The sequence below is a fragment of the Loxodonta africana genome, chromosome 13 (genome assembly GCF_030014295.1).
Source record: "Loxodonta africana isolate mLoxAfr1 chromosome 13, mLoxAfr1.hap2, whole genome shotgun sequence".
In the NCBI taxonomy this organism is placed as follows: domain Eukaryota; kingdom Metazoa; phylum Chordata; class Mammalia; order Proboscidea; family Elephantidae; genus Loxodonta; species Loxodonta africana.
In genome coordinates, this window is record NC_087354.1 from 73702011 (window position 1) to 73990368 (window position 288358).

Below are 288358 nucleotides of genomic sequence, written 5' to 3' on the forward strand. Positions count from 1 at the left end.
ATTGTAGAGTGAAAAATGTTATTTATAATCTTTTTATCTACCAAATAAAGAAATAGCTTCTAGAAGAAAATGCAAGTAAATGACTTTAGCGCTCATCTCATTTTTATTGCTAAGTGAAAGGAAGTTTTATTTATATAAATGAATTACATTTTAAGGTTTTTTTTTTTTTTAATATTACAATCTATCAACATTTTCTTGCAGAAGTGTGTGGAAATAAAAAAGATGGAACTACTATTTGTTCCTCCCCAAATGTACACACGAAAGAGATTATCAGTAATTTAAAGATCTAGCCTCACTTCTGTAGAAATTGCTTTTTACTTTGTTGTTGGACTTTATTATTTTTCTAAGAAAGAGAAGCAAAACTAATGGGCATGGCTGACAGCAGGGAAATTGTTATGTGTCATACTATATTTTAAAAGTGAAGCCATATACTTTAAAATTTTTTATTTGGGGGTATTACTTACAAAAGATATTAGCAAAGGGTTACCCATGGCAAATATATCTTCAAAATTAATTATAAGAAGCGCAGCAGCTCTGGTAATGTTTTCTGTTTTGGAACAGTATCTATTTTTCATGAAAAGTTTTTCTAAATGTCTTCCTCCCTGAAATAGATGACTATTGGAAAATGCATCTTTAAAATGAAAAAATTCTTCCTGCTCTCAAAATAAATATATTTAATTGTTCATTTTGGCATATATATATATATATTTTTTTTTTTTTTTAAATTAGTCACAAACTGAGATGGAACCCAGATGAAGTTACAGGGCAAAAATTATAATTTTCAGCTTATTAATTTAAATTTATGAACCCATTCAGAAGGAAACTTGGTGATGCAATGGCTAAGCTCTCGGCTGCTAACTGAAAGGTCGGCAGTTTGAACCCACCACCAATCCGCTCCAGTAGAGAGTACAGCCAAGAAAATTGTATTGGGCAGTTCAACTGTGTCATATAGTGTGGCTATGAGTTGAAATTGACTCAGCAGCACACAACAACAACATGCATACTCAGTTTATTTTCTTTGTCCAAATAGAACTTTAAAATAGCCAATTTAAAAAATTTGGAAGCCTAACGTCTGCTAATTTTAGCCAAGCTGTTTATGCTGGAACTAACCATCTTAAAAAAAAATTTACATGTCAGTTTGAGGTCTGAATTATTCTTTAACTGTTGAATAAAAAAGCAAAAATGAAATGCATTGCTGTTGAGTCAATTCCAACTCATAATGACCCTGTAGGACAGAGTAGAACTGCCCCGTGCAGTTTCCAAGGGGCCCCTGGTAGATTTGAACTGCCAACCTTTTGGATAGCAGCTGTAGCTCTTAACTACTACTCCACCAGGGTTTCTAACCATCGAATATTTGGCCAAAATTTGGATTTTCTTTTTGAATTCAGAGTGTACATAGAAATGCTGACTTTAAGACCTAAAGATTGAACTTTTTGCCTTTTTCATGACTGCTTGTGTCTCTCTTAGGTGGCTCACCCCTTGATTCGCAGTCAGCTTGTCAATTACATTTACAATGGATTCTTGGTACCGGTCTTGGCTCCTGCTCTCCATAAGGTCAGCAATTAGCTAATGGTAACCTTCTGTCTGTTTATAGTTCAAGTGATGGAAACTGAGAAAGGCAAACAAATGTAGGTAACTTGATGGTGGCTTCAGCCTTATTTTTCTTCTCATTCCCTCTACATTTCTTAGCAATATCACACAGTGGTCATAGATAAAGTATGATGGGAGCCATTTGATGTCATAGAATACATATAGCATTGTGAATGTCAAGTAAGATAGCTAAACTAGGATTGGCAAATGGAGTATAACTCTTGTGCCTAGTTCAGTTCATGGGTAATGGCTACTTGGAACTCTGTTAAGCTGTCCTCTGAAGCCAAGTCTGGCATAAGAGTACAAGGTTTACTGTGTGGGCATGGTGAGGGGCAGTGGTAGTACAAGTCACATAGTTTGTCATCTCTCTAATGGAAGATTATTTTTTATTATAAGAGTTTTGTGACAGCAAAAATTAAAGTGAAACCAAGGTATGATCCCATCAAATGTTGGCTGTCTCGTTATCACCACTGTGAATTCCTGTGACACTCTTGCTTTATATAATTATTCAACAGGTAACTTTTGCTTAGCGAGCTGTCAGGGAGACACCAATGGACACAGAATTCTAATTTTTAGTAGTTCTTTCTTTACTAAGTAAAGAGACATATACAGTATATAGTACAGAATATCTTAGTTTGTCAAGTTATTGCAGTCACCAGCTCTGGCAGGAAGAGAAGCATGGAGCAACTAAAAATGTTGCTTTGATGGAATGCCTACCTTTCCACATTCTGAAGCTCCATGTTTATGGGTTCTCATTTTATAGAATCCGAGAATGCCTGATTATGGCAGCTTTGAAGCCTGGCTGTACATGCTGCTGGGTTTCTAGTTTCAGGCCTTGATGAAAGATGTTCCTCCCTTACCATTTAGTGTCCTTTGAGCATCGTAACCTTATTTTCAAAAATCAGGGTACTTCATCTGACTAGGATTTTGTATTGTTGCTAGTTTCAAGAATTAGTCTTGTAAATGTGGTTTAAACATAAAAATATTGAGATTTCCAGGATATTTTTAAAGAACAAGTCTTTGAAACTAGATCTTAGAAATTAGGGGCGCATATTCAGAAAATACAAACCTGCGTTTGTATCCAGGTCGCCCTTCTGTTAGTATTTTGGTGTTCTAAGGTGGAGTGGGGTGTCTTATATTGAAGGTCTCTAAGCCTCGGTGTGGAGGAATGTACCTCTTTGGAGGAATACAGCAGTGTTGTTGAGATCATTTGGCAGTAATTTTCTGTATGTACTCTCACACAGTTAGACTTCTTTCCTCATTTATTTGCACCCTTTTCCTCACTGACCTAAGGACATAAAATAAATTCCCAAGTCATTATTATACTAATGATAATTATTATTTGCTCAGGATATTTTATGTTAAGATAATTAGCATGCCTTGATGTTGTGAATATTAACGATAGCTATTTACCCATAATTGCGGACAGAGAGCTGTTGTGAGGGTCTGACTGGTCAGTCTTTGCTTCTCCTTCATAGTACTTACCACAAGATGAATGAAGTCATTAAGTGTGCAAATACTCATTTAATGTCTGTCGCCCCAGTGGTCTGTGAGCTTCTGGGGGTAGGGATCATGTCTGTTTTGCTCACTGTTGTATGTCCAGTACTGAGCCCAGTACCTTACACTTAGGAGGTTGAAAGAACAGCACACGAATAGAATGGTGTTTGTTAGTGTCAAACAGAGTACCGGCACTTAGTACATTCCCAGACAGTTGTTTACAGAGACTAATAGCTAACATCTGATACAGCACTTTATGTATGTTAAGTAATATTATTCTCAATTATGGCCATAATTAAAATATGTTATTTTTGAAAATTATAAAGACAATACATGCTTATTGGGGAAAAAAATACAGTCAATACTGAATAATAAAATACAGAGTGAAAGTTACTATATTAAATTTAACTTTCCAACCCATAATTAAGGTTCCTTAACCTTTATACATTGCAGACAACTTCTCTCCACAGCATGGAGCCCTGGTGGTGCAGTGGTTAAGTGTTCAGCTGCTAACCAAAAGGTTGGCAGTTCAAATCCACCAGCTGTTCCTTGGAAACTCTATGGGGCAGTTCTACTCTGTCCTGTAGTGTTGCTATGAGTCGGAACCAACTTGATGGCAATGGGCTTTTTTTTTTTTTTTTTAACTTCTATTCATTGCAGCCAGCTTTTTCCCAGGGCTATTTAGGGACTAAGGAAGACAAAGATTTTTTTTTTCCCCTTAATTTATTGTTCTCCATGTGCACCATCTTTTTTTTTTTCTTTAATCATTTAGAATTAAAAGGGTTAAGAAGGGAGCAGAGAAAGGGGGGAAGGCAAAGAACCTCTCCTCTGGCTCATGGCTCCCACAGTGGTTGATGAAGGAAGGAGCCCTTTCACCAGTGGCAGGACAGGGTCTCAGAGGTAGGTGAGCAAAGAAGCTCATACTAGAGTGTTTCTTGAGTTCTCAGTCATCCTATATTCTGTCACCTTTCCTTTGATATGGCAGGGGATCCTAAAATGCTGAGTTCAGCTTACTGTAGGGGCTCCTGTCCCTATTTCCATACTCTGTACCCCTTCCTTGACAGATGAGCTTTAGTTAGCATGATAAATAGATTTGCTTTGTGTGCTCTCTCAGCCCCGAATTTATGCATAACGTTTTGGTTACCTACCATCAACATAGGCAGTTTACAGAGATGAATTTATTCTCTTGGTCTTTTAAGTAATATGAATAAATTCATACTTTAAAATTTTCTCACGTGATGATCAATATTCAAACAACATTTCCATAGCATTTCTTAACTAGAGATGAAGTCATTGCAAAGCACTGTGGGTAAAAAAAGTTGGGGAGTAGGAATACTTGACAAGTGAAAATGGTCTCCACTGTCCCTCTCCCTACTCCATATATGTATAATATAACCCCACCTTTGCAAGTTGTTCTGCTGTGTGCTGTCTTCATTCAACAGTGTGACTTGACCATTTATTCTTCTGTGTTGGCGCAAAGGCATATCTGATTTCTTTAAAGGGCTGGATAGTTTTCTGTAGTGTGAATATACAGGTCCACAATCCTTTATTCACAGTTCAAAAATTCAAAAAGCTCTGACAACTAAATGATTTTTTGATAATTCATTTGGCGGCACAGCCTACCCTCTGCTGAAATCATTTGGTGGCAAACCCTGACCTGAACTCTTAGGGCTATCTATTGCTTTATTTATCCCACTTGTGTTGATATTTGTATGTTTTGTGGAAGAAATTATAATATTTCCTACTACAGGGAGCTGTTCCATACCTGCTGGGGATGTTATGTCAAATATGGCAGATATACATATTACTTTAAATAAAATATGGAAGTTCTGAATTCCGGAATACACATGGTCTTCAGGGTTTTAGATGAGGGATTCAAAGCTTGTTTTGGACATCTAGGAAAGGTTATATTTCCATAGAAAGGATAAAATCATACTTTGTAAAAGTCGTATTAAAGAAAATGATACTGTATTAATATAGGTCATTTAGGAAGCAATTAGATCTAGCCATAAATATGGACATCACTTTATATGAAACTATTTATGACTACAGATTAATAGGACAACTCTTATCCAATAAGAGTTAGTTGTGTTGTCTATGTTTAATTTGTCAAAGCCAACTCTTCAAGGCTGAATATTCATTGATATAGTTGTGCTAGCCTGGGTCCTCAAGACTAGATTAAATGTATAAGGACTTTATTAGGGGAAATGTCTGTGTAAGATAAAATAGGGAGCAAGTTGGGGAAGGCTGGGAAGTTGCCAAACTGCAATGCAAGTTTGGCCCCAAGTGAAGGAGAGACGGAGAGAAGGTTGTGTTGGAAGTGCCCTAGACTGCTGTGCAACCTAAGACCCTCAAAGGAGTCCTGTGTCTGTTAGGAATGGGTCTGTCTTAGTATCCCTGCTGCAGTCAGTCATTGGCTGGGAGCATCCTGTGGGAAGTGTGACCTGGGAGCAAACGTGGGGAGCATTTCAGAGTATAGCAGTAGGAGCCCTTGGTCAGTTATGCCCTCTGTAGTTGGAGGTCTGCAAGGTGCGATCCCATGGCCACCATAATTGCTGACTGATTTCCATTGTTTTTGATTCTAATAGGTATGAAAAGGATGGACATATATATTTGCTTAAGTTATATACTTCCTGGTATGTACATATGCAAGAGTTCAAGTGGGCCCCTAATGCACAGATTTTGGTCAGAATTAGCCTGACAAAGGAGCCTCTTGTATCAGTCACAATGATTTATACTGCACTCACAAACAACACCAAAACTCAAGGGCTGAAAAATACAAATGTTTATTTCTTACTCACACTGCATATCCACCTTGGGTCGTAGGATGAACAGTTCACAGGGGTATAGCTTTTCTATGTATCATCCTCACTCAGGAACCCAAACTGATAAAACCTTCACTATCTGGAACTGATATCACCAGTCATAGTATCAGAGGGAAGAAAACATAATGAATGGCCCACTGGCTCTTGAAGCTTTTGTCTGGAAGTAACACGTCATGTCCGTTCAAAATTCATTGTCTAAAGCAAAGCAAATCACCAAGCCACGTCTGATCTCAGGAAGAAGTACAATTCTGCCATTTTCCCGGAAGAAGGAAAGTCTAGAATATTTGTCATCAGCAGCCCTAATGACTATGATACATATTTTGTCATTCAGGATGGACTAGTTATTAAGAGTGTGGTATTTCAGTTATCTATTGCTGAGTTATAAACTACCTCAAAACTTAATGGCTCAAACAACCATTTGTTATTAGTATAAATCATAGCTCTCTGGCTCAGGAATATGGACAGGTCACAGCAGGGACAGCTTGTCTCTGCTTTGTGATGTCTGGGGACTCAATTAGGATGCCTACAGTGGCTTGGGGCTGAATAGTTTGGGGCTGGCTAGATCTCTCTTTCCCTCTCTCCACAGAGCCTCTTCACGTGGCTAGCTTGAGCTTTCTCACAGCATGGCAGCCTCAGGTAGTTGGGCTTCCTGTGTGTTGGTTGAGGGCTCCAACAGTGAGTATTCCAAGAGGTAGCTCACAGCATGGCAGCCTCAGGTAGTTGGGCTTCCTGTGTGTTGGTTGAGGGCTCCAACAGTGAGTATTCCAAGAGGTAGCTCACAGCATGGCAGCCTCAGGTAGTTGGGCTTCCTGTATGTTGGTTGAGGGCTCCAACAGTGAGTGTTCCAAGAGGTAGCTCACAGCATGGCAGCCTCAGGTAGTTGGGCTTCCTGTGTGTTGGTTGAGGGCTCCAACAGTGAGTATTCCAAGAGGTAGCTCACAGCATGGCAGCCTCAGGTAGTTGGGCTTCCTGTATGTTGGTTGAGGGCTCCAACAGTGAGTATTCCAAGAGGTAGCTCACAGCATGGCAGCCTCAGGTAGTTGGGCTTCCTGTGTGTTGGTTGAGGGCTCCAACAGTGAGTATTCCAAGAGGTAGCTCACAGCATGGCAGCCTCAGGTAGTTGGGCTTCCTGTGTGTTGGTTGAGGGCTCCAACAGTGAGTATTCCAAGAGGTAGCTCACAGCATGGCAGCCTCAGGTAGTTGGGCTTCCTGTATGTTGGTTGAGGGCTCCAACAGTGAGTGTTCCAAGAGGTAGCTCACAGCATGGCAGCCTCAGGTAGTTGGGCTTCCTGTGTGTTGGTTGAGGGCTCCAACAGTGAGTATTCCAAGAGGTAGCTCACAGCATGGCAGCCTCAGGTAGTTGGGCTTCCTGTATGTTGGTTGAGGGCTCCAACAGTGAGTGTTCCAAGAGGTAGCTCACAGCATGGCAGCCTCAGGTAGTTGGGCTTCCTGTGTGTTGGTTGAGGGCTCCAACAGTGAGTATTCCAAGAGGTAGCTCACAGCATGGCAGCCTCAGGTAGTTGGGCTTCCTGTATGTTGGTTGAGGGCTCCAACAGTGAGTATTCCAAGAGGTAGCTCACAGCATGGCAGCCTCAGGTAGTTGGGCTTCCTGTGTGTTGGTTGAGGGCTCCAACAGTGAGTGTTCCAAGAGGTAGCTCACAGCATGGCAGCCTCAGGTCGTTGGGCTTCCTGTGTGTTGGTTGAGGGCTCCAACAGTGAGTATTCCAAGAGGTAGCTCACAGCATGGCAGCCTCAGGTAGTTGGGCTTCCTGTGTGTTGGTTGAGGGCTCCAACAGTGAGTATTCCAAGAGGTAGCTCACAGCATGGCAGCCTCAGGTAGTTGGGCTTCCTGTGTGTTGGTTGAGGGCTCCAACAGTGAGTATTCCAAGAGGTAGCTCACAGCATGGCAGCCTCAGGTAGTTGGGCTTCCTGTGTGTTGGTTGAGGGCTCCAACAGTGAGTATTCCAAGAGGTAGCTCACAGCATGGCAGCCTCAGGTAGTTGGGCTTCCTGTGTGTTGGTTGAGGGCTCCAACAGTGAGTGTTCCAAGAGGTAGCTCACAGCATGGCAGCCTCAGGTAGTTGGGCTTCCTGTGTGTTGGTTGAGGGCTCCAACAGTGAGTGTTCCAAGAGGTAGCTCACAGCATGGCAGCCTCAGGTAGTTGGGCTTCCTGTGTGTTGGTTGAGGGCTCCAACAGTGAGTATTCCAAGAGGTAGCTCACAGCATGGCAGCCTCAGGTAGTTGGGCTTCCTGTGTGTTGGTTGAGGGCTCCAACAGTGAGTGTTCCAAGAGGTAGCTCACAGCATGGCAGCCTCAGGTAGTTGGGCTTCCTGTATGTTGGTTGAGGGCTCCAACAGTGAGTGTTCCAAGAGGTAGCTCACAGCATGGCAGCCTCAGGTAGTTGGGCTTCCTGTGTGTTGGTTGAGGGCTCCAACAGTGAGTATTCCAAGAGGTAGCTCACAGCATGGCAGCCTCAGGTAGTTGGGCTTCCTGTGTGTTGGTTGAGGGCTCCAACAGTGAGTGTTCCAAGAGGTAGCTCACAGCATGGCAGCCTCAGGTAGTTGGGCTTCCTGTGTGTTGGTTGAGGGCTCCAACAGTGAGTATTCCAAGAGGTAGCTCACAGCATGGCAGCCTCAGGTAGTTGGGCTTCCTGTGTGTTGGTTGAGGGCTCCAACAGTGAGTATTCCAAGAGGTAGCTCACAGCATGGCAGCCTCAGGTAGTTGGGCTTCCTGTGTGTTGGTTGAGGGCTCCAACAGTGAGTGTTCCAAGAGGTAGCTCACAGCATGGCAGCCTCAGGTAGTTGGGCTTCCTGTGTGTTGGTTGAGGGCTCCAACAGTGAGTATTCCAAGAGGTAGCTCACAGCATGGCAGCCTCAGGTAGTTGGGCTTCCTGTGTGTTGGTTGAGGGCTCCAACAGTGAGTATTCCAAGAGGTAGCTCACAGCATGGCAGCCTCAGGTAGTTGGGCTTCCTGTGTGTTGGTTGAGGGCTCCAACAGTGAGTATTCCAAGAGGTAGCTCACAGCATGGCAGCCTCAGGTAGTTGGGCTTCCTGTGTGTTGGTTGAGGGCTCCAACAGTGAGTATTCCAAGAGGTAGCTCACAGCATGGCAGCCTCAGGTAGTTGGGCTTCCTGTGTGTTGGTTGAGGGCTCCAACAGTGAGTATTCCAAGAGGTAGCTCACAGCATGGCAGCCTCAGGTAGTTGGGCTTCCTGTGTGTTGGTTGAGGGCTCCAACAGTGAGTATTCCAAGAGGTAGCTCACAGCATGGCAGCCTCAGGTAGTTGGGCTTCCTGTGTGTTGGTTGAGGGCTCCAACAGTGAGTATTCCAAGAGGTAGCTCACAGCATGGCAGCCTCAGGTAGTTGGGCTTCCTGTGTGTTGGTTGAGGGCTCCAACAGTGAGTATTCCAAGAGGTAGCTCACAGCATGGCAGCCTCAGGTAGTTGGGCTTCCTGTGTGTTGGTTGAGGGCTCCAACAGTGAGTATTCCAAGAGGTAGCTCACAGCATGGCAGCCTCAGGTAGTTGGGCTTCCTGTGTGTTGGTTGAGGGCTCCAACAGTGAGTATTCCAAGAGGTAGCTCACAGCATGGCAGCCTCAGGTAGTTGGGCTTCCTGTGTGTTGGTTGAGGGCTCCAACAGTGAGTATTCCAAGAGGTAGCTCACAGCATGGCAGCCTCAGGTAGTTGGGCTTCCTGTGTGTTGGTTGAGGGCTCCAACAGTGAGTATTCCAAGAGGTAGCTCACAGCATGGCAGCCTCAGGTAGTTGGGCTTCCTGTGTGTTGGTTGAGGGCTCCAACAGTGAGTATTCCAAGAGGTAGCTCACAGCATGGCAGCCTCAGGTAGTTGGGCTTCCTGTGTGTTGGTTGAGGGCTCCAACAGTGAGTATTCCAAGAGGTAGCTCACAGCATGGCAGCCTCAGGTAGTTGGGCTTCCTGTGTGTTGGTTGAGGGCTCCAACAGTGAGTATTCCAAGAGGTAGCTCACAGCATGGCAGCCTCAGGTAGTTGGGCTTCCTGTGTGTTGGTTGAGGGCTCCAACAGTGAGTATTCCAAGAGGTAGCTCACAGCATGGCAGCCTCAGGTAGTTGGGCTTCCTGTGTGTTGGTTGAGGGCTCCAACAGTGAGTATTCCAAGAGGTAGCTCACAGCATGGCAGCCTCAGGTAGTTGGGCTTCCTGTGTGTTGGTTGAGGGCTCCAACAGTGAGTATTCCAAGAGGTAGCTCACAGCATGGCAGCCTCAGGTAGTTGGGCTTCCTGTGTGTTGGTTGAGGGCTCCAACAGTGAGTATTCCAAGAGGTAGCTCACAGCATGGCAGCCTCAGGTAGTTGGGCTTCCTGTGTGTTGGTTGAGGGCTCCAACAGTGAGTATTCCAAGAGGTAGCTCACAGCATGGCAGCCTCAGGTAGTTGGGCTTCCTGTGTGTTGGTTGAGGGCTCCAACAGTGAGTATTCCAAGAGGTAGCTCACAGCATGGCAGCCTCAGGTAGTTGGGCTTCCTGTGTGTTGGTTGAGGGCTCCAACAGTGAGTATTCCAAGAGGTAGCTCACAGCATGGCAGCCTCAGGTAGTTGGGCTTCCTGTGTGTTGGTTGAGGGCTCCAACAGTGAGTATTCCAAGAGGTAGCTCACAGCATGGCAGCCTCAGGTAGTTGGGCTTCCTGTGTGTTGGTTGAGGGCTCCAACAGTGAGTATTCCAAGAGGGAGCACATAGAAGCTGCAAATCTCCTAAGGCTTGGGCCAAAACTGAAACTGCCATTTCTGCCGTATTTTCTTGGTCATCATTGTCATAGAACTTAACCACACACAACGGACGGGGACATAGACCCCATCTCTTGATGATGCCAAACATTTCAAAGAATTCAGGGTTACCATTGTTACCACCCTTGGTCTGAATATGTGTTTAAACGGCCAGAGAGAGCTGTGTGGAGAGGGCCACTTTATATCAGTCATGAGTCACAATCAGCCTGAGGCAACTCCTCAGAGAGGGAGCCAGGGGAATAAATAGTCAAACTTCATTCTTCTCCCTCCCTCCATTCTCCTACTGGCCACCCCATTGGGTGAACCCAAATGGAAACCAACCATGGGCAAGGGAGCCCATAAAAGTGGTCCATATAGGTCAACTGGGGTTCAGAACAGGGTGGAAAGGGTAGAGAGTAGCTCTGGAGGGGTAAGTGGTAACCATCCAGCATACTTATTTACTAGTGTCAGCATCTTAGAGTGTTAATTAAGTAGCAAGTACAGATGGCAGCTGTAGAGCATATTTAGGTTTAGTATTTAAGTAAATTGCAGCTTAAAATTTTCTAGAAACACATAAATTCTACTTTTTATAGTTCATAGATAACTATCTAATTCTATGTATTGATCCTTGTCCTCTGGGACCAAAAATCATAATTTGACTTTAATGTGACAGGCCAGAATGAATAAACAATGAAGAAATCCCTAAAGTGCAGGTAACCATTGGCAAATCAGGCTTGTGAGTACACAGATTCATGCAGAGGCAGGGTATGCAGTGGAAGAGCACTAGACTGTAAGTCAGAAGATCCGAGTCCTAGTCCTGGCTCATGTACACACTGCCATGTAACCTGTTGCAAAACTTTTAATGCCCCCACCCCCACTGAGTCTCAGTTTACTCAGATGCATGATGGCTATAGCAATACTCCTCTTTCCTGCTTATAGGGTATGATGATCAAACATGATAGCATTCTGAAAACCATATACTGCCATATGTAAAGGTTTTACCATAGTTATTCTAGCACAAATGCTGCCATCGCATATGCAGTAAAAGGATCATATTGTTTGTTCAGAGACCATTCAGTGAGTGTGCACCAGGTGCAACACAGCCTACCAGACCTGGTGGGGAAAGGACGGTAACTCCATGGAGTTTATAATTGGGGGCTCAGGAGACGTTAACAAATTCAAGGCAAAGTAGACTAAAAGAAGCACCGTAACAGAGAAAGAAACCCTGGGCAGGGTGGGGAGGGGTGTGAGGCAGACACAGAAGTCAGTAGTTAGCAAGTGGGCGACCTTGAAGGTGGACAGGTAGAATGGACGTTCCAGGCAGAGAGAGTGCTCCAGCAGGAGCCAAGGCTGCTGGAACGCATTTCTGTACACCAGGACAAGAGGTCCCTGCAGGGACATAGGACAAGTCGCTGAGGTAGAGTCCTGTTTGCCAGTGCCAGGGATTTTAAAGAATTTCCTATTTATTTACTTATATAATTATGGTATATACATATTTCCTTATACAATTATGGTATATACTTTTGTTACAAGTATATGTAACAAAACTTTTGCCATTTAAGCATTTTTTACATGTACACGTCATTGACATTAGTTACGTTCATTAGGTTGTACAGTCATCACATCTACTTTCCAAAAGATCACAGCCATTAGAAACCCTTTGGAGCACAGTTCTACTCTGAAACATGGAATCGCTGTGAGTTGGAATCTACTCTAGGGCAACATTTCTTTCTAAATCTTTCAGAAGTAGATCACCAGGCCTTTCTTCCAAGGGGTCTCTGGATTTGAACCGCCAACTTTTCCATTAGTAGCCAAGTGCTTAAATGTTTGCACCACCAAGGGACTCCTTGTTCATCACTACACTTCCCAAAATGTCAGTCCACACTTACTCTCTTATTTTGTCACCACCAGGTTGCTCCAGAGCCCCTTGTCATCTGACTCTCCCCTCTGTATTGGAACTACTGGCTATGGATATTAATGCCCACCTGCCTGAGAAGTCACATTAGGGGCTTTTCTCAGTCCACACTCTTCCCGATCTCTTTTGCATACCACCGTGCTCCTTGATGTATAATGCTTTGCAGCTTACAGGCTAACTTTAACCTGTGTTCTCTTAGGTGATGCTCACAGCCACAATTAGAAAAATGCCGATGATTGGTAGGGCATGGTAACTGAAGCTCAGAGAGAGTGACTTGTCCAAGGGCAAATAATTGAACTGGTATTCAACTGATCTTTCCTAGTTCTCCTTTAGAGTCTGTCTGCTCCGCTGACTTAACTCTCTCCTTTCCTTCCCTAAATGTGGGCATGCTCTAGGGGTTGGTTCTCTGCTGATCAACCCCCATGATCAACTCTACACCAAAAAAGAAAAAAAAAGACCAAACCCAAACTCATTGCCATAGAGTCAGTTTCAACTCATGGTGACCCCATGTGGTACAGAGTAGAAGTGCTCCATAGTGTTTTCTTGGCTGTAATCTTTATGGAATCAGATCACCAAGCCTTTTTTCTGTGGCACCACTGGGTGGGTTTGAACTGTCAACCTTTAGGTTAGTAAAGTGCAAACCATTTGCCACCAGAGGCTTCAACTCTATGCAGGTGGCCTGAAAGGCCTGAAAATCTGCTGAATAACCTGTTGTACCCTCAAACTTAGAAAATCAAAAACCAAATTCATAATACATTTCTTCCCAGGCCAGTTTAGCTCATCCATTGTATACCTCCTTTTTAGTGAATAATATTTTTTCCTAGTTACCTGGCCTAGAAGCATTGATTGTTCTCGCATCTTTTCTCTTACTCTCCCCTCTTATAGTGCCAATACACTTTTCATAAGGTATACTGCCAATACACTTTTCATAAGGTTCTTTGGTATGATCCTTTCTGTTTCTTCTCCCAACAGTGTCAGCGTGGGCCTTCATCTCCACACACCTCGACCAGGGGTAGTTTTTGCCAATGGGGTTTGTGACTGCAACTTCTTTCTCCAGGCTGTCGCACACATCGTGGCTGAATTTCATTCCCTAAGCACTTCTGGAAATGCATTGCCCTTCCTCTAGAACCTTAAATAGCTCTGTTTCCTATAGCCTCCTTGTCTGTACTGTCTCCTGTAGGGCCCTGTTCCATACCATCCTCCTTCATGCCTCAAGGCCTCTTCTATGCTCAGTCCGTTTCCTTTGCTTGGAATGTGCTCCTCCTTTTTCTTCTGTTGTCAGGTCTTACTCTTCCTCCAAGTCCAGCTTAAATCCCACTCCCACCTGCATCAGTCACTGACTTTGGGGGTGCTAGGCTTCTGTCTTCTCTAGACTTTATAGGTCTTAGTGCCTGTGTCAAGGAGCCTGGTGGTGCAGTGGTTAAGTGCTTGGCTGCTAACCTTTGGCTACTAACAGAGAGGTTGGCAGTTTGAACCCACCAGCTGCTCCAAAGGAGAAAGATGTGGCAGTCTGCTTCTGTAGCGATTACAGCCTTGGGAACCCTATGGGGCAGTTCTGCTCTGTCTTACAGCATCTCTATGAGTCGGAATTGACTTGATGGCCTATGTCAGTCATTCAGCGCTGAGCTCCTTTCTGTTGTTAGGAGTAGTCTGGTATTTGACCCTGTCTTCGCATCTCTTCCTGATGCCCTCAGAAGGGTCTATACCTGCGGTTCTCAAACATTGCACCTAGGAGCCCTGGGGCTTCTCAGGGACACTGTGAGATATTTCAAATTTATGAGGGAAACACAGCGCCACCTGTCGGACACCACATGAACTACTAGTTCAAAGTGGTTCCCAGTTACTGAATCCATATATGTTCCATTCAGTGTGGTCATATCTTTGCAAAACTCAATTTTTGGTGGGTGCTGTGCTAAAAGCAAGTGCCACGTGAAATCAATGTGGACCAGGAAATGAGAGTGTCAGCTTCCAACCTGATTCTGAGGTTTGAGTGCCCAACGGGCACTATATTAAATTCTTTGGGCCTAAATACTTAATAAATGAGGTTGTTGGGTATTTCTTTTGGCTTAGGGATGCTGTAAAAAAATTACTGATATACTGAAGACACCAAGGACTGAAAAGGTTTGAGGACATCTGGTCTAGTTGTATGCCTTTTTTATGCCTCTAGAGCGGGGTTGGGCAAACTATGGTCCATGAGCCTGTTTTTGTATATCTCAAGAGCAAAGAATGGTTTTCACATTTTTTCAAAGGTTGTTAAAAAAAATTAGGAATATATATCAGAGCCTATATGTAGCCAACAAAGTGTAAGATATTTACTCTCTGGCCCTTTACAGAAAAAGTTTCCTGACCTCTGCTCTGTATATTTCAGGTGCTTAAACATGGAAATGATGATCGCAGTGGAAGAAAGTCCCCAGGTTGAGAGCAATGGCCTAGTGAAAGGATTATCAAGAACTTTTTAAATTAAAAAAAAATTTTTTTTAATGCAGTGATCAGGCTGAGAGCAGCAGAAGACAGAAGTGAAGCAGGCTGGTTGGCTTTGTCACTGGCTTGGAGGAATCTTTGTTGGGTGTGTTGTTTAGGAGTCCTGAACTTGCAGGACACGAGCAGATAGGCAGCAATAGCAGCCAAAGATGGCTTCAGCTCTTGCCTTGGCTCTAGCAAGCTTGGCCGGGGGGGGGGGGGGGGGCGCTGGCAAGGTAGCTCAGTCATATCATTTCTGATCAGTGTCTGGGAACTAGGGTGCTCTTATGCTTTGTGGATTATTTTGGTTCTTTTATTCGGAGATAGTTATATAATTAGGGCAGATGTTTGGGGCTCTGTGGTTGATGGAGGGAGACCTTTAGGGAGGGAAGTGTGCTGAAAGTAGGGGGTGGATGGATGGGGAAATAACTACATACCAGCCTCTTCTGCACGCACCTCACAGACTTGCAGTGATAACTGTGACCTCACAGAAAGCCCGTACCTTTGGTTTTTGCAAAGAGCAGCCAGCTGTGTTTCCTTCAGCAAATGATTCCATACAAATGCACTTGGAAAACCAGAAGCAATAGTCTACCAGGAAAACTGATTTTTTTCCACCATCTCATATGTGCTAAAACAGTGCCTGAACAGTATTCACGGGTAGAATAATTTCAGCCATTTCTTTACAGGCATGTGTGCTGGAGCCCATTTGTTTTACAATCTTGTCTTCCAAACACACACATACATATTCATGATCTGCATCCTGCAAGCTCAATAATTCATGGCTTATTGACTTAGGTTGATGGATGGAAGTTTATGGGGGCCTAGAGAAGAAAAGATGGAAATTTTGAAAGGCTGGGGGCAGCTACATTTGTATGTAGCCCCTTGCTATTAGTGAGTAATGTGGTGGGGTAGGCTGGGGCCCCATTAGTTGGGCTTTTGCTGGCGAGGCATGTTTTGGACTTGTATGCCTAGTAAAACTAGCAACTGAAGGATTTTTAAGAGCAATTAGTTACCATCTTCAAATTATTATTACCGTTATTAAATATTAACAAGCTGTAATTGGGTGCTGAGTTTACAGGAGTATACTGGGCCCTCATGCCATTGCAATTTCAGTCTCCAGTGAGGACGGGGAGAGTGCCTGCCACTTAACCATTGCCCAGCTCCATTTCCCTGTACAGCCTTCCTCCTGTATCTCTAATGCGGGAGATAGAACAGGGGCTTCTGGGGTGGGAAGAGGGTAGAAGGTCAATTCGCCTCCTCACTCTACGGCTGATGTCCTGCTGCATCTGTGGATGTCTAGCATGTCAGTGCTCATTGTCACTCTGCTGTCATCTGCACCACTTCCTGTTGAAAAACGCTGTAGAATTTCATTGATTAGGTTATTCTTTTCAGTGGAAGAAGGAATCAAACTCACAGATTTAGGATACCACCTTGGCCCTGGAATTTTGAGATTTTATTTCTCAAACTTGATGGTTCTTTGCTAAAATCTTTTGTGGTTTCCCTTGAGTTAAGGAGCCCCACACTAGACTCTGACTCTGAGGTGAATCACATTGAAAGATATAGAGAGGAATAATGTCTTGGTATCTACATTTCATATTTCTACCTATGTACTTCAATAATTTGCTTTTTAATACCCATTCTCTACATTCTTGACCCTGTTTTTTTTATCACTGTGTTGTCTTGGTCTATTTTCGCCATCTGCTCATTCCTCACCCTGAAATAATGCTGAACTGTAATTATTCATATGGAACTTCTTTCTTACCATGCCTGGATAAGCCAGTCGCTGAAAATGATTCTGGCCTCTACCGTGCTAAAAGCACACCTGTGTGCCCACCTTGACCCTCTGACCACTGGTCTGGTGCAGAGTGAAGGAATCTCAAGGATGCCCTGGAAAAACGAGGCCTTTCTTCTTAGAAGCTGCTGCTTTTGTCTCCATACCCTCACAGGCGGCTGCAGCTGGCTCCAGGGCAGGGGGGTATTCCCTTTAGGGCTGTAGAGTGCTGGGGTAGGCTGCGGGCTGTGGATTCTTGAACTCGGCAGGAAAACTTAATGCACCTGGTGCTTATGTTGTGTTGTGGTCCCTGTCTGATGCTGTGATCCAGATGTGATTGAGGGACACGTAGTTAAGAGGGCTGGGACAGCTGGAATGGGAGTGGTGGGGCCTAAACAATCATCCTGACTCCTCAGTTACCCTAGACTTAACAGAAAACTACTGGGGAAGCAGAGAGGCCAGATGTAACAATCACTGTAGTCAGTCAGTAATCGCAGTTGAAGGAGGTAGTTAAAAGGCCCAGTCCTGCAACTATGTAACATGGAGCGGCAGTAGCAGTATTAAACCCGCATTGAAAAATCACATTAAACAGGCCAGCTCTAACAGCCTAAATTAATAATTACACTATCCAGTGAAAGCCAGCTATTAAATAGACCTAGATGATTTTAGTGAGAATTATTTAAGAGGCTTTAACTTGGAAATACTTGATTTCTTAATTGAAAACTAAGCGTTAGTGTGCACCATTTAATGTATTCAATTAATGCATTATATTCAGTGACTACAACTTTGGGAAGCAGTCAAGCTTAGCAGTTCAAAGCATGGATTTTGAAGTTAGAGGCCTTGTTTGAGTTCTGGCTCTTTGTTACTTACCTAGCAATGTGACTATGAGTGAGTATCCTCATTTTATATATAAGATGTATAAGATGATAATATCTACCTCATTGGGCTCTTATGAAGAATAAATGAGATAATGCATTTAAAGTGCTTCTCATTGTTCCTGGTACTTAGTACTAAATAAATATTGCCTGTTATTATTTATTAATCCAACCAGCTGAATCTCTAAAATGAGGTTTCTGAGACATCCTTCGCGTGACACTCTATATTACTGGCCAGTTAATTTTACATGATTTTTAGTGGCTGTAATATTTTGACTTTTAGATAATAGTGTTCTTTATCACACTTTTACATTATTTCGTAGAATGCATAACTTTGGGTTTTCTCAACTATATCTCTCTCAGAATGAGAAGAAGGTGCCATCAACTCAAGTTGTTCATAGGATTGTTTTCCTATTTATGAATTGTCCCAGTTCTCAATGCCAGAGGTTCTTAAATGTGCAAAGACAGTTACCTGGGAACTGTTTAAATGCAGACTCCTGAGTCCCAGCGATTCTGATTTAATAGGTTGGGTTGCGGCTCAGGAGTTTGCACTTTAGCAAGCACCCAGGTGTTCCGATACCATGGACTGCCAAAAGAACAAACAAGTCTGTCTTGGGAGAAGTACAACCAGAATGCTCCTTAGAAGCAAAGATGGCAAGACTACATCTCACATACTTTGGACATATTGTCAGGAGGGACCAGTCCCTGGAGAAGGACATCATGCTTGGTAAAGCAGAGGGTCACCGAAAAAGAGGAAGACCCTCAACGAGATGGATTTACCCCGCGGCTACAACAGTGGGCTCAAGTATAACAATGATTGTGAGGATGGCACAGGACTGGCAGTGTTTCGTTCTGTTGTACACATGGTCACTATGAGTCCGAACCGACTCAACAGCATCTAATAACAACAACTAACAGGTGTTCCAAGGACCGCACTTGGAAGAATACCGATCTACGCCCTACTCCTAGCACGTTTATTATTTATGTCTGTTTCACCGCATTAGGAACCAGAAGACACAGGCTCTAATTTTATGTGTGATCTCAGTGTCTTAACTCTTCTGGGATCTAGTTTTGTCATCTGTTTTACTCCTCACCCAGTCAACCTCCTAGGACTATGGTAAACATCAAACAAGAAGGTAGATAAAAGCACTTTGGAAAGCTGTTAAATCCTTTCCAAACCAGCACGGTATTAAAATGAGGATAAGGTTTGCCCTGCCTCCCTGCAGAGCTATTTTAGCCCTCAAAACAGGTACCATAGGTCAAAGTAGTATCTAAAGATGCATAGTGAAAGGAGATTCTTGGGTTTGTAAGTGTGGGCTGTAAGGATGTGTTTCTGTCCCTGGGGTGTGTATGGTGTTTGACTGAGAGAGGCACCGTCCTGTATTAGTTTCCTAGGGCTGCTGTAACAAAATACCACAAAATGGGTAAACTTAGAGGAACAGGAATTTATTGTCTCACAGTTTTGGAGCTAGTAAGTAGTCTGAATTTAGGGTGTTGGCAGGGCCATGTTCTCTTAGAAGGCTCTAAGGGAAGAGACCCTTTATTGTCTCTCCAGCTTCTGTAGCTTTGGACATTTCCCAGCCTTCCTTAGCTTGTAGATGGATCTTCACATGGCTGTCTTCCATGTATGTCTCTTTGTGTCTCTTCTACTCTTTTACAAGGACTCACTCAGATGGGCTTAGTACTTACCCTCCTTCCATGTGACCTCATATTAACTGATAACATCTTTCAAAGACCTTATTCCAAACAAGGTCACATTTACAGGTACCAGGGTTAGGACTCGAATATATCTTTTTGCAGGACACAATTCAATCCATACCACTCCCATTGTTCAGGATGCTGGACAAGTTCCATTGTTTATTAGTATGAAATCATCTCAGCTTTCCTGTCTGGTGCTATTAAGACATGTGAACAGTGATGCCAGTACCATAAAACTTCTTTCAAATGGCAGTGTTATCAGTGTGGGAATGGCAGTGCTGGCCACTCACTGATGTTATGTAAATTACAATATATTATTAAAAAAATTGTAGTTCCGCCACTGACCAGGTCCCACCAGATGCGTTGGTGCTCTGGGAAGAAAAGAAAATGAGTGCTCATTGTAATTTGAAGTTACAAAATAAAGATAGGATTACAAGATTTTATTCAATTGGCTGTAACCATTATTACTTTTTTTTTACTTCCTGCATTCTAGGTTATTAAATAGAAAGATGATGCACACAGATACTTAGATCCATATATAAACATACTTTTCATTTCATCAGTATATAGAAAAGCCTAAGAGAGTCTATTATTTATCCCAGAACTATTTACTTATGGACCAACTGTGGAACATAATGAAATGTCTTATGCTTATTGTGGAAAGCCTCTGAGAATGTGGAAACAGGTTATAAGAGAACCTATTGGAACATTTGCTTTTTAAAAAAAAAAGGAAAATCTTGTAACTAATGTCTGAGGTCTTATGCTAAGTTTCCAGCCTAATTAAGTATTGTATCTTTGAATATTTTATAGACATGGAAGCTCCAAATAGGAAACATGGCATGTATACAGTTGAGACCTGGGCATATTGTTATGTGATTGAAAGCCCAAATCTTTCCTCTCATTTTGCATATTCATAGAACAAATAGCAAACTAATTGGTTATAAAAAAAAAAAAATCAAATCGTTTGCCATCGAGTCAATTCTGACTATATTATCACCTTGATCCAAAACCAGCTTCACTGTGTCTTGGGGTACCCCGATCCCTGTAACGCGGTACTAAAATAAAAAAAGAAAACTGGCCTAAGTAGACTTAAAATAGAAAGAAAAGATGAAGGCAAATGTACTCATTAACATAAACCTGGTTGTAGTGGTATCTAGTGAATAAGTTATTTGCAAAGGACCTAATGTGCTGTGGACTTTAGAATCAGATTGCTGGGGTCGGTATCCCGGCTCTGCCTCTTGCTAGCTATGAGCCCTTGGGCAGAACCTCTCAGCCATTTTCCTCGTTTATAAAACAAGTATGATAATAATAGAACCTACCTTATAGGATTTGTGAGGACTAAGTGAGTTGATTCTTTAAAAGAGGGGCTGCGTTGTTATGAGTCAGAATCAACTCTACAGCAAAGGGTTTGGTTTTAAGCTTTGGCACATAGTAGGTGCTATGTAAAGTGTTAGCTCTTATTACTGTTGTTTTTTTATGTTGTTAAATAAATAGTTGCTGAAAAATCATAGTTTTAGGTAACTGAGCAGCTTTCATTGCTCTGTAAGTTATAAAATTTGACATATTGCCAGGAAGGAATATGGAAAGAACTGTAGACATTAAGGTACTTAAGGAGAAATAACTCAGAGACATAGAACATGTAGAACCCAAATATTCGAGTCTTTTCCTAGTCTAAACCAAACAGCCTACACTCCACTATTCATAGACTCATTTCTCCATACATACCCTGAATGTGAATTGAACCTTAAATGCCTGTGCTTATGCCTTCCCTTCACGTGAGATACTGTGAATCAGTGTCAGACCAGTCCAGGGAAATCTCAGAGTCCCTCCCCTGGTCAATTCAGACCCCAATTGCCAGTGTAGCCATTTCTTTCTTATCCTCATTCACCGGGGCTAGGTCAGTGGATGCTAGTCCCTTCTCTATTTGTTAGGTCTAGTAATCTGATGTAACAACTCACAAAGTGCAGGGAGAGGGCTGTGTTTAGTCTATCTAGAAGAAGAAAGGATACAAAAACAAAGGGTGGCATCCAAGAGGGGCCTTGGCACAGAGCTTCCGTGTCTTCAGGGGATGTACTTACCCTTCCAGGGCAGAATGCTTCTCTCTCCCACCAGGAAGCTTCAGTGAACCTCTGACTTCCAAAGTTTTTTTGGCACCACCACGTGGCCTCCTGAGGCATAGCCAGCACTGGGGCCCCCAAGTGATCCTTATTTGTCAGATTGGCCCCTTTCATTGGCCTCCGGTGTGGTCTTGCTCTCAGGAACCAGGACCAGAGGCCAAATTGTTTACTGCAAAAGGGTTCCACCCTTCGCAGATGACTTTCTCTTCCAACTATACTTACACAAATTTTTCTTATCCTTCTATGTCCAGACTACATAACACGTCCTTCTGAAAGTCTTCCATGATCATGCCAGGCATCCACGGTTACTGTTTACTTCTCTAGAGCTTGGTCGATATCATTCATGTGGCACTGAAAGGTTGCCTTATGTAATCATTACGGGTTTAATATGTCTCACCTCTCCTACTAGGTGGTAAACACCATGCGAGTAGGGACCATTTTTTCAGTATCTGTTTACTTATTCATCCATTCATTGGACAAATATTATATCAGCATATCTATCACACTACCTTGCGCATAATGGGTGTTATGATGTTTTTTGAATAAACAAGTGAATGTGTGAACATAGACATGGTGACTAGGTGTGTGTGGAGCAAATGCAAGGGGTGAGAGGATAAAGCTAAAGAGAGGTGAAATAGTTTAGAGCTGTTGGTATCAAGGCAAGTTGATGAGCTGAAGTTTGGCTGATGGCTGGCACTCTAGGTGGCTTGGAGTGGGAGACAATTGAAGTGCCTGAGCAAAGGGGTCTCTAGGACTGGCTAGAGATGGCTGTTGCTGAAAGTGGGACAACTCTTAATTGTTATAGAAATTTAAAAAGAAAATGACCAGATTAGAGACGGATATTGTTGGAAAATATAAAGGAAAGTATAGATACTGTATGGAAAGAAACAGAAGGAACATGAACAAAAAACATTACTGAATAATCAGTGATGGCTCCAAGATTCATGTTTGAAATGTGCTCCCTACATGTAGACATAAAATTGTACATGGTAGGCAAACTTTTCTTTGCTGTTTTGGTTTGAGTTGCCTGTGAGATATCAAGTTAGAAGTAATTGGAAGTCTATCATTTCCATGGTTTATCAAGATATCAAACTACATGGATAGGCATGTGTGCTCTTTATATTTAAATTAAATGCCTTACTAGAACTGGATGATTTATCTCAAAAAGATAGAAATAGAATTACCCTATGATCCAGCATTCCTGCTTCTAGACATATACCCTAGAGATCTAATAGCAGTGACGCGAACAGACATATGCATTCCTGTGTTCATTGCAGCATTATTCATGGTAGCAAAAAGGTGGAAGCAACCTAAGTGCCCATCAACAGATGAATGGATAAACAAATTGTAGGACATACACACAATGGAATTCTATGCAGCCATAAGGAATAATGATGAGTTCTCAAAATACATTATAAGATGGATGAACCAGGAGGACATTATGCTGAGTGAAATAAGTCAATCACAAAAGGACAAATATTGTGTGATCTGAATATACATATAGAAAGCAACATTCTTTGGTGGTTACCAGGGATGTGAGGGAGAGGGAGGGAGAATCACTTTATAGACAGTAGACATTTATTAGTTTTGGTGATGGGAAAGGCAATACCAGAATAAGGGTGAAGTCAGCCCAACTCGACCAAAGTAGATGATGACAGACACTAAGAAGTACTCAAGAATAAGGGATGATTTTGCAAATGCTAGAAAAAAAAAAATAACATACACAATTTTGCAACAACAGTAATAACTAAAAAATATGTGTGTTGTTACATAGATACGTGTGCATATATATGTACAGGAGAAAAAAAACCATAGCCGTTGCTATTGAGTAGATTTTGACTCGTAGTGATGCTATAGGACAGAGTAGAACTGCCCCTTAGAGTTTCTAAGGAGCGCCCGGTGGATTTGAACTGCCGACCTTTTGGTTAGCAGCCTTAGCACTTAACTACTACGCCACCAGGGTTTCTGTGTATAGGAAGGCACATATGGATATATGGATGTGCATGCATAGGTGTATCTGTAGGCATGTGTATATTATGCGCGTTTATGGGTACTGCGTATATATTCATATATAAAATAAAGCACATGGGGGCACAGTTGTGAATACTTCCTGGACATAACCAAATACCTCATGGGATTGGCTTACTGAGTTTGAGGGCTTAGGACCATAGTCTCATGGGACAACTTGGTCAATTGGCATAACATAGTTCATAAAGCTTATGTTCTACATCCTGTCCTGGTGAATAGCGTCTGAGGTCTTAAAAGCTTGTGAACAGCCACCTAAGATACAACCATTGGTCTCTACTCATCCGGAGCGAAAGAGAAAGAAGGAAACCAAAGACTCAGAGAAGAAACTAGTCTACAGGACTAATAGTCTACATGAAAAACAGCTTCAACTACCTTGAGACCAGAAGAACTAGATGGTGCCTGGCTACCACTACTCCACTGTTCCCACCAGGGACGCAATAGCGGTCCTAGATAGAATGGGAGAAAAATGTAGAACAAAACCCAAATTCTTAATAAAGGCCAGATTTACTGGACCTGCAGAGACTAGAGGAATCCCCAAGACTGTCACCCTGAGATAACCTTTAAACTTGAAACTCACACTACCCCTGGAGATCACCTTTCAGCCAAATGACAGATTGTCTCATAAAATAAATATTACTTGTGAGTACTATGTTCCTCTAAATTATCGTCTAAAGGAAACCAAACGGTAAACGTTTACCCTAAACAAAAGATGAGAAGGTAAGGAGGGGAGGCAGGGAAACTGGATTAATGGAATCAGAACAACCAGAATGGAAATGATGAAAATGCTGACACATTGTGAAAAATGTAATCAATGTCACTGAACAGTAAGTATAGAAATTGTTAAACGAGAACCTAATTTGCTGCGTAAACTTTCACCAAAAACACAGTATTTCAAAAAAGAACTAGACGATTTAACAGTCCAGTTTCTTACTTTGAGAATAACAGTCTGTTTGTCCGAATGTGGTAGCTGAGAGCTTTGTAATCCATTGGATTGTAATTTTACCCAGGATGTAAGTGTGAAGCAAAGGTGACAGACTATCTTGTTTGTCTCTGTGTTCTTATTGCCTGGCACCCAATAAAACCCAATGCTGTCGAGTCGATTCCGACTCATAGTGACCCTATAGGACAGCATAGAACTGCCCCATAGAGTTTCCAAGGAGTGCCTGGCGGATTCGAACTGCTGACCCTTTGGTTAGCAGCCATAGCACTTAACCACTACACCACCAGGGCACAGTGTTAGTCAAATGCTTGACACCCAATGGGTGCTATATAATGTTTTTCAGTGAATGCATTAACAAAGTCTCAGTTTAAAAAGTTTCACAGACTGGATAGATTTCACAAAACATATCCCTTGTGTTTAAGGTTCTTGCCAAATCAAGAAGCTTCCTGGATGCATCCAAACATTTTGAGAGACAGAGTAGCTGGGCCTGGGGCCTGGGGACCATAGTTCTGGGGATATCTAGGTCAACGGGCATAACATAGTTTATTAAGAAAATGTTCTACATCCCACTTTGGAGAGTGGCATCTGGGGTCTTAAAAGCTTGTGAGTAGCATCTAAGATAAATCAATTGATCCCATCCCACTCAGAGCAAAGGAGAATGAAGAAAACCAAAGACACCAGGAAAATACTAGCCCAAAGGACTAAAGGACCCAATGAACCAGAGACTCCACCAACCTGAGACCGGAAGAAACTAGATGTTGCCTGGCTACCACCGATGACCACCCTGACAGGAATACAGCAGAGAGTCCCGGACAGAGCAGGAGAAAAATGTAGAACAGAACTCAAATTCACATAAAAAGACCAAACTTAAGGGTCTGACAGAGACTGGAGGAACCCCCAAAACTATGGCCTCTGAATGCACTGTTAACCCAGAACTGAAACCATTCCTAAAGCCCATTCTTCAGACAAAGATTAGGCAGGATTATAAAACAAAAAATAATACACGTGAGGAGTGTGCTTCTTAGGTCAATATATGAGACCAAATGGGCAGCTCCCTGTCCAAAAGCAGGATGGGAAGGCAGGAAAGGACACGAACTGATCAAATGGATACAGGGAACCCAGCTGGAAAGGGGGAGTGTGCTATCACATTGTAGGGACTGCAACTAATGTCACCAGACAGTATGTGTATAAATTTTTGAATGAGAAATTAAAAAAAATCCAAATGGAGAGATTAAATTAGAGATAGAAGCATATTATGTTATGTACACTCATGGAATTTTAGGTTAGACATAGTTCCAGAGATTGTCTACTTCCAGATCCTCATTTTTCAGATGAAGATATTTAGGACCAGAGAGGATGAGTGCCTTGCTCAGGCTCACACAGCTGATGGATTATTGGCAGAGCTTGGACCAAACCCAAATCTCCGGGTCTCAAGGCTTCGGTATCACGCTCTTTCTAATACACTCCTCTGCAGTCAGCCCTAGTTCCATGATTCCTTCCTTGGCATACGTTTTAACTCCTGATCTCCCAATGTAGAATTTAGGAAAAAAGTTCTCTTTATGTGTTTGTTAATTGCAAAATAGGAAGATTTCTTACAAAGTAAATCCTCTTCTCTTGAGGTTCCTGTGCAGTGCAGGGGGTGCTTGGGTGTGCATCTTGAGTCTGTCTTGAGTTTCTCCTCCTGGTAAGTCTGCTTGAAAAGGAGAGCTTGCACCATCTAGTGGATCTAAGAAGATGCTCTTGGGTTTAATTTTTTGGTGGCACTATTTTAAGAAGAAGAATGGAAAATATTTTTATTCAATTAATTGGTAGATCCTCACATGAAACCCTTTGTTCTTATCATGAGAGTGGAGTTAGCAGCACAGAATGATAGCAGGGTCACTTTGTACTTCACAGTGCTAAAAGCAAGGCACATTAATTGGCCATGCTTCTTCTTTCTTTTAATGGTAGAAGAAGGGTAAAGGATTGAGTAATACATCAACCTCGTTTTTTCAGCCAGTGTTTGGATTCTTTTATTAATTCAAAACATTAGCTGTTCTGTAACGGGCCTTCCCAGCATAAAAACCCAAAACCAAACCACTGGCATTAAGACAATTTCGACTCATAGCGACACTATAGGACAGAGTAGAACTGCCCCATAAGGTTTCCAAGGCTGTAGATCTTTACAGAAGCAGACTGCCACATCTTTGCCTGTGGAGCCGCTGGTAGTTTGGAACCGCTGAACTTTTGGTTAGCAGCTGAGCGGCTTAACCACTGAGCCACCAGGGCTCCTTTCCATCATAGTTGGGAATTAGTCAAATCCAGCTAGTATTCCTAGGAAATCCTCTACTGCTCATTTGGGCAATTAACTTATTCAAGAATGTACAGTATTCTACTACCCAATTAGATGAATTAAGATTTTGGAAGCCTCCAAATTTCTCCTTTATATTCCTTTAGTAGAGATTTTAAATCCTTTCAAAAGCTCTGCAAAATATTTGTCTCATGTGGCAGGTGGTAGAAGATGATATCTGGGAGGCCGAATAACTTGATGGCTGAGTGGGCAGCATGAGTGGGGAGTTCTCACCACCCCCTTTGCCGTGTGACCTGAAATGCCTGTTAACTATTGGGCCAAGTCTCCTTTGGAAAAAGTGTCATTGCTCATCTTCGTATTTACAAAATACTGCAGCTCAGTAAAACTTTTTTTTTTTTTCTTTTGTTACCCTATCAGCTGAAATATGTAGTCATAATTGATGTTCACAATGACCAGGAGGTTTTTTATAGGGGTTCTCACCATGGAGCACATTTCACCCAGAATCACCAGGGCATGCCTGGCCCAACATCTAGAGATTTTTGTTTAACTGAATGGAATGCGGCATGAGCATGGGTATGGACCCAGGGTTAAGAACCACTGGTATGTGATATCCTTGAAAACGTGAATCATTATATTCCAAATCGAGTTTGGTAGTCTCAAGTGTATTTTGTAACTTTTTAATTATCTGAACATTGGAAATCCATATTTGATAACCAGTATTCTCCTTGGGTAAGGGTCCCTGGTGGTGCAGTGGTTAAAGCTATTAGCTGTTAACTGGAAGGTTAGTGGTTCAAACCCACCTTCTGCTCCACAGGAGAAAGGTGCGGTAGTCTGCTTCTGTAAAGATTCATAGCCTTGGAGCTGAGGGATAGAATTACTGGGCTGGGGGCTGTGGGGACCATGGTCTCGGGAAACATGTGGCTCAACTGGCATAGCATAGTTTATAAAGAAAACGTTCTACATTCTCCTTTGGTGAGTAGTGTCTGGGGTCTTAAAAGCCTGTAAGCAGCCATTTAAGATACTCCACTGGTCTCGCCCCTTTGGGAGCAAAAGAGAATGAAGAAAACTAAAGATACAAGGGAAAGAGTAGTCCAAAGGTCTAATGCAGCACAACTACTATGGCCTCCACCAGACTGAGTCCAGTACGACTAGATGGTGCCTGGCTACCACCACTGACTGCTCTGACAGGGATCACAATAGAGGGTCCCAGACAGAGCTGGTAAAAATGTAGAGCAAAATTCTAACTCACAAAAAAAGACCAGACTTACTGGCCTGACAGAGCCTGGAGAAACCTCGAGAGTATGGCCTGCAGACACTCTTTTAGCTGAGTAATGAAGTCACTCCTGAGATTCACCCTTCACCCAAAGATTAGACAGGCCCATAAAACAAAATGAGACAAAAGGGGCACACCAGCCCGGGGCAAGGACTAGAAGGCAGGAGGGGATGGGAAAGCTGTTAATAGGGAACCCAAGGTTGTTGAGGGGGAGTGTTGACATATTGTGGGGTTGTTAGCCGATGTCATAAAACAGTATATTTACTACCTGTTTAATGAGAAACTAATTTGTTCTGTAAACCTTCATCTAAAGTATAATTAAAAAAAAAAAGGATTTCTAGCCTTGGAAACTCCATGGGGCAGTTCTACTCTGTCCTATAGGGTCGCTATGAGTTGGAATTGACCGGATTGCATTGGGTTTAGTTTCTGGATTCTCCTTGAGGCTAGGGGCAGGAAGTGTACTGTATTGTGGTTGGAGTAATAAAGTTATCATTGCATTTAAATTACTTCCGTTTTACATCTCTGGAAGGTGGTGGTGGGAGTCAGTCTTTGTGCACTATCTGAGGAATGTGAGTACTTCCAGGGATGGTCAGGAGCAGGGAAAGCCAGAAGTTAATGCATTTGTCAGTGGCATTTTAATGAATTATTATAATTGTCCTCATCTGAGGGCATTGATTCTCTGTTGTTGGCCCTTGTCCCAGTGACAGTAGGAAAATTGGTGTCTCACTTAATGCATTTTTTTCTCTTGTTGGTTTAGTGATGAATTTCACCTCTTTCTCTGGCTTCCAGGAGTCAGGTGCTCAGCGGGTTCTTGTAGAAGCTGTTTCTGGGGTAATGTCCTGATCTGTCGCTGGGAGCAGCTTTCTTCTGACAAATGTGGCTGAGTTTGCTGGAGGAAGGATGGGGTGGTAAAAGGGCAAAAAGTGAGTGGTAATTCCTCTAAAACACCATAATTTGAACTCTTCTCATGGAAGAGAATTTCTTTGACTTTAATCGGTCCACATGGTTTGATACAAACGTTCAAGTCCAAGGGACTTTTACTCTGTTTTAGAGGGCAGGAGGCAAGAATGTCAGAAATTTGTTACAATTCTTGTCTGGGACTGTTTTTCTCAAAATAATATAAAGAACAAGAAATTTGGTATCAGGCAGACCTGGGTTTGAATCTGGCCTCTGACACTTATTGTGTACTTTTGGGCAAGTTTTTGTGAATTCTGTCATCTGTAAGAAATTATCTACCTTGTTTCGCCAAGGAGAATTAACTCAGATGATGTATGTAAAGCTTAAGCACAGAGTTATTTCTGGAACTACCACTAATAGTAGTAGTAATTAATGATAATAATAACAGTAATAGTAACCAACTTTTTTTCTTCTTCTTTTGGAAATGGTGCCTAGATTATAGGTAGCTCTATGTCTAATTGTCCTGAGGGTAAGGATGCAAGGGGTGTTGACAGAGGCCCAGTGGGGAACGGTGTACTCAGATTTTTCATCCTCATGTGATCAACATGATACGAATGAGTCCACATCACATGTTAATTCCTTAGAATGTAGTTATCCTAGAAGAGTAAAGCTCATAGCTCACTTGTCTTGTGCACATCCTGTTAATTTAAGTCAGAGGGAACTAGAATATTTATACAACGTAGAAGAGGGTTGGTATGGAGCGGGGGAAGTAGAATTCTGCGGATTACTGTAGTAAAAGTCGTATCTAGCGCCATGGGGTGGTGTGGACTTTGGACATCCAGAAAGCCACTGGGAAGCTGAGAAGAAGAGATGCCAGGATGGGGGATGGGAGGGTGGCGAGGGTCTAAGTGCACAGCCATCAATTTTGAATTCCTGTTAGAACCCCCTGTGTGCTGCCATACATTTATCTTGGTGCCACCTTTTTCATTTGCAGTAAGCTGGTCATGTCTGGAGCACAGTACCTTTTCTTTGACGTGTTTGGCCTAGAATATAAAGCACTTACATGAATCAGTGTTAATTGAAACTGTGTACTGAGGAACCTGTGATGAAGTTTCAGGAAAGGGAATATAGTTTAATTGAGGTATAAAGAAGTTCTCCTCCCCATCGGAGTTCTGACAAGTTGAGAAATAAGAAAAATGAGTGAGGCACATGGAAGATGAAAATAGCACCTTTATTAGCAATAAAGCTGATACTGGACAATAGGACGTTACCTGTGGGCAAGATTTCCTAAAACTGAACCCCAGAATTAGACATACTTGCCCAAACACAGCACTGGCCTATCGCACACTCTCTCTTGTGAAGCCTGTGCTGTGGAGGGGCAGAGAAGAATGTGTACTTCCTACTGGAAACCTGGCTCCCAGAAGAAAGGAGCAACCTCAACCCCAAACTCATCAAAAAGACAAGTTATTCCGCCTTCTCTGAGGAAGAGCTACTGAGACAGGCAGAGAGGCCAGAAGTCCTCTGCTAGGACAACCTTCATGTGGGAGGAAACAGTAGGATTGGAGACTTCATTGTTCTCTGTCACCTCTATAAAAATGCAACCTAGAAAACAGGCCAATTAGGAAATAATAATTCATATGTAAAGGAGCCTGGTGGTGCAGGGGTTAAGTGCTCAACTGCTAACTGTAAGGTCAGCGGTTTGAACCCATCAGCGACTCCAAGGGAGAAAAGACCTGGCGATCTGCTCCCGTGAAGACTATAGCCTTGGAAACCCTATGGGGCAGTTCTGTTCTGTCCTACAGAGACCCTATGAGTCAGAATCCACTCAATGGCAACGGGTCGGGTGAATTTGTAATTAAAAAACAAGTGAGGTGGTTTAAATGTTACTCTCATGCCCATGAACTTATAATGGTCCCCTCAAGCTGCAGAAGATATTTATTCCAGACTTCTTCACCTGGTTTTGAAAACTCCTCCTAATCTGGGTGCATCCTACCTATTAACCTTCCTTCCCCTCATGATTTTCAGATGCAGATCTGAAGTCAGATCTGTGTCCTCACTGCCCTCTTTAGAGCCCACTCTTGTTTGTGGTGGTTAAGAGCCCGGCTGCTAACCAAAAGGTTAGCAGTTCAAACCCACCAGCCACTCCTGGGAAACCCTATGGGGCAGCTCTCCTCTGTCCTATAGGGTTTCTATGAGTCAGAATTGACTTGACAGCAGTGGGTTTGGTTTTTTGGGTTTTCTTGTTCCTCTGTACCTACTGGGTTATCCTTTCCACTTCTTGTCTGCCTGTCTAAAATATATCCAACCCTTAAGTCCCAGTATAAGCCCCACTTTGGGCTAAAGCCTTGTGCCCAGGTACACATGAATTTTTCTCATCTCTAAACTGCTACTGAGCTTTCCACTGGTGTCATGCAGCTTCACACGTGTTCCATCATATGAGTTTTATCAGCCAACTGGTGTGTAAGTACCTTGAGGGACAGGGTGTTTCTTATACTTCTTTTGTGTATCCTCTGCTAGTATCATATTGTATACATGACAGGCACTTAATAAATGCACAATTGGTCAAATACATGTATCAAAAGGAAGTGGCTAGCACCCTTATCACTTCATTAGAATAGAGTTATGCATTGGTTATGATGGAAAATAAAATTACCAAGGCAAACAGCTGAAGTTAGCTTTTAATGTTGTGTCCCTTACACAGAATCAAAGAATCACAGATTTATTTGGAGTTGAGAAGGTAGAAAATCTAATTTAACACCAAGCATTTTAATGGTTGAGAAAACTAAAGCTCATGATTTGAAGAGAAATGTTCATAGTCTTTGGGCTTAATATTTGTGAGAAGAATAAGAGATTATGAAATAGATGATCTTTCAATACCTTAACTTTAGATTACCCACAGGAGGTTTATGGAGTGGCTTTATATTTGCATCAGAGCCCTGGTGGCACAGTGGTTAAGAGCTATGGTAAACTACGGCTGCTAACCAAAAGATTGGCAGTTTGAATCCACCAGCTGCTCCTTGGAAATGCTATGGGGCAGTTCTGTCCTATAGGGTTGATATGAGTTGGAACCGACTGGACGGCAATGGGTTTATATTTGCGTTGTAGGGTTTTTCTAAGTGTTCCAAAGTACTTTTCTGTTATCTTACGGTGCCTAACTTTATGTGCTCAACAAAACCTGTGGGGTAAGCCACTTTCATCAGAACTCATTGTTACCCTTCCTTGTTGACACATGTAAACTTACTATGGAGATTATATAGCATGCAGGTCGGAGGCACCATGCTTGTTTCACAGCTACAACAGTTGAGGCACCAAAAGATCACTTGACTTGCCCAAAGTCACCAGATAGTAAGGATTGGAAGGTAAATGATTTCTACTACCCTGTGATGCTTTCCTTTTCCTTAAATTATTATCTGTAGACCCTGAGAGAGTTCTAGCTTAGAAAGGAAGCACATTTACAATTCCCTAATCAGCAAAGAGAAAGAACAGTTAACACAAGTACTCCCACCGAGGGGAGAAAGTTATGAAGCAAGCTTGAAGAAAGGACAGCTCAGCTTTGATTAGTGCTGAGAGGTTGCTGCCCTTTGCCAGTAAGGAACAGAAAGCAGGGAGTTGGTATGGGAGGAGGATAGGTCAGTTAGCCAGCTCTCAGCTTCCAAGTCCCAGGCAGGTTTTTTTCCAGTTCAGTTTCATTATTTGTTTTATGTTGCAGAGGTTCCAAGATATTGGTGATCGTATTTAACCATAGTACAAAAATATCAGAGATGAAGTAAGCACAATGTTTGGGTTATTTGTACCACTCCTTCTTTCCATTAAAATTAAATTAAACTTCAGAGTTGACTTTTATTCATGTATCTGTTAGCAGAAAAGTTAACAGAGAAATTACTATGTATATATTTTAACAGAGTTTTCAAACACTGAATCCTATTACATAAACGGGTCACAAAGTCAATTTGGTGGGTCACAATCAGTACCAAAAACAGAATAAAATAGAAAATTTCTAAACAAAAGGCCGCCCGTTCAAATACACCAGGTGCTCCTTGGAAGCTCTGTGGGCCAGTTCTACTCTGTCTTGTAGGGTCACTGTGAGTCGGAATTGACTCGATGGCACTGGGTTTGGTTTTTTGGTTTTGGATTATACTTAGTAATGGTACTACATACTATTGTAAAATATATTTCTAGTGATGGGTTACAGTTTCAAAAAAGTTTGAAAAACATTGTTCTAATGCTTTGGAGAATTATTTGAGAATTGGTTATAAGATAGTCTTGACATTACATTTCTGTTTGTCATGGACCACAAGTGTTAGGTGGACTTCTCTTGGTATAAAATGTTCATTTATATATCTATTCATTCTGCAAATATATTTTGAGCATCCAGTATATGCCAGGAAACCCTGGTTAGCACAGTGGTTAAGAGCTAAGTCTGCTAACCTAAGGTCGGCAGTTCAAATCCAGGCGCTCCTTGAAAACCCTATGGGGCAGTTCTACTCTGTGCACATGGGGCATACTCTAGTCGGAATCAACTCAACAGCAATGGGTTTGGTTTTTGTTTTTGTTTTTTTTTAATATATGCCAGGTACTGTTCTAAGTGCTGAGGATGAGATTTGTTTAGCGATTTACTTAGAAAGCAAATCGTATCTTCAGAAAGAACACTCTGTTTGAATTAGGTCCAGCTGTAGATAACAGAAAATTTCTTTTAACAATCCTCTCTGTTTATAACGCACTGGCAAGGGCATAGTCATATAACCACACCTAGGTGTAAAGGAAGCGGGGAAATAAAGTTTTTAGCTATAAAGTTAGGGTTTATTCTCAGGGAAGAAAGGGAGAATGAATGAAGGCAGTTAGCAGTGCTTGCCATAAATATCTTTGTTTCTGTTGCTGGGAAGCTGGGAGTTCCTGTTATTATTGGAAAGGCACCGGCTGGCCAGGGCCACTGCGTAAAGCTGTGCAGGTTGTCCGCTGCATGAGGCCACCCGCCCAGGGGGCACACAGGAGAGGTGAAATCCACATTTTGTGTATCACACTGTGCGCCCTGCCGCGGGGCTGTGTCCACCCACAAGAAGGAGTACCTTTATCTTATTGGCAGAAAGACACCTTCTGCTCTGGCCAAGGTATCTGCTCACCACGCTGTGGGCCTGGGAGGCTACTCTGCCCAGAGGGCCCCTTTTTCTAATTTGCGGAAATGCTTTATATGGCCTGGCTTATGGCGCAGAGGCTGAGTCCCCAGTAGCCTAGAAAAAAAAAAGGAGGACTTAATTAAAAAGAATTTGACCCCAGACATTCCTGGTACTGCCCTTTCTCCTAGCACACTCTTCTTGCCTCATTTTACTACTTTTAAAATTATAGACGTTAGGTGACAAAAATTGTATTTTCATTGTGTTACCAATATGGAAGAAAAAACACCAAGGTTTAAAATACACAGGTCTCAGTATCCACAGCATATGATAAAGCCAGCATTGCCGTTATCTGTCTAGTCTCATGCCTTTTTTTTCTACACAAAATACGGAAAATTTAGCCATCAAGCTACCATCAGGAGCATGTTCCCCTTCAAGGGATGGGATGTGATTGAACTCCCACTGTTTGAGTTACATACGTTGATAATTACAGCGATTGTTTTTCTCTAGATTCAAAGGTTAAAAAAATGTATTTACATTATAGGGTGGGGCGGGGAGTGTGTAAACCAGCAGAAGCAAATGGCAAGTGAACCACAGTATGGCCTCCTGAGCTACCTTCCCTGTCCCCTGAACATGCGTGAGGGCACAAAGGAAACTTTTTAGTCTGAACGGGTCTGTGAGGACTGCACAGCCTCCTCATTTCTGACCCCTGTGCTACCTCATGCCATTTCTCTCCTTTGTAGGAGAGGAAAATTAGGGTCATAAGTTAAGCTTATATTTTCTTCTTTTTTTAAAATTTTTTTTATTGTGTTTTAAGTGAAAGTTTACAGATCAAGTCAGTCTCTCACACAAAACCTTATATACACCTTGCTACATAATCCCAATTGCTCTCCCCCTAATGAGACAGCCCGCTCCCTCCCTCCACTCTCTCTTTTCATGTCCATTTCACCAGCCTCTAACTCCCTCTACCCTCTCATCTCCCCTCCAGGCAGGAGATGCCAACATAGTCTCAAGTGTCCACCTCTTCCAAGAAGCTCACTCCTCACCAGAATTCTTCTCCAACCCATTGTCCAGTTCAATCCCTGTCTAAAGAGTTGGCTTTGGGAATCGTTCCTGTCCTAGGCCAAGAGAAGGTCTGGGGGCCATGACCACTGGGGCCCTTCTTGTCTCAGTCAGACCATTAAGTCTGGTCTTTTTATGAGAATTTGGGGTCTGCATCCCACTGCTCTCCTGCTCCCTCAGGGGTTCTCTGTTGAGTTCCCTGTCAGGGCAGTCATCAGTTGTAGCTGGGCACTATCTAGTTCTTCTGGTTTCAGGCTGATGTAGTCTCTGGTTTATGTGGCCCTTTCTATCTCTTGGGCTCGTAATTACCTTGTGTCCTTGGGTTCTTCATTCTCCTTTGCTCCAGGTGCGTTGAGACCAATTGATGCATCTTAGATGGCTGCTTGCTAGCGTTTAAGACCCCAGATGTCACTTTCCAAAGTGGGATGCAGAATGTTTTGTTAATAGATTTTATTATGCCTATTGACTTAAATGTCCCCTGAAACCATGGTCTCCAAACCCCCGCCCCTGCTACGCTGGCCTTCGAAGCATTCAGTTTATTCGGGAAACTTCTTTGCTTTTGGTTTAGTCCAGTAGTGCTGACCTCGCCTGTTTTGCATGTTGTCTTTCCCATCACCTAAAGTAGTTCTTATCTACTGTCTAATTAGTGAATACCCATTTCCCACCCTCTCTCCCTCCCTGCTCTGGTAACCGTCAAAGAATATTTTCTTCTCTGTTTAAACTGTTTCTCGAGTTCTTAAAATAGTGATCTTATACAATATTTGTCCTTTTGCAAATGACTAATTTCACTCAGCATAATGCCTTCCAGATTCCTCCATGTTATGAAATGTTTCACAGATTCATCACTGTTCTTTATCAATGTGTAGTATTCCATTGTATGAATATACCATAATTTATTTATCCATTCTTCATTGGTGAGCACCTTGGTTGCTTCCATCTTTTTGCTATAGTAAACAGTGCTGCAGTGAACACGGGTGTGCATATATCTGTTCGTGTAAAGCCTCTTATTTCTCTAGGATATATTCCAAGGAGTGGGATTGCTGGATCCTATAATAGTTCTATTTCTAGCTTTTTAAGGAAGTGCCATATCAATTTCCAAAATAGTTGTACCATTTTACATCCCCAACATCAGTGTACAATTGTTCCAATCTCTCCATAGCCTCTACAACATTTATTTTGTGTTTTTTGGATTAATGCCAGCCTTTTTGGAGTGAGATGGTATCTCATTGTAGTTTTGATTTGCATTTCTGAGCATTTCCTCATGTATCTGTTAGCTACCTGAATGTCTTCTTTAGTGAAGTGTCTGTTCATATCTTTTGCCCATTTTTTAAATGGGTTATTTGTCTTTTTGTAGTTGAGTTTTTGCGGTATCATGTAGATTTTAGAGATCAGGCTCTGATCAGAAATGTCATAGCTAAAAACTTTTTCCCAATCTTTTTACTCTTTTTGGAGAAGTCTTTGGATGAGCACAGGTGTTTGATTTTTAGGAACTCCCAGTTATCTAGTTTTTCTTCTGCATTGTTAGCAATGTTTTGTGTACTGTTTATGCCATGTATTAGGGCTCCTAACATTGTCCCTATTTTTTCTTCCATGATCTTTATTGTTTTAGATTTTATATTTAAGTCTTTGATCCATTTTGAGCTCATTTTTGTGCATGGAGTGAGAAATGGGTCTTGTTTCATTTTTTTGCATATGGATATCCAGTTGTGCCAGCACCATTTGATAAAAAGACTGTCTTTTCCCCATTTAACTGTTTTGGGGCCTGTGTCAAATATCAACTGTTCATCTGTGGATGGATTTATGTCTGGATTCTCAATTCTGTTCCACTGGTCTATGTATCTGTTGTTGTACCAGTACCAGGCTGTTTTGACTACTGTGGTGGTATAATAGGCTCTAAAATCAGGTAGAGTAAGGCCTCCACCTTTGATCTTCTTTTTCAGTAATGCTTTTCTTATCCAGGGCCTCTTTCCCTTCCATATGAAGTTGGTGATTTGTTTTTCCATCTCATTAAAAAATGTCGTTGGAATTTGGATCAGAACTGCATTAAATCTAAAGATCACTTTTGGGAGTATAGACATTTTTATAATGTTAAGTCTTCCTGTCCATGAGCAAGGTATGTTTTTCCACTTATGTGGGTCTCTTTTGGTTTCTTGCAGAAGTGTTTTGTAGTTTTCTTTGTGTAAGTCTTTTACATCTCTGTAAGATTTATTCTAAGTATTTTATCTTCTTGGGGGCTATTGTAAATGGCATTGATTTGGTGATTTCCTCTTCAATGTTCTTTTTGTTGGTGTAGAGGAATCCAGCTAATTTTTGTATGTTTATCTTGCATGCCGATACTCTGCTGAACTCTTCTATTAGTTTCAGTAGTTTTCTGGAGGATTCCTTAGGGTTTTCTGTGTATAAGATCATGTCATCTGGAAATAGAGATAACTTTACTTCTTCCTTGCCAATCTGGATGCCCTTTATTTCTTTATCTAGCCTAATTGCTCTGGCTAGGACCTCCAGCACAATGTTGAATAAGAGTGGCGATAAAGGGCATCCTTGTCTGGGTCCTGATCTCAAAGGGAATGCTTTCAGGCTCTCTCCATTTAGGGTGATGTTGTCTATTGGCTTTGTATAAATGCCATTTATTATGCTGAGGAATTTTCCTTCTATTCCTATTTTGCTGAAAGTTTTTATCATGAATCGGTGTTGAACTTTGTCAAATCCCTTTTCTGCATCAATTGATAAAATCATGTGATTCTTGTCTTTTATTTATATGACGTATTACATTAATTGTTTTTCTAATGTTGAACTATCCCTGCATACCTGCTATAAATCCCATTTGGTCATGGTGAATTATTTTTTTGATATGTTGTTGAATTCTATTGCCTAGAATTTTGTTGAGGATTTTTGCATCTAAGTTCATGAGGGATATAGGTCTGTAATTTTCTTTTTTTTGTGATGTCTTTACCTGGTTTTGGTATCAGGGATATGGTGGCTTCATAGAATGAGTTTGGGAGTATTCTGTCTTTTCTATGCTCTGAAATACATTTAGTAGTAGTGGTGTTAACTCTTCTCTGAATGTTTGGTAGAACTCTGAAGTGAAGCCATCCGGGCCAGGGCTTTTTTTTTTTTTTTTTGGTCGGGAGTTTTTTGATTACCTTTTCAATCTCTTCTTTTGTTATGGGTCTATTTAGTTGTTCTACCTCTGTTTGTGTTAGTTTAGGTAGGTAGTGTGTTTCTAGGAATTCATCCATTTCTTCTAGGTTTTCAAATTTGTTAAGAGTACAAGTTTTCATAGTAATCTGATAGAATTCTTTTAATTTCAACTGGGTCTGTTATATCACCCATCTCATTTCTTATTCGGGTTATTCGCTCCCTCTCCTGTATTTTCTTTGTCAGTGTGGCCAATGGTTTATCAATTTTGTTGATTTTTTCAAAGAACCAGCTTTTGGTCTTATTAATTCTTTCAGTTGTTTTTCTGTTTTCTATTTCATTTAGTTCTGCTCTTATTTTTATTATTTCCTTTCTTCTAGTGCCTGAGGGTTTCTTTTTTTATTCTCTTTCTATTTGTTCAAGTCGTAGGGATAATTCTTTGATTTTGGCCCTTTCTTCTTTTTGGATGTGTGCATTTATTGATATAAATTGACCTCTGAGCACTGCTTTCGCTTTGTCCGAAAGGCTCTGATAGGAAGTGTTTTCATTCTTATTGGATTCTATGAATTTCTTTATTCCATTCTTAATGTCTTCTATAATCCAGTCTTTTTTCAGCAGGGTATTGTTCAGTTTCCAAGTGTTTGATTTCTTTTCCCTGCTTTTTCTGTTATTGATTTCTACTTTTATGACCTTATGGTCAGAGAAGATGCTTTGTAATATTTCAGTGTTTTGGATTCTGCTAAAGCTTGCTTTATGACCTAATATGTGGTCTGTTCTAGAGTATGCCCCATGTGCACTAGAAAAGAAAGTATACTTGGTTGCTGTTGGGTAGAGTGTTCTGTATATGTCTGTGAGATCAAGTTGATTGATTGTGGCCTTTAGATCTTCCATGTCTTTACTGAGCTTCTTTCTGGATGTCCTGTCCCTCACTGAAAGTGGTGTGTTGAAGTCTCCTACTATTATTGTGGAGCTGTCTATCTCACTTTTCAATGGTGACAGAGTTTGTTTTATGTATCTTGCAGCCCTGTCATTCGGTGCACAAATATTTAATATGGTTATATCTTCTTGGTATATTGTCCCTTTAATCATTATATAGTGTCCTTCCTTCTCCTTTATGATGGATTTAACTTTAAAGTCTATTTTGTCAGAAATTAATATTGCTACTGCTGCTCTTTTTTGATTGTTGTTTGCTTGATATGTTTTTTTCCATCCTTTGAGTTTTAGTTTGTTTGTGTCTCTAAGTCTAAGGTGTGTCTCTTGTTGGCACCATACAGATGGATTGTGTTTTTTAATCCATTCTGCCACTCTCTGTTTCTTTATTGGTGCATTTAGTCCATTTACATTCAGCGTCATTATGGATAGGTATGAATTTAGTGCTATCATTTTTTAGTGTATGTGTATGTGTTGTTGACAGTTTCTTTTCCCACTTAATTTTATGTGCTCAGTAGATTATCTTTATATATTGTCCTTTCCTCATATTCATTATTGTTGATTTTGTTTGTGCTGAGTCTCTATTTTTTTCTTGTATTTTATTCTGATGTGTAGGATAGTTTGTCTCCTTTATGGTTACCTTAATATTTACGCCTATTTTTCTAAATTTAAATCTAAGTTTTATTTCTTTGTATTGCCTTATCTTCCTCTCCATGTGGAAGATCTATGACTACATTTCTTATTCCCTCTTTATCATTTTAATGTTGTCTTCTTTTACATAACAACATTGCTGTTATCATTTTAAGCATTTTTTTTTTTTTTTTATTTCTCTGGGTTGACTTCTGATTGCTCTGCCCAGTGTTCTAGTCTTGGGTTGATGCCTGATATTATCGATTTTCTAACCAACGAACTCCCTTTAGTATCTCTTGCAGTTTTGGTTTGGTTTTTACAAATTCTCTATACTTCTGTTTATTTGCAAATGTCCTAATTTCATCTTCATCCTTGGGAGACAGTTTTGCTGGATATATGATTCTTAGCTGGCAATGTTTTCCCTTTAAGTCTTTATATAAGTCATCCCATCACCTTCTTATCTGCATTGTTTCTGCCAAGTAGTCCGAGCTTATTCTTATTGGCTCTCCTTTGTAGATGACTTTTCATTTATCCCTAGCTGCTCTTAAAATTCTCTGTTTATCTTTGGTTTCGGCAAGTTTGATTATAATATGTCTTGGCGACTTTCTTTTGACATCTGCCTTATGTGGAGTTCGATGAGCATCTTGGATAGATATCTTCTCATCTTTCGTGATGTCAGGGAAGCTTTCTGCCAAGAAATGTTCAACAATTCTGTCTGTATTTTCTGTTATCCCTCCCTGTTCTGGTACTCCAATCAGTCGTAGGTTATTTCTCTTGCTAGAGTCCCCCATGATTCTTAAGGTTTTTTCATTTTTTTTTTAATTCTTTTATCTGATTTTTTTTTCAAATATATTAGTGCCAAGTGCTTTATCTTCAAGTTCAGAAATTCTGCCTTCCACTTGCTCAAATGTGCTTCTCTGACTTTTTACTGAGTTGTCTACTTCTATAATTTTATTGTTAATCTTCTGAATTTCTGATTGCTCTCTGTTTATGGATTTTTCCAGCTTATTAAATTTTTCATTATGTTCCTGAGTAATCTTATTAATTTCTTCAGTTGTTTTATCTGTGTGTTCCTTGGCTTGCTCTGCATATTGCCTCATTTCCTTCCTGATGTCCTGAAGGGTTCTGTATATTAATCTTTTGTATTCTGCCTCTGGTAATTCCAGGAATGCACTTTCATCCAGAAGATCCCTTGATTCTTTGTTCTGAGAGCTTGTTGAGGCTATCATCATCTGTTTCTTTATGTGACTTGATATTGACTGTCTCCGAGCCATCTATAAGTTATTGTATTAGTTTGTTTTATGTTTGCTTACCGTGTCGTAGCTTCTTGCCTTGTTTTGTTTTGCTGTGCCCAAATGGGTTGCTTGAGTGAGCTAGCTTGATTATTTTCACCTTTGGAGCTCTGATGTCCTGTCCTCAGATGGCTAGAGCTGTTATCAAGTAAGTCAGTCCAAGAGTCCATTCACTTTTCTTGTATGAATTCAGCTCAGGTGTCCAGGTTGCTGATCATCAAGTGTGTGGTACAGGCTCTGTCCTACAGTCTTAGAGGGACAGGGGTGTTTGGTGTAGGAACTGGTATCTGGTTGCAGCAGGGGATCACGATCTGAACAAGGCAGGGTGCTGAGACTCATCCCCCACGTGTCTCTTAGGTAAAGCTTGTCCCCGCTCCCTAGAGTGTACGGTGGGTGGGTCCTGCAGGCGGACCATGGGCACCCAGTGTTTTTGGTTGTAAGGACTGGGAGATACCAGTTTTCCTTGGACCCCTGTCGTGGGTGGCTGGGTGACCTGAGTGGAGCCACCAGTTCTTAGGCCCCTGATGTGGGTAGGTGAGAACCCTGTTTGATAGGCAAAGCAACGTCCAACATCAGACACCCACCTTTCTACCACACAGCTGAAAAGGTTGGAGTCTGCCAACAAGGGCCTATTCTCCTGAAATAGGCCCACACAGGTCCATGCAGAGGGGAAAGGTATGCGAAGTCCACGGACCGTTTATGCCTGGACAGGGGCCGCTTCTGTCCTGAGCTCCCCTGGTTAGTGGGGGTGGCAAATTATCTTTTCCCCAGTTGTGAATTTATTCCTTCTGCAAGGCTGGGTGGATGGCTCTAGGTGCTCAGCAGGGCTTATCACAGGCCCAGGGAAATCAACAGCCACTGAAGCGGGCTTGGGGGCAGGGCACGTGGTAAAATATACAGAGGTACTTATCTTTGGCCGAGAGTGCTGTTCTTCTCAGGTTCTGAAGGTGTGAGTAGGCTGTGTGGCTGGCTCCTTTTCCCTGAGGAAACTGTGGCTAAACACTAGTACCAGCTCACCACCGCGGCTCCAGGAATGGTGCCTGAAGGCTCCCCGTTATTCAGGTCCGATAACTCTTCTCTGCTTCTGAACCATCCATTCCTCCCCCTGCCCCTCATTTTGTTTTCTAAGTTTGCCTTTGATGCTCAGGGCTCCTAGCTTGTCATAAATATACTGATTTCACTTGTTTTTTCAGGTCTTTGTTATAAAGAGGGCTCCCTGGAATTATTTGTCTATTCTGCCATCCGGACTCCACCTCCTTATATTTTCTCCTGATTTGAAATAGAAAATTAGATTTTCTTCCCTTGGAAAAAAAAAATTCAATAAGTACATAAGGGATATAATATTGTCCCAAAGGATTTGACTTTTGAGCATCAGAGTCATGAAAAGACAAGAAGGGTCCCACCCTCCCCAACAAAAAGAGATAGGAAAGATAACTCAACCCAAACTCCACCTTATCTGAGGCAGCCAGCTGGTATTTGTCTTGGAAATGAACATAGAAAGGTGAGGGAGAATCCGTTCTGAAAGTTGGTGTGACTCTTTTATCCTTTCCCTGTTAAGAGAACATTAAAAATTCATCAATAACAAATGCCCTGCAAGTTTTTCTTCAGGTACTCATAACAAAACCAAAAATCAAGGAAGACAGAACGGAAGTTCAGTCTGTTTATTTTACCTTCTTGGTATAATCTTCTCTTGCCCTACACTAACATTTCTTAGGCCCTGTTCTTCCCTCATTTTTACATCTGGCTTGCATTTCAGGTGAGGTAAAGAAGGAATAATTCTGACAGGACACTTCTCTGTGATTGCCCAGTGCCAGGTGATGAACAGGTTTGGAATAACAGAAAATTGACGAGAATGACTGGAATGTTTGAATCCATGCAGGCAGACACCTGGGTGATTTCTCAGTCCTTCCATTGTGTCGGGGTCTCTCCATCTCTCATGGAAAAAAAGCCCAGAGTGAAATCTGTCTTTTATCATCAGAGCTTGCTTTGTTATGGTTTTGATGTCTAGGTCTGTGTTTAAACTTTTACCCCCACATAATAGATTTAACCCAGCAGGTAGATTGAGTTGGTGGCGGTGCAAGGCATCAGAACGCACCTCCTTGTCATTGTTGTCAGACGCTTCATTTAAGGAAGCTGCTGGTTGAGACTCTGGCCACAAACCATTTCCCCTCTACTGTTGGATTTAAAGTCAGTGTCATCAGAATCCAATAGCACTGTCTTATTAATTGGGAAGAGAAATAGCGGGGGAAGCTGAGGAAACATTTCTTTTTTCGCAGTGGATCACTTTTCTAGGTCGCAGTAACTTGAGAGCGTGGTGTGAGTCAGGCTTTGTATTTTCAATGAAATATTACTCATTATACAAGGAAAATGCCCTCTGCTATACAGGATTTTATCAAATTTATCTAACTGCCTTGCTAATGAAGGCATCCCCAACATGGGCTATGAAAACCGAGTGTATTTATTAGTAACAGGGTTGCCGATTTACACCTTGACGCATGTATGGGTTACCCTTTGAGTATCTGACACTGCACCAGGTGCTTTGAGAAGTCACACCATAGGTCAGACATAGTTGTTTCTGCAATTAAGTTTGTAATCTTAAAGGATGGGTAAATGCATTTAGAAAACAGAGAAAGGGCTTGACTTAGCCTAGAAAAGAGGAGGCTGAGAGGTTTAATAAGAATTCCAAGAGGGAAGAAAGTTGAGTTTTGGGGGACAGCATTTCTTCATCACCACTTAGGTGAGCAGAGTGAGGCACAATTTGAATTACAGCAGATGGAATCTCCCCTGACCACTAGAAATGATTTCTGGTTTGAAAGGTTGTGAGCTTCTGACTGAACTGTGTTGCCAGAGGAAGCTGTGTAATCCCTGCCTGGGGCATTTAGAAGAGGACATAGTGGATGTTTGTGTTTTTGGTGCCTGACATCCTCCGTTGTGAATTCTGGGGAGACAGAATCTGCCTCCCACCATGGAACCTACAGAGGCCATAGACTGGCTTTTCCTAGCCTCTCTTGCAGCCACGCTATGGCCACATGACCTGGGCTTGACCAGCAAGTTATACCTGGGAGCCAGGGACACAGAGAAGCACGGACAGTGGGGAATTTTTTAGGTGGGATGGCAGAGGTGGCAGCACATTCGGTTGACAGGACTAAGACCACATTTGACTGTGGTGTCAGAGGTAGCCTACAGAACCTTTGGAGATGGCCATAGCTCTACAAGATGACAGACCCGGGGGCATAGTATGGGCCTCAATCCCAGATGCTGTGGCCTCCCGTCATTCCTATCCATTTTCTAAGTCTGTTTCTTCAATTTTCTGGTGGTTCTTTGTGCTTACTCCTTTCAATGAGTACTTTTTTCTACTTAGGTCAGCTAGAATCAGTGCTCATAAGACCGTATGGATACAGAGAGCTGAAACAATATGCTTAGAATAGGCTTTAATCACACAGTAGGTGCTCAGTAGCTGGTAAGTGCTATTGTTTTTTGTTTGGTTTGTCTCATATTACAGCAAAACCTGCGAGAGTCAGAACCTGTGTAAGGCGGAAACCTTTCAGAGAAGGAAAACGCAAATATTTTCCACTAATAGAGAGTGATAGAAAAGTGTTAAGACTGCATGTACCCTGTCAAAGGCAGAAAACTTGTGAGGCCTGGAAAAACGAGGTAAACCCATCGAGTTCTGGGGCTCATATGTTTCACTGTATTATTTTTGTGCTTGCAACTAAGAAGTTTGAATCAAAAAGGAAGAATCTTTCAACAACTAATAAACAGGCAAAGGGATGGAACAAATGATCTTTGGAAAGCTCTTCAGATCTTTGCTTCTGAGCTAAAGCATCTCTGAATTTTCCTGCTAATATTAATCTCAGAGCCATACCTTTCTTATGTGATATTTGGAGTATTTCAGTAGCTAAACTCTGTTGGATAATGTCCAAATATAATGGATCATATATTGAATTACACTTTGATAAGTTACATCATAATGAAATTATAGGGTACAAATATGCAAGGGAGGTTTTAGAAATAGCTATTTGCTGAATCCTCCGAGAGATGTTTATGATAGGCAAGAGGAAAAGAATATTGATACTATGAGGACCGTGACCCTTCAACTTGGCCAACCCCAGTTGCAGCATGGGCTCATTGGACACAGGGCCATTCTGGTTGGTGGTGGCAGCTTTATTTCTGGTCTCAAATGCTGGTCAGTGGGTCCTGAGGGATTAAAACTAGATTCAAAGTTGCTAACATTGGCAATTACAGAAGAGAAAATGTTTGAGTGTTCCAGTGCCCCCTTCCTAAATATATCCTGTCCTAAGATATATATACTTGGGGTTGCCTTAGGCCATCTACTGTGACCATCTCCTGATTCTACAAAATACCTGGGAGGAGCTGGAAACAGAAGACGTGGCTATTGTATTCTTTCCCCTACTTCCCCCCACCTCCCCACCTCAAAAAAAAATATGCAGCCAGGTAAATTTTGTCCTTTTATCACCACTACCTGCACTTCCTGATTCTTTCTTGCCCCAATTTGGTTCAGTTTAAGGTGGATGCCACAAATCAGGAAATCATAGCCTCTTCTGAGTGTAAAGATTTGTGCACACCATCTCTAATCCTCTCAAGACTTTTAAAGATAGTGGATTATCCCCATTTTACAGAGGAGGAAACAGGCCCTGAGGTTAAGTAACACAGTCAAGGTCATACAGCTAATAAATGTTAGGAATTTGATTGAACTCCGGTCTGTGTAGCTCGAAGCTTGTGCTCTTTCTGAAACCACTCTCCCTTATCTTGTGCTCTCAATCTTCCTCAGAGCCTCATCTCAGAGCAGGCAGCCTTACACTCCGCAAGGCTAACATTACTCTGTAACTCCTGGTGTGGACCTCACATGGGTTCAGATGTGAATGCTTTTGGCTTTTGCATACAATAGCAAGACACAAACTGTATCTGTTCATCTGTTTTATCCCCGGCCCTAGTGCAGAGCTTCACGTGTGCTTAGGAGATGTTTGTTGAATAGTGCAGTTCCTGACGCATTCTCATTGCCAGGAAGTGCAGGAAAAGTTTGCAACCCCAAAAGGTGCAGGATCCATAACGGTTAAAACTATTCGTGATGATCTTAGCTCCGTACTGAAAACAAAGTGGGACAAGTAGTAAAATAAATCAACCAAATCCCATATATAGAGGTGTATCTTGGGGGAGGGATAGTCAGGAAGGATGGTGTGTGTTCACACACCTCGAATCAAGCCAATGGGGGGACACTGAGAGCATGTTCCAGGCCTTCAGGTACCACCAGTTCCTATGCAATATGTGGTGCACTGCTTCCTGGAGTGTGTCCCAGGTGTTGGCTGCTATTCCTCACAACAGACCCCATCCCTGCCTTCTGTTAGCTAGGTGGAGAGGTGCTGTTACCAGAATAAGGTTCTTGCCTCTCACTGGTCAAGAATGAGCAGGTAAGGCATGTAGTTTTCCACACGAGCAAAGCTTTATCGAAGAGGCTTGCAAACAGAGACAACGAGGGCCTAGAGCAACGCTTACCCTCATCTCACAAAACAAAAGACAGGCCTGAGTTTTTAAAACTTCTTGGGTGGAAAAAGATTCATGTTTATTCATAGGCACAGGCAGGGATATGTTAACTAAGGTGCGCACATAACAGCTCTCCAAGATAGCTCCTGCCCTGGAGGCCTCTGGGATTCGTAGCAGGACTTATCATGGGGTGTCGCACCTGCGCAGTCTCTCGCTCCCCGGGTTCAATTACCTGGCTGGGGCTGTAGCCCCTCACTGCCCCTGGTGGAAAGTCACACGGTGGTCACAGATGGATGTTCTGCGCACGTCCCTGGGGCAGGTTTTCTCCAGCTGCTTCTGAAATGCAACTTTAAAGAACTTCGCAGGCTATTTTTAGATACCCTGCCCCATAGTTCTGGGGAATGGCTTTGTTTCTGTGCCCTGGCCCATTTCTTGTTACTTCGTTTGCAGATTTGGGGGCCCCTCTGTTCCTTGTATTACTAAGTCTCTAGGTTCCACACCCAACCTCCTATTACCTCCCTGATAGTGTAGCCTATCTCTCTTTTACTTGCCTCTCCTCTAACCACACCAGTCTCTTTGCTATTCTTCAAACAGGCACCCTCCGACAGGCCTTTGCTCCCTGTCTTAATGTGTCCCCATTTAGGACCTGAAAGCACCCTGGAAAGTTACATGTTCACTCTGTCCCTCTCCCCTCAGAAGGTACAAGTTTATTATATTCAATAATAAAAGTTATTACAGATACATTGAAGAAAATTTGGAAGAGAGGGACAAAGACTAGTTTTTACTTTTAGTATCTTTTCCTCAAAATATGTTGCCGAAGTCTTCATTATAGCCATCATTTGAATTTCCTCCTCCCTCAAATATTTAATAGCCAAACTTACTGACTTTGGCTGTCACCTCCATTTACCTCCCCAGGCTGCCCCTTGCAGTGGTGTCAATGAAGTGTGTGGCCTAGAGGTCGAAGACCAGAAGGGAAGCATGAGGGGGCCCAGGAGGGAGGGAGCCTGAATCATCCACTGCAGACTATTTTCAGACCTGGAATAATTGAACGTTTTCTGTCCTGAATTTTTGCCTGAAACGGTAGGACTGCTCACTGAGAACCAGGGTGTCTGTCTTCCCTGTGCATGTGAATGTTCTTCTTTGCACTCATGACCTTTGAGGGACAATGATGGCTGGGAAGAGCCCATCCAGCCTCTTTCCTTGGCTGCCCTTGGGTGGACAGGCCTCCTGATTGTCCATTAGCTGCTTCTCTCTGGCAGCAGTATTCCCTGTAAAGACCCTTTCATCCCTATTTCATGTGCTCCAGCCACCGTCAGTGGGAGAGTTCACCTGAATCTTACCGTCTCCTAACCCTCCGTTTGGAGCCTCTGGGGCTGAGGGCTCACAGATGACGCAGAGAAACTGGTGGTTAATGAGTTTTCTCCTCTGATATCAAAGATAAAGCCAAGGAAGGGTTGTTATTTCTGTCTTGGAGAGGGTGCAGCAGTCACCTGACCCCACTGCCTGCCACCTGCCTGAGTGACAGAAGGTAGGATCCATCTGTTTGTTCCAATGTGACTGGATCACCAAAAAACAATTAGCAGGTAGGAAATTTAATTTTGAGGACACACATAAACGTGCCATCACAGGAAGGATTCTGGTGCTAATTTAAATGCAAAAGGAATTGCCCGACTAGAGCTGATTACAGAAAGGTCAGAATGTCTATATGTTCAATTTCACTCCTTCGCCAGGCGTTAAGTTAATGTGCTGCTGCAATTGTGGGTACGAGAGCTGGGCTGGGTCCTAGCCTTCATTTTTTATAGAGTTTGACTTTAAAGAAGTGGAATATGACACATGGTGTCATCTCCCTCCTTCCCACCCACCATCTTTTGGGAAGAACACAAACTCTCTTTGTTTATTTCTGAGAACTTTGAAATTTTAATAAAAAATAAAAATGTACTTTTGGAGACCATAGGCTAAGATAAAGGAATAGGTTGACTGTAAATTCAGTTGACACCCTGTCCAGAGAACTGATTTCAACTTCTTCCAGGTCAGACCAGGCCGGGTTTTAGCCTGAAGCATAGAGAACTGCTGGGTGAAAGGATGGCAGAAAAGATTGCAAATTGATTTGTTGTATCAGTGCAGTTGTGTTGTTGTTAGCTGCCGTCAAGTAGGTTCTGACTCATAGCAACCCATGCACGACAGAACAAAGTGCTGCCAGTTCCTGCACCATCCACACAGTTGTTGCTATGCTTGAGCCCATTGTTGGAGCCACTGTGTCAATCCACCTCATTAAGGGTTTTCCTCTTATTTGCTGACCCTCTTCTTTACCAAGCTTGATGTTCTTCTCCAGGGACTGTTCCCTCCTGGTAACATGTCCAAAGTATGTGAGACATACTCTTGCCATCCTTGCTTTTAAGGAGCATTCTGGTTATACTTCTTCCAAGACAGATTTGTTCATTCTTTTGGCAGTCCATGGTATATTCAATATTCTTTGCCAACACCATAATTCAAAGGTGTCAGTTCTTCCTGGGTCTTCCTTATTCATTCTCCAGCTTTTGCATGCATATGAAGTGATTGAAAAACTACGGCTTGGGTCAGGCACTCATTAGTCTTCAAGGTGATGTCTTTGCTTTTCAACACTTGAAAGAGGTCTTTTGCAGCCAATTTGCCCAATGCTATGTGTCTTTTGATTCCTTGACTGCTGCTTCCATGGGTGTTGATTGTGGATCCAAGTAAAATGAAATCATCGACAACTTCCATCTTTTCCCCATTTATCATGATGTTGCTCATTGGTCCAGTTGTGAGGATTTTTGTTTTCTTTATGTTGAGGTGTAATACATACTGAAAGCTGTGGTCTTTGATCTTCACCAGTAAGTGTTTCCAGTCCTCTTCACTGTCAGCAAGCAAGGTTGTGACATCTGCATAATGCAGGTTGTTAGTGAGTCTTCCTCCAATCCTAATGCCCCGTTCTTCTTAATACAGTCCAATTTATTGGATTATGTCTTCAGCATACAGACTGAATAGGTATGGTGAAAGGATACGACCCTGATGCACACCTTTCCTGACTTTAAACCATGCAGTATCCTCTTGTTCTGTTCTAACGACTGCCTCTTGATCCATGTACAGATTCCTCATGAGCACAATTAAGTGTTCTGGAATTCTTATTCTCCTCAATGTCATCCATAATTTGTTATGATCCACACAGTCAAATGCCTTAGCATAGTCAACAAAACACAGGTAAACATCTTTCTGGTATTCTGTGCTTTTAGGCAGGATCCATCTGACTTCAGCAATGACATCCCTGGTTCCACATCCTCTTCTGAATACAGCTTGAATTTCTGGCAGTTCCCTGTTGATGTACTACTGCAACTGCTCTTGAATTATCTTCAGCAAAATTTTGCTTGCATATATTATTAATGATATTGTTCGATAATTTCCACATTCGGTTGGGTCACCTTTCATTGGAATAGGTATAAATATGGATCTCTTCCAGTCAGTTGGCCAGATAGCTGTCTTCCAAATTTCTTGGCGTAGACAAGCGAACACTTCCAGCACTGCATCCGTTTGTTGAAACATCTCATTTGGTATTCCATCAATTACCGGAGCCTTGTTTTTCATCAATGCCTTCAGTGTAGCTTGGACTTCTTCCTTCAGTACTGTTCGTTCCTGATCATATATTACCTCCTGACATGGTTGAAGGCCGACCAATTCTTTTTGGTATAATGACCCTGTGTATTCCTTCCATCTTCTTTTGATGCTTCCTGCACCGCTCAGTATTTTCCCTGCAGAATCCTTCAGTGTTGCAACTCGAGGCTTGAATTTTTTCTTTAGTTCTTTCAGCTTGAGAAACGCTGAACATGTTCTTCCCTTTTGGTTTTCTGTCTCCAGGTCTTTGCATATGTCGTCATAATACTTTACTTTGTCTTCTTGAGCCACCCTTTGAAATCTGCCGTTTAGCTCTTTTGCTTCATCATTTTTTCCTTTTGCTTTAGCTGCTCAATGTTCAAGGGCAAGTTTCAGAGCCTCTTCTGTCATCCATTTAGGTATTTTCTTTCTCTCCTGTCTTCTTAATGACCTCTTGCTTTCTTCACGAATGACGCCCTTGATGTCATTCCACTACTCATGTAGTCTTTGGTCATTAGTGTTTAACGCGTCAAATCTGTTCTTGTGATGGTCTCTAAATTCAGGTGGGATATATTCAAGGTTGTACTTTGGCTTTTGTGGACTTTTTCTAATTTTCTTCAGTTTCAACTTGAACTGGCATATGAGTAATTGATGGTCTGATCCGCAGTTGGCTCCTAGCCTTGTTCTGACTGATGAAGTTGAGCTTTTCCATCCTCTCTTTCACAAATATAGTCAATTCGATTCCTGTGTTATTGCATCTGGTGAGGCCCATATGCATAAACCCAGTACCCAGTGCTGTTGAGTCGATTCCCCATATGTATAGTCGCTGTTTATGTTGGTGAAAGGAGGTATTTGCAATGAAGAAGTCATTGGTCTTGCAAAATTCAATCATGCAATTTTCAGCATCGCTCCTACCACCAAGGCCATATTTTCCAACTACCGATCCTTCTTCATTTCCATCTTTTGCATTTCAACCACCAGTAGTTATCAGTCAATTTTAGACTGCAGAAGTTATTAACAATCTTCAATTTCTTCATCTTTGGCCTTAGTGGTTGGTGCATAAATTTGAATAATAGTTGTATTAACTGGTCTTCCTTGTAGGCGTATGGATATTATCCTAGCATTGACAGAGTTGTACTTCAGGATAGATCTTGAAATGTTCTTTTTGGTGATAAATTCAACACTGTTCCTTTTCAAGTTGTCATTCCAGTATACTAGACCATATGATTGTCCAATTCAAAATGACCAATACTAGTCCATTTCAGCTCACTAATGCCTAGAGTATTGTTCTTTATGTGTTCCATTTCATATCATTGTTAGTGTAGTGCTTTTCAATGTTTTCCACTGCAGCTTACAGAAATTTATTTTATACATTTATGTATGTTGTTGTTATGTGCCATTGAGTCAGTTCAGCTGGTAGATTCAAACTGCAGACCTTTTGGTTAGCAGCCAAGTTCTTAACCATTGCACCATATATGTATTTATTGAACATGTAGCAAAGCACATACCTATGTAGTATACTACATATATATAACCTGAACAAAATATGTATACAGAAGTTTCACAAAACAGTACTTCTTAGTACATGCAATATTCCCTGATGTTTTCTGTTTGAATCTGGTCTAAACTGTTAGTGAATGAATAAATTGATTTCACTAGCCACTAGTATGTCTCAAACCATGGTTTAAAAAACATCAGTTTAAGAGGATTGGTAAAGGGCACTTGGCAAAGGGCTGATGGAGGATGGAGAAGGTGAGTGAAGAAAGAGACGTGCTTCAAAGAATGGGATAAACTGGATTTGATAGCAGAAAAATTAAATACATGAGTCAGGGCTTCATTCTAGAACTTGGGCTGAAAAGTAACACATAAGAGTGCCTCGTAGATAAATTCTTTATAGTCATGGTTGTACTTATCTCATCAAGGGTGATTGATTGTGGGAACTGGATTTTTCTTAAGTATTGCAGTTGTTGTGGTCTGTCTACCTTTAGTAAGAAATAACACTGGTAAACTTTAATATTCTTAAGCTTTATTATTGTGTATGATATGGCAGTAAGGTAGAAACTCATTTACTATTTCTGTGGAAATTTGTAACTACCTGCAATTCTTTATAGACCAAGGTAAATAAATACCTACAGTCATCTCTAAGGCAAAAGGTTTTCTTTAAATTAGCAGTGATTGTCTTTCATAACTAACCACCAACAGGATGCTACTTTCTTCTTTTGTGAACACTTCTTTAGGGCATTAGGTGAAGCTGCAGTTTTACATCCTGCACAACAGAGCTTCTTTTCTCTGGTGATTTATCGTTAGCTTTCAAGTGACCACACTTAGGCCCTGGTCTCATCCTTGTTAAGGAAGTTTCCTATTTGAGGCCATTAGAGGAAGTTTCTGAAAAGTAAGATAATGGGGCAGGAAAAGATTTTCTGAGATAAAAGGTTTCTAAGGGCTATGAGACTATGGTGGAGGGAAGAAATGGAAAGAGAAAGAAACCAAATTTTCCTGGTTTGGGTATTAATTTAAGGTGAGTGTGACCTCGATTTATAAAGAGTTTTCAATTTGATGCTTAATGGAATTGGGTGTTTAATATTTATAGCACGTTATGTAAATGCTGCCCCTCCAAGTGCTTTCTTCAATCCTCTTAGCTTATAAATGACAGCTTGATTTCTAAAAAGAAAGAAAATCTTTTCATTTATCCAGCCTAAGAGTAGTGAACAGTAGATGTTTAATGCCCTCCTTTTATGTCTGCCCCAGAGCCTGAGACTTATATTCCAAAGAGTTCATCGCTGTGCTTTTGAGCTTATTAAGGGCATGGGTAACTTAAGGGGGAAAGGCTGATGCTGCATTACGGTGCAAAGGCAGCTCCTGAAATTCTGCAGGACACACCAGTTCACCGTACTCGACAGGGAAGTTGAAAATACTGCTTTACAGAAACTACACACGCGGCCCATTTGGAATGATTAGCATTGCTTTTCTCCAGTGGTCACTACTGTTTGGGACTTAGACTTTGCCTGAGTCATTTTGGAGCATAGTTGTTTTTGCTCCAGGACCCTGCGGTTGCAGTGGTGGAGTGGATGTGTGCTAATGGAGCTGCATGTTTGCGACTGATATTTGGTGATATCAGTTATTTTTAGGTCCTTATAAAAAAAGAAAATGTCCCCAACCTCTGGGCCTTCAAAACACGTTTAGAGGACAGGGAAGGATGAAAAGTTAAGTGCACCTCTGGCAAACGTAAATTGCTAAGTCCTTGAAGGCTGCCATTCACTCAGGAAATGTTTTTGAAGTACCTTCTACATGCCAGACTCTGTTCACTGCACTGGGGTAGTAAAGAAAAGAGACAGCAAGTGTGGTGTCCCATGACGGCGTCACCAGAGCCATGCGTGTGGGGCTAGAGAACTCCACAAACACAGGGATGTTTGGATTTTGTTTCAGAAGTAGGGACAGTCTGCGAGAAGCACTCTTCTCAAGGTAATCTATTTGCCAAGTGGTTGATGCTCACCTGTTGCCCTTGGCAGTATGTGGGCCACAGAGAGCCCTTTAGAGTTGGTCTGATGAGAGTGGTGTGCTGAATGTTTGAGGGCTCACAGTGTGGGTGCCCAGCAGGAGGGGAGGGTGTTTGCATTCTGATGCTGTGCTCCGGGCCACTCAGGACACTGCTCTGTGAGTTTTCAGTAGATTCCAGAGAGTGGATTCAAACTTACTATATTGGCATGTCTTACATAGAATAAAGAAAACAGACAAAATGTATTTGATAACATCACATCCACCTGGACTCATCTCCCCAAAATGTAGCTGAGAACCAAGAAATATGTTTATTTAAGCGGCCAGAAATGATACCACCGAGCCTATATGCACCGATGTGTCAGTCAGGGCCTGTCTACGCTTAGGTGACATATTTGGAGGACTGGCTTCTAACCTCATCTGTGGATTTTGAAAGCAGAAAATTACAAGGGGAAGAGGAATGTTGTATAAAAGGAACAGCCCAAATAATGGTACGGTAGGGTGACAGCTAACGGCTTTAAAGGGAGGGAGAAAGAAGATAAAAAAGGAGAAAGAGAAGATATAATCACTGAAAAAGAGTTGCCATGTGTTAAGTACAGCATCAAGTACCTTAGACCCATAGTGGGGTGGTTTCTAAGGTTTCTGGGGTGTGGTGTTGGAATGTGTGATTTGAACTGTTTCCCTGGTGATCTTCACGCATCTGAGTTTGGCTGTTTCTATACTAGAGGTGGAGCCCTGATGGCGCAGTGGTGTTAAGAGCTCAGGCTGCTAACCCAAAGGTCGGCAGTTCAAATCTACCAGCTGCTCCTTGGAAACACTATGGTGCAGTTCTACTCTGTCCTACAGGGTCGCTATAGGGTCGCTGTGAGTCAGAAAGGACTCAATGGCAACGAGTTTTGTTTTTTTGGTTTATACTACAGGCAGTAGAGCAATTGATAACCCTGATGATGACCCTAATTATCAAGTGATACTGTATTTTGTTTTTAGGAGGACAAAGAAGTGTATACTAGCTCTTAAAGTATTTCCAATCAAAATGTTTAAAATTAAAATTTTGATGTTTAAAGGAATAAATTCTTAGTTCTCTGAAAAACTCGACTCTTCAGATTATATTCCCAGAAAGACTGGCATTTTACTACATGGAAAAATCATACCAGGTAGAAGATATTAATTTGTATTGTAAAAAAAAAGTCCCCGTTACTTTATAAGCAGTAGGTACTTGTTGTTGTTAGTTGCCATGGGGTCGATTCTGACTCATGGTGACCCTATGTGCACAAAGTAGAAGTGCTCTATAGGGTTTTCAAGGCTGTGACCTTTTGGAAGTAGATCACCAGGCCTGTCTTCCGAGGTCCCTCTAGGTGGGTTTGAACCATCATCATTTCAACTACTACTCGAGCACTTAACTGTTTGCATCACTCAGGGATTCCTAATAAGCTCTTAAAGCACTTTATAAATAACACTTAATGTATATTATTCAGTTATAAAAATTTGACTTGCAACTCACCAGAAACATGTCTGAATATTTGCGGCACTTGTCTGTTCCTCTCGTTTGTCATTTATTATATTATTATTTGTTGATTAGATAGATACATAGCCCATCTTCCTGATGGACAGGAAGTGTGCTCTGATGTTCCTTGTACATGGCAGATCCCAGTAAATGTCTATCGAATGACTAATAATGAACAAGTTATGCGGAGCTTTCTAATTAGTCCTCTACTGACCATGTAAACACTTGCCATTGTCTTTTTTTCATTTTTTGATTACACACTAAAACCTTATTGTATTTGAACAGCATTTAATGATTAGAGTTGTTGAAGCACTTGAATTACTTCTTTATGCCTTGTTTTTCCTTTACTGAATTAAAGGTGGAAGCAGCACTAGGTGTTTGTGGAACACAAATAGGCTATGGGTTTCAGATGGAACTCTGAAGTATGTTCTTGTGGCAGGAGTGTTCTTTCCTTGAGGGGGTGCTGCGGTGAGGCAGGGAGTCATTGGGGGCATGTATTGCAGCATCGTGGGGAAGTTCACCTGTGCTCATTCTGTCTTCGGTCACAGGTGACTGTGGAGGAGGTCATGACCACAACCGCATATCTGGACCTTTTCCTGCGCAGTGTCTCTGAGCCAGCACTACTTGAGATCTTCCTCCGTTTCATCCTGTTGCACCAGCATGAGAACATCCACATATTGGACACTCTTACGAGCCGAATCAACACTCCGTTTCGGGTAAGGAGAGCCCAGAGAAAGGGAACTCCTAACTGAGAACAGACTTCAGGAGAGTTCTTATTGGAATGAGATTAGGAATATTTTCTCTTCCTCTTGTTTTCCTTTGCAGCCATTACCTTTCTTCTGTTTTGGGAAGGGTGAATTAGATAACGTGTTTTGCTATCAGAAGCTCTTTCATAGGACATTTTTCTCAATTTGTCTGGATTGGCACTTGCTTCTGTAAAGCTAGCAGAATGTGCTTCTGGGGAGGCAAGATGCAGAGAAATATACGGGTTTACTTGCCAAGAAATGCCAAGGAACCAGAATGTATCAAGTCTGGGTATTAGAGACCATATTTCTGTCCACAGGGTTTTGTTTTTTTTTTTAATATGATTTATTTTGTTGTTGTTTTTGAGGATATACACAGCAGAACATACAGCAGTTCAACAGTTTCTACATGTACAGTTCAGTGACATTGATTACATTCTTTGAGTTGAACAACCACTCTCACCCTCCTTTTCTGAATTATTCCTCTCCTGTTTTGTTTTTTTTTTAGTTTTTTGTTAACATAAGCTCACTGCTCCGTAACTTTCCTATCTGATCTTTCAAGTTGCTATTGTCATTTGATCCCATATAGATAGATCTTAAAAGAGCACAATGCTCAAGGCAGACATTTTTTACTAGTTAAGCTAAAATGTTTGGTTTTAAGAAGAGTTGAGGGAATATTTTTGGTTTAAGGTTTAAAGATTATCTCAGGAGAACAGTTTCAGGGGTTCATCTAGCCTCCAAGGCTCCAGAAAGTCTGGAGTCCATGGGAATTTGAAATTCTGGTCTGTATTTTCCCTGTTTTGATCAGGATTCTTCTATAGAATTATCGATCAAAATGTTCAGTAATGGTAGCTAGGCACCATCCAGTTCTTCTGGCCTCATGACAAAGGAGACAGTTGTTCACAGAGGCAGTTAGTCACACATTCCGTTTTTTCCTCCTATTCCTGACTCTCCTTTTTTTCTGTTGCTCCAGGAAAATAGAGACCAATTGTGGCTTGGGTGGACACCTGCAAGCTTTTAAGACCCTAGGCACTATGCAATGAACTAGGAGATAGAACAGAAGCACAAAACACATTATTAGGCCAATTAACTGTGAGGCCCCTTGAAACCATGACCCTAAACCTCCAAACAAGGAACAAATTCCACGAGATGTTTGGTTGTACATAAGCAGCCCCAGCATCAGCTCTGCGGAAGAAAGTCCTGGTGACTTGCTTCTGTAAAGACTACAGCCAGGGAAAGCCTATGGAACAGTTCTACTCCGTAACACATAGGGTCACCATGAGTTGAAATTGACTCGGTGGTAATAGGTTTTTTTTTTTTTCCTTTAGTTTTAGTTTGGAGCTGTGATTAACTTTGAAAATCTCCTTATACTACTAGTGCCCCACTTTGCACCCCACTCCCCAAAAGCTGACTCTATTGAATTGCAATCATTGTTTCAAAAGCACCATCAGCAAATGAATGGATAGACAAAATGTAGTAAATACATAAAATGGAATATTACTCAACCATAAAAAGAAGTGAAGTTCTGACCTATGCTACAACATGGATGAACCTTGAAAACATGCTGAGTGAAAGAAGCCAGACACAAAAGGACAAATACTGTATGATCCCATTTATATGAACTGTCTAAAATAAGGCAAATTTTTAGAGACAGAAAGTAGATTAGAGGTTGCCAGGGGCATGAGAGAGGTGGGAGGAGTGATGAGAAATTAGTGCTTAGTAGATACAGAGTTTCTGTTTGGGGTGATAAAATGTTCTGGAAATAGATAGTGGTGATTGTAAATGTGCCACTGAACTGTACACTTAAAAATGGTTAAAATGGTAAATTTTATATATATTTCACCACAATAAAAATAACATAAAAAAACAAAGGAATAATAATTAAAACAATGAATTTTTAGGTTTGTAACAAATATGCAAAGGCCAAAACCAAACCCATTGCTCTCGAATTGATTCTGAGTCAGGACGACCCTATAGGACAGAGCAGAACTGCCCCATAGGGTTTCCAAGGAGTGCCTGGTGGACCAGCTGCCAGCCGTTTGTTTAGCAGCCATAGCTCTTAACCACTATACTACCAGGGTTTCTGTAACGTATATAGAAGTAATATTTATAACAATAACACTGTGACTAATTTAGTAAAATCTAAAGTAGATTTTTGATAAGCCCTAGAGTGACCACAAAGAAAATAAAAAAAGTAGCCAAAAAATCATAAAATTGAAAGTATTCACTGAATGTAAAAAGGGCAGTAAAGGAGAAATAAAAACTTGATTCCGACTGGTGGAGACCCTATAGGACAGAGTAGAGCTGCCCCGTAGGGTTTCCAAGGAATGGCTGGTGGATTCAAACTGCCAGTCTATTGGTTAGCAGCCAAATGCTTAACCACTGTGCCATCAGGGCCCCAAAGGAGGAATAGAGGAACAAAAAAGACATGAAACATATAGAAAACAAAAAGTAAAATGGCAGATGTAAATTCAACTATATAGATAATAACATTAAATGTGAATAGAGAAAACACTCCAATCAGAAGTCAGAGATTATCAGATGGATTTATTAAAAAAAGTGGATCCATCTGTATGCTGTCTAGAGGAGATGCATTTCAGAATCAAAGATACAAATAGGTAAAAGCGTTGAAAAAGATATACCGTGGAAACGGCAACCATAGAAAGGTGACATAGCTATACTAATGTTAGACAAAATCTAAAACAACAAACGTTACTAGAGCTAAAGAGGGGCATTTTATAATGATAAAAGGGTCACTCCATCAGGAAGATATAGCAATTATAAACGTATATACATCTAAAAACAGAGCCTCAAAATACACAAAGCAAAAACTGACAGAATTTAAAGGGAGAGACAATTCAACAATAATTCTTGAAGACTTCAATACTTTTAATAATGAATAGAACCACTACAGAGAAGATCAACAAGGAAACAGAAGACTTGAACAACACTATCAGCCAGTAGGCCTAACAGACATCTATACAGCACTCTGCCTAACAGCAAAATATACAATCTTTTCAAGTGCACATGAAATATTCTAAAAGATAGACCATATGCTAGACTATAAAACAAATGTCAATGAATAAAAATGATGGAAACCATACAAAGTGTGTTCACTGATCACAATGGAGTGAAATTAGAAATTAGTATCAAAAAGAAATTTGAGAAATTCACAAATATATGGAAATTAAACAGCACAGTCCTAAATACCAATGGGTCAAAGAAGAAATTACAAGGGAAATGAGAATATATTTAACTGAGGTACAACATACAAAAATTTATGGAATGCTACCCTTCCCCTGAAGGCATTGGTAAAAAACAAGGCTCCGGGAATTGATGGAATACCAGTTGAGATGTTTCAACAAATGGATGTAGCACTGGAAGTGGTCGTTTGTCTATGCCAAGAAATTTGGAAGACAGTTCCCTGGCCAACCGACTGGAAGAGATCCATATTTATTCCTATTCCAAACAAAGATGATCCCACCAAATGTGGAAATTATCGGACAACATCATTAATATCACATGCAAGTAAAATTTTGCTGAAGATCATTCAAAAGCAGCTGCAGCAGTATATGGACAGGGAACTTCCAGAAATTCAAGCTGGATTCAGAAGAGGACGTGGAACCAGGGATATCATTGCTGATGTCAGATAGATCCTGGCTGAAAGCGGATAATATCAGAGAGATGTTTACCTGTGTTTTACTGACTATGCAAAGACGTTTGACTGTGTGGATCATAACAAATTATGGATAACATTGTGGAGAATGGGAATTCCAGAACCCTTATTTGTGCTCATGAAGAACCTGTGTATAGATCAAGAGGCAGTCGTTCGAACAGAACAAGGGGATACTGGGTGGTTCAAAGTCAGAAAAAGTGTGTGTCAGGGTTGTATCCTTTCCCCATACCTGTTCAATCTGTATGCTGAGCGAATAACCTGAGAAGCTGGACTCCATGAAGAACAGGGGATCAGGACTGGAGGAAGACTCATTAACAACCTGTGTTATGCAGATGTCACAACCTTGCTTGCTGGAAGTGAAGAGGACTTGAAACACTGATGAAGATCCACAGCCTTCAGTATGGATTACACCTCAGTGTAAAGGAAACCAAAATCCTCACAACTAGACCAATAAGCAGCATCATGATAAATGGAGAAAAGACTGAAATGGTGAAGGATTTCATTTTCCTTGGATCTACAGTCCACATCCATGGAAGCAGCAGTCAAGAAATCAAATGACACGTTGCACCGGGCAAATCGGCTGCTGGAAAAGAACTGTTTAAAGTGTTGAAAAGCAGAGATGTCACATTGAGGACTAAGGTGTGTCTGACCCAAGCCATGGTGTTTTCAACTGCCTCATATGCATGTGAAAAGCTCGACAATGCGTAAGGAAGACAGAAGAAAGAATTGACACCTTTGAAATGTGGTGTTGGCGAAGAATACTGAATATATACCATGGACTGCCAAAAGAATGAACAAATCTGTTTTGGAAGAAGTACAACCATAACACTCCTTAGAAGCAAGGATGGTGAGACTGCATCTCACATACTTTGAACATGTTATCAGAAGGGACCAGTCCCTGGAGAAGGACATCATGCTTGGTAAAGTACAGGGTCAGTAAAAAAGAGGAAGGCCTTCAACAAGATGAATTGACACAGTGACTGCAACAGTGGGCTCAAGCGTAACAAGGATTGTGAGGATGGCACAGGACAATGCAGTGTTTCCTTCTGTAATACATAGGGTTGCTCTGAGTTGGAACCAACTGGAAGGCACCTAACAACAACACCCTCCCCTGCTGGAGAGAGCACATGTGTTCCTCCTGGCTGCCTGCCTTACCCCTCCCCAACCAGAGAGTACCTGCAGGACCCTCGGTTGCCGGCCCTGCCCCCTCCCATTGTAGAGAGCACCTGCGCACACCCACTTTGACACACACCCCCTCCCGCCAGCCACCCTGCCCCCACCATGGAAGGAGCACCTCAGCGACCCCCTCCCCCATGCCAGCCTTGCACCTTGCCCAGCACTTGCCCATCTGGTGAGCGACTGAGCATTCCCAATGTTGCCAGATAGCACCTGCCCAGTGCACCCTCAGCTATCTCATGTGTACATTGCTCGCAGTTGCCCAGATCAACTGGGGGCAGGAGGTGAACCCTCTGTGCCAACAGGTGAGCGATCACTGAAGCACACTCAACCTGTCTGCACTGATAAATCAAAACGAAACAAAACAAGGAAAACTTACGGGATACAGCAAAAGCAGGGCTTAGAGGGAAATTTATAGCTGTATGCACCTACATGAAAATAGAAGAAAGATCTCAAATCAAGAACCTAACTTTCCTCCTTAAGATACTGGAAAAAGAAACACAAACTCAGAGCAAGCAGAAGGAAGGGAATAATAAGGATTAGAGCAGAAATCAATGAAATAGAAAATAATGGAGAAATCAACAAATTATTGAAAAAATAAACTTGAGAAACCTTTAGCTAGACTAACCAAGAAAACAAGAGAGATGGCTCAAATTATTAAAATCAGGACTGAAAAAGTGGCTATTCCTGTCAACCTTACAGAAATGAAAAGGATTGTAAGAGAATACTGTGAACAACTATATGCCAACACATTAGATAACTGAGATGAGATGAACAAATTCTAGAAAGACATAAACCCCTGAAACTGATTTGAGAAGAATTAGAAATTCTGACTAGATCTGTAACAGGTGAAGAAACTGAATCAGAAATTCTGAATAGATCCATAACAAGTGAAAAGTCTGAATCAGTGTTTATAAAACTACCCACAAAGAAAGACCAAGGCCCAGATGGCTTCACTGCTGGATTCTACCAAACACTTAAAGAAAAATTAATACCAATTCTTCACAAACTCTTCCAGAAAATAGAAGAGGAGGGAACACTTCTCAACTATTCTGTGAGGTCAGTATTACCCTGATACCAAAGCCAGATACCTCACAAGAAAACCACACACCAATATCTCTTGTGACTATAAAAAACCTCAACAAATTATTAGCAAGCTGAACCGGGCAATATAGAAACAGAATTACACACCATAACCAAGTGGGATTTATCCCAGAAATGCAAGGCCAGTTTAACATCTGAAAATCAGTTAATATAATACTCCGTATTAGTAGAATAAAGGACAAAACTCATTCAATCATCTCAATAGACACAGAAAAAAATATTTGACAAAATCTAGCACCCCTTCATGATAAAAACACTCAACAACCAAGGAATTGAAGGAAACTTCCTCAGTCTGGTAAAAGGCATCTACAGAAAACTCACAGCTAACATCATACTTCATGGTGAATGGCTTACTCATCAGGTGGATGGCTTTAACAGTGAAAAATTTATTTCTTCACAGTAAGTAGGCTAAAAGTCCAAATTCAGGGTGTCAGCTCCAGGGAAAGGCTTTCGCTCTCTCTCGACCTTCTCATCCCTCGAACTAGGAGCTTCTCTGCACAGGGACCGTGGGTCCAAAGGACACACTCTGCTCCCAGCGCTGCTCTCTTGGTGGTATGAGATCACCCTGTCTGCTCACTTCTCTCTTTTATATCTCAAGAGATTGTCTCAAGACAAAATCCAATCTTGTAGGTTGAGTCCTGCCTCACTAACACAATTGCCGCCCATCCTCCCTCATTAACATCATGGTGGCAGGATTTACAACGTAACAGAAAAATCGCAGACCAGGAATCATGGCCAGGCCAAACTGATAAATACATTTTTGGGGGGAGTATATGTGACAGTGAATGACAGAAAATTTTCCCTCTAAGATCAGGAACAGGAGAAGGATATTTGCTTCTGCCACTTCTATTCAACATTGAGGTTCTAGCCAGGACAATTAGACAAGAAAATGAAATTCAGGTAGTCCCTGACTAATGACAGGATTCCATTCCAATGACTGCATCCTAAGTCAGTTCTGATGTAAATCGAATACCTCTTTTTTTTAGCCTTCATTATTACTGCCTTTATTATTACTGCCTTTCATTATCAGAATCTTTGTAAATCTTTAGGAATCGGAAACATGAACATCTGAGAATTATAACATCTGCAAATTACATACTACAGTATTATGTGTAGTACAAAAAAACAGATGGCCATGAGTTTGGTTCGTTATAACTTGAATACATCATAAATCAGGGAGAACCTAGTAAAAGGCACACAGATTAAAATAAAATTATCTGTATTTGTAGATGACATGACCCTAAAGAATCTACTAAACAACTGTCTTTGGCTGGGTTCTCAAGAGAAGCAAAACCAGTAAAAAGTATAAATACATAGACAGTTTATATCAAGGAAATGGCTCACGCAGTTGTAGAGGCTGGAAAATCCCAAGTTCTTGGGTTAGGCTGAAGACTTCTTCTGACTTACGTAGCTGCCTGGGCTGGTGAATCCAAGATTGGCAGGTCAGACAGCAGGCCTCTGGCTCACAGGCTATGGAGACTGATGAATCCCAAGATGGGCAGGCAAGACAGCAGGTAAGCTGCTAGCTCAAGTCCAAAGAAATGAAGGTCAGGCAAACAGGAGGCAGCTGTAGGATCCAGAGTGAGCAAAAGCCCACGAGCCTTACCAGAAAGTCCCCTTATATTGGATGCGGGCCATACCCCCCAACGAAACTCCGTTTCAGCTGGTTGGCTACTCACACAGATTCTATCGTGGAGGTGATCACATTATATCAGATCACATCACAATGCTGATTACATCATTATACAGCTGCCAAACTAGGTCATAACTGCCAAACCACTGAGAATCATGGCCCAGCTAAGTTGATACACAACCTTAGTAATCACAACTTTTAGAACTAATAAATGAGTTTGGCAAGATTGAAGGATACAAGATTAATATCCAAAAATCAATTGTATTTCTCTGTAATAGCAGTGAAAATGAAATGAAATTTAAACAATTCCATTTGTAATAGCATTGTTATTAGGTGCTATCGAGTCAGTTCCAACTCCTAGCAACCCTATGTACAGCAAAACAAAACACTACCTATTCCTGTGCCATCCTCACGATTGTTGTCATGCTTGAGCCCATTGTTGCAGCCACTATGTCAGTCCATCTTGTTGAGGGTCTTCCTCTTTTCTGCTGACCTTCTACTTTATCAAGCATGATGTCCTTTTCAGGGACTGGTCCCTCCTGATAACATGTCCCAAGTATGTCAGACAGAGTCTTGCCATCCTTGCTTCTAAGGAGTGTTCTGACTGTACTTCTTCCAAGACAGATTAGTTTATTCTTCTGGCACTCCGTGGTATATTCAGTATTCTTTGCCAACACCAGAATTCAAAGCCATCAGTTTTTCTTTGCTCTTCTTCATTCATTGTCCAGCTTTCCCATGCATAGGAGGCAACTGAAAACATCATGACTTGGGTCAGGCATACCTTACTCCTTAAAGTGGCATCTTTGTTTTTTAACACTTTAAAAAGGTCTTTTGCAGCAGATTTATCCAATGTAATGCATTGTTTGATTTCTTGACTGCTGCTTCCATGGGCATTGATTGTGGATGTAATAGCTTAAAAAGATTAAAATGCTTAGTAATAAATTTAACAACAGCAAAAGCCTATTTGCTGTCTAGTGGATTCTGACAGAGTAGAACTGCCTATAGGGGTTTCAAGGCTGTAATCTTAACAGAAGCAGCCTTCCACATCTTTCTTCTGCGGAGCAATGGTGGGTTTGAACTGCCAACCTTTTTGTTAGCAGCTGAGTGCCTAACCACTGTACCACCAGGGATCCTTGACAAAAAAAAGTGTAAAATTTACAGATGGAAGACTACACAGCATTGTTGAAATAAATTAAAGAAGATCTAAGTAAATGGAAAGACATTTTATCTTCACAGATCAGAAGACTTAGTATGGCAGTACTTCCCAAACTAATCTACAGATTCAGTGTAAACTCTACCATAATCCCAGCTGGCTTCCTTGTTGAAAGTGACAAGCCGATTCAAAAATTCATATGGAAACTCAAGAGACCCAGAAGAGCAAGACAATTTTGAAAAAGAACAAAGTTGGAGGACTCAGACTTCTAGCTTCAAAACTTACTACAAAGCTGCAGTAATCAAGATAGTGTGGTACTGGTGTTAAGGATAGACATATAGACCAATGGAATAATACTGAGAGTCCAGAAATAAAGCCATGTATCTGTGGTCAGTGGATTTCCATAGGGGTGTCAAGGCCACTCAATGGGGCACAAAATAGACTTTTCAACAGATGGTGCTGGAACAACTGGGTGATCAAATGCAAAAGAATGAAGTTGGACCTCTCCCTTACACTATATACAAAAATTAACTCAAAGGGGATATTTAGCTCTAGATACAAGAGATAAAACTATAAATTGCTTAGAAGAAAACATGGGGACAAACTTTTGTGGCCTTAGATTAGGGAGAAGTTTCTAAGATTTGGTGCCAAAAACATGAGCAAAAAATGAATAACAGATACGTTGAACATCATCAAAATTAAAGACTTTCGTGTTTCAAAGGACTCCATCAAGAAATTGAGAAGACAACCCACTGCATTGGGAGAAAACATTTGTAATCATATATGTGATAAGGTACTTGTATGTCAAATAAAGAAAGAACTACACTCAATAATAAAAAGACAAGTACACTGTGCTGAGCGTCCCTGACAGCGGTTTCCAGAACTTGCTGTGGCAATAGATAGGAAGAACACCTAACTGAGACTGGGGAAAGGAGGCATTGGGCAGTAGGACTGGGTGGAAGAGCAAAAAGACTCCCTACTAAGGTGATGCTGACGTTAAGTCTTTGGGAATAAGTGGTAGTTAGCCTGTGGAGACAGCAGAAAAAGACAATCCAAGCAAAGGAACAGTGTGTGCAAGGACTTGAGATGGGACAGAGTATGAGGCTTCTGGCTAAGTACAAACATGTGGCCTGGCTTGAGCACGGAGGTGTTTTGGGACAGGCCAAGTATAGCTGTTTCTTCACGACGCCATTATGGATTTCCTTGATCCATTCTGCCTAGAAGGCAGACTAGCACTTATCCTCCTATATAAAGGATAAGAGCCTAAATTACTTAAAATCTCATGGCAAATTGATAAGAGGTTACTCCCAAGAGGGTACACTGATTTTATAACACACCTCTGGGTATCATCTCTGTTTGGTGGCTTATCTTTCCTTTGGGGAAATCAGAGATGGGAAGGACTTTTCTTTTTTGATGAACTTGCAAAAAGGTATATTAGCACACCTCCAGCATTATGGGAAACGGAACAAAGAAAGGTGTTTGCCCCAGAGCCAAGATGGGAGCTGAGACTTGGCGCAGAGGACTCTAAAGGGAGGGTTGGCCGGAGTCTCTGCAGTATCTGTTAGCTCTGTCATGAAAATAGCCAATATCGTATCTGAAAATAACCTAGGAAAGCAAAGTATATAGGCAGGTGACCTTTTATCCCCTCTCTCCCCTTTTCCTTTCAGCGAGTTGGAGGGCACGCATGTCTGGATTTTAAAAGTTAGAAATAGGAGCATATGCATTCTGTGGAAGCGTTATTCTGCATAATAGCATCATTCCAGGCATAGGCTTTCTTATAGAGTCTTGTAGGAGAACCCAGAGCCTGAATATACATTCTCTCTGGCAGCATCATGCTTTTTTATCAAAATTGCTAAAAAAAAAAAAAAAGAGGGAAAAAGGCCATTTTATGTTGTAATTATGATTTTTACTTACCATCTGTGGGAGGCAGAGCTATTATTCCAGTATTTGAAATAGAACCTGTGTTTATTGCTTCCCAGCTTTGCGTGGTGTCCCTGGCATTGTTCAGAACTCTCATTGGTTTACACTGTGAAGATGTGATGTTACAACTAGTTCTAAGGTGAGTTGGCATTTTTGTTTCCTTAAAAAAAACAAACTATATATTCTGGTTTTATTTTAGTAATGTGAGTTAAGTAGGGCTATACCTCAAAGGAAGAAAATCATTAAGGGTGTGAATTTAATTTCTGCATTGTTTCCCAAAGTTAATTTTAGTTTCACTAATAAAAGTTTTAGGAAGCCATAATATGCATTATATTATAAATATGCTCCTGAAAACAGTAAATAGAATGTTTGGGAAATGTCAGGAGTATCATGAAAGCTCTTCTGGTCCATGACTGAATGTCTCTATCCTGAAGTGCATTGTTAGGGGTCTTGTGTTATGAAAACAACTTTTCCAAATACGAAATACTGTTGGTATATAATTCCTTTGACTCCTACTATGTGCATTGTCTGACCTGTGAGTATGTTTCAAATTCAGTAAATATTTAATGAGTACTTTCCGTGTACAATTCAGAAAGGAGTAAGGTATGTAATACAAAAATAGAAAAGAATTGATATACAAGATAGAAAAGGGGGGGTCGGTCCTTCAGAAGCACAGGTGGGGAAGGTTTTCATGAAGTAGCTGGTATTCGAAGATGGGTATTGGGAGTCAGAAGGAGCCCTGGTGGTGCAGTGGTTAAGAGCTCAGCTGCTACTCAAAAGGTCGGCAGCTCAAATTCACCAGTCGCTCCTTGGAAACCCTGGGAGGCAGTTCTACTCTGTCCTGTAGGGTTGCTATGAGTCGGAATAGACTCAGTGCCAATGGGTTTGGTATTTTGGTTTTTCGGCAGTAGTTAAGCACTTGGTTTATCCTTATACAGGAGGATGAGTGCTAGAATAAAACAAAACAGTTGCCCTCGAGTCAATTCCAACTCATGACGACCCCACATATGTCAGAGTAGAGCTGTGTTCCATAGGGTTTTCGATGGCTGGTTTTTTGGAAATAGATCATCGGGCCTTTCTTCCGAGGTGCCTCTGGGTGAGCTCGGGCAGCTGGCACTTGACCATAAACCAGGACAGGTCAAATCAGAGCAGCAGTTCAGGGGACGAACACCAGGAACGGGAGGTTTCTTGAGTGTCTATTGTGTGCCTGCTTTTCCATAAATCTCCTCATTCACTGTTCTCATCGACTCCCCCAGGCAGTGTAGTAGCATTATAAATACAGGAGGTGTTCAGTAGAGGGCAGCTATTATTATTATTGAAGTTTAAAACGAGTTTTTAGACTTTCTTAGGGGGTTTAACTCAGGTGGTCAGTATTAATCTTAAAGCGTTAGCAGAGAACAAATCTGATCACAAAGAAGCTGCCTGGGTAGCCTGGGTAGAGCATTAGTTATCTGCTCTAAAAGGATTACTTAGCTCCCCCTCCAGCCTCTCCTGATATGACTGACTGCATCAGCAAGGCGTTTTCTATTGCCAAAAATGAGGCTTTGCCTTCAACGTGGGCAAAACCTAATTGCATTTAAATGTTACATTCTTTGATATTGCTTCTTAGATGGATGAAAAGCAGCCATCTTTTTCCATGTACTGGGAAGCCTGGTCTGGGTCAGAAGGTGCAAAACTTTTTAACTCTGAGTCATGAAGTCAGATTTAGCTCTGATGGGGAAAGCTTTTGCTTGCTGGCTGTTCAGTGACCTTTACAAGGTGAACTCCGATCACCTTTTGCCTGCCCATAAAGTGGTACCCGTGTGTTAAAAACTGTTCTAGAGGGGGCTTCTTTTGAGACCCAGACCTGTACTGAATGAAGGTAAGGAAATCAGTTCATGGCTGAAGTATTTGCATGCCCGTGTCTGGACTAGGCGCTTCTAGCATGGATAAGGACTAGCAGTTTCCCAGGAAAGTTCCCGAAGGCCATGTTATCACAAATGCCAAATGGAATAATAGAAAAAATGCCTGACCTGAGGTTAGAAGATAGACTTAACCACCTGTTCTAGGCTCTCTGACCCCAAGTTTCTTCTTTGTTTCTTTAATAAGAATAAAAAAAAATAATAAAAAAACCCGTTATTGTCTAGTTGATTCTGACTCATTGAGACGCTGTAGGACAGAGTAGAACTGCCCCACAGAGTTCCCAAGGAGCAGCTGGTGGAATTGAACTGCCAACCTTTTGGTTAGCAACCAAGCTCTTAACCACTGTGCTACCAGGGCTCCAAAAAATAATAATAGTTGCTATTTATTGAATACCTCCTATATTTCTAACTCTGCTGCACTGCCTGGGGGAGTTGATGAAAAGAGTGAATGAGAAGATATACGAAAAATCAGGCACACAATAGACACTCAAGACACCTCTGGTTCCTGGTCTTCTTCCCCTGAACTGCTGATCTGATTTGACCTACTCTGGTTTATGGTCAAGTGCCAGCTGCCCGCACTCACCCAGAGGCACCTCAGAAGAAATGCCTGATGATCTACTTCCAAAAAACCAGCCATCAAAAACCCTATGGAACGCAGTTCTACTCAGACACACATGGGGTCGTCATGAGTTGGAATCGACTCGGTGGCAACTGTTTTGTTTTATTCTGGTTTTGCTAACCAAAAGGTTGGTGGTTCAGACTCACTCGTTGGTTCAAACCCACCCAGCAGCTCGAGGGAGAAAGACCTTGTGATATGCTTCCATAAAGCTTACAACCAAGAAAACCCTATAGGGCAGTTCTGCTCTGTCACATGGGGTAGCTAGAAGTCAGAATTGGCTTGACAGCACCCAACAACAAGAACAAGGTTATTGGGAGGATCAGCTGTGCTGGCTGTCTGTGAAAATGTCTTGAAATGCTGCAAAGCATTACACAAATTTAAGGGAGGGGAATTTTCTAGAAAACATATCTTCAAGTAATAAAAACAACATCTTTCCTAATTTAGAATCTGTACCAAAAGCAAGGGCAATGGAAAATCTTTATTCTTCTAGTCATTTAAAGTTTGTTTTTTTTTAAGGGACGTAAGAAAATGAACTAGATTTATAATCCATCCTTGTTGTTGCTGCTGCAGTCATTCGAATGCACACCATAAACTTGTAGATCTGAAAGGCAACAGAGCAGTGAAGTTTATGTAGATTCTTTTAATGAAGTCATTTGTTAATGTGATAGATAAATAATAACTACATGTCAATTTTTGTTGCAACCCAAATGCTCTTAAATATTGACATGTCAAAGTGATAATCCATTTGTAACTGGTATGATGGGTTTTTTGTTTTTTTATGATTCTTTCATTTGGCCAAATATCAGGAGCGTAAGTTGAAATAAGGTACCTCAAAAGAGAGGCTATTTTAGTATGCAGAAAACCAAGGAGAAATTGTCTACCTCCATGGATGTGACATACGATAGGCCAAAGGCAAGTGGAAAATGCTGACAAGCACTGAAGTGACAAATCACCTCCATCCTCCTGGCACTTCCCAGTTTAGGCAAAATTTAATTGCTTACTACCCTGAATGACATTTCTGAATATCCTGGTTAGATTGTTTTTTTCAGAAGTGCTGGTCCATTGTCAGGTTTATGAAACCCTCATTGCCTGCTGTGGTCAGATAGAGGCTGCTTTGCTTGAAGAAAAGCTGTGTGTGTACCTCAGAAACATTTCCATCTTGCATGGGAGTTGGGTGTCTGTATTAGAGCAAAGAAAAAGCCAGCAGTCTAGGGGAAGACAGACGAGAGAAATATGGCCAGAACTTTTTTGAAAAACAAATGTTCTTTTTTTGAAATTCACCAACGTTGCTTTATGGATTTTTGCCCATTGGCCCATGGTTAGGGTTATTATCTTATAAACGTGAAGTGCTCTGAGTGTACTTCACTGCTTTGTTTTGTTGGTTTTTACTGTCAGTGTAGCAGTAGGCAATATGTGTGCTTTGTTAGCAGTGGGCTGTCATTGAATTGTTTCGGAAGTGATGATGTTTTGTTTTAATGAATGATATCTAGGAAAATAGACCCAGCGTTGCAGAGGGTTTGAGAAATAGTGAAAAAAGAGGAGGAAAATCTATGTAAGAGGATGGTTTTAAGTAATCTGGACCTCTAAAATCAGGCACTTTTATTAGTGTGTAATTATTTTTACTGCTCTCTGAATTTAAATAAAATCTCCAAACAAAATAAATGTAGTATAAGTGAAAATACAGTTTGATGACAAATGCCTCTATTAAATTCCTAAGTGATTTTTCTGCTGCTGACAAACACTGTGTTTTGACAGTTGGTGAGTGGGGGGCTTCCAGCCTTCATTCTGTTCCCAATCTTTGCCTGTAAGTGGTGGAAAGACAGAGGGCCAGTGTGAGGTTTTTCCGCTCTTCCCTCTGGGATGACCCTTCATCTGAAAGGCACGACAGAACCACTATTCTGAATACTATAGGGTTGTTTATTTGAACCGACTCCCCCATCCAGTTTCATAGCACCTCTCCTTCAACCCATAGAGTTGTCTCTTCACTTGATTTACTCAGAAGAAAATTCTTAGTTTCTACTGAAAGCTCATATTTGCAAAGTTGCAAATTCCAATAACTCTTTAATATAAATTCAAGCTACCCACTGGTGATATTTGATAAATAGCTGTATTAGGTTTGATCCAGTGTTTATATATATATATATATATATATATATATACCTTAAAGAGTAGAAATCTATGTGTATCAACTTAAATAATGAAATATACTTGGTGTGAGCTGTAAGCAGTCATGGAATTCCTGCGGTATGTAAAAGCATTGAAGCAGTTTATTTCTTAAATAATGAATGATGAAAATAAGGCTACAATAAATCCTGTATAATCTGGATTTCCCTAGGCCTCCCCAGCCTAAGTACAGAAGAGTTCACATCAGCAACCACCAGACAGGTCTCTCTGGCTCTCAACCCAGCTGCCTCATGAAAGACCTTGGCCCCTGCAGAGTGTTAACTGTCATTTCCGGGGGTCCCCACTTTTCTGGGCCACATGAGGAGCCTTATACGTATTCATGAACACCTCTGTCTCCCGTTACCTCACCACGGCAGCACCTACCACGGTCTCCTCTCTGCTCTGGCCCCTTTGCTGGCACCGCCTGCTTCTGTCCCCGCTGTGCAGCGCGGCCCCTCCTGAGAACGCAGGTGCTGAGGTGCCTGTGGGCCAGCACTTCTCTCCCCAGCATCATCTTGTTGTGTCTGTTTTTCCTGATTTTTTAAAAGTATCCTAAATATACGCATAATGAAACATTTGGCATTGCACAGCCTTCATATGTGCAGTTCAGTAGCACTCATTTTGTTCAACAAGGTGCTCAGCCACCACCCTTATCTGTGCCCCAATTTTTCCGTCACCCTTAACAGAAGCTCAGTGTTTCCTAAGCGTTAGTCTTCCTTTCCCCCTCGCTCCCACCCCTGGTAACCATGAGTCATCTCACCCTCTAAACTCTTGCCTATCCTAGGTATTTCATATAAGCAGTGGGATCATACAGTATTTGTTCTTTGTGACTGGCTTATTTCACTCAGCATGATGTTTTTGAGGTTCATCCATGTTATAGCATGCATCAGAACATGTCTCTCTCGCAGGGATCCCCATGGAAAAGATCTCCTTTACTTGCTGCCCACACATCCGTTTCTCCTTCAAGAGGGCTCAAACACAAGCCCCTGAAGCTCGCCCAAGAGTTGGAGCAGATCTGCTCCCATTTCCTTACTGCCCTCCATCTTTCCTATTTCTTCTTGTAACCTTTGACTTTCGTGAAACTCAACTTAGGAAAATCCCATCACATCAGACATGCAAGGGTATGTCTGTATCTTAGCGGTAACAGTTTAGGCTTAAGGTGTGTGTATATGCCTAGGGTATGGGGAGAGGGGAATAAGACCCCTTTATGTCCCTGGGTAGAGCAAGCTGTTAAGCACTCACCTACTAACCAATAGGTTGGCAGTTTGAACCCACACAGAGGCTCCTTGGAAGAAAGGCCTAGCAATCTGCTTCTGAAAGGTCACAGCCTCTACAAACTCTACAGAGCACAGCTCTACTCTACACATATAGGGCCGCCCTGAGTTGGAATCGGCTTTGACAACAACTGGAAACAAACAAACGAAAACCTAGCTATACTAGATATTCAGAGTATTGGAGCAGGTTTTTTCTGGGTGAGCAATGATTTGATTTTTTTGAGAACTAAAGGTTAAGCGACAAGTTTATCATTTCACACCTGGTGTCTTAGTTACCTAGTGCTGCTATAACAGAAATGCCACAAGTGGATGGCTTTAACAAACAGAACTTTATTCTTTCACAGTCTAGTAGGCTACGAGCTCGAATTCAGGGTGCCAGCTCCAGGGGGAGGCTTTCTGTCTCTGTCAGCTCTGGAAAAAGGTCCTTGTCATGAATCTTCCCCTGGTCTAAGAGCTTCTTCTTGCAGGAATCCCAAATCCAAAGGACTGGCTCTGCTTCCGGCACTGCTTTCTTGTGGTATGTGTCTCTCTACTCACTTCTTTTATATCTCAAAAGAGATTGGCTTAAGACACAATGGAATCTTGTAGTAGAGTCCCACCTCATTAACATAACTGCCACTAATCCCACCTCATTAGCGTCATAGAGGTAGGATTTACAACACATAGGAAAATCACATCCGATGATAAAATGGTAGGCAGTCACATGATACTGGGAATCAGGGACTAGCCAAGTTGAGACACGTATTTTGGGGGGACACAATTCAATCCATAGCACCTGGGAAGCGTTTTTAAAATAAAAACCGTGAATGTAAAGTAACAGGAAGAGAATTCAATCTTTTTCCCCTTGACTCAGGCTGTTGCAGTGGATCAGTCATTAATGAAAACATAGGTTTTCCTCATTTGGATCAATGGGAGGTGTGGGAGACAGCTGAAGGTTTACAGGCCTCAAGACGTACTCTGAAAGTGCTCTGTATCTTTTTACCTGAATCCTTAGTCATAGCTTGTTTTCTCTTTCTTTTAATGATATTTTATTGAGTTTCTGGTGAAAGTTTACACAGCAAGTTAGATTCCCAATTGACAATTTTCACATAAATTATTCAGTGACATTAGTTACATTTACCACAATGTGTCAACATTCTTTTTAATTGTGTTCTGTTTGTTTCATTTCCAGTACTCTAGTTTCCCTGCCCCTTTATCTTCTCATCTTTCCTTTTGAGTAATTGTTGACCTTTTGGTCCCATACTCATGGTTTTTAAGTAAAGCACCAGTCTTACGGGTAATATCTTTTCATTTGTGTGCCACTCTGCTATTTTGCTAAAAGGTTATCTCAGGGAACAGGCTTGGTTCTAGGTTTAAAAAGTGTCTCAGGGCGATAGTCTCAGGGAGTCTGTTCTCTACTGTCCTAGTTTGTCTGGCTTTTTTTTTTTTTTTTTTTTAAAGAAATTGAGTTCTGCTCCATATTTTTCTCCCATTTTATCCAGGACCATCTATTGTGACCCCACTCAGAATGGTCAGTGGTGGTAGCCAAGAACTGTCTATAGTTCTTCTGGTCTCAGGGTAGATGAGGTCGTGGCTTGTGTAGATTGTTTCTTCTCTGAGCTTTTGGTTACCTTCTTATTGTTTTACTCCTGGAGAGGAAAGACCTGTAGTTGTGTCTTACATAGTTGTTCACAAGCTTTTAAGGCCCCAGATGCTACTCACTACATGAGAATGCAAAACATGAGTTTTGTGAACTATACCATTGACTGAGTTGTCCCATGGAACTATGGTCCTACATAGCTTCTTTTCCTCTGACGTGCCTCTGTCTCCAAAGCTGAACACAGAATCAAACATGTTCCTGTTCACTGAAGGTTGTAGTTCATGTCAGGGCACACATGCTCTCCTGGCTATGCGACCTTCACTCCATTTGCTGCATTGTGGTTTAAGTAAACAGTATGGTCCTTCTCCCTGTTAAGAAATAGTCATGTAAACACACTTTTTCTGTCCGTGAAGCCTACTGATGTGCTCCAGGTGCATCAGAAATGATTGCCCAGATTTTCTTGGCTCCGGGTTCGGAATGATACTGAGATGCTTTTGATCATCAGCCAAAAGCGTTTTGTGTGAAGTGGGGCCCAGTACTTATTGGTCAGTCCTTAGTCACCATGTTTTCTCATGATGACGCAAGAGAATATGAGAAGTGGCCTTTTCATGCCAACCATGGTCATTCAGTGCCCACTCTGAGCCAGAGTTCCTGCGGTTATAAAACAGACTGCTGAAGGAGGCTCCTTGCCTTGGTAGCACATTCTGTTGCGGAGGCAGACGCTGACATAATTGTGACACAAGGTAACAGTGCTTTAATAGAAGGCCGTGAGCATAGTGGTAGAGGGAGAGATTAGCTCTGTCTTGGAATGGGGGGCAGGAAATCTTCTTAGAGAAGGCAGCACTGAAGCTGGACTTTTCAGGATGACAAGGCATGTGTCAGACATTGCAGAGGAAGGTTACAGTGGGTGCAAAGGCACGGAGGCAAAGAGCAATAGCAGGCAGTTTAAGAGATGAGTGTATTCGTGAAGGTTAAATTGTGAAGGCCCTTAAATGCTCTGCTAAGGGGTTGTTCTGTCAGAAGAAAGAGGCCCCTGACAAGTTTTAAGTCAGGGAACGGAACCTGGTGTCTGGGTGGGATGGATGAGTGGGGAAGGGGCGGCCAGCTCTGATTGCTCTTTAGGAGGGGCAGACAGGAAGAGGACGTTGCAGAGACTGATGCAAGCTCTTTTTGTTGTTCCAGGTATCTGATCCCCTGCAACCACATGATGCTGAGTCAGAGGTGGGCTGTGAAGGAGAGAGATTGTTACTCTGTTTCTGCAGCCAAGCTGCTCGCCCTGACCCCGGTCTGCTGCTCTAGCGGGATCACTCTGACACTGGGGAACCAAGAGAGGGATTATATTCTCTGGTCAAAGTGTACACATGATAGCTCAGGTAGGAACTTGCTAGCAACCATCTTTAAACAAAAGGATACCTAATTTTTCTCTTTGGGCTATTTGTCTCTTTGCTAGGGACAATTTAGTGAGCCCCATCTCTTTCGTGAATGACTAATTGGGGGTCATTTTCTGCTTCATCAAGAGCTAAGGACACTTTGCAATCAAGTTCATTGAAGCACATAGCCAGTGCTCCCAGATCTTTCTTTTAAGTTGTCTTTCTAGAAGCATCCTCAGAATCCCAAATGAAAACATGTGCTAGCATTTCTTCTAAAACAAAATGAGAGGAGTGGCACGAAATGGCTATAGCTAAGATAAAATTAGCCCTTCCTTATTTTAATTTCCAAAATGACCTATTTGTGAATGGCTGGGCTGTCAATAATATATCATTATAAAACTTGAAGTTTGTGAAATGGCAACAGTACCCGATTCATTCAGTTGACCTAATGAGGGAACTTTCTTAAATACTCTAATGGAGTTCTAGAACTTGTGTGCTATCTGCCAGCTATAATTTACCTCGTAGAAGTAAAATTTAAATGGCCACCTTTATCTTCCTTCCTATACACATCTGTCAGTTTGTCGTACTGTAGGGGCTTGCATGTTGCTGTGATGCTGGAAGCTTTGCCACCAGAATTCAAACACCAGCAGGGTCACCCATGGCGGACAGGTTTAAGTTGAGCTTCAGACTAAGACAGACTAGGAAGAAGGACCTGGCAGTCTACTTCTGAAAAGGATTAGACAGTGAAAACCTTATGAATAGCAGCAGAACTTTGTCTGATATAGTGCTGGAAGATGAGCCCCCCAGGTTGGAAGGCACTCAACAGATGACTGGGGAAGAGCTGCCTCCTCATAGTAGAGTCGACCTTAATGACGTGGATAGAGTCAAGCTTTTGGGACCTTCATTTGCTGATGTGGCATGACGCAAAATGAGAAGAAACAGCTGCAAACATCCATTAATAATCAGAACGTGGAATGTACAAAGTGTGAATCTAGGAAAATTGGAAATTGTCAGAAATGAAATGGAACGCATAAACATTGATACCTAGGCATCGGTGAGCTGAAATGAACTGGTATTGGCCACTTTGAATCGGACAAACATATGGTCTACTATGTCGGGAATGACAATTTGAAGAAGAATGGCATTGCATTCATTCTCAGAAGGAACATTTCAAGATCAATCCTGAAGTACAACACTGTCAGTGATAGGATAATATCCATATGCCTACAAGGAATACCAGTTAATTACAACTGTTATTCAAATTTACACACCAACCACTAAGGCCAAAGAAGAAGAAATTAAAGATTTTTACCAACTCCTGCAATCTGAAATTGATAAAACATGCAATCAGGATGCATTGGTAATTACTGGAGATTGGAATGTGGAAGTCTGAAACAAGAAGGCTCAATTGCTGGAAAATATGGCCTTGGTGATAGAAACGATGTCAGAGATTGCATGATAGAATTTTGCAAGACCAACAACTTCATTGCAAATACCTTTTTTCAGCAACACAAATGACGACTATACATGTGGCCCTCACCAGATGGAATACACAGGAATCAAATTGACTACATCTGTGGAAGGAGACAAGGGAAAAGTTCAATATCATCAGTCAGAACAAGGCCAGGGGCTGACTACGGAACAGCCCATCAAATGATCACGTGCAAGTTGAAGTTGAAGAAAATAAAACAAATCCACGAGAGCCAAAGTATGACCCTGAGTATATCCTACTTTAATTTAGAGACGATCTCAAGAATAGATTTGATGCGTTGAGCAGTAATAACTGAAGACCAGACGAGCTGTGGGATGACATCAAGGCCATCGTACATGAAGAAAACAAGAGGTCATTAGAAAGACAGGAAAGAAAGAAAAGACCAAAATGGATGTCAGAAAAGACTCTGGAATTTGCTCTTGAATGTCAAATAGCTAAAGCAAACAGAAGAAATGATGAAGTAAAAGAGTTGAATAGAAGATTTCAAAGGACAGCTTGAGAAGACAAAGTAAAAACATTATAATGACAGGTACAAAGACCTGGAGTCAGAAAACCAAAAGGGAAGAACATGCTTTGCATTTCTCAAGCTGAAAGAATTGAAGAAAAAATTTAAGCCTCCAGTTGCAATCGAGGAATTCTAAGGGGAAAATATTAAACAGGAAGCATCAAAAGAAGATGGAAAGAATACACAGTCACTATACCAAAAAGAATTGGTTGATGCTCAACCATTTCAGGAGGTAGCATAGGATCAGGAACCGATGGTACTGAAAGAAGTCCAAAGCTGCACTGACGGTATTGGTGAAAAACAAGGCTCCAGGAATTGACGCAATACCAGTTGAGATGTTTCAACAAACAGATGCAGCACTAGAAGTGCTCACTTGTCTATGCCAAGAAATTTGGAAGACAGCTACCTGGCCAGCTGACAGGAAGAGATCCGTATTTATGCCTATTCCCGAGAAAGGTGATCCAACCAAATGCGGAAATTATCGAACAATATCTTCAATGGCACACACAAGCAAAATTTTGCTGAAGATCATTCAAAAACGGCTGCAGCAGTATATCAACAGGGAACTGCCAGAAATTCAAGCTGAGTTCAGAAGAGGATGTGAAACCAGGGATATCATTGCTGATGTCAGATGGATCCTGGCTGAAAGCAGAGAATACCAGAAGGATGTTTACCTGTGTTTTATTGACTATGCAAAGGCATTCAACTGTGTGGATCATAACGAATTATGGATAACATTGTGAAGAATGGGAATTTCAGAACACTTAATTGTGCTCATGAAGAACCTGTACGTAGATCAAGAGGCAGTTGTTGGAACAGAATAGGGGGATACTTCGTGGTTTAAGGTCAGGAAAGGTGTGCGTCAGAGTTGTATCCTTTCATTATACTTATTCAATCTGTATGCTGAGCAAATAATCCAAGAACCTGGACTGTATTAAAAAGAAGGGACGTCAGGATTGGGGGAAAACTCATTAACAACTTGCAACATGCAGATGGTACAACCTCGCTTGCTGAAAGTGAAGAGGACTTGAAGTACTTACTGATGAAGGTCAAAGACCACAGGCTTCAGTATGGATTACACCTCAACTTAAAGAAAACAAAAATCCTCACAACTGGATCAGTAAGCAGCATCATAATAAACGGAGAAAAAATTGAAGTTGTCAAGGATTTAATTTTACTTGGATCCACAATCAACACCCATGGAAGCAGCAGTCAAGAAATCAAACAATGCTTTGCATTGGGCAAATCTGCTGCAAAAAACCTCTTTAAAGTGTTAAAAAGCAAAGCTGTCACCTTGAATATTAAAGTGTGTCTGACCCAAGCCATGGTGTTTTCAATTGCCTCATATGCATGAGAAAGCTGGACAGTAAATAAGGAAGACCAAAGAGGAATTGATGCCTTTGAATTATGGTTTTGGTGAAGAATATTGAATATACCATGGACTGTCAAAAGAACAAACATATCTGTCTTGGAAGAAACACAACTAGAATGTTTCTTGGAAGCGAGGATGGCAAGACTGTGTCTCACATTCTTTGGAGGTGTTACCAGAAGGGAAAAGTCCCTGGAGGAGGATATCATGCTTGGTAGAGGGTCAGCGAAAAAGAGGAAGACCTTCAATGAAACGAGTTGATACAGTGACTGCAAAAATGGGCTGAAGCCTAACAACGATTGTGAAGATGGCGCAGGATCAGGCAGTGTTTCGTTCTGTTGTGTGTGTGGTTGCTATGAGTCGAAATCTATTGGAGGGCACCTGTCAGCAATGACAACATCAACCTTGGCTCTCTGGCAGCGAACCATAGCTTTTGGTGTATCTTTGGTGGTAAAAGGAAACCCTGGTGGCATACAGCTTAAGAGCCTACAGCTGCTAACCAAAAGGTTGGCAGTTTGAATCTACCAGGTGCTCCTTGGAAACTCTACAGGGCAGTTCTACTCTGTCCTATAGGGTCGCTATGAGTCAAAATTGACTTGACAGCAACAGGTTTGGGTTTTTGGTTTTGGTGGTAAAATGGCTGATCAGTTCAGGAAGATATTTCTTTCCTGTGACCACTAGGAAGTGGTCAGTCCTGGTGTGTGGACTCAGGTGTTTCCAATCTCTATTCAAATATCCTCCAATGTCTTTCAGTCCATCCAGAGTACTATAGTCCTCTTACATAAAATATATTTAAGAGCTGGCTACTTGACTGAGAAAATTATCAGCATATTTAGTACAAGAATTTTCTTAGAAATTAAGGTTTTCTTATTGATTCTTGGTCTTTGTATAAAGATACAATGTATACATGGAAATTAATGATTTTATGTGGCAGTATAACAAACTGTTGTATTTTCCTGTTAGGTAAGCTAGTGTTGATAGCTTATATTTTCCCATCCAATAGTTACTTTCTAAAAAAATATTTGAAAATTAATGTCTTTTTTGTTTACTATTAAAAAATTTGTTTCAAGAATGATTGTGTGGTTTTGAGCTTGCCTCAGGATTCAGAATTCAAGTGAAGTCTAGGATTCTTGTGTGTCTGCAACTTGCCAAGTGCTTCCCTATGTTACCACATTTAATCTGTTGAAGAAGGTAGTGGCCATTTTACAAACAAGCAAACTCAGAGAGCAAAATGAACTTGTTCAAGGTTATATAGCTAGAAAGTTCTTTGATTCCAAATTATATGTTCTTTCTTTTCTGCTGCCTCTGGGGTTGCCTTAAACCAAACCCATTGCTGTTGAGTGGATTCTGAATCATAGTGGACCTATAGGACAAGGTAGAACTGTCCCGTAGGGTTTCCAAGGCCATAAATCTTTCCGGAAACAGACTGCCACATCTTTCTCCCACAGAGCAGCTGGTAGATATGCACCACCAACCCTTCAGTTAGCAGCTGAATGCTTAACCATTGTGCCACCAGGGCTCTCGGGGCTGCTTACAGAGGACGGATACCCCTGATGAATGGATGGGTAGATAGATAATGTCATTTTTGCGCAGTGGTTAAGAGACAACTAGGATTCTGAATCACGGCTCTGCCACTTTCTTGAGCAAATTACTTAACCTTTTTAAACCTGTTCCCACGTCTGTAAAATAGTACCTACCTCAAAGTGCTGTTCGAAGGATAAGTGAGTTAAGACATGTGAGCTCTTAGAAGACTCCCTGGCAAGTAGTGTTTTTTTGTTTTTTTTTTTTTATGTCTTCTGGTATTATTTGGTATGAGTCTTGATATCATATGATGTCTTAAAAAGCTGATAAAAGATAACCTTTTAGCAGTAGAGCTGTGAAAATGAGTTGTATGCACTCTAACGACCTAAAAATGTGTATACTCTTAAAGGCTTAAATCTGAGCCCGTCTGGTCGAGATTTAGAGGCATGCAAAGATGAGGCACTGGAAATAAGACCAGGGGTTGATGTGAGACAGTCTGTGTCTGAGTGGTAGTTCTGTCACTGAGTGGGTGGTCTTTTGCCCCAGAGTGTCTATTTCTATATCTGTAAGTGAGGAAATTAAATATCTACCATGTACCATTGCTATTAGAGTTAAATTAGATAGCATTGACAAAGCACCTGCCACATAGTAGGTATTTAAGAGATGGTGTTTAAGAAAGAGGCCTGGTGGTGCAGTGTTTAAGTGTTTGACTGCTAACCAGTGAAGGTTAGCAGTTTGAACCCATTGGCAGTGGGAGGGAAAGACCTGGCGATCTGCTCCAGTAAAGATCGCAGCCATGGAAACCCTATGGGACAGGTCTACTCTGTCCTACAGGGTAACTGTGTGCTGGAATCCACCTGATGGTGGTGGGTTTGTGATCTGCTTCTGAAAGGTCACAGCCTTGAAAACCCTGTGGAGGACAGTTCTGCTCTGACACACACTGGGTCACCGTGAGTCTGGGTCAACTCAATGGCAGCTAATAACACCACCAACAGAGTATGTATATTCCTTGTCTGACTTCTTTCTTTTAGGGAAAATATAAACTTAAATGCAGGTGTTTTCATAGTTATTTCCGTGATGAGGTTGTCAGAGGTAACTGGTAACACAGGAAACATTTTTAGGTTGGAAGGACTGTTTTGGTACTGAATATGACTTTACTGTAAGAGACTGTTTTATACTTATCAACATCCCAGTAGTCCCCAGGTAGGCAGAATGAGTTCATTGCCTTTATGAAAAACCCAGGGTTTTTCTAGAGAAAACTCGGCTCCCAACAGAGCATCCCAAATTCATAGATTACGGGCCTTCTATCTTAGAGTCAAATTAAAGCACTTTTAAATCATTACCTATGCCGTGGCAGGTACTGTGTTAGGTATAGTACCTGATTTAATGCTCTTAACAGCCTGAGAGGTTGTCATTATTAGCTCTTATTTCTCTACTGACTGTGTTGGCTACAGCCGGTATCTGACGGCCATATTGTTTTTCTTTGTCTTTCATTATCACTAGTTGCCATTGCCAACTTCTGGCGACCCTGTGTGTGTCAGAGTAGAACTGGGCTCCCTAGGATTTCCAGTGGCTGGTTTTTCAGAAGTAGATTGCTAGGTCTTTCTTCCAAGGCACCTCTGGGTGGACTTTAACTGTCAACTTTTCAGTTAGCAATTGAGCACATTAACCATTTGTACCACTCGGGGACTCCTATCTTCCATTAGAGTTTCTGTTTCTGTCTTTGCTTTTTAAAATCTAACCATTTTTATTTCAGAAATCATTTAATCAGACATTGTTGGAAGCAATCTAGCTGGTGAAACCAAGTCTTAGAAGCTGAGTGAGCCACATCCCATCCATTCCATTTGTACCCATACCTTGCTTTAAGTGTCAGGAAGGAGCTCACTCTGACTCATTCCTGCTTTCTCCTGCAGGGCCCGTGAGTCAGCCGCTCCCCGAGGTGTTCTCTCCGTCGGCCTGCATTGTGGAGTATGGGAAAGCCCTGGACATCAGCTACCTGCAGTACCTCTGGGAGGCCCACACCAACATCCTCCGCTGCATGAGGGACTGCCGCGTCTGGTCCGCCCTCTACGACGGAGAGTCCCCCGACCACGAGACTATTCTGCAGAGCCTATCCGAGGAAGGCAGTAGGAACTCAGCCTGCCGTGCGTTGAGGCTCCAGCATCCATTCTCCAGTAAGATGGGGTCTCAATTGGCTTCCAGAAAGGAGAAAAGCCAGACAGAGCTGGAGTGGGATGACAGCTACGACACCGGGATCTCCTCGGGGGCTGAAGTGACCTCCCCTGGGCCTTATGAGGCTATGGAGAATTCAAGCCCCCCGGCACCCATCGATCCCCCCAAACACATCCAAGAGATGAAGAAGAATGCCATCCTGCTCTTCAAAGGGTCCTACATCGAAGAGTCAGACTTCCAGGATGATGTTATGGTGTACAGGTTGTGTGCTGAGAAGGACTGTGATGACACCAGAAATTCACAGGAGGAGACTGGAGGGGCACCAGCGGAAGCCCAGACTGAGGATCAGAGTGCGCGCATGAACAACGGCCCCCTTCCCAGCCCCCAGCCAGAAACCGGTTCAGGGGAGGAACATAATAGTGATAACATGGACTTGTTTCAAACTGTGTCCATGGAAACAACACAAGAGAATGAGCCTGAAGTAGTGGCCCCAGAGTCAAACTCGGAGTTAACGCCCCCTGTCTCTGAGACAGAGCACAGTTCAAGTCTGACTGTTGCTAACCCAGAGAGTGAAGATTTCATTGCTCAGTGTGACCAGATCATTAAAGAACTGGATTCTGGTGCAGAGGGCTTGAGAGAACAGAATTTCCCCACCCCTGAACCTTTGCTTCTCAAAAAGGAGGAAGAGAGGAAGGAAGAAGAGAGCAAAAAAGAAAAGGAAGAGGAAGAGGAGCTGGGGAAGAAGCCATTGGATGAGGACGAGGAGGACTTTGACTCTTTCATGGCAGAAACTCCTGCTGTTGAGACCGTTCCTTCCCCGTTTGGGGCAAGAGATGAGACTGCCTTTGCCAGTCACCAAGTGAGGACTCAGAGCACCCCGTTCACAGGTGACCATCCTAAACTGCTTTGTGATTTCTACTTTTGAAAGGGTTTGTACCTATTGGGCCAGGAAGGTGAGGTAGGTGGATGTAAGGAACGTGATCAGCTTACCTAAGGAAAAAATATTTTTGTTAAGAGCAAAGAGAAATGGTTTAATTTTGTCATTCTTGCAGTGATTGTCTTGTTTGTTCAGCAAATTAGAAGCTAAATTTTACTGTTTAGTAACTTCCCTTGGTCTGTCTGTGATTAATACTACTGATTAAGCCGTAGAAATCCAGTCTCATTATTTACTAGTCTCATTTCCTTTAGCCTAATTTATTTTTCTCCCTAGCACCTACTTTTAATGTGTATTTTTTAAAAAATTAATGTCTTTCTCCCCCACTAGAATGAGGACGGAGATGTTGGTTTATTCTCTGTTCTATCCCAGCCCCTGAGTGGCGAACAGAGCACATAGTAGGTGCTCAGTAAATACTCATTGAATGAATGTAGCTGTGTGCCTACACCCGCAGCCCACTGGGGGAAGCTGTACCTTTGCCTGAGAGCTCATTTCAGATCATCACAAAATCTTTATTCAAAAATAAATGGAGTGGACCCACATAAACTCATAACCCTACTAAAGCATGGGCACATTCCAGTGATACACCCCCAGTGAGAGGTGGACATCCTGTAAGAGGCAAAGGGACAGGACAGGACATCAGATAAGTGGGCTGGGGGAGGAATTTATGATAGAAAACGTCATTAGTATTAACCAATAACATCCGAACCTGTGAATCTTGGTGCGGAGGGCTCATTACGATCAGGGAAGGTGGGGGTGGGACCCTGAATGGTGTTCGGGTAACAGGGAGAGGTCCTGGAAGAATCTAGTGACAGACAGAGGGAGAGACAGTGGCCTTGGAGTCAGGCCTGTGGTGAGTCCTGGCTCCAGTGCTCATTAGCCGTGGGGTTTGGGCTCTCTGATCCTCTGGGTGCTCCTGTGAGGGCTGAATGAGCGACTGTGGAGGTCATTCTGATTGTTTTTATGGGCAGTATGGGAGGTTTTTTTTTTATGGGAGGGGACCGTGCTCCCACTGCCTTGGATCACCCAGAGTAGATTAGCTCAGATTACCTTCCAGTCTAGCCAGGCAGGCCTAATGTGATTTCAAGGAGCTCTTTCACCCTCCGGCACCAATATTTATTCATCTATTTACTGATGTCTGAAAATTTATTTAAAAAGGGAGAAAGCTTTTAATTCCACAATTAAAGGGCTTGAGGTTCACCAGTTGAGATGATGTTTCAGTGTGAAGCAGTTTTAATTAACATTCCAATCGGTCAGTCAATCGTAAGAAAGGAGGATTAGGTAATCCTGCCCTTCCCTGTAGATAGAAAAAAGGGATAAGGGACGGGGAGAAGGACCTGCTGCCTGGAAGAGGAGGCAGTGCTGAGTCACAGCAGGAGTGACCTGGCACCACCACCAGTTCTCCTGGAGCTGATTGCGGCTCAAGGGGAACACTTGTGTGTCAGAGGAGAGCTGCACTCCGTAGGATTTTCAGTGGATGATTTTTCAGAAATAGTTTGCCAGGCCTTTCTTCTCAGGAGCCTCTGGGTGGACTTGAACCTCCAGCCTTTCAGTTAGCAGCCAAGTGTGTTAACCATTTGCACCACCCAGGGACTCCAGGAATAACCTAGTAATTTTGGCTAAGGCCTGCCTGGTTTACTCTTACCCAGCAGGAAGTGCCAGGCTTTGTCCTCTGTGTTTTAGCAGGACAGTGGGGTGACCCCTGGCTAAGGAAGACTGTTCTTTAGAATGCCAGCTTCCTGATAAAGGAGCTTCATCCCTGGGAAATATGTAAACTGAGAAAACAAAGCATAGCTTAGGGCAAAAAAAAAAAAAAAAGGCTAACACAGCAGCTTATTAAATAACAGTATTTTGCATGTGATACATCTGAGAACTGACAAAACAATGTGATTCTTTGATACATATACATAATTTTTCCTAAAATCTTACCTTTTCCTCCTTTGAAACATGTACACAGCTTCAGGTAACATCTTTTCTCTTTCACTGTATATGACCTTTGTAGTTTCTGCATTTCTTTCCGTGTTATGTGGCAGTAGGCTTAACTTCCTTCACTTTAGGGAATCCTCATTACCAGTTGGATGAATTTGCTTCCCAGCAAAATCGAAGTATTTGATTTATCTATTTTTTTTAATTTATTCATGTATTCAACAATCTATTATTAATAACCTAGTATTTGGCAGGTGCTATTGGGGCCCTGGTGGCATAGTGGTTAAAAGCTCAGGCTGCTAACCAAAAGTTCTGCAGTTTGAATCCACCAGCTGCTCCTTGGAAACCCTATGGGTAGTCCTACTCTGCCCGGTAGGGTTGTATGAGTCAGAATCGACTGGATGGCAACAGGTGTGGTTTTTGTTTTATACTAGGTACTAAGGGAGCCCTGGTGGCACAGTGGTTAAGTGCCGAGCTGCTAACCAAAAGGTTGGCGGTTTGAACCCACCAACCACTCTGCGGGAGAAAGAGGTGGCAGTCTGCTTCTGTAAAGATTACAGTCTTGGAAACCCAGTTCTACTCTGTCCTGTAGGGTTGCTGTAAGTCCTATAGGGTTTGGTTTGGTTTCACACTAGGTACTAAGGACACAAAAATGAAGGAGTTCCCACACTTTCAGAGGAGACATCAGCAAGGAGCTGGACTGTCTTAAGAAGAGCTGTTGTAGGCCCGGTCCTGAGGGAGCCCAGTGTGGGGTTGGGAAAGCTTCACAGTGCTGGGGCGTGAACACCGGTTGCTCTGTGCTGTGTACTAGTCTTCCGTTGTTATCTGATGTTATTGATTTTCTGACCAGAGGACTCCCTTTAGTATTTCTTGTAATTTTGGTTTGGTTTTTATAAATTCTCTAAGCTTCTGTTGATCTGGAAATGCCCTAATTTCACCATCATGTTTGAGGGGCAGTTTTACTGGATACATGATTCTTGGCTGGCAATTTTTTTCCTTCAAGGCTTTATATATGTCATCTCATTGCCATACTTGCCTGCATGGTTTCTGCTGAGTAGTCTGAGCTTAGTCTTATTGACTCCCCTTTTGTAGATAACTTTCATTTGTCCCTATCCACTCTTAAAATACTGTCTTTATCTTTGGTTTTGGCAAGTTTGATTATAGTATGTCTTGGTGACTTTCTTTTGGCATCTACCTTGTGTGGGGTTCGATGAGCATCTTGGATAGATATCTTCTCATCTTTCACGATATCAGGGAAGTTTTCTGCCCACAAATCTTTAACAATTCTCTCTGTATTTTCTGTTCCATGCCTCCCCCCCACCCCCCGATCTGGTACTGCAGTCACTCATAGGTTGTCCCTGTTGATAGAGTCCCACATAATTCTTAGGGTTTCTTCATTTTTTTTAATTCTTTTGTCCAATTTTTCCTCAAATAAGCTGGTGTCAAGTGCTTTATCTTCGATCTCACTAATTCTGACTTCCATTACCCCAATTCTGCTCCTCTGACTTTCTATTGAGTTGCCTAATTCTGAAATTTTATTGTTAATCTTCTGGATTTCTGTTTGCAGTCTCTCTGTGGGATCTTGCAGCCTGTTAAATTTGTCATTATGCTCTTCTGTAATCTTCTTAAGTTCCTATGTTGCTTTGTCTGAGTGCTCCTTGGCTTGTTCTGCGTTTTGCGTGATCTCCTTCCTGATCTCTTGAAGATTTCCGTATATTAACCTTTTGTATTCTACCTCCAGTAATTCTGGGAAGTTCTCTTTCTCTGGAAGATTTGATTCTTTGTTTTGGTCTGCTTCTTTAGGTGATTTGATATTGACTGTTGTCTCCAAGCCATCAATAAGTGATCATATTTATTTATTTTGTTTGCTTACAGTGTCCTAGCTTCTTATTTTGTTTTGTTTTGTTTTGATATGCCCATATAGGCTGCTCGAGTGAGCTGGTTTGATTATTGGCACCTTTGAAGCTCTAACGTCCTGTCACCAGGTGGTTAGATTTGTTACCAGTTATAAGAGCCCAGGAGTCCATTTACTTTTCTTGTATGGATTCAGCTCAGGTATCCAGATAGTTGGTCACCAAGTGTGTGGTACAGGCTCTTACCTACAGTCATAGACGGACAGGGGCGACTGGAGTAGGCACAGGTATCTGGCTGCAGTAGGGGTCATGTGCTGAGCAAGGCAGGGGGCTGACAGCTGCCCCTGAGTGTCTGGGAGGAAAGAGTGTCCTGTTGCCTAGAGCGCATCAGTAGGTGCATTTTGCAGCCATAATATGGGCTCCCAATGCTGTTGGCTGTAAGGACTGGGAAGCACCACTTATCCTTAGACCCCTGTAGAGGGTGGCTAGATGATATGGGTGGAACCATCAGTCCTCAGGCCCCTAATATGGGTAGGTGAGGACCCTGCTTAATGGGCAGAGCGGTGTCAAATGTCACGAACCTGCCACTCCACCACATAACTGATACAGTGAAGTTAGGCTTTAGGTATATACACTGTTGTAATGTGCTAATGAGGGCCTATGCTGTTGAAATGGGCCCACACAGGCCTATGCAGGGGTGAAAGGCATTCGAAGTCCTTGAACCCCTTATGCCTGTTCCTAGGCAAAGGAGCTATACCTACCCTGAGTTCCCAGCTTAGGGGAGCTGGCAGATTATTTTTTTCCTGTTTGTTAAATTGTTCCTTCTCCCAGGCGGGGACAATGGCTCAGGGCGCGTGATGGGCCTTACTTCCAGCCCAGGGGAAGCGGCAGTCGGCAATTACTGAAGCTGGCATGGACCCGATGGCAGAGAGGGAGGGAGCAGGGAGAGGTTCTTCCCAAACAGGGTGTTTTTGATCCGTGTGGTAGGTTAGACACATGTACTTATCTTTTGCCGATCGAGCGCCGCTTTTCGCTGATTCTGGAGACATGAATAGACTGTCCGTCACTTAGTCTCTCCCAATGTGGAAAACGTGTCCTGAACAGCACTGTTTGCCTCACTGCTGGCGCCAGCCGATCCTGGCCTGCAGGGTGCGAGTTCCCACTGGGTTATATCTGGCAACTCTCGCTACTTCTGAGCCGTCTCTCCCTGCCCTTGCCTATCAGTCTGATTCCTCAACTTTACCTTTGATGTTCAGGGCTCTTGGATTGTCATACGTAATCGATTCACTTGTTTTTTGGGGTCTTTGTTATAAGAGGGACCACCAAAAGCATCTGACTGTTCTGCCATCTTGGTCCCCTACAAGTAACTTTTTTTTTTTTTTTTAATTTCTATTGTGCTTTAAGTGAAAGTTTACAAATCAAGTCAGTCTCTCATATAAAAATTTATATACACCTTGCTATATACTCCTAATTGCTCTCTCCCTAATGAGACAGCCCGCTCCTTCCCTCCACTCTCTCTTTTCTTGTCCCTTCTACCCGCTTCTGACCCCGTGCCCTCTCATCTCCCGTCCAGATAGGAGATGCTGACATAGTCTCAAGTGTCTATTTAATCCAAGAAGCTCATCCTTCACAAGCATCTTTTTCTATTTCAACATCCAGTCCAATCCCTGTCTGAAGAGGGCTTTGGGAATGGTTCCTGTCTTGGGCCAGCAGAAGGTCTGGGGACCATGGCCACTGGGGTTATTCTAGTCTCAGTCAGACCATTAAGTCTGGTCTTTTTACGAGAATTTGGGGTCTGCATCCCACTGCTCTCTTGCTGCCTCAGGGGTTCTCTGTTGTGTTCCCTGTCAGGGCAGTCATTGGTTGTAGCCGGACACCATCTAGTTCTTCTGGTCTCAAGCTGATGTAGTCTCTGGTTTTTGTGGCCCTTTCTGTCTCTTGGGCTCGTAATTACCTTGTGTCCTTGGTGTTCTTCATTTTCCTTTGGTCCAGGTGGGCTGAGACCGATTGATGCCTCTTAGATGGCTCCTTGCTAGCATTTAAGACCCCAGACGCCACTCTCCAAGTGGGATGCAGAATGTTTTGTTAATAGATTTTATTAGGCCAATTGACTTAGATATCCCCTGAAACCATGGTCCCCAAACCCCTGCCCCTGCTATGCTGGCCTTCGAAGCATTCGGTTTATTCGGGAAACTCCTTTGCTTTTGGTTTTGTCCAGTTGTGCTGACCTCGCCTGTGTTGTGTGTTGTCTTTTCCTTAACCTAAAGTAGTTCTTATCTACTATTTAATTAGTGAATACCCCCTCCCTCCCTCCCTCCTCTCGTAACCATCAAAGAACATTTTCTTACCTGTTTAAACTATTTCTCAAGATCTTATAATAGTGGTCTTATACAATATTTGTCCTTTTGCAATTGACTAATTCCACTCAACATAATGCCTTCCAGATTCCTCCATGTTATGAAATGTTTCACAGATTCATCACTGTTCTTTATTGATGCGTAGTGTTCCATTGTGTGAATATACCATAATTTATTTATCCATTCATCCATTGATGGGCACCTTGGTTGCTTCCATCTTTTTGCTATTATAAACAGTGCTGCAGTGAACATGGGTGTGCACATATCTGTTCATGTAAAGGCTCTTATTTCTCTAGTATATATTCCAAGGTGTGGGATTGCTAGATTGTATGGTAGTTCTATTTCTAGCTTTTTAAGGAAGAGCCAAATCAATTTCCCAAGTGGTTGTACCATTTTACATTCCCAACAGTAGTATATAAGTGTTGCAGTCTCTCCACAACCTCTCCAACATTTATTATTTTGTGTTTTTTGGATTAATGCCAGCTTTGTTGGAGTGAAACAGAATCTCATTGTAATTTTGATTTGCATTTCTCTAATGGCTAATGATCGTGAACATTTCCTCATGTATCTGTTAGCTACCTGAATGTCTTCTTTAGTGAAGTGTCTGTTCATATTCTTTGCCCGTTTTTTAATTGGATTATTTGTCTTTTAGTAGTTGAGTTTTTGCAGTATCGTGTAGATTTTAGAGATCAGGTGCTGCTTGGAAATGTCATAGCTAAAAACTTTTTCCCAGCCTGTAGGTGGTCTTTTTACTCTTGGTGAGGGCTTTGGATGAGCATAGGTGTTTGATTTTTAGGAGCTTCCAGGTATACTTTTACTTCTGCATTGTAAGTAATGTTTTGTATATTGTTTATGCCATGTATTAGGGCTCCTAAGGTTGTCCCTATTTTTTCTTCCATGATCTTTATGGTTTTAGATTTTATATTTAGGTCTTTGATCCGTTTTGAGTTCATTTCTGTGCATGGTGTGAGGTATGGGTCTTATTTCATTATTTTGCAGATGGATATCCAGTTAGGCCATCACCATTTGTTAAAAAGACTGTCTTTTCCCCCATTTAACTGATTTGGGGCCTTTGTCATCCACTCCTTATATGTGGATGGATTTATATCTGGATTCTCAGTTCTGTTCCATTGGTCTATGCTGTTGTACCAGTCCCAGGCTGTTTTGACTACTGTGGTGGTATAGTAGGTTCTAAAGTCAGGTAGAGTAAGGCCTCCCACTTTGTTCTTCTTTTTCAATAACGCTTTACTTATCCAGGACCTCTTTCCCTTCCATATGAAGTTGATGATTTGTTTCTCCATCTCGTTAAAGAATGTCGTTGGAATTTAGATAGGAATTGCATTAAATCTATAGATCACTTTTGGTAGAATAGACATTTTTACAATGTTAAGCCTTCCTATCTATCCATGAGCAAGGTGTGTTTTTCCACTCATGTAGGTCTTCTTCGGTTTCTTCCAGAAGTGTTTTGTAGTTTTCTTTGTATAAGTCTTTTACATCTCTGTAAGATTTATTCCTAAGTATTTTATCTTCTTGGGGGCTACTGTACATAGTATTGATTTGGTGATTTCCTCTTCGATGTTCTTTTGTTGGTGTAGAGGAATCCAACTGATTTTCATACATTTATCTTGTATTCTGATGCTCTGCTGAACTCTTCTATTAGTTTCAGTAGTTTTCTTGAGGATTCTTTAGGGTTTTCTGTGTATAAGATCATGTGTTCTGCAAATAGAGATACTTTTACTTCTTCCTTGCCAATCTGGATGCCCTTTATTTCTTTATCTAGCCTAATTGCTCTGGCTAGGACCTCCAGCACAATGTTGAATAAGAGTGGTGATAAAGGGCATCCTTGTCTGGTTCCCGTTCTCAAGGGAAATGCTTTCAGAATCTCTACATTTACAGTGATGTTGGTTGTTGGCTTTGTATAAATGTCCTTTATTATGTTGAGGAATTTTCTTTCTATTCCTAATTTGCTGAGAGTTTTTATCATGAATGGGTGTTGAACTTTGTCAAATGCCTTTTCTGCATCAATTGATAAAATCATGTGATCCTTGTCTTTTGTTTTATTTATATGATAGATTACATTAATTGTTTTTCTAATGGTGAACCATCCCTGCATGCCTGGTATAAATCCCACTTGGTCATGTGGAATTATTTTTTTGATATGTTGGTGAATTCTATTGGCTAGAATTTTGTCGAGGATTTTTGCATCTATGTTCATGAGGGATATAGGTCTGTAATTTTCTTTTTTTTGTGGTGTCTTTACCTGGTTTTTGTATCAGGGATATTACTGGCTTCGTAGAATGAGTTTGATAGTTTTCTGTCCTTTTCTATGCTCTGAAATACCTTTACTAGTAGTGGTGTTAACTCTTCTCTGAAAGTTTGGTAGAACTCTGCAGTGAAGCTGCCCAGGCCAGGGCTTTTCTTTTTGTTGGGAGTGTTTTGATTACCTTTTCAATCTCTTCTTTTGTTATGGGTCTATTTAGTTGTTCTACCTCTGTTTGTGTTAGTTTAGGTACATGGTGTGTTTTTAGGAATTCATCCGTTTCTTCTAGGCTTTGAGTACAATTTTTCGTAGTAATCTGATAGGATTTTTTTTTAATTCAGTTGGGTCTGTTGTGATATCGCCCATCTCATTTCTTATTCAGTTTATTTGCTTCCTCTCCTGTTTTTCTTTTGTCAGTTTGGCCAATGGTTTATCAACTTTGTTAATTTTTTCAAAGAACCAGCTTTTGGTCTTGTTAATTCTTTCAATTGTTTTTCTGTTTTCTATTTAATTCTGCTCTAATTTTTATTATTTGCTTTCTTCTGGTACCTGAGGGTTTCTTTTGTTGCTCTCTATTCAAGTTGTAGTGGTAATTCTTTGATTTTGGCCCTTTCTTCTTTTTGTATGTGTGCATTTATTGATATAGGTTGACCTCTGAGCAGTGGTTTTGCTGTGTCCCAAAGGTTCTGATAATGAAGTGTTTTCATTCTCATTGGATTCTATGAATTTCTTTATTCCCTCCTTAATGCCTTCTATAATCCAGTCTTTTTTGAGCTGGGTATTGTTCTTTTTCCAAGTGTTTGATTTCTTTTCCCTGCTTTTTCTGTTATTGACTTCTACTTTTATGGCCTTATGGTCAGAGGAGATGCTTTGAAATATTTCAGTGTTTTGGATTCTGCTAAGGCTTGCTTTATGACCTAATAAGTGCTCTATTCTAGAGAATGTTCCATGTGCAATAGAAAAGAAAGTATATTTGGCTGCTGTTGGGTAGAGTGTCCTGTATATGTCTATGAGGTCAAGTTGGTTGATTGTGGCATTTAGACCTTCCGTGTCTTTATTGGGCTTCTTTCTGGATGTCCTTCACCAAAAGTGGTTTGTTGAAGTCTCCTACTATTATTGTGGAGCTGTCTATCTCACTTTTCAATGCATTTAGTCCATTTACATTCAGCGTAATTATATACAGGTATGAATTTAGTGCTATGATTTTAATGGTATTTTTTGTGTGTTGTTGACAGTTTCTTTTTCCCACTTAATTTTTTGTGCTAAGTAGTTTATCTTTATATATCATCTTTTCCTCATATTCGTTGTTGTTGATTTTATTTCTGTGGAGTCTCTGTTTTTTTCTTACGTTTTATTTACCCCTATTTTTCTAAATTTAAATCTAACTTTTATTTCTTTATATCGCCTTTTCTTCCTCTCCATATGAAAGATATATGACTATGTTTCTTAGTCCCTCTTTATTGTTTAAATATTGTCTTCTTTTACGTAATAACATCGCTGTTCCCCTGTTTCGTGCTTTTTTTTATCTTGATTTATTTTTGTGATTTCTCTGTCTGGGTTGACATCTGACTGCTCTGTCCAGGGTTCTAGTCTTGGTTTGATATCTGATATTATTGATTTTCTAACCAAAGAACTCCCGTTAGTATCTCTTGTAGCTTTGGTTTGGTTTTTACGAATTTCCTAAACTTCTGTTTATCTGGAAATGTCCTAATTTCACCTTCATATTTGAGAGACAGTTTTTCTGGATATACGATTCTTAGTTGGCAGATTTTTTCCTTCAATTTTTTTATATAAGTCATCCCATTGCTTTTTTGCCTGCATGGTTTCTGCTGAATAGTCCGAGTTTATTCTTACTGACTCTCCTTTGTAGGTGACTTTTCGTTTATCCCTCGCCGCTCTTAAAATTCTCTATCTTTGGTTTTGGCAAGTTTGATTATAACTTGTCTTGGTGACTTTCTTTTAAAATCTGCCTCATGTGGAAGTTCGATGAGCATCTTGAAGAGATATTTTCTCATCTTTTACTATATGAGGGAAGTTTTCTGCCAAGAAATGTTCAACAATTCTGTCTGTATTTTCTGCTATCCCTCCGTGTTCTGCTACTCCAATCACTTGTAGGTTATTTCTCTTGATAGAGTCCCACACGATTCTTAAGATTTCTTCATTTTTTAAAATTCTTTTATCTGATTTTTCTTCAAGTTCACTGATTCTGCCTTCCACTTGCTCAATTCTGCTCCTCTGACTTTCTATTGAGTTGTCTAATTCTATAATTTTATTGTTAATCTTCTGAATTTCTGATTGTTGTCTCTCTATGGATTCTTGCAGCTTATTAAATTTTTCATTATGTTCTTGAATAACCTTGTTAAGTTCTTCAAGTACTTTACCTATGTGTTCCTTGGCTTGTTCTGCGTATTGCCTGATTTCCTTCCCAATGTCCTGAAGGGCTCTGTACATTAATCTTTTTTATTCTGCATCTGGTAATTCCAGGAAGGCAGTTTGATCTAGAAGAATCCCTTGATTCTTTGTTTTGAGAGCTTATTGAGGTGATCATGGTCTGTTTGTTTTTTGTGACTTGATATTGAGTGTTGTCTCCGAGCCATCTGTAAGTTATTGTATTAGTTTATTTTATGCTTGCTTACCATGTCATAGCTTCTTGCTTTGTTTTGTTCTGCTGTGCCCAGATGGGTTGCTTGAGTGAGCTAGCTTGATTGTTTTAGCCTTTGGAGCTCTGACATCCTGTCCCCAGATGGCTAGAGCTGTTATCAGGTATATTGGTCTAGGAGTCTATTCACTTTTCTTGTGTAAATTCAGCTCAGGTGTCCAGGTAGCTGATCATCAAGTGTGTGGTACAGGCTCTGTCCTACAGCCTTAGAGGGGCAGAGTGATTGGTGTAGGTACCAGTATCTGGTTGCAGCAGGGGGTCACACTCTGAATAAGGCAGGGGGCTGAGAATCGTCCCCTAGGTGTCTCTGAGGAAAGCATGCCCCTCTTCCCTAGTACAGGTGGGTGAGTTCTGCAGATGGACTATGGGCACCCAATGTTCTTGGTTGTGAGGTCTGGGAGGTACTAGTTATCCTTGGATCTCTGTCGTGGGTGCCTGGGTGACCTGAGTGGAGCCACTAGTCCTGATGTGGGTAGGTGAGGACCCTGTTTAATAGGCAAAGTGGTGTCAAACATCAAACACCCACCTCTTCACCATATAGCTGAAACTGGTGTAGTCTGTCAACAGGGGCCTATTCTCCTGAAATAGGCCCACACAGGTCCATGAAGGGGGGAAACGTACTCAGAGTCCACGGACCATTTATGCCTGGAAAGGAGCTGCTTCTGTCCTGAGTTCCCCGGTTAGTAGAGCTGGCAAATTATCTTTTACCCTAATTGCGAATTTATTCTTTCTCCAAGGCCAGGAGGATGGCTCTAGGTGCTCGACAGGGCCTATCTCTGGCCCAGGGAAATCAACAGCCACTGAAGCCGGCTTGGTGGGGGGGGAGGTGGGGGGAGGAGTTGCAGTAAAATATATGCAAGTACTGAGCTTTTGCCGAGAGCGCCGTTCTTCTCTGGTTCCGGAGGTGTGAGTAGTGTGTGTGGCTGTCTCTTCTCTCTGAGGAAACTGTGGCCGAAAGACAGTAGCAGCCTGCCGCAGCCGCTCCCGGGAATGGTGCCTGAGGGCCCCCGGCAATTCAGCTCCAGCGACTCCTCTCTGCTTCTGAATTATCAGTTCTTCCCCCTGCTGCTCAGTTCGTTTTCTAACTTTGCCTTCGATGTTCAGGGCTCCTAAAAAACTTCTCCTAAATATACTCGTTTCACTTATTTTTTCAAGTCTTTGTTGTAAGAGGGCTCACCTGTCTATTCTGCCATCTTGACCCTCTCATAAGTAACTTTTTTAATGCGAGATTTTTTTCTTGATTTTCCTCGCCTTCAGTGAACTCAAACATAAAGCATATTAATTTTCTAGCAACCCACATTAGTAGAATCTTCTTTTTGCCTAATTTTTTTAAGGAACTGCTTTTGTAGTCAGGTGGATTTTGTTTTTTAACGAACCTATAAGATGCCAAACTATAACTCCCAAAATTGAGTCCCTTCATTCTAATCTTAAATTTAAAGCGTGGTTACTGAGTTGTCCAGGGCTTCCAGAGTTACAGCCCAGGCCTTCACTCACACTTTCTTTTCTCATCATTCTCCCACATGGTCACACCTGACACACAAAATCTTCACAGGGTTCTTGTTTGGGACAGTTACTATTCACAATGTAGCTGATTGGTAAACTTGGTTTATATGTGTTTGGTATTGTTTAATAACATAGAGATTTTTGTGTTACCAAACTTCTGACAATGTGTAATGTTAGTACAAGGAGCCCTGGTTTCTCAGTGGTTAGCGCTCAGCTGCTAACCAAAAGGTTGGCAGTTCAAATCTACCACCTGCTCTGCAGGAGAAACATGTGGCAGTCTGCTTCCCTAAAGATTACAGCTTTAGAGCCCCTTTGGGGCAGTTCTACTCTGTCCTGTAGGGTCACTGTGAGTTGGAATCGACTCAACAGCAGTGGGCTTTTTTTGCTTAATGTTTATATGAAGCCCTACAGCACACAGCATCATGAGATGACACATGTCACGTTTTTGAGCACTGGCAGCCCCAAGAAATGCAGAAACAGTGTGGGGAAGTATATTTTAATTCTTTAACATTATTCATGGTCTGATTGTTTTCAAGTCTGATAATTTTCAGAGTATTAAAACTATTCACAGAATCAAAATAATAGCTCCCATTCAATCCTTCTGCTTTTTGTGTATGTGCGTGTGTGTGGTGAGGGGGTGGTTTGTTTTTGTTTTGAGGCAGGACAAGACCTGGCTGTATTTGAGTGTCTAGGTTTGTACATCGTGGCCTGCAGTGGTTTGGAGCCTGTGGCTCCGGTGGCTCCTTGGTTGTTGAGGAAAGATGTCCCTGTGTGCCTAGCAAGCCCTGAAGCCTTGTGTTCCTTCTGCAGGCCCATTCATCAGCGTGGTCCTGTCAAAGCTGGAGAACATGCTGGAGAATTCTTTGCACGTTAATTTGCTGCTTATTGGGATCATCACTCAGTTAGCCAGCTACCCCCAGCCACTCCTTCGCTCTTTTCTGCTCAACACCAACATGGTCTTCCAGCCAAGTGTACGCTCTCTCTATCAGGTATGTTAGCTGGGCCCATATCCAACCTGTTGACTTCATGGGTGCTAATTCGCTGGGCTCCTTTTTTCCTTCCACTTGTGTTTTTTAAAAAAAATCCCTCTGTTCTAATTTATTTCCTTTCCTTCCTTGTCCTATTAAGCTGGTTGTGTAGATTATTCTAGACAAACTGCAAAGCTTCATTTATTTTGATGTTTCGAGGGTGCCCTACCAAGAACACCCAGGCAGTTAAAGATGAGCAAATGCCTAATGTCGTAATAGTTCCCGCAGTGAGGGCCACACCTGAAAGATATATTGATAACTGGGGATGAGATTCTGTTGTGAAGCATTAACATCATAAATGTTGGTTTTGACAGGTCCTTGCATCTGTGAAAAACAAAATCGAACAGTTTGCTTCCATGGAGAGAGATTTCCCAGGACTCCTCTTACAAGCCCAGCAATACCTGCTTTTCCGAGTGGACATGTCCGATACGGCTCCTGAGTCACTAACCAAAGGTAACCGAGGTTTTCCCACGGTGTCTGTCCTTAAACGGCTCTCCTCTATTGCTCCAGCTTCCTGGTTTGGGTATCTTATTTGGGTTCACAAATGCTGCAGTGGTTCCTGGGCTCTGGAAGCAGCTAAAAATATTTTCATTTTTACCCAACAGGAAGGGGTCTGCTCTTAGTGTTCTTAAATCTAAGGAAAGGTCTGAAGAACCTGCCCCCACCTGGCCACACCTGATTTATTCCTACTCTGAAGGACCTAGAGGGCTTTATTTTCCTTAGAGTGGTTTAAGGAAGGGGCTGATATGTGGGTTACTGTCAGGCTAGAAGTAAATAACTCAGCTAGAAAGAGGCATTTTGTGTACACCCAAGACATCTTTTTGGCCAGCCTGATCCTCAGGAGGACATCTGTTTTCTTTATGTTTTCAGAGCTTCTCAGGCCAAAAATAGATGTGCTTTAGGGCTCTAGGACATAAAAACTGCTTGGTTGGACTCGAGAAAGTGACGTTTATGCTCAGCCTAAAATTCCTGAGAGAACCTTCATTCTGCCGTAGAGGAGGTGGTGAGATAGGGCTGTGGTCGAGCTGGTGGGGGGGGGTTGGGGGTCGGTGCTGAGGGAAGAGCTGGGGGTGGGCCTGCCAGCCGGCCAGGCCTGAAACCCACGGCTCTGCCTCAATGAGACCCAGGTTGGATGAATTTGTTGACCAAGCAGTTGTCTTCTGAGCTGTGACTTAGGACTTGGTGAGCACAAACTACAAAGTGCCCCATATTGCCCTGGCTTTCGCTTACTCCACACGGACAAGTCAGGCTTCTTGTGGCAGGCAAGCAATGGAGAGACTGGGGTTCTCCGTCCTGGGCTCCAGGCACATGCTCAGAAACAAGGCTGGGAGTGGGCTACAGGCATGTGACTTGGGGCAATTTTCTAAACCTTTCAAAGAAGCTGAAAAGAACCAAGAACTTGGGAGGCTTGACCCTGCCTCTGTGTAGCTGTGTGGTCTTGGTCACATTGCCAGAGAGTCAGGCCCTTTGACTCTTAACTAAAGGCTTGGTTCTCCATCTCTCCAGAACTCTGGGTTTGATGCGCTCTTAGGGTACCAGAGTCAGATTTTGAAAGAAAGGTGGGCTTTGTGCCACCGGTAAAATAAGAGCGTCAAGCTTCAGCAGGCAAGGCCATTCCTGGGGAGAAAGAAGCCCCCACTTCTTGATGGGAAGGTGGGCTGCACCTGGCCTCTACTAACCACATTGACAGTCAGCCTGTTAGTTGCATTCCTCCTGAACAGGGAGCACGGTGCTATAACCCACCTGGGAGACAAGGTTCACCAGTTAGCTTTTGTGTATAACACACCATACAAAACCTCAGCAGCTTAAAACAAAGCCATTTATGATTGCTGCTGTGTCTATATGGTTAGCTGAGTGGTTCTGCTGATCTGGGCCAGGCCCGGCTGATCTTGGCCGGACTCCCTCGTGTGTCTGCCATCAGCGGGTGGCTGGAGGTCTAGGATGCCCTCACTCACGTCTCTGGCCGTTGGCTGGGGTGATGGAGCTAACGGGTATATGTGCTTCTCATCACGCGGTTGTTAGCTCGGGCTCATCAGTGTCACAGCTGTAGGGTTCCAGAGCGAGAGCAGAAGCATATAAAATCTTCTGAGGCTCAGGCTTGGGGCCCACACAAGGTCAGCTCTGCTGTGTCTATTGGCCAAAGCAAGTCACAGGGCCAGCCCAGATTCAAGAAGGGAGGACAAGCCCTGCCTCTTGGTGGGAAGAGCTGCAAGGAAGTATGCTGTTTTTGCAATCTACTGTACAGAAGATGGATTGACACAGTGGCTGCAACAGTGAGCTCAAACAGCAACAATTGTGAGGATGGTGCAGGACTGGACAGTGTTTCATCACTATAGGGTCACTGTGAGTCAGAGTCGATTCGTTGGCACCTAACAACAACATATAGAAGCAGAACTTACATTGTACTGTAGGCTTGGTCTTCGTTGTATCTTATAGTTTGTGAAGTGCTTTCCCAGGCAGTCAGTTTTCAAACAACACTGTGAAATGGGTACAGTTTGCTTCATTTTCAGATGAGGAAGATGGAGCTGGAGGCCCAGGGTAGTGAGGCAGGATCCTGAAGCTTAAGTGGGCAAGACGGCCCTGCCTGATTCATGGTGATGAGCGCGCACACAAATGCAGGCCGACCTCCTGGGCTTCCTTGACGACACTGTGCCCTGGGCCTTAGCCGACACGCTCAGGGAGAGGGAGGGGTGGGCTTGCTCACAATTCATGCTTTGCCCTGGCTTCAGACCGACAGCTACGGTTGCCAGAGATGTGCCCAGGGGAACGTTTTCCCAACTCATACGGTTGTCAGAGTAGTCAACTGCAGTCGGTGGCTTTAGGGTCTGTGACATTTGGGGGACTTTGACTTGTAGGAAGCTTCTCTTGGGATAGAAGACTTTTCTTTTAATTGAGTTCCTCACATTAAGTTTCTAGCTTCTTTCGGGTTAGCAAAGTGACACCTTCCCTCCAACTTTAAAAACCTTCTCAATTACAGAGTGAGAAAGGTTCCTGTCCCCTCGTACAAACCTGACTTCTGATGCATTAAGGATGATGTGACGGCTGTGAGTGAGTCGAGTCTGGGAGCCCTGTCCTCACTGGGACACAGAGCAGTTTTACCATTAAGAAGTGTGCTAATGGGCCAGCCACTTGGGTTTCCACTGTCTGTGTGCTGTGCCCTTTGCCTAGTACTGCTGGCAAGATGACGAGCGTGTGATGTATTTCTCCCCTGACTTCTGCAGTTTTCCCGGTATTAGCCTTGAAAACCCTCTGCTGCAGATTTTTAGACTCAGGGCAACATTTCAGAAAACCACTCCTGATGCTGACATTTATTTATATTTCCTGTCCTCCCTACCTTTTCCTCTGGTGTTGTGTGTGCCTGTTGAGTCCTTTATGTGGGTGTACCCCAGGCACCTGCAGCCCGAGCTGCCCCACCACGCAGCCCCCACAGTCCCCTTGCCTTCTGGCAGCCCTGGTAAAAATGAGCCTTCTCACTAAGGCTTCAAGCAGAAGTGGGTGTCATTGTGACGGCCACCCTGGAGCAGGTGAATTCTGTGCAGCTGTCACATTGTCTGTCTTGAGACTGTTGATCTCTGAGGTTCAGCCACTTGTCAGGCTTTTATTTTTCCCCTCAAGCACCTTCCAAACCATGGAGTAGCAGTGCCTTGTATTTACTCATATTCAGAGCACTTTCACTGCTTTCTAACTCTGGAAGGGAGGCCAGGCAGGTGTTATTCCCATTTTACAGAGAAGGAAACTGAGAAGTTCTACCACAAGTCCTTTTGTTGACTACGCAAAGGCATTTGACTGTGTGGATCATAACAAATTATTCATAACGTTGCAAAGAATGAGAATTCGAGAACATTTCATTGTGCTTGTGAGGAACCTGTACATGGATCAAGAGGCAGTTGTTTGCACAGAACAAGGGTTACTGCATGGATTAAAGTCAGGAAAGTGTGTCAGGGTTGTATCCTTTCACCATACCTATTGAATCTGTATGCTGAGCAAATAATCCGAGAAGCTGGACTATATGAAGAAGAATGTGGCATCAGGATTGGAGGAAGATTCATTAACAACCTGCATTACGCAGATGACACAACCTTGCTTGCTGAAAGTGAAGAGGACTTGAAGTACTTACTGATGAAGATCAAAGACCACAGCCTTCGGTATGTATTGCACTTCAACATAAAAAAAAACAAAAATCCTCCCAACTGGATCAATAAGCAACATCATGATAGACGGAGAAAGATTGAAGTTGTCAAGGATTTCATTTTACTTGGATCCACAATCAATGCCCACGGAAGCAGCAGTCAAGAAATCAAACAACGCCTTGCATTGGGCAAATGTGCTGCAAAAGACCTCTTTTAAAGTATTGAAAAACAAAGATGTCACCTTGAAGACTTAAGGTGAGCCTACCCCAGGCCATGGTATTTTCAGTAACCTCGTATGTGTGCAAAAGCAGGAAAATGAATAAGGAAGACTAAATAAGAATTGATGCCTTTGAATTATGGTTTTGGTGAAGAATATTGAATATACCATGGACTGCTAAAAGAATGAACAAATCTGTCCTGGAAGAAGTACAGCCAGATTGATCCTTGGAAGCAAGGATGGCGAGACTTCATCTCACATACTTTGGACGTGTTATCAGGAGGAACCAGTCCCTGGAGAAGGACAGCATAATTGGTAAAGTAGAGGGTCAGCGAAAAAGAGAAAGACCCTCAACAAGATGGATTGACATGGTGGTTCCGACAGTGGGCTCAAGTATAACAATGATTGTGAAGATGGCACAGGACCGGGCAGTGTTTCGTTCTGTTGTACATTGTGTTGCTATGAGTCAAAACCAACTTAGCGGCATCTAACAACAACAACAGCATACCAACAGCTGGTTGTCAGTAGGGACCATAACTTGGTCTCCTTGCCTTTGAATCAAGAGCTTGATGGTACTTCATGACACAGTGAAAGGCCAGTACTCTGGAGGCCAGCCCATGTCACTGCGTTCCAGCCGCTAATGAAACCACTTTAGGATTTGCCCTTCAAGTCCTTGGTCTCCCTCGCTGAGTGTTCTCCTGCCTCAGTGGAGACAATATTAATTTTTGGATTCAGGCTGGATACATGAGCCTTGGTAATGACACTTGCTGTTCATGGATTCAAGCTAGATAAATGAACCACTGAAAAAAAAGCCCTTTTCAGGGGAGAAGAAGAGGAGTGAATTTGAAGGAGAAAGATGAAGACGAGGAATGACAAGGACGAGCCAGCTCCAGCAGGGACCGGGAGTAGGGAAGACCTCATGTGGTTGGTTCTGTCACTCATTCATTCAACAGGTGTTTATTAGCTGCTGCTGTGGTTGAGTGCTATGGCTGCTAACCAACAGGTCGGCAGTTTGAATCCGCCAGGCGCTCCTTGGAAACTCTATGGGGCAGTGCTACTCTGTCCTACAGGGTCGCTATGAGTTGGAGTTGACTCGACGGCACTGGGATTTTTTGCTATCAATAGGGACTGTGTTCGGAGGTGTGAAGGATAAATTATCAGATAGGGGCTCAGTCCTACAAAAGCTCAAAGTAGAGGAGGTAAAATATATAAATAACAGTGCCAGGCTTAAGTGTGGATAAGTGGGGTTGGAGGTTAGAACAGGAATGATTTCTAGGGGCAGGAAACAGGAAATGCTTTGTGAAGTCAGTGGCAACCGAGTTGATGATGATGATGATTGTTAACACTTATCAAGAGGTCACTGTGTACTTTCTACTTATTAACTTACTTGATCCTCACAGTAACCTGTGAGCTTTTGACAGATGAGGAAATAAAAGTACACAAAAAAGTAAAGAAAGTTTGCCTGAGATCACTCAGCCAGTAAGTGGCAGAGTTTGTGTACCCACTGCCCCTCAGGCTAGTAGGATTTATGAGTGCAGATATATGGGGAGGGGATCCCAGGTGGAAGAACCAGCATAAATGATGGCAGGTCTTAGTCTAGAATTAGTGTCCAGAGAATCTCGCTTCCCAAACTAAAGAAAACCAAACCCGTTGCTGTCCAGTCAATTCTGACTCATAGCGGCCCTATATGACAGAGTAGAACTGCCCCATAAGGTTTCCAAGGCTGTAATCTTTATGGAAGCAGACTGCCACATATTTCTTCCATGCAGCGACTGGTGGATTCGAACTGCCGACCTTCTGGTTGGCAGCCGTGTGCTTAACCACTGCCCTCAAACCCCCTCCTCAAAAAAAAAAAACCCAAACCCGTTGCTGTCAAATCGATTCTTACTCATAACAACCCTACAGACAGAGTAGAACTGCCGTATAGGGTTTCCAAGGAGCAGCTGGTAGATTCGAACTGCTGACTTTTTGGTTAGCAGCTGAACACAGCTACTGTGCCACCAGGGCTCCAAATACTGCCCATTGGCATCCAAATCAGCTTCCTTTATGAGCTCTGCTGGGCCCCTTGGGGAGCAGCAGTGCTTGAGGGCTAGTGGAGAGGAGCAGAGCGGTCTCCAAGGTTGACAGTGTGCCTCAGTAACAACAACAACACTCTTGTCCTCACTCTATCGTCAGGGCATGATGTGAGTTTTTGCTGAAAGGTAGCAGCAGACACATTCCCAACTTTCCCAATTCTTCATGGCACAAACTGTGACAAGCTTTAATTTACTTAATAGGATGTCTTAAGCAGTAAAATGGAAGCTTTTCTTTTAACACTAAAGACTAGAGTAGTGTGATGTGGAAAGTACTATAAATGTCAGGAATTTTTAGCACTGTAGTTAAGGCTTCCCACTCTGAGAAGAGTGTTGAAAAATGGGACTAAATTCCAAAAAGCAGCCAGAATAATGAAGAACTTGAATACGATGACTTATGGGGAATAACGAGGTTGTTTGGGTAGGGGCAGAAGGAGGCATAAGTCATTCCTACAAATACATGGGGGCTGAAGATGTTCAGGAATTAAATAGTCAGGGAATTGCAACCATTTTAATTAGGAAACTGATTTGATATGAAAATGCAAATCACTTGAATATGTTAAAGTTTGGACTCGTGTCATTTTAGACCTATGTTATTTAAACTGAGATTGAAACCCCTGGAAATGCTCATTAACTGTAGGCATCCAAGCCATTTGCTGCCCCTAGAGTCCTGTGGGTGCAGGGAGTTCTCAGTCTGATCTTAGAGCACCCACCTCCCTCCCCATTATTGCCAGCATTCAGAGGCTTCAGGGAAACTTAAAAAAATAAAGTCTTCTTCCAGTTTCTTCTCCATAAAAGCTGGAAGCACTGACCAGAAGTAGAGAGGACGGAGTCACCCGGCAGCCCAAGGGCCAGCGCATGAGCTGTGGAGAGTGGCGAGGAGCTCCTTTAACCTAGCCTTCTCCTACACCTGTGCCACGCGAGGGGTCACCCAATACTGGGCACCCTTAAATAACCTTCCTGCTGAGCTACATCTTTACTTGGTTGAGCCAGGGGCAGGAGATGCCTTTTTCATTTCCTTCTTCTCCCCGCATTCTGGGTTCTTAATAAACCTACCTTCTTGCTGTGGTTCCTACATGAAGTTCCTTATTTAGGATTTGGGTGGAACTCTCATGTCACATGCTCTGTGCTGGAGGTAAATGCTGGGGCAGATGCGTGGAACAAGGTGTGTGCTAAAGGGCCGTGTCTTCAGACCTCAGTCAGTCATAGGACCTGAACCCGTGACCAGGAACCCCCCCACCACACACACTTTTTACTGAAGTGGGTAGAAGGAAGTGAAGGGCTAGGGAGGGCCCCAATAATTCTTGTTTCTGGTTTCAGATCCCATTCAGGATGCTGCCTGGACAGGAACTGGTAGGAACCTTTTGGATGGTCCCCCAAGAGTGCTTCAGCCCTTCCTGACCAACAGAGCCAAGGTGGCTGGGGCGCCCCCAAACCTGCCCCTCCCAGTGAGGAACACCATGCTGGCCGCGGCCCTCTTCCCGGAGTTTCTGAAGGAGCTGGCCGCCCTAGCTCAGGAACACTCCATTCTCTGCTACAAGGTCCTGGGTGACTTCGAGGACACCTGCTCTTAGCTTTTTTTCTTGTAGAGGTTCTTGTTTTATAAGGTTTTAGTGTTTTGACTGAATGTTAAATGCAAAGCTGCTTACGAAAATTTCTACTTTGTTATTTCCTGACAATACTTGATTTGGGGGAGAAAGTTTCTTCGTATCTCCTCTCTGTCTAACCGGGTCTTTCCACCTTATGTTGTATAGAATGTAAGTCTCATAAGCCGATTGCTCCCTAGGCAGGCTTTCTTCTCCTCCTTAGATTTTTTGGTTGTTCTACTTCCGTCCCCTTCGGTCACTGGTCACTCATCTTGTAGCTCACATCAGACCAAGGGAATGTCAGGGTTTGCTGATTTCTGGAGGTGCCCAGTGTCCGAGGCTGGCTCTTCAGCAGCACATGAAGAATATATGTCCACAGCTTGCACAGCTGCTTCTGCTCCTTGGGCATTTGGCTTCCATTTTGTAAAAGGGAAGACTGAGGATGCGTAGCCCAGCCTCTCCTGCCTTCATCATACAAGCATGTGTCACATGTCCCTTGGGCTTTTCCTTCCAGGACTCGTATTCTGTCCAGTACCTGTTGCCTTATGGTGCAGAAAAATCCACTGGTCTCCACTGGCTGCCTGGGAAGTCAGGTAGCATTCTGGAGAGAATTTGGAATGCAGGTACTTTTTCTTGTTGCTTGAGAGCTTTCTTTAATCGGTATATCACTACCTAAACACTGGAGAGACCCTTATTTTAGTAAGATTTGCACAAAATCAAGTGTACCTATGCAAACTGTTCCTCTGATTTTTAGGAGTTTAAAACACTGCTTTATAAGTGTGTCCTGAAAACAAACAGATTGCCTTGTGAAGCTCTTTTGTGGTAGTTTCTTTGGGGCAGGGGGAGGGTGAAGTGGAGGGAAAGGATAAAGGTAAACTTAATGCAACCTGTTAAAAATGCCAGTGACTCTGTTTGCTTTTGCTAGCATGTTGCACTTTGTAGGGAAGCAGGTACTGTGCAGCCCACTCTGGGAGCTGACACGACACAGACAATGCCAGCTGGTGACTCCACCAACCGGGAAGTCTGGCTTCTGAGCAATGGTCTTCATTAGAAAGCTGACTTGAGGTGTTAGTGTGTCTCTGCTGCATCTCAGCTGCTCCAAGAGGCCTAATTATACTTAGAGCCACAGTCTCCTTCAACCACCGCCAAGAGGGGAAACACACAAAATAACTGCCAGCTCAAAAGGAGACTATATGCAACTCATATTTATGGATATTAAATTCCAGCCCCCTCTGTTTTGGGCCCAGTTCTGCAGCTGAGAAGCAAGGAACGGGGATGCGCCTTCCTGCTCAGGAGGGAAATTGGAAGCCCCCACGCTCTGCTCTGTCTGTGGGCATCACTGCTGAGCCCCAGAGGCAGCCGTGGTCTGGGGGCTGACTGTCGCCTTTTCTGGAGCCAGAGGACCTATACCTCAGGAGCATTGGTTTGGTCTTAACTGGGGCCCCTAGCACAGGAGGGGAGTGGAAAAAAAAACATCTGAGACCTGGCAGAGCAGAAGCTAGCCCTTTTGTGTTTCAGGGATCTTGAGGCAGCTGTGTATTGAGGGAGAAAGAGCCAGACCACGGAATAAAGACACCAGGAGACCTGGCCTGGCTGGGTGAGCTCTTAGGAGCCAGCCTAGCAGTGTTTCTGAGCCCAGGCAAGAAACCAAAGATACCAATTGATTGCACATTTCTGACTTCAAACTTGTCTTGAAAACTGGTTTGCCCAACTGTGGTGCAGCAGCTAAAACGTCTGAGGCCCGACAGACTGGCCTCCTCTCAGCCTCCCAGTGTCTAGTTGTATTTGCACAACCCCAAATCCTCCATTAGGAGAGAAGGTAGATTAAGGTAGAGAGATGAACAGTTGAGGATGGAATTTAAGCTCTAATTTATTGTCCTCTCACTTTGTTTTGCCCAAGTGTTCATCTTCCTGTTTGGACTTACCAGGTACATAAGACGCTAAAGTGACACCCAAAAACTGTATTTTTTAGGTGTTGGGTTGTATTTATGCCCCCTCTCTACTACCTGGTGGTGATGTAGATTCTTCTTCCTGAATCCATGTTGCTTTGTTATAGAGCACCCTTTGGAGAAGGTGTCCTTGGGGAAGAGATTTTTTTTTTTTTTAATAGTTATTGAAGTAGACTTACTTTAAAGGAGGACAGAGATGACCAGTGTCTGGGGTGAGAGGCAGGGGAATTTAATTTCCTAGGGGGGAGGGGATATTGGTAGCCAACTCACATGGTAACTTCCAAACTTCCTGTTTGGAATCAGGAACAACTGGCCCATGTCTCTAAATCCACTGCAGCTCTCCTCCAGAGCACTGTGTTCAGGGTTTTGTAAAACGAAGTCAGAAAACTGACCTGGAAATAGAGAAGACTGGGAAACCCACACGGCTGAGTGGAATAGCAGATTGGGTTATGTAAGTGTGGCTCAGGAAATATGCCCAAGGAAAATGACAGAGAGATTGGGGGATTGAACGTTGACTCAGGCAGACATGAAGATACTGCCCAGCAGGCCGGTGATGATGGGAACTCCTTGGTGGGAAGAAAATTGTGGTGATGAAGTAGAATATTCCAGTCCTAAACTTTTTTTTTTTTTAACTAAATAGGTGAGGCCTTTAGAAATCGCTTTCATATAATGAATGAGTTTGGGAAAAATTTTTTTTTTAAAGATCTTTGGCATGCTTAAAAATTTGGTCCAAGAGTGTGGACACTTTTCCATGTGACAGGTTCCCACCCTGGTTGCTGAGTTACTTGTGGAAGAATCTGGGAAGAGGGAAGCAGTGGACACAAACTCTGGGGAGCAGCCCTGAGGTTGGCATCACTGTGACTAGCCTGATGGTGCTAGGCAGTGAAGGCTAGTCAGGGTTCCCTAATGTCACAAAATTAACCTCCGCTTACGATTCAGGGTCTGATTTATAGTTCTAGACTGAATTTTGTGGTTCAGGGTATATGAGAGCACTGGGATATTTAAAATGGACTTTTGGAAATGGCTAACTGCATATTTAAAAAATTTTTTCTCAAAGAAATTCCAGGTTAAGTTTGACCTAAAACATGGTTCCAGCGAGTATGCTGGAATAACTGATTAGAGATGTGATTTTCTTTATCGTTTGACACTTCCTTTCCCTGGTGTTCAGAGGAATTGTCCCCATTCTACTCAGCATTATTTTGGAAGCCACTTTGACATGCTGGGTTGGAGTTGATGTCTGTGTTGTGTAGGAAGGATGCATTCAGCTTAGGAGTCCCTTTCCCTAGCAGGTGGTGTTTCTTCAGGTATAGTTGTTGGTTTTTAATTCACTAAGACATCATGGGGCCCGGGTGTTGTCAAGAAAACATCTTCTTACGGTAGGAAGCCAGGAACAGGATACATGGGTTGCCTGTTCAATTTGGGCAGCCAGCAATGGTGGCGGTTGAACGTTTTTCTCAGTGTCTCTAGAACGGCTTGGCTGCAGTGGGCATGCCGGTTGACCCCAGATCTGTTCAGGGGTTTGGGTTGTAGATGGATGCCCATTCTGAATCTGGAAGTGTGTCTAGGCTGCTTTCATTAGGGAAGGACTGCCCCAGCAGGGGTGGGATGTGTCCCCGCTGGGATGTCAAATGCCTGCAGTTGTTGGTACCACAGCATACGCTCCAGGCTAGGGTTTCCCATTTAAGGGCAGTTTATTTGAATCACTAATTACCAACCCTGTATTTATTGAAATGGCTGTCACGTTTGCCATTTTTATGAAAGATTTTATTGCAGGACAGCCATTATTGCGCAGGCTACTTTAAGTCACTGGCCTAGGCCAGGGTAATGTGGTGGTCTGCTGTGAATGGTCAGCCAGCTCTGCAGTATTAGCTCCTCTGTCGCTGAGGCCATCATCGGCTTTAGGTCATTAAGAGGCTATTCCCAGGCCTCTTCTTGCGCCAGCCCTCAGTCTATAAATCACACACCACCAATTCTCCATCAAATGGCAGCTTAAAACAGAACACTGTCAGACTGGTTTTACTTCACCCTTAAATCACATCATTGAGGAAACATTTCAAAAAGAGAATGGAGTTGACTCTTTTTTTTGAATGACCGTCATAAACCTAATGCTTTAGAAAGTGCCCTGAGAAGACTCAGAATTGTTTTCAGGATAATTTGCCTCAGTAAATCCTCTGCCCATTCAGGCATTTATTAGGCCAAGACTTGTTTTGGAGGATGGATTATCCTGGAAGCTCATCAACTGGATCAACAGGGCTTTACTGGGAGATTGTCAGCAAGGCTCTGTGGGGGAAAGAAAGGCCAGGACAAGCTGGGGCAACCCTTCAGTTCTTTGGCCCCCTGCACTCAGAATCCTACAACTGATACTGATTTTAGTTAGGGCTGGCTCTTCTATCTGTTCAGGTGAGTGGGTTTTGACTGTCTTAACAAGATGCAAGTTAACCTAGTTCAGTGTCATCCACACGAGCAACGCACGTTCCATATGTGTTTCAGCATCTTTTGGAGAGTAGAGATTTACTGCATGGTTTCAGAACCTGACAGGGTGATAGCAACTCTCAGGCCGATTGGAGCTGAGATTGCGAAGTCTGTGCTCCTCTGTACGTCAGCTGGCTTTTTACTGGGACAAGTCTTCCAAAGGCCCACCTATAACCAGGCCCTTTTTGCTCTGCAGATATGTTAAAAGAGGGAATTTGATGTTGACCATCTTACTTAAGTGGTTTTTGCTAAGTTGTTTGACCAAGGGAGGTAGCAAGAAAGGGTTTCAACCAAACACTCTCTGTCTCACAGTCTAGTGTCAGCTGTGTTCCTAACGATCCATGTCCGTTTGTCCACAACCTGCTGAGGTGATGGCGTCGGTTCTGCTTCTGATAATTGGTAAATAACACAGCCTTTCAGATAGACTTAATTTCTTTTTTTTAATAGTCACTATGTAGAATCCTTGAAACAACTGAGCTAGATTGAATAGAAAGGAAAATCACAATAGAAATTGTGAGTCACAGCCATAAACTGTACAGTGAATTAAGCAGCCCAGAGCTGAGAGAGGCAACATACAAGTACGGCATACTTTTACAAATTTCATATCCTTCTTCCAGATCTCCAGTAACCACCAAAAGGGATGGGGTGGGGTGCTCAGCTAGAACAGCCTTACCTTGGTGTAATAATGATCTAAGTTCCTTTCCCTGGGCCATCTGACGCCTTGAAAGATAGGAACAGAATTTCACTCTGATTTAAGTGCCTGGAGCAGCTCCCTCCTAAACCCCAATGACCCATAATTTAAGTGCCTCACCGTGGGCAGCACCAGTCCTCTTACCAAAAAAGAGGTCCCACAGAGACTTTCCATAAATTTTATTTAATCAGTTAAAGGGACATATATTGACTGCTTTCTCTGTCCCTGGCAGCGTGCTGAGTGCTGGAGAGGACACCCTGCCTTCCCCACCAGGACACACCAGCCCGCCAACCTCCCGAAGCAGCAGAACATGCGTTTGGGCCTGACCAGGTGGGGCTGGTGCAGGCAGCCTCGGGGAGCCAGTTTTCTGGCACATTACCTCCCCGGTGAGAGCTCAGGGCCATACACCCAGCCTACAGGTGTGTGGATTCCAATGACAGATGGCATTGCTTTACCTGTGGCGCCAATTCATGCATTTTAATGTGATTTCCCCTGAATAGCAAACACAGAACCAGACTAAATTCACACTCATACAAGAACGTATTTAAAATTGTATTTCACCAAGGTGCATTTATCAGCAGAGCCATACTTTGTGAATTTCTGAGGGTGTTACGTAAACTCATCTTTCAAATAGCTAGTCAGGCTCCAAGTAAGATGGCTGAGCTGTTTTTTTTTTTTTTTTTTTTCCTAGTAGAAGTTCTATCAACATAACAAAGTCTGGTTTTCAAGATTTCAGAACTTGGTGTTCAAGACAAAAGGCTATTGTTATATCTGGACTAGAATTGCACTTTAAAGATTCGGTGTCTTAACAACGGACGTTTTCTCAGAAACTGATCAGCCCATAGTACAGTTCACACTTTTAATAGTTCTGGTAAGCCGTCTTTATCTGGCTTCACCGCGTTTAAGTAAGCATTTGACTTAAAGCAGTCTGGAAGGATCCTCCAAAGCTTTCTATGAGGCTTGATAGGCCAAGAAGCAAGAACCTTTGGTGAAAATGGCATTTATAAAACAAAACTGAATCTTATTTCTTACAGAGAAAAGGTCCCACCAGATTCCAATCTCACAAACCTTCTCTGCCCATTTGTAATTCAGAGGCCTGTGGAACGAGGCGTGTGAACACCGCCTTTCACACTCTTAAAAAGAGGTTTAGTGAAAGTAGGAGCACTTTTTGCTTTTAGGCCCGTGTTGTGGGGCACATGGCTTCCTGGGCGATGGGACATAAGTCTCTTACAATTTTAAGTCACTAATTAAAACAATTTTTTTGAAAGTTACTTCCTCATGCTTGTCTGAAAGATAAACCACAAAATGAATTTCATTTCCTTCTGGCTTTCCTGGTTCAGCCAGGAGGACACTTCACTCAGAGAAGACCTGAGCGTTGTCTACAACCGGGAACCAGTGATTACGTTGGGGGGGGAGGGGGGCCCACTTTTCACCAGTTTCCCAGGTGCTACCACAGCAGTGCTAATGACAGGGATGTTTTCACCATCCTTCTTGGTAGGCTAGAGAATAAAGTCAGGGCCTTCAAAGAGTCTGTGCTCTTGCTTGTACCACAGTTTACGTGGCGTGTGCTTTTAAAAAATATCATTTGCAAAACTGGTCTTCGAAATAAGAGCTGTGAGTCAGAGGAAACGGAGACAGCAGACAAAGGGGCACCACAATGCAATAGAGGGAAGATAAGTGTTACTGTCCTGAAAAGAGGTACACAGGCCACTCAGCTTGCATCGGGATACTTGTTCACTGCACTGTGGTCATCATTATAGGTCAAGGGCTGATAGACTAGTTCATAATTTTACTTTTTCCAGACAAATCAATTTCATGTTATACTTTATCTTTTTTGGCCCAGGGATAAGGTGGGTGGGTTGTCAACTGCACAATCTTTGAAGTGTAAGTTAATTTTTTATGTGAAATTTCAGTATATATTTTATTCATTAAATTTATTTGAAAACTTCTGTTGTCTTTTTTACCAAAACAAACATTTATTCTCAGACCTCTGCCTTCTCAGTCCCTTAGGGAACCCTTTCACTCAGTAGCTGGGTGATTACTGCTAATTCCTTTGGTCCCACCCTTCATCCCCCCCCCCAACAAACTGGTGTTTACTCTGTGCCAATTAATTTATTGTGTTTTCAGCTTCATCAGCCTATTTTTGGATCTAAAAATACTATATCCAAATTACTGTCAGTCTGGATTACTGCCAATCCCAGTACCTACAGCAAGTTCCCCCAAAACATCTGTTGAATGAATTGCTGAGAAAAAAAGCTTTCTTAAGAATGGTAACAGTATTTGAAACGGTATGTGTTTATTTAGTTTGGAATTAATAAATATTAGAACTTGCTATTTCTTAGCCTCCATTGTAGCTCTCTCATTGAACCATCTTGATGTCAATACCGCAAACAGGGCGGGTCTCCTGGTCTCCTGTGGAGGCAGCTTCCCAAGGCCCAGGCCCTAAGAGGTGAGAAGTGTGAGACAGCCCTGCACTGAGCAGGCAGGGACAGTGACTCCAGCACTGAAGAGCAGGTGGACCTCAGGTGTCACAGGCTGCTGTTCCCAGTCTGTGGGTGAGTTCTCTCTCGGCAGAGACCCAGAACAGCTCATGATGACAGCTTCTCCTCCAGTATTTTCTTTATCACAGTGGGATCTGCTCGGTCTAGAGTTGCTTTTCGGACCAGACCGATCAGTTTATTTATAGCTTTGAGGTTTCCCTTCTTCAGGTCCATTACCTTTAAAGATAGAAATTGTTTAAAGAGGAGAAAATAATAAGCAGATTCATACCTCAAAATCCTAAAGGTTAAGCTTACTGAATATTAAAATCGATTTCTTTCTTCTGTCAGGACTAGATATGAGGAAAGTAAAGAGGGGCTGGCATCTGAGGTTTCCAGGCTCCCGCCTAAGGAGGCTTTTGCTACTCTGCTTTCCGATTAAAACGAACACGAGGAGCGCCCTGATGTCTAACGAGTGACTGCCCACAGCTAGAGAAGCTGGCCTGGGCACACTCCTGGGCACGGCGACACGGAGCTTCTGTGAGCCCTCCGACTGGGTCACTTCTCTGCGGAGAATTATCAAGTCCGAGCAGAGTGGAGACGAAGCTCTAACGCCACTGTGACGGTGCTCAGCCGCCTCAGGGAATGCAGGGCTGTCCTCCCCTCCCCTCCCCTGCCAGCAAGAGCTGTTTGAGAAAACAAGTCTGAAAGATGGAAACTCTTCCAGAGCATGGGGGGCGGGGGGTGCGCCGCGGCGGTGGGTTAGACAGGAGGCGCTGGATTCACATCAGATCGCGAGGGCCCCCCGCCCACGACCTCCCGCTCTGCGCTCCTTGATCGGCAGTTACGTCTGCGCGTATCTGCGCCGGAGAGCTGCACTAAAAGGGTGCCTTTATCAGTCACTGCAGATGAGGCAGAAAGATGAAGATTGCCCGGCTCCGGTGCAAGCTCATTTTCCTTATCAAGAGCTCTTTACCGAGCTGTTAGTGTCTCCGGCAAGCTGATGGGTGGGTGGGGATTATTTTGAAAGAGATGCTAGCAATTTTTTCCCCACTGAAAAATCTCTCTAGACAATATGATTAGACTCGGGGAGGGAGGAACGCGCCTCATTTTAGCTTTTCTATTTTGTGCTCTGCTCAGACACAAAATGGCTTGGTTTTCAGCCATGCTGCTGTCAAGGATTTTCTCAGGTGATTTACAAGTAATTTTCCTTTCTGCCTTTCTTCCCACCTCTTAAAGCATGAAGCTAAACCGTTTGCCTATCTTTCCTCTCCTCTGCAGCCCTGCCTGCTGGGTTACCGTTGAGAGGTCCTCTGTAGGAAGTTGTGTGTGCAAGCCTAGCTACAACAAAGTGCCAACCCAGAGAGAGGTCAAGACTAGGACCTACTGGCTTGATCGGGCCCTTTTAAATTGTAGCGCCATGGAGACTAAAGTCCAGGGCGGAATTCCTTTACAGGAAAAGGAGCAGCATTTTCCCAGTATCTACCTAATTCCATCTCTTTTGACCTTAACTTAAAAGCCGACAAAAATAACTAGGGAGTTACTGATGAAGCTGGGCCAGCCACTGCTAGGACAAGCCTCTGGGCTATGTCCTTAGGCCTGGCCAGCTGGTGGGCCCTGCAAGCAAGTGGCCCTGTCCCTCTGCTGGTCAGAGAAGGGACCCTGTCTCCCATGCACCCTTGCCGCAAGTGACAGTCACCACTTGAGGATGTCCCTCCATGATGGCCTGGCAGAGCTGCTCCAGCGCCTCCAGATCCTGCATCAGCTCCAGCTTCTTCTCTGAAACGATCTGTGCCGCAGTCTTGCTTTTACTCTTCCACAGCTCCTCAAACACCTACAGACCAGAGGAGGGAAGGGACAGGGAAGGCAGGAGTCAGCTCTTCGCCCAGCCCCCTTCCCCTGCAGTGATATGGAGACCCTGGGCAGGAAGAAGCAGATTCAATAAGTGCCCAGCTGTGCCGGCAGGCCTGCAGGGCAAGGGCTGCCCTGTGGGCCTGTCTCCCCCGGAGCATGCCTGACAGGGCTGGAAACGAAGCCTCTAGAGGGCATGTAAACAAAGCCTGAATCTCCTGCTGACGCTGGACTGCTGTCAGCGGAGAGCACAGAGGACTGGCTCCTGTGGCAAGTGGGGCAGCTGGTGCCCACAGTGCCCGAGCGATGGCGGGTCCTGGCCTTGGCCCCCCCACAGGAGGCTGCTGAAGGTGTAGAGGGTGATTACTCACAGGGCCCCTGCTGACTCGAGTCAGAGGCCAGAGATGGAGCTGTCTCCTGTCCACTGAATTAATTGAGGTGACATTTTGGTAAAGGATGGGGTCACCCAGGCTGCAGGAGGGAACCTCTGCACTTAGATAAGTCCAGAGATCTTGGCCTGCGGGGAAAGATTTCATGGGCACCCATACTGAAGACGCAAAATGGAAAATGACGAAAAACAAATTACACTCCACAGGGCCTCTGGCCTACCACGCTTATCCCCTGCAGGTAGAGCTGGACCTGAATCTGACGAGGATAATTAACAGTTAATAGTGCGTGTTTTTTTCTACTTAAAAAATGACAACAAATCCCAAAACTGATCGAACTTGGAAAACATTTTTAAGAAAGCATTTTTTTTTTTTCCCTAGGGTGGTGGTCTTCCTCACTCCCGTTGTTCTAGGTAAGCTGGAATGGGGAGGGGGGTGTGGCTCTCTGCTGGTCCCTGCCACACCCCCTTCCTCTGGCCTGCAGTCATCGCTGACACCGTGCAGTCATCACTGACACCGTGCAGTCATCGCTGACACTGTGCTCGTGTTATGGTTCAGGCTGAGGATGGGCCAGCCAGGGGCCACTCCTCCTGGACAGACAGAGCTCTTCAATAATTAGCAGTCACAGCAAAGCAAATGAAGGGAAAATGCTCTGAGTCTCTGTAGGGCTCAAGCTTCCTTCCCCCCATCGGAATCAAAACAAACCACAATTATGGATCGTGGCTGTGATGATGCGCCATGCACGGTGCCTGCAGCTCAGCTCCTCAGAGCGTGCCCAGTGAACATGGCCAAGGATGTGTACTCGGTGGGTCCTGAGCGTGCAACGGCCACCGCCACACCACCTGGCTCCTCGGGGAAAATCTGCCCGCTCTTAAGAGAAATACATGCCTCCAACTCAGTTCACCAACTATGCTGAGCCCAACAATGTGTACAGCATCGGAGTGAGGGGCACAAGGGCAGCTAAGAACTTCCCCTGCTGTCAGCTGACTTACTAACGGGGTGTCAGCAGCATATGAAGCAGAGGGCAAGACACTTTATAATGTGGTTGATACTCGGTGAGCTGCCCCACAAGTATTCTGAAGGGTTTCTCTGCCTCTTTTCCCCGATATTATTTATTTTTCTTGAATTAAGAGTTAAAATTTTTTAACACTGTTTCTAATTGTTGTTGTCGGTACGTGCCATCCAGTCGATTCTGACTCATAGCAGCCCTACGTACAACAGAAGGAAACACTGTTCCTCGGTCCTGTGCCTCCTAAGTCATTGCCATGTTTGAGCCCATCATTGCAGCCACTGTGTTAATCCACCTAGTTGAGGGTCTTCCTCTTTTTCGCCAACGCTCTACTTTGCCAAGCATGATACCCTTCTCCAGGGACTGGTCCCTCCTGATAACATTGAAGTATGTGAGACGAACAAAGTCTTGCCATCCTTGCCTCCAAGGAGCATTCTGGCTGTACTTCTTCCAAGACAGACTTGTTCGTTCCTCTGACAGTCCTTGGTATGTTCAATATCCTTCAACACCATAATCCAATTATAAAAGTTAATACATGTTCACTGTAGAAAACGGCTTCGAACTGGTTCCTTCCAGTTTGAACCCCTGCTGAGAATTTGCATATCCACCACAGATATACTGAATCAGAATCCACATTTTAACATGATCCCCAGGTGATTCTTATGTATAACAAATTTTGAGAACCACTGCTCTACTAGTGGTTCCCAGCATTGGCCCCTAACTAGCAGCATTAGCATCACCTGGGAACTTGTTAGCAATGCAAATTCTTAGCAGGGGTTCAAACTGGACGGAACTGGCTTGAAGCCCTGGTAGAAAATAAATATAGAAAACATAAAAGATATCACTTGTATTTCCATTCCCTCAGTATAACCAATGTAATATTTTGGTGTGTTTTCTTCAGATCTTTTTTCTTTTTTTTGTAGCAGTTGTGATCATAATGTATATACAATTGTGTTCTGCTTTTTTCCCCAATTACAGAAGTTTTATATTAATAAAATATATAATATCCATCAAATGCATTTATCATAATTATTCCCTAGCCCACTGCCACTGAGTCAATTCTGACTCAGCGCCCCATAGGACAGAGTAGAACTGCCCCATAGGGTTTCCAAGGTTTTTTTTTTTAATCTTTATGGAAGCAGACTGCCACATCTTTCTTGAGTGGCTGGTAGGTTCCAATGGCCAACCTTTCAGTCAGCAGCCGAGTGCTTAATCACTGCACCACCCCCGTTAAAAAACCGTTGCGGTGGAGTCAATTCCGACTCCAGGGCTCCTTAAGTATCTCCTACTGGTGGACATTTAGACCTTTTTCCAGTGTGTGCTTTATCTGCAGAGACTCCTAAAGAAGCTCCTTGCTGAAAGAGTCCAGCATTCAGCACTCAGGAAGAGCCTCCTCGAGATCTCAAACCCTGGTGCGGAACAAACCACCTGCTAGGACGTGCTCAGGAAGAAGCCACCCAGCCCCTGCTCACAGGAGAGGCAGACGCTCAGTGCAGCAGGGGCCTGTTTCTCCTGGCCCTGAAGACACAGAGCAGACCTGGAGTGGGCCACTCGAGTCAGCCTTTACAGAGACCCAAGACCCAAGACCACAGGGACCTGACAGGCTCATGCGCTGGCTGGATGTGTGGAGCCAAAGGAACTTAAGTGGTGGGAATGCAACCACGAGGTGGGTTGACCTTTTAAATGCTGAGCGGCTGGCTGCTCCCTGAGAAAGTGGGGTGGGGGATGCAAAGGAGTGACACCAGAGAGACAGACTGCAGCAACATCTGGGAACAAATGGCAGCCCCGTGGCTGGTGTGTTCTTGACTCCCAGAGTTGGAATACCTCAGCGTATTAACTTCTCTGAGTGTAAACACTAGTGAAGTGGCTACTACTGCCCAGACCTAGCTCCCTGGGGACCGTGGGGGACTCCTTCCAGTTGCCCAAGCCTCTGCTTATTCCTACTTAAGAGGAGGTGCATGCACCCTGGCTCCAGCCTCCAGGCCCCTGAGAGTCCAGGCCAGGCTCCAGTGCCCGCCACCCCCCCCCACCCCGCCCCAGCCCCACAGGCCTCGCGCTGCAGGATATATTCTTGGCTTGTCAGTCACCACCCTGGGAAGTGCTATCCAAGTGCAGTTGTTTCTGGCCAGGAACACAAGTCCTGGCCCCCCTGCTGTCCACCCAAGACAAAACACATGGCAGGGAGTTTCTAGTGCAAAGCTGGTGCCCAGCGCTGGTGAGTGGCCACCCAAAGGATGGGGAAATGGAAGCTGGGAACACCACCTCACTTCCACAGAGCCACTCGAGCCAACTCTGACAGACAGGGAAGAAACCTGGCCTTTGGTTCTCTGGGGACCAGGCTCACACACGGACCTCTTGATTGCTACTCAACTGTTTTCTGCAGCTAGAGCTATTTGTAAAGTATGTCATAGGGAAGCTGCAGGAAAGCACTCAGGCCCCCAACCTGTCCCTGCCTGTCCCAGGGCTCTGGAGCTCAGTGTGGAGGAAGGACCTGTTCAAGTAAGACGGTGGAGGGAACCATGAAGACGACAGAGAGGGAGGGCCCCCTTTTGTCCAAAGCAAGTATTGTCAAAGGTCATTCTTCTTGAAGGCACAAACGTCAACCCAAGGCCCCCCAAGAGTTGCAGGGCACAATAAAATGTGCAAAGAACTAAAGTACTAAAAGAGGAATAAAAGGCATCAAATCACTTGTAGCACAGCTGACTCCATGATACATAACACTTTCTAGATCAAAAGGTTTTTTTTGTGATTTTAGAGCAAGAGAAAATTAGTTAACCGGCACACTTTTGCATTAAAACAAGATTTCCATCCCTGGAGAAGCCTAATCCCACCCAGTCTCACTGAAATCAACCTGGCGATCCCTGGAGAACGTGGACTGTATGTGCATCTCCTTCCAGGTGTGCACAAGGAGAGGCACGCACACCCTGGGCGGTGGTTTCCCCCTAGGCCCTGACTCTGGCCAGCAGGCCGTAAATCACTGAGGTGTTCCTGGCAGGTCAGCTGTGACTGAGGACTAGGTGTCTGGTGTGTTCAAGCTGGCCCTATGCTTGGCGAGGGTGGAAGGTGGGGACTGCCACTTGCTATTTCAAGAGACAGAATGGGAACTCGTGAGAGGAACCTAGGATACTTGTCTACAGATGCCAGGACGTCGCTCACACTGATATATAACCCCCGCTCCCCAGCACAGTGCTTAGAGGACGATGTCTGTGAATCTCAGAAGTAGAGGAAGGTACAGGCAGTGTGTGAGGGAAATGAGGAGCAGTGGTGTAAGCGAGGGGCAGGCCAACACAGCCAGATGCCAGATTAACAACAAATTAGAACGTCAAGTGGGTGATTCCTTGGAATTCAGAATGTCCTCAGGACAGGATGATTCTTTCTGTCGACCTGTCATCCCCAGGAGTCACTCAGCCCACTTTCCTCACCCCCAAGAGCCAATCACTAATGGGACCTTGTTATGGATTCAGTTGTGTCCCCAAAAATTATGTTATAAATCCTAACCCCTATACTTGTTGATGTAACCCTCTTCGGGAATAGGGGTTTCTTTGTTATGTTAATGAGGCATACCAGTGTAGGGTGTGTTTTAAGCCAATCACTCGAGATATAAAGAGTTCATTAGGTACAGAAGCACCAAATGGGTAAAGATAGATGCCACGTGGAGAGCACCAAGAAAGAGAAGCAGCTGAAAGAGACAAAGATTTCCCCCCAGAATGGACAGAGACAGAAAGCCTTCCCCTGGAGCTGGTGCCCTGAATTCAGGCTCCTCATCTCCTAAATTGTAAGAAAATAAACTTCTGTCCATTAAAGCCACCCCCTTGTAGTATTCTGTTCCAGCATCAGTGGGAAACCAAGAGCACTAAGTTGTCAGAGGCATCAGAGACCAGCAGTCAGAGCCCTTCTCATGGGCTTGCGCCTCCCCTGACTCACAGGTTTCTAAAACCCAAGGTTTACTTCTGTTAAATTCAAGTAAAATTAAATGTAAGTTGATTCTGACTCACGGTGACCTCATGTGTGTCAGAGCAGAACTCTGTCCCATAGGATTTTCAATGGCTAATTTTTTGTAAGCAGAGACTCCCAGACCTTTGTTCCGAAGTGCCTCTCAGTAGACTCGAACCTACAACCTTTTGGTTAGCATTGAGCACTTAACCCTCTGCACCATTGAGGGACTCTATTCACACCATTAGGATGGCTCTAATAAGAAAGGCAGATGTTAACAAGCACTGGCAAGGAGGTGGAGAAACTGGAACCTCACATTTTTGGTGGGAACATACATGGTACAGCGTTTTGGAAAACAGTCTGCCAGGTCCTCAAAAGGTTACACGGAGTCACCATGTTGGCCCAGCAATTCCACTCCCAGGTATATACCTGAGAGAATGGAAAAAATTGTTCAAACAAAAACTTGTACACAAACGTTCATAGTAGCATTATTCACAATAGCCAAGAAGTGGATATAATCCAAATGTCTATCAACAGATGAAGAGATAAATGTCATGTATATATAAACGGAGTATTATTCAGCCATAAAAAGGAATGAAGTTCTGATATGTGCAACATGATCAATCTTGAAAACATAACATTAAGTGAAAACAGCCAGACGTAAAAGGCCACATATTGTATGATGCCACTGATATTAGATGTCTAGAACAGGGAAATCCACAGACAGTGTAAGTAGATTAGCCACGGCCGGGGGCTGGTGGAAGGGGAGATGGGAGTGACTGCAAATGGGTGCGAGGTTTCTTTTTTGAGGGTGATGAAAAGATCCTGGAATTAGATAGTGGCGATGATTACAAAACTGTGTGATATGCTAAAACCCACTGAGTTGTACAATTAAACTTTTTAAAAAACTAAGAAGTACACTATTACCTCTTATTTTCAAAAGTCTTTATCTCTCTAACCTTCTGTCTGCATCCATCCATCCATCCACCCACCCACCCATCCTCCATCATCCATTCTCTATCATCCATCCATCCACCCACCCAACCATCATCCACCCACCCACCCATCCATCCATCCATCCGCCATTCATCCATTCTTCTAACTGCACGTGTGCATCGATAAGATACCTGGAATGATGCTTACCCACTATTAATGGTAGGTCTTTCTGGGTGGTTGAATTTGGGAGCCTTTTTATTTTTCTGCATTACTTAAATTCTTTTTAATGAATATATACTATTTTTCCTAGAAAATCAGTAAATTATTTTCTTAAAAATCAGAAAACAAAGGAAAAAAAAAAAACCTAAGGCAATGATAGTAAGAGGAATTTCCCTCTCAGCAAATACAAAACACCTTTCTAACTAGGCTTTTATTCTAGTTTGGTGGCTTCACTGAAGCCAGGATTCACCCCCTGCCTTTAAAGAGTGGAAGCTGATGAAATCCAAAAGTGCCTCTACATCTGAACCCAGCTGTCAGCATTTTCCATTTCTTTCGACTAGAACTAGAACTAATTCATTGCCTTAGGGTTTTTTTTTTTTTTTTGGTGAAGCAGGAAAGTTGGGAAAGGCTTTTTTTCCTGTTTCATTTCAAATGCTACAATTCATCTGCTTTTTATCTGTGTGTGTCTCTCTCTCATTTTCTTGCCCTCAGGCCATCTTTCTGCTACTGCTGAGCACTGTCATAAGCATTTGTAGTCCTCTGATATCCAGGGAACCAAAATACTTTCCTAAACATGCTGAGGTCCCCATAGTTGACAGCATCACTTGGCGGTGGGTCAACAGAGCCTTTATGAGCTCGTGTCTCCGTTTCACAGCCCACAGCCGGTATGTGCTCCGCAGCGCCTCATAATTAGCCAAAAGCAGCCGCTTTTCCACAGCCCCACTTTGTAACCTGCCACCACTGTCAGTGTGTATAAATATTCCATGCAAAAGGCAGCATTAAAATAACATTATGTTTCTGGCTGAAGCACTGACAGCTGTGGCATCTGAAATTGAGATCAAGCAGCTGCCTTTGTGTCCTGTATCTTTCTGGGTCCTTATTTGTAAGGGTTTCTGAATTCTAGGAATCTCGCCTACCTCGGGCTGTTAGGCAGAAGGCCACCTCAGATGATGCCATTTCTCTGAGTTTTCAACACAGTGGGCACGTGTGTAAAACTGTATCCATTACATGAGTAGCAGTCTGTCTGACCCACCCTCCTTGCTGGAGGACTGACTTTCAGAGGGCAACGGTGTGGCAAAGACAGACAGACCACTGTACCGGCTGGAAGGCTGCAGAGGACGCAGAGTGAGCAGGAGGCCCAGGGACTGATGTGTAAGCCGCCCTGGGCCTCACAGGAGCGTGACCTGCAGGGCCCAGCCTTCCACACAAACAAAAGTTTGGGGGAAACATTCAGGGAAAAGCCAAACATCCATTATTTTCCCCAGGTAGCAAATTTTCTGACTCACACGTATTGGCTTTATATCCTTGCTAAATAAGGATATCTTTCAGCATGAAAATATCACTTACAAGCGTTTAATACATCAATTATGAAATTCACTTAGTTACGGCATTTGGGTTTCACATAAAAATTTATTGGGGGAAACAGAGCAGTCAGAAGCTTCAGGAAGTTGGGACATACCTGTTTAGCTGCTGACGAGGAAATCACTTTGTGGTCCAGCAGGGTGAGAAGCTCGGCCAACGCAGAGGGTGTGATGGGACTAGCGGCCCCCAAAGGAGAGAAAACACGTTTGCATTGAACGTTATCACCTTATCCACTTACGGTCACTCAACACCAGGACACCCCATTTTGTTGGTTTAAATAATTAAACCCACACCCAGGAGTGAAAATCACAGGCTAGCTGGGTCTCGTTGATCTTATTTATTTTGTATTTTAGGGTGTAACAAATTTCTGTGACTAGTTTTGTTTTTTCTCTATTTTGCCACCCAACAATGACAGCTGTTTGGCAGAAGTTGTAGCAACAGACAAGTGCTCAGTTTAATTAGTCAAAAAAGGAGGTGGCTGCAAAATTCATGAACCATGACATGAAAAGGAAAAAAAAAAACCTCAAAAGCTCAGTAATTAAATATTTTCAACTGAAAAATCAACCTAAAAATTATAAGCAAAACAGCTAACAAAGCAAACAGAACTGCTTTTTCCTGCATGAGGCTTTCTTTAAGGGGACACGGTGACGCAGCACCTTTACCCGCCTCCTGGACCACTCCACGTGCTCCCTCCCTGCTGCAGGCTTCCCACAGCTTCCTGGACACGGAAGGGCCCAGGATGCATTACAGCTATGCTCCTACGGCATGACTTATTTGCCAAGGTCCTGGGATATCAAAGTCAGGGGCCAACCAAACCCAGTGAAGTGTCACAATTCACGTTTGGGGGTGGGGGAGTGAAGAGACAAGCCTGAACTATGGACTATTTCTTTAAAAATGTATGGTTTGATTATTTCTAAACATGGACAGAAACTAGGCTAATGAAACATTTTCTGTCCAAGGTCTTTAGGGGACTAGTTTTAAATAGATGGGATGACATAAATAGCGCATCAGTGTGTCTGTGTGAAGGAAGCTTCTGAGATGCTCAATGCCACTCGAAAATACCTTCTGTTTCACTTTCAGTGCCCATCTTTCACTATTAATTTCTTGGTAAACCCTTAGATAATAAAAAGGAAACTACATCTTAGCCCCTACGCCAATTTCCGTGAACTCCAAATTGAAAGAGTCCAAGTTAACAAGGCCTGACTTACTGTACCCTAATTCAAGCACCGTGAAACCTCATTAGAGTTGTTCATTCAAAACAGCTGACACACTGAGGCAGCCGTCATGCCCAAAGTGTGTGTTTATCCCAAAGTATTGATAAAAGGTAATTCCAAGTGGAATTTAGGTTTGGAGGGTATCTGGAGTTATTAAATTGGTGTTTGGAACATCTGTGAACCATCCTGATTAAATCTCAACAGAAGAGGGGCAGAGGGCTGGGAAATGAACAAATATCCCGGCACCAACCTGCCACCCTTACTGACAAGTAAGAAGCAACCAGGCTTTTCTAAAAAGCAAGTCACTTGAGTATTCTGCAGTCCTAAAAAATACAATGGTCAATTATCTTAGAGTGTAGAACCCACTGTCATGGTGGAGGCTGGACTGGATTTATAGAGTACACAAAAGACAGTGCTTACCCCCGCGTGCGCCGATCACATAGAGGACTTGGGAGTGGAGAATGACAGAAAACGAACACAAGATAACTAAAAACCGCTTTGAATTAAAGAAATCCGTCTAATGACCTTAGTTTATCAGTTAAGTCATAACCTCACACTATAAAATATCTCCACTGTAGAACATTTGGGATTTCTCAATCACCTTTTTGCTCCCGCAGTGCCTGACACGAAGAAGGTTAACAACGTTTGCAGTACTGATTTCCTCTCATCAGCAGGAATATCTGGTATTGTATTCATTAGGATGTAATTATAATGAATTAATACCTGGAATGCATTAATTCCGTATGTGTCAGGGCTAACCTCCAGTAAGGCGGAGAGCAAAGATCAGACCCCATCACAGGGACCCTGAAAGACTGCACTCGCCAGTTACATGGGCACACCATCAGATGTGGAACGTAACATAGCAGAGGCACGCATGCCAACTGGCTGCTGTCAGACAATGCTGTCTCTGCACAGAGGCTGTGCCTGCCCTGGAGAAGAATCCATCATGCAGGCTTCAGCTCTGTGTGCTCGGCTCTTCCCGCCCATCCTCCACGGCCAGCCTTTCTAGAGAGGAGGGGAAGTGGAGCCTTTAAAACTTCCAACTTCCTCCAGGCCCTTGGAGCTCCTGTAGAGCCACAGCTCCGTGTCCAGCTTGGATTCCGGCAGCAGACACCCTGACACTCCCACAATCACCCTGTCCCCGGCCCCTGTGAAATGGCCCAGCATCACCTTGTCTGCTGCTGTGAACTGGGACACAGCTGCTGCTGGAGGCAGACATGGGTCCCTGGACACCCAGGCAGCCCTGCTGCTCAATAATCCTTTAATCCATCTCGCTAACTTCCTAGTGCCCCCACCCAAGGACCGGTCTCCCTGAGCAACTGTTCCTGACAGTCTCCTCCCACTCCCCTTTCCAACACATACCCTCATCCACCACTTCACAAGGATATCTATGGAGGCAAGGCCTGCAATTTTCCATAGCACCCTTTCCTCCTTTTCCATCAAACCAAACCCTCCACCCACGCTTGTAATTCCAGCCTATGACTCTCACTCAAACGCCTGTTTCCACCTTAACACACCTTCGCAGATGCCCACAGATCTTCCCTGCCTTGAAAACGCCTCCAACTGATCTTGCCCTTAGTCACTTGTTTCTGCCCAGTTTGTTACCTCGTTTCTTACTAAGATCTAGCATGAGGGGCTATGTCGCTATGAGTTAGAATCGACTCAACAGCAATGGGCTTGGTATTTTTGTAATTTTATCTACCTTTTTTTTTTGGTTATGTTCCTGGGTGGTGCAAATGGTAACACACTTGGCTGCTAACTGAAAGGTTGGAGCTTTGAGTCCACCCCCAAAGGTACCTCAGAAGAAAGGCCTGGTGATCTACTGCTGGAAAATCAGTCATTGCAAATCCTATGGAACCCAGTTCTACTCTGACACATACGGCGTCACCGTGAGTTGGAACTGACTCAACGGCAACTGGTTTTTTTATCTGCCTTCTATAAGCACATGCCACTTCATTCAGTTCTACCCTATCCCTCAACAGAAGCCATTTAAAAAAAAAAAACACCTCCTCCCACTTGTTGCTTTTCCCCATCCTTCTTCACCTTGACTTCTGGGCTGCATGAAGCCCTCGGTGAAAATCCCTCCTCTGTGAGCCTCCAGATGTTCTTCCTGCTGTGGAAACTGGCCCCCAGGGCTCTTCTCCTTGGCTCTCTGCCTTTACCTGGTAAGGTGGAAAGCACCTTTTCCCAAGGCTGCCCCTTGGCCTCTTCAGGTCCCAGTCCTTGCTACCCACTTAATTCAACTACTGTCCTAGAGGTCCCACTCTCACCTAGGCAACGTGTTCTAAACTAGTGGTTGACAACCTTTTCCTGTAAAAAGCCAGAGAGTAAATACCTTAGCCACAGACGGCCTCTGACACATCTTTGTTCTGCTTTTTTAGGGTAGCAGCCGTTCTTAGATCACAGGCTATACAAAGACAGGCTACAGGCCCATGCACATAGTTTGCTGACCCCTGTTCTAAACTAAAGTTATCTCCCCACATACCAGCTCTGCTGCCATTCCACCCCACACATCTGCTGTCTCAACTGGTGGCACCATGCTTCTCGTCACCTGGGTACAAATCATCACACTGTCTTCGCTTTCTTTGTTGCCAACTCCACATAAATCTAGGCCATCACCAAATCCCAGCAATCCTTCCTTCACAATGTTAATGATGCCACCCCTTCCTCTGCAGTCCCAAGGCCACCATTTCTGACACCGCCGTTCCTGGATGCTGCCCACACATCACGCTTCTGGGCTCACCTTTCTGTTACCACCACGTCCCTTACGACCTGGGATTCCGGTGTACTCAACTGGACGGCTGTACTTGCCTAATAGTACCACAAAATGCTTGGCTAATGAATCTGCAATTTCCACTTTCTTAACTAAACCAACCTGTTTATTAATAGTAATTTAAAATGAGTTATTAAAAAAAAAAAAACTTTCAAAGCATTGCACTTAAAACAATTAAAAAGCCAATTTCAACAAGAGCTTTTCTGGTCAGATCCTTTAAACACCAGTCTCCTAAGGGGCCCTTAAAGATGGATGCTAATTTGTAAAACCAGCTCTTGCCAATTTCGTCTCTAGAGTGTTCCCTGCCTGGGTGTCGTCGTGAGACTGTTGCTACCTGTCATGGATTGAATTGTGTCCCCCCAAAATATGTGTCAACTGAGTTAGGCCATGATTCCCAGTATTGTGTGGTTGTCCTCCATTTTATGATTGTAGTTTCATGTTAAAGAGGATTAGGGTGGGATCGTAACACCCTTACTAAGGTCACATCCCTGATCCAATGTAAAAGGAGTTTCCTTGGGGGTGTGGACTGTACCACTTTTTATCTTACATAAAAGATATAAGAAAGCGAAGTGAGCAGAGAAGCGGGGGACCTCATATCACCAAGAAAGCTGTGCTGGGAGCAGAGCCTGTCCTTTGGACCCAGGGTCCCTGTGTGGAGAAGCTCCTAGGCTGGGGAAAGATTGATGAGAAAGCCTTCCCCTGGAGCTGATGCCCTGAATTTGGACTTGTAGCCTATGAGACTATGAGAACGTAAATTTCTCTTTGTTAAAGCCATCCACTTGTATTTCTGTTACAGTGGCACTAGATGACCCAGACGCTACCTTTGCAGCTACTGATCTTCTCAGCTTTGGAAACATGAGCTCTGGCGGCTGAGGCTGGTCACTAATTAACGTTTGCTCCCAGGTTAGGCTGTTACACCCCGTCTGCCTGAAAGCTCTCTGAACTGTGTAGAAGCAGAACTGCTACAGCTTGGTTCTGGCACCTCAGCTCTTGTTCTCTTTTTTGCTCTTTGTTCAATTTACATCAATTTTCAAACAGGGCTGTTGCTTAGCCTCCTTTTTGCCTGATTTTGGAACGACCCTGTATACTTTTATTTACAATTGGATGCCCTTTTGGTTCTTAAAACTCCAGTGCTTAGGAGCTGTTTGGGCAAATACTAGGGGCACCAAGTTCATCTGACCGGCTAATTTATCAACCTCAGCTCCTTCAGAAGCTACCAGACTAAGTGGTGGAGAGGCAAACCCTCAGCTTCAAAGACCAACATATAAACAAACTCATCTGAAGGTCGGCAGATGTGGAGTCCAGCCTAGCAGCTGTGCAACCTGAGGGAAGTCACCTGGCCTTGTGTGTGTGTGTGGGGGGGGGGGGGGGCGTTTCCTCATCTGCTAAATGAAAGGGTTGAACCAGAAGACATCTAAGGTCTCTTCTAAGTCTAAAATTCACAACTCTATGACCAGCAACACAGAAAACCATACATTTAAAAATAAGGGATTTATAGTCCATCTATATGCTCAAATACCTCATCTTCTTGAAGCCTTCCAGGCCTTCTGGCTACTATTGCTCTGTATACTTCTAAAACAGGAAGCACCCCACTCTGCCTTGAGTTATGACATCGATGCACAAGTCTAATCCTCCCCAGGAGGCTGGCAGCGTAAGGGCCGGGACTGGGTCCTGCCCCTCTCTGCATGCGCACTGCAGACAGAGGTGTTCTATACCTACTTACTGGACTCACTGCTGAATCCCTGACTTTCCAGATCCTTCACGTTCTGGCTAGGCTCCATTTATACACCCAACCTTGCTTCTCTGCCATTTTCCACCCTCTGCTCCTACCAGCTATGCTCCTCCCATTCCAAAAACACATCAGGCCCTGGCTCACTTCTGCTCCCCACTGGTGCCTCCTAGTGCTCTCCCTCCCAAGGTGGAGTGAGGTAGGGTTATATCTCCTCCCTCAGCTCCTCCAGATGGCTCCAGCCTAGCAATCCCTTCCCTGAATGGCCACAGTATTTTCAATGTCAATAGTGGAGCTTCTGAATGGCAAGGTCAAACCTGGAAGGACGTGAGTGAAAGTCCAGAAGGCAACAAATGCCATCATTGTTCAGGAGGAGGCCAGTCACCTTAGGCTGAGGGGGGCCATTGTTTTGATACTTAATATAACAACATGGCAAAGAGGAGAGGGTTAACACCGAGGGCACACTATGTGCCAGGCACTGCGCATTTTCCTCTTAAAATCTAAGGCAGGTGCTGTCATTTTCGAGTGAGGAAACCGAGGTGCACAGAGGTGAGCTTATCCAAGGTCACCACCTGTAAGTAGCCAAGTAGAAAGTGAACTGACCCCACACAACCACATGGGAGGAAGAAGCCGAAAATGAAGTTGGCGTTGTATAGAGTAACTTCTTTTAACAAACACGTTTTTTGGAATCATGTATCAATACATGTCCGTCTTCTCTGTTCCACATCTCCATGGCCAGGGTGCTCCTGAGATGGTGGCACACCTGCCACACTGAGCTCCACCTCCCACTGGGCCCTTGACAGTGGCCCACAATCCATCTGTGGGTCCCTAGGGAACTCTCCCTGCCCCACTCCCCACATCTAAACTGCTGCTCATTCTTCCCTTCTTGAAATTTGCTTTTTCTATGGCTTTTGAGATACCACCCTGCTGGCATCCTCCTACTTCTCTGCCATTTCTTCTCACCTTCCTTCTTCTCTACTCATCTCAGTTACAGGCTAGGGTGTCTCAGGCTCCTTCCTCGTCCACCTTTCATGCTGACAGTGCTCATCCACCTGACAACTTCAGCGACACCTCTCTGCTGCGAACTCCAGCTACCACTTACACCGGACTATGGACTTGCATTCCCGAGATGTCATGCTCAGGCTCCCCTCAGATATTCACACGAGCTGTTCTTTCACCCCTTCAGCTCTGACTAGCACTGTCATCCTTCACTCAGGCCATCGCTTAGCCATTACTTTCTCCCTCTTCTTAGAGCTCCCCCTCACTGCTGTGTAATCGTTAGCTTCCTGATTGCCAGCTGTTTGGGGGCAGGGTCTGTGTCTGCCTTGTTGACTGGTTTCCTCCAGTGCTTAGCACGGGGCTTTGCACACAGCAGAGGCTGAATAAACATGTACTGAGTGGGCAAATGAGAACTCTCAAATTCATGCCTCCCAGAGAGTTCTAGAAAGCCGCAGATCCAGATCCGTGTATCTGACGCCTGCTGGCCATCACCACCAGAGGGACATCGGCCCACAGGCAGCCCAAACTCAGCATGCCTGAAACGGGCCACCCTCCCTCCACCCCTTTCTTTTAAACACTCCTCTTCCTATACCTCTATTTCACCCCACTGCCTGCACAAGACATCTGGGAGTCCTGACCCTGTGCGACGCCTGCCCTCCACCCGGTTCACTTCTCTTCAGTCCTGCCATCCTCACCCAGGGCCAGGCCGTACCACTTCTCATCGGTACTTCTGCAAGAAGGTCCCAAGTGGTCTCCCTGCATCTAGGCTGTTTTTCCACCCCATTCCTTACACTGAAACAGGAGTTAGCCTGGGGTCTATGGCTTTCAAGAGCTGGTGACAAAGCCCTACAAAGCCCTACCGGAACCCTTGTCATCTCTCCAGCTTTCTCATCAACTTTCCTGTCTGCTGGCTTTGCTACCATGGAGTTTTTGCATTTTCTGGGCCTACCACACCTGCTTGTCTCTGAGTGTCTCACTATTGCTCCCTGTGTCAGGGTGCCCTGCCTCCCACCACTTGCCAACTCCCACTGGGTCTTCAGCTTGGCAAGCTCCAGCATCCCCTCTGAAGGAAGCCTGGTTGGCTCCCTCAGTGTCAGTTCAGGTCCCTCTGTGGTCATTCAGGGCATCCTGTGCACAGCTCTAGCGTAACACAGTCACCTGAGGGGACTGCCAGTGTTCTCACCAGTCTATATCCCCTACAGGTGTGAAAACTCCTTGTCTTATCTTCAAGCCCCCAGGCCCTAGCACAGCACAGACGGCAGAGTGTACAATCAGAGGGTGGAATAAGTGGGTGCATTTCAAACAGGAAGGAAGGCACCTTTAGGATTTGGAATTCACAGGAGATATTTGTCTTCTTGTCAGGCTATCCTGCGGGGAAATGGGGAGAGAAAACACTGGGCCTGCCCTACTTTGACTGCTTCTGGACACAGAGTTCATCATAAAGGACAAAAGAAATCCCAGCCCTCACTCACCTCTCACTGACAGCCAGGCTCTGTTGCTTTAAATAACCCAGAAAAATGTTGAGGACCCAACTAGTCACCACTTTGGGTTCTGCCCTAGTTTCTTTTATCACATTTTGGAAGAACTCCAGCAGGCCAGCTTCATTCTGAAAAAAAAGGAAAAGAAAATTAAAGAAAGCCTCCAAAAAATATGAAAGCTCAGCATTCTGAAGGCAAATCTGAGACTGTCACCCTCTGTCTCCTCTGAGACATCTACTCCTTCTTTGCCAAACACTGAGATGTCACCAGAAAATTTTCATCCCTTTCAGTAACTGCAAGTGTTCTACTTTTCTGACTTCTGTGACCAGGCATTTACATAGCATTTTCTCAAAGGAATGGATATATTTCAGAGAGCCCTGACTTTGGGTACAAGGACGGTGACATCCACCTTCCTTCAAAGTCGCCTGCCCTTTCTGGGTCAGCCTCGTCTTACAACCTTTATCCTTGAGGCGCAAACTCGGCCCACAACGTTCTGCCTCAGTCTATGCCCATTCTTTCCCCAGCCCTGTCTCCTGCTGGAAGTCCTTGTCACTGCCAGAAGACGACGAGAAAAGCAGCAAATCAAGGAGGAACGAACAAAATATTCGACCTCTGAAAAATCTAAAGTAGATCGTAACCGTATCCACCTTCACATCATCCCAAGAGGTGGGTGGGATGGTGGTGGTGTCCACTTTCAAGATGAGGAAGAAGATGGCCACAGGTGACCCTGGAGGGACCACCCCACCTCCCACATGTTCCGAGCCGGGCTAGGCACGGCTGAAGCTGCCTCTCATCTGGCTGGCTCTGTGATCAGCTGAGTTGCTGCTCAGCAAGGAGACTTGTTTGCTGCAGACCTGACTCCTTCTCCCCCTCTGGACTGTAAGGTTCGTGGGTTGGGCCATGCTGTTCCGCTTCACTCTATAACCAGAGCCAAACGCAGTGCTGCTGTGGTAGCTGCTTGGTAAACCTCGGGGGACAGAATTGACCTCTCCCATCACCGTGTGTGTTGTTTTCAATCACATATGAGCTCTCATTCTTTACCATACCACGTGCGCAGTTAAATATCAGAATTATAACAATTACACGTGAGTATCCCGAGGAACACATCAACATATGTGCTGTGCCTCACTGCCAGCTCAGATCAACTTGACAGAACCCAAGAAGTTTGGCTAAGTCTACCCCTAGTTTCTCAGTAAGAAAAATAACAACGTGTTCTACTCACTTACACAAGGGAAGGCGGAAATTTCCACATGCAGAAGGAACACATTTTAAGTGGCAGATTTTCCCTACCTGCTGAAATTCTAATCAAACCATGCTGCCCTTTAAATATTCCTTTTAAGTTCACACTGCAGCAAAGGTTTCCATCTCTGCCTCTTTCAAGGAACCTTCATTAACCGAAAGAACTTTCTGGAAAAATAAGACCCTGGGAAGCAGCAAGACATACTGACGGAAGTGCTCTGAAAGTTTAGCTATTGGAACTGCTGTAATATATACATAGGCACACATTTGCTAAGGTAGGAATTTCATTTTTAAAAAATCTACATGTAACAGAAATATTCTCTAGTGACAAGCCTACTCAATAATCCCATCATCTCTTGACTCTCTTTTCAAGTCAATGCTATTATTCTGCTCAAGCTAAACCAGGGCAAAAGGCCACCTGCACAGCCAAAACTTGACTATAAATAAGGCAAATCCAGGCAACATGAAGAGGCAGCTCTGTTAACTTATATCGAAAAGTGTTGAAACATCCCCAAGGGTACACAAACCACTGCGGAAGGAGAAAACCAGCATCCAGCCCAGATCAGAAGGGCAGAGCTCCTTTGTTCTAACCCAGACAGGCTGGCCCACTGATGAAAGGAGCTGTCAGGAGAACTCTTTGCTTTGCCAAGGAAAGGTTTTCTAAATCCACCTAGAAATATTGAACTTGAACTTGCAGGCTTGGCTGAGTTGCTGGGATGTGATGAATCTCTCTTCCTCTCCCCTTGGGTGGTTTTTTTATTGGATGGGTAACATGGCAAGTCAGATTTCTGTTTGTCTTTTCATGTCAGCGCTGTGATGAAGCCTCTCCGAGCTAGAACTGTACTGCACCAGGGGATACATGGTTTCCGTCCACAATTTAAAGCAGACATGAAAATCTGCGCTTTTGATGGGCCGAGCGACAGACAGCGGGGCTCACCAAGGCCTATCAGCTGCTGCCCAGAGGGTGATGGATCAATAAAAGTTGTGCATGGGCTGCCTGCTTGGGCTTTTGAGGAAAAAAAACGCTGCATCCTAGGTAAGGTCTTCTTGGTTTTTCTATGAGATTGGCAAATGGTAATGAGCTTGGCATGGATCTCAGGAGTCTCTGGAGAACGTGGCAGTGTCAGCCATCTGGTTTTCTCTAGAAAACAGTAGGCCAGTAACTCCCTGACATGAAAATCGTATGAAGAGCAATGCGGAGAGGCCACTACATGAGGGAGCCTTTAACGTCCTTCTCAAAGGCAACGAGCAAGCGATCACTACAGCACTAATCTATGCTAAACGAGGCAGAACTGCAGCTTCCATCCACGTGAGCTGGCTGCGTGGCTGAGTGCGCCTCGAACTGTTGTAGCTAATGCAGCAGAGACAAGAGGCCCTGTCTTTTGTAGAATACCAGACTGTCTCCACAGCTCTGTGACTGGGGAGCATCTTTTACACATTTTAATCAAATTTCCCAAAGCATTCAGTTACAGCCAGAGCCAAATGCCAGGTCAGCCCCTTAGAAGCTAACAGACGCCCTCAATCGCTAATGGTTCTGTGGGTTCATCGCTGCTGGGGCGAAGCAAGGCGGGGGCGGGGGGGGGTGCCTCACCTTCCCTGTCTGCTCTGGGGAGGAACCTCCATTCACCCTTGCATCGGGCCCTGGAAGCGATTTGCTCCAGAGCCATCTTTTGCCTTCTACTTGCAGAGATAATAAAACGCCAGCAAGCTATCCAGTTGGAAGAGGATGAAGGCTGATTTCTCAACTGCAGTTCTTATCCGGTCTAAGTCACACAGCCTGGGAGCCTGATGAGGGGTCCCTTGATGCCATCAATGTGGGTGGACTATATTTAAAAGTAGAATGAAACTCTAGACAGACAGCTGCCCAGTGGCCGACTTACAGAAGAAACAGCAGCCCTGAAAACACAAGTTGGGGAACAGCTGGTTATGTGGCAGGGAGTGACCTGGTGGCTTGAGGGATCCCAGATTAGCAATGTTAGGCTAGTTAAAGGGTGCTCAGCAGTCTTTCCTGAATACCTGAGAAACAAAGACCAGCAGTGAGCCCTGTGGGCAGTGGCACGTAGCTGCTGCTAATGACAGTCACCACAGCACCATCCTAAGTAGTAGGCCCTGTTCTTCATGCTCTCTAGATTAACTCATCCATAGCCAGCAACCCTACCAGGTAGGAACTATTACAACTCTCTCCACAGATGAGGACACAGAGGCACTGAGAAGATAAGTAACTTGCTTGAAGTCACACAGCAGGAAGCGGTAGTGCTAGGATTCGCAACCTCGGTGGTCTGTGCTCTTGACCTCTGTGTTACTCTGCCTCTGGTGAAGGTCCCTGCCCTCCTGGAGACTGTGGTTGAGCACTTCCCCTGTGCCAAGCACAATGGGAAGAAACTAGCTCATCAAAAGGACACACTGCCCCACTACTTCTGTGGTTTCATTTGAAAGCTAACAGTTGTTCAAACGTTAATATATTTCAAAGGTTGTAAAAGCCCCCAGCAATTAGCTTACAAATTAGAAAAAGGAAATGGCAGGCTCACTTTCAGCCTTGGCCAATGTATACCTAGATCACATGGTACACTCAGCTGTGGCATGACACATACCTTTCCCAGATCTGAGAGGAAGCAGGCCTGATCTGCCATGTCTGCACCACAGGCACAGGGTGCTCCCAGCCCACGGGAGGGTGGCCAGAGCACCCCTGTGCCTCTGTTCTGTATACCCTGCTCCCACCCCATGCCCTCCCTTCAGAGAATTTCCCATAAGCACGCCCAAACCAAGAGACCGCATAATTCTGAAGTATCTTCAGACATTAAAAAACAAACCCATTATCTCTCACAGAGTTTTGGTATTAAACATCCTGTATTTTATTGCACTGTACTCTAATATGGGTAACTCAGGCAGTGTGTTTGGACCTAATCAGGTGGGCCATGCCTGTGGAGAGAACAGCTTATTCTAGAGGAAATCCCAGACATCTGCAGATGAACCCCAATGGGTTCAAATGGCCAGGCTCCACCTGTCATGGCGTGTCACTGTGCAGGGGTACAAGCTGGGGCTGCACCCTGTGTGTCACAGGGTGGATAACACGGCCAGTCAGATATTAGCCACAGAGCATTTCAGCATCTTTGTAAAAGGGTCTAGCATCTGCATGTGGGGGTCGGGGGACTCTGCTGTTCCTTCATTATTCCTGTGAATTTGACCATTCTCACAAAAGGACAAAACCAAAACCAAACCCAACAACTTTGTAAAAAACAGCTCCGAAAGTAACAGCAAGTGCCAGTGCTGGGAGTGGAAATGAAAAGTAAGGGGTTGGTGACACTGACCTTCTGGGCCAGAAGGCAGATGTTGTGGTGGACAAGGCTGGAACGGTCAGTGGGGCAGCGGCTTGGATCTAGGATGTGAACGGGCTGTCCCGGTGCTGTGTATGGAAACAAGTGACAGCTGAAAGACTCTTCCAGCCAGTGCTCCAGTGAGTGGAAATCACTCAGAGAGAGGGTGCTCTTCAGTAGGGAGAGGAAAGGCAGTCAATGTGTGGTGTGAGGTGGTCATAGGAGTCACGTGGCTCTCCACTTGAGTACATGAGGAGAAAGTCTGTACCCCAATCTTCCTGGCCACTTTCAAGAACATAGGGATCTGCATAAGCTCTGAAAATGACCCAGGAAACATCTAGGGACTCACAACTAGAGGGCCCTAGTCCTATTTCTGTCCCCAAGGCTTCCACCTGTGGGTCATGCTCCCAGCAAAGTCAGGAAAAACACATATCTGAGTTCAATGGGGGGTACCAATTCCATTCATGGAGTTTTCTCACCTACAGTTGGCTTAGGCTGACGTGAAGATGAGTTTACATTTTCTGAGACACATTAACTCTAGGGGAGGTGTTGAGGGAAACCAGTTTGGGTATAGGAATGCCCCTTGGATAACCAAAATTCAGGTAATAACAGTTGATAGCAGACAGGCCTAGTTAGGAGGCCGTTATTTGCAGGAGTGAGACCTAAGAAGTGTGCTGTCAAGAAATCAATTCTGATCATAATCACATTTCAATATGCCTGAAACCACCACTGTCAATCAAATAGTCACAGCACAGGGAACCCCTGTTGCTCAACAGGAACTTTCTGGCTAGAGCTGAAAAGCAGCAACGAGGCTTAAAGGTGGTATAGGTTTGCTCATCTCTCCCAAAGACCTGACTTAAACCTGAATAATGCATTCTAATTGTCCCACCAAGAAGTCCTTCCACAAACAGGACACCAGGCTTCAGGGTGGGCTGGGGATACCCGCCCTGGGAGCCCCACATGGCTAGGCACCCAGGACATCACACCTGACGTACAGGTCCCTGAGGGGTCTTTGAACCAGGATCCTCACCTCTGAAAGCTGCAAGGTACTTGCATCTGAAAGAAACAAATTGTTGGTTTTGCAGGGGAAGACGTGGAAGATGTATCTTTTTATTTAACTTTGGCACAGCAAAATGGTGGTTATATTTTTCAGTGCACAGAATAACTATAAAAGCACCCTTAAGCTGGCAAGCACTGGGTGCAATTTTGTAAAATGAAGAATAAAATCAATTTTGGAAATTGCATGGGGCTGAAATATGGTGAGCGATGATGCTGACCAAATGGATTTTCCTTAAACAGCAGTGAGAATGTGAGTGCTCTGAACCTCAGTAAGTCTGGGCAGTCTTAAGGCAGTCAATACGGTTTCAGGTGCTTTTTAAAACCATTTGGCTTCAAAGTAAGACTATATATTGGATATACAGATACTTAGCATGGGAAATTATTTCATAGGCAATTCATCCGGAGAGTAAACCAGGCCCTTTCGAGCTTACTAGAGACTCAAAGGAAAACTCAGAAAAACAACTCACTTAACAACCAACTATAGTCATGATATCTTTTCTGTTTCTTTCTCCCTCGGAGGCATCTTAACCTTCTCCATGATGTCAGAAACAATGGATTATGATTGTAAGTGGGAAAGAACCAGCCAGAGAAAAATGAAGTTGTTCAAATAAGGCTAAACATCTTGAGGTTGAATACGAAGACAGGCAGACCCGGTGACTGACTGTGGGTTCACAATCGCATTTTCCTGCAGTCTACCCAGGGCCATGCTGGATGTTCCTTCGAATCTGCCTGGTGTGGCTCTCCATGAACGTTGTCAGCGTGCTGTTCATGCCAACGCTCTTCTCCCCGGCAGCATATTCTTGGGAATCACTCAGCTGTACTCAGATTTGGTTACACTTAATGAAGATTCTGCTGCATCTAGCATCTTTGGGGTACGTGGATCGCTGCCGCCTCTTTCTGCGAGGTTAACGGGCCTGGCTACCCTTTCAGCATCGTCCCAGCTGCTGAGCATCACAGGTAAGACGTGGAACCCAGAGTCTGCCGTGTGTTCTCTTTTCGGCCATCACCCTGAGGGACTGCTCAGGAGAGTGAAAAGCACCACGGAAAAGATGAAGCTCTAGGGCACATTTACATTTGAAAACAGCACGCAGGCACTGACCCCAATATCTTTTTTTCCCAGTTGTCACTGAGTCAACTCTAACTCATGGTGACCCTGTGCGTGTCAGAGTAGAACTGTGCTTCACAGGGTTTTCGATGGTTGATTTTTCGGAAGTAGAGTGCCAGGTCTTTCTTCTGAGGTTCCACTGGGTGGGCCTCAACTTTAAGTTAGCCCCTAGCACGTTAACCATGTGCACTACCCGGGGCCTCCTGCTGAGTACGAGAGGCCCTCAAGAAACACTGAATCGGGGGTGCTAACCCATTCCTCCCCTAAAATCTTGTGTTAAATGGGGTTTAAATCTTTCTGCCTACAGACTTCATAAAGCTCCAGTCACCCTGTACGCTCATGTCCATTCCTTATCGAGGGCCGGCACTGTGCCTGGCACCAAGCCGGCTGAATGACATGAGGTACCAGGCAAACTCATTCTACAAAACCCACAAACCCTGACCTATGGGGAGGCTCTTCTCAATGACTGCCAGAAGGAGCCACGGACCTTCAGCAGAAAATTTAAGAAAGTAAAATAAACAAAATGGCAGAGGAGAAATTAAATCAATTTTTTTCTCTCTTAGTTTTTCCTCTTGGAAAATGGAGATAATTTCTAATTTCTTTGGAGTTGGCTGATTTTCACTAAATTTAATAGAGGGTACTTTTTTATTTACAGGGCAGCCTGGTATCTTAAAAACGAATAGGGTGGTCCAGTTTTTAAATGACCCCATGTTCTGTGATTGTACTTCACGAAGCATTAGTGGGACTGCATAAATTACTAACATTAACAATAACAGGTAAAAAGCTCTATTTTCTCTACTAATGAAACAAAAGTGACCCAAAGCAGCCATTAACTCAAAACAGTGCTGATATTTGGCTTTGTGGCAGATTATATACGCAAGGAGCAAGTAGTGCTTAGAAATTAAGAGCCTGAGTGGGCCCCAAGGAGCCCTGGGTGACAGAGGGGTTAAAGTGCTCAGCTGCTAACTGAAAGGTCGGTGGTTTGAACTGCTCTGAGGGAGAAAGATGTGGCAGTCTGCTTCCATAAAGATTACAGCCTTGGAAGCCCTACTGGGGAGTTCTACTCTGTCCTACAGGGTCGCTATGAGTCAGAATTGACTCAATGGCAATGGTTTTTGATTTTGGGTGGTCCCTGGGCTCAGCCTAGTCTGCCCCTGGCTCCATGAGGTGAGGCTTGGGAAAGTTACCTAACATCTTAAACTGCACTACAGAAGTTTCCAAAATTGTAAAATGGGGAGAACAACAATATTCACCTTACAGAGTAGTTGTAAGGATAACTTAGAAGTGGTACCTTGTAAACGGCAGAATGTGAGCAGCATTTTTTTATGTGTTGTTAGGTAAATGGCTGACATTAGTTTGCACTCTTCGGTCTGGTAAGGTACAGGTACAGAGTTTAGGAAGAGATGCCCCACAGAAATCAGCCTGGCATTATTATTTTTTTCTGTTTTAATTATTTTTTTTGTTGCTGTTGTTGAGAATATACACAGCAGAACGAACACCAATTCAAAAATTTCCACAGGTACAACTCAGCGACATTGATTACATTCTTCAAGTTGTACAACCACACTCTCTGCTTTTCCAGACTCTTCCTCCCTCATTAACATAAACTCACTGACCCCTAAGTTGCCTATCTAATCTTTCAAGCTGCCGTTGTCAATTTGATCCCATACAGATGATCTTAAAAGAGCACAATGCTCAAGGCAGGCATTTTTTACTAATTAAGCTAAACTATTGTTAGCTCCTTGGAAACTCTATGGGGCAGTTCTTCTTTGTCCTATAGGGTCGCTATGAGTCGGAACCGACTCGGCGGCACTGGGTTTGGTTTTTGTTTGGTTTTATTGTTTGGTTTAAAGAAGGCTTTAGGGGATATTTTTGAGTTTAAGGTTTAAAGATTATTTAAAGGCAATAGTTTCAGGGGTTCATCCAGCCTCCATGGCTCCATAAAGTCTGGATTCCATGAAAATTTGAAATTCTGCTCCACAGTTTTCCCCTTTGATCAGGATTCTCCTGTAGGATCTCTGATCAAAATGGTCAGTAACGGTAGGCTGGGCACCAGCAGCCTGGGGCTGTTTTGCCCAGAAAAATCCACATGCATACACTCCTAACCTTCCTAATAATTAGCAGATGCTCTCGGATATACTGACTCCGAGACGGACTTAAGCTATCAGCATCTCTCATTTTTCAGAGCCCTAATACCCAGGCCTCAGTGTCTACATTTCTATGCTTTAATCCTTACAAATGAGGTCAGAAAGCGAGGCTATTTGGCAAAAGCTAGACAAGCAAGGTTAGTTAAATAGGTTGAGGTTGCAGGGAGGGCAAGATATTTCTTCTGTGGCCAGAGGAATAAACAGTAACACGCGTCTTCTGCTGGGAGGGGATTATCACGAGAGTTTAAGGGAGAAAACCAGAATGTGATTTGATTTAATGTCCTAATTAAACCAGTTCGGGAAACATGAGTCAGGGAGATGAAGCGACTTGTATAAAAGTCACAGAACGTGGCCCAGTGAAACGGTACTCCAGGTCTTCTCCCTCAGAGCTCAAGGACACATGTGTCACCATGATTCACTGTCAAGTCAGTGGGTGGGGCATACACCTGACCTTTAGAAACATGGTCGGTTTTAGCAGGAATGTGACTTCTCCCAGGACTTCACTGCGTGCTGTCACAGTCTCTGATTCACTCACTCATCCATCCGTCCATTACTGAGAGCCTACTATGCGCCAGCCATTGTGGTATATGCTGAGGTAAAATATTGGAGTTCTGTAAACATCATGGATCGTCTTAACAATGTATAATTCAGTGCTTACTGCACAATAAAATGACAAGCTAAATTAAAGACTAGAATTAAATTTTGCAGTTTATATTATTTGTGGGTAAGGCATGTATGGGGGTGGGTACGTGCTTAATTTAATAAGCAGTCCAGAAGCATGGAGCAGGGAGCCAGAGCTCTGTATAATACCTCCACCACTGCTATTTATTTAATGAATACTCTTGGGCACTCTTTAAGCTGAAGGATGGTTCATTAGATTTGTGCAGCTGCCCTTCTCAGCAATCTGTTGTGTTTCTGATGAAGGCAGGAAAAAACATGAACAGATCATTTTTGGGTATTTTATGAGTAACTCAGCTTCCAGTGATTACCAAGTCATAAGGAGCCCAGGCTGCCTAATTTCAGGAAAACAACTTGTCTGACTCCTTCTCCTCCCATTCCTGTCTCGTTCAATACTCACTCGTCTTGAAAATTTCAGGTATTAGCTTTTTTTTTTTGTAAACCAAATCACGTAATGCATTATATGCAAGCTATAAAAATAAGCGTATTTTTAAAATATCGAAAAAAACTAAGTCCCTTCAAAACTTGCTCTTAAATCACCTCCTTCTTGAAGCTTTCTCTATTCACTTCAGTTTAATCACCACCCTTCTGGGCTCCCACTGTACTTCATACTTCTGTTTACTGTGACCTGCCCTACAGGCTCGTTAGCTGTAGTGTACTTTTAGGATATAAACTCTTCGAAGACCAAGAAAAGATCTTTTTTTTCCAATCTTGTCCCTGTCTCAGTACCACCTATTAGAAAATGCTAATAAAAGTATTAAATGAATAGATCAAAGGTAGGTTTCCCGCCCACCACTCGTCTGTCAGCCTGTCATACTGTCGTGGCTTGTGTGTTGCTGTGAGGCTGGAAGTTATGCCATCAGTATTTCAAATACCAGCAGGGTCACCCATGGTGGACAGGTTGCAGCAGAGCTTCCAAACTAAAACAGACTAAGAAGAAAGGCCTGGCAATCTACTTACAAAAATTAGCCAATGAAAGCCTTATGGATCACGACTGCCCAATACAGTGCTGGAAGACGAACTCCACAGGATGCAAGGCACTCAAAATACCCAGGGGCTGTAACTGTGGACAAGAGCACACCAATAACTGTGAAGATGGCACATGACCACATACAGCATTTCCTTCTGTTGTATGTGGTGTTGTTATTTTTACAAAAATAACGTGCACCTTCTATGTTTGCCAGCTGTGCCCTCCCTCTGCCGCAAGGTATTTTCATAAGCACACTATATAAAATTAGCACGCTTATCAAAATACCTGGGGCGGGGGGGACATGGCTGGCAAACAAACGTAGAAGAGATGTGTTATTTGCATAAAAATACAGTATACACATAAATATACATATAAATATAATTCTAATATCCTTTACAGTTATGGCAGTTAGCTGCCATTGAATTGGCCCAGAATTTTGGTGACCCCAAGCACAACGCTATGAAACACTGCCTGGACCTCCGCCATACCCAGGATCAGTTGGGGATTGGACCGTTGTGACCCACAGGGTTTTCACTGGCTAATTTTTTTGAAAGTAGATTGCCAGGCCTTACTTCCTAGTCCGGCTTACTTTGGAAGCTCTGCTGAAACCTGTTCAGCATCTCAGCCACACGCAAACCTCCACTGATACACGGGTGGTGGCTGCACCTGAAGTGCACTGGCTGAATCGAACCCAGGTCTCCAGCATCAAAGGCGAGAATTCCACCACTGAACTACCACCGTCCCCCTTACATTATTATTAGTCATTTAACAACTCTTTCAATATCCAAGTATTTTCTCCTTTGAATTTTTTGCTGACGCCAACTGTTTTAATTAGTGGAAGCATGCTGATTCATGGAGTGTGTCTGAACTTTCGGCAGGTAGTGTATTTTTTCTTGCCCCCTCCCCCAATCCTCCACTCAGAATACAGTGGTAGAGCTGTGTGCCCCTAATGCTCCCCCAGAGTCCAGAGGTACATAACTGCACAGACAATTTCCAAAATCCAAACTTTACCTAAAAAAAAAATTGATTCACCATCACCTCATACAATACTCTGTAGAAACAATAATTTGCAGCACACGCCTGTTTCTTCGGTTTTGGGCAGTCACAAAGGCCCCGCCTGTGGCAGAACCCATTATCAGTGGGAAAGCAGCTTCCCAATAAGCTACAGAGGCTGAAAAAGTAAGTGGTCGCTACTACATGTACCACAGATAATGAAAGAGCTAGAACGTAAGAACTCAGGGTTTCCACACGTTCTGCTGCTCCAAAAGAAGGGAGGGGTAGACGGCTCAGCAAACTCTCCACTTCCTTGCTATCAGGTAAGTGGAAGGCAACTGTGACAACACACTGGGCTCCCTGATGCCGCCTCACTTCAACGCTGCCGTGACAAAGAAACGACAAGGAAGATCCCTGAGCAGACTCGGTGGTGTCAGATTCTCTAATAGCCCCTCTCCATGCGCACTCAAGCCTCAAAGGACGGTTACTTTTAAGTCTGAGCTTCTCGCGTTTCGTGTGGAATAAATGCTTTCCTCCATACTTGGTAAAACCGGCTGGCTTTTGAGAACCTAACATTCCTGCCAGACCCTGTCAGGGTTCAGTGCTGTGAGACATGCAGAAACTCTACGCATTGATTTTCTTCTGTCCTGTGGGCACCTGGGAAAATACTCATCCATGCAAGAAGGCTACGAGGCGGCTATGGGCAGCTGTTCACTGATACATGGGAGAAATGACTAACACGGGGTCTTTTTTCATCCTCTGGCTTTATAAGGAGCATCTGCCATAAAGGGTGGTGAGCAAAGGTGAGTACAGCTCATTCTCCTGGGAAGCATCTGCAGTACGACCAGAGAGACCTGCACGCTCCACGCAGAGCCCACAGCAGCCGCCTACAGGTTAAGGGGTCTCTGTAGAGTGCAAACCAAAGTGCTGAGCTGGCTTATTTAGCATCTGATCAGTAGACCTACCAATAAGGTGAAGCTATGTTCCGGCAGCATCCCATACTGTTCAATGAGCTTCTCTCGGGTCACACTGGGCAGCTCGGGGAGCCTCTCCCGAATGTAGTCGATATTGATCACTTGCCGTGAGTCGGCCCCAGCAGGCAGGGAGGCGGCGTCATAGAGCACCAGGGGAGGCAGGTTAGGCTCCGGCATGAACCTAGGCAGAGAGAGGTGACCGGGGCCTGAGTGCTTGGTTTAGGGAGAAAAACAGGGCCCGTCATTAATACGGATGTTTCTGTGTTTAGATACCATTTTACCCGCAAATATTTCTCAGGTCCTACAGTATCAGTTCTCTTGTTTCCCAGCAACTAGTGCTGACCCAGTGTAACCTGCAGGTGAAAACAACCAAACCCGCCTCTCTGTGTGTTTAAGAAAAGTGCAGTAAGCACAGCCCAGAGCTGAAGCCACACTGTGATTTATAACGGTGGATTGTTGTTGTTGCCAGTTGCTGCCGAGTCAAATCCTACTCATGGCAACCCCATGTGTGAGGAGCAGGACTGCTCCACAGGGTTTTCTAGGCTATGACTTTTCAGAAGCAAATTGCCAGGCCTGCCTTCTGAGGTGCCTCTTGGTGGGTTTGAACCACCAACCTTTTGGCTAGTAGTCAAGCACTTAACTATCTGTGCCACCCAGGGACTCCCAATCATGGATAAAGCATATATTTATAAATAAAAAGGCTGGAACAAATAGGACTCAATGAGAATATTGTTATTAGAAAGATGATTTTTTTCCCATACCTGATTTTCTTAATTTTATAGCAGTATCTCTTCTATTTGTGTAATAAACGAAAAGTCAAAGAAAAAACCCAAACTTTCTTTTATGAGAGGTGAAGAAATGAATACATTTTGCCTAAATAAAATGTGGGAGCTGTATTAGTGTATATAACCTTATTCCGAAACAAAGGTGTCCCTCCCTCTCTTCTACTCCAGCACGAATGGTTTCTCTCTGTCCATACTTGTCAAAGGACTTATGAAAGGCAGGGTAATGCAGAACAAATGGTAACTCTAATGTAACATATTACAAAAAGAAGCAACCCGCCACCTCTGTGCCAACTTTATGCTATGAATCAGTCTGACTTTGAAGTCAGGAGGAACTCAAAGGGTGGCTTCCTGAAGTCCACCATCTACTAACCTGAGGGAGCGACCTGAAGCCACGGGCTAAGTTAAAATCACGGTTCCATGCCCAGCAAGACAGGAACCTAAACAGAGCAGGGGGCAATACTGAAGAACAGAGACAGTTCTTGGGAAGAACAGACTGAACCTCGAAGATCACAGTAAAATAATCTCAGCTTTGACAGAATCTATGACAGGAGGAGTCCCTGAGGTGAAGTTCACACTAAGGGTCTACAAGCTTCTTCTTTCGATATAATGATACTACGTTTGTTCCACAATTACAGCAATAGCTGCACTTAGATCTTCCCACACTTTGCAATGGAAAGGTGGGCTAACTTCCACAATTCTTTGCTTAAGAGTTCAATCTTTGCGATCTGCTGAACTCGATGGGGAAAAAACAACAGGTTCAATTTATCTTAAACCTATTTTTATTGTTCATTTGTGGGTCTCATATTAAGTCCACCTTCTTTAATTTATCAGCTAAATGGCATTACTTGGGGTTTTCAGGGAAAGGCCATATATATCTTTTTTTTTTTCATTTCTTCCCAAGGAAACTTAGTATATTACTGAATTTGCTACCGAATTTAAGAATTAGAAAGCCTAGGCTCCAACCTCAGCTGCCATCCTCTTAGCTCTGTTATAGTAACTCTGCCATGGACGTGAGTGAACAAGTCTGTTCCAACAACTGAATCCAATCAAACCAGGCACCTCGTGGCTACCATTTCAAGAAGATATCACTTCTCTTAGTATAAACATAAAATAGGAAGTCTAGATTTTCCATCATACAACAACAGCAACAAAAAGTGGTTCCTAAAAACTATCCACAATCCGTGTATCAATCTTTAACTGGATGTGAAACATGCCTCTAGCCCCAGATATGCAATGGTATTTTGAAAAGAAAAGCTACCACCTGTAGTCCTGTTTTCCTTCTTTGTCTCTCATTGGCACAGTGCACCTGCAATAGCAACACGAGAAAACATTGAGTGAACAGCGTACAGGCATTCATGGGCTTGCGTGCAGAGGGGGTTTCCCCGACCCAAAGGGGTACAGGCAAATCCAAGCTCTTCAGCCTTATATGAGGGACACTTACATGAATAACTTTTAACAAATAAAGAAAAATGTTTAATAAAATAAAAAAAGAGAAATTGCTGCAATGTTTCCAGCTTGCAACCAGCTTAAACTCTAGGCCTTCAAGATTTTTCTGTCTCCTGCTAAAAGTATAAAATCCTCAAAATTCAGAGTCAGAAAGTTAGTGTCAATGTTACCGAGAGAAAAAAAGCAATCTCTATAACCAGGTCTTAACTCTCTTCTACCTCTGGCTTAAGCTGGTAGAAGTCTGATAGATGATTTAAGGTAAGAGAAATTCATGCAGCAAAGCAGCAAAGTTTGGAAGCAAGGGAGGGGTCAGGATCTGAGACTAAGCACTTACGTTTAACATCACTGTAGGGTACTCCGGAGCCCTAGTGGCGCAGTGGTTAAGAGCTCAGCTGCTAACCAAAAGGTGGGCAGTTTGAATCCACCAGCTGTTCCCTGGAAACCCTATGGGACAGTTCTACTTTGTCCCACAGGGTCACTGTGAGTCAGAACTGACTTGATGGCCATGGATTTGGGTGGATAGACACTTTATGATCCTAAAGCGTGCTGTATTTTTCTAATGTTACTAATGCGGACACAGAGACGCAGAGAAGCTGAGTACCTTCTCCAGGGTTCCAGGCTGGTCTGTGGCTGAGCTCAGCTCAGCCTGGGACCCAGGCCTCTCCTGCCCCACCTAGCTATAGTCAAGATGCTTTTCTCCAAACTCACCCCAGTGTGGAATCAAACGAGCGGGTTTCATTCAGAATTTCACCTCCGTTCTCAAGTTCGTTGATTTGCCTCTGAATTTCATAGTCTAAGAAAAGCACAGTAATTTAGTACCATATTTTGAAATTTTGATTATACCTTTCATCTACTCAAGCAATACTTAGATAACTTTTTTTTAATCTTTAAGTCAATAAAATAATCAAGAAGATGTTTATGATAGTTCTTCCCATATGTGTCATGTCTTCTTCTCCCATCATCACAGAACAAAGGTGCTAGAAAGGCCCAAAGGAATTCTACCAGTTCCACTTCCTCATTTTTTTGCGAAAACTCAGGTTCAGAGAGATCAAGCGATGGAGTACAGATGATACCATTTGGCAGAACAAGGGCTGGGACAATATCTCGTTCTAGCGGCTCCAGATCTAGGCCTGCTGCCTCTCGAGGGTCCCTACCTGGGGTCCATGCAAGGGCTTCAGGAGGTTCTGCGACCTCCTGAAATTATACACAGAATGTCGGTATGAGTCTGTATTATATTTTTGGAGAGAGGGCCCCAAATTTTCAAAGGGATCTGTGACCCAAAATGATTAAGAACGACTGTCATATTCTCTCTGCCATCAAACAGTGCGGGCTGTGGTGATCAAAACCTAACCACAATCGCTAAACTGCTTTATGAAAACAGCATTAGCCTGTCCCTCAACTCCTCAACCTGCCATGTAACACCTCCTCTTGCTCAAATCCAAACCTTTTGATCTGAGCTGCTCAGAAGTAGCAATGCCAATGTGTGTCAGTTTTCACTGCCCATTCCCCCCAACCAATGCTGTCTCTGTGGTTGGCATGAGGCGCTTCCTGAAAGGTCTGCTCTAGGGAGAAAAACACAGTGGGAAAATTATAGGCTTGGAGAGTTAGGCTCGTAATAGTAAAGGTTTGACTCTTCCAGTCTAAGTCAAACCAGAGGTCCACCAAGTCCAGAATTCTGTCTTAGATTGTTGCTCCGAAGGTAGTTCACAGGACAACAGAAGGTTAAGGACAGCCAAAACATGCCGGGGTCTCCTTCACAACTCATATGGATAAATCTATCTAAAATCTTATCGTTGTTTGTGTTTAGGTTACCATTTCTACCTCTTAGAATAATGAGTCCCAGAACACACACTATCTCCAAGGTAGAACTTTCTTCCACTTGTTCCAAGCTTCTTCTTCACAAAGTTAGGCTGTAAAGATTTGCCCTGGCCCAAACCTTCCATGACTTTAGAAACATGGATCCTGTTCCCTTGTAGATACAGAAGAACCACCCTCTTTAGCCTGTCCTCATATGGGAATGTTCCCCCGCCATAAGTCACCCTGTTGACCATTTGAATGCTATTTTCCTGAAAATGTGTAGGTGCAGACTGTCTTCACTGAGGCTAGAGGTTTTATACAAGACTAATCTTTTCTGTATTGTTGCTAATACTCTTCGTGACAAGGCCCAGGACTCTACTCAAGAGTTTGGAAGATAGCAACACATTCAGTGTCTTGTTTCCTGTGCACGCTTGAAGAGGTGCTCTTTAAGCCCCATCCTTCCCTAGATTCTCTCTTCCTCTCTAGGTATCTTTGGTTTTATAAAACATTTTAGTCCCCTGAGATGTCCTCTTTCAGATTCAGTCATCAACTTCCACGGAGCTGCCCCAGATGTTTACACTGTTCAACCATTCTGTATTAATTATTCTATGTTCGCCATCACCAAAATACCCACAGCATGTGATCCAGTAAGATCAACACTTGATAATACAAGCACATACAGTCTATATATAGAAATAACAGAAAGCAGAAAAAAAACCTATTGACCAGTTAGCTCAAAATATGGCCAGTCTATGACGAACAGACATGACTTTGTAAACTTCAGGCTGGTCAGGAGGGATGTGATCAGAGGAAAACCACAGCCACCATATTTTGCAGATCCTCCCACAAACAGATGGAGTCTATCTTCTCTCCTCTTAAAACATCTTTGAATTCAAATTGCTTCAATTCAATCTACTGTGAAAAGAATTTGTTGGAAGTGACACTGTGCGAGTTCTAGAGCTTAGGCCTCGAGAGGCCTTGAGGCTTCGACCTTCATCCTCTTCCACCACCAAGTAAGAAAGGCCAGACTAGACAAGTGAACAAAGGAAGGGCACGTGGATAAAGGGGCCTAGCAGCCAGCTAGCACCAAGGCTCCAGTGAGTGAAGCCGTGTGAGACCCTTAGTTTCAGCTGAGCTGCCAGCTGACTACAGCCACCTGAGGGAGCCCAGGCGAGGGACAAGACCAGCAGAACCACCCAACACACAAAACTGTGGAGACTAAAATGGTTATTATTTTAAGCCACTAAGTTTTGGGGTGGTTTGTTACACAGCAATAGATAACAGATACAAAGAGGAACATCAGGCGTAACAGCTGACATTCACCTATTGCTTTGGCCAAGAACCTGGCACTGTTGAGATTCTTCACTTCAGTTCGAACACCGAAAGGCTCCCCAGGGTGATGCACAGATACATTGGCGTCCACTCTCAACTGGCCCTCTGAAAGGAGAAAAATCTCTTTAAGGAGGAAATCTCTTCAGAAGTTCTTTGAGGCCACATGGTCGTTTTAAGCAGGGAGACTGTCGAGGCAAGCAATATCTGACTCTACCTGCTGTTCAGTTACAGCAACCTAACTTTAGAGAAGGCATGGTTGGTCCTGAAGTGCTTCTGTCCACTTAAGTTATGGTACTCAGACAGATGGGGTACGTGTGTACATGTATGTGTGCACTTGCGCACGTGCCAAAGACAGGAGAAATTTTGGATATACCAGCTGAGGAGTCTAATTTCTTTTGTGCTAAATAAGAAAAACAACCTTGTTAAAATGGAGATTTACTCTGTAATTTTATTCTGAAGTTTTTTCCAAAGTGTCAGGGCTGGGTTGGGGGGGAACAGTCAGAGATGACTATGTGATCAGCAAAATGTGATTCTAGGGGGTTTATAATACTTGCGAATTTACAGCTCAAGAGCAAGGGCCAGAAGCCTAGGCTTTTCCCCTCCTCCGTCCTCCAGGTACGGTAATAATCTCTCACTCTCTTTTTAATAATATTTTCTTGTGTTTTAGGTGAAAGTTTACACAGCAAATTAAGTTGCCTTCTAACAATTTTTATACAAATTGTTCTGTGGCATTGGTTATAATTTTCACAATGTGTCAGCGTTCTCATTATTTTCATTCTGTTTGTCCTGTTTCCATTGATCTAGCTTCCCCTCCCCTCCCTGATGTCTCATCTTGGTTTCTGGGTAAATGTTGACCGTTTGGTCTCATGTAGTTAATTGTTTAAGGGAGCACATTACTCACGGGTGATATTGTTTACTTTATAAGCCAATCTATTGTTTAGCTGAAAGGTGATCTGCAGAAATAGCTTCAATTCCAAGTTCAAAGGGTATCTTAGGGCGATAGTCTTGGGGGTTCCTCTAGTCTCTATTGGACCAGTAGGTCTGGTCTTTTTTAGGAATTTGAGTTTTGGTCTACATTTTTGTAGTAATCTCCTCCTTCCACAAACATTATTCTGGATCCTTCCAATTGTTGTAAGGATTTGATACAGCCAAAGGACAATGGTATTATGAAGTGGAGATTGTGTGTGGACTCAGAGGGGCCGTCCCCATTCTGAGAAGACCGTCTCTGACTCTAAAACCCTGCAGATTAGGATCCTCTAAAGAAGCAGGTGATGTGTGGCAAGAACTAAGAGACTAGTGAGGAAGGGGAGGAGGTAAAAATCCCAAGGCAAGTAGAGAGACAGAGAGGAGAAATAATCATATTCCATACCTTCCAAAGGAAAGCTCAAATTCTCTATTAACCAATTTCATTTATAATATCTAAAACAGAACAGAATGAGAAGACAAAATGCTGGTTTTTATTTTCCTGGTTAGGTTTTTAAATTAAAAAGGTAATCTGCCAAACATGAGTGCTCTGATGGGCTGAAGAAAGAAATTCGTTTTCTAAGATCCCACAGCAAAAGTATACAAAAAAATAAAGTATAAATAAATTCCATGCCAAGAAAGGGAGAGCCGTGAAACTGGTTTTCTGTCATTCCCCCAGTGCCAGGCTGTGGGGCTCGCCCTTCCCCAGGCTGGAGCCAGCTGGCCAGCCGCTGCATGCCCCTGTCTGTCCTCGCTCCCTCAGAACACAGGAGAGCTTGCCCACTGCACAGCTCTAACTGCAACCATCTGACAGCCAGGGAGGTGCCCTTCGGCTCAAAAACTACTCACACTGTACCTCTAGCTCTGACTTCTCTATGTTTTCACAAAATCATATAACTCCTTATTTTTAACCACATTTGGACAACCTGTGCTTATCTCGATCTCAAGAAGTCCCAGCCATTCTGACACTATCAGCGGAAGTCACCTTCAGTGTTTCCATTTTCCTTGTCCTTTATATCCAAACAGACAACTAAATCCTATCAAATCTTCCTTTCAAATATCCCTCATATCTGTGACTCTCTCTCTATTTCCACGGCTACCACTCCCACCTGAGGTCTTGGAACTCCAGTATCCTGACTTGTAACACAGCAATCTCTCCTTGCCCAGACACCCACAACGTGGCTACTCCTTCGTCCTGCTACAGAACGGTTTTCATCATTCCAGTTGCTTACTCAAGAGGATACAGCTCCCACTGGATCATCTCATCTCCTCTGCTTGCTCTTCAAGACTCCTTCCTCATCTGGTCCCAGTTGACGTGACGTACGTGTTTCTACTACTCACTCTGTAAGGAAGCTCGCTCCCATCAGGAGGGCTTTTTTCATCCAACTCCCTTCTACCCTGTTGGCTCCTGCACACTCTCATCAGTGTTACCACTCTTCCTTCCTTCAATCTCTGCTCATCTTTCAAGGTCCTGCTTACGTCTTACCACCTCTTCCTACAAGAAGCCCTCATCAGTGAGGCAGCTTCCCCTGGTGGCTCCTCCCAACTACGAGGATATACACAATCTATACCAGAAAATTTAGTGCATGATGACAGCCTATCTGGCATTAATCTTACCTTTAAAACCAGAATAGAAGGCTCCTGAGATTTTAAATGCTCATCCCTCTTGCCTTCTTCTCAAGGGCTTCACTCTTTCCATTATCTCCTCTCTCCCACATTAGCCACTCGTCTGTCTTTCTCAGCATGCCCTCTGATACATACGCATATAATGGTATTTCTCATTAAAAAAAACAAAAATCTAAAAACCTACTTCTTTGAGCACAATTCTTCCTCAGGCCATCATTCAGCTACTATTTCCTGTTTTCCTTTTCAGCAAATACTCTCAACCGAGTTTTGTTCGTTTGTGGCACATATTGTCCCTATTTTCTCACTTCCCATTTACTCTTAAACCCACTTCAGTCTGGCTTTTGTCCTCTATGAAAATACCCTCGTCAAAGTCACCAACAGCCTCCTGCTGCCAAATCCAATGGACACACTTTGTTGTCATCTCACCTGACACCTCAGCAGCATGTGACATACCAGCCAATCCTTCCTTCTTGAAATATTTTCCTCTCTCAGTTCCTGTGACCTTTACTCTCTTGAGTTTCCTCCAACCTCCCTAGACACTCTACCTCCATTTCATTTGCCAATCCCTTTTTTCCTATCCAAAGTCAGGACCCTCTTCTTTACTAACGTGCTGTCTGTAGGGGCGCAACGCTTTAAATAACACCTATGTACTGACAGAAGTCCCCAGGCACTGTAAGGGGTTAACGCACTTGGCTGCTAACCGAAAGGTCAGACATTCAAGTCCAATTAGAGATAGCTCGCAAGAGAGACCTGGAGATCCACTTCCGAAAAATCAGCTATTGAAAACCCTACTCTGACGCACATGGGGTCTCTACGAGTCAGGGTTGACTTGATGGCAATAGCTTTTGGTTTATGTGCTGATAACTCCCAAACTTCTCTTTGGCCCAGACCTCCACTCTGTGCTCTACACTTCCTTCCACTGTCTACTTGACACCTCTACTTGGAGGTCTCACAGGCATTTCAATGTCTGAAACTAAATCCTGACTTCCCCTCCACAAAGCTATTCTTATTCTTGTCTTCCCAATTTCAGTACATAGCACCACCATCCAGCTCCTCAAACTTCCTTGAAGGCGTCCTGGATTTCTTCCTGTCCCTGACCTTACGTACCAGCCTATTAATTCATCCTGCTATTCCTAAAAACCATCTTGAACCTACCCATCTTGATTTCTCCATCTTTACTGCCACCAGCCCTAACATGGCCTCATCTTCCCTCGGAATTACTGCAAAAGCTTCTTAGAAGGCTTCTCCTCTTATCCTCTGAAACCCACTCCCCACAGAACAGAGGGAGTCCTTGTCTAAAACACTAATCAGACTACGTCATTCTCCCACGTAGAAGCCCTTCAGTGACCTCCCATTGCACTAGGAATGCAATCCCAACTTTGTTCCATTACTGCCAGCTCTCCCTTGCCTACCCTTTCAGCCTCACCTCAGGCCTCCTTGGCCCTGCTCATTGTGCTTTCCCTGCAGTGGTTTCTGCTACCTTCTCAAATACTCTAAGCTCCTTCTCATCCATCTCAGGGCTTGTGCCTCAGCTGGTCCCTGGAAGGTGCATCCCCTGGCTCTATGCTGGTATATCTGTTAATGTATTTGTTTCGCTCAGGAATATAAACTCCATGTGGCAGGAATGATCGCTTCTTCAGAACCTAGAGCTGGGTCTAGCATATGGTAATTGTTCAATAAATTAATACCTTGTTGAATAAATGAATGCTAAAATTCTTACAATTTTGAGCCAAGAGTAAATAGAATGACCATCTCACAGCAGGTTCCCATTAAGCTCTAAGTGTCTGTCCAAACAGGGCTAATCTATGGTTGGAATCATCTGAAAGGCCTACTAAGCTCAAAGGAAATCTTCCAAAGTATCCTGAGTTCCGCTCAATCAAATCCCAGTACTTGGGAGAAACTGGTTTTTTGACCACAGGGAATCTTGAATCGCACCTCTCTTGCTTTTAAAAAACAAAACCATCTTTCAAAACTTAAAATTGTAATTTGGAATAGGAATAAGAGCATGAATTTTTGTCTCTCCCAGGGAAGACCATATTTCATAAACGTCTGAGAAGAATCATTTTGCTTCTTGCAGTGTTGAAAGAGAGTTCAGTAGCCTGGATTCAATACAGTACCAAACATTAACAAAAGATATGCTATCCAGTGAAGACAAAATACCTTTTAAACAAATTAAGTAAAATTGCCTCAAGTGCACAAAAGCCTCACCAATCAGGTTTCGTTCAGTGCGTTCTGCCACAGCGAGGGGGCGTCGGGAGGATGCTATCAAGCTCAATTCCATCGTCTACAAGTAGAGAGAGGCGTGCAACAGGAAAACCAAACACTATACCACTGAGCACAGTGATATGCTGCAGTTACACATCGTCTCAAAACACATTCACACATCAGAAACATAACATCAGGACAGAAAACTGTTTCTGTAAGCAGCAGGGGCCTGGGCACTGGGTGAGAAAGTCTGCCAAGCCATCTCATTCTGATCACTGAATACTCGCCAGAACTTAAATAATACGGTTTGACAAAAAAAAAATAAATAAATAACGTGACCAAATAAGTGGGTTCTGTAAAATTAATACTACTTACTATTTTAATAAGGTCTCCAGATGGTGCAAATAGTTTGTGCTCAACTACTGGCAGTTCAAGCCCACCCAGCAGTGCTGTAGAAGAAAGGCCTGGCAGTCTGCTTCCATAAAAGGTTACAGCTGAAGAACACTAGGGAACAGTTCTACTCTGTAACATGTGGTGTCTCAAAGACCAGCGGTTTGGTTTTGGTTTTACTGTTAATAAAACTCCTAACATTTACTGAGCACAGGCTATTGGCAGGCCCTGGCTTAGGTTTTACATACATTACCATATTCATTCCCTACAATATACCTTTAATGACAAAAGCATTTAGACATCACTTAGCCACTTCAAACTCAATGCATCCAAAATGGAATTCTGGATTTCCCCCCCCAAAGCTGCTTCTCTCCCAATCTTCCCCGTCTCAGGAAATGGCACCACCAGGCAGCTGCCTCGACTTTCTGCAGTCTTCCTTGATTTTTTCCTCTCCCTTCCCATACACAATTCTTCGAGGGCTTCGCAACCAACAACAACATTTTATAAGTGTGGAAACTGAGGCTCAGGGAGATCAAGTAACTTGCCCAGGTTCCTACAGCTATTAAGTGGTAGGCCAGGATTCCAACACAGGTCTGCAGCTTCAGGGCCTCCAGCAGCCCTGCCAGGTTACAATGTTCTTCTCAGCCACCATCCTCCTGTAGTCGTGACACTGTCCAGGGCCACCATGGGGACGCAGCATGATGAAGTGCTTGAGAAAGGGCTTCTAAAGTCAAACGCCCTTAACCAGCCGCTGTCAGGTCGCTTCCGACCACAGCGCTCCCACAAGTGTCAGGGTAGAACTGAGCTTCATAAAGTTGCCAGTGGCTGATTTTTCAGAAGTGGGTTGCCAGGCCTTTCTTTCCAGGTACTTCTGGGTAGACTCAAACCTCCTACCTTTTGGTTAGTAGCTGCTCATGTTAACTGTTTGCACCACTGACACACCTGGGCTCAAATCTCAGCTCAGTCACTTCTTTGAGCTTTGAACTCACAGTTTTCTTACTTATACAAAGGCACTATAATACTCATCTCTCGGCAAAGTTGTAAAGTTCAAACGAGACAATAAATTCATTTTAACAAAAGCTTAGTGAACTGACTAGCACATAATGAATGTTCAAAACTGGTAAATATTATTATCATTTGCAACATGTAGTATGCACACACTCATCTCAACCAACTACTCTGAGGATCTCCTCAACAATGGCAAAGCTTTGTCCATCGAGAAGGAAGTGACTTCTGGAATACAGGGTGAGCTGGCCCATGCTCATTAGCAAAACTATCAGGAACTCACTGAATTGCAGCAAAGAGCAATTTACGCTTCATTCAAAAACCATGCTGGGGGCCACTGGTCCTCAGTGTTAGGCTCTTGGGTGGCCCTCAGCTACCATACCACGGTCTCCAATGCCAACAGTGGTCCCATGGTGATGGGACAGAAGAAAAAGCAACCGGGTTGGACCTGAAAAAATGCTAACCAAGAATGTACCAAGAACCTGGACTCCTGTGGCCTTTGGGCTGCCCTTAACTCCCCTCACCATCTCAGAGCAACGCAGCCACTCTGTCACCGCACTCAGAGCAAAGCTGTTGGATCTGTGCTTAAAGGAAACAAAAGGCATCCCAACAAATGAGATTTAATGAATGCTCTCAGCCGTCACCTGATGAGTTCCTGCCGTTACGGTTTATCTCTTGGCAGGTACCCAGATGGGGCTATTTCTCAGCTAACAGGTGGCCTGTTTATTATCCCAGAGGTTTAGTAGGAATCGCAGTTATTCTGAGGAAGAATAGAATAATAAAACTTTTTTAAAAGCAATAGAAAATCAACAATTAACACATAAATGGATAACCATCCACCCTGCCCATATTTCACTTACGTTCTATCGGCAAAAAAAACAAGGAGCCCAAGTGACAAACACAAAGTAGAATTGTCTTCCTCTGACACAGAACTCACTTCTACAAGGCAACCTGCAGGCCACCACCCTTTATGCCACTTGCACTCCTGTAGCTATGTTTTTCCAGTCTTTAGCTTAGAAACGAGAGCAAAAAGGTTAAGTTTTGTCTTCAAATTCAACTCGTAGCAGGACTTTGATACTACAATTTGTTGCTTGTAAGATGTCTGAGGTGACAAATGTGGCATCATGGGTTCACAAGTTCCTTTGTAACATGCAAACCCATCTGTGACCAAATGAGGCTGGCAAGCAGTCTCCTGAGCCAGCAGGGAGATGGCTTGTCCTCATCAACGGTGCTGACGGGCGCCACAGGGACCTCAACGTACATCTGGGAGTCCTCTGTGGGTGGCCCAAGTTTATAAAATGCCCCCAACAACAAAAAAAAAAGCAAACCCGCTGCCATTGAGTTGATTCCGACTCATAGCAACCCTACAGGACAGTGTACAACTGCCCCATAGAGTTTCCAAGGAGCACCTGGTGGATTCAAAATGCTGACCTTTTGGTTAGTAGCCATAGCACTTAACCACTATGCCAACAGGGTTTCCAAAACATCCCCAGGAACAGAAAATAGAGGAAAACCATGAGAGAGATCAGCCTTCATGGGCTTAAGGAAGGCAATGCAGCCATAGCCAGGGGCCATGGGAGCAGAGTCGTGAAGAAACTGAGTTTGACCAAAACACGTCATTTTTATGTTCAATTTGCAAACACAATTTGCAGCTTGCTTGGCCCCAAGGGTACAAGTGTCTCCTTTGTTTGTTTTAATTTCCCACTATATTTATACTGAACTTGAGATTATATCTCAAAATTAAAGTTTGTAAAGTCATAGTCTTGGCTTAGCATCAGTATAATTTGGTTTCCACTGCATGGATGAAGATTCTCCAAAAGAAGGAAAAGAAAGAGGCCCAAAGGAAGCAATTTGGTTGCTGTCAGCTAACTTGAGTCAGCTCCTGACTCATGGTGACCCCACACACAACACAACACAACACAATGCTGCCCAGCCCTGTGCCAGCTCCATGATCAGCTGCAGATCGGACCACTGTGTCCGATGAAAACCATGGGGTTTTCACTGGCTGATTTTCAGAAGCAGATTGCAAGGCCCTTCTTCCGAGTCTTCTGGAAGCTCTGCTGAAACCTGCCCAGCATCATAACATACAAGCCTCCACTCACAGACAGGTGGTGGCTGTGCTTGAGGTACATTGGCTGGGAATCGAACCACGGTCTCCCACATGGAAGGCAAGAATTCTACCACTGAACCATCAACTCCTTCCTACTTACACAGAACTCACAAACTAAGAATCAGTCCTGATAAACACAGTGCCTTCTTTCTGAGAAAGATTTAACCGTTCAAGGTTATTATTTCATCAGTCCTCGCAACAGTCTGATGTAAGATGCCAGGAGGAAGTACCTAGTCCTTTGACTCCTACTCTCAGACTGCTGGGCTCAGGGCCTCTCCACTATTGTTTGTTTGTATTGTTTCTGGTTTGGAGCTCAGAAAAGAATCCAAGGAAAAAAAGCCAGGAGTGCAAAAGACTGAAAAAAGGATGTAAAGAACAACAATGTAGCTGAGAGCGGAGAGCAAAACAAAGTCAGAAGAGCTCTGGGAGGCAGGAAGGGAGGGGCAGAAGGTGGGCAATGCTGCTGTGGCTTCTACCTGCCATGTTTGCCTGGCTCGTCCCCAGGGCTTGAAGGATCAGCTGCAGCTCCCTGACAGCCGTTGCTGCCTCTTCTCCACAGGTCATGTCAGGCTCCATGACCACCTCCAGAAGTCCAACTCCTGCCAAAGGGAGACAGAGTCAGTCCCAACTCTCCAGTCTGTGCAACAGATAAATCAGGCTGCAGCCTTAGGAAACCCTGTGTTACTTAAAAAAAAAAAACCAAACCCAATGCTGTCAATTCCAACTCATAGTGACCCTATAGGACAGAACAGAACTGCCCCATAGAGCTTCCAGGGAGCGCCTGGCGGGTCTGAACTGCCGACTTCTAGGTTAGCAGCCATAGCAGTTTACCACTATGGCACCAGGGTTTCCATTAGGGACTCTCAAAATGCTCCTAGCCTCAGAATTGTTTCTCTCTTTCCTCCTGCTTTCTGATTTGTAACTTTGGTTTGTTTCTTTCAATGTCTGCTTAAGATACCAAGCCATTGAGTCTGTGACTGGGTGGATAAGTTTGTTTAATTTTAGGGGTAATTATTAGCAAGCCCAATGGTAATCACAGTTCAAGCCATGCTTTCTAATCAACTCTACCAGTACTAACACTAATATTTTCATCTCCTCAGTTGGTCTGGGAAAACTCTAGAGGGGTAGAGCAGTGCTGTAAACGCAACAAATGAGGTGGCTGAAGGAAAGAATGAAGAAACGCTGAGCCTACCCGCCCTGTTCAGGTCAATGAGCGTCTGAGACCTCAGGTCATCGTGGAGGCTCTTGCCGCTGTCTTGCTCCAGCTGGATCTGCTTGATCCTCACCATCTTGGTGATGACCTGCCTCCGCTTCTTCCCCAGGCAGACGCCGTAAGTCAAGCTCCCGTTCACAGCAATCGGAAGCCGTTGCTGGGTGATCTGGTAGCCTGCCTGCACACAAGCATGGGTTACAGGGTCACTAGTCCAGTTTGTTCACCTGAAATAAAAGCTGGAGTCCAGTTTACTATTCCTTTTAATGCCACAAAACTATAGGCTTACATAAAAAAAAAGGAAAAGAAATATTTGTTTCGCATAAAACTTAGTTGATGTACTGCAGCCATCATTTCCTCTGGCCTCTGGCTTTTCCTACCTTTGTTACCCTCCCACCCCCAATAACTGGTAAAAAACAGGGACCCCCCCCACCCCCAGTAACTGGTAAACAACAGGCATCCCATCTCCCCTACCCCAGTGCCCTTTTCAGAAATAACAATAGTCTCATTGTTAGGAGCCTCAAAGACAAGAATTTACTGTCTCCATTTAGCTCATTAGCCTTAACTCTGCATCTGATTACTGGGCCCCTGACAGACCCTCCTTATTAGAAGAACTGGCAAAGCACTGTGCCGCCTTCTTTCCACACGGCAGACAGTGGTTGCTAGAGTGGTAAATCTTGTTTTGTTTCTGCTCTTAAGCTACGCCAACCATGGCAGCTGCCTCCCTGCCCTAACTGCCTGCGTTCCTCCAGCCAGTAAACGTGGTGGCACTCACGCTTCAGCTAATGAAAGCACCCAGGACTGAAATGACGACAGATGTTGCCAGGACTCCCTCATCTCCTTCTAAATGGAAACGGAAGAAGTATTTTCAAGTGCACACGTGCATCAACACATACTAAAGAGATGAAAGGTCAATATGGAGAACTGTGGAAGAAGAGAGGAAAACAGCTAATGCATCTATAGCCCTTGCTAGGTCCCAGGCCCGGTTCTTAGTACTTCTCTCTCACTTACTCCTCCTGACAACCCTATGTGGTAGACATGAGGCACCGAGAGATTGAGGGCCTTGTCCACTGCCAAACAGCAAGTATCAATGTCGGGATTGGAACTCAGATGGTCTGGCTCCAGAGTCTGCTTCTACCACTAGACCAGTGGTTTTCCAACGTTAGCTGCATCAGAATCACTTGGCGGGCTTGTCAAAACAGAATGCTGGGCCCCCTCCAAGGGTCTCTGATTGAGCAGGTCTGGGGTGAGGTCTGAGAATTTATATTTCTAACAAGTTCCCAGGAAATACTAATGTTAATGGATTGGGGAGTCATACTTTGAGAGCCAATGCCCTAGGCTAACTCGTCTGGAGAGGAAGTCTCAATTTGTAAAATTAAACTCTGGACAGAGTTACCAGATAAAATACAGAACACCCAGTATATCAATACTTATACAACAAATATTCTCCTTCAGTGTAAGTATCTCGCGTGTGAGACTTGGCAACCCTAACTCTGGATTATCTGAGGTACGTGGACCAGAACAAATAGAAAGCCATAGATAATCAACAACATTGCATTTTAGCTGCATCTAGCTAAGTCTCCCACCCTAAGCAAACTGGTTATCACTCTTAAAAGAGAAAAATTCTCTCCACACTACCAAGCAATAAAATTTGCCACGAGGCTTTTCCCCCTCAGAGTGGGGCAAGAGGAAGCAGTGGGAGAATTCAGGTCTTAGTTTTTTGTACTTAATTCTACTCCTGACTTCCCCCACTGAAATCCAGCTCACCCCAACCTTCAGTTCCAGAAGAACGAGGTGAAGCAATAGCACCGCTACTCTTTTCTCCAAATCTGAAGATCAGCCGTACTTGTTACCAGGGGCTCTGAGCAAATGAACCCACTCAACATTGTGGTTTTATTCCAGTTCAACATCATGAAAAATTGGCTCTAGGTCACAACTGCTTCGTTTAAAGAAATTAAAAAAAAAAAAAAAAAAAGGTTTTAATTTTAAGGAAGCAGCAGCTTGATATTGGGTTTACTGCTCGGTCAATTACTGTTGCTAGTCCAGGTTTCTGGTTCATGTCTCTGCTTACTACTGTCTACTTACTACCTCCTTGTGAGAAGACAGAAAGGCTTCCCAAGGAGACAGTTCTATTACTGGGAACTTCGACTTAAAAGAGAGAGAGAGGCTCTCGCTGTCTGCAGAGCTACAGTATGTGTGCATTCACCCTGGCATCAGCCGCGGCGGTGGGTTTTGTCCTAACAGGCAATTAGCACCGAGCACCATGGCTGGACTGAGCCTGAGAACACCAGCTGCTTCTACTCCCTGTTCAATTATGAGACAGCCACCAGAAGCATGAGGCAAAGCAAGGAGTCAGCAATCGCAACAATTGCATCCAATCTAGTAAACACTGGGGGGCACCTGCCTTCATCAGGGCTTCGCAGAACTTTCTGCTGAGACAGACAGAGCACTGGCTGAAGGCAGGTGAGGCACAGCCCCCTCCCTGTCTCAGACCCCCAGGGCAGAGCTGGCCCAGCCAAGAGAACTTAGAGAGGACAGATCACATGGCATACTTACAGGGAGGTCGGCATAGAAGTAGTGCTTCCTGTCAAACAAGGACTTCTTGTTTATGCGGCAGTTCAGTGCCAGGCCTGTCATCACGGCTGCTTCTACACACCTCCTGTTGAGAACCTACAGAAACACAACACACAGCTCCTCTCAGATCCAAGGCCAGAACAAATGCTTCTCCCACACACCGACATCCTCAGTGCATATTCAATGGCCCTCCAAGTGGCATTATCCTTGGCTCTCTGCGGGGGCTGCTCTAGCTCATAAGCCAACTCTGTTTGCTGGGGAATGAGGAAAACTTTATTTTAAAAAGGAAATGCATGTGGCAGTGGGCCTACTGGGGGGCTATCCTTGCCCCCACACCCGGAGTAGAAGTCAACAGGAAGAGACCCAGAAAAGCCCGGTGGGGTGGTCACTACATGGAATAACTTACCTCAGTCCCTTCTCAGACAGAGTACATGAAGAGGCACTGGTTCCTGAGAGGACATGGGAAGCAGCTCCCCAAATCCCAGTGAGACAGGTAGGGTAAGGCCTAGGCGGGACCCAAGAGGTTGACAGGGGTTGCTTCACCCTGATTGAAGAATGGACTTCAGGAAACTATTGGCTGTCACCATTTCTCAGGGGTTCAGGAGTGTGGCACACCTGCCTCCTGGCTCTCACAGGCCAGGCCAGCTCCCTAAAAGTGGAACTCTGAGTGCATGTCCTCCTGTCCCTGTGCTGCTGATCTAGCCTGGGGCTCAGGAGTCCCTTCTGGATCCCACCCTGGCCTACTTCAAGGAGCTAACGATCAAGAAATGGCCAGCAAACTTCTCAGCCCCGAAGGAAGTGAACACGTTTTAAGAACTCTGGGGGTTTTGGAACCAGCTAGACAACTAGACATTTGAATTCTTTAGGGAGATTAAGAGCCCATGGTAGAATTAAAGAGTTCCTGAGTCAGAGGTTGGAGTCCTGGTGGAGTAGTGCTCAGCTGCTAATCAAAAGGTTGGCAGTTCAAATCCACCAGCTGCTCCTTAGAAACCCTATAGAGCAGTTCTACTCTGTCCTATAGGATCGCTATGAGTTGTAAAAGACTCGACAGCAACGGGTTTAGACAGCTAGAGATAACATGCTAGAGGAGAAAGAACATAAGTTCTGGAGTCAGGTCCAAATCTCACTTCTGCTCTGTAGAGCTACGTGACTAGAAGCCTCAATTTCTTTATCTGTGAAATAGGCTTTCATATCTAACTTGCACTGACGGTTCAGTGGTAGAACTCTTGCCTTCCACGTGGGTGACCCAGGTTCCACTCCCGGCCAATATACTTTATGCGCAGCCATCACCTGTCTGTCAGTGGAGGCTTGAGTGTTGCTGTGATGCTGAACAGGTTTCAGCAGGACTTCCAGACTAAGACAGACTAGGAAGAAAGACCTGACAATCTACTTCTAAAAAGCATCCAATGAAAACACTATGGATCACAACAGTTCAATCCGCAACGGATCATGGGGATGGTGTAGGGCCAGGCAGAGCATTTTTCCATTGTCCATGGGGTCACCATGAGCTGGGAACCAACTCGATGGCAGTAAACAACAATGACAATGATTACTTATATAACTGTTATAGTTATTAATTGTTTTATATAATTGTTATAATTATTACATTTATATAGGGCTTCCTGGTTAAGCAATTTCACATCCACGATTTTATTTCAGCCTCACAGCAACCCTGTAAGACGAAGGAAAAATTAAGACTCAGAGAGACTAAGTGACTTTCCCAAATTCAGAGTCAGCAAGTGTGGCTCTTCAGACAGGGACCATGAATGCAGCTCCCTGACACAGGCATAACTTATTAATCACACAGACTATAAAAACAAATTTGTACAATGGAATGTAAGAGGCCGCTCTACCAAAACCAACCCCATTGCTGTCGAGTCGATTCTGACTCACAGCAACCCCACAGGACAGAGGAGAACTGCCCCACGGGGTTTCCACGGAGTGGCTACAGTGCTGAGCTTTGGATTAGCGGCCAAGCTTACAACCACTGCGCCACCAGGTTCCAAGTGACAGCTTTTTTACTGCAGTACACAACCCCCAAAAGGAAACCCAAACAGCAGAAATCTCCCTCTAGTGACAACATCACACTCCTTTTTTTGGAACCCAGGTTAAAAACTGGAATCATCTCGCATCTTCTATTCTGAGTTATTCATTCTGGGCCTGATAGCAGTGACAGCTCTGCAGTAATAATGGCTTTCATGAAAAAGATATGGGGGAAAACGGGATGCTCTAATTATGGATGTTTGCACTGGCTACTGTTTGCCATTTTGCTGAACAGCTGGGGCTGCAATACACATGTAGCTGCTGGAGAGCCCTGCCAAATGCAGGCCCGACGATCTGTGTCATGGAGCATGAGAATGTGGCACCCGGGCCCCCAACCTCAGGGTAGGCTGCTTGCGAGCTGCCTGACTCCCTGGTCGGTACTACCTCCTTTATCACTCCCACTGTTTCTCTAACCACCATTTTCTCTCTTATTTCTGTCCAGTCTGCCTCTTCGGGGCCAACGTGCTTCCTCTTCCAAGGCATGAAGAAATCCCAGGTTTGTTCTGCTTGTGTGTTTTTGAGCTGGCATTGCTAATAAACTCTCTGAGCCTGGCCCTGTAGGCGGCCTGGGCTGTGGCTGGTCACAGCCTTCCACTGTGCCTGTGTGCACATGCATACACAGGCCTTTGATAAAGCAACCACTTCCAAAGAATGAGAATGAAGTGAAACATACAAACATCAGGGCAATACTGAATATACTTTAATCATTTTTTGATAATTTAGAAAGCCTGAAGTACTTCAGGGCCAGGATTATAAGCATCACTCAGCACTCCACTACAGATGCACCGCGAGGCTAGTAAATAGAGAGCGCCAGATAAGGGAATGCCAAGAAAAAAGAATTTATGATGATCTCAGTTAAGCTGTGTGTGAGAGACGGAGGGCCAGGTCAGCGTGTTCCGAGGACAGGATGCAGCACCAGAAAAGTCAATGTGGGCTGTCTTCATTTCAAGGATGTTCTTAAATGCCAGTAAGGCACAAGCCATTGGGGGTACAGAGACTGTCCCTGTACTCGAAGAATGCGTGGTAGACACGTGAACCTGCAACACCTCCCACGTCCCCTCATGCCACAGGCTCTGCATGGACTGCTTCACAAAGTCAAGAGGACATGGTGCTTGCCCTCTAGCTCAACATCTGAAAACAAACCTATAGGGATAGAAACCAGTGAGAAGAAAATGTTCGGGACAGTACCTGCTTTCCATTCTCTACAATAGGGTGTGACTTGAATTGGTGCTCTCAGGTATGGCCAGGTGTTTGTCTCGAAAGCTAAAAATAACACACTTTCTCAGGTTTATCTTCCTTGTGCCTGCTAGGGTAATCCTGCTAAAATGCAAATCTTAAAATTCTGTTGTCTAAAACCTCTCAAAGGCCTCCGCTGTCCACAAGATAAAGGCCAAGCTCTTACATGACCTAGCTCCCGCCTATGCCTTCAATTCATCTACCGCATCTCACTCACACTCTGAGGTACAGTCTCCTGTACAAGCCACGTGGATGCTTCTGACTCTCCCTATTCTTATTTCCTTCACAGTCTGAGATGTCACCACCTCTGTGAAGCCTTCTTTCCTCTCCTTCCTCTGTACCTTTTCTGACCTGCACATGGCCAATAGTGCTTGCATCACAGTGACTGAATCTGTGGTATTTCCATTAGACTACGTTACAGGAGGTTGGGAGCTGTCTGTTCACTCTTGTATCTCTGAATCCTAATACCCATTACCTATTGCTGTTGAGTCGATTCCAACTCATAGTGACCCTAGAGGACAGAGTAGAACTGCCCCAAAGGGTCTCCAAGGAGCTGCTGGTAGATTAGAACTGCTGACCTTTTGGTTGGCAGGCGAGCTCTTAACCACTGCGCCACCAGGGCTCCAAATCCTGATACGGAACCTGAGAAAAGAGCTGTGCTCAATTAACACGTGCTGAACTCAAATGAGGAACGAAGTGATAGGCATCAGGGAAGGTTTCAGAGATGATGGTGCCTGAGGCTCCTCTAAGGTGATACCTGCCACCTGCTGGCCTTCAGGCTTGTTCCTGGAAGTGAACAACCGGTCATGGGTGATATAATCAAAGAGGTAACTCGAAAACTCAAACATGCAGACCCAAAAGACTAACCTGTCTTGAAGCATGTTCCAGAATTTTCTTTGCAATTAACATAAAGTGGTTACAAAGGACCTCAAGGTTAGCCCTGACTCTGTTCATCTGAGAGGAGAGCAAGGCTCCTTGGTACTCACATAGCACACCTTATCAACCAGGCCTTAGAAGACTGCATCTTGAGTCAGTTGATGATGAATGGCCAGTATTCATTGTGCACTTCCCTTGTGTCAGGAGGTGTACTACGCACATCACATACCCTTGTCATTTAAACCTCTCAGCAACCCTAGGGTGGATACTATTACCAGTCTCATTCAATGAAGGGAGGCCTAGAGATTAAGTAATCTGGCTGCGGTCACACAGAAAAGTGGCAGGCCCAGGAAGTCAGATTCCTGAACTCAGGCTCCCAACCACTACAGTCTAACATCTTCAAAGACTAAAGCATGTTGTTTTTAGCTATCAAGGCTAACACCTGACCATAACTCCAGAGCACCAACTAAAGCCAAATCCTACTGTAGATAATTTAAAAGCAGATCTGTTCCTGACATTTTCTTCTACCAATTTCTAACCCTATGGGTTTCTTTTCAGACTTTGAGCCCCTAGAGGGCAAGCACTGTGTCCCTTTAACTTTGTGAAACATTTAATATAGGCTCTGTGGCATGAGGGGATATGGGAATGAGTGGATCTATAGGTTTTCTCAAGTAGCATAGGATTATTTTGCTGCGAGATTCCTGAAACTCTTAGATCCAAGTACCCATGAAACAATTTCTCAAATAAGTGAAGGGGCTAATTCTTGTATTTAGTCAGAAGGCCGTAATGGGTAGAGGCGGGAAATGAGGTAAACACACAGCGGATGATCAATACATTAGCAAGGAGAGACTAAGTAGATCATGGCCAGGAAATGAATACTGAGGGCCAGGGAGAATAGTTGATGGCTTTTAAAAAGCGTTGCTTGTTTGGCTTGTTCTTAAAACACGAGTAGCGCTGCAACCGTAACTGGCTTGGAACCTAAAATACATCCTGTTGTATGTTTGTTAGTTGCTGTTAAGTCGATGCTGATTCATGGCGATCCCATGGGTACAGAGCAGAACTGCTCCACAGGGTTCTCAATGGTTGTGATCTTTTGGAAAAGGAACCCTGGTGGTGCGGTGGTTAAGTGCTCAACTGCTCACCAAAAGGTTGGAAGTTCGAAACCACCAGTGGCTCCACGGGAGAAAGGTATGGCTGTCTGCTTCCATGAAGACTTACAGCCTTGGAAACCCTATGGGGCAGTTTTACTCTTTTTTATAGGGTCACCAGGAGTCAGAATTGACTCAATGGCAATGGGCTGGATCTTTTGGGAGCAGATCGCCAGGCTTACTTCTGAGGTGCATCTAGTGGGTTGAAACCTCCAGCCTTTCAGCTAGTAGTTGAACACTTAACTGTGCCACCCAGGGACTCCTTCCAAAGCATAAGGCAGCATAAAAATCCAGAAACATGCAAGAGGCCTCTGAGGAGATGCTGTGACTCCAATCTGTGAAACAGTCTTTTAAATTTAGCCTAACAAGCATTTCCTGACTCCTAAGTATGCTGGATCATTGTTTCATGGAAACACGCAACATCCAAAAAAAAAAAAAAAATCACCAAGTTCTACACGTTCTGCTTTTTTTTTTTTTTAAGGTTCCAAAAATGTTAACATTTTATTATTTAGTATGCTTTATCATTCTTTTTAATTTTTTTTATTGTACTTTAGATGAAGGTTTACAGAGCAAACTAGTTTCTCATTAAACAATACACATCTTGTTTTGTGGCACTGGTTACCAACCCCACATGTCAACATTCTCCCTTCTCAGCCTTGGGTTCCCCATTACCAGCTTTCCTGTCCCCTCCTGCCTTCTCGTCCTTGACCCTGGGCTGGTGTGCCCCTTCAGTCTCGTTTTGTTTTATGGACATTCTGCTTTCTTAATATATCTTGATATCCCCCCCCCCACTTCCTTTAGCTTCATTCAGGCCTCCATCATCACTGCCCCCACCCTCGTCCTGAACCTGAACTTCTGCACTAACCTTTCAGCCAGTTTCTCTGCCTCCACTCTCAGCCCTCTAGTCTCTCCTCCACATCCCTTCAGGAGTGACCTTCCTCAAGTATAAATCTGTCGTCTAATTCCTCTGCTTAAAGTCCTTCTTCACTGCTCCCAACCATTGACAGGGTAAAGTCCAAATGCTTGGTGGAACCTTCAATGCCCTTTGTGATCTAGCCCCTGACTGTCTTTCTAGCTTCCTCTAGTTCTTCTGTCCTTCTAGTTTCTCCACTAGTCCTCTCCCAACAAGCTCTCATGTAGCCATGTTTGAGACATGCCCTTGTCCACACTGCTGCCTTGCTTCTGTCAGTAACGCCTTCTTGCTGTTCGCTGAAGCAAGGTCTTAACATCTGGCAGGACTCTTGCATGTCGCCTCTTTTGTGAGGTCTTTCCCACTACAACCCCAGTCTAGGTGCTCCCTTCTCTCAGCTTCCATGGCACCCTGGGAAAGCACAGATCACATGGCTTCTGAAGGTCTCCCCAGGCAGACTGAGCTCCTTGAGGGCAGCCATTTTGTCTTATTCTCCTTTTGCTCCATCATCTAAATACAATACCAACCTGATTAAACATAGACTGAGGTAATTAATAATTAACATTACCTTTATCAGCACCCAAAAGACTGTAAGCTAAATGCAAAATCATTCTATAAAATGTACCAATCAGGTAAAGAAAGGCACTCTTAGAATATAAATATAACAAGTTTAATGCAGAGACTTCGTTACACAGATGACAACGGAGCTGAGAGGTCAGAGGGCACAGTGAGGCAACTTGGGAGATTTCTAATGGCAGGAAGCCATGGCTATCCCAGGGCATGAGAGGCAGGGGGAGAAGCAGTTACTGTAGCCAAGGACTGGGGTCACCCAGAGGAAGCTGGAAACATGGTGGACCTGCATCCAAGAACTGGAGCTATGACAAACGCAGCCAGAAACGTTGCCAGAAGCAGGGAGAGGGAGAAACACCCTGTTGTTCCTTTCTGCCCACCTCCAGTCTTTTACTGGACTCCCTATTGGCCTAACCCAGCCTGAATCCAGCTGACTTGGGGCACCAGGAGCTAGAGCCTGCAAGGGGAGCTTCCCTGTGATCTGGAGCAGAGCAGGAAAAGGGGGCAGCAGGGAGCAGAGGGCACACGGGCCACGAATAGCACAGCAAATGCACACGTATGTATACTCATTTCTGTGACTATTACTTTTGATAAATAGCTAAAGAATAAATAACTCCAATCAACATAAAACTGTCAATTTCATGGACTCTTTTTTCACATAATACCATGCCGTTGAGTCAATTCCAAGTCACAAAGCAACCCTATAGGACAGAGTAGAACTGCCCCATAGAGTTTTGAAGGAATGCCTGGTGGATTCGAACTGCCGACCTTTTGATTAGCAGGCATAGCACTTGACCACTACGGCCCTGGGTTTCCTTTTCCATAATGGGAACCCAGAATTACGAGATGCTAATTTAGAAGGAACACTTGTAATAGCTCATCCTGGGCTGAACTACACTCTAAGTCAACACTAATGAGTAGGAAAGGATTTATTAAGCAAATTAACAAAATAAAAAAGATTGCATAACCTCCTTCAGTCAATAAAATATTCTCTAGGATTTAAGCACATTTATGTGAAATTCTACTAATTACAATTAAATCTATTCACTAAAGTCAGTCCCTGGGCCCTATACTGAGTAATATTTTGTGATGTACTTCAAAGGGATAAAATTACATGTCTTTCATAATTGTCTCTAACACACACCATTTTTCTCCCCTTCCGACTTTAGCTTCGAGTGGTGAGTCCATGATGCTAATAGCCAATGGGTATCAGTGCCGTCTTAAAAAACTGAGTAACATGACAAGACTAGTGCACTTACTGAAAATCTAGCTACCAGGTCCTCTGGGGCATTAAAACAAAGACTGTATGGTGATGCCTTCTGAAGCCCAAGTGGGAGTTATTCTGTGAAACGATAATGCTATGTATGATGACTGATTCAGACAGAAAATGTAATTGGTTTACAATTTACAGAGAGATAGTAATTGGGATTTATTAAGTAAAAATAAGGTGGTAAAGTAGGCCTTTATCTGACTGCTAAACATAAATTTGTCTCAAAGCATGAAATCCCTGTGATCTGCATCCAAAGTGAGTTACCCCCATATACATTTTCCTGGTAGTAGGTGTATACTTTCCCCATTCCTTACCCCACATCCCTTCCCACCACTGTGCCCTTTTATTATCACCCAAAACAAACATAAACACCCTTGCTAAACTGGCCAGTTACTTAAGATACTTTTTTGAAGTGGAATTTTGCCATCGAAAGTTACGAGTTTTACTCACAGACATTAAATACTTATGTACATACATTCATATCCACCACTTGTCTGTTTGTCATACTGTGATAGCTTACGTGGTACTATGATGCTGGAAGCTATGCCATCAGTATTTCAAATACTAGCAGGGTCACCCATGGTGGACAGATTTCAGCAGAGCTTCCGGACTAACACAGACTAAGAAGAAGGATCTGGTGATCTACTTCTTAAAAAACTGGCTAGTGAAAGCCTTAGGAATAGCAGTAGAACACTGTCTGGTGTAGTGTCGGAAGATGAGCCCTTCAGGCTGCAAGGTACGCAAAACATGATCGGAGAAGAGCTGCTTCCCTTTTCGGGACTTTGATTTGATAATGTGGCACGACTCAAAATGAGAAGAAACAGCTACAACATGGGCTGTATGAAGTATAGATCTAGGAAAATTGGAAGTCATGAAAAAATGAAACGGAAATCATAAAGATTGATATCCTAGGCGTTCGTGAGCTGAAATGGATTGGTACTGGCCATTTTTAATCAGACAATCATATGGCCTACTATGTCTGGAATGACAAATTGAAAAGAAATGGCGTTATATTCATTGCCAAAAAGAGCATTTCAAGATCTATCCTGAAGTACAATGCTGTCATTAATAGGATAGTATCCATAAGCCTACAAGAAAGACCAGTTAATATGACTATTATTCAAATTTATGCAACAACTATTAATGTCAAAGGTGAACAAACTGAAGACTTTTACCAGCTTCTGCAGTCTGAAATTAATTAAACATGCAATCAAGATGTATTGATGATTACTGGTGACTGGAATGTGAAAGAAAGCTGGAAACAGAAGGATCAGTAGTTGGAAAATATGGCCCTGGTGACAGAAAACAACGTTGGAGATCACACGACAGAATTTTGTAAGACCAATGACTTCTTCATTGCAAATACCTTTCTTCAACAATATAATTGACGACTATACACATGGACCTAACCAAATGGAATATGCAGGAATCAAATCGACCACATCTGTGGAAAGAGACAATGGAAAAGCTCAGTATCATCAGTCAGAGCAAGGCCAGGGGCCAACTGGAGAAGAGACCACCTCAACTGCTCATATGCAAGTTCAAGTTGAAGCTGAAGAAAATTAAAACAAGTCCAGGAGAGCCAAAGTACAACCTTGAGTATATCCAACCTGAATTTAGAGACCACCTCAAGGACAGATTTGATGCACTGAACACTATAATGACTGAAGACCAGACAAGTTGTGAGATGACATCAAGGACATTATACATGAACAAAGTAAAAGGTCATTAAAAAGATAGGAAAGAAAGAAAAGACCAACATGGATGTGAGAAGAGACTCTGAAACTTGTTCTTGAACATAGAGTAGCTAAAGGGAATGCAAGAGATGATGAAGCAAAAGAGCCGAACAGAACATTTCAAGAGGTGGCTCGAGAAGACAAAGTATTGTATGACATGTGCAAATGCCTGGAGTTAGAAAATCAAAACGGGAGAACAAGCTTGGCATTCCTCAAGCTGAAAAAACTGAAAAAAAAAATTCAAGCCTCGAATTGCAATAGTGAAGCATTCTACAGGGAAAATGTTGAATGATGCAGGAGGCCATCAAAGGAAGACGGAAGGAATACACAGTCACTGTATCAAAAAGAAATGGTCGATGTTCAACCATTTCAGGAGGTAACATATGATCAAGAACCAATGGTAATGAAGGAAGAAGTCCAGTGAAGGCATTGGTAAAAAACAAGGCTCCAGGAATTGACAGAATACCAACAGAGATGTTTCAACAAACAGATGCAATGCTGGAAGTGCTCACTTGTTTATGCCAAGAAATCTGGAAGACAGCTACCTGTCAAACTGACTGGAAGAGATCCATATTTGTGCCCATTCCAAAGAAAGGTGATCCAACAGAATGTGGAAATTATTGAACAATATCATTAACATCACATGCACGTAAAATTTTGTCGAAGACAATTCAAAAACAGTTGCAGCAGTTTATGGACAGGAAACTATCAGAAACTCAAGCTGGATTCAAAAAAGGGTATGGAACGAGGGATATCATTGCTGGTGTCAGATGGATCTTGGCTGAAAGCAGAGAATGCCAGAAAGATGTTTACCTGTGTTTTATTGACTATGTAAAGGCTTCTGACTGTGTGGATCATAACAAATTATGGATAACATTTTGAAGAATGGGAATTTCAGAGCACTTAATTGTGCCCATGAGGAACCTGCACATAGACCAACAGGTAGTTGTTCAAACAGAACAAGAGGGCACTGTGTGCTTTAAAATCAGGAAAGGTGTGTGTCACGGATGTAGGCTTTCACCATAATTATTTAATCTGTATGCTGAGCAAATAATCCAAGAAACTGAACAATATAAAGAACACCGCATCGGGATTAGAGGAAGACTTATTAACAGCCTGCGATATGCAGATAACACAATTTTGCTTGCTCAAAGAGAAGAGGGCTTGAAGCACTTACTGATGAAAATCAAAGACCACAGTGTTCACTATGGGCTACATCTCAACATAAAGAAAACAAAAATCCTCACAACTAGACCAATAAACAACATCATGGTAAAGGAAAACACTGAAGTTGTCAAGGATTTCATTTTATTTGGATCCACAATCAACGCCCATGGAATGTCCTCTATTCTCAGCCCTCTCTCCCCAATTTTATTCCCCAGGACTGGTCAGGATCAAGGGCAAGGTTATTTTCTTGGTCCAAAGTGCCAGAAGCCCCATTCTCCTCATCTAGGATTCCATCTGACTTCTTCCTGCCTTTGCCAACCTGGCCAGGTCAGGTGGCCTGTCCACATCACAACCAGGTAGGGCCTGAGACGGGCAGCGTAAACCAGCTTGGTCTTTGGCACTGGAGCAAACTCTCTTGATTTTCCAGGGACCATTGGAATGCTAAAATCTGAGATTCATGTCTGGGTTTATAGGAAAAGGAATGAAAAGCCCTTGACATGTGTCAGGCTCTAGGTCTGCCTCTAGCCTAGGCGAAAAGGGTTTTCTTCACATGACACAGTCTTGTTTGCTTAGATTTCACTTTGGGGCTGGAGGCTAATGGCCCCACTACTATAGTATTTGTTTGTGGAGTATCGTGTTGGCCCATTAGCCACGTTAGAACAGGAGGTTCGGCAGCCGTTGGCAGCTAGAAAAAGATAGGACTGGGCACACTGGTTAACCTGTCTCTGCTACTCTTTTCCACAATATTGACAAGTTACAAACCTGACATTACTCATTGGCAATTACCCTGATTTCTGGGAAGACTTATACTAACTGACAAGCTGGAGCAAAACAGCTCAAACTCAGAGGGACCGCAGTTTGAATCTCACTCCTACAATCTGTTAGCTGCGTAACTTTGCAGAAAATACCTTAACCTCCCAAGGCCTCAATTTCCTTATCTGCTAGAGGAAGAATAATTATTTTGGAGGATTGTGCTGTGAATTAAATAAAATAACCTGGCACATGATACCTGTTAAAACCTGGTGCTGTCCAGTCGATTCCAACTCATAGCAACCCTACAGGACAGAGTAGAACTGCCCCATAGGGTTTTCGAAGAGCACCTGATGGATTCAAACTGCAGACCTTTCAGTTAGCAGCCTAGCTCTTAACCACTACACCCCCGGGGTTTCCAGCACATGATAGGCATTTAGTAAGTACTAGTTTCATAACGGAAGTAACAACAAATTCCAAGCGCCTGTCTCAATTGAGTCTTTCCGATGCAAACTTCTCTAAGAGGCAAGGGAATCTGAAAAGAAAAGGTCTAAACAGCTCCACAGATCCATTAGTCTGGATTTACGATCCAAAGCAAGGCGCAACAGATGCTGAAATTGTGTATTACGCCAACATAGTATTTCTCCCTTAAATATTAACCAACACCTTTTGTGATAATTAATGTGTTATTCCTGTGAAACAGAGGCCGTATTTCTTAATGCTGCAGGAAGTTTTTATTACTTCATTTACCCTGTTTTACAGTGAAGCAAGATTTTCCTGGATAACATTGCGTACTTGCCTTACGGCTGGAAAAACCTCCCATTCTCAAGTGACAGAGCCTAGTTTCCAACAAGCTGAGGAGTCATAATTCAGTAATTTGAGCCAATTTTCACTCCTGTCTCACTGGTCCCAACAACACTTCTTGTCTTCTAAGGTAGCAGCCACTTTTGAAATTCAATGATAGTCCGTGGGGAAGAGATACATGAAGCCTAGGTGTAGACACTGTTGTTGCTGTTAGGTGCCATCGAGTCGGTTCCGACTCATAGCAACCCTACGCACCACACAACAAAACACTGCCCGGTCCTGTGCCATCCTTGCAATCGTCGTTAAGCTTGAGCCCATTGTTGCAGCCACTCTGTCAGTCCACCTCATTGAGGGTCTTCCTCTTTTTCACTGACCCTCTACTTTACCAAGCATCATGTCCTTGTCCAGGGACTCAGGACATGGGAATCAAGTTAAAAAAAAATAAATAAATAGCTCTTTTCGAATAAAACTTTGGGGTGGAGCCTGGATTTTTAATGAAGAAAGATACTCCCTACATCAACTGTGAATATTTGTCTTCCTCTTGTTTATAACTTTTTAAGAAAAGTATATTAATATTAATATTAAAAGAAGTTAAAACATATACGCTCATTCATTTCGGATTTGGCCCCATACTGAAACTGTCAAGTCTCTTCTGGCTAGTCCTAAATTTTACTCCAATGACTCTACATCTGAGTAGAACAGATGGAATGATAAACTATTTCCTATTACTGAAACTTTAAAAGCAATCAGTGATAAACCCAGATAGTGATTAAAAAAAAGATAGGAAACATTAATTCATGAAGTATAATGGGTTGAATGGTAGCCCCCCCCACTAAAAAAAAAAGGCCATATCCAAATCCTCAGAACCTGTGAATGTGACCTGATTTAGGAGAAAGGTCTTTGTAGAGGTGATTAAGTTAAAGATCTTTAGATGAGATCATCCTGGATTAGCTGGGTGGGCCTTAAATCCCACAAAATATGTCCTAATAAGAGAGAAGAGAAGGTGCTGAGAAGACAGAGCAGAGAAGCATGGCCACAAGCCAAGAAAGCTGGCAACCATCAGAGGCTGGAAGAGGCAAAGAACAGATTCTCCCCTCGAGCCCCAGTTGCAGCGCAGTGCTGCTGACACCCTGATTGCAGATTTTGGGGGTCCAGAACTGTGAGGAAGTAAATTCCTGTTGTTTTGAGGCATCCTGTCTGTGGCCACCGAACACTGATACAATGAGTGAAAAGCTCCCATCACCCAGAATTACACCTACTGTTGTCTTCAAATAACAGGCTGGTATTAAGATGAAGAATTTGACTAATGCTGAGAAATTCAACAATTGGCTTGAACCAGCTAAATTCTGAATAAGAAATGTTAGCTAGGTCTTCACTACTGGTGATGGATCTGGAATTTGGTGGGAAAGGCCCATGAACATCAAAAGCCAATTCCTAGACACACACGCCATTCCATCAAAAGCACGTGCGCCTGCTGTGCTCGTCCGTCCCAGGAGGGTCCTGAGGAGTGGGGCCTTGGAGGAGTTGGGAGAGCCTACCAGGACACTGATTTTTAGGAAAAAAAAACTATCTTTAATTTTACATATCAAATAGGAATACAGCATCTCGTTAAAGGCTTCATGGCAAACCATGACATCATGGAGATTAAAAGGAAAAAAAAAACACCAAACATTCATTGGGCAAAAACTATTTCTTAATTATGCTTTAAGAGGAGATGATAAGGTATCTATAAAACCACTGGCCTGAACTTTGCAAAACTGTCAATGTCATGAAGGGAAGAAAGTATTAAAAAAACAAATGAGACTAAAGAGACATGACAACTAAATGCAACGTATGATGTTTAACTGGATCCTGGATCGGGGAAAAAAACAACCCAGGAATGTGTTGGGACAATTGTGGAAATCGGAATATGAACTGTGCTTTAGATGACTGTGTCAATGTTACCTTCCTGAGTGTGACTGTCATACAGTGGTCACCTAAGAGAATGTTTTTTTCTTAGATGAGAGATCCTGCAATATTTAGGGATGAAGTGCCATAGTGTCTACAATTACTGGCAAATGGCCCGTCCAAAGAAGCAACCATCTAGGTGCAGGAAGGAAATTCAGTGTAGTAGTCTTTCAAGTTTTCTGTAAGCTTGAATTTTTTCAAAATAAAAAATGCAGGGGAAGCAGGGAAAAGGAGTAGAGAGTTCCCCACCCTGACAGGATGGCGAGATGTGATATGCCTCCCACACAAAAACCTGAGGAATAGATTAACTACAGAGACAAGGGGATGAGAGCCAGGGGAGGCAGAAGCTACTTCAACTGACTGCTAACTGGTAAACCATCCATGTGTATCTGAAGCTTCCATTCGCTGTTGCTGAAAACCAAGAACTGTATAGAAAATGTACTATACAATCTATAAAATGTATATGTTTTGTACATTATATATACTATATAAAATGTATTTATACAGTATTTATATATATAATACAGGAGCCCTAGTGGCACAATGGTTAAGCGCTCAGCTACTAACCAAAAGGTTGGTGGTTCAAACTCACCAGGCTGCTCCTCGAGAGAAAAGACCTGGTGATTTGCTCCCGTAAAGACTACGAAACCCTATGGGGCAGTTCTAGTCCGTCACATCGGGTCACTGTAAGTTGGAGTGGACAGCCCACAATAATAACATCATATAAAATATACTGTATGTATACACATACACACACACACACTGAAATTATGTTTTAGGTCAACATAATATTTCCCCCTTAAATGATAACCTGTATACTATATATGGAAACCCTGGTGGCGAAGTGGTTACATGCTATGGCTGCTAACCAAAGGATCGGCAGTTTGCATCCACCAGGCGCTCCTTGGAAACTCTACGGGGCAGTTCTACTATGTCCTATAAGGTTGCTATGAGTTGGAATTGACTCGACAGCAGTGGGTTTGGTTTTTTTTGGTTATACTATATATACAATAGTATGTATCTATCACCATCAGTTTCCGTTAAGTCATTTCCAACTCATGGTGACTCCATGTGTGTCACGGTAATGTTCTACAGAGTTTTCTATAGCTAATTTTTCAGAAGAAACCCTGGTGGGGTAGTGGTTAAGAGCTATGGCTGCTAACCAAAAGATCGGCAGTTGGAATCCACCAGGTGCTCCTCGGGAACTCTATGGGGGCAGTTCTACTCTGTCCTATAGAGTCGCTATAAGTCGGTAATCAACTCATCGGCAGTGGGTTTGGTTCTTTTGGTTTTAATTTTTCAGAAATAGACCACCAGGCCTTTGTTCCAAAGTACCTCTGGGTAGACTCAAACTGCCAACCTTTTGGTTAGTAGCTATGAGCATTAACTGGTAGTACAAACGGTTAATGCTGGGAAAGGTTGGTGGTTAGAGCCCACCCAGAGGCACCTCAGAAGAAAAGTCTGGCTCTATAGAGCACAGTTCTACTATGCACCACATGGGGTCACCACGAGTCAGAACAGACTCAAGAGAAATTTTTTTTATATGATATATACTGTATGTAAAATCTTCCTATGCCATAGATTCAATTAAGTTATGGCACACACAAAAGCCCTGTGTAGGTAATAAAATATAGTGCAATCTTCTTAGTAACACGTTACAGGTTTGCTAACAGGGAATTCTGTATATAAATCCTGTGTATATATATATACACCATATATACAAAATCAAGCATATGAAAGGAAGGGTGGTTTTTTCACCTGGTAGAAAAAATAATTTTGCCTAACTGTATCTTTTCTACTTTACAATGCCTTTAGCTCCTCCCAGAGTTGTGTGTGTGTCTTATTTTACAGCACTGCTTCCATTCTGTAGTCTCACAGTGGGAAAGTATGTGGAATTTCTCAACTCCTACTTCTCTCAGAGACATCTAAGATTCCAAACTTCCTCTTAATTGTTATTCATGTGGCTGGGAGTTTGTGTCATATCATGTTATTTTAGGAACCAGTTACCCACATGTTTACCACCCCCTGTCCTGCCCTACTCACCACTATGAAATGGAAGTATCTGTATTTCTTTTTCAATGATACAAAGTTAAGAACACGAGTATCATAATAATACCGAGCAGCATTCATGTGCCATTTGAGTTTTCGAAGTGCTTTCATACATATTAACTTCCTTGCACAGATGTAAATGGAAGAGGAGAAGAAAGGAGGTCAATAAGATCACTAGCTGGCTGTGATATGTAAACAAAGGTTATGAGTGACTACAGACATCTTAAATGTTTACAAGTGGCTATAAAGGAAAAATTCCCTGTTATGTTTTGTTGAAGTAAACAATTAGCAAATGGTGCAGAAGGGAGAAGCAGTCTGGCGCTTTATGCTAAGAATGGGAACAGGCAATTCTCACTTCTACTTTTAACTGGGCTCCTGGCCTCCCTGTGTCCTAGGGCAAGTCAGTAAGGCCTCCCGTCTCCTCTCCTATAAGTTAGGGTTGGAGCCTCTGACCTTGCTTATTGGGGTGGCCTAGGGTTGGCAAGCATCACTGAAAATTCAAAATGCTACTGACAATCACGTATCACTGCCTGTCAGCATCTAAGAAAGTGGCAGAGCACAACAAAGACCCTTGATTGTGTTTCTTGCTTTTGTACTTGTGAAAAGAGATTCATGCATCAGGATTTGGAACAGAATACTTTTAAGGCTCCTGAGAAAAATGTTTTTTGATTCCCACTTACTCCCCCAGCCCCAGTCCTTGTTCTAAGGATGCACCCAGCGGCTGCAGGCTGGGAAACACAAAAGCTCACTTGGAAGAGCGCTCTGCCATGAGGAACAGAACGCTCCTCAGAGGAGCCCAGCCTGACCCCCCAGCAATCTCAAAATCACCAAGCCCACGCTTGTCATCTCTGGATGCCAATGGCAAACTGACTTCCTAACTTTGCCAAGATTTTTTAAAGAGCTAAGGGAAAGAAAAAATACTCCAAGATGCTGCAGTGTAGGAGATCGCCAACTCTTTCCCCCACTCATGCATACAAAGATGGCAGAGTAAGCAAGACCCATCCCAATGTCCTCGGACGGTAAGTCTGTGAAGTATATATACTTGTGGTGCAGAGGAAGGGTTCTGTAGAACCCACCACACTGAGTGTCTTACATCTGCTCCCAGACACGACGTCAACAGAGTAAAATGGGCCTTGTGCTTTCGAGGGCAGAACTTGGGCAGCCCCCATGCTCCTGCCCCCATGTCTCCGTGTGGCACAACTGCATTCTTAACTCCATACTCTCCTGTGCTCAGAGGAGGAGGAAGTGTGACTTTCCTGACTAACGACCTTGGAAAAAAAACTGAGCATGTGTGGGTCAGTCCCTTCTGGCTGAGCACTGTCATCAGGGGCTTCTGTACATGTCATCAGAGCAAAGGTCTGCACGCCCACAGAGACAGTATGCTCTGGTCTACTGCTGGCCACAGGAGAAGGCTTCTGCAGAAGCAATCTCTGCTCCTACAAACAGAAGGCCTGCAGTTTCGGAGAGCGAAGTTCAAGTCGGACAGAAAGGACTAGAAGCCAGTTTGGCTCCGTATCAAGTGCATTCCTTAATGAAGTGTTTGTCAGTAAGAAGGCTGGTATGTTTGTGTCCATCTGTCTGATTTCTGTGCTGATTTTTTTTTTAATTGGTTCTAAACTCAGGAGGGGAGGGGTTATTATTATTTATTGACCCCCCTAAAATTCCACAATACCTTCCTGGAACCTTGTTTCTTGTACTCATAAAGCCAACCTAGACACCTCGCAACATCAGCAGTAACACCATAAAGCAGAAGGAGCCCATGAGGGGCAGCTGCCACGGCCAGGCCTGTGCTTCCTGTGAGGGAAGAGCTTTTACAGGTTTGTGGCAATTTTTTAAGTTCTCTAACTTCCATGGAAGAAAAATGTATGGTACCCAGCTGCAGGATTTTAGGCTGCATTTTTATTATAGGCTTCTGGTATAAATCACCAGAACAAAGCTGGTATGAGCTGCCCGATGTCAGAGACAAAAACAGTGTCATGGAACACTGCAAGGTATTTTTTTTAACTACTACATATTTATATCAATGAAAGACCCTTAAGCTTCTACACTTCCGGGCATCTTTGGTAATGCGTTTATATTTTATTTTCTATGTTCCCACCTCGCTTTCTAGGATTCATGATTTTTTGGCACAGCCGCGAACAAAATTCATTTTCAACAGTTAAGGGTTCCAAGAGTAGCGCAATCTCCTCTAACAAGGGCTCATTGTCATCATGCTCAATATTTCATCCAAGAGCACAATTCTGAGGAAGAGAAAACCAGCCTAAGGACACACAGGTGGATGTGCGAAGGTTTCTTGTGGGGGAATGAATCCCCGGGGAGAGGCGCTGCTGCCTGGGAGACAGTCCCACCAGGAAAGGCGCACAAAGCTGCCAAGAAACACCATCGGGTCAGTGAAAAACTCTGCGGGCCCAGGAGGTTCCCCTGGGAGAAGGCCAAACAAGGTCCCTCAGATTACCCAAGGCCAGGATGGAGAAGGAAAACAAACCCTCAACTTCCTCCTTTATTCCTCCCACTGGAGTTGGCTGCTCTTCTCAATTCTGTCGTATTAGTTTTTGTTGTTCTCTGGGAGGAAGGAGATAACGGGATCCTTTAAACGTACAAGTGAAGGGGATGACTAATTAAGGATAAGGCTTTCTGGGAAAACGATAACCTTTAAAGGCAATGGGGAGAGTGAAAAGGGCCATCTTGCACATCTAGGGGGATCTGGAAGGAGTCTGAGTCCTTGATCTGTGTTTGTGACAAGAGGACAGTGAAGCTGAGCTGGGATATGTTTAGACCTCCACCTGAGCAGGCATGAAGAACTGCAATGAATACAAAACAACATAAAAGAACTGCAAAGAAAGGAAGGGGGAATCTCTTGGTGGCCGAAGAGAAGGAAGCAGGGAGGTGTAAAGATGGCCCTTCTGGCCCATTCTCAGTCACCTGTCTACAGCCCAGGTGCATGGGCACACATACCCTCTGCTCCTTCCTGTAAGGTTTCACCCTTAGTAAAGGAGTGGGCTAGGAAAAAACAAAATCTCTTTACAAACAAAAGAAGATGGCAACAGCACTTGCTGTTGTCAGCTCAGACTTTAGGTTAAAAAAAAAAAGTCTGCCCTAAGAATTGTCACAAGTTCGCTCTTAGGCTTGGGGTTCAAATTTACTAACTCTGTGGTCCAGAAACCTCCATGCTAAGAGATAAACATGAAAAACGCAGCATCTGGAAAAAGCAAATGCGAAAGTTCTTTGGAGGGACTCACTCTCAACCCAGCCACAGGCTCCTGCCAAAAAAGCCCTGTCAAATATGACCTCACGATCCAAAATTACAAAATATACAAGAAAATCATCCACCATTAGCCAGAATGAATAGACAGACCAAAAAGCAGAATAAGATCACCCAAGAACGTCAGATAATAGAATTACTGAATGCAGACAATAAGATAAAGGTTTAAAATTATTAAAGAAATTCATTTAATTAAATTTAATTAAAGAACTGAATACATGAAAAGGGAACAAGATACTTCCAACAAAACAAATTTAAAGAGAACAAATAGAATTTTTATAGATATAAAAATACTCTCAGTAAAATAATAAACTCCATGGATATGTTAAAGAGCTGAGCAGACATAATGAAGAGAGAATTAGTGAACTGGAAGAAAGTGTCGAGAAAATTACTCAGAATGCAGCACAGAGAGAAGGTCCTAAAGGAATTTTCTGTTAGGACCAGGATAAAGAGAATACCCCCACAGACAGGATACAGTTATTCACATGTATATCTGTTGACATTTTGTGAACTGAGGGGGTGTCGAGAGGAAAGAAACCTCTGCAGTTACACACTGGAGGCACAACAGCGTATCAGTTACAAACACACACTCTGGATGTCACTGGGCTGACCTAGGTTTGAGTACCAGCTCCTTCATCCACTAGCTCTGTAACTGTGAGCAAGTCACTTCAGTTTCTTCACTGAAAATAGGAATGACAATAGTGCCTACCTCATAAGGCTGTTGTGAGACTGTTAAGAAAACAGCGTAGCAGTTACAAAGAACGGGCTCTGGAGCCACACTGCCTGGATCCAAACGCCAGTTCCATCACTTACTGGCTGTGTGACCTGGGCTTCACTTCTCTGCCTTCAGATTCCTCTTCCGTCAGTTGAGGGTAACAGCAGTGACTACTTTACTGGGTTTTTATGAGGAATCAAATTAGTACTCAGAGCACTGCCTGACACATGGTAAGTATTCAACGAATGTTAGCTATTATTACTACTATATTGTATATAAAGCACTCAATACTGTATCTAGCAATAGAAGTTGGCTTATTATTATTATCACTTTTACATAATGAAAGCAGCTTGCAGCTGAAGGCTTTGGCACCACGTCACCGCAAAGGCTTAGGTCCAGAGCCCAGATTTACAGATGGCACCAAAAGACTCTGGTTAATACAAAAATTTCAGCAATCCCGAGGGACTCATGGAAATGGGTTCCACTACTCACATGGTGATTACAAAGCTGAGAGCTGCCAGAGTCAGGACTGCTCTCTTCATAGTGGGTCTGGAAAAGCCCAGTGCATGGGCAGTGACTGTGGCTAATTAGGTCAGATGTCTTTTTATCCATTTCTTTTTCTGAATCAGCTTTTCTCTCAGGTTTAGATCTCACACCTAGAGGACATCAGGATACACGCATACCACCATGTGCTGCAGTCAGTGCCTCTGTGTGTGCACATGCATGTAGGTGTACATCCACAAACATGTTTATCACATGTTGTTGTTGTTAGTGCTCATAGGAACCCATGTGACAGAGTAGAACTGCCCCATAGAGTTTTCTAGGCTGTAATCTTTATGGGAGCAGATCACTAGGTCCTTCTCCTATGGAGTTGTTGGGTAGGTTCAAACTGCCAACCTTTTGGTTAGCAGCCAGACGCTTAACCATTGCACCACCAGGACTCTATAACATATTACATATGCATCTATCAATGCTATTAATGGTTTGAGATATGTATCCTCACAAGTATGCACGCCTGCAAAATAACAGCCACCTACGTCCAGCAACTCCAACTATAGTGGAACACAGATTGGAAGCTGAGCATTAAATTGGGAGTCGGAAACCTGGATTCTAATCTCACCAGAACGTTCAGTAACTGTGTGACTGTGGGTAAATGACAGCAGCAGTTCTCTCATCTGTAAATTAAAAGGACTGAAATGAATGACTTCCAGGATCTCTTCCAGCTCTCATTTCATATGGTTTAAAACTTTGAGAAGCTTAACAGCTTTCATTATTGGCCACACACTTTATTTTGTATGATGGGTCTCTACTCAGAGCCTTGTTCTTATTTATACTAACAAATGTGGTCATCTGGCTTTCCAGGCCGGGGCAGATCAGAATAACTGAGAAATGAAAAATGAATAAGAAGCAGTTCCTAGAGTCAAACATATAGATGACGATTTAAAAAAGACTGTGATATGAAATCTAGAAAGAATGGCAATCTACAGTCATTTACTGCTGGATCAGAGAGCTTCAGACACCTCAATGCCCTTGAAGGCACCATTATATTACAACACCGAGCAATAACTGATGTTGATGATGATAACCTTGAACAATCAAGAAAAGGTCACCTCATGTTCAATACACCTATTAAAAGCAGGACAGTACACCATGCATTTTAGAAACTTCCCATCAAGAGGCTCAAACATCTCAAAAGAGCTTTAAGAAAAAAAAAAAAAGAGCTTTAGATACCTAGAAAATTCTTACACATGGACTCCCCACATATGTGCATGTAAGTGTATGCAAAAATACAGGGAAACATTTATTAAGGGCATTACATACGTGTTCTATGCAAGGTACTGCCAGGCGGTCCAAGAAAGATCATGAATTGCTTTTTAGAACCTTATAACCAAACACAGAAGTTCCTACAAACAACATACATAAAAGGATGGTCAATTACCTGGACGAAACAAATATAGATTGTATATAAAGTACAGTAAGATTTCCTGTGGGGAATATTGCATGTAAAACTGGTGGGGAGGTGGCGGAAGTGAAAATGGTTGTGAAGGGGGAGGCTGTCAAGAACCTGCTCAAAGTTGGTAAAGGACCCCAGGGAGATTGAGGAGTTAAATGGTTCCCACGTGAAGCAAGGTGAGATCATGCTGCCCGTTGAACCTGAAAGTCCATTGTCACCATGAGTCATCTGGGTTCATGGGAGATACCCAAATAAGGCAGGTTTGGACCATTAGAGGAGTGTAAGAGTTTATCTGTATGTGGACCCTTTCTGCATTCGTACGTGTCAGCTCAAGGACAGTCGGCTTTTTTATAGGGGAAGGGCCACAGGGCACGTTCCTCATCCCTGGGACAGCCCACTGTACAAAGGAATAAAGGAAAACCTAACAGCGACTCTCAGAGTGACTAGCAAGATTAGAGAAAAGTCTGGAGAGCACAAAGTAATTACAAGTTCTACAGATTACATTAAAGCGAGTCATTGAAATGGAAAAAAAATTTTAATAGAAAACGGCCACATTTTGTCTTCTTAGCTAAATAACTAAACATCATCTGAGGGTGAATGGGCAGAAAGGTAAATATAGATCTGATTATAAATGCATGTGTTTAAGCACTTTTTCCTAATAGCATTTTCTTGAATTTCTAATTCATTTCTAAGTTTTGAGTTAAAGACATTTTTATAATTATGTTTTGAATTAAGGACCAGGAAAGCATTTCACTCTGATGATCTCTACAACTAGTCAAGTATTTCTAAGTCTATCAGGTCCTTCAAAACAAAGGAAAGCTGCAGATTTGCCTAGCTTTAAATAAATCTGCCATAAGAAAAATTTAAAAATTAAACTAACTCAAAAGTACTTGACAAAAGCATTCCTGTTATCACTTCTTTCACGGAGTAAGATCCCCTATGGCGCGATCTGCTGTGTGTCTGAGGATAAATCTCCAGCATAAAACATGGTATCTGCATTGTTTGTGAGTTCCCAGAGGGCAGGAATCACATTGGATTTATTCTGGTATCTTCTCCTGTTCCTTCTACTTCTCCTTGCTAAAAATAGTACATGCCCTTGTGAATAAAGAAGGTTTCGTAAAATGTGGTAAACAACTCAGGAACGTTCCAGGTTTCACGCCACAGTTGTCAGGGCCAACTCCAAACACCTCTGATACGAAAGGCCCCAAAGCTTTCTTAGACAGGCTCATCCCCGGAAGAGACTGTTCCTACACACACGTGTGAAAACAGTGTTTACAGTCTTTTCCTCAGTTCTGGGAACAAGAGGCATCCGTGGCTGCTAGGGGCTTCTGTATCATGTACAGATAAAAGTTTCAGACAGGCCCAGGAGCAGGGTCCCCGGTTTGTAATTAATCTAATTGTGGTGCAGGCTGATTATCAGAAGAAGCTATGTACTGAGCCACAGCTGTGCAGGCAACTGGAGAAGCAACAATGTTCTTGCCCCTTTCCCCGCCCAGGGAGTGACACAGGAAAGCGGCATTTCAAGTAACACAGAGAGAATGTATGTGTGTGTGCGCGCATGCATGCACGCAGGTGTGCATATGCATAAATTTCAAACAAATCTGATGTCTTGCTGAAATCTCACTACTAGAAACATTATTTAGCAAATTGTGAAACAAAGCCAACTCCTAAATCCCATTACGTTTTACCAAACACATATATTTTCTTTTCATTTCTATTTTCCTTCCCATTTCACATCCATATACAAATCATCACAAGCAGAGAAACTGGGACAGCACTGATAAACAGGAAAGAACCGACACGAAATAAGTAACCCAGGACCCTGTCTGCATTCGGCAGAATTATTTCATAACGTTACGTAAGAGCCTGCACCAGAGTGAGAGATTTCACTAGGTCAAGACAATGAGTGAGCAGGAACCCTTCTAATAAACAAAGATTGCTCTCCTCAGTTGAGCTGTAATCATGCTTGCAAGCAGAAAAATGGACTGAGTAACCTTTTTGATTTGAAGATTTATGATGGGATGCCATCTAATTCTAAAATTAAGGGGGAAATAAGGATAGAATGCCTGTGGGCCTCGGAAGCATTCAGAGCAAGGGTGGCTAATCAGAATGGGGTGCAGGGCTGTAACCGCTGGTCAAGACAGGAGGGTAGGCGCTGCAGAAACCATGTGCACGCGTGCTGGTGGAGGCGGAGGGGGCATGAAAAGCTGTTACATACACACACTCACCCACCCACATACACACGCACATACACACACAGCTAAGCTCAAAAGCAAGGAAGGAAAATTCCCAGGGCCTGCAGCTGTAGTGGGATTTTAAAGCCACGGGTCACCAGGGGTATCTGAAGGGGCAGGACAGCAAGGGGCTAAGAGCATGAACTTTGAAGCCAGACTACTGGGTTTGAATCCTGGCCTCTCCACTTACTTTCTAAGTGGGATAATGATAGTAAGGTCCTCAAAGGGTTGGTATGAAGTTAAAATAAGTTGACACATATAGGATAGCGCCTGCCACATACCCATAACCCGTTGCCATTGAGTCGATTCCGACTTATAGCAAACCTATAGGACAGAGTAGAACTGCCCCACAGAGTTTCCAAGGAGCGCCGACAGATTCAAACTGGCGACCTTTTGGTTAGCAGCCTAGCTCTTAACCACTTCGCCACCAGGATTTAGCCTGCCACACGGTAGGTATACAATGAACGTTAGGTGATTTTACTACTATCATTATTAATAATCCAGCTGAGGAGACACCAGATGCTGCAATTTAAAGCATGTTGGGGGCAGAAGTCAAGGCTGTAGGCCCATGAAGGGAAGGAGCAGTTACAGCTCCGGGGTGAGGCTGGGAGCTCCAAATCCTGGTCCAGTCAGAGACTCTTCCGCCACTAAGTGGAAGACTAGATGTGGAGCAGGCCACCCCCCTCGGGCTACGGATGAAGAGAGGATCTTGAGAAACCAGAGCCCCTAGCCCTGTACCCAAGAGCCTGATGGCACAACGGCTAAGCACCTGGCTATTAACCAGAAGGTTGGAGGTTCGAGCCCACCCAGCAGCCATACCGGAGAAAGATCTGGTGATACGTACCTGTAAAGGCTAAACAAAACAAAACCTAAACCTGCTGCCATCCAGTCGGTCCCGGTTCATGGCAACCTTATAGGACAGAGTAGAGCTGCCCCACGGGGGTTCCACAGAGCACCTGGTGGATTCAAACTGCCAACCTTTTAGTTAGCAGCTGAACTCTTAACCACTACACCACCAGAGGTCCAAAGAAAACACCTTCCCTCAGGTCACAGCGGGAGAGCTGTCTTTCTCCCCACGCTCTGGAAGCATCTCCTGTTTTCTCAGGATCCTGGTCCTATCAATGATTTTTCCTTCCTTATACTTTTATTCTTTGAAACCCAACTTTTAGTTTTTTTAAAACAAAATATTACATGCACGTAGTTTAAAATAATTTACAGTAACAAACAGCAGTTCTCCATCCCACCTCTTCCTACATCCAGTCCTGTTCCCTGGAGACAACCTCCTTCAGATCTTTTAGCTGTCTCATCTGGTATTTACCGCCCTATTTTTAAATAATATGCTGTGCCAAGGGACCTTTGGGAAATCTATCACCTGCTGGCCAAGGCATCTTGGCCATTGGCCTTGTGACAAACCTTCCTTACTCTGGGAAAAAAGCAGACTCGACAGACTGTCACAATCACACAGTGTACTATGACACCGTGCCGTTGCACTATGTACGCTGCACTCTGTATGTTGCATTATGTACATTGCACTATGTACGCTGCACTATGTATGTCGCATTATGTACGTTGTACTATGACACTAGAACAGGGAGCCACAAGGCTTGGCCTGTTCCATTCCCAATAGGTAATTTATATAAGTTATAAGGTGAGGGAATAAAAATATATTTTGTGATACTTCTACATTTTACTTTATGTCATAAGAATTTATGCATGCTGACTATTCCATTATATTTCTATTCAGGAATAAAAACATGCTCACCCCTGAGTGCCCCAAATGATAAGGTGGGTAACATTAAAGTCTACCATCTCAGGTAGAAAAAAGTAAGGTAGGTCCCTTCACCCACAGAGGAAGCAGAGGCCCCATCATATGCACGTGCTTGAGTGAGGATGACTCTAGAATGTGGATGAGCCTGCTCCTCCTAAGATTCGGGTAAGGGTGGGAGTCACTGAGGAGGTGTCTTTACTGTTTGGACTTTGGGAACAAAAAAGAAAGGCAGTTCATCAGCAGAAGGGTGAGAAACCAGTACAGGCAACATTTATCACGTAACATTATCTTACGTACAAAAGAAACCTTGCTGAGAAACCCTGTGACTATTAATCTGTCTCTTGGGAGTTCTAAATCTTTCCCTCACTACCTTATTTAAGACATTTAAAAAAATTACCAAAAATAAATAAACAATCAACTAGCTTAGGGCCTGAAAAGGAGAATGTGGTCAAAATGTTCCTAAGACATATACTTACATTCCTTTTTCTTGCTTTATCAGCCTAGACCTTGACTTCCAATCATGGTAGATAAGGATCTGGCTCTCTCACATCACCGCTTTTGTTAAGTCGGTAGTTGGTGCTTCTATTAGTATTACTTAGATATGTTTCCCTGCTGAGCCATTAAGTATACTATGACTACACCTCCTTTCTTGAACCTTGTGTTTTTCCTCGTGTTAAGTCTTTTTTTTTTTTTTTCATGTGCTCCCTTTCTTTTTTATGTACCTATTGCCATTCTTCTCAAGACAGAGATCAGTAGCTATGTTATCACTCCAACTTATGGCAACCTTTATGTAACAAAATGAAATGTTGCTTGGTCCTGTGTCATCCTCATGGTCACCAGCATGTTTGAGCCCATTGTTGGGACTACTGTGCCAATTTATCTCACCAAGGTATTCCTCACTAGGCCCTCTACTTCACCGAACACGATATCCTCCTCCAGTTATTGATACCCGGATGACATGTCCAAAGCAAACAAGTCTGACAATGTTCTGCTGTGATCCACAGCATTTCCATCAGCTAACTTTCAGAAGGAGACTGCTAGGAATTTCTTCCTAGTTTGTTCAGTCTAGAAGTTCCCCTGAAACCTGTCCATGGGTGACTCTGCTGGCATCTAACATACCTTCCAGCATCACAGCAACATGCAAGCCACCACAGCACAATAAACTGAAAGACGGTTGGTGGATTCTTCTTAAAGACTCCAGTTTATATGTAAAATCCCTTTTCAACACACACATATCAGGTATCCGATATTTCCACCACCCTGTTTTTTCTGGAAACTGCTCCTCTCTTCTAGAGCCATCCATCCTCCAGTTGCATCAGGCCCTCTGGGCCTGGGGCAGAGCTGCTCCTGGGACTTCCCCAGCACTATTCTGTTTGGATCCCTCACCTGAGAGGGGCAAATTTTCCAGGAGGTTCCTGTGATAATGGAAGGCAAATTTTCTGAGAACCTGCCTGGCTGTAAACGCCATTATTTTACTTTCTCACTTGATTGATAGCGCTGGGCATAGAATTTAAGGTTAGAATGATTTTTTTCCCCCAAATTTGTAAGCACTGCTCCATTCTCTTCTAGCTCTAAGTGCTGCTATTGAGAAGCCCCATGTGCTTCTGGTTTCCAGTTCTTTGAAAGTGATCTTTTTCTTTTTTTTCCTTTCTCTGTGAGCTTTAGTATCTTTATGCTTGGTATTCATAAACTTCATGGTGACTTGTCTGGATGCGAGTCTATTTTTATTCCTGTGCTGGGTAGTTGGCAGGCCCTTCTGATTTGGAGACTCGTGTCCTTCAGTTCTAGGAAATTATTCTGTGTTGTTTGATAGGAGTCCCTGGGTGGCACAAACAGTTAAGCACTTGACTAACCAAAAGGCTGGTGGTTCAAACCCACTGAGGGGTGCCTCAGAAGAAAGCCTTGACAGTCTGCTTCCCAGAGATCACAAGCATAAACCCTATAGAGTGCAATTCTACCCTGAAACACATGAGGTCGCCATGAGTCAGAACTGACTCATCGGCAACTGCTTTGGTTTTTTGTTTGATAGTTTCCTCTCGGCTACTTTCTGTCTTCTCTCATTCTGTAATTCCTATTAATCGGATGTGGACTTTCTGATCGAATCTCTGATTTTCTTATTTTTTTCCTCTTCTACTGTTTACCTCATTGTATGTTTATTTTACTTTCTGGAAGATTTTCTTGACTTTTTCTTCTAACCTTTCTGGATTTTTTTTGCCACCCTAATTTTAATTTCTAAGAGCTTATTTTTGTTCATTTGTAAAAAGCTGCATCCTATTCTCGTTTCGATAACACAGCTACCTTCCCTTATCCCTCTGAGGATATTTATAAAAGCCTTTAATTTTTAAGCATTCTTATCCCTGTGTATTGCCTGTTGCCTCCCAGGTGCTTTACTCTTCTCTTTAAGCTCTGTCCATCCTGCTGGAGGATTTCACCAAATGTCTGGTGATTTGGGGGCACTGATCTATATTTAAAAACAAGGTGCTAAACTCCTGATGGAAAGTTCTATATAAATATCTAAAGCTTGTCAACTGGTAGACTTCCCTTCAGGACAATCAGGTGGCCAGGCAGGTTTTATAATCACGAGACTCCCAGTGTTTCAATACAGGTAGTCCCCAGCTTACGACATATTCAAGTTGCAGCGTACTGCACTTCCAACCATCAGTGTATCTGGAACATTGCATCCTCCTGGGAGGAAGTGATGCGAAAATACACACAGGGGTTATGGAAACAATTGCTGAGTCATGTGAGCATGCTGCAAGCATGTGATTAGGATAATAGGATGGAAGAGATCAGTGGAAAAATCATCCATATGGCAAGAACGCTGAATTTAGAACCTGACATCACCGATGTGGGACAGCTCATAGGTCATGAAGAAGGGGAATTGACATATCAGGACTTAATGGATTTTGAAGAGGAAAGAAATGTTGAAAAAGAAATAACAAGGAAGGGGAAGAAGAGGAAGAAGCGGCGTCAAAAAATTTTACAGTGAAAGAATTAGCTGGAGCTTTTTCTAAATTAAATCAGGGGCTTCAGTTGCTTGAAAACACGGACCCAAATGCTGACTACTTTGGTAAAGTCAAAGGCAGATTCGAGACGTAACGAGATGCTACCACAAAATACATAAACAAAAATGAAACGGACCACACAGGCAACTCTCACTGATTTTCTGACTATAAGCCCCACCTCCATTCCCAGGGCTAATCCAGATGATCCAGAACCTTCCATACGTGGAGTTATTACCAGAACTGACAAAATGCCAATGTCCAATTCTTGTTCATCATCAGAGTAAATTTTATGATTTGTGTAATTTTTTATGTATGCATGTATGTATTAAAACATATCTTTAAGTTTATATGTAATGTTTCCAACCCTTGAAGACAAATAAAGATTGAAGTTTTAAAAATACTGATAATAAAAGGCAATAATGAAAACTAAAAAAAAAAAAAAAAAAAAGAGGTATTCAACTTATGTCAGAACCAACTTATGAAGGAGTCATGGGAACAGAACCCCACTGTAGTCAGTGATTGCCTGTATCTAAATATTTTCATTCCAGGAACATATAATTTCTCCAAAGAATTTCCTGAAAATTCCTCCTTTTGGGGGTGGGGGGAGAGGAGAGTGGACAGTAGACATACCAGGTCACTCAAGTTCCTGAGACAGGGGAGGGAAAAGGATTGTGCAGGCCTCAGAGCTCAGTCAGAGCACAGACTCCATCTGATGTCTTGCCAGGGCCTTGGGCTTTGCCTGATGTCCCCAAAGGGAATGTGTTGCCCGTCGAATTTCCCCAGAGACTACAGCCCCAGATTCCTGTGCGGTGGGAGCAGCTGCACAGGGTCAGAGCCAGGCCCTCAGGTCTAACTACCATGCCTTGAGACTTCCAATTAAGCCCTTTGTTTCCACCTCCCTGAGCCTCAGTGAGGCTGTGCAGGCATGCCAGCTCATCTCTCACTGGGTCTCTCTCTGCAGATGCCTGGGTTACCGCTCACCCTGCTTTCCTAAGCCAGGCCCACCTCCACGCACTTTCCATCCACCGTCTCTCGCCCACGCTCATCTCCTCTCTCATTCTCTTCTAGGTTTATAGCTTTTAAATTCTTTCAATATCATTTCAGTGGGGTTTCTTCAGGGGTGAGGGTGGCAAGACAGATTGAAATGTGCGTGCTCAATTTGTCATATTAATCAAAAGTGGCTCCACCTTTAACAAGCCCTTCTTTGTTGGTTCCTTTTCATCAGCGCCGAAATGTTCTCAAGTCTCTCCTTGTTAAGGAAAACATGACTAATCATTTTCTCTGATCCCATGTCTCCTTTCACTTACTGCACCCCCCTTTTCTTCTTAAAATAATTTCTCACACCCTCTCACTTCTTCCTCAACACCCCTCATTTCTCAGTTTACTGCCACCCACCTTCTACCCCCATCACCCCACTGAACTGTTCAGGCAAAGGATACCCCTTGTTGATATAGCCAGTGGACATTTGCTAGTCCTTCCCTTTCCCGACCCCTCTGTAGCATCTGACACTGTTGTGTTCCCTCTTTCTTAAAACACACCCTTCCCTGATTCTCTGATCCTACACTCTGCTATGTCTCCCTGCAGCTTTGCAGATAAGATCCTGTCACTCTCTGGCATAACATCCCAACTCCATAGCATGGCTTATAGGATATGGACTCTCTTACCACTCCAGCCTCAACTCTTGCCATTTCCATATTCAAAGTCTGTGTTACGATATATAGAACTTCTTTCAGTTCCCAGAGCAAGCCATGTTCTGCTTTTCTTCTAGTCTTTGTACCTCCTACTCACTTCTCACTTGGCTAGTTTCCCTAATTCTCTACCTGTGTTGAATTCCCCTCCTACGTGCTCCTATAGCGCCCTGTGTTTCCACTACTAACACGTCTACTAAACGGTACAGCAGCTGTTTGCTTACTAGTCCATGCTCCATTAGGACAAAGCCCACGTCTATCTGCCTTGTTCAAAGCTGTGCCACTAGAGCTGGTGCGAGAGCTAGCACATGGTAAGTACCCAATAAATAGCTGCTGAGTGAATAAATGAAGACACAATCAAGGGAGACAGTGGGAGAATAAAACGTCCACAGAAAGACACACATAACCATAACTTCTTGAGGTAACAAGATTATTTGTGGCTAAATCAAGAGACAGTGAGTGCACTTTAAAGATGCTCAATATTCGCTGTTGATGAGCCTTGAGGCATTTTAAAGCACCACTGCTCTTCTAACCACCTGGCACTTCTGCAGCCATGCGTGCGCACTTTAACTAGGCCAGCAGGGCAAATGAAATTATATAAAGGACAATCTGGTCCACAGAAGAGACTCTGTATGATAACCTAAATTCTCTCCACTGCCGCTTCTATCTTTTCATCATCGTACCTACCAAACAACAGGTTACCATTTTCTGTACTAAAACAACCTCCATAAAATGATTAGCCTTCTCTACTGTGAACTTAGTAATTAATTCTAAATCAGAAATCATTTTATCCAAGATACTATTTTTCACTTTTCATTGCTCTCTTATATCTCCACAGAGGTCTGAGGTAATGGGACCACTAGATGATTTTTGTTGGCGAGGTCACTTAACTAATGAAATCGTGGTAAAGCAACTGTTTTGTGTAGTGTTTACTTTTGCTGTCACAGACAGCATGACTGACTCAGTAACGCAGCAGAGCCTTTGTAACGAAGAAGGTCACTGGTCACTACATCTTCTACTAATAAACAATGTCTGTTGTTGTTAGCTGCCTTCGAGCTGATTCCGACTCATAGTGACCCCACGTGACAGCAGAACTGCCCCATAAGGTTTTCTAAGCTGTGATCTTTACAGAAGCAGACCCTCAGGCTGGGTGGGTTTAAACCACCAACCTTTCAGTTAGCCAAGTGCTTAACCCTTTCACCACAAGGACTCTGTAAACAAAGTTCACCAAGTACTTAGTATACGCGATCACTATTTCAAGTGTTTTAAAGCCATTTAATTCTCACAAACACCCAGTGAATCAGATGTATTTTCCCTATTTCAAAAATAAGAAACTGAGGCAAAGAAGGTTAAGTAGCCCACACGCAAATTCTATTCATCTCACGGTATATATTTAACATTTTTCTGTGTCACCAGAAAAATCTTTGTAAACATTATGAGTGGCTTCATAACGTCCCACTGTAAAGATGAATCATGATCTACTCACCGTCACCGGGAAATTCTGGTTGCTTCCGACTTACATTATTATAAGTAGCCCCACTACAGATATCTCTGTATGTAAGTCTTTGCCCCACATTTCTGATTCCTTTCCAGGGATACGTTCTTAGAAGAACCGGTGGGCCAATAGATAACTGTTACATGAGTAATTCTCTAATACTTGTTAGATGAAAAGTCTCTATCATTTTTCCTTGTGACTTTTTCCTCTCCCATCTAGAGAACGAATAAATATGCTCCTGTATTTTTTTTTCAGGTTTAATTTTACATTTAACTTGTATATATTTATAAATTTAAATTTTACATGTGAGAGGAGCTCTAATTATATCTCCAAATAGCTAATTATATCTCTAATTTTCTCAACACCATCAACTGAATAATTCACCCATTTCAGACTGATTTTTGTTCCTTCTTTGATACATATGGATGTGTGTACACGTGCATGTGTATCACAAGATAAACACACACACACACATCTCTCCCCCTAAAATCTATTTCTGAGCAAACTACTTTTTTCCCACTAGTCTATCTATTTATTCTTTTGCCAGGCAACAGTGAAACTTTGGAAAGAAAAGATAATAGCTTCAATACTAAAACTGTTGAATTTGAGATGCTACTGAATCATTCAGATAGAAACATCCAGTAGAAAGTTAGAAATACAGACCTGTTACCTATAAGAGAGATAGCAGCTTTCTATGAGGGTCAACAAGATTACCCAGGAGGACACAGACAACAAGAAGAGATGAGAGCCAAGGAACAAACAGGGGGAAACCAACATTTGTCAGGTGGGTGGAAGAAAACAGTATGTGACAAGGAGCAGCTATGAGTTAGAGGTAGAATAAGCAGGAGAGAAGAGAACAGCATAAACCTTGGGCAGAGAGAGTTTTAAGCATTATCATGAATCATAACGTACTTCCTGGCTTACATGAGATCAAAAAAAAAATAACGCAGTGTTCTACTCTAAAGCCTTAGAGACAAAAACATGCTCTCAAATGATTGGTTTTGTTGCAAGCAGTTACCAGCTGCAGAGTCAGATTTCAGAGCACTGTTTCACCATCTCTACAGGGCTCAGGGACAGACAACCATTGAATATTCCAGTATATTTTAAATCCATATATAGATAAATCACAAGGTTTTGACATGCTATATAAGCGACAATGTTTTATCCTGGTAGTTTTGGTATAATTTAACTCACATACTAAAATGGGTCCTTTCAAGACAGAAACATTTCTGCAAAAGAGGCAGGTCAGCTCTGTCTAGAGAATAACCCATTTAGGTCACTCAAAACATAAGCCCTGTAGATTCTGAAGAGGAAAAAAAATCCTAGCTCAGGTAAAAACTAGATCTCTAGCCCTTGTCTGTCATTTGATTACTGGAAGCCAAGCTCTCAAAGCCCAAATATCCCAAACACCTGCACTGTTTCACTGATACATGTATCACTGGGCAAATACCTTCTTCAATGTGCAACGTGAAGTCTTTCAAAGCATGCTGACATTTCAGTTATTTTGAATTGTCTGTAATATTTGACCATTTAGGAGAATGGCTGGAAAAGCCTGTTTACAGAAAACATGTCTGCCAACGGGTCTGTTTCTAAACATGAACAACAATAAATACCCTACCAGATGTCACATTCCCAGCTGGAGGAACCTAGACTGAACTCGGAGCTTGGGCCGAGTCTCTTGACAATGGATTACCAAGTGGAAAAACAAAAAAAAGTTTTCTTTAAATCAGAATGAAAAAGGGAGAGGTGATGTAATAAACTGCCTTTTCATATCACCTGATGGAATATCTATTATTTTACTTCTAGTATTCTGAGTCTCTGTTCAAAAAAAGAACCTATTTATAAAGGAAAAAGTGTCCCTGCTCTAAAAATAATCTCTCTATAGGTACTTTTGGCCAGAAAAAGGGAAACAGAAAGAGACACCTACACCTGTCTTGCCCCAGAAAGATACAACAAATCAGCGGTAACTGCTATGGACTGAATTGTGTCCCCCAAAATATGTATTATAAATTCTAACCCCTATACCTGTGGATGTAATCCCATTTGGGAAGACGGTTTTCTCTGCTATGTTAATGAGGCCATGTCAATGTAGGGTGTGTCTTAAGCAATCACTTTTTGACATAAAAAAGCAGATTAGGCACAGAAGAAGGCAGACAAAGGCAAGACCTACACTATCTGAAGATGGTAAAGGCAGACCAGTCCACAAGCCCAGGAACTCCCAGCACGGCCAGCTAGGGAAGCTGAGACAAGGATTTTCCCCAAGAGCCAACAGAGAGCCTTCCCCTAGAGCTGGCACCCTGATTTTGGACTTCTAGCCTCCTCAACTGTGAGAAAATAAATTTGTTTGTTTAAGCCACAACCACTTGTGGTATTTCTGTTATAAAACCAAAAAGCCAAACCCACTGCCATTGAGTCAATTCCAACTCATAGGGACCTTAAAGGACAAAGTAGAACTGGCTCATATGGTTTCCAAGGAGCAGCTGGTGGATTCAAACTGCCAGCCTTTTCGTTAGCAGCCGTAGCACTTAACCACTATACCACCAGGGTTTCCATTTCTGTTATAGTAGCACTGAAGAAACTAAGACAGTGACCTCACATACAGTTTGCAGGGATGGAAGTCTTCCACGAAAAAGAACACAGTAAGGGAAAAGTTCCAAGACAGAAATGCTGCCCTCACAGAACCAGTGCACCAGGTACCACAGACACATTGGAGCCACTGCCCATAAACTTCCACTCCGGGCAATGATTCTGCCCTCCAGACCTGCCAGTGCTCAGTTTAACCAGCCCTCACTTATATTACAACGGTGGGGAATATGGAATTCGTCTGTGATGTCCACCCCCCTCCCAATGACCACCATATATGCATATTTCCTTCAGGAACGGCCCAGGAAACCCCACACCCAGTAGGTACTACAGCGCCTGGACCTATACTTGTGGTTTTTTATCTATGGAGTCTACTCGAGGGAAGCAGCATGTATCACACACGCTATTAATCGACAGCACTGGGTATCACAACGTTAAGGTCAATAACGATTATGGTTATTGAAAATTAAGAGGCGACTAACACTGGAGACAAAAGTCAACCACAACATGCACTGAGTTAAAATCATTACTCATTTTCACTTAAACCCAGAGAATCACTGAGTCAAATGTACCTATTAGCAAGATTTTTAGCATATATTTTCATATATTGGCTCAATTTTGAAGAAAAGGATGGAAGGAACGATGTAAATATTTGGGTTAATAAACAGCCAATCATAGTCTACCCTCATTATTCACAATTCCATATCTGCAAATTCACCTACTTGCTAAAATCAATTCTCACAGTGCTTTCATTCACTTGTGGACATGCACAGTGCAGCAAAAAATTTGAGTCACCTGCCAAGTATGTTCCCAGCTGAGGCAGAACAAGACAACGTTCTGCCTTCCTATTTCAAATGCGCACCTCACGGTCTACTTAGTGCCCTGTTTTTCACATTTTTTGTGGTTTTTGTTGGTTATGTTAGATAAGCTTCATTCAGGTGTGAGCTATAACGCTACCAGCTGTGTAAGTGCAATGTTAATGAATCAACAATATATATTAAATAAGGTGTCTTTAATCAGAAACACACACAAAATAAGGCTATGTATTGATCAGTTGATGAAGATGCGTGATCAGAACCTCGCTGGAACCTAACCTTGTATTTCCTCTAGAAGCAATGGTTCAGTATTTGCCAATTCAGCGTTTGTTGCTTTATAGAGCATAACTACCCCAAGTAACAAGAATCAACTGCATATCTAATTTTAACCCAATGCTTCCTTTGACTAGACCCCTCCTCTTTTGCTTATCTGTCTAACTCCTACTTGGTTTCTCAGAAAGAGTCCTAGTGGTGCAGTGGTTAAAGCACTTGGCAGCTCACCAAAAGGTCGGCAGGTCAAACCCACCAGCTGCTCCACAGAAGAAAGATGTGGCAACCTGCTTCATAACGATTTATAGCCTTGGAAATCTGATGGAGCAGTTCTACTCTGTCCTATAGGGTCGCTGTGAGTTGGAATCAACTTAATGGCAGTGGGTTTGAGTTTGGGTTGGAATCAACTCAATGGCAGTGGGTTTGGGTTTAGGTTGGAATCGACTCAATGGCAGTGGGTTTGGGTTTGTGTCAGAATCAACTCAATGGCAGCGGGTTTGGGTTAGAATCAACTCAAGGGCAGTGGGTTTGGGTTTGGGTTGGAATCAGCGCAATGGTAGTGGGTTTGGGTTGGAATCAACTCAATGGCAGTGGGTTTGGGTTAGAATCAACTCAATGGCAGTGGGTTTGGGTTTGTGTCAGAATCAACTCAATGGCAGCGGGTTTGGGTTTGTGTCAGAATCAACTCAATGGCAGCGGGTTTGGGTTTGTGTCAGAATCAACTCAATGGCAGCGGGTTTGGGTTAGAATCAACCCAACGGCAGTGGGTTTGGGTTTGGGTTTGAATCAACTCGATGGCAGTGGGTTTGGGTTTGGGTTGGAATCAACTCAATGGCAGTGGGTTTGGGTGGTTTCTCAGGTAGCTCATACTCTATCTCCTCCAGCAACCCTTCCTTAGCCATCCACACCTCCCATCCAATTTCCCACAACAGTCCTCCCCTTTACTGAATTAGGAGTCCCTCACCTGGGTTTCAAAATCATCCTACACATATTAACTTCACAGGATAATCGCACTACATTGTATTTGTTTATAGGACACAGCCTCCCCACTAGCCTGTAAATTCCTCGAATATAAGGATCTTCACTCATTTTTGTGTTCCAGTTCGTAACAGTGTCTGGTGGTTAGTAGACACTCTAAAATGTCTGTGAAACAAATGAAAAAATGTATGAATGAACGGATGACTTTTGGACTTAGAAATAGAATTTTAGAGATGGGTCTTTAGAAATCATTTAGTGTATCCCATTTCATATAAAATTCCTTAAACAGGTATTTCTTAAGAGTTGCGTCAGGATATTAACACAAGGAAATCATTATTCATGTTCAAGAAAACAAAGACATTTTACTAACGAAAATAGGATTAAATAAAAGGCTTACCGGCAAAGTTCCAGGCAGAGACGCGTCAAAAAAAGAAACCAAAGAATTTGGAGGCGCTGCAAAGTGGACTTGCGATCCAGAGAAGAGTTTAGAATTGGAAGAAATCTGTGCATGAATTTCCAAACCTACCACAGCTGCCCATTCGTGTTCACTAAAGAGAAAGACACACGGTTAAGAAGTAGTTACGCGTGAATTTCTATGGGCCTAAAGCCCAAATATTCATTTCCTAATTGTGTTTTTTACTTACTAAAATTTTATATCTTCACATTTAAAAAATGTGTCCTATTTTATGGGTGATTAAATGAAAAACAAGTCATAATGAACACCTTGCAACAAGACTGGCAAAATAAAATTAATTTACAACTTGGTGTTAGCAGAGTTCACCGTAGAAACAGAAAGGTGACACAGAATGGAACAATTTGGCATCTTAAAATAATTTAGAAATGGGTAGCAGGTGACAAGTGCTTGGCTGACTTCGGCAAAAGGCAGCATTTTCTAAATTACTTGTCCCTTATCAATTAATCACTTGGTAAATGAAGAAAACTGACCTTGTGAACATTATTTAGAATTAACATAAACATCAAGATTCTATTATTACAGGAACAACAGTAAATAAATCATTCCAGATCTCATTATTAAAAAAGGAAATTCTCTATCATGTTGTGAATACATTTTATAACAACGGCTTGCAAATACAATTACCAGAACGACTCGGATATAACAGATTACCACTAAATGGTACTACTGGGAATTTTGTGCCTAGGAAAACATTAAACCATTACATGTGACATTTTTTTTGGTCCCCAAAATGATTTTCAATTCCTAAGATCTAATTTTAGGTTCCTTTGCTTATTTCTTCAGGTTTGACTGCTATCAAGTCAACCCAGAAAAAAAAAAAAAAAAAGCCAGTGCCGTCGAGTTGATTCCGACTCGTAGCAAAGGCACTGTTAAATGCTATAATAATCTCTTATCTGGCGACTCCTACTCTGCTGGTCTGCACCATTCATTTCATGCACAGGTCTCTCCAGGCGCTTTTAAGTGTGCTTATTCCCTCTGAAAGTCATGTACGCTGGGCAATCTCCAGAAGGTCTGTTTACACATACTCTCTCCATATTTTGTCTGTTCCAAGCACGCTCTTCTCCCAAGCAACTTTCTGTACTATCTAGATTTTTGTTTACACGTATTGAGTTTTGTTTTCATCGTTTCAACCCATGAAGCTCTGCATGTAGTAGTGTATAGCGTAGTATAGTATAGTATCGCGAGAAGATGAATTCCTTACTGAGTGGAATTCAACTTAAGAGTTCATCAGAAATTCTGCATTCACTGAAGCATTACTCAAAGTATTTTCACACTTACACTGCATGAGAGAAAAAAAATTTATTTTCAGTTCACAGTGAGATAATCTGAAATTTATGAAAAGACAGAAACTGAATGCTTCAGGATATTTCCCCTAATTATCTCACAGGATAAACAAAATATTAGAAACATGTCTTATGTTTCTGTACTTAAAAAAAAAAAACATTTGTCTTATATGATGAAGCATAAACAGCTGTTCAAAGAATACCTAACAAAACAAGCTAAACTTTCTACATTAAGAGGGAAAATCTCTTCCATTTGCTGCATTCTTCTAGTTCTAGACACACATGTTCAATATAAATCACCTCCATAACTAGCTACTGTTGACTAATGACATTAAGGCACCACTATCCAGCGCTTGGTTTCCAAGGCTGGTGGTGCAGTGGTTAAAAGTTGGGCTACTAACCAAAAGGTTGGCCGTTTGAATCCACCAGCCGCTCCTTGGAAACCCTCTGGGGCAGTTCTATTCTGTCCTATAGGGTCGCTATGAGTCCAAATCCACTCCACGGCAATGAGTTTGCTTTTTTTTTTTTTTTTTTTGGCTTAATATGTAGAGAAGCAGACTGCCACAGCTTTCTCAGGTGGAGCGAGCCGGCCTTTCTGTTAACAGCCAAGTGCTTTAACCACTGTACCACCAGGCCTCCATTAAAAGCTGGATTAAAAAAAATAAAAAACTAAACCCTTTGCTGTTGAATAGATTCCAACTCACAGCGACTCTGTAGGACAGAGTAAAACTGTCCCCAAGGAATGGTTGGTGGATTCGAACTGCTGAGCTTTACGATTTGCAATCCTAGCGCATAGCCACTAAACTATCAGGGCTCCCCCTAAACATTACAGCCTCGGAAACCCTATGGGGCAGTTCTAGTCTGTCTTGCAGGATCACTATGAGTCGGAATCGACTGGACTGATCTGGCTTTTGGTTTTTTATCCAGAGTTTATACTAAAGGCTCCCCTTCTACCTTAGGAACAGTGCTGGCCGATAATAGCACTAATTAATGTCAGCTAAATATAATGCTTCTTCAAGTGTCACCGACCCCGCTGCTAACATTAAGGTGACTGGATCTACTCTTCTATCTCTGCAGCCTCGGATTCAAGGAACCACTTGCGATTTTACACTCCCGAGTTCCCCTAATGCGCCTATCTATACGAAGACAGTGATTTTGTGTGGGGGGGCAAGGCTGATAGAAGACCTGTTTCGTATTTTCATTTAGGTTTCAAGCCTCCAAATTACAGCCCAACCCCTCCCCTTCCCTCCCGCCCCACACCAAAACATACAGACAAAAGGCTCGACTGTAGTGGCCACCACCATCTCCCCCCGTCTCGTCGTTTCATCTAACTCTTAGGTGGGCTGTAATGGCATGAAATAGTATACCCTTTCCTCGGCTTCTGGGCTGTGATTAGTGGCTGCAGAGCCAAAGAGCTCTGTCCTCTCATCCCGCTGAGTGTGAAGTCATTCCGAGCGCCTAGTCCGTGGCGAGAACCACCGTCCACACAGGCGAAAGCCCAACGCCTTCCAGCACAGCCCCATCGAAGCATGGGCGCCGCCATTGTACCTCCAGCGTTTTGGTCAGGTGACACAGCCGCCCTCTGCCGCGAGGCTTCCTGGGAGGCGTAGTTCCGGGAATGTGTAAAAACTCTAAAGGCTCGGACCGGAAGACTACTACTTCCGGCGAGCATTGCGACCCGAAGGTGGCCGGAACCCTGTCGGGAAGGGAAGGAAAGGAGAACTAGAGGAGGGGATAGGGTGATTTGTAAGTCGGGAGGTGTGACTCCTCCTAGCGGGGGACTGGAGAGGGTTGTGAGCGTGTGTCAGTTTTGAGTGTAAGCGCTTGCTGCTGGAGATCTGGTGCTGAGAACCCTGGCCGTGATATTATAGCCGAATTAATCTTGCGATGTAAATGACCTTGACATCTTGGCGAAGACTTCCTGGATCGCCAAACTCGCAATTAGTTTCTCGGTCAACGCAGTTCACACACCTTTGGGCATTAGTTCAACAAGTACTTATTTGCGTGCCTTGTATACGCCAGGCACAGTTCTTAGGCCCTGGGGATACAGCAGAGAGCAAGACGGTCATGACCCATAAGCTCATGGAGCTTACTTTCTAGGGAAAGGAGACATGCAAAAGAGCTAGCAAAATAAGATAATTTCGTATGAGTAATAAATACTATGTTTAACCGGAGGCGCTTGGAAACAGGCTGACCTAGATAGAACCTTCAGGTGCGTTTTTACTTACTCTCCTGTTTGTTCTTGGCTAGTATCTAAACTATTCTCCTTAATGTGCGATGAAGTCTAAGCAGATACTGTTATTCCAGCAGAGGTTCCTGCTTCAAAACTCACATCCCTTGTTGAAACTTGCAAGAACTTCTTGTTTTTGAACATGCAATCTAAAATATCCATTCAACCATCCTCTATTATATCATGCTATTTAATTCTCCACTTAGTACTTAGGACTCTCTGATGTTTATCTTCTGTCTCTATAACCTCCTTTAGAATGGGGACCTTGTATGTCTTATTTAACACAGTAGTCCCTGAGCACAAAGTAGGCCTCTAAAAATTTTAATAGTGGTTAAATAAAGTAGCTCATTTTGGAGAATGCGTTTGACCAAGGATGGAATGGAGGAACTAGAGGAGGGGATAGGGTATTTTTACACAATGCGTCTGTTTGCAGGCTGCCTTGCTCCCCGCCCCCTCCCCCCCCCCCGCTCTGTGGGGCACCCTCACAAGCGCTGCCATGCCAGTCCTCTTCCATATGTTGCTGTAAAATCAATAACATACGTGCTTACCTCACAGGTGGGGAGGGTGCAGTGGCAAACAAACACAGAAGGTACCGTTATTTGCATAAAAATGCTGTAGTCGCTCTGAAGAGAGCTGGTGAATGGGGAGGGGCAGTGGAGGCAAAGAGAAATAGAATAGTTTTAGTAGATTTAGGGAATAAGGTTGAAAGACTTGGTGATGGATTGGATATGGTGGTGAGATACTAGGAGGGTTAACTAACTCCTGGATTTCTGTCTTGCACACCTGGGTGGCTGATGGAGTTATTCACTGAGATAAAGAAACTATAAAAGAGCCGGGCTTGCTGGGTTGCCTTGGAGACATCCAAGAAGATAAGTAAGCATCATTGATGCTTAACTCTGACTATGGAGCAGAGGAAAAAGCTGCACACTCTGCATACTTCACACCAATAGGTTAGTAGTTATTGATCAATAACCTATTGATTAACCAATGATTCATTTCCAATAATACTCTGATGTGGTTATATTACACAATTTTATACACTAGGAAGTGCCTGGCTAGCTCAGTCGATAGTGCATGAGACTCAATCTCAGGGTTGTGAGTTCGAGCCCCACGTTGAGATGTACTTTGGAAATCCTGGTAGTGTAGTGGTTAAGAGCTAAGACTGCTAACCAAAAGGTCGGCAGTTTAAATCCACCAGGTGCTCCTTGGAAACCCTATGGGGCAGATCTACTCTGTCCTATAGGGTCATTATGAGTTGCAATTGACTCGACGGCAATGAGTTTTTTTTTTAATATACAAGGAGGCAATTTTTAAGTACCCTAATTGAAATCATTATTATTTACTTTTTCTATCTCTTCTGCTTTCTCATCCACTATCACCTATCTGAAACATTACAGCAGAAGCACTTTCACATGGCCAAGAATAAAATGAGAGAATTGATAGAGAGTGGAAAGTCGAGGTGAAGACTTGTTCCAAAATTTACCCCTAATTATTGCCCTTTATATCAGGTTCAGATCATTCTTTAGAACTTTTAGGAGTTTTTCTCCACTGAACTTCTGTGTTTACCGCCTTTAGGTAAGCCTGCCTTGTCTTCCGTACTTAACACCTCAGGTTGTTCTGGCCCAACTGGGGGTCAGGAGAGTTGCTTCTGAGCAGAGCATGTTTCTGCCTTTGATAAGACTGGACAAGAGAAAGAATCCTGTATATCAAATGTGAGCATGGGCATCCTCTAGCCAAAAGTAGAGGGAGGCCCTTGTTACCGCTGGTAATCCGCATACTTAGAGCATTCACTCCCTAACACAGGGGAGCTGGAGCTGTTGTGAGAACCACTTAAGAAAGAGCAACATGCCCAAAGAAAATCCTCATTTATGGGCAAAATGCACTATAATGGAAACTCATCTTTGTTTATGAAGAATATTATGCAGTGACAGGATACCATTTCAAAAGCCCCTACCCCACCACTGGAGGGAGAGAAAATCCTATGCATATCAGTGTATTTGACAAGTCAAATCTTTCCAATTCAGTGTGTCTTACATTTAATCATGGCTCTTTCAAAATCCCACAAGAGCCAAAGGTGGAAATAAGGGCTTGTCATCGACTTTCCTGGCTTCCCATCGACTTTCCTGGCTTCCCTTTCCCACAAGATTATCTATGATTTCCAGAAATGCCTGCTGATTTCCTTCTGCTTGGTCTGGTGTTTATGAGTGCACTGTTTGCCAAGTGCCCCTCCTGCCTGGCTAGTCAGGTGCTGCCCCTTGGGACCATTTCCTACCTCCCTCCTGCGTGCCAAATCCGATATCCATCAGAACTCTGTTACAGACAGCTCTCTAGCTGAGAGAGCTATTTTGGTTCCACCGAAAAGGTGGCTGCCATCTGGAAGATACAGAGACTTTCATTTTCAAGGAACTCAGGAGGTAGCAGGACTGGGTTCCCGGCAAAAACAACATTTTCTGAGGGAGAGTCTTTCAGCTCTAATTTTATCCACATAATTCACACAGTACAAATCGGTTTAGAGTAAGTTTTTCAGAAGATATGAAAGCTAGAGAAGAGTTTTGAGTTGTTACTTACGAATGGCAATGGTTTGGAAGCATGTCAAAGAAACATGTTGGTTTTTGCTTAGTATTCTTCAGAGACACTCGGAATTTCAGAGTTGGAACTGACTGCCTCACTTCTATGTTTGACTCAAAATTCCCAGGTATCTAGATAAATGTATTGATTTCTTAACACAGATCATTTTTCCCCCAAATCTGAGTTGTGTGTAACTGCAATCACTCCCTTTCATATCCTTTCACTGATTCGGGGTGGGGGGATAATAGGAAAAACAGGGTGTTCTAGGTGTTATAACTTCTTCAGTTACCCGGGTAGAATTTGTGAGACTAATACCCGTAGTTCTAAGCTTTCCTTTTAAAAAATGCAGTAAATAATTCAAGTGAAAACATTCAGATTTCAAATCAAATTAAAAGGAGATAGCTTCCACTATTCGTTTTAACAATGCACCACGGCAGTGCTTCTGAAAATCGATATGTATACATTTTTGAATCTTAAAATTGTGTTAACTAACCTGTTCTTTGTTTAACTGCTTTTGTCCTGTGGAAACAAAGCCAATGCCTTAATAAAGTTCAGTGGACTAATAAAAAGGAGCCCTGGTGGCACAATTATTACCCACTCGGCTGCTAACCGAAAGGTCGGCGGTTAGAACCCACCAGCCACTCCATGGTAGATGTGGCAGTCTGCTTCCATGAAGATTTACAGTGTTGGAAACCCTATGGGGCACTTATACTCTGTCCTGTAGAGTTGCTATGAGTTGGAATCCTCTCAACGGCACACAATGACAGCAGACTAATAAAGAAATGCTCCTTGCAGTCCAATAGAGCTGAATGTGGACGATTATCTCAGTATTTCTTAACATATTTCTAATGAAATCACCTTTGAGGGTTTGATCCTTCTGTAGGGCTGTAGTTTCTGTTTTCTGGCTTCTAAGGCAATAGAAGTCAGCCAGCTGCCTTGGAATTTTAAGCCATGTGGCTAGGGAGTGAGTTCTCTTTAAAAACACACACACAAAGGAATAACACCTAAAATGATGTACGTATGGTGAAAATTGACCAATTTGTTTTCAGATAGGAAGAACACTGGAACGAAAGGAGGTCCTGTTTTTGAAAAAGCATTCCGAAAATGTAAAGCTCCTCCACAGAAAATCCTCATTTTAAGATCCAGTTAAGTGTCATTAGGGGGAAAAGAAAGACTGGGAATGCATGCATGCTGGGCAATGGGGAGAAAAAGATTCGTTTCCTTTTATTTTACCATTAATGTCTTGATTCTGATAAAATACTGATGCGGAGGGAACAATTGCTTTCTCTAGAAGATTGCTTTGAGGCAAAGAAATCTATAACTTTTTCTTCTTTTCCAATGCGAGGAAATAGCACAGCCTGTCCAATGTCTTTGTAGAGATGAAGTGCCATCTAGGGAAGATGAAGCCAATACATAGCTGCTATTAGGCTTCCTGCCCCATAAACTGTAATCTCTCTATGCTCTTCCCTCTTCTATCTGGTCTCAAGGGACAGTTTACCATTTCCCCAGGCATCTCCTCATCCAGAAAGCTGACTAATCCCTGAGAATAAACAGGAATTATGCCCAAGTAAGCCCCTCCTCAGCCCTACACAATTCCCTTGACTTACCACCTACTTGAAAGAAGATACAATGGTAGAATTCTCACTTTCCATGCAGGAGACCAGGGTTCAATTCCCAGCCAGTGTACCTCATGCACAACTACCACCCATCTGTCAGTGGAGACTTCTGTGTTGCTATGATGTTGAACTTCCAGACTAAGACAGAGTAGGAAGAAAGGCCTGGCAATCTACTTCTGAAAATCCACCAGTGAAAACCCTTTGGATCACAACAGTCCTGCTATGCACTAGGGAGCTCGCTCCATTGTGTTTTGGAATTGGGTATTTAGCCTTTAAAGATAGAGAGCTTGTACACACACATAAACACATTGACTTTTTTTTAAGCAGCAAGTATCTTATTTCAGGATCATGTGTATAATCATCAGGAGCTTTTAGGTTTCACAACAGATGATATTTTTATATGACAGATCATTTTGGTTTTAAATATGAAGATGTTTTGTAGTAAAAGTATGATGTTAAAGAATTACACCACCAAGACACATGAAGCTTTTTTGTGTGTTTTTAGTTGTACTTTAGATGAAGGTTTACAGAACAAACTAGCTTCTCATTAAACAGTTGGCACACATATTGTTTTATAATATTGGTTAACAACCCCGTGACATGTCAACACTCTCCGTTCTCGACCTTGGGTTCTCTATTACTAGCTTTCCTGTTCCCTCCTGCCTTCTAGTCCTCGCCCCTGGGCTGGTGTTTCCCTTTAGGGACACATGAACTTTGACAACATCTTTCTCTCAGTGGATGAATTCCTACTTGATAATTGAAGGGAAGATGTATCAGAGTTGACCAGGGTATCAGGTGAGAACAAAAGTGCTTATCTTACACATCCTGCCAGGCAATCAGTGTCATTACCTGCACTTTTGAGAACTAGTATCTCTCTATCTGGTTTCCCTTGAACCAAGAAAGGATGGTCTACACAAAGCAATAAAGGCTGAAATTTTGTTGGTGGCAGAGCCTCCAGAGCTCACCACAGCTTAACATGTAGCCATTGAAAGGAAATTAGTGCTCATGAAGAGGTGCCAGACTGAATTAAAATCCAGCCACTCAAACACATTAGCAATCAAATAATACAACTACTGAGATAAATGCAAAGAGAGGCAGAAAAAAAATTCCAGCAATTCATGAATGCTACTTAAGGAGGAAAAGGCAAGCACTGACATTATTCGTGTCCCCCTGGAGTCTGATTCTAGAATATAATTCACCAATAATACTTGATGACTTGGCCTAACAGCGGTTTCAAGTTGATGTTGGTCCCACATTTAGATCAGCTTTGCTACTAAAAGGCATTTTTGCTCCTTTCACGTATGAAAGGACAAATGAAAATACTGTGAAGAATGGGACTATATGCTATGTTTTTCAAAAGGCAAAAGGTAGTAAGACTATATAAAATGCCACTCCAGCAATAACAGGGCCTATCTAGCCCAATATTCTATCATTGTTCATTCTCTAAAGTGGTTATCTTCATTTTTTATCCAAAGCCCTAAAGCTGCACACAGTGTTCCACTGGGCAGCCAGTCTAGAGTTTTGTAAAGAATGAGTCCTTTAAAGACAAACAAAAAAGGGTTTGTATCTCCTTCCTGGTAATGTACAGTACATTACTGGATTTTTTTTTTTTTTTGGCTGCCATGGCACATTGGTAGAGTATCTCCAGGAAACATTTGCTTGTGATTCAGAACCCATGATTTAAATTTTTTTTTAAATAAATGCATTACTTTTCACTTACCACACTGAAACTCACACAGTCTCATGAAATGTTCTCACAATTTTTGAGGGTCTGTTTGACATTTTGCAATCTCTCAGTTCATTGTCCTTGGCAGATGACAAAATGAAGTGTCTTGAGTTTGGGAAAGAAAATATCTCTCTTGCTCAGTTCTGTAGACCAGCCACCATTTTTGGCACCTGGGGCCTTTCTCCTGGGATCTGTGACAAGAGAAAATTAGCAGCTATGTACAAACCACCCGTAAAGCTCACTTCCCTAAAGGAGACCAAGGGTATTCTGTTGTTAGCTTAACTTCTGCTGGGCTGATCTTTATGCCCTTGTGTTCTCTTTACCCAACAGAGATATAAGGTGTCACTGAATTCAAGATTATATCCCTTTGCAATGGTCTATTGTGCAATGGATCAAATGAACTGTGCTTCTCACTGTGTGAGTTAATAGAAGTTGTCTATGGTATTGAAAAATAAAATTGACTATATTTTGGTTGGATTTCTATAACACCATTGAGTTGAATGTTGTGTTTACTCTTTCTTCTTTAAAAAAAAAAAAAGAGATGGTGTTATTCATTTTCAATTGTCAAGAAACAGTAAGCCTGGTAGTGGTAATTTTCACCCTGTCTGAAATATAATGTATCAAGACAGGCCAAATTACAGGAAAATCAATTAGCTTCTGTTACAAGAGTCATATATCTGAGGTCCTATTCTGTCTCTGGTTACCATAGCTAATGTCTGTTCCTAGCCAAAGGAATTCTTAGAAGAAACCTACCCATAGATTTTTTTTTCCAGAGCAAAAACCTGATACAACCTAGGCATTTAATCCTTGTCAATTAAAACAATACATTTCTTCCTTGAACACTCTCTCTTCCTATGCTTTTAAACCTCATACACTTGAAAGAGCAGTTAGCATGCTACTTTCTGAGGCCTAAACTTCCTAATACTACAACTTCTATACCACACTATCTATGCCTTTTTATATAATGTCAAGTCCATAATGATTCCCAGGCACGTGGTTTCACATAAGTCTGATCTACGTCAAGAACTCTTCTCACTTATCCCTTGGTATAAAATCTACTAACATGTTCAATTGGGCAAACATATCTAGGCCCAAAGTTTTCTTAATGTTATTGTTTCATAGATTAGCAGTTGAACATGACTTTCTGGCAAGATAAAATGATGCGGCAGCAGGGGTGTAGGACCTCCTCTAACTTCACCAGGGAGAGAGAGGACCACCATCCTGATCAACAGCCCAAGGCTGATTGCTATGAGGTAGAGGTCAGACATACCTCTGCCCTCCAACCTTTTTACTATTTCTGACACCAGCTATCCCTCCCATGGTACTCTCTACTTCTCTGCTGGGTTCAGTAATTTGTTGTAGTGGCCACACAGAACTCACAAACTGCACTTAGAGTTATGGGGTTTATTAGGGAAGTAACAGGTTACAATTCAGGATACATGTCTTCAATCAGGACAGCCTGTCCTCAGCTGTGCCCGCAGACAGGCCTCTCTCTGACTTTCAGCCCTTTGGCCCCTCAGCCCCTCAGCCCAGCCTCTTCCCTGTTTGGGCAAGTGTTACAAAGCTTTTTAACTCTGCCAATAAGTGTCCAGGGGCACCCCACTCTGCCAGGCAGCCTCCTGCCCGAAGGGACTCAACTGTCTTGCTATCTGGGTTGGCACACCCGCTGTAGCCACCTTACTCTGTGGGCTGGGAAGCCCATTGAGTCATCCCACAGGGTCTCCTGCTTCTGCAGCTGCTGCTTCTCTGCCACTGCTTCTCGCCGTCTTGCAGTGTCTTCAGTATTACAGCTTTCTCTCTCTGTCTCTTGAATTCAGGAAGTTCTCAGTGCAGGGACCCTAGGTCCGAAGGACGCATTCCACTCCCGTCTCTTCTTTCTTGGTGGTAGTGAGGTCCTCCCTTTCTACTTCTGGGGTGGCTCATTTTAAGTCTATCAGGATGGCAAAACTGACCAATCCCCTCTTTAGGGTTTCCTATTCCTTATTTGCCTGATCCCACTCCCGCAAGGGTGCTATGCACCTCATTTGTACTATTAGCCAGCTGTCCAATCCCCTTCGTGGGCCACAAGCACCTTATTTGCATGGCCCCACCCAATCATTTGGTAGGAGTTAAAAGACCATGGTGAGAAAGGCCATATAAAAGCAATCCATCACACAAAAGTCCCAAAATTTCACTTGCTTTTCTCTTTTATATGTTTCTAAGAGGAAGGCTTTTCTTTCAAAGATTCATTCCAGTGTCAGGTAACGTCTTATACTGCACCTAGGGAAACCAAATAAATCTAAATGCACAAGCAACAAATATGTCTTTTTAAGACAAACAGCATTTATTATTGATTTCAGCATATTACGGATTCCATTTTCCCCACTGTAGCACAGGGCAGCCATAATCAGCAAAATCGCCCGTTAACATTGACTTGCACTTACAACACAGAAGAAGAGGAATTGCTTTACAGAGTTTAGCAACGTAAAACTTGTAGGAAGCCAAGTTATAACTCCCTTGTTATCTAGGGCCTATAATTAATTTTTTAAAAATCAAAACACTTTTAAAAATAGTCTGGAGTATTGAATTCCAGCATGGTGGTGCTTTTTGTGGAGGGATTTCTGTAAAATGCAAATTTATTTATAGGTTGCAAGTGACTTAAAGATGTGACAGTATAAAAGAAAATGATACTCTAGAGTCTTTGTTCGGGATTGTTTAGGGCTCTCTTTGAATGCACAATGCACTCAGAGGATTGCTTTTAATCTTCGGAAGCGAAAGGAATTTCATAAATTAAAATTGTTGGCCAGATGGAATTTCCTGATTAATTTTTTAATGTTTGGTGCTAAACATAATAATGAAAGGGAAAGTTCTGAGAGTGAACCCAATTAACATTTCATAAAATATTGCTCTAAACATGACTTATCCCTTACTGTACGGTTTCCGCCCACCCTCTTCCTGGATAACCTGACTATACCTTGAAAAATGAACATGGTTAACTTCTCTTGCTCATTCCCTTCCATTCCTTCCTTTTCTTCTTCACTTAACTTTCTTCTCCAGTTCATCCTCTATTTGTTCATTAAGTCCTTACTAGTTATAGGCTCCGTTCCAAGACATACTTAGTCCGATGCCTTATGGACCTTGGTGGAAGAATATTTTTAACAGTTTGTACTACTAATTTGGAGTCCCTAGGTGGAGCGGATAGCTTGGCAAAAAGGTGTTTGGCTGTTTACTGAAAGGTTGAAGGTTCTAGCCTACCTAGAAGTACCTCAGAAAAAAAGCCTGACAATCTGCATTCAAAAAATCAGCCTTTGAAAACCTCATGGAACACAGTTCTACTCTGACACAGGTGGGTCACCATGAGTTAGACTGGATTCAACAGCAACTGTTTTTTTTACTGATCTATAGTTTTCTAGAAACTAGTCTTTGTAATGTGTTGAAAGCAAAGGTACACATTCTCTCTATATTTTCTTCTCCCCTTCACACTCAGCATGAATATATTCGCTTGGATCTATGGGTATTAAAGAACCAAGCTTTTGGCGGAGGGGGATCAGTCAAGACTGAGATTTTTGAGGACAAGAACCATACTTTTGCTTTTTCAGTGTCCTTTCAGTTCTCAGAACTATGATGGACGTACTGGTCGCCATCTACTCTCCGTTCCTGGGAACCGTTTCTCCTTCCCCACCTCTGCACTTCTGCCTGCAGGGCTGTTAAAAATTGCCAGTTGAGCTAGTACTTCATGCCACAGCTACGTAATTTATGGAACCATAGTGCCAAATTAAGGAGCCCTGATGACACAGCAGTTAAGCACTCGGCTGCTATTAGAAAAGTCAGCAGTTCAAACCCACCGGCTGCTCTGCGGGAGAAAGATGTGGCAGTCTGCTTCCATACAAATTAAAGCCTTGGACACCCTATGAGGCACTTTTCTGTCCTACAGGATCGCTATGAGTAGGAATGGACTTGATGGCAACTGGCATGGGTGGTGCCAAATTAAAATGCAGGATCCCCTGCTTAAAAGTTGAGTATTTCAAGATGGCAACAATATACCATTAAAGCAGGCGTGGGGCCCTGCTAAGCATAGACCGTCTTTGTGACTGCATAGGCTGTATGCCCATGAAGACTGCCCTGCTCCATGCCTACACACACGCACACACGCACACACACACGCAGAGCCATTGTTTATTGGGACCTAGAGGAAGAGAATGTCTGACCCAAGTAAGTCCAGAGCCTTTTCTTGTTTCTTTGTACCACAACTGAGAAAAGAATTTTGTCATAATTGGGTAAAAATGCCTATTGGCAATCTTGCTTCCAGCCACGTGGAGAAAGCCACTGGCATGTAGAACACTCAGACTCATGCGGGGATTTTGGCACATGCCCCAAATATCATCTAAAGCTCAGTGACCTGGATTTACTGTCCAGGAGCCATGAGGCTCAGGAGGAGGCTGGGAAAGGAGCATTTTCCAGATCGGTAATTCTCGAACTCTACAGCCAAGTTCTACAAGACCAACTTCATCTACAACCATGCACGAGTAGTAACGCAGAAGAGTTCTTGATTACTCATTTTTCTCAACCAAGGTTCATATGACAGTCATTTGCTTAGACCTTGATAGTGAAGTGACCACTGAGATTAGAAACTTGCTCCTCACAGGCCGATCATCAGCCAAGGCAATTTTTTAACATCCCAGTTGCAGGATGATTCTGAGCACTTCCTTGGGGGATAACCTCTTGAGGTCTAAGCAAAGAAGATGCATATACCAGGGGGCCTGTGTCTCCACAGTTTCATTCTCTTTCTCCTTTTCGCAGTAGTACAGCTCCTCAAAGAGGAAGTCACTGACACATGAATAAACACAAAGACTGTGTCCTGGCAGATCTCTTGACTGACATTTTTCTGGGCACTCGTTCTAGAGGGCAAGTTTAGGGGCACGATTTCCATGAAATTGAATCTGGGCTTGGAATTTTCTGAGTTTTTTCTGTCACCACGTTAGTCAAACTCTTCAAGGAAAGAATTAAGGACCAGGATTAAATGATAGTCTTAAGCAGAAAATTTAAATTTGATGGGCAATTACTTCTCAGCTCACACATGGAAACTTAGTGGAAATTTAGCTGGATTTATTGTGCTATTTCAAGCATTTAAAATAAAACTGTGTCTGGATCAAAATTTCCTATGAAAAATTCCTCAAAACAGGCCTAAAATTTAGGTTCGTAGATACAACAAGCAGCTTGTTGTAGAAGAAAAGCAAGTTATCATTCTTAAGGAGTTGTTTTTTTTATTATTATCACCTTTTAGAAATTCACAGATGAAGATGCTTTCCCAGCACAGTGAAAACTCATATTTTCAGTGTGAATCTAGATCCATCCAGACCTCTTTTTCCCTAATCCTGGCTGGATTAATACCTGGAGTCCAGCATCTGTGCACTACCTCAGAGGTAAGAAATTAATGTGTCCTAACAATGGCTTGCTCTTATGTTCATATTTTTAGTTCTTTCAGTTGAATACAATTTAGCTTTCTGTCTCCTAAGTAACAACAGGGTGAAGCTAAGGTGAGAACTGGGGGACATGGAGTGAGAGCAAGCCCACAGAGACAGCCCCTAAGGGAAAATGTGTCTACCAATGTCCAGAAGACCATGTCCATATGTCTTCCTGGAGCTGTTGCCAAGACAGTCACAGAATCAGAATGACTTCTTCACGGCTATTATGCAGTGTCACATCTTACAGAGCCAAAGGAATAAATTCCAGACATGCAGAACACACATCCCTTCAGCCCCTCTCAGGCAGGCTGTCAAGTCCACGGCATTAATGCACAAATCACAAAGGGCAGCCTGAGCCCTGAGACTTTTCCGGCTAACGTATTACTTACTGTCTGCCTTCCTGACGCAATGGAGTGAAAACCCCACAGCCAGCCCCTTGTCCTCCAGGCTGCCTTTCCCTGTGTAGGCACTCCCAGACTAGGAAAGAACAGGGGTAAGTGACGGGGAGGAAATGGAAGAGGTTTTGTCAGGTGGAGGAGAAATGAGCCATATATACTCAAGGACCCCCTACCAAAGGACTTTCCACAGCATTTTTTGACTGTGTTTGCCTGTCCTTCAACTGGCCAGAAAACCATCTTAAATGCCACCCCTCCTTCTCCTCCTGTTCTTCATTCTCTCCCTCCCTTATGGCCTGTCCTCCACAGCTGAATGCTTCTGAGTGTTTTCATTCTTTGAAGCGGTATGAGTCCTGTCAAACCACAGCTTAAACTTTTCAGAAAAGCTCTTGAGCTTTCATTTCTGTAACCAAGATCAGCAAACTGTCATGTATAGTGGCATTTCCAACTGACTGCTAAAAATCTCCACCTGGATGCCCTGCTAGCACCCAAAATCAACATGTCTACAGCCTCAGCGTCTTCTCCCTCAAACAGAATGTTCCTTCCCTGTACTTTTTTCTGTAAATGAGAAAACGTTCTGTCAGTTAATCTGGCTACCAGCATCAAAATTATATCTGCTTCTTGCCCCTCCTGGACCGGCATGTATTTGGTGACTACCAGGTTTCTAACATAGGGGGCTAAGCAGAGGTGATGTTGTTAGGTGCTGTCAAGTGGGTTCTGACTCATAGCAACCCTGTGTACAACAGAACAAAACACTGCCTGGTCCTTAGCCATCCTCACAATCGTTGCTATGCTTGAGCCCATTGTTGCAGCCACTGTATCAATCCATCTCGTTGAGGGTCTTCCTTTTTTTCTCTGACCCTCCACTTTACCAAGCATGATGTCCTTTTCCAGGGATGGTCCCTTCTCATAACATGTTCAAAGTATGAGAGATGAAGTCTCACCATCCTTGCTTCCAAGGAGTGCTCTGGCTGTACTTCTTCCAAGACAGAAATGTTCATTCTTTTGGCAGTCCATGGTATATTCAATATTCTTCACCAACACCATAATTCAAAGGATCAATTCTTCTTTGTTCTTTGTTATACATTGTCCAGCTTTTGCATGCTTATGAGGCGATTGAAAATACCATGGCTTGGGTCAGGCACAACTTAGTCCTCAAAGTGACATCCTTGCTTTGCAACACTTTAAAGAGGCCTTTTGCAGAAGATTTGCCCAATGCATTGGGGAAAGCAGAGATGATACCTCCATAGAAAAGAATGCAGGTTGGTGGGAGAGGATGCTAAGTGCAGTTTCCCATACATTGAGTTTGAGGTGTCAGCGAGACATCGAAGTAGACACATGCAGGGCTAGTAGAAAAGACTGACCTGAAACCCAAGAAGGTGGAACTGGAAATCTAGATTTGGGAGTCAACAGAAGCTAAGTGGTAGTTCAAACCATGGGCTCAACAGAATGGGCAGTATATAAAAAATCCAGCCCAGTGCTGTCAAGTCGATTCCGACTCATAGCGACCCTATAGGACAGAGTAGAACTGCCCCATAGAGTTTCCGAGGAGCACCTGTCAGATTCGAACTGCCGACCACCCTTTGGTTAGCAGTATATAGTATGATTAAAAAGTTTTTAATATCTATATTACGCATTTTTTTCTGAAAGCAAACCTGAGGTATCTAAGTCAGAAGCAGAAATGTTACAACCACACGATTCCTCGCATTCCAATCTCCTGCTTCAGGGTGATAAGATGAGAACTAGATGTCGCTCTTCTTTGTTGTTGTTGTGTGCCATGGAGTCTCTTCTGTCTCCTAGAGCAATGGTTAAGCACCGGGCTGCTAACTGACAGGTCAGCAGTTCTAACCCGCCAGCAGCTTCACAGGAGAAAAGACCTGGTGATCTGCTCGCATAAAGATTTCTTCTCAGGGAATCTTTATGGGGCAGTTCTACTCTCTCTATAGGGTTGCTATATATAAGACTTTATGTACAAACAGGTTTTTGTACTATAGGGGAACTCTGAAATTAAAACTCTGATATGAATTTTGCTTGTGTTTTCCTCTAGAAGTTTCATAGTTTTACATTTAAATTTAGGTCTGTGATTCCTTTTGAGTTAATTTTTGTATATGATGTGAAGTATTGATCAAAGTTTATTTTTTGCACATGGAGATTCAATTGTTCCAGCACCATTTGTGGGAAAGAATATTCTTTCTACACTAAATCACCTTTGCACTATCGTCAAAAATTAGTTGTCCATACATGTATGGGTCTATTTCTGGACTCTTTATTTTGTTCCATTGATTTATTTGTCTATACAGTATTTACACCAATTTCACACTATGTTAATTATCATGACTTTATAATAAACCTTAAAATTGGTGAGCGTTAGTTCTCCAACTTTGTTTTTCTTTTTCAAAGTTATTTGGCCATTCTAGGTCTTTTGCATTTCCTTAAATTATTTTTGAATAACCTTGTTAATTTCTACAAAAAAGTTTGCTGGGATTTTGATTGGGATTGCATTGAATCTATAGATTGATTTGACATCTTAACGATACTAAGACTTTTTTAGTTTATTTAATTATTTTTATTTAGTTCTTCTTTAGTATATCTCAGCAATATTTTGTAGCTTTCGTGTACATGCATTGTACAGTTTGTCATATTACATAATACATCGAAGTATTTTATATTTTTGCACTATTGTAAATGGCATTATATTTTAAATTTTGATTTCTGAGTGTTTGTTCTAGTGTATAGAAATACAATAGATTTTTGTACATTGACTTTGTATTCTGCACTCTTGTTAAGCTTACTTATTAGTTCTATTAGCTTTTATTTGTAGATGCCATTAGATTTTCTACATGGGTAGCCATGTTGTCTGCAAATAAAATTAGTTTTACCTCTTCCTTTTCAATCTAGATTTTTTTTTTTTCCTTCTTTATTACACTGACTAGAACCTCCAGGACAAGATTGATTAGAAGTGGTGAGAGTGAACATTTTTGCTTTGTTCTTAACCTTAGTGGGAAAGCATGATGCCAACTGAAGGTTTTTCAAAGGTCCCCTTTATCGGGTTGGCAAAATTCGCTTCTATTCCTAGCTTTCTGAGAGTTTTAGCAGGAATAGACATTATACTTTTTTGTTGTTGTTTGTTTTGAATAGCTATTAAAATCAAGACTGAAGGGAATCTGGAACAAGTTAATGAAGAACTTGGAGCTGTGATAAAGAATATCTGGACAAAAACCAGCATGAAACTGCTTGATCAAATTATCCCTCCAGCCGTGATGACAGCGGTAACTATGGGGAAGTTCTAAGCCGGTTTTCTGATACAGGACTACATTAGAAAATTAAAGAAATGGAAAGAACAAGGACTGGTGGGAAAACATCTAGCGAAGAACACCATGATTGCCCTACAGGCAGGATTAAAGACACTTTATGACATTGGGCCAGAACTCCGGAGGGCTACAACATGTGATTTGCAAGATGACAAGCCGGAGGAAACAAAACGAGTAGACACATTCAAAAGAAATGGTGTCCTGCCCTACATTAGTATAGGAGAAAAGGGGGTGTATTAGTTTCCTAGGGTTGCCAAAACAAATCAACACAAACTTGGTGGCTTAAAACAACAGAAATTTATTCTCTCACACTTCTGGGGGCCAAAGGTCTGAAATCAAAGCGGTGACAGGGTTTGTTCCGTCTTGGGAGCTCAGAGGGAGAATCTGTTTCACGCCTTTCTCCTAGTTTCTGTGGTTGCTAGCAATCTTTGGTTTCCTTAGGCTTCAGATATTTCGAAACTCTGTTATTAGATGCATGAACATTTAGGATTGTTGAGTCCCCTTCATGAGTAGACCTTTTAAACATTATAAAATGTTTTTTTTTTATCCCTGGTAGTATTCTTTGCTCTGAAATCTATTTTGTCAGATATTAAAATAAACACTCCAGCTATTTTTTTTTAAACAAGCTTTAGCATGGTATATCTTTTCCTATTCTTTTAATTTTAACCTATTTGTGCATTTATATTTAAAGTGTGTTTTTTGTAGGCAGCATGTGGTTGAGTCTTGCTTTGCTATACAATCCGACATTCTCTTTTTTTTAATTGGGTTGTTTAGACTTTTTACATTTAATGTGATTGTATGGTAAGGTTTTATGGTAAGGTTTATGTCTGTCAGCTTGCTATTTGTCCCTTTTTTTCTTTGTTCCCTCTTTCTTCCTTCTTTTGGATTGGGTATTTTTTATGGTTCCATTTTATCTCCTTTGTTGGTTTATTATGTATAACTCTTCAATTTGTTATTTTAGAGGTTGCTTTAGGCTTATAGTCTATAACTTTGGGTCATCACAGTCTACATTTAAGCGATACTATACCACTTCATGTGTGGTATACGAACTTTGCAATACTATATCATGTATTTTCTTAAATTTTGCTTTTACTATTTATATAGCACACAATACATTGGTTTTTTTAAAACAACTTTTTAAAGAAGAGATTTAAGTAATAAAAAAATATTTTCATATATTTACCCTCATAGCTTACTGAGGCTCTTTTCATTTTTTTCTAATTCGTGTTTTTCTCTGTGTTTTATTTTGGATAGTTTTTATGACAATGTCTTCAAGTTCACTAATCTCTTCTTCTGCAATGTCTAATCTGCCATTAGTCCCCTTTAGTGTATTTTTCATCTCAGACATGCCTTTTACAATGAAGTAGACATTCAGGGCCCTCATGAGATTTTGTAAAGTAGATATTTAGCAGTTCTTCTCTCTGTGTATTTGCTAGTACTCCCCCCCCCCTATTTTTTATTTTAACTTTTATTTGAGTTATACATACATGGTTGTTATGGATTGATTTGTGCCCCCCCCATATGTGTTGGAATCCTGTGGAAGTAATCCCATCTGGCAATACGGTATTCTTTGTTATGTTAATGGAGCCATGTCAGTATAGGATATATCCTAAATTTAATCACTTCTAAGTGATGTAAAGAGAACATGGACACAGGAACAATCAAGAATAGGGGAAAGACAGATGCTCTCTGATGACCAGGGAGAAACTCTAAGAATTGCCAGCTACTAAAAGATAAAATGGACAAGGATCTCTCCGTAGAGCAGGTACCCTGAATTCTGACTTCTATCTTCCTGAGCTGTGAGAACACAGGTTTCCGTTTCGAAAGCCACTCACTTGTGGTATTTCTGTTACAGTAGCACTGGCTAACTAAGCTAACTAGTTTAATACGCCAGTGGTTTAATAAGCCAAATAGTTTCTCAAGGCTTTTGTATTAACTAGATTTAGTTTCAGCTGCATGGCAGTGGGTGTTTTTGGTGGCATTTAACGAAGACCTAAATATGCAAGTTATTAAATATGTAAGGCTTATTCTCTCAAAGTGAAAAATGGTTAGTGGTAGTTATCCCAGGGTTTGTTTGGTGGTTTCTGAAGTTATCAGAAACATAGACTCCTTCTTTCTGCTTCTCTGTCCTTAGCATGTGCCTTTCACTATCAAGATTATCTTATGGTCTAGAATGGCTGCTGGAGCTCCATTCATTAATGTCTGCATTCTAGGCAGAAGGAAGAAGAAAAGGGGAAGAACAAAAAGGCATGTTCTACCCAACAACTTCTGCGTATATCTTATTAGAATGAAGTCACATCGCCATATCTAGCTGTGCCACCAGTATTTCAAATACCAGCAGGGTCACCCATGGTGGACAGGTTTCAGTGGAAATTCCAGACAAGGACAGACTAGGAAGAAAAACCTGGTGATCTACTTCTGAAAATATTGGCCAGTGAAAACCTTATGAATAGCAGTGGAACATTGTCTGGTATAGTGCCAAGGCATGAGCCCCTCAGGTTGGAAGGCACTCAAAATATGACTGGGGAAGAGCTGCCTCCTCAAGGTAGAGCTGACCTTAATGAGGATGGAGTAAAGCATTTGGGACATTCATTCACTTGCTGAGGTGGCATGACTCAAAAGGAGAATAAACAGCTGCAAACATCCATTAATAATCGGAACGAGGGATGTATGAAGTATGAATATAGGAAAACTGGAAATCATCAAAAATGAGATGGACCACATAAAGATTGATGTACCTGGCATTAGTGAGCTGAAACGGACAGTATTAGCCATTTTGAATTGGACAATCACATGGTCTACTATGCTGGGAATGAAAAATTGAAGAGGAATGGCACCATATGGATCATCAAAAAGAACATTTCAAGATCTATCCTGAAGCACAATGCTGTCATTGATAGGATAATATCTATATGCCAACAAGGAAGATCAGTTAAAACAACTATTATAAAATTTACCACCAACCACTAATGCCAAAGATGAGGAAATTGAAGACTTTTACCAACTTCTGCAGTCTGAAATTGATCAAACATGCAAATAAGATGCATTGATAATTACTGGTAATTGGAATGAAAAAGTTGGAAACAAAGAAGAAGGATGGGTAGTTTGAAAATACAGTCTTGCTGATAGAAACAATGCTGGAGATCGCAGGATAGAATTTTGTAAGACGAACAACTTCTTCAGTGCAAATACCTTTTTTCAACAACATAAACAGTGACTATACATGTGGACCTCACCAGATGGAATACACAGGAATCAAATCGACGACATCCATGGAAAGAGACATTGGAGGAGTTCAATATCATCAGTCAGAACAAGGCCAGGGGCCGACTGCAGAACAGACCACCAATTGCTCATATGCCAATTTAAGTTGAAGCTGAAGAAAATTAAAACAAGTCCACAAGATGAAAATATGACCTTGAGTATATCCCACCTGAATTTAGAGACCATCTCAAGAATAGATTTGACACATTGAGCACTAATAACCGAAGACCAGACGAGTTGTGGAATGACATCAAGGACACCATACATGAAGAAAGTAAGAGGTCATTAAAAAGACAGGAAATAAAGAAAAAACCAAAATGGATGTCAGAAGAGACCCTGAAACTTGCTCTTGAACATAGAGAAGATAAAGGGAAAGGAAGAAATGATGAAGTAAAAGAGCTGAATAGAAGATTTCAAAGGGCAACTGGGAAGACAAAGTATTATAAGCAAATATGCAAAGACCTGGAGTTAGAAAAACAAAAGGGAAGAACACATTCGGCATTTCTCAAGCTGAAAGAACTGAAAAGGAAATTCAAGCCTGTAGTTGCAATACAGAAAGATTCTACAGGGAAAATGTTGAATAATGCAGGAAGCAACAAAAGGAAGGAATACACAGTCACCGTACCAAAAAGAATTGGTCTAAGTTCAACCATTTCAGGAGGTAGCAAATGATCAAGAACCAGTGGTACTGAAGGAAGAAGTCCAAGCTGCAGTGAAGGGAGTGGGGAAAAACAAGTCACCAGGAACTGATGGAATACCAACTGAGACGTTTTAACAAACAATTAGAAATTGTTGTTGTAATTTTTTACCAACAATAACTAAATAAAGTAAGAGTAGAAAAGCAAGAATTGGGTAACAGAAGAGCAAGGTCAGTGGAAAGGAAGGTCACCAAGAAAGCCTGGGCAGTGGTTGGAGCAGAGGTCTTTGAAACAGAAAGGCAGGGTCTGCCCTGATTTCAGAACATATCGGACCATCAGTAAATATCCTTGTCTGAAAACCATGAAAGTAACACCTACTTTACAGGGTTGCTGTAAGAACCAGATTTACAGAAATAAAAATAACTGTCAAGCCTCTGGTACGTAGCTGGCAACTATCGGTGGTTAAAGGGTGACTCGCCCTGGAGCTAGGTCATGAAGCTGGCGACCCAGGGCAGAAGTCTGAGTTCAGTCTCATCCTACCACTAATGAGTTGTGTGATTTGAGGCAAGTTACTCACCCTCCCTGACCTGTTTCCTCATCTGTGAGGTGGAAGAGTAAAAGTAGCCACCTCAGAGGGTGGTTGCGAGTATTAAATAGGTTAGTAAGTGGAAAACATCTAGAATGGAGCCCCAGCACATTATATGTTCTCAATAAAATTAGCTATCATTCTTGTTATTAGCTACTGCCTTAGTTATTTAGTGCTGCTGTAACAGAAATACCATAAGTAGATGGCTTTAACAAACAGAAATTTATTATCTCTCAGCCTAGGAGGCTACAGTCCAAATTCAGGGTGCCAGCTCCAGAAGAAGGCTTTCTCTCTCTGTCAGCTCTGGGGGAAGGTACTTGTTATCAATCTTCCCTTGGGTCTAGGAGCTTCTCAGCACAGGCACCTGGATCCAAAAGATGCACTCATCTCCTGGGTCTTCTTTCTTGGTCTTATGACGTCCCTCTCTCCTCTGCTTGCTTCTCTCTTTTATATCTCAAAAAAGATTGGCTCAAGATACAACCTAATCCACATAGATTGACTCCTGCCTCATTAAAATGACTGCCTCTAATCCTGCCTCATTAACATCATAGAGATGAGAATTTACAAACACAGGATAATCACATCAGATAACAAAATGGTGGGCAACCACACAATACTGAGGATCATGGCCTAGCCAAGTTGACACACATTTTTGGGGAACACAATTCAGTCCATGACAGCTACTTAACAATGAACCAACTGTTTCAACCATGCATTGAGTCATCATTCAGTGTCGAAATAGAGTTGTAGAATGTAATTTAATTTGTGTGGTAATATAAATTTGTACCTAAAGAGTATTTATTAAGTAGAGATAACCTGTCCTGGCATGAGGTGGTTCATTATCTAAGGGGCCTCCAGTCTTGCATCGCAGGTCCCATAGGTCCTGAAATCAGAGGGGGTTGGAGTAAGAGCGTCTGAAAACATTCTGATGTCAAGGCTCTGGGCCAAGTCCTGATTCCAGCCCTGAAAAGTGGAAGCCCTAAACTGGGAAACAGTAAAGGAAGGAAGAATGAGTTATTTCTTAATCTCAGACTTTACGGGTATTCCCAAATAGCTTTAGACATCATGGCCTTTCCATCTGACTCAAAAACTGAGAACTCATTATACTTTCTCCTCCTGACTTCAAATATTCCAATACCATCTGACTCCCCAACCGTTGCCTGGATTGACTGTGGGGAGCACCTTAGCCTCTTGCTAAACCCGTAGCCGTCGAGTTGATTCTGACTTGTAGTGACCCTATAGGACAGAGTAGAACTGTCCCACAGGGTTTCCAAGGAGCACCGGGTGGATTCGAACTGCCGACGTTTTGGTTAGCAGCCGAACTCTTAACCACTATGCCTCTCACTAGCCCTGACTTTATCCAGGCTTGCATTTGACTCTAAGCTGAGTCTGCACTGGGATTGCCAACTTCATGGTCTGGCATGCCCGCAAATAATAGAAATGGCGGCCCAGGGGCTCAACGAATATTTGTTGAATGGATAACTAACCGGTGTGTGGGTAATACAGGAATTTGTTTGTGTTTGTATTTGTCTGAAATAGATATATAAAGGTCCCTAGGTAATATCTGGAAACGCTAGTGGTGTAGTGGTTAAGAGCTACAGCTGCTAACGAAAAGGTTGGCAGTTCGAATCTATCAGGCGTTCCTTGGAAACCCTATGGAGCAGTTGTACTCTGTCCTATGGGGTCACCATGAGGCAACGGGTTTGGTTTTTTTTTAGTTAGGTAATATCTAGCTTATATTTTTAAAGGTGATGTCTATCTTGTGTTTTCTCCCCTCCGCTAGGTTCACAGCACTTGCTTTTTAGTGGTTTAGTGTCTGTGTCTCCTCCAAAAGACTGTGAACCTCTCAAAGGCAGGGAACTTATTTTTCTGAGCTGTAATATGTGAGGGGAGCCCTGGTGGCGTAGTGGTTAAGAGTTCAATGGCTAACCAGAAGGTCAGCAGTTTGAATCTACCAGCTGCTCCTTGGAAACCCTATGGGGCAGTTCTACTCTGTCCTATAGGGTCACTGTGAGTTGTAATTGACTCGACGGCCATAGGTTTAATGTGAGAGGAATGGATGAATGAATGAACAAATATTTGTTGCACCCCTACCGTGTGCCAAGCACTGATGTGGACATATAGTGGTGCTCAGGACAGACGAGGTCTGTGATCTCATGGAACTTAGATTTTAAAGAAGGAGACAACCGATAAATGAACCCAGGAGCAAGGTAATTGCAGATGACGAATGCTATAACCCCCTCATAAATTCCATCAGGAAAATTCTTTGCATTTCCTTATTTAAAAAAGTGTTCTCTGTAAATGTGGCCCCAAGTGCCTTATCTGTGCAAAAGATCTCTACAGAGGGATGAAGTACAGACGGCAAGGATTTATCTAAATTACTAAACTGTAATGATCTAGTCCTCTTAAAACGAGACAAGCAGCAGCATTGCTTAAGTGTTTTAGCTTGGCCTGCAATTTACTAATCAGAGGCGGGAGGTGACATGCCATAAAACTACACAGGCTTTTAACTGATAGGTTTACAGAAGGTTCACCAGCAAATCTGTGCCCTGTAATTGGAAGTTTAAAGGCACAAATCTCAGATCATTTAAATAAAAAGCTCAATTCTCCTTACACCTTTTTCCCCCTTTCTAAAAATGGAAGGAAAACATCTCTGCCAGAAATAATCTGATATAGGTCTATGACTCCCAGTGAAGAAAAAATTGATAGATATTGGCAGCTAAATCCTTACTTTTGATCGCCGTTGCACATTCCAGTTATAGTCTATGTAAGAAAAATTCTATCTTAAGAATGTAATCAACGTATTTTGGAAATACCACTCTACTGTCTAAATGGTGAAAGGAAAACAAACGTAATTAAGCTAGACCAAATTTCACCCTTTGATACACATAGATAACCCCTGCTGAGATAATTATATAAAACCCAGGGCTGTATTTGGATCTCAGAATGATGTGTGTTTTTCTGGGGGCAGAGTTGATCTGTATGCATGCGTTCTGTATCCACATATAGAGGATGTATGTATGTGTGGTGTTTGTGGTGTTTGTGTGACTCTATCTGTAGCTTATGGAGAGCAGGGTTTTGGGAACTGAATGACTGGGTAACAATCAGGGCTAAGAGGATGAGTACTTTCCCTCCTTCTTGTTAAATGATCTCTACCTGTGGCTTTCAGAAAAGCTTATGTTTTAGGGGTTCCTATTATATGTGTGTGTTTGTGTAGGAATCTCCGGATGGGGCAAATGGTTAAGCGCTCAGCTACTAACTGAAAGGTTGGAGGTTCGAGTCCACTCAGAGGGTCCTCAAAAGGAAGTCCTGGGGATCTACTTTCGAAAGGTCAGGCGTTGAAAACCGTATGGTGTGCAGTCCTACTCTACTCTGAAACACGTGGGGTTACCATGAGTCAAAATCAACTCCACAATAACTGGTTTGGTTTTTTGTTTATATGCGTGTATGTAGGGGGTAGGGTTCTGATCCTCTATGGTTAGCTAGTAGATTGCAGGCGGCCAGGAAATGAGCCAAATAGGAAATGAGCCATGCAAAAAAATGCCAGCAGCCGGGGTGCTCCCCTCCAGTGCTTCGCCCCACTGCATTGACTGTGTTCTTTCTGATCCCTGTCCTACAGACAGCAGAGTGAAGAAGGGAAAAACCAGGTGCCATCGAGTCGATTCTGACTCATGACAACCCATGTGTGTCAGAGTAGAACTCTGCTCCATTGGGTTTTGAAGATCACCAGGCCTTTCTTCCGAGGCATCTCTGGGTAGACGAGAACCTCCAACCTTTCCATTAGCAGCCGAGTGCATTAACCCTTTGCACCACAGCTGAGCTAAGGAGGGAGCAGAAGGAAAAGAAGGGCCATTACTTTTCATCCACAGCCATACTCCTTATGTTGAAAATTAAACCTCAGGATCTTAGAATGAAAACCATTGCAATTTTTTTTTGGGGGGGGGGGGAATGAATCTTTAAGTTTGCATTAACTCAAATTCTATAAAATGATAAACCACATATTTCATTCTAGCAAGAGTAAATTATTCCAAAGAGATTACTCCTCAGAAATGAGCCATTATACCACTCCTAGTCTTGCTCCAGTCTTGCTCCTAATGTTTCACCTAGATTTATATTCAGAATGGTATCAGGACACATTACTCCAAGCAAGAACGGTCCAAGAACTTCAGTTATTTACTTTCCCTACGCGTTTATGAGGCTGAAAGATACACATGCATGCAAATAAATAGCAGACAGATACACAAACACAGGATGTTCCATCTCATAGAGTGCAATCATTTCTGACAGGCTAATTTCTAGAAGGTACCCAGTCAGACTATGGGTTTCACAGCTTAGCTATTCGTTGTCAGACAGGGTGTCTGCGTTTCCCCCATGTGCTTCCAGTTTGCAGAACGGTGCCAGACGGGCGTGTTGTCTTGTGACTGGATAACATATTCCATTCCTAGCACATCCAGTGGTACTAACATCCAGTCCCTCTCAGTTGGGGGGCATCTGGCAACTAGCGCCAGCCTGAAGAACTGCAAGGGTTGGGGTGCCTGCATGCCAGGTCATGCATATGAGGCTGACAGTGAATTCGCACCCTTTGTGGTGCACAAGGAATGGCAAGAACGGAGCTTTGAATTAAAAAGATGGGGTAGGGTGGCAGGGGAGGGCTCCCCTGAGGACTGTGGTTCCGGCTTTATGGTGCAACAAAATCGTCACTGTGTCACTAGGTTGGGACGCTGCCTAGCTCTGGGCTCTATTTATCCCTCAGCACATTGCTAGTTCTCAATGATTATCATTATCATTATTAATGATGGTAAGAATTGACAGCATGGTAAATAACTTAAAAAGAGCTGGTTTCCTGAAGAAAAAAATAAGTCATCATAATAATGGCTCTTCTAAACAGTAACAAATAGCACACTTTTGTCTTGGTATTTTAAATTATGTCTTTGTTTGCTGATGCTGGAGGGCATAGGGTGCAATTTTAAAATCCAGTAAATGAGCAAATGAATTAGCGTTAGGAAAAGGGTCCATGTTAATCAAAACCAGCCATTTGGACTTCGGGTCCTTAATTGCATATAAATTTTCCTGTTTTGCATCTTTCTTTGCCCTATCACTTATTTCTGGGTTTGCAACGCTGGTCGTAGGAGCCTGGTTGATGTAACAGCTAAGCCCTAGGCTGCTAACCAAAAGGTTGGCTGTTCAAACACACCCAGAGGCTCCGTAGGAGAAAGAACTGGCGTCTTAGTCATCTAGTGCTGCTATAACAGAAATACCACAAGTGGATGGCTTTAACAAAGCGAAGTTTATTTTCTCACAGAAAAGTGGGCTAAAAGTCCAAATTCAGGGCATCAGCTCCAGGGGAAGGCTTTCCCTCTCTGTTGGCCTTCTCATCGATCTTTCCCCGCACTGGAGCCTCTCTGTTCAGGAACCCCGGGTCCAAAGGATGCGCTCTGCTCCCAGCACTGCCTTCTGGGTGGTATGGGGTTCCCCAGTCTCTCTGCTCGCTTCTCTCTTTTATATCTTAAGAGATTGCCTCAAAACACAATCCAATCTTGTAGATTGAATCCTGCCTCACTAACACAACTGCCACCCATCCTCCCTCATTAACATCATAAAGGCAGGATTTACAGCATATGGGAAAATCACACAACACCGGGAATCATGGCCCAGACAAGTTGATACACACCTTTTTGGGGGGGACCTAATTCCAAGGAGTGCCTGGCAGCTTCGAACTGCTGACCCTTTGGTTAGCAGCCGTAGCACTTAACCACTACGCCACCAGGGTTTCCTCCTTTTTTTTTTTTCCCTGGGTAATTCAATCCACGATACCTGGTGATCTGCTTCTGTAAAGATTGCAGCCAAGAAAACCCTATGGGGCAGTTTTATTCTGTCACATGGGGCTGCTATGAATCAGGATCAACTTGACAGCAGCCAACAACAAGGACACTGGCCTTACCAGTAAGAAGAGGAGAATGCGGCTTACTGGGTCCTGGGGTTTTAGGTCTCAGCACATAAAATAGCTCCTTCTGCTCCAAAAAAAAAAAAAAAAAAAAAAAACAGAGGTAAAGCTTAAAATGCAAATACCAGCAGCAAGGACTGAGGCCAACCTGGAAAGCTCCTGACCCACCAGGTTCTCTCCTTGATTTTCTTTAGTCAGCCAATGAAAGATTGCAGGCCTGGATAATCAGTTCCTGAAAAATTGAGAGTTAATGTATTTTCTTTCTAGAAGACTTACCAAAGATAAGCCTTATTAAGAAAAGTGTGTGTGTCACCTCCTGCCTGTATTTTGAAACATTTTCCTGCATGCTACCTTGGCAAATAATTTCAATTACACTGGAATTAGAAAAAGAAAAAACAAAACAAAACAAAAAAACCCTGCCGTGTGAAGCAGCTGCACAAGCTTTCTCACTCCTCCTCTTTCTGTGATTTATAATAACATTTAATGTCGGAATAAAAACTCACATGATCTATGGAGCTGGAAGTGTACTTGTTTTAGAAATGGTTTGGCATGGATGTATTTGTGCAGCCGAACTCATTTGTTTTAAAAGATGGCGGAGCAGATTTTACCTAGCAAACTCCTTGAAACTCCAAATACACATTCTTTGGGGTATGCATGGAAGCCCTGGTGGTGTGGTGGTTAAGTGCTACGGCTGCTAACCAAAGGGCTGGCGGTTCGAATCAGCCAGGCACTTATTGGAAACTCTATGGGGCAGTTCTACTCAGTCCTATAGGGTCGCTATGCGTCAGAATCAACTCGATGGCACTGGGTTTGGTTTCGTTTTTGGTTGGGATATGCATGTCTTCTCAGAATCTGGTAGCAAACGACAGGAACCCATCGCAACCAAGAGCCTTTCCTGAAATATCCATTTGGTAGATAAAGTGTTGGCTTGGCTGGAGTAATACTAAGAACAAAGACGAGAATGTCTCACTGAGAAACAGACTGAGCAGCATTTCATCCCCTTTGACCACAGAGCACCAGTGGCCGGCTGCATTGCAGTTACAGTTACGTGTTTGCATTGCTCCCTGATGCCTCATTTTCTTGGGCTTCTTAATTTAAGGCCCTGGAGGCAACACACACACATTGAAGCATTGTTCTAATTCTTGTTTTCAGACTCTGTCACTGATCCCCCATTCATTTATCTATTCAGTTTGAAGACTTATCTCCCTACCCTTTAATGGTGAGTTCCATCTTGGTCCACCATATGCTTGATTTCCTTCGGGAGCAGTTGAACACAGTGTCTGAGGATGGATGAGCACGTGCTCTGGGCCTCCCATCTTGTCCTGGATTAGTTAGCACGTTCCATGTAGCCACTGGCTCTGACCACTTCTGCACCACCCCGAAAAGGAGACAGAAAGCACTCCGGTTGCGTACAGGGCCTCTGCGATGGCTCCCTCTACTGTGTGAATACTCTGGGTTGGCACTGTCACTTTTTCCTACTCCACTGTGAGCTTTCTGAGGACAGTTACTGTGTCCGCTCTTCATATCCCAGTGCCTAATCCCCCCCAACCAAAAAACCCAAATCCACTGCTGTCCTACTCATAGCGACCCTATAGGACAGAGTAGAACTGCCCCATAAGGTTTCCAGGAAGCGGCTGGTGGATTTGAACTGCCAACATTTTTTGGTTAACAGTGGTAGCTCTTAACCACTGTGCCACCAGGGCTCCAAGTGCCTAGTACCTCATAAATCCAAAACCCAAACCAGCTGCTGTTGATGCAAATCCAACTCATGGCGACCCCATGTATGTCAGAGTAGAATTGTGCTACACAGGGCTTTCAATGGCTGATTTTTTGGAAGCAGATTGCCAGCCCTTTCTTCTGAGGTGCCTCTGGGTAGACTCAAACCTCCAACCTTTCAGTTAGCAGCTGAGAGTGTTAACCATTTGTACCACCTGGTACATCATACTGCTCAGTAAATAATAACTGATTAATGAATAAGTAATCAATATTGTTGTTAGGTGCCATCGAGTCAGTTCTGACTCATAGCCACCCCATGTACAACAGAATGAAACACTGCTTTGTGCTGTGCCATCCTCAAAATTGTTGCTATGTTTGAGCCCATTGTTGCAGCCACTATGTCAATTCATCTCATGGAGGGTTTTCCTCTTTTTCACTGATCCTCTACCAAGCATGATGTCCTTCTCCAGGGACTGGTCCATCCAAAGTCTTGCCATCATGATTTCTCAGGAGCATTCTGGCTGTACTTCTTCCAAGACAGATTTGTTTGTTCTTCTGGCAGTCCATGGTATATTCAATATTCTTTGCTAACACCATAATTCAAATGCATCAAATTTTCTTTGGTCTTCCTAATTCATTGTCCATCTAGTGCATGCTGTCGTGGATTGAATTGTGTCCCCCAAAATATGTGTCAATTCAGTTAGGCCATGATTCCCAGTATTGTGTGGTTGTCCTCAATTTTGTGATTGTAAATTTTATGTTAAAGAGGATTAGGGTGGGATTGTAACACCCTTACTAAGATCACAGCCATGATCCAGTATAAAGAGAGTTTCCCTGGGCTGTGGACTGCACCACCTTTTATCATACAAGAGAAAAAAGGAAAGGGAAGCAAGCAGGGAAGGGGGTACCTCATACCACCAAGGAAGCAGTGCTGGAGCACAGCGTGTCTTTTGGACCTGGAGTTCCTGCACAGACAAGCTCCTAGTCCAGGAGAAGATCAATGACAAGGACCTTCCTCTAGAGCCAACAGAGAGAAAGCCTTCCCCCTGGAGCTGACACCTTGAATTTGGACCTCTGGCCTACTAGACTGTGAGAAAATAAATTTCTCTTCGTTAAAGCCATCCACTTGTGGTATTTCTGTTATAGCAGCACTAGATGACTAAGAAACATGCATGTGAAGTGACTGAAAATATCATGGCTCAGGTGCACCTTAGTCCTCATGGTGACATCTTTGCTTTTTAACACTTTAAAGAAGTCTTTGATGACTGGACCAAAAGCAAAGAAGTTTCCTGAATAAACTGAATGCTTCAAAGGTCAGCGGAGCAGGGGCGGGGGTTTGGGGACTATGGCTTCAGGGACATCTAAATCCATTGGCAAAATAAATTCTATTAAGAAAACATTCTGCACCCCACTTTGAAGTGTGGTGTCTGGGGTCTTAAACGCTAGTAAACGGCCACCTAAGATGCATCAATGAGTCTCAACCCACCTGGATCAAAGGAGAAAGAACAACAAGGTCACAAGGTAATTACGAGCCCAAGAGACAGAAAGGGCTACATGAACTAGAGACTACATCATCTTGGGACCAGAAGAACTAGATGGTGCCTGGCCACAACCAATGACTGCCCTGACAGGGAGCACAACAGAGAACCTCTGAGGGAGCACGGGAACAGTGGAATGCAGACCCCAAATTCTCATAAAAAGACCAGACTTAATGGTCTGACTAAGACTAGAAGAATCCCGGCGGTCATGGTCCCCAAACCTTCTCTTGGCCCAGGACAGGAACCATTCCCGAAGCCAACTCATCAGACATGGATTGGACTGGACAATGGGTTGGAGAGAGATGCTGATGAGGAGTGAGCTACTTACATCAGGTGGACACATGAGACTATGCTGGCATCTCCTGTCTGGAGGGGAGATGAGAGGGTAGAGGGGGTTAGAAACTGGCAAAATGGTCACGAAAGGAGAAAGTGGATGGAGGGAGCGGGCTGTCTCATTAGGGGGAGAGTAAGTGGGAGTATGTAGTAAGGTGTATATAAGTTTATATGTGAAAGACTGACTTGATTTGTAAACTTGCACTTAAAGCACAATAAAAATTATTTAAAAAAAAAAAAAAAGAAGTCTTTGGAGCACATTTACCCACGCAAATACGTTGTCTGATTTCTCAACTCCCGTGCCTCTGGGTGTTGATTGTGGCTCCAAGTAAAATGAAATCCTTGACAACTTCAATATATTCTCCATTTATCATGATGTTGCTTATTGGTCGAATAGTGAGAATTTTTCTTTTCTTTATGTTGGGGTGTCTTTATGTTGAGATGCATAGTCATAATTGCTAGGATGAGGGGCAGAGAAATGTTGGTACTTGATTGAAGAGGTCCTCCAATTCCTGCTCAGGTGTCTAGAATTATTATTCTGAGGAATGTCCAATGAAGTGGGCACGTAACAGAACCAGGGTTCTTGTCCTGTCCTATTAGCCGATGGAAATAAGACTGACGCCACACCACCAGTTGTACGGGGAATAGTAGAAATTTATTGTCTGTGCAGACAAGGAGCAACGCAGGGTCTAGCGACCATAAGGCCACATGCTCGCTGTCCGAGGGGACTGGGTAGCTTTTTATTTCTAATGGCGTCTGGGGGTTGGGTTTGGTGCCCAGAACTCTCCGCCCTTAGCCCTCCCATGTCCACATTTGAAGGTCTGGATGTTGAATTATGTCAGTGATGTTCACGTCCAAGGACAGACTGAGGACATAGCTCTTCAGGTCCTGCCCATGTGCCAAAATCTTGGTTCATGCATGCACAGGATTCTGGCACTAAATTCAAATCGTGGTTATGGCGGCAGTGTGGTCCAGCCAAACCACACTTAAAATCTGTGCCTTGGCGGGCTGCGGGCTGGGGAACCTCCGCAGAGCGGGGGGAAAGTCTCCGCAGAGGCTTCAGGCGCACGCGCTACAGCTTCACTTGGCAAAACTACTTTCAATATTTCAATAAACCTGACAGAAATGGTATGTGCCTCCAGAGAAAGGCACAAGCGAGCCAAAATGTCAAGTTTCTTTGCTGTTAACTCGGGATTCATATTAGGTGGGAACTGAAAGTGGCTCAGAAAAGCTTGCGCTCAGAGCCTCTTACTTCCGGATGACACTTCACTGTCAACTTAAAGGAGCCAAGCCATAGGTTGGGGATCTCGTACAGAGACCTAAGGAAAGGGTGGCCAAGAGCCCACCCTTGACCTCCATGTTCTCACTCTCCTTGTTTATCCACAGCAACTGGACTACTCCTCTCTGTTCCAAAGCTCTCTAACTCCCTCATCTTCTCTTCTTCCCTCCCCATCCTCCCTCCTCCCCCACCCTTCTTTGGTTTTGTCTTCACTTCCTTAACTTTGGAGGAGCTCTGGTGGCACAGTGGTAAGCGCTCAGCTGCTAACCAAAAGGGGGTTAGAAGTACAAACCTACCAGCTGTTCTGCAGGAGAAAGATGTGGCAGTCTGCTTCCATAAAGGTTATGGCTTTGGAAACCCTATGGGGCAGTTCTACCCTGTCCTATTGTTTAGTTTGGTTTCCCCCAAATTACTTCCTCCTCGCCTCACAGGCTTTGCTGAGGGGGAAAGGAATGGCTTCTCACCACCACAGAAGAGCCCCATTACCGGCTCTTCATAAAGTAGATATTGGAGAAATAGGGAAAATTCTCTCAACTCCAACGCCTGGTTTGTAAAGCTGTTGTTTTGCTTCATAATCCTACTTTGCATGTCAGAAGTGAGTCCCACCCTCATCCTTTGTTACTTCTAGGACAAATTCTAATCTCCCCCCAGGCAGATGGACAGCTTGGGCCCATTCTTACAAAAGCAAACCGGAAAAGCTGATTAAGTTGTTTTCAACATAGCACTTCTCATACTTGTATGAAGTGACTTAGTGACAAGTGCCAGAGAGGAAACCAACGGGGTGATGAGATAGAGGAACTTGCTGAGGAGTTCAGAGGGCTTTCCAGCTCACCAAACAGCTTGGAAAGCAAGCGGAGGAAGGTGATTAGGGCAAGGGTCCTGCAAGAGATCGTACTGTTCCCTTTATTAAGGCATGGACCACATTCCACCATGGCCTTGACCAATCAACCACTTCATTTTGCTGAACAATTTCCCCCTTTTGACAAGCATGTTTCTAGGACACTTAGCCTTGGACAAAGCTTGTGACACTTTCAGAGATCCTTACTCAGTGAATTTCTTTTTTTTTAATTCTAAAACTTTTTTTGGGGGGGGCAATGAATTTTTTTTTAATAGGCTTCATTTTTTCTAGCAGTTTTTGATTTACGAAGAGTTGTCATATGCCTCCTCTCTCCCCTGCAATTTCCCCTACTAACATCTTGCATTCATGTACGTTTGTTACAATTGATGAATCGATACTGATACAGTATTATGAACTGAAGTCTATTGCTGGAATTCCTGGATGGTACAAACAATTAATGCGCTTGGCTGCTGACCAAAATGTTGGAGGTTTGAATCCACTCACAGGCACTTGAGAAAAAAGGACTGGTGACCTGTTTCTGAAAAATCAGCCGTTGAAAAACCTATGGAGTACAGTTCTACTGTGACACACACAGGGCGGCCATGAGTCAGAGTCGATTGTATGGCAGCTGGCTGTTGGTAAAGCTCGTAATTGACATGAGGTTCACTCTTTGTGTTGTACAGTCCCATGGGTTTTGGGGACAAATGCATAATGTCATATGTCCACCATTAGTCTCATTAAAGAATAATTTCACTGCCCTAAAAATGTCCTATGCTCCACCTATTCATCCTTCTTACCTCCCCTGAACTTCCGGCAACTATTGATCCTTTTACTGTTTTTACAGTTTTCCCTTTTCCAGAATGTCATTTAGTTAGGATCCTACAGTTTGTAGCCCCTTCAGAGTGACTTCTTTCACTTAGCAATATGCATTTAAGGCTCCTCCATGTCATTTTATCACGGAATAACACATTACATGGATGTACTATGGTTTGTTTATCCACTCGTCTATTGAAGAACATCTCTGTCGCTTCCTTTCAGGGATCGTTTCTCTAGTTCTAGAAGCTTTTTTAATGTTTTAAAAACCTGTCATTTTCATGACGGAGCCTGGAGGCAACTGGTACTAGAATCTCTTGTGATGTTGTGTGGCAGTGGTTCTCAATCTTGGCTGTGCATTGGAATCACCTGGGGAGCTTTGAAAAATATACAGTAGTTGTCAGTATGTAAGAGCTTATTAGCACATAAACCCTGGTTTCTGAGACGCCATTGATCAGGTGCTGAATTCTGCCTTTTGGCTTTCCGTAGTCAAGTTGGGTCTGTGCTACTTCTACACCTGGTATTGACATTGGGCTGTGTTGGGGTGATTTTCTGCAGCCTATGAACCTCCTCATTCTTTCATGGTTGATGTTAACCTGAGTCTATGCTGTACTATCTGACCCCTGGGGACAGCTGTGTTTCTATCAGACACGTGATGACATCCCACCAGTGTCACGGGTGCATGAGCGAGCGCTGGTGCCTCAGTGAGGTTCACAGTATGGGCGGTGCTTTTCTCTTTATGAGAGATGAGAACCATCTAAGGAAGATCTCTACTTTCTCTGTGGTGTTTGGCAACCTAATGCTTATAGTCTCGTTTTTCCCATAAGGGATACAGTTAAGATAAAGATCATGAATATTCTCGGAATTTTATCAGTAACCAATTGCCATTGAGTTGATTCCGACTCGTGGTGACCCCGAGTGTGTCAGAGTAGAATTGTGCTCCTTAAGGGTTTTCTTTCTTTCTTTTATTGTGCTTTAGGTGAAAGTTTACAGAGCAAATTAGTTTCTCGTTAACAGTTAATACACAAATTGTTTTGTGACATTGGCTGCCAACCCTATCATGTGTCGACACTCTCCCCTTCTCCACCCTGGGTTCCCTGTTTCCATTTGTCCAACGTTCCTGGCCCTCCCTGCCTACTCATCTTTGCTTTTAGGCTGGTGTGCCCATCAGCCTCCTATACATAACTGGACTATGATGCATGACCCGCACATGTATCGTTGTTGGCCTGTAGAACTGTCTGATCTTTGATTGAAGGGTAAATCTCAGAAGTGACTTTAGTACTGAGTTAAAAGGGTATCCAGGGGCCATACTCTTGGGGTTTCTTCAGTCTCTGTCAGACCAACAAGCTTGGTCTTTTTTTGTGTGTGTGAATTTGAATTTTGTTCTGCATTTTTCTCCTGTTCTGTGCTCGTGTTTTCGATGGCTGGTTTTCTGGAAGTAGATCACCAGGCCTTTCTTCTGAGATATCTCTGGGTGGGCTCGAACCTTCAACCTTTCATTTAGCAGCCCAGTGTGTTAAATCTTTACACCATCCAGGAATGCCTGGAACTCTACAGCCTGCCTTTATTCAGATTCCTCACAAGTCATAGACCAGACTCACTTGGGTTAATGTGGTTAGTATGGCCTGTGAGAGTCTGAAGGCAGCTAGGATTGAGACTCGTTATTAGTGGGTAAGTGAAAGTCCAGGAAAAGGAAGTGCCTAGCAGAGGCCTGTAGGTCTAGAGAAGAACGTGTGGACTTTCTGAATCATTGGCTTGTTCATTATTTCTTCTTCTGTACAGTGGTTCAATAAACATTTATTATGTATTGGATAGATCCCATGAGTGCCTGGCACATAGTAGGTGTACCTCAAATGTGTGAAAATTTGAGTGTCTTAGTTATCTATGCTGCTGTAACAGAAATACCACAAATGGGAGGCTTTAGCAAACAGAAATTATTTTTCTTGTTTTTCCCTGTTGCCGTCGAGTTGATTCTGACTCATAACGACCCTGTAGGACAGAGTAGAACTGTCCCATAGGGCTTCCAAGGAGTGCCTGGTGAATTCGAACTGCCAACCTTTTGGTTAGCAGCCATAGCTCTTACCCACTATGCCACCAGGGTTTCCTTTCACAGATTAGGAGGCTAGAAACCCTAATCTATGGTGCCAGCTCCAGGGGTAGGCTTTCTCTTTCTGTAGGTGATGGTGGAAGCTCCTTGTCTCTTTGAACTTCTGCTCCTGGCCGATCTTCATGTGGCTTGCCGTATCTCTTCCCCCATCTTTGCTTGCTTCTCTCTTGCTTGTTTAATCTCTTTTATATCCCAAAATACATGGACTCAAGATACACCCTATACTAATCCTGCCTCATTAACGTAACAAAGGCAACCCATTCCCAAATGTGATTGTAAACACAGGCATAGATTTACAACACATGCTTTTGGGGGGACACAATTCAATCCATAACAATGAGTAAATAAATAAAAGTATTTGTAAGGAGTTCATCGTTTCCCCTGACCTGCTCCTTGTTTACTGCTTTCTTGTCTGGTCACTTCTGTGATGAACGTGGTTCAAACTCTGAGGCTTTCTGATTTCTCCTGGCTACTTGCTGGAGTGGACATCACTTCTGCGTCATCTGTACATCCTGACCACGTTATCCTCTACTGCTGGCTTCTTAGTCATAACGTGCACACTTCTAAATCCATTTTCACAGCTTACCTTGCGTTTAATTTCAATATTATCCACAAATGAATCAGACTCTTTGCTCTTCTGTTTTTGTCTTAATTTTCTATACAGTTTCCTTTTGCTTTTTGCCTCTTTTCTGTTTTTTCTCCACTTCTCCCTCTAGCTGGGATTTTCTTCTTCATATGTAGATCAGGGTTGAGAATGAGAGCTAACGAAAAGCTCTATTTTAGAGAAGAATTGAGAGAAGAATGTCCTTACCTATCAAGGGCATTTTTTTCTTATTATTAATTCTCATTTATGGTGTGCATTGCGTGAGATGATAAAAGGAAACAAAATCAACTTTATTATTATTGAAGGAACTCTGTCGGCACAATGGTTAAGCACTCAGCTGCTAACCAAATGGTTGGTGGTTTGAACCCATCAGCAGCTCCACAGGAGAAAAGACCTGGCAATCTGCTCCCATAATGACTGTTATTGTTGTTAGGTGCCGTCAAGTCAGTTCTGACTCATAGCAACCCTATGTACCACAGAACAAAACACTGCCCGGTCCTGCGCCATCCTTATGATCATCGTTATGCTTGAGCCCATCGTTGCAGCCACTGTGTCAGTCCATCTCATTGAGGGTCTTCCTCTTTTCCACTGATCCTGTACTTTACCAAGCCTGATGTCCTTCTCCAGGGACTGATCTCGCCTGATAACGTGTCCAAAGTATGTAAGATGCAGTCTCACCATCCTTGCTTTTAAGGAGCATGCTGGCTGTACTTCTTCCAAAACAGATTTGTTTGTTCTTGCTGGCATTACATGGTATATTCAACATTCTTCGCCAACACCATAATTCAAAGGCATCAATTCTTCTTCAACCTTCCTTATTCATTGTCCTGCTTTCACATGCATAAGATGTGATTGAAAATACCATGGCTTGGGTCACGTTCACCTTAGTCTTCAAGGTGACATCTTTGCTTTTCAACACTTTAAAGAGGTCCTTTGCAGCAGATTTGTCCAATGCAATGCATCTTTTGATTTCTTGACTGCTGCTTCCATGGGTATTGATTATGGACCCAAGTAAAATGAAATCCTTGACAACTTCAATCTTTTTTCCATTTATCATGATGGGGCTTATTGGTCCAGTTGCAAGGATTTGTGTTTTCTTTATATTGAGGTGTAATCCATACTGAAGGCTGTGGTCTTTGATCTTCATCAATAAGTGCTTCAAGTCCTCTTCACTTCCAGCAAGCATAAATCATAAAGATTACAGCCTAGGAACCCTTTGGGGCAGTTCTACTCTGTCACATAGAGTTGCTTGGAGTCAGAATTGCCTCAACAGCACAGAACAACGATGACAACAACAACAAGAAGTCAGCCTCTAGACTCCAATCTCTTTCTCTGGATGCCCTGTTGAGGGCCTGGCGCTTTGGTGGGCCCTGGATAAATGCTTCTTTAACGACTGGAAAGGGAATGGAGAGGTTTTTAAAGCTCAAATTAGTTCAATAAAAATATTGAAATATAAATGAGAAAAAAGATGGAAATGGAAATGAGGCTTTCGAGTTCTCCGCGATGCTGTTTCTCTCTCAGCCTCTTCCCCATCAGCACTGATAATTGAAAGATGACAGTGTTTAATCTCAAATTTCTTAATTGACATTCAATTTGCTTTTCCCAAAAAATCAGTGTTGCTTGACTATTTCTCAGATTGACTTATTTAATTTATTTGCCAACTTTTGACTCGTTTTTCTCTTACAAACTTGTTCCAGACTTCTTGAATGGTTAAGACAAACCACTGCTCTCAAATGACTGGAAGCTTAGCCATAAAGCTTAATATAACAAAAATCTCAATTTACAGAACCCAGATTTTCAGAGATGCATGTTTTCTGAGATGAAAATGATGGTTCCAACCCATAGCTTAAAATCTGCCTTATGCCCCAAGTGACAGGAGAAGCACCTGCATGAGTCTCAGACAGTTCTTTAAACACCCTCGATGACATGCATTCGTTGGGATTTCTGCTTCATAAGCTTGTTCATTTCATACAGTTTTCCTAATCTCCTCACTTCTTTGCATCAGAGGGGTGTGATTACTCTGAAGATTTCCTTCTCCAATCGCCCCCACCTCTCGGTTTCCAAAAACGTCTGGCGGGGGGGGGGGGTTCTCTCCAGGTGGGAGTCTTTCTCTTACAGATTTTCCTTTCTTCCTCCCTGGCTTAGGCATTTGTTGATTTATTTCCTTGCAGTCAGAATTTGTTACACAGTGAAAATGTTAACACCTGCAAGTTTTTTCCCAGCTGTTGCAACCTTTCCTGAGAAGAAGCCCTTGATTTCCATGTTTATAGAATACTATTTTTAATGGCAGTGCCCTTGACCCTGACCTGTTCTGTAAAAATGAAATTTTGTTTTATTTTACCTCATTTTGTGCTGAGCCTGGAAGCCAATATTTTTATATTTGAAAGCTACGTATTCTAGCTTTTTTTTCCCTGACCCATACTGACATTTTTTTTTTTTTTTTTAACTTGGATTTTCAGTTAAGGGTAGCATGAAAACTAGCATAACAAAATAGAATCAAATGGCCTAGAGATGACCATTAGTGCTTGCGGATTTTTAAGCTTACAATCAACGAGTTTACTTCAGGTTTTTTGTCCTAATGTAATATATTAACCCTTATCGCTTAGAAGCCTGAATCAGCCTAGTGGATGACAGCAGTTACTTATAAATAGATTAAAGTGATGAAAGAAAGAGGGGAAGACAATCAGGGAAAGAGAGGGAAAAAAAATCACCTTAGACTGGTGATTGCCCTTAAAGAAGAAAACTGTGACATATTTTAGTTAACATATATGTAGCTGCTTCTATTAGCAATGACTGAGGTAAAACTGGCCACGTCTCAGCCAGATTTTTTCCAAACGTCCCAATGACGTTTGAGTACCCCTCCGGCTCCTCCCCCTCCACAGCCCAGGAAAGAGGAAGGAAGCAATTCAATACAACAGGTTTTGTTCACCTGTTGATGGGGATCAGCGTTTGGGTCTGCTCTATATAATAACGCTGTGATTTCTAGCTATTAAGGAAGAAAGAAAAAGGTAAAGAAGACAGAGAAAAAGAACTATGATTGTGTCTCCATTTCCTCTATCTCCCCTCTCAGAATGTTAAAATAAATAAATTGTACGCAGTTGAAAATGGATATCTACATTGACTGTGGAAAAAGACACTAAACAAGCAACTCCGTGCCTAAAACGTCAGCATGTACGTTGGTCTCCAGCACCTGCAGCTGTTAGGACGGGACGTGACTAGTCCTAACCCCTCCACCTCCCAGATGGAAACCTTGACCAAGTGCTCTCATTGGCCTGAATTTGAGGCCAGGTCAGTCCAGAGGACAAAAGACAAAAGAGCGCCCTGCACGCCAGTCTCTTTTTCTAATAGTGACGTTTCTTGCAAGGAGGCCACACTGCTCCTCAAACCACTACCGTCTCCCTGAAGGCTCCTTAATGTAGTGTCCATTAGTTAGTTAAACCACAGTGTAACAAACCAATGAATAGCAAATAATGGGGTTGTCAGCGCAATAATTCATAGTGTTCCTTTTCTCAGATTTAGCCTGACTACCTTTCCTACCATTAGATCCACAACCTTTTAGTGGACTTTCAATTTGTAACTTAGCGTCTCTGGGTGGAAATATTTATGAGAAAGTTGAATTCTTATAGGGAAACTTTTTTTTTTTTTTTTTTTTACAGTTGCCATCGAGTCAGCTCTGACTCATGGTGCCCTCATGTGTGTCCGAATAGAACTGTGTGCCACAGAGTTACAGCTAATTTTTCAGGAGTAGATTGCCAGGCATTTCTTCCTAGTCTATCTTAGTCCAGAAGTGCTGCTGAAATTTGTTCAACATCATAGCAACACAAAAGCTTTCACTGACAGACTGGTGGCATCTGTGCTTGAGATACATTGGCTGGGAATTGAATCCGAGCCTCAAACCCAGGCCTCACACATTGAAGGGAAGAATTTTACCACTGAACCACCACTCCACCTATAGGGAAATAAACGAAACCCATTGCTGTCGAGTTGATTCTGACTCATGGCGACCCTACAGGACAGAGTAGAACTGCCCCAGAGGGTTTCCAAGGAGTGCCTGGTGGATTCCAACTGCTGGTTAGCAGCCATAGCTCTTAACCACTATGCCACCAGGGTTTCCTACAGGGAAATAGTTCCTTTGAATTCAGCTGTAAGAATTACTCTGCAGAAAATCAGAGGCACTCTTGATGGGGAAGATATAGTGAACGGGACATCTTGTGGGGCCTTTTACAGGCCAGAATGGCCCCAAATATCAGGGCGACTTTAGGCTCTGCAGGAGCTTGACAAGGTTGAGGAAACAAGGATAGAGAGTCAGAAGGGCAAGGACGTTTGAGTATTTTACATAAGATCCCGAGTTTGCCACATTGCATCTCTGTAGGGCGAGGCATCTCACTGTTTCTTTTGATGGAGAGTCTAATGTGATTTATGACAGTTCAGAGGGACACTTGTTTGGAATGGTGTTCTTTGCAGATTAATGATGATGGCAAAAAGTAGTGTGCCCACATCTGCTGAGAATTAAAGGTTGTTGGAAAAATGTTTGTCACAAATCGTTATTGAGGAGTTCACAAAATTATTCTTTCAGGCCCCACTTCTTTAATAACAAAAACCACCGTCAACACACACACACACAGATAAAAAATCAGAAGAAATGCATTGAAATGCTGACACTGTTTACCTCAAATGATGAGATCCTATTTTCTTTTTTGGACTAATACCAAATTTTTCTACAAAGTAAATACAAAACCTATTAAAAATTAAAACTTTTTTTGTTGTCTTTTACCACCGCACTTGGTTTTGAGGTCATAACAAAACAAAACAAACAAAGAAAAAACTTCCCTGAACTCCAGGAAATTAGGTGGAGAGCAAAAAGACCTTTAGCAGAAGCATGGAGTAGAGGCAGGGTTCTGTAGCAAGCCACACAAATGCCTCCTCCTTCCCCAATTACCTCAGTAGAGAGAACGACCGTGACAGCCAACTGCAGTTCAGATAACCAACCAGAGAGAGAGACAGAGAGAGAGGCCTTTATCTGAGTTGTCAGCCTCAGCCTCGAGATACAGTGCAAGTGGTTTTAACAGCCAAATCACTTCTTTGCGAACAATGTCACAAAGATAGAAAAGAAGCATTATATTTTTTACCTCACAGATATCCTGAATAAAGTACACTTGGTTCCACTTTCATCTTGATAGCATATCACAGATCACAGTGACAGCTTCCCTGGAAGGATGGCGGATGCTGGGTTTAGGTTGTTTTTTTCCACTTCGTGTGGAGAAGGTCTGCATTTTCATTAGCACACACCCAGCCCAGAACCATTATTACTTACCGTTTAAAGTCTTCTTGGTTTTGATGGATTTCTTAGCATAGGTACCACAAAGTCCTGGCCTCTAGAGAATGCAGATGGATGGGTGAGCTTTAGCAAGGATCCCATCTAACTAAACACACCCTGGTATCACCTACCATCTGCCACAGCATATGCTTAAAAGGCACGATTTACAAACTAAGTAGAGAGTAAAACTCTGGTTTCCTAGGCCGTTACTGATTCCCAGTACAGAACCTTAGCTAGGTCTTCAAAGGCATCAGGAAACCAAACAGGTGCCTGGCACTGGGGGAGTTCATTTACTAAAAGTTCAAGCCACCTGGAAGATTGAGCACAGCTGCTCAGAAAGGAATGCTTTGTTTCTCCCATTTCCCTGGTAGGAGGAGCAGGCTCCAGCTTCTTGAGCATCTTAAAGGTCCTGTGGAAGGTCACGCTGACAGTAACCTTAGGTTGATCCTGGAGTTTACAGGGCTGCGTCCAGCTTGGTTTGGGGCTTTATCTTAACTGGGGGCCAAGAGAAGAAATAGAAGAACATCAAAGACAGAGCCAGGCCACTCCTGAGAGGGAAGCTGTAAGTAAACAAGCACCAGACGCCAGACCAGACCTTGTCTCAAAGGAGTTTACATCATCAGCATGAGCGTGAATCAGCATCTCTGGTTCTTGGTGCTTCAAGGGCTCCAGGGAGGCCAGGCATAGGCAAAGTGGGAGGAGAGAAACAGTGAGGGAAAAGCCTCATAAGACGAGGTGGTAGTTTCTCATTTCACAAGCATTCCCAACCAGATGGAATTGTTGAGCACAGAAATCACGCTATGTGACTCCACCGCTCACGGCTCCTGGCACAGTGATGGGCCAAGGAGAGAAAGAGAGGCTAGAGGAGAGCCGGCCTGACCCACACATATGCACACATATACATAATATTGGGCGGCAGAGAATTAATTCTACCATGGGCTCTTAATCTTCCTAAAGAATTCAAATGTCTGAACCATCTGCTAAGATTTTCACTGATGCCAGTGTGGTTTTGGTGGGGGTGGGTCATGCATACCTTACGACTGAGAGCAGCCCAGGTCTGTTGTTCCCATCTTACTTTACATACCTTCAGAACATATCCAGGATCTGAGCATGTCGTTTTACCCACACTGCTACCACCTTGGTCCAAACTGCCATCTCCTCTTGCCTGCATTAATGGTTGGGGAGGCATGTGAAATGGGAAACTACCACCTCGCCGAAGGCTTACCCTGACTAATTTTATTTAGAATTGCTCTTGCCTTCCCCCTGCCCCCTCCCCTACCTTCCCTGGCACGTCCCACCTCCTTCCTCACTTAATTTCTTTTTTCTCCATAGTACACAGCAGTAATAAAAAATATGGTTTTAGTTTTTAAAAATACGGTTTATTTATTTTGGTTACTGTCTGCCGCCCCCCCCACCTCCCCCCTCCACAAACACTAGATTTTAGCTTCATGAAAATAGGGGGTTTTAATCTGTCTCATTCTCAGCTGTATCTTCAGTACCTCAAATGATGCCTTACACATAGCAGGTGCTCAAAAAATACATGCTAAATTGAATTGGCTGAATTTTTCTAGAAGTCTCGTAGGCGGTTTTCTTGTGTTCAGATTTATATATTTGAAAGGTCATGCCTGATTTGAACAAGAAAAGCATTTGTAGAATCTTGCACACACCATCTGGAGGATGTTCAGCAGCCGACATATAAAATGGGGTGTAAGTGGTGGCTAAATGTCCTGTGGACAGCACCCCACATAGAGAGCCTTCCCGGTCCTCAGTGGTCCTTCCCAAATGGGGGTGTAGGCCACTAGCTGAGGACAGGGTGCATGCCTTATCATTACTTAGGTTGTGTCTGGTGTGTAGAAAACTTCTTTTATGTTTAGCATTTCTTTCTAACAAACCACTTTTGAATACACTAAATGGTTTTAAAATGAAATAAATATAGAAGGGTAGATTTGATGCCAGATCTCTCCAAGCCCATCTGTATACTTGTTTATCTTTCATGAGGTCTGTTTCATTAGAAACTTGGACATAAACGGTGAAAGCTTATTGGATTGTTTTTGGTTGTGTAGTTGAAATAGCTGTGGTGAGACAATAACTTTAGAGGCCTTTCAAGGATATTATCCAATACTTTCACTGATCTTGTTTACATCTATCAGGCCTATTGGCTAAAAAACCATAATTATTCTCTTGACTTTTCTTTGTGAATTGATATCGCTATTGAAAATAACATCCCTGAAGACAGAGCAAGGTAATATTCATTTTTAAAAAAGCTATCTTATGTTTACCTTGCCGTTAAGTGTATCTCTTATTTAGCCTAGAAGTGCTGTAGCGTGGCAAAATATTGTATCTTACATAATGACTGTAATTTAAAAATGAAAACCAGTAGGCATCTTTTCTTCTTTGCTTTAGTTTTGCTGGCTGTGTGATTTCTTGGCTGTATCTGTAAACATATATAAAATGAATAACAGTAAATGAATTACAGAGGTATAATTCCATTGAGGGTTCTGGAAACAGCTTTTAGCCTCAAGAGCCAAGCTCTTACAGTCTGTGTCGGATCAGAATTGCAAGGCAGAATTATAGCTCCGTTACTGGAGGTTTGCTTCTTGTTAATTTTATAGAGGACATAAAAGCTAATGTAAAGCATCTGTCGTATCCTTGACCCCTTTAAGAAAGCCGTATCCATGGCAGCTGATACCAGGTAGGAGGAAGAAACAGAAATGCCATGTCTCTTGAATATCTCTGTGACATCCAATAAGTTAGATCCATATAGTATTAAGGTTGGGATAAATTTCACTCTATTCAATCAACAAACATTTATTGAGCTCATACTGCGTAGTGCGCCCTGTGTAGATGCTGGGGTCACAACAATGAGCAAGTCAGACAAGAATCTCTGCCCTTGTGGAGTGTATTCATAGTAGGGGAGACAGACAAAAAACAAGTAGAACATAAAAGATGTTGTTGCTATTGTTAGTTGCCGCTATTGTTAGCTGCCATTGAGTTGATTCTGAGGCACGGTGATCCCTTGGTTGCAGAGTGGAACTGTGCTCCATAGGGTTTTCAAAGCTGCAAACTTTCTGAGGCAGATCACCAGCAGTTGTGATAAATGCTGTGAAAAGAAAGAAAACCAAGTACGGAAAGATAGTTTAAGGAAGATAGGGCCTTCCAGGCTGGGGATGGGGGTTGTTCTTTTAAACAGGATGGGTAAAGTGATACTTGAGCAGAGACCAGGAGGAGGGCTGGGAGCAAGCCAGGATGCAGACACCTGGGGGGAAGAGCCTCAGGCAGAGGGAACAGCTAGTGCAAAGGCCTTGAGGTGGAAGGCTTGGCAGAAGGAGCAGCAATTCCAGGGCGGGCGAGAAAGGGAGTGATGGGAGATGAGGTCTGAGAAGATTCAGGGAACCAGCTCCTGTAGGGCTTTCTAGGTCAAGGGAAGGCCTTGGTTTTCTCTGAGTAGGATGGCAAAAAGCCATTGGAGAGTTTTGAGCAGAGAAATAATTACATTTTGAAAGGGTCATTCTGGCTGCTTCACAGAAAATAGACAATCAGAAGTCAAGCGCTAAAATAGGAGACCAGTTAGGGAGTCCCTGGGTGGTGCAAATGATTCAGGGTCAACCAATAGGTTGGCAGTTTGAGCCAACCTGGAGGTACCTCAGAAGAAAGTCCAGGTGATCTGGTTCTGAAAAATCAGCCATTGAAAATCCTACAGAACACAGTTCTACTCTGACACACATGGGGTTGCCAGGAGTTGGAATCAACTCAATGGAAACTGGATTTTTTTTTTTTTTTTTTTTGGTAGGAAGCTACTCCAAAAATCCAGGCAAGTGTTCTGGGTAGCTTGGAGGAAGGTGGCTGGTAGAGGTAGTAAGGTGTATTCTAAGTTTGATTATCTGTTGAAGGTAGAGCTAATTGGACAGGGGATCACTTTGGACATGTTATCAAGGTGGACCAGTCCATGGAGGAGGACATCATGCTTAGTAAAGTAGAAGGTCAGTGAAATAGAAGTACATCCTCAATGAGATGGACTGACAGAGTGGCAGCAACAATGGGCTCAAATAACAATGATTGTGAGGATGGCGCAGGACTGGGCAGTGTTTCGTTCTGCTGTACACAGTTTTGCTATGAGTCAGAAGTGAATAGATGGCACATAACAACAACAACAACACTACCAGAAACAAAGACCTGGAGATTCCTTCTTCCTGCTTTGGCTCTGATGGTGGGTTCTCAGATGGTGGGTTCTCAACACTACACCAATTGATCGTATCTGGGGTTTGCTTCTTCCTTTGCTGGTTTTATCCTGAGCACATATATCGCATTTTCTAGGGTGCAAGAACATGATTCTGCTGCCCCTCTGTTTTCTGAAACTCAGCATCTTCCTGCCGTTGCAAGGAGCTCCTGTTGAAGCTCAGCAGTTCTTCTGGATCCAAGAACAACGTGGGTTTCTGTTCCTCACTGCGTCGCTTATTCCTCCACTATAATCTCATATGCCTCTTCCCTTCAAACCTTGCTCCAAGGCTAGACCACTTCATGTTTAGACTGCACAATAACCTTTGTACTCTCTCTCCTTTGTTTTCTGCTTCCGGAAAGCTAGCAGTTAGCAGCAAGAATTAGCCTTGTCTAACTGCACCCTATTGTCCTTTTCAGATTCCTGTCTTGGCTTCCAGTTCTTTCTCCCCCTACTCCCTTGCCAAATTTAAATTGTTGAGTATATTCTGTGGTACAAATTCTCACCCAAACCTTTTCCTCTTCAGCTCATACTTATATAATTTTGGGTTCACTTTGGCAAACCACTGAGAAAGGTGAGGGAATAAAGCAAACATAGGGTTTGGAACTGGGGGGATATGTTCCCTGGCTTCCATTTTCTGGTCACCCCTTCCCAGGCCCTATGCTAGAGAAATGAACATAAGCTTCATTAAACTAGCAAATACCACTGCGAGGGGTAACTTTAGGCTGTGATCCTTCATTTCTCTTCTTAGTGTCATTTAATTCACCAATATGTAGTCATTTATGCAATTCACCAAGTGTCTGTGGCTCTGTGCCTTCTGACGCACAAAGGAGGATGTACGTCCTGGCCCCTTTTAGTTGGGTGGGACCATGTGAATAATTCTGGCCAATGATATGAGAGAGGAAGTAATGCATATCGTTTTCTGAGCCAGTGCATTTAATTGCCAGAACAAGACTCTAGAGCCCACTTTCTGTTGGGAATGATGACTGCAACTTCTGAAGTGGAGACCTGGGTCACTAAGTGACTCTGAGGAGCACAGGTCCCTTGGCAACGTGTGATGGACCTGCAACATGAACGAGAATCTCTTGTTTTGGCCACTGAGATTTTTAGAACTGTTTATTACTGCAGCATAACTGAGCCTATCCTGACTGATATATTCCAGTCACTTCCTTCTTCGATGGTTATTTAAGAGCAAAACCTCAGGCAAATGAGGGTTTGGATGGATGTAAAGGATAAGAGCCCCAGTGGTGCAATGGTTAAGCCCTTGGCTGCTAACCGAAAGGTTGGAGGTTCAAATCTACCAGCTGCTCCATCGGAGGGAGGTGACAACCTGCTTCCATAATGATTTACAGCCTTAGAAGCCCTATGGGGCAGTTCTACTCAATCCTTCAGGGTTGCTATGAGTTGGAATTGACTTGACAGCAATGGGCTTTTTTGGTCCTGGTAAAGGGCAAGCTTAAGTTAGATACCACAGTGACCTGTACTGGTCATGAGTGTCCCGAGGATAATTGTACTACAAAGGGGTACAGGGCTGTGAAAGGAGGAAATAGAAGGACCCTGAAGGCAAAATGGAGAAATGTCTAGGGTTTGTTTAAGGTTGAAGTCCCTAGGTGGCACAAACGGTTTAGTGCCTCGCTACTAACCAAAAGTTTGGTGATTTGAATCTATCCAGAGGTGCCTCAGAAGAAAAGCCTGGCAATCTGCTTCTGAAGGATCACATCCATTGGAAACCCTATGGGGTGCAGTTCTACTCTTAAACACATGAAGTTGCCAAGAGTTGGAATCAGTTGATGGCAAGTGGTTTGTTTAATGTTGGTACTATTGTCTCCTATGGCTTCTCTGTGGTGACCCAAAAAAAAAAAAACAACAAAACTTCGTGATCTCTGCCTACCACATGACCTAATCCTACATGCCTTGCAGCTGGGCTCCCAATTGGTCAGGTGGGAATTTCCATTACACGTGATGACAGGAAGACAAGCCCAGAGGTGTCACTCTTCTGTCCTGCAACCCCCAAGAAGGCAACTAACATGACCCATTTTCCCAGCTTTTTCGTGGTGATTCAAATGAATAACCGTAGACAATGTCTGTGGGGCAGGACTGCAAGGTCAGGAGAACTCCATGTGCCTTGATGCTGTTTAAGCACCATAGCATGTCAAAGGAGTGATTTCTAGCTTCCTGTAGATACCATTAGCTAAATTGCAATATCTGCTTCTAGAACCGCCTCTGCCAGGATCATTGTTTCTTGCTTTGAACTTTGGGGGAGGAGGAGGGGAGAAGTAGGTGCCCTCTGCCTCCCGCCCTTTTCTGTGTGAAGCCTGGAGAAGGAGCCTTCTGTTTAGAAAGTGCTTGGTTTTTAATTGGTGGGAGAAGGCTTGTGAGAGCCTCTAGCTTTTGGCTTGTGTTACAATTTTGTGACAGTATGAAGTCAATCTTAGAGCAGTTATAGCTCTCCCGAGCTGTCAGTAACTCAGAGACTTCAGCTCTGATTAAAACCCATGACTCAAAAAAAATTACCATAATCCAGTGACAGGCATGAAGAGAAAGCCATAATAAGACTGATAACAATGTGCCAGTTAAGAGGCTGTTATATTTAGTGCCTTACTTATGCATAAGGAAATCTACTCTGGGTTTCCATTGATATAGCCAGTGGCTTGTTAATGGATGTGACCTGGTCTTTTTGGGCCTGCCTTCTGTACTTACCATATATGTACCCTTGGAGGCAAGTGCTAAGAGGTGCAACTATCTGGAGTACTTTGTTTGCTGGAGGTTCTGTGGGTGGCAGGGAATAAAAGCTAGATGCTTGCTCTGCTCCAACCCAGTGTGGTTAACAGATCAGCAGGGATTGGGGTCGAAGTTTCAATCCAGCAAGTCCAATTAATGGCCTGAATCCCACTAAACACTTCTCTTGAAGACTACCACCCCAGGGTGCTCAACAACACCCTTTTGTCACTACAGCCATTCAGAACACTTCTTTGCCACCCTACCCTGTCTTTGACCTCTGAGTACATCACATAATCCCGGCTCATTTCCTTGGGGCCTTCCTAGGTCCCAAGTTATTTCATAAACTCATTTGAGCTAAATTGTTAATGATGCTAATGGTTTAAGGTGTTAGCCCTTCTAGTTCATCTATTTACATCTTAACAGGGACTTTTCGGCTCCAAGCCCAAAGTGTTATTACTCAGAGCACACAACAAAAGGGTTGTGTGTGTGTGTAGGTGGTTGGTAGTGGTGGTGACATTTGGGAGCACCAGCCTGTTTGGAAGACACTTTAGATTACACCAGGTAAGTAGAGTATGGCTTTGCCTCAACATGCGGGGGAATGATATAGCCCACCATTTGCAGTCTGTGACTCTGCAGCTCTCTAGTTCTTTTCAGATAAAATGCCACCCTTCCTTCACCGAAGTCGATGCACCTAAACCTGCTGTTTAAACAGTATAGGTTGTCAGGTGCCGTAGTTCTATGTGGCTGAGAAACAATAGCCACCCAACTATTAGATTGGCAAGCCATTCTGAGAAAAGGAGTTGCTCTTTTGGAATAAAGACTTCAAGTATAGGAAGTCTACTTACCAATATTAGTAGAGATATTAATCAAAGACTAAGCATTGCTTTTACTTAGCACGGAAAGGACCCCACATGCTCACACACATACAGAGCAGTTCGTAGTAGTCAGTTGTTTTATGTTAAAAAAAAAACATGGCCTCTGGAATAACAGGAAATCGGTGCAACATTTTTGGAGAGAAATTTGACAACTATCCAAAGTCTTAAGAATGTGCGTATCGTTTGACTCAGCAATTCTCGAACTAGGACTTTATCCTAAGGTGTTTGACAGAGATGCTTGTAAAGAATCGTGTGTAAGAACATATTAAGATGCTCATCAGAGCACTTTTAATACTAAAATATTAGAAATAAGCCACATGACAACAATGAAGAATTAATAAATTGCTATAGTATTTCTAAACTAGGAAACTAAAAATTAGCCATTAAAATTCATATTTTAGGAGACCATTTAATGACATGGCAAAATGCTCATTAGATATTTTTGGGTTTAAAAAGTAGGTTATAAGAGGTAGTTTAACCTCAGTTTTGTAAAATACATTTAATATACATATAGAAAAAAGACTGGAAGAACATATGCCAAAATACTAACAGATATTATCTGAGTGCTTGTATGAGTGATTTTAAATTTCTTCTTTATATTTCAAATTGTCAGTGAAGAGGTATTACTTTAGAATCAGAAAAGCATTATTAAAAAGGATAAAACTCATTCATTCGAAAACTCAGCAGAGAAAATCTGCCAGATTATTGATAAGACTGGCAAACCATAGTGAGCATAGCCAAGGCTGTTGGGACAGTTTAGGAAAAGAGTTCTGGCTTTGGATTCACGCAAACTAGTTCGAACCCTAGTTCTGCCGCTTAATAGAGACAGAGAAAGATTTATCTCAAGGAAATGACTCACATGGTTGTAGAGGCTGACAAGTCCCAGGTTCATGAGCGAGGCATCAGGCTGAAGGCTTCTCCTGACTCATGTAGCTGCAGGCGCTGACGAACCCAAGATCAGCAGGTCAGATGGAAGGCTGTTGGCTCACAAGCTGTGAAGGCTAATGAATCTAAGATCGGCAAGCAACACGGCAGGCAGCTGGGTCAAATCTCTAAGAACTGGAGATCAGATGATGACAAGTTGGCTGCGGCATCCAAAGCAAACAAGCAAGTTTTGCCAGAATGTCCATATACATACTGGATGCAGGCCACACCCCTGAGGAAACTCCCCTTACAACTGATTGGCTGATCACATCAGATCATGGCATGGAGATGATTACGTTATATCACAAAATGGAGGATAACTACACAATTACATAACTGCCAAACTGCATCGTTACATAACTGCCAAACCATATAGAAACATGGCCCAGCCAAGTTGATGCACAACCTTAACCATCACATCATCCCAAAGCTTAGTGATCTAAAAAAAACCCCAACATTCTATTTGCCCGCAATTCTGCAATTAGGGCTGAGCTCAGCTGGGTGGTTCTTTTGCTGGCCTTGCTAATCATCACTTAGGTGGCCGTATTTAGCTAGCTGGATAGCTGTGGGCTGGGCTCAGCTGGGAGGCTGGCATGGCTGGGCTTCCCTTTTTCTCTTCTTTTGGTCTCAGGGTCTCAATTTCTCCAAAAGGCCTCTCCAGAAAGGAACCTGGATATTTTATATAGCAACTCAGGGCTCCCAAGAATGTGAAAGTATAAGTTGTCAGGCCCTCTTAAGACTTAGTCCTTGTTAAGGATTGAATTGTGTCCCCCCAAAATGTGTGTCAACTTGGCTAGGCCATGATTTCCAGTATTGTGTGGTTGGCCACAATTTTGTGATCTGATGTGATTTTCCTTTGTGTTGTAAATTCTACCTCTATGATGTTAATGAGGCAGGATTAGAGGCAGTTATGTTAATGAGACAGGATTAGGTTGTATGTTGAGTCAATCTCTTTTGAGATATAAAAGAGACTTGAGTAGACAGGAGAGGGACCTCCTACCACCAAGAATGAAGAACCAGAAGGGGAGTGCATCCTTTGGACCCAGGGTCCCTGAGCTGAGACACTCCTAGACCAGGGAAAGATTGATAACAAAGATCTTCCCCCAGAGCTGGCAGAGAGAGAGAGAGAGAGAGAGCCTTTCCCTGGAACTGGCACCCTGAATTTGAACTTCTAGCCTCCTAAACTGTCAGAGAATAAATTTCTGTTTGTTAAAGCCATCCACTTGGGGTATTTCTGTTACAGCAGCACTAGATAACTAAGACAGTCCTGAAGCAAGCACAGCGTCACTTCTGCCGCATGAGCTTGGTTAAAGCAAGTCACAGCCCTAGGCCAGTTCCAATGGGAGGGGAGTACACAAGGGTGTGAATACCAGGAGATGCGTATCCTAGGAGGGGTGTTTCACTGGGGACCATTCGTGTAATGAACGGTCACAGTAGGTAAATCAGATAATTTATTCCAGCAATTCTTTTAGAGACTCTAAGACTGTTGGAGGAGCCCCAGTGGCTCAGTGGTTAAGAGCTCAGCAGCTAACCAAAATGTTGGCAGTTTGAACCCAGAAGCCGCTCCTTGAAAACCCTATGGGGCAGCTCTATTTGCTATGAGTCAGAATTGACTCAAAACAATAGGTTTTTAAGACTGTTGGAAGGATCTCTGGTAGTACAAATGGTTAAGTGCTTGGCTGCTAACTGACAGGTTGGCGGTTCGAACACACTAAGTGGCTTGCAGGTAAAAGACCAGGCAATCTGCTGCTGTAAAGATTACAGCCAAGAAAACCCTATGGGGCAGTTCTGCTCTGTCACAGGGGGTTGCTATGAATCAGAATCGATTTGATGGCACCCAACAACAAGGTGGTTGGAGGTAACCGAGAACTTTGGAAATCATCTAGGCCAACCCAGTGACGAAACTGAGACCCTGATAATTACTGTCAGGTTACTGCCTTGAAAACTGCAGAGAGGAGTTGTACTCTACACGCATGAGGTCACAAAATTGATTCAACAGCAACTATTGATGACAACGACAGCAACAATTGGAGCTGTGTGAATGTTCTGACTTTTTTCTTTGAAAGAAGTGACAAAGAAGCACACTTGTTTTGTAGAGGGCAAATAAAGTCTTGAAAAAGTAGGGGACAATTTTCAAACTAAGTGGATATCCAAGCCTTAGAGAATGAGGATATTTTTAGACAATGTGAACATGATCGCTACTGATCAAAGAGTCACTAGAATGCGTTGACAAGCTAACCAGATACCACGTATTTCGATCATCAGTCAGCCAGGGGCAGTATGTTTCTTTTGCTTTGAAATTGGTTAGGCCTTTTTTTTTTTTTAAGAAAAGGTATTTTTCCTAAGTGAATAATTCCCTCCTATTAAGAAATCCTGGGAAGCATTAAGATTCTTGGGTCTTGTCAACTGCTAAATTTCCTTCCATAGTTTCCTTTTTCTAAAAAAATAAAAAAGTTGCTGGGCTACCATGATCACTCTAAATTCTTAGGTTGGAATTAGACTTGTAGGGTAGCTTGTTCAGCTGAACTTTGAGTATTTTTCCATGTAAATGGTTTGCTTCCCTTAAGAGTGCACAAAACAGAGCTGCTCAGACTTTCCCACCACAGTGCCCCTGGTGGTGGAGGTGAAGAATGCATATTCCTGAGCACTTTGTGGTGGAGATAGGTAAGCGTTCAGCTCCTAACGGAAAGGTTGACGGTTTGAATCCATCCAGAGATGCCTCGAAAGAAAAGCCTAGTGATCAACTTCCAGAAGATCACAGCCATTGAAAACCCTACAGAAAACAGTTCTACTCTGAAACACACGGAACACATAGGGTCACGATGAATGAGTCGATTTGACAGCAACTTTTTTTTTTGCTGGTGGGGTGATGCTCTTCGTAGTTCTAAATGTGCCCTACAAACATAATATTTATTTGAATTCTCCCTTTAGTCTTTAAAATTCATGCTAATTTTTTCTTTCTGTTCCACAATACGTTCATGGCTGTTTTAAACAAAGTATAATGTTGTGGATTATTATCATTTACCCCTGAAGAGTCAAGATTGTCTTCTCTGGCCTCTGATTACTTGACATCTTTGAAGCATTTGAAAACATTGATCATCGCTTTTATTTTAGGTTAGATTATTATTTGACAAATATTGAGTCCCTCCCCTTTTGACTCCACGGGAAGATAATACATTCCTACGTATGTATTTTTCAACAAGTTTTTAACCCCCCTTCCCAGTTTGTCCTTCCTTGGATACTCTCACTCAGTCCTTGGGTACACTTCAGAGTTCTATATAACTACTAGTTGCCATCAAGTCAACTCCGACTTGTAGTGACCCTGTGTGTGTCAGACCAGAATTGTGCTACGTAACGTTTTCAGTGGCTGATTTTTCGGTAAGGAGTTGAATATATTAGCCATTTGTACTACTCAAGGACTACTCTATAGTTACTTGCCTATTTAATAATTCCATTAAATATAATTCCTTAATAGAATTAAACATCTATTAAACTTCTCCTGCTTAATCCACTACGTGGTTTCTATCTCCTGACTGGACCCAGGCTGAAACGGCTTCCATGACACATTTCTCACCTGGTATCCTTTGATGTCACTGATTGCTCATTCTCAGCTTCCTTTGATAACTTCTTTCACCTCACTTGGTCCTTAAACACTTATATCATCCTAGGCTTCTATTTTCAGAATATAAAGATATTCTTCCTAGATCATCTTACCCTCAAACATGAATTCTATTATCACATTCTGATTATTCCTATGTCTTTAATAATGAGCACAACCTCTTCATTTAGGGCCATTGTTATTGCTAGGCGCTGTCGAGTCAGTTCCAACTCATAGTGACCCTATGTACAACAGAACGAAACACTGCCCGGTCCTGTGCCATCCTCACGATCATTGTCATGCTTGAGCCCAGTGTTGCAGCCACTATGTCAACTCATCTCGTTGAGGATCTTCTTCTTTCTTGTTGACCCCTCTACTTTACCAAGCATGATGTCTTTCTCTAGGGATGGGTTCCTCCTGTTAACATGTCCAAAATATGTAAGTAATCCCTTGTTCTGTTCAAATGACTGCCTCTTGGTCTAAGCACAGGTTCCTCATGAACACAATTAAGTGTTCTGGAATTCCCATTCTTTGAAATGTTACCCAAAATTTGTTATGATTCACACAATCGAATGCCTTTGCATAGTCCATAAAACACAGGTAAACATTTGTCCGGTATTCTCTGTTTTCAGCCAGGATCCATCTGACATTAGCAATCATATCCCTCGTTCCACGTCCTCATCTGAATGCAGCTTGACTTTCTGGCAGTTCCCTGTCGATGTACTGTTGCCACTGCTTTTGAATGACCTTCAGCAAATTTTACTTGTGTGTGATATTAATGATATTGTTTGATAATTTCTGCATTCTGTTGGATCAGCTCTCTTTGGAATGGGTACAAATATGGATCTCTTCCAGTCAGTTGGCCAGGTAGCTGTCTTATGAATTTCTTGGCACAGACAAGTGAACGCTTCCAGTGCTATATCTGTTTGTTGAAACATCTCAATTGATGCTCCGTCAGTTCTGGAGCCTTGTTTTTCACCAGTGCCTTTGGTGCAGCTTGGACCTCTTCCTTCAGTGCCATCAGTTCTCGAGCATATACTACCTCCTGAAATGGCTGAACATCGAACAATTCTTTTTGGTACAGTGACTCTGTGTATTCCTTCCATCTTCTTTTGATGCTTCCTGTGTCGTTTAATACTTTCCCCATGGAATCCTTCAATATTACAACTCGAGCCTTGAATTTTTTCTTCAGTTCTGTCAGCTTGAGAAATACCAAGTGTGTTCTTCCCTGTTGGTTTTCTAACTCCATGTCTTTGAACATTTCATCATAACACTTTGTCTTCTCAAGCCACCCTCTGAAATCTTCTGTTCAGCTCTTTGACTTCATCATTTCTTCCTTTTGCTTTAGCTACTCTACGTTCAAGTGCAAATTTCAGAGTCTCTTTTGACATCCATTTTGATCTTTTCTTTGTGTGCTATCTTTTTAATGACCTCTTGCTTTCTTCATATATGCTTTCCTTGATGCCATTCCACAACTCCTCTGGTCTTCGGTCATCAGTATTCAATGCATCAAATCTAATGTTGAGATGGTCTCTAAATTCAGGTGGGATACACTCAAGGTCGTACTTTGGCTCTCATGGACTTGTTCTAATTTTCTTCAACTTCACCTTGAACTTGCATATGAGCAATTGATAGTTTGTTCCACAATCGGCCCCTGGCCTTGAGGGCTAGAAATCTATCAGCTCACTGGACATCTCCAAGCGAATGCCTTATGGCACCTCAAATTTAAATGGCCAAAACTGAACTCCTCATGTCCTCTGTAAAATCGGCTTCACATCTGTGTTCCCAATCCTAACAGTCACCCAGGTTAGGAAATTTTAAGTTATATTTGACTCCTCCTCATTTTCCAAGCCTATTCATCAAAATTTGGTTGAATCTGGCTCTTAAAATTTTTTTTTCTGTAGTCCAAGATCACACCATCTCTTGCCTGGTTTTTTTTTTTTTTTTTTTACCAAGATGTTCTAATTAGTTTCCCTCACTTTCAATCTTTCCTCTTTTCTTCTACACAGCTTTCAGATTTACCTTTCTAAAATCCAGACTCCTGTCATTCCTGTATTATTTAGCCTTGGCATTTGTGGCAGGTCAGAATCGGGGCCCAACCGTTCCATTTTACCTTTATCTCCAATTACTTCTTCCTTTTTTTCACCCTCCCTTTCTTTCCTTGATAATACTCTTTCCTCTGCCCCCACCTGCTTGGCAAAATACTGCTCATTCTTTGTGGCCCAGCTCAGATGGTATGACTTTCATGGAGTCTTCTCCCCAGGCAGAAGTAATTAGTCCCTTGTCTGTGATTTATAGTTCAGAGGCTCTTAACCCTGGTGGCATATTAGAATCACCGGGGGAAGGATTAAACTCTACTGATGTTGGGCCCATCCCAGAGAGCCTGGACGTCAATATATCTTAAACTTTCTCCTGCAGCCAGGGGAAAAAATAGCCAAGTAAGTTACTCATATGCAATCTTCTCTAGTAGATTGTGGGATCACTGAGGTCAGGGATTGGCCTTACCCACGGTTACCTCCACATTTGCCTGCATAGCAGATAGGAGCAGATGCTTAGTAAACGGGGAATTGAACCACACTGCAGCATAAACAACTAAAGAAAAGGTGCATTATGGAAGGGGAGTAGCACGTGTACATCCGTGGGAGGTGAGGTGAGGAAAACAAGAATAGGCCATTCTTTCAGTATAGTTTGAGGAGGAAGTGCTTTGAGAATTGTTCTTTTTTTAAGGTTTCAGAATCTTCCAATCTAAGTGATCATGTGGTATATCACCGAATCTCTGGAGTTGAATAACTTTCCAGAAAGCAGGGATGGATTACCCAATAAGCAGAGTATTCACCTTGCTTGACGTAAGACTGTGTGTACCTTGCTCACTGGTTAGTTCGTTAAGTCGCCCCTGCCAGAAAGGATCATCTGAACTGATAAGTGGTTTCATTTCACAAGCCACCCATTGTCCACTGAGAAATTATAAGGCTGCACCTGGCTTATCAGTTTATCCTTTCTTCCCTAGAGCTGGATCAAGTCAGGGTTCACTCATCAGATCACATTTCTGGGTCTGCAGAACTGAGGCTGAGTTCCTGGGCTTGGGCGAGCCCCGCAAGGTCACTGTGATGGGAGGCTTACTGCCTGCTCCACCATTTGCCCCTCGCCCTTTGCCTTCTCTTTAAATTAAACCCCACACCCTGTGGTAAAGTTGTTCTTGCTCTATAAATAGCCGGCTTGGCTTGAGTTGCACTGAAAAGGCTACAGAGTAAGGGTGTCAAAGAGCAGAAAAAGGAAAGGCCACAGGCTCAAGGGCAGATTTCTTGGTCAGATGACTCCAGTCTCTGAGGAATCCTAAAAAATGTCTGTGTAAATGAAGCAGCCTGGGCCCTTTCCCCATTTCTCTTGAGGTGTCCTTTTCTGAGATCTCATCCACCCCTTTTCTTCCCAAATAGTTTCATGCTTGATTTATTTTGGATCAGAAAATTGCTACAAGGTTGCTTTAAGGGAAGTACACAGGCCCCTTTCTGGGGGCTGTTGGTGCACATCTAATTTCAATCAGATCATCACTGAATTAAAATAGAAACTGTCCACAGGCAGCACATTGTCGCGGATGCTTTCTGCGGCCACATCCTTATAATATCACAGTATAATTTTTTGACTGATTGGCCTACCATTTTATAGGGCTGCTACAAACTTCACATCTGTTCCCAGATGGGCCCTGATTGCCGCCTAGCTCTTCTGCTCGCTGTACTACTTTCTCACAATGCCCTGCCACGGCCCGATCCATGTGCCCTCCTTCTGGCACCCCACTTGGGTCAGCTCCTCAAGGTTGTCGCAGCTCCACAGTCAGTCAGTCCATGCCAAAGCTTTGCGAGCTATTTTTTAACGTTTGACCTTTGCCCATTCCCTGCATTATCCACTACCCATGTTCTTCCTGCCCCTTCTCTCCACACACACGGTATCCTCATGATGGTGGGGCTTTGCTTTCCCCAGGTGATTGCTCTACAAGCCGGTGAAATCTGCACAGATTGGAGAGGGGAGGAGTTCCCGGTCTCCTCTTTCTCAGAAAAAAACAAAAAACAAACTAATTGCTGTCAAGCCAATTGCAACTCATAGCGACCCCATAGGACAGAGTAGAAATGCCCCACAGGGTTTCCAAGGAGCAGCTGGTGAATTCCAGCTGTCGACCTTTTGGTTAACAGCTGTAGCTCCTAGCCACTAATTAACAGGGTTTCCTCTTTCTCAGATGCTGGTCTATTTCTGCTCCTTTCACTGGAAGCTTGGGATTCCAGAATCAGATGACTTTGAGGTTAACATTAGTGCTTGCATAACGTTGCTGTTGATAGCTGCCATTGAGTAGGCCCCCGACTCATGGCAACCCCATGCACAGCAGAAGAAAACCCTGTGTGGTCCTGTGCCACCCCCATGATCAGTTGGAGCTTGGAACTTTGTGATCTGTAGGGTTTTCATTGGCTGATTATCAGAAGTAGACTGCCAGGCCTTTCTTCCTAGTCTGTGTTAGTCTGTTGTCTTAATGCATCAGCTCCCCTGAAACTGGCCCACCAGATTGGTTCATTTGGAAGTTCTGCCGAAACCAATTCATCATCAGAGCAACACTCAAGCCTCACCTGACTCAAGCAACACCTGACGGATGAGTCATGGCTACGCATGAGGTGCATTGGCCAGGAATTCAACTGGGGTTTCCCGCATGGGAGGCAAGAAGTACATCACTGAACTACTGTTGTCCCTGCCAGCACAATGTACTACTTGTATATTTCTTACCATTCGCAGTGCTGTTGGGGTGTAGAAAATCAAGGTAGGAAGGCCAGCACATTAGGAATACCAAAGGTATTTTGGATTGCTCTCACCGTCTCTATCCCAAGCCATCCCTCCTTGGGACGGTACACAGGGCTTCTCTGTAGCATTATTTTTCAAGGGATGGTCTGTGGATGAGCAGCCTAGCATCGCCAGGGAGCTGGTTAGAAATGCAGACTCTCAGGCCCCACCCAAGACGTACGGAATCAGAATTTCATTTTAACAAGTCCCCTAGGTGATTCCTATGCACGCATTGCAGGACCACATTCAGGCTGAGAGGTATGGCACGCATAGCCGCCTGGGGCGGTAGGAGTCTGCCTGGAGGCCACCAAGCAGCTGAAGGAACACCTCCAGAATGTTAGCAGGCTAAGTGCATTTGGAGGTTATCAATGTGTCAGCACAGCAATCTCTTTATGGGGACTGTTTAATTAATGTTAATTGCTCCTGGCCTATTGTGTGACTCAGCAGGATTTACGGAAAATCACCATAATCTAAAACCCCATAAAAGAGTCATTGCTTTTAGAGGCCTTAAACTCATGCCTGGAGATACCTTCTGACACGTGATGTATCACCCAGGTGTGTAAATATTGCCTGCATTTGCATCACTCTCGGAGTCCTAGAGGCACTTCATTTTCAAGGGGGGGCAGGTGCATCCAAGTGAAGAGCAGTTGCTCCTCAGATGTTGTGATCTGGGTGGCAGTTGGTTAGAATTTTTTTATAAAGAAAGATGATTTTTCCAGTTTTACTACCCAGTTCTGTGCTTTCACGGATTACATAAATTCTGCTGTTGGTGTTGCTTTCAGCCCAGTGGATGTTTGAAGTTGTTTACACATCGTTATGACACCCCCAACCCTCCTCCTGTTAGTGTCTCTCCAGTCAGGGAGAGGAATAGGCAGGTTTGGAATAAAAGCTATTAGCTGTCATTGAGTCACCCTTGACTCATGGCAACCCCAGGCAGAAAGGAACGAAACGCCACCCTTTGCTGTTCCCTCCCCATGAACAGTTACAGATCTGATCATTGTGATCCCTAGTGTTTTCCTTGGCTGATTTTTGGAAGTAGATTGCCGGGCCTTTCTTCCTACTCCATCTTAGTCTGGAAGCTCTGCTGAAAGCTGCTCAACATCATGGCAACACGCAAGCCTTCACTGACAGATGAGTGGTCGCTGTGCCTGGGCGGGGGGGATGCATTGGCCAGGAATTGAACCCTCATCTCCCGCATGGAGGGCGAGAATTCTACTGTAATGGCTCATAAACTGCTGCGCAATCAGAGGAAAGCTCGAAGCGCTTCTCAGTGATGGCCTCCAGTGCAAACCACTGCTAATAGGCTAGAAAAACAAACAAACGAAAAACCCATTGTCCTTGAGTTGATTCCAACTCATAGTGACCCTATAGGACAGAGAACTGTCCCCATAGGGATTCCAAGGCTGTAAATCTTTATGGAAGCAGACTGCCACATCTTTCTCCTGCAGGACATCTGGTGGGTTCGAACCGCTTACCTTTGTGTTAGCAGCCGAGCGCTTTAACCACTGCACTATGAGCCCTCCTCAATAGGTTAGAAGGGGAAGGGAGTTATTGGGTGGGGGGCAGACCTGTCTGTGATAGCCTTGCGTCATGAAATCAGTCATTTGAGAAAAAAAAAAAAAAAATTTGGCTTTTTAACATCTATCTTTGGCTCCTTGACATTTAAAAAAAATCTTCCTCTTCCCTTTCATTTGAAAGAGATGTAGGTGTATATTGGGCTCCTTCACGCTCTGCTTGAACTACCTTCAATAGTAACTTCTTGCCTGTATTTATTGTGCTCCTGAGAGGGGCTGGGCTTCTGAAACTTCTGCTCCCCAAGCTGTGAAAAATCGTTCTTCACAGTTTTGGATTTTTTTTTTCCTCTCAGCATGAAGAATGTCTTTACTCTCAACTCTGAAAAAAAAAAAAAAAAATCTGTCATGATTCTGAACATTGCTTTAATCCCCATGCATTCCACCACACCCACCCCCAAACACAGAGCATCATGTGCTTGTTCGAGATGAGACCAAACCCCACCCATCTTCCCAGCATGACCGGGGCAGACTACCCAACAAGCGAGGTACGCTCGGGCTTACTTGTGCTGATTTACTAATCTGTAGTGCACAATTTCACCTGTTGCTCATCACATCTAAGCCTGTGCGTACCTGGCTTAACGTAAGCCTTTGAGTACCTTGCTTACTGGTTAATCTGCTCCTGTCAGCGTCAGCTTTACTTTGCTTGCAGGCTGTCAGTTTTTGGTTTATTTTTACGTTTCCCATTTCTTTCAGTCCTTCTTAAAGCCCTGTGACCTAAGTTAGGGTAAATATACCCACCCATTGTGTCAATTCAATTCCAACTTACAGTGACCTCACAGGACAGAGTAGAACTGCCCCATAGGGTTTCCAAGGAGTGGCTAGTGGATTCGAACTGCTGACCTTTTGGTTAGCAGCCGAGCTCTTAACCATTGCGCCATCAGGGCTCCAGGGTAAGTATGGTAATGTCTATTTCACAGATGAAGAGGCTAAGACCGGGGAACCTTTCCCAGAAAGTACCATTGAGCCTGGGACAAAGACCTCGGTTCCCTGTCCAGAGCAATCATAGCCCCCGCCAGGGCCGCCTCAGCATACTAGGTCCAGATCCTCTGCAGGTTCTAGAATTCAGGAACCCTGGTGGCAGCAGCACTGTGCCCGCTGGCCAGCCTTGCCAAGGTCTTCTCTGCTGTGCAGTGGGGCTGCCCTCGGTGTACCCAGTGGGGGCCAAAGACAAGGAGGTCCTTAAGTACAGCACTCACCCTCGAGCTTGGTTCGCCGTCCTGATGTGGACTTGCCCTCCCCTACCTTGCACATGGGTCCTCACAGTGCCAGAGTCTCCACAAGTCCACCCAACCCTTTGCTGCAGTGAGAAGGCTCTGCCACCTCCCAGGTGTTTCAGACTGTATAGTAATTGGTCTGGGAGCAATGACCCATTTTCCTACACTGAACAGTGTGTACCATCTGCAGTCTCTTTCACCCAGTGATTCAAATTCTCTCACATCCAGTTACATTGTCACTTGTCATTTGCTCTGTGTCCTAGCTCTACATCCTCTGCTAATCAGGAGATCTGAATTTCTGTCATTTCACTCCTTCCTATCTGTACATGAATTGACTGAGATGCAGAGATTCCCAGAAAGTAGAGATAGAAAACGCCTCACTCACTTATTATCAAGCACTGACCTTGTCTAAACCCAGCGCTGGGGGACATAAAGCTGGCCAAGGTTAGATGATCCCTGCTCACTGACAGACTCATCCCCCAGTGTGGCGAAATAAAATGGGCTAGGATGGGGGATGGCATTGAATACTAAATACCTTCTCTATCCCACTAGAATTAAGCTCCCAGAGCAGTGAGGACTGCTGCTCTCGTTTGTGAAGTTTCCAGCACCTAGACAAGTGCCTGCCATGTGTTGGTGCTCAGTAGGTATTAAATTGAGTTTCAGTTTGCATTATTGGCCCCAGTTCTGCACCCTCCCTCATTTCCTTATTTTACATCTTTGCTAGGTAACCGGGCAGGTCCTCTAAAGGAGGAGAATACTTCTCTAATAACTCCCTTTGGCTCTCATGATTTGCTTTGATCAATGGGGGGAAGTTCTCACTGTGGCTTCCAAGAGGCTTCACATTCTTCCACTCTCTTTTGGCCTATTGTGTCCATGAGAAGAGCATGTCTTGGCTTGCCCTCTGTCCATGGGGAATGAGAAACAGTAGAGGGGACCCGGACCCACAGGCTTGCAGTGTGGAGCAGACTGCCCAGCCTAGCCTAGCTTAGATTAGCTCACCTCCACCAACCCTCAGATGCATGAGTGAGTCCAGCCAAGATCAGCAGAGCTGCTCCAGCTGAGCACAGCTGACCCACAGATGCATGAGCTACGGTATTGCTATTTTAAGCTGATGATATCTGGAGTGCTTTGTTACGCAGCGTGATTGTGGCAATAACTAATTGACACAGTTTCAGGTGGCTACCTGATTTCTTTCAGGGCCTGGACCTTTAAGCTATCATTTACCCTCAAGGTTGTTCCAAACCAGGTTAGAAAACTCTGTCCGTAAAGGCCTGATAGTACATATTTTAGGCTTTATGAGTTCTCTGTTGTAGTTTGCCAACCCCCTGTTCTTAACCACCAGAAACATATTCATTGGTAAAGGGCCTTATTCAGACTTCAGACTCAAATTAGGATTCCATCTATTTATTGGGGGTGCACCATAAGCCCTAGCGGTGTAACAGGTAAGTGTTCAGCTTAACCTGAAGGTTGGCACTTCAAACACATCCAGTGGCTCCAAGGGAGAAAAACCTAACGATCTGCTCCCATAAAGATTACAGCCAAGAAAGTCCTATGGGGCAGCTCTACCCTGCCACATGGAATCACTATGAGTCAGAGTCGACTCAACAACGACAACACCCAACAACAACAACTATAAGCCACGACTCCCTGGGTGGCGCAAAGGGTTGAGCACTGGGCTGCTAACGAAAAGAGTTGGTAGTTTGAACCCACCCAGAGGTGTCAGGCAATCTGCTTCTAAAAGGTCACTGCCTCGAAAACCCTATGGAATACAGTTCTACTCTGACACACATGGGGTCAAATGAGTCAGAATCAACTCAATGCAACTGGTTTACTATAAGCTGGGAGCTTTTCTAACTCGGCACTTTCAAGCGTTGCTGTTGCTGGTGCCATCGAGCCAGTTCCGACTCACAGAGACCCTATGTACAACAGAATGAAGCACTGCCCAGTCCTGCGCCATCCTCACAATCATTGCTATGTTTGAGCCCATTGTTGTAGCCACTGTGTCAACCCATCTCGTTTGAGGGTCTTCCTCTTTTTGGCTGACCCTCTACTTTCTCCAGGGGCTGGTCCCGCCTGATAACATGTCCAAAGTAAGCGAGACAAAGTCTCGCCATCCTCGCTTCCAAAGGGAAACTTTCAAAAAATTTTACTGTGTGAGGATTATTTTTGCATCAAGGATATAGCCACAGGGGGCTTAAATAGAATTACTGCAGGCACAGCTAACTTTTTTCTTTTTTTTCCTTCAAAGAGCCTGTATCTTGTGACCCGGGAAATCAAGGGGCAGAGTTGGGGCTCTGTTGAATTTCAACGATGGGCTACAGAGGCTGTCACACTGTGGTTTTTAGCTACTGTTCTCGATACGGCGCTGGCAGCACTTGACACCAAGGGATAAACAGAGTGTGTCTTCCTGATCATCACTTTAAATTAAAGATTTTTGACAAAAAGTTTAACTAATATAAGTGGTAAGCAAATTTTAAATGTTTTAAAAATATGAAAACACATTATGAAAAGCATGGGGGAAAAATCACAGGAATATTTAAGATAAAATAGGACTTAAAAGACATTTGAAACGTTTCACTTTGGACCTACCCCCAAGCCTGTTTAGCTATGTTTTCAACCCTCCTTGCTGTTAAAGAAGTCCCTGGGTGGTAGAAATGGCTAAGCTCTCAGCTGCTAACTGAAAGGCTGGTGGTTCGAATCTACCCAGAGGTGCCTCAAAAGAACGGCCTGGCGATCTGCCTCTGAAAGGTCACAGCCGTTGGAAACTATGGAGCACAGTTCTACCCTGCACACGTGGTGCCGCCATGAGTCGGAATCGGCTCCCTGGCAACTGCTTTGGCTCTTTGGTTGCTGTTAGAGGATTTGGAAACCCTGGTGGTGTAGTGGTTGAGTGCTACAGCTGCTAGCCAAAGGGTCAGCAGCTCGAATCTGCCAGGCGCTCCTTGGAAACTACGGGGCAGTTCTACTATGAGTCGGAATCGACTCAAAGGCATTGACTTGAAGGCACTGGGTTTGGTTTTTTGGTTTGGTTAGAGGATTTGTTAGAAAAGTTAGGGAAGTGCTTCCTCCTCACCCCCTCCCTCCCTCCTCTCTCATTCCTTATTTTCCGTCTTCTTCTTTTTCTTTCTTTGTTTTATTTTTAGCAAAAGCACAGGTATGCCCTCTCTACAGTTTCTTCATCCTCCTTTCGGTCTTGGTAGTACCATTTTAGCAAGCTGTCCTGCCTGTGGGACCCTGTTGGTTAAAAGAATCTGCTTTCCCAAAGGAACACGCCCCACTGGAATCCAGTGTCTCCCCTTTTAGGCCAAGCTCCAGACTTGGGTTTTGAGCCTCCAGAATTCCTTGCCTAAAAATTTGCCCAAGTGTGCACACCCTAGGCTCTTGGGTTGGCCTGGCTGTAGCTCTTTGTGTGTGTGTAGGGGTGAGGTATGGTGGAAGGGTACATAGAACTTGGAGAGATCTTGGCAGGCTGTGGCATCCACCACCTGTAAGTGGGCCAGCCCTGCAGGTAGCTGGGATGCCGAGGGAAGTGGGTGGCCGCAGGCCAGGGTCGCCATCTGCACTCTTGTTCTGGGCCCACGAATGTGAGGGGTGGCCCTGATTCCCAGTCCACATGAGGCAACCCTGTTAGCTTCTCTTCAGCCCCGCTGATCTGGTATTTCCTAGGTATCCAAGTACTCATTACAGACAAAATCCAGACAGTGTTGCTGGGCCTGGTTTTGTGAATATCTTTCCTTTTTAAAAACCTTTAGTTTGTGAGGAGATTTTTAAATTTGAGGCTAAAGTTGCAAAAAGGTCAACATTTCATCTGTATTTAAAAGAGATTTCTGTCTCTGAAACCATATATCCTCTGACTTGTAAAGGTTCTCATTCTTTCAGTCCTATTATTCCATCATTGTGACAAGCTTCTTTCATCTGTTAGAGGCCCTCATGTAAAATGTGTCCAGATGGTAATGCAGGCTCCTATCTTTTAATTTGGAGGACTTTAAGTAACAACTTCGGGATCCCTCCATGAGCCGAATCAACTCGGCGGTAATAGTTTGGTTTGGTTTTCAGAATCCCTCTGATCATTTCTTTCAGCATATGTAGAAGAGATTTTTAAAATTAATTTATTACTTTAAAAAATAGGTCCATGCAAATGGTCCAAAAATCAAAAGGCACAAAACGGTACATAGTGAAAAGTAAGGCTCCTGCCCACTCTTGTCTCTGTCAGCCTCTAATTCCTCTCTGTGGAGGCAACTACTGTTACATATTTCTGGTACATCCTTCCAGAGATACGGAGGCAGTTGGGTATGTGTAGTTCTTCTTTTGAACACAATGGCAGCATACTGCACACATTGAGCTTTGCTTGTCAGTGACGTTGGGGCTCACTCAATATCAGTACATGTAAACTGCATCTTCCTTTTTATGAATGCATTACGTAAATCGAATGAATTAGGGTTTGAATGATGCAACATATGGCAAAACTTGGGCTTTAATATGATATGCTATTTATAGGAAACTTCTCAAGAAATCCATTTCAATTGGCCCACAGCAGGAGTGCAGACTAAGGTTCACCAGCTAAATCTGGCCTGATACCTGTTTTTATATGGGCCATAAGCTAAGAATGGTTTTCACATTTGAAACAAATCGGAAGAAGAATACTATTTCATGTGATGTGAGAATTACGTGAAATTCAAATTTCAGTACTCATAAATAAAGCTTTATTGGAACTCAGCCATGCTCCGTTGTTCACATTTTGCCTATGGCTGCTTTCATGTTCCAGTGGCAGAGTTGAGTCGTTACAACAGAGACTGGACGGCCTGCAAAGCCTAAAGTATTTACTATCTGGCCCATTGCAGAAGAAGTTTGCCATCCCCTGACCTAATTACAAATACAGGTCCAATGCTTTAATCATTTAAAATTTGGTGATAGGCGTATATGGTCAGCATATATCTTCCTCAAGAGAATTAAAGTTTGTCTCATTGGAAGAAACTTCTGAATCTCTTGACTGGGCTACATCGAGTGTAATTCAGGATCAACAGGGAAATGAATTCTTTCATCTTATTTGAAACCCAAAAGCTATAATGTACTAGTTATCAAGTTATTTAAAATCTCAATCAAAACCAGACTTCCTAATGGATTGGGGTAAATCATTTTCTAACCTTTCCTACAGGCATATTCTTAATTTAGAAATTAGCTGTACATTAGCAAATAAAATATGAGAGTTTGTACTAAAGAAAACTGACTTTTGGTCCTTGTCATTCTAGGAGATTAATCACAGTGAGCAGACAAGTGGACTTTTTCAGATCTGGAGCCAAGCAAGTCCTTTCAGAGTCAGTAAATCCTTTTTTATGTGTTATTCAGGGGTGTATCAACTGAAAAACCTTTTGCTGTCAAGTCAATTCTGACTCCTAGTGACCCTATAGGACAGAGTAGAACTGCTCCACAGGGTTTCCAAAGAGCGCCTGGTGGATTTGAGCTGCCGACTTTTGGTTAGCAGCTGAACTCTTAACCACTACACCACCAGAGTTTCCAAAGGTTGGAACTTTCTATCAACCAAAATGTTGGTAGTTCAAACCCACCCCATGCCCCATGGGAGAAAAGACCGGACTATCTTCTCCCGTAAAAATTACAGCCTAGAAAATTCTATAGGGCAATTCTACTGTGTCACATAGTGTCACTATGAGTTGAAAATCGACTTGACGGCACCCATCAACAACATCATGACTAGCAGTTCTTTTGCTCTTAACGTTTAAAGTGCAAATATTGCATATATAAGAAATGGAGTTTTTTTTTTTTGCAATAAAACCTGTTGCTGTCAAGTTGATTCTGACTCATAGCGACCCTACAGGACAGAGTAGCACTGCCCCATAGAGTTTCCAAGGAGTGCTTGGTGGATTCGAACTGCTGACCTTTTGGTTAGCAGCCATAGCACTTAAGCACTACACCACCAGGGTTTCCTTTTTCGAAATAGAAACAATAATAATATATGTATTTGCAGTTATTTGTATCAAAGAGTGTCAAAATGCTCTCTCAACATAAATAAATAATATCAGTCTTTTAGAAAGCCACAGGAAAAGCAAGAACTACCTCAATCATGAGCAGATTAATCTTGAAGATCATGTATCTATTCTAAGAGTAGTGAAAAACAGTCATTTAAGAGGAAAATGTAACCACCAAGAAATATACAGCTAGAAAAGAAAGCTTTCTGCCTAGCCTCTCTCATATTTGACTAGCCTTTCTGAACTGGTTATAAGAGTGGCATATGGAAATTATAAACAGCAAGGCTTATAAAAAAGGTTGAAGGTTCGAGTCTACCCAGAGGCACCTTGGAAGTAAGGCCTGGCAATTTACTTCTGAAAATCAGCCATTGAAAACCCTATGGAGCACAGTTCTACTCTGATACACATGGGATCTCCAAGAGTCAGAACTGACTTCGTGGCGACTGTTTTTTTAATATATAACAGAGGAAGAGAGAGTGGTACGTAGTCTGGGATGCTGTCTGTCTAGGAGCTGTCACCTATGAATGGTTTCTTTGAGCCTGAAATGATCAATACTTGGTGTGTGTTTTGTTCTTTTAAAGGAAAGGAAATTGAGAATCAGAGAGATTACTTTATCTGAATGAGTACTCAAAGCTGAAACTGTTACCAGACATTTCTAAACAGTCAACCAGCAATTCAGTTTTCTTCCTCAGTCATGAATCAAGAGCATCCTATGTTCCAAGCATTGCGTCAGACATAGTAGGACACAAAGATGTGTAAAACACGGCCCTTGCCTACTGGGAACCTACAGTTTGGAGCAGTCAGTGATAGAATTCAAGTCAGCATAACACTCCTGCTACGCTGACTGAGTGACACTAAGAAAGACTTCTAGAAGTTAAGCACATGAGAAGTTATTTAATATTCCGTTGTCAGTAAATAAGAAAGATGGGTTTCCAATTTGGGATCAAATGCAAAAATCAGAGCTAGGCATGTGGCTCTTGTTCTGAGTGGTAGGGTGGTAAGCCTCTGGGCGTTTCCAGAACTGGAGGAGACACCATTAGAAAACTTGCTGCACGTACATCAATGTCTTCAGGATGGATCAGGAGGCTGGGTTGATGATTCCGTGGGATGCATTATTTTCACAGATTTTTTTTTTTTTTAATCTTTGATGTAATTAGAATTTATTCTGGTGAATTGTAGATTCCCTTCCTTCTGACCCCCCAAATAATTAGTGGTCCTAGCACCATTTGTTGAATAATGGATTGATTCTTGTCCCAGTGATTTGTGAAGACGCTTGTAGCTACCATTTACCTAATTTCTGTTATGTGTCAGGTGGTTTGATATGTTTATTACTGGACTGTGCCATCTTCTAGGTGAAGTTCCTTCCTGTCTTTGGTGAATTCCCTATCTTATGAATCTTCCTGGAAAGAAGAGTTTTCCGTGACTACAAAACTTGAAAATGCCAAGAGCTTGTTTTCCTAGCACTTAGTTTAGAAGCATGTGATCTAGTTTCAACCAATCAATGAACCCATTCCAGACTTTAAAACTAGATCTATTGACCCAAAGAAAAGCTTTTCTGAGGTGTTATGTCATCAGCACCCAGGAGCAAATATGGCAGTGCTAGCTATGACATTCAGTCTCCAGTGGTGGGGCCAGGTGTCCTCACATGCTCTTTGGTGGCGTGAATTTCTGTGGTCCTGGCTGCTACCAAGCCTCCTTTGTTCTGGTTCACCACTCTCCTCAACAGCTGTGTAAGCAACACAATAAACCAAACCACTTGCCATCCTGTTGATTCCATGTATGTCGAAGTAGAACTGTGCCCCATAGGGTTTTCAGTGGCTGAACTATTGGAAGTAGATTGCAGGGCTTTTGGTTAGCATTGAAAGGTGTGTTAACCATTTGTCTCATCCAGGGACTCTGCAGCAACACAATGTTGTTATTGTTAGGTGCCATAAGGTTGGTTCTGACTCATAGTGACCCTAAATACAATAGAATGAACACTGCCTGTTCTTGTACCGTGCTCACAATTGTTGCTATGTTTGAGTCCATTGTTGCAGCCACTGTGTCAGTCCATCTAGTCTTCCTCTTTTTCACTGACCCTCTACTTTACTAAGCATGATGTCCTTCTCCAGGGCCGGGTCCCTCCTGTTAACATGTCCAAAGCACGTGAGACAAAGCTCCGCCAACAGATTTGTTCATTCTTCTGGCAGTCCATGGTATATTCAGTATTCCTTGCCAACACCATGATTCAAAGGCATCGATTCTTCTTAGGTATTTCTTCTTCATTGTCCAAATTTCGCATGCATATGAGGTGATTGAAAATACCATGGCTTGGGTCAGGTATACCTTAGTCCTCAAAGTGACATCTTCGCATTTTAACACTTTAAAGAGGTCTTTTGCAGCAGGTTTGCTCGATGCAATACATCAATTGATTTCTTGACTGCTTCTGTGGGTGTTGATTTTGAATCTGAGTAAAGTGAAATCCTTGACAACTTCAGTTATTTTCTATATCTTGATGTTGCTTATTGGTCCAGTTGTGAGGATTTGTGTGTTCTTTATGTTGAGGTGTAATCCATACTTGAAGGCTGCAGTCCTTTATCTTCATCAGTAAGTGCTTCAAGTCCTCTTCACTTTCAGCAAGCAAGGTTGTGTCATCTGCATAACACAGGTTGTTAAGGAGTCTTCCTCCAATCCTGATGCCCTATTCTTCTTCATATAGCCTAGTTTCTTAGATTATTTGCTCAGCATACAGATTGAATAGGTATGGAAAAAGGATACAACCCTGATGTACACTTTTCCTGAATTTAAACCACACAGTATCCCCTTGTCCTGTTCAAACGACTGCCCTTTGGTCTACGTACAGGTTCTGCCTGAGCACAATTAAGTGTTCTGGAATCCCCATTCTTCATAACGTTGTCAATAATGTGTTATGATCCACAGAGTTGGATGCCTTTGCATAGTCAATACAACACTGGTAAACATCTTTCTGGTATTCTCTACTTTTAGCCAAAATCCATCTGACATCAGCAATAATATCCCTTATTCCACATCCTCTTCTGAATCCAGATTGAATTTCTGGCTGTTCCCTGTGGATGTACCTGCAAGCATTTTTTAATTATCTGCAGCCATATTTTACTTGCATGTCATATTAATGATATTGTTCTATAATTTCCACTTTCTGTTGGATCACCTTTCTTTGGAATGGGCACAAATATGGATCTCTTCCAGTTGATTGGCCAGGTAGCTGTCTTCCAAATTTCTTGGCATGGACGAGTGAGAGTCTACAGCATTGCAGCTGTTTGTTGAAACATCTCAGTTGATATTACGTCAATTCCTGGAGCCTTGTTTTCCACCAATGCCTTCAGTGCAGCTTGATCTTCTTCCTTCGATACCATTGGTTCTTGATTATATATTACCTCCTGAAATGGCTGAATGTCAACCAATTCTTTTTGGTGCAGTGACTATGTATTCCTTCCATCTTCTTTTGATGCTTCCTGTATTGTTCAATATTTTCCTGTAGAATCCTTCAATATTGCAACTAGAGGTTTCAATGTTTTTCTTCAGTTCTTTCAGCTTAAGAAATGCTGAGCATGTTCTTGCCTTTTGGTTTTCTAACTTCAGGTCTTTGCACATTTCATTATAATACCTTACTTTGTCTTCTTGAGCTGCCCTTTGAAATATAGCGTTCAGCTCTTTTACTTCATCATTTCTTCCTTTTGCTTTAGCTACTTGACGTCCAAGAGCAAGTTTCAGAGTCTCTTCTGACAACCATTTTGGTCTTTTCTTTCTTTCCTGTCTTTTTAATGACCTTTTGCTTTCTTCATGTATGATGCCCTTGATGTCATCCCACAACTTGTCTGGTCTCCAGTCATTAGTGTTCAATGTGTCAAATCTATTCTTAAGATAGTCTCTAAATTTAGATGGGATATACTCAAGGTCATACTTTGGCTCTCATGGACTTGTTTTGATTTTCTTCAACTTCAACTTGCATATGAGCAATTGATGGTCTATTCTGCAGTCAGCCTCTGGCCTTGTTTTGACTGACAATATTGAGCTTCTCCATTGTCTCTTTCAATAGATGCAATCGATTTGATTCCTGCATATTCCATGTGTAGTTGCCATTTATGTTGTTGAAAAAAAAAAATAGAAGAAGTCGTTGGTTTTGCAAAATTCTATCTCTGGCATCATTTCTATCACCAAGGCCATATTTTCTAGCTACCTAGCCTTCTTTGTTTCCAACTTTCAAATTCCAATCATCAGTAATTATCAGTGCATCTTGACTGTATGTTTCATTAATTTTAAACATAATAGCAATTTTCAGCACAAATTAGTCAGAGTATGTCTCTGTTGCTTGTAACTAAAAAGCTCGATTGATAAATGTAGAACCTCATTTAATTCTCAAATCCTCACAACAAGCTTTTGAAATACATATCACTGCCACCATTATATTTTAAGTATTTAAGATTCAATAAGAGTATTACCTTGCTGAAGAGCACACAGCTAGAAAGTAATAGAAGTGCAATTCAAATCCATGTATGAGTTTGTCTGATTCTAAAGTTCCTAATCTTTCTTTATATTGTACGATGCCAATATTATCATATAATACATTATATATATGGATAAACATATATGTGCACATCATAATATGAGTAGACACAAAGTATAGTTTTCTGTCTGTGCTTTCATCATGTTCCATTGGTCTAGCCATTTACTCTTTTCTTTTTATTGTGGTAAAAATACATATATAACACTGACCAGTTCAACATTTTTTGCACGTACAATTCAGTGACACCAATTACATTAATCATGCTGCGTAACCATCACCCGTATCTGTTATCAAATTTTCCACCGTCATTAACAGACACACGATGTCCTGATCAATGAGTCGTCCTTTCTCCTTCCCTCCCACCTCTGGTAGCTGTTTATTCTTGTGCTGCCTCGCACCATTTTATAGTAAACTTTAAAATCTAGTATAGCAAATTCTCCTTTATTCTTTTAAATCTTTATCTTACCTCTTCTTGAGTGTTTGTCTTTCTCGATGAGCAATTGGATCATTTTATAAAAAGCTCTTCCAAAACCATGAAGAGGCAAATGAGCATCTTTAATTTATGATGCTTATACCTTAATCGACTCGATGGCACTGGGCTGGGTGGGGTATACCTTAATACTATTTTCTCAAAACAGGGTTATGTGACATATTTATAGTGTCCATGTGGGTGCCTGTGCACACACATATACACACACACTCACAGTTATGAACCTTTTGGACAAAGGCTTATTAAAGTTGAGGTTTCGTTTGCTAGCTTCAGCGTATTTTAAAATTCTCCAGAAGCAGAAACAGCGGCAGTGCAAGTCTGAAACACTCACACTTAGGCTGGCCCACAAACTGAAAGAAGATAGCTTCGATAAGAGCAGTGGGGAGGAAAATCATTCATCACAAGGCTTTATTTTTTCTGTTGCTTTGTTCCTCCAAAAAACAGCATGGTTCACTTTGAATCTCCCATCTTTCTCCAAGCGTAACTTTGATGCTGTGGGAATTCTCTCCAAGCAGCGTTCAGCAAACAAATCCTGGGAGAATATCTAATTTGTGTTTGCACATAATTTTCTTGGTGTGGATCCTAGGTAATAGAAAGGCTAAATAATGTCCATGGCCCTGGAAGAATTTCTTCAGTTATGGAGTTGTTGAGGCTCTTGTTAAGAACCAATGAGACTGAAAGTCCCTGCCTGGTCCAATAAGCCAAGAGGGTAATTTCCACCTCTTCAAGCGGATGTGGATTTTGTACATATATATTCATCACAAGCTAATGAAAAGCCTGTGCCTTTGCTCCAGGAGGACACTGAGCTCTTCCAGAAAAAAAGTCTTTTCTTGCAGAAAAACATCCTTGTGAGAATCCCCCATAGGAAATTCCATGCGTCTGCTCAGATTAAAAAGGCATCAACTTATTTATTTCCACTAAGAGAGGGACTTCTCTGAACACCAAGTTCTCTCCTGGAAGGCCAGTGGCTTGGTTCTGGGAATTGTGAGATGCTGGAAGATTGGCGCGACGCTCTGAATGGTAGATTCTGAGGATGTACAAATGCTCATAATCACGTGTTAACTGTGCCCTGGAATCTAGCTGCCTTTGTTGCAGGCACAGACTTGACAGTGCCAGGAACTTTCTGAGGCTTTGCATTTTTATCCCAGATTCAGGGTTATTCTTTGGTAGTCCAATTCACACAGGTATTTCTAGCCTATCTCAGAGTTGTGGATTAGATCAGAAATGGAACCAGGCTTGTAGCAAGCCAGAGAGCTAACTTCTTCCTCTAAAATTAAATTAGGATTAGCCAAAGCACCTCATATTTCTGCAAGCTGTGCTGCGTAATAAAATGGGACTGAATGTTGTGCCCAGGAAATTTATGCCACGTTTGCTGCCACATTTCCAATAAAAAAATTGAATTGATAAGCAGAGAGTTAATCATGTTGTAACTGTATATAATCTCATGAACCACTCTCCACAGGAGTAATAATTAACTGTGGGCATTTTTTTATGTGCTGAGCAACCCGGTAATGTTTCTTGGCTGGGCTTTCCGTCAGCAAGAACCTGGCAACCTAGCACAGTGGCTTCTGAAGACAGCTGGTTAAGAAATTGGATTTGCGTATAAAAAGCCAACAGTTTTAGTCTGTCCTGATTTGGCACAGAGCTTCTAGCCAAAGTTGTGGTGACAATGCCTCAAAACAAATTTATCACCTGGGCACATTCTGAAAGGTCAGCTCTGGGCATCTATAAAGGAAAAGACTCATACGCTAACCCAAAGGGGACAAAACGAGAGTGACTGTAACAAGATAGTGCTGCCTTCAAGCAAAAAAAAAAAAGCAGCAGTGCTAAAAAGGCTCCACAATTAGGTATCATCGGTCCTTTCTTCACACCACTGCAATGAAAAAAGAAGTCACTTTATTTTCAGAGAAACCTGGTTTTAAGACTAATTCAAACAAATTGAAAACACATATTTGATCTCCTTTCAGCTTTTTGAAGTTTCAACTACTAAGTATTTTGTAACCAGTACACATTTGATTCCTCTAGTGATCATAGGCTCTGGTATTAATATGTACGCAAAATGCCTTAAAAATCAGCTCACGGTGCAATTTGCTCTTGTGTTTTGAGTGGATGTCTCATGACTACCAGTTTGAGTAGTAGCTACAGAGAAAAGTCATCTGCACTTTTTAATAATGTCCCCTTTCCAAGTAGATTGTCACAAAAAATGCTTCTATTTAATTTTCCTGGAATCTGATGAGAATGGACCCTCCCTTTCTCCTCCCCCATCAAGTGAACAATTAACTGTTGCTGTAGGACGAACACAACACTCTGAAAACTTAATTGAAAAGAACATATTCCCAAATACTGAGCATTTAAAAGATTGACATTCAAAATCGGTTAAAATACTGCTCACCAGAGCTAGGAAAAAGCCTAACAACTCTGAGTTCTTTATTTCATAAATTATAAAGCAGTTGGTGGCTTCACAATTTTGATGGGAGCCAAGTAGTGTTGTAAAATTATAGCTCCCCTAGCATGGCGATGATTCTGCGGGAGTCTGTCTGTCATGGATATCCAGGAGGCAATGGAATTTCGTACCAAATGTGTGTTGTAATTATGAGATCTGGCCTGGGTTCTAAAAAAGTTAGTGATAATGTACCGAAACAATGAAAACTGGTCAGCCCCAGAATGTGTGATTTAAAAAGGAAATGGAATGCACTCATTCATTAGTCCTAGATGCTGAAGCCACCAGAACAGTTATTGAGAGCTGTATTAAAACTTGCTGTTTATATAATTCTCCCATTTGGATTTTCTAAAACTTTTGGAGCACCTTAGACCAGTGCTGTCCAATGTGATAACCACTAGAAACCTGTGACTATTTAAATTTAAAATAATTAGAATTACATAAAATTAAAAATTCAGGTCCTCAGTTACACTAGTCCCACACCAAGTACTCAGTGTCTACCCACTCATGGCTGGTGGCTGCCATATTGGACGGTACAGATATTGGATGTCTCTATCACTGCAGAAAATTCTATTGGATAATGCTGCCTTAAATAAAGAAGAAAATAAAAATATTTATTGAGAAGCTATAATGTATAAGCAGCATATTTGATCTGTTATTTTTCCCATTTTTCAGTGAACTTTATTTCCTCTAATAGAGCTTAAGTCAACACACTTGTCCAAGTCATATAGCTGATACAAGCCAGAGCTAAGACTCCAACCCATTTCTCTGGACTCCAAGCCTAGTGCTCTTTCCCATACATGGCCAAGTGCTTGCTCATACATTCATCCATCTCACACATTCTTTTTTTTTTTTTAATATGATAGCTTTATTGAGATACAATTCACACACCATACAATTTACGTATTTGAAGTGTACAATTTAATGGTTTTAGTATTCACACAGCTGTGCGGCCATCACCACAATCAGGATTAGAACATTTGTGTCGCCCCAAAAGACTTTGTACCCAATAGCAATCACCCCACATTTCCTCCAGTCCCCCAGCCCTAGGCAACCACTGATCTATTTTCTGTTTCTATAGATTCCCTTATTCTAAAGAGATACTTTTTTTTTTATTAACTTTTATTGAGCTTCAAGTGAACGTTTACAAATCAAGTCAGACTGTCACATATAAGTTTATATACACCTTACTCTGTACTCCCACTTGCTCTCCCCCTAATGAGTTAGCCCTTCCAGTCTCTCCTTTCGTGACAATTTTGCCAGCTTCCCACTCTCTCTATCCTCCCATCCCCCCTCCAGACATGAGATGCCAACACAATCTCAAGTCACACATTCTTAATGATGGGGTGACTGAATGTCTTAATAATTATGCCAGGACAGGTGAAAGCTGTTACTGAGTGAACTGGTCCTACTTACTGAGGATCTGGGGCTATGAGGTTAGAAGGATGAATACAGTCCCTGATGTCATAGTACTTAAAGCTTAATAGGAATCAAACATTAAATACATAATCACAGAATTAATTATCAGCTACAATTGTGATAAGTGTCCAAGAAGAAAGTCTGTTTTGGGAGAGGCTTCCATAGCCCATTAAATAGCAACAACAAACTAATAATTAACCATAAAGCTTTGGCTTCCAAAGGCTATGAAGTTCCAATTACTAAAGTAAATCTATGATACTGCTGGCCTCCTGACTGATGAGTCCACTGTAATCTTTATGCCTGGTAAACAGAGAGATCTATTTCATTCAAGGTCATCCTGGGTTGGCATGACCAAGTTCAATTTCATCTGATTCTCCTTGAGTAGAAGTATTTTTGAAACGAAGAGCTGAGATCGGCTACTTTGTCAACATTACAAAGCAGGAGCCTTATCCTCATAGTTCTTCTCCCTCATTGAACCTTCCCAGCAGTAGCAGCTGACATATGAACCTCGCAGATGAAGATGCTGTAACATGACTATTTCTCGACTGTACTGCTGAGGGTAAGATAGGGGGAAAATGCTTCCACTTAGCCATTTCTTTGCTGTTTTTCAGAGGGTCAAACTCAAATACCCATAAAAGGAGATTGAGAGCCAATATGCTACACCACCAAACTTAAAAGGCTAGAAAAAAAAATCAAAGCCATAAACTGTTATCATTTTCAGTATTTTATTCCTTTTAATGCCAGTCTATTAGTTTCAATAAAAGGACAACAGAATGTCCATTACACCATAACTTGGCACGCCTGTTATGCCAATGCGATTAGTTCTTGCAAAATACCTATGTAGTGGTTATAGTTTATAGAAAAATTGATTTCACAGAATCAGGGAAATTAGAATTAAAAACATTCTATTAGATCACCAGACACATCCCCTGAGGCTACTAGAGAATTGATCCCTTGTTCACGGTGTATTATCTGATGCATTTTTCTATCAGGTTTTGATGGGCTTATGTATTTATTATGGGCTGACAATATGTACCACTAAAAATTATACCAATTCATCTGAGAAATAAAATTCTTGAAAGAGAAGCCTTTGCTGAGTGCTAATTTTACATTGGTGGATACATTTTTAATATACTGGTGTTTATAGTCACTTGAATTGTAAGAGGCTGGATAGTAGCACTGGATCATGGGTTGGCATTGTAATCAAATAAGAATTTGCATATCTTAAGTTGCAGAAATTTCCCCAGACATAGTTTCCCATCAGATTTATTCAAAATGTGGTATGAATTTTCAATCCCCGAGAAAGGCTTATTTTCTGCACAAGAAATTGAGCCCTATATCTCAAGCAAGTGCCTGCAATCAAACACTTGACTACGGTGACCTTTTCGTCTTCCTGGGCAGTGTGTGCTGAGCTATGACTCTGGGAGGGACAACTACAAGAAGGTGACAAATGCAGCTCCAACCTGGAGAGCTGTGGGGGACGAGGTACAGCCAGGGAATCAGCTGCTGATTTTATGCAAATTCTGTGTATCCTCTGTTTTGCTTCCCATTCCTCTTTCTTCCCTAGCATGGCTACACTCTGGGCATCGACTCAGAGAGGGAAACAAGCCAGGAGAAGGAGGTGGTTTCACCAGACAAAATCTACATGCAATCCTGTATATGCCATCAGCCTATAAACTCCTGGGAACTCCCAAGTCAAGTGGGTGGGGTTGCCTCTCTCTGCTTCAGCACACACTATTCTAGAATTCTCTTCCCCTTTAAGGCTATCCTTGATGTTTGCTTTCACCTGTTTAAAAAAATGGAGAAAAATGCATGCTCTGATTTTTCTCAGTCTGCTAGGTTTTCCTTTCACCGCTTGGTCCTTCATGGAGATAGAGATGGGTGTGTTGGATGTGGGTTAATTTTGAGGAGAGGGGAGGTCAGACTGTGTCTGGACAGAAATAGGGAGGGAGGCATCATGTGCAGCCAAATAACTAATGTCTAGTTCCACTTGGCTGTTCACCTTCTCATGTCCCTGCTCAAAAGTCCAGATGAAATTCTTGTTTGTTCAGGATGCGGCTAATGTCTGCAGAGTGACCCAGTGAAGGTCTTATACATAAGACTTATGAATTTGCTCTAAATTATGCAAACAAGTAATTTTGCTTGTCCAGAAAGTAGTCCTATAAGTGATACAGTTTTCTAAACTCTCCATAATTTGGAGAATGCAAACTCAAAGGCAGTCCAACAATGACACGGCCTAATTGCTCAGCTCAGTCTATCACCTGCGACAGGTGCCAGTCACAGAGAAGGTTGCATGCCCCACAGGGACTTTTTTAAATCCAAAGCAGAAGTCAGTAAGACTTTTCCAGGAGATTAAAAAAAGGCAAGGAATTTAGCCATGTCAACTCCTGGATGGCAGCGGTAAAGACTGCTTTATCCAGGGGACTGAGCGTTATTCATTTGGCTGTGCCAAAGTGAAGATGGTGGAACAGCTTCAGAGGAAGAGAGGCAGGGAGCTGTGTTCTTGAGGTCAGGCAGATTGTCAGTAGTAATCGAGATCATGGCTTGCTTCTTAAAGTGTGACCTGGGGGCCAGCAGGGTCAGCATGACCTGGGAACATGTTGTAACTACAGAATCTTAGGTCTGTTCCAGACCTACAGAATCAGGATCTGTGTTTTAACGAAGCTCCAGGTGATCTCTATGCACATTAAAGTCTGAGAAGCACCAGTACACACTACCGTCTCCCTGGTGGTTTCTCCACAGCAGTAGCCAGCACTTGAGGTGGCATTGATGGTTCATTGGTAGCATTCTCCCCTCCCATGCAGGAGACCCGAGTTCGATTCTCAATCAGTGAACATCAAGTGCAGCCACCACCCATCTACCTGTGGAGGCTTGATAGATGATGCTGGACAGGTTTCAGTGGAGCTTCTAGACTAAGACAGACTAGGAAGAAAGGCCTGACTATCTACTTCCAAAAATCAGTCAGTGAAAACCCTATGGATCACAACATTCCGACCTGCAACCAATCATGGGGATGGCTTAGGGCTAGGCACAGTTTCGTTGTGTAGTGCATGGGGTCACCACAAGTTGGATGCTGACTTCGCAGCAGCTAACAGCAGCAATATCTTGGGCTTGGTAGGAAGGGGCACAGCATTTCTAGACAACAGCAAGTTGATCTCTTCCTCATTTCAATACAAGCCAATGATTTCTTTCATGAGCACACATTTCCCTTTTTTTTTTTGTCTCCTCCCATTTTGGGAACTATTCCTTCCAAATTACATGTGATTCTAGCAAGGCTGTCAACCAAGAGGCTGTCAGCCATCACAGGGCTGGGCACCTGATTGAAGCTGGCCAGGAACAAATTTTTTTCTGGGGATTAATGTGGAAAGAGAAGCTCTTTATTCTTCTGAGATCATAGGGCCTAGCGCAATAAAAAAACAGGCCAGGAACTGGCAGGGGTATCTTGCTACCACGTGTAGAGGAACCCGTTTGCCCAGGAAGCCAGAAAAGTCAAGCAGAACAGAGAGGTGGAGAGAAATTTGAACACCTCAATCCAGTCAGACAACCCCTTGGACTTCCGAGTTAAGTGAGCCAATAAATTCACAGTTTAGCTTAAAGCAGTTGTAGGTTGGTTTTCTGTCGTTTGTAACTAAAAGAGTGGTCCAGATCGTTATATTCCTGAAATGGATAACCAGTTCTTCCAAGCTGGAAAGTTTATAGCTGACGGGAATAAATTCATTGTGAAGTTCATGGACCACTGTGTGTGTGAGCGTATGTGAGCACACGTGTAAGTATAAGACATTGAAAAACCAAAAACAAAAACCTGTTGCCGTCGAGTCAATTCCAAGTATAAAATATAGCTGGCTTAAACATTTTAGACCCTCATGTGCCCTAAATGCTGCTTATCTGTGTAATTGCAGCAGGCTGTATTTATTTTCTGGATTTAGAAGGAATGCCTATTGAAATTAATATTCAAATTTATGCCAAATGATATGCAAATTAGCATGGGTTTGGTGCTTGAAAAAACAGGAGGATAGAATTGCAGCGCTGGCATTCCAATGGTGCTGATGCTTTGATGAGCGAAGACAGAGAGCTAGAATGCAGATGAAACATGTTCCCTTGGAATACACAATGCAAATGGGAAATTTATGGCTCTGTAAACTGTTCTAAAACAGAAGACAATCTCTCAATTTAATATAGCAGTTTGACCATTCATTAATTTACTCAGTGCGAACACAGCAACTTTTCAGAAATGATGACACCCATAAAAATACTCTACAACCACAAAAGGAAACACGTAGTTTTATTCCTGCCAAATGTCAAAATTTCTGTCTATAATTGTTTGTTGCAGTTGGAACAATGAAGTCGACCTCTTTTCTACAACCAATTGATATCCCCTGCTAGACACATGTTCCGCTATTATGTATCTAGTTCAACCTTATATATGGGGCATGCGTGTATGTATAATTTAAAATCGCTGTTAGTTAGGATTAGGTGAAATTATAAATAACAGAGACTTGAAAAGTAGTAGTTTGTCTTAGTCATCTAGTACTGCTATAACAGAAATACCACAAGTGGATGGCTTTAAGAAAGAGAAATTTATTTTCTCACAGTGTGGCATAGTGGTTAAGTGCTGCGGTCAGCAGTTTGAATCCGCCAGGCGCTCCTTGGAAACTCTGTGGGGCAGCTCTACCCTGTCCTATAGGGTAACTATGAGTCGGAATCGACTCGACGGCACTGGGTTTGGTTTGTTTTGATTAGTAGGCTAGAAGTCCAAATTCAGGGCATCAGCTCCAGGGGAAGCTTTCTCTCTCTGTCGGCTCTGGAGGAAGGTCTTTCTCTTCAGTCTTCCCCTGGACCAGGAGCTTCTCTTTGCAGGAACCCCAGCTCTAAAAGACACTCTCTGCTTGCTCCCCTTTCATCTCTTGTAAGGGCCACACCCTAGGGAAACTTCCTTTGCATTGGATCAGTGATGTAAACTTAGTAAGGCATTAAAATCCCACCCTAATCCTCTTTAACATAAAATTACAATCACAAAATAGAGGACAACCACAATACTGGGAATCATGGCCCAGCCAAATTGATACACAGATTTTTGGGGGGACATAATTCAGTGCATGACATAGCTTAACTAAGGCAGAAATTTCTTTCTTCAGCAAAAGAAGCCTAGGGGTGGATAGTTCAGGGCTGGTACGGTGTGTCCATAGTTGTTGAAGACTAATAAGGGTTCGTCCAGCTTTTCAAAGTGCAGCGGCTAGAATGTGACTCTAATCCTTTGGGTTCATGATGACTTCTACGTCTCTAGCCATTACATCCAGTCTCCCAGCAGCAAGATGGAGGGAAAAAGGAAGAAGGCTTCCTGGAAGCCCCACAAAGTATTTCTGCTTATGTCTCATGGATCAGAATTTAGGCTTACGGTTACACCAACAAGGGGCACTGGGAAATATGGTCTTTTGGCTGGGAGGCCATGTCCATTAGTAAAAATTATTATTCTGTTAATTTGAGACAGAAACAGAATAGGCAGTTGGTAGGTAACTAGCAAACTCTGACCCAAATATTAAATACCTACCTGTTTATTGAGTTATTGTGTGTTTCCCCCACTAGAAACTAGCTTTAAGAGGATGAGGGCTTTGTTTGTTCACTGCTGTTCTGTATTTATCTTCCCCGATTTCCTTCCATTATGCTAAGAAGTGTGGTCAACCAGAGCGCTGTATTGAGAAGAATGAAGCGTTTGCATCCAGATTCAGTGAGAAAGAGTGCTGTGATCAACTAATAATGTCTGCTGTGGTGTTGGTGGGAGTCTAGCCTATCCGTGTATGCCAGGTTTTACTATTCCTGGATTAAAACAAGCCCTGCACCTGCTAGCTTGCAACTAAAATATTTTGAAATGTATGGCTACTGTGAATCAGTTTAAATCTATATGCTAAAATCTATATTTGAATCTGTTTACATTGTTTTATTCTATGTAGAGGTATAAGTGTTTTCTGCAACCTTCTTTTTCTAATGTGGAGCTCCCTTGGGCAGTTGTAAATTTTGCAGGTTTCCAGAGAGTTGCTAAAGGAATTATGTGCAAATTTCAGGTTACACTTAGTTGGCAAATTCTAGCTAGAAAGTTGCTAGGAAAGAGGATTTTCGCTGTTTTTTAAAGAACCAAATGAACAAACAGGTCATGAATTTTACGCTGTCAGAGTAGAGGTACCTTGTAGGACACGTTCATCATTGGATTCACTGAGAAAGCAGAGGGGGCCCAGAGGAATGATAAGGACTTTCCAAGTTCGACACAAATGCTAGAAAGAAAAGCTTAGTCTTTCTTTTTATTTAGCTCCAACCAACCAAGCATGGGGACAAGGCGACCTGACTTAAATTAAGCTACGATTAAAAATAGCTAAGACTATTGAGTCGCAGTGGTTAAGGGCTACAGCTGCTAACAAAAAGGTCAGCAGTTCAAATCCACTAGCCACTCCTTGGAAACCCTATAGGGCAGCTCTACTCTGTCCTATAGGTTCACTGTCAGTAGGAATTGACTGGACGGGAAGGGTTTTTTTTTTTTTTTTTTCCCCAGACTATTGAGTAGGGTACCAAATAGCATCTAAAAAATTCTTTCTTTTGAAAAGTTGTCGTTATAGCACACTTCTTTTCCTGCCCCACGTGACATGTTTTTTTCATCAGGAACGTTGACAAGACAGTGGCTTAATGTCACTGTGATTCCTTCAGAGGGAGGGAATTATGCAGTCCCCCACAAAGACAAATCAGAATTTCCAGAATGTAGCTTGGAAAGCCCCCTTGGTGACTCTCACACACTTTCCCTGGGGACTATGGCCCTCTTTCCCCCTGCTTTCCCACATGTGAGTCAAGAATTACTGCTTTATTGGAATGATCTGCCTTGCTATTTAATTTTTGTTGCGCAGTTATTTTCACGGAGAAAGGCCAATTTGTAAATAACATCTGGTAATTAAGGGTCTAAGTTTGCATTTCGCCAGAGTCTGAGCAAGGTCTTGGGAGCAGGTAGTTTATTTAGAAGATGGTCCCAGAAAATAGGAGAGAGCAAACAGGGAAACTGAGACAAGAAAGGGTGAAAAGTCTGTATGGGGTGTTGTCAAGGCCACAGAGTATGGGTGATGCCAACAGTTTGTGCTTGACTATTAATGTAAAGGTTGGCAGTTCAAACCCACCCAGGGATACCGCGGAAGAAAGTCCTGGTGACCTGCTTCCTTCCGTTAAGATCACAGCCAAGAAAACCCTATGGAATAGTTCTACTCTGTAACATAACAGCTGGGTCACGTGAGTGGGCATTGACTGAACAACAACAGCTTTGCATGTTTTTTTAATCAAGGGCAAGGAGCCCCTGGGTGGTGAAAATGGTAAATGCGCTTGGTTGCTAACTGAAAGGTTCGTGGTTCGAGTCCACCCAGAGATGACTTGGAAGAAAGGCCTGGCTATTTACTTCTGAAAAATCAGCCATTGAAACCCTATGGAGCACAGTTCTACTCTGACACACATGGGGTCACCATGATTTGGAATTGACTTGATGGGATTTTTTTTTTTTTTAATCGAGGTCATACCATGAGCAACAGGGGCTTGGTTCCATCAGGACCTCTAGGGAAGTGTACAAATGTGTCTCAGAACTGTTGCCCTGATGGATGGGAGATTGGAGCTTTTATCCACTGGCTCCTGTTCCTATTGGTTGCAAGTTTCCCGGGGCATTAACAAACTGCACCCCCCACTGCACTGGGCTGCGCTTGCATGAGGGCTGTGCACCCCTGGCGTTAGAACCCTGCCCACCACTGCTCAGCAGAAAGGCCCAGGGGCAGACCTGTGTTTTACTGGCTATGCAGAGGTGGACACTGACAGAGGAAGGTGAGTCTGAGATCACCTGGGGCTGTCCACTGCAGTGGCAGCTGAAGTCAAAGGTGGGCTGAAGGGCAAGTGATATGAAGGGGGGCAGGGGTGTCTGCTACAGTCCACAAGTGTCATCTGAACTCAGTTGTCATTGTTAGCTGCTGTCGAGTCAGCCCCTGACTTGTGGTGACCCCATGCACAGTGGAGCCAAATGCTGCCCAGTCCCCTGCTATCCCCATGATGGGCTGACGACTGGACCATTGTGATCCATAGGGTTTTCACAGACTGATTTTTCTAAGTAGATCACCAGGCCTTTCTTCCTAGTTCATCTTGGTCTGGAAGCTCTGCTAAAACCTGTTCAGCATCACAGCAACACACAAGCCTCCACATGGAAGGTGACAATTCTGCCACTGAGCCACTACTGCCTGTGGAACTCAGCTGACGCTCAGCATTTTGAGGTTTAGACCCCATGGCCACAATCAAGGCACCCCACCATTTCCTGGCTATGAATTTTAATTGAAGATACAGTTTAAAATTGGTGTGGTACCTATAAGCCCAAAGTTACAGAGACAAACATCACAACAGCTATCTTGCCGATTGTTGTTGTTAGGTGCCGTCGAACCGGTCATCATAGCTACCCTATAGGACAGAGTAGAACCACCCCATAGGGTTTTCAAGAAGCACCTGGTGGATTTGAACTACTGACCTTTTGATTGGTAACCGTAGCTTGTAACCACTGTGCCACCAGGGCTCTATCTTGCTGATGTACAGATGTAATTTAAACACTTTGATTCTCTTCTCTCTTTCTTCTTCCTGTTTAGCTTTCAACTATCTCTTCTGTATGATTCTATCTGTACTCAAGGGTAGGGATGAAAAGCAAGGTGGTGAAAATAGAATCTGTCACTGGTTAGGAGCTCTCTGAAAGTTCTTAGGGAGACAAGGGTGAATTATTGGTCCAAACAATTTGGGGGTTATATGTGATGTTAATTTCTCCATGCTATTCAATTTCTACAGTTAATTGGGACATGACTCATAACTCTGAAGAATGGGCATAGGACACAGAAAAGAAGGATATACAACTGCTTATTACTACTCCTGTTGATTTTCCCATGTGCAGTGGGTGTGGTGGGCAGAGGATATGGAGGGTGAAAGCTACAAAGGCTGGGTGACTCTGAGTCAGCCACGACTTAGCCATGTGACACAGGCCAATATAGCAAGCTTCACTGAGCCTCAGTTTTTTTCAACCATATGATCGGGGCAATAATAACTTCCTTGCAGGGTTATTATGAGAATTAGGCATTATTATGTAGAGCATTTGGCATGTCAAAACTGCATTGTTACAAGTCCAATTGATAAATAAATGAAAACCCAGGCAAGTCAATTGATAAACAAATGAAAAATCTGAGTTCTAGTTTGTATTCCCCTTTGATTTGATTTACTAAAGGAAAGTGCTTTGACTCATTCAGACTAAGTCATCGAATGCAGAATTAGTTCTTGGGTTGATATTGAGTGGAAATACAGGCATGAGTGTGCTCCTCATTTCACCTATCCCAAGAAGATGGAACCTTTTCCCAGCGACCAGAATAACTGCCCCCAAATCATAAGGATGTAGTGCGAACGATCCCTCAGCACTCTCCACTCCTGTGGCATTGCTGTTTTTCTGGACGTGGTGAGATGAGATGTAAGTCCAAAGCAGAATGGCTGAGGTAACCCCTGATGGTCCCCCATTATCCCCCGCTGTCTGCATCCATTGTAGAGGAGGATCTTGGTTCAGCCTACCGCACAAGGTAGACCCCTCCCAAGAGCAACTGGGCATTGGTTTTCAAACCTGGGGGTATGAAAAACTTCCCAAGAGGCACACGGGTGTGCATAGATTTAAGAGAATCAGATTCCAGATCTTCAACTTTCACATTACACTTTCCTAAAATTGAGTAGGGCTAGCTGGAAAATGAGGCTGTTTCCCCTCCCCATAATCACTTCCATAGTCTCTCTTCTCCTGCTTTACAAAAGAAAAGCATTCATTCTCTCTCACCCATCCCAAATCATTCTATGATTCATTGCCCAGGATGTAAAAACCTCTGTAGTACCAAAGGGACGGTATGTAAGAACCCAATAATATAAGAATTGATTGACGTTCAACCATTTCAGCAGGTAGCATATGATCAAGAACCAATGGTACTGAAAGAAGAGGTCCAAGCTGCACTGAAGGCATTGGCAAGAAAGAAGACTCCAGGAACTGACTGAATACCAATTGAGATGTTTCAACAAACAGATGCAACGCTGTAGGTGCTCTCTCAACTATGCCAAGCAATTTGGAAGACAGCTACCTGGCCAACCGACTGGAAGAGGTCCATATTTATACCCATTTCAAAGAAAGATGATCCGACAGAATGAAGAAATTATCGAACAATATCATTAATAGGACGTGCAAGTAAAATATGGCTGAAGACAATTCAAAAATGGTTATGGCAGTACATCGACAGGAACTGCCAGAAATTCAAACTGGATTCAGAAGAGGATGTGAAACAAGGGATATCATTGCTGATGTCAAATGGATCTTGGCTAAAAGTAAAGAATACCAGAAAGATGTTTACCTGTGTTTTACTGGCTATGCAGAGGTGTTCGACTGTGTGGATCATAACAAATCATGGAGAAGAATGGAAATTCCAGAAGACTTAATTGTGCTCATGAGGAACCTGTCTGTACATAGCAAAAGGCAGTCATTCAAACAGAACAAGGGGATACTGTGTGGTTTAAAATCACAAAAGGTGCGCATCAGGATTGTATCCTTTCACCATACTTATTTAATCTGTATGCTGAGCAAATAATCTGAGAAGCTGGGCTATATGAAGAACGGGCATCAGGATTGGAAGAAGACTCATTAACAACCTGTGTTATGCAGATGACACAAGCTTGCTTGCTGACAGTGAAGAAGACTTGAAGCACTTACAGATGAAGATCAAAGATCACAGCCTTCAGTATGGATTATGCTTCAACATAAAGACATAGAAAATCCTTACAACTGGACCAATAAGCAACATCATGACAAACAGAGAAAAGATTGAAGTTGTCAAGGATTTCATTTTACTTGGGTCCTCAATCAACACCCATGGAAGCAGCAGCCAAGAAATCAAAAAATGCATTAAAAAAAAAAAAATTGCATCGGGCAAATCTGCTGCAAAAGACCTCTTTTAAAGTGTTGAAAAGCAAAGATGTCGCCTTGAAGACTAAGGTGTGCCTGATCCAAACCATGGTGTTTTCAGTCGCCTCCTACTCATGTGAAAGCTGGACAATGAATAAGGAAGATCAAAAAAGAATTGGCGCCTTTGAGTTATGGTGTTGGCAAAGAATATTGACTATACCATGGACTGCCAGAAGAATGAACAAATCTGTCTTGGAAAAAGTACAACCAGAATGCTCCTTAGAAGCAAGGATGACGAGACTACGTCTCACGTACTTTGGAAATGTTATCAGGAGGGATGAGTTCCTGGAGAAGGACATGATGCTTGGTAAAGAGGAAGACCCTCAACAAGATGGATTGACACAGTGGCTGCAACTATGGACTCAAGCACAACAATGATTATGAGGATGGCACAGGACTGGGCAGTGTTTAATTCTGTTGTACATTGGGGCACTAGGAGTCAGAGCTGACTCAATGGCACCTAACAACAACAACTAATATATATTTACATATTTAGAACAAAAAACTCACTGCCATTGAGTCAATTCCGACTGTTCGTGACCCTATAGGACAGAGTGGAACTACCCTATGGGGTTTAGAAGGCTGTAATCTTTATGGAAGCCGACTGCTACATCTTTCTCCCTCAGAGTGGCTCGTGGGTTCGAACAGTCAACCTTTTGGTTAGCAGCCAAGCACTTAACCACTGTGCCACTAGGGCTCCTATATATTTTTTGAGACCTCATCTTTTCCCTACTCCAAATACTGCCACAGAAACATTCCTTGCTGTGAGAAAT

General features: G+C 43.0%; 2 protein-coding genes across 4 annotated transcripts; one reads left to right on the forward strand and one right to left on the reverse strand.

Annotated features, from left to right (window-relative positions):
• Positions 1-51918: 51918 nt before the first annotated feature.
• Positions 51919-105057, forward strand: FHIP1A (FHF complex subunit HOOK interacting protein 1A). Its single transcript, XM_064296154.1, has 8 exons — positions 51919-51927; positions 55723-55890; positions 60976-61074; positions 80919-80937; positions 82286-83431; positions 96847-97025; positions 97379-97517; positions 104804-105057. Exons 1-8 carry the CDS (start codon positions 51919-51921, stop codon positions 105055-105057), a joined length of 2013 nt encoding a protein of 670 aa, XP_064152224.1.
• A 7070-nt stretch (positions 105058-112127) lies between these two features.
• GATB (glutamyl-tRNA amidotransferase subunit B) lies at positions 112128-201081 on the reverse strand. 3 transcript variants are annotated; one of them, XM_003417518.4, is made up of 13 exons: positions 200868-201079; positions 198140-198290; positions 160452-160565; positions 157878-158076; positions 157162-157284; positions 148378-148491; positions 145966-146050; positions 145073-145117; positions 143018-143207; positions 130542-130675; positions 122452-122530; positions 114358-114492; positions 112128-112898 (listed from the first exon to the last, which is right to left on the reverse strand). In XM_003417518.4, the coding sequence occupies exons 1-13, from the start codon at positions 201041-201043 to the stop codon at positions 112770-112772; spliced, it is 1674 nt and encodes a 557-aa protein (XP_003417566.2). In that variant the 5' UTR covers positions 201044-201079; the 3' UTR covers positions 112128-112769. The 3 variants fall into 3 exon arrangements, with proteins under 3 accessions (XP_003417566.2, XP_010595505.3, XP_023412901.2); XM_010597203.3 differs by lacking the exon at positions 148378-148491 and having other exon boundaries at positions 200868-201081; XM_023557133.2 differs by lacking the exons at positions 112128-112898; positions 114358-114492 and adding an exon at positions 117940-120266 and having other exon boundaries at positions 200868-201081.
• Positions 201082-288358: the final 87277 nt, after the last annotated feature.

Coding starts and splice junctions, on each gene's coding strand:
- FHIP1A (XM_064296154.1), top strand. Junction 83,432..96,846: donor TCAGAGCACCCCGTTCACAG/GTGACCATCCTA, acceptor TTCCTTCTGCAG/GCCCATTCATCAGCGTGGTC. Junction 97,518..104,803: donor TCCTGAGTCACTAACCAAAG/GTAACCGAGGTT, acceptor TTCTGGTTTCAG/ATCCCATTCAGGATGCTGCC.
- GATB (XM_003417518.4), bottom strand. CDS start 201,043: ATGGCGGCGCCCATGCTTCGATGGGGCTGTGCTGGAAGGCGTTGGGCT. Junction 130,676..143,017: donor AACATAGCTTCACCTTATTG/GTAGGTCTACTG, acceptor CTTTTTTTTCAG/AATGAAGCTGGCCTGCTGGA. Junction 122,531..130,541: donor AGCCTGGCTGTCAGTGAGAG/GTGAGTGAGGGC, acceptor GGGGGCCGCTAG/TCCCATCACACCCTCTGCGT.